The sequence below is a fragment of the Amblyomma maculatum genome, unplaced genomic scaffold (assembly GCF_055883805.1).
Source record: "Amblyomma maculatum isolate TAMU_Amacu unplaced genomic scaffold, ASM5588380v1 scaffold_19, whole genome shotgun sequence".
NCBI lineage: Eukaryota > Metazoa > Arthropoda > Arachnida > Ixodida > Ixodidae > Amblyomma > Amblyomma maculatum.
In genome coordinates this window covers 9,943,457-10,184,229 of record NW_028146744.1, presented here as the reverse complement: position 1 = coordinate 10,184,229, position 240,773 = coordinate 9,943,457, and the positions used below count along the sequence as shown (strand labels likewise).

General features: G+C 47.3%; 2 protein-coding genes, 3 long non-coding RNA genes and 1 pseudogene across 8 annotated transcripts; 3 read left to right on the top strand and 3 right to left on the bottom strand.

The window, feature by feature from the left end:
• Nucleotides 1-13,513: 13,513 nt before the first annotated feature.
• Nucleotides 13,514-16,800, bottom strand: LOC146171667 (uncharacterized). Its single transcript, XR_014702799.1, has 2 exons — nt 16,448-16,800; nt 13,514-16,352 (listed from the first exon to the last, which is right to left on the bottom strand). It is a non-coding gene; the product is annotated as an uncharacterized LOC146171667 (long non-coding RNA).
• Nucleotides 16,801-21,768: 4,968 nt separating this feature from the next.
• Nucleotides 21,769-54,032, top strand: LOC146171666 (uncharacterized). Its single transcript, XR_014702801.1, has 4 exons — nt 21,769-23,211; nt 24,698-24,815; nt 49,292-49,414; nt 53,909-54,032. It is a non-coding gene; the product is annotated as an uncharacterized LOC146171666 (long non-coding RNA).
• A 3,626-nt stretch (nt 54,033-57,658) lies between these two features.
• LOC146171664 (uncharacterized) lies at nt 57,659-76,218 on the bottom strand (annotated as a pseudogene).
• LOC146171665 (uncharacterized) lies at nt 66,103-68,037 on the top strand. Its single transcript, XR_014702828.1, has 3 exons — nt 66,103-66,776; nt 66,864-67,003; nt 67,831-68,037. It is a non-coding gene; the product is annotated as an uncharacterized LOC146171665 (long non-coding RNA).
• Nucleotides 76,219-83,215: 6,997 nt separating the features above from the next.
• Nucleotides 83,216-230,861, bottom strand: LOC146171662 (E3 ubiquitin-protein ligase RNF14-like). 4 transcript variants are annotated; one of them, XM_084586387.1, is made up of 10 exons: nt 230,541-230,861; nt 230,304-230,464; nt 229,059-229,241; nt 215,773-215,900; nt 204,815-204,983; nt 199,850-199,957; nt 161,419-161,645; nt 153,466-153,694; nt 124,616-124,788; nt 83,216-83,478 (listed from the first exon to the last, which is right to left on the bottom strand). In XM_084586387.1, the coding sequence occupies exons 2-10, from the start codon at nt 230,317-230,319 to the stop codon at nt 83,272-83,274; spliced, it is 1,440 nt and encodes a 479-aa protein (XP_084442513.1). In that variant the 5' UTR covers nt 230,320-230,464; nt 230,541-230,861; the 3' UTR covers nt 83,216-83,271. The 4 variants fall into 4 exon arrangements, with proteins under 4 accessions (XP_084442513.1, XP_084442512.1, XP_084442515.1 ...); XM_084586388.1 differs by lacking the exon at nt 230,541-230,861 and adding an exon at nt 86,047-86,143 and having other exon boundaries at nt 83,371-83,478; nt 230,304-230,532; XM_084586386.1 differs by lacking the exon at nt 230,541-230,861 and having other exon boundaries at nt 230,304-230,532.
• Nucleotides 177,154-179,329, top strand: LOC146171663 (uncharacterized). The gene has a single exon (XM_084586447.1). The coding sequence runs from the start codon at nt 177,227-177,229 to the stop codon at nt 179,327-179,329; it is 2,103 nt and encodes a 700-aa protein (XP_084442573.1). The 5' UTR covers nt 177,154-177,226.
• Nucleotides 230,862-240,773: the final 9,912 nt, after the last annotated feature.

Sequence of the window (240,773 nt, the reverse complement as noted above, 5' to 3'; positions counted from 1 at the left end):
TAACACATTTGAAATGTAGACTTAAAAAAATGGGAGGGAATGAAAACTTGGTTTGTGCGGAGCTTCTGACCAACAACAGAAATTGTAATTTTTGAAATCATTCGGCCGCTCATGGGCGTAAATGAGGCGATGCAGACGGCAGTTGGCCTAGTACGCTGTGAAATGAGCGCAAAAACGTTTAGTAGTACTTAAACAAAGAACAGTAGCACATTGATGAACCACATGTGGTAATTGTGCAGGTGGGAGCTAAATAAAAACTGCAGACATCTCCAAGCTACTTCTGCCAAGCTTCACGATAGGTGCCTTGTAAAGGGAAGATGTCATGTTCTTTGTGCTAATAATAGTATAAGTAAAGGATGGGGTGTAATTCTCAGACTTAAGGGGAAGTCTTGCTCTCAACAAAGGCAGCAGCGTCCCCCTCTCTCGCCTGACACGTCTTCCAAAGAGGCTGGAATTCATATTTACTATATTTAAGGAATTGTAGGGACGTTTTCAATGGCAGAAAGATACGATGCCAGGCATCTACTGCGGCAGCCAGCCGGCAGGAAAGAGAGACTAGGCTTTACAATAAATACTCCCGTGCTTGTCAAGAATGCAACTATAAAGACAAACAATTACGCGTCAGTAAAGCTATTTTTGACGGCAGTTGCCGCAATTTTGCCGCATGCGTGTTTACGTATGCAACCATGTACTGCGTGTCGAATGGACGCAGCTGTGAGTTTCCAGTCGTGTCGCTCCTCTTATTCCTTAGCACCTCCAGCACCCCCATCCTTCACGTTTCTCTTGAGGCTAAATGTAGTCTCATCTTCCCTTTATAGCCCCTCCATGAGCTTAAAGTAGCACCATCTCGCCTCCCCTATGCAACCGCTGCTGTTGCTTTTCGCCTGGGGCTCCCAGTATGCGAGGCGGAGCTACAGGACGCTCTCCAAATTAAGTACCGGCGCTTAGTATTGCCCGAGCTTTACAGCGCGTATGTTTTTTCAAAATGTGCCAAAATAAGAAATGGCTGCCGGACGAAACACTAAGAATGAACGTCGACAAGGTATTACACTTGAACGCTTTCATTTCTAGCATACTAGCAGTATATAGGACACTGTGCTTCGGCACACGTACGCGACGTCGATTTTGTTTCATGCATCTATAACGGGACGTTATAGATGCATGAAACAAAATCGAGGTCGCGTGCATCAGACGCTCATCGGCTGTCGACTAAGATGCTTCCTTCTAACTAGGCCGCGAAGTGGAATCATCTACCAGCACTCTCCACGTAGTTACCTCACTGGTGTAAACACAGCTGGTTATAATGCAGCGGAAGTGCAACCTTGACTCCTCTTGTATTCAGGATCCACGACATTGCATACTGCATGTGAAAACAAATTATGCAATCCTATCGAAAAACAAATGTGAAAAATTATTGATAATTTAATTGATAACTGTGTTATATGTAGGACCTGAACGATATCTGTGCGATACATCAGAAATCAGTGTCTCATGTAGAAAGGTAATCAATTTCTCTTAACATCATGTAAATCGTATGATATCGCCAGTCATAGACAGTCGCGTGTCGCACATCTCATTCAGCTCTCATGCAACTGGCGTTTAATATCAAACAGGCTGTAATACTGATCGTACACGCCCTTCGGGATCATTGAGATGGCGTCTTCTATCTCACTGGCACAGCACACGTGTGGTTCGAAATGCACCAAGCAGATATTCCCTCCTGAGATGTTTGCAAACAAAAACTCCATGACCTGTCCGGAAAACCGGTTGGCCGTCAACTTGCCGCCAAGAGGGACCTTGCCACACGGGCCCAGACATCTATCGAGCCTTATATCACCTATATACAAGACATTCTGGCTCTCTGTCGAAAAGTTGATAAAGACATGACAGAACCTGATAAGGTGGGGCACATCCTCAAAGGCATAGCCGATGATGCCTTCAATCTTCTAATCTGTCGGGACTGTTCTACGGTTGACTCCATTCTGCAAGTTTGTTGACGTTTCGAGCAGGCCAAACAAAGACGCATTGCACATTGCTTCGACCGGCTCCCCAACACCGCCCCTAGCTCCATGTGCAAGGATCTGCCAACCCTAAGGCAGCCTTCCAACACTGAAAACGTGACCCGCATCGTACGTCGCGAACTGGAAGTGCTCGCTCCTGCTGCATCCAACCCGCCCTCCTGCAGACAGCAACCTAGCAACGATATCCGTTATTCAACGGTCATCTGTCAGGAGGTTGCCAACATGGGTGTCCCCTGTAGCCGCACCGTGGAACACCAGAGTTCGAGTCCCGTCCCTCCCATGGTCGTCACCGCTACGCCTCGCAACACCTACACGGCACTCTACAGATACCGCAATCCTGATGAGTGGCGCACCCCTAACGATAGGCCGATCTGTTTCACGTGCTCGCGTATTGGCCACATCTCTCGCCACTGCTGCAGGTCTTCACCACCTCGACGTTTCACTTACGTTTACCGCTACTCAGATTACAGTCACCGCCGTTTCTCGCCTCGTTATGAGCCGCCCAGCACCAATAACACTCCACCTTCTCCTGCATCCAGTCCAGACGATATGAACATGCACATAGCTCGAGAGCGTGATGGACATCTGGATGACCAGGGCTATGCTTTTGGTGCTTGTCTCATCAGCAGCCCAGACAAAGCAGTGCAGTTTTTCCACAGACCAGTTCTCTACTGTACACTTGGGGCACCCATACAGCAGCTCCTTTTCAGTCAAACAAAGATTAAAACTGCTTTCTCAGCTTTTCATAGCCATACTTGCAGTTTAGAACAGAACAACAAATCTATGTAAAGAGCATAATGCTTTGAAAACCCAGTTTCTCATGCAGAGACAAGCAGACAGCTGAGGTTGTTATGCTTACATTTGGACTTGCAAGCAATGAAACAGGAACACCACCAACCTTGCTCGCTGCAAGTAACTGCATCTCAGCACTCTCGGCCTGAGATACATTTAAATCGGTACCAGAGTTTTGCATTTTCCATTCGTTGAGCACGCCTCATTGACTGAACATGGCCAGGTACAGTGAAATCTCGTTACTACAAACACCACATTAACAAAGTTTTCAAATTAATGAATTTTTTAAGAATCCCCGGCAGATTTGCTATGTTTTGAATGTAAAACTATTTCAGAATTACGAATTTCAAAATATGTTTATTTTCTATGTATATTTCAGAATAACGAAAGTATTTTATTTCTTCTTAATTTTGGAACATCAGTATTACGAATTCGGCTGAAATTAACAGCGCCGCAGCTTGCAACTCTTGCGTGAAACGAAACAGAAACCGCTGTTTCTGTGTGTATGGTCCGTGGGCTGTAGCTATCATCATCAGGACATCTAGGACCAGCTTCTAGCGCCACCATGAAGCTATGGTTATGGTGAGGTGGCGCGACCGCGCATTCCGCCGCTTGGAGAAAACGCGCCTTCGGTTCATGCCGCCGCCACTGGTCGCCGCTGTGGCGCTGCTGTCAGCTCTTCGATGCATTCTCTCCGGCGCACGCCGGTTCGTTCGTTCTTGTTTGCCTGTAGATGCTGCTTAAGCTGTGGTGCTATTTTTCAATCGGCTTTGCCCTAGCTCAGGTTATCCTGTTTTGTTTGGTGCCTATGTAGTTTTTCTTCCCGAGGTGCTAGTGGGAGTATGTAGTACATATGTGCATACTTTTCTGTTTCTCTTGCGTTTAGAAACCCCCCGCTAAAAAAAAAAAAAAAATGAAAGAATCGTTGTCAGGCAAAATTACCTTCAATTGCTAAACAAAAAAATTAATGAAAGCATCGTTGTCAGGCAAAAGGCCAGTCAATTGCTAAAAAAAATTAATGAAAGCATCGTTGTCAGGCTAAAGGCCAGTCAAATGCTAAAAAAAAATTAGTGAGAGCATTGTTGTCAGGCAAAAGGCCAGTCAATTGTTAAAAAACATAATGAGAGCATCGTTGTCAGGCAAAAGGACAGTGAATTGCTAAAAAAATAATGAAAACATTGTTGTCAGGCAAAGGGCCAGTCAATTGTTAAAAAAAATTAATGAGAGCATCGTTGTCAGGCAAAAGGCCAGTGAATTGCTAAAAAAAATTAATGAAAGCATTGTTGTCAGGCAAAAGGCCAGTCAATTGTTAAAAAAAATTAATGAAAGCATCGTTGTCAGGCAAAGGCCAGTCAATTGCTAAAACATAATAATGAAAGCACGGTTGTCACGCAAAATGCCAATCAATAACTAAAAAAAATAATGAAGCATTAATGTCAGGCAAAAGGCCAGTCAATTGCTAAAAAAAAAGATTAGTGACAGCATCATCCATGACCAGCTTCTTATATGTGCGAGACCTGAGTGAGGCAAATGAAGTTCTCAAAGACTGTGGCATCGAAAACACATCTGTCATCACTCAGGCCAGTTATTCAAGGCTGATATTTTATATCGCTGGATATGTGGCGAAGAAATGCATCGCTGGCACCAAATGTGAAGACTGATGCAGACAACTCCTCAGTCTCAAGAACGGAACTGAGCGTGTCTTAATTACCAGTTGAAAGTCAGCGCTCGTTGTGTCGTCTTCTAATCTTGTGCTCCCGTCCACGTTCCGCGCTGTTACCTCAAGATGCATAACCAACATATGCCCAAGCTGCTATTCTAGTTAATTACCAGTGCAGTTGACATAGGCGGTCTTATGTTTCCATCAACCAATCTAAACGCCCCTGTGACATCCCATGAAAACACCTTTACTCGCTGTTTTAGTGCGCGTGAAATCCGAAGAGACAGCCTTATTGACTTGGTATCCATTCTCCAAATGACCAAACTGCAGCTGGTTGGTTGTCACAGACATATTAAATTTGTGACAAAGTGATCAAGTTCTATGTTCTTAGCAGACTACACCTGAAGACGCAGAATTCATTTTCAAAAGAAAGGCAAGGGAGAATGAAACTGTTGAAACTGAGGTGGGTTGTTTAATTTGCTATTTGGTTGTGAGCAGTTGTGTCTGGAAATTGTGTTTATTCTACCTGTATTACATGTATATTTGAGGCCATCAACAGCAACCTCAACATTGTGATATTTCACTTTTCTTTCCAGCATTCTTGCCCTTAAGTGCAATAAACAAAACTTTGCTTATCCATGAGAGGTTTTTGTGAATAAAACTGCAATTTGTTCCTTCTGTACTTATAATACCGTTTCACATCGCATGTTGCACGTTCTGGCTATCATCTGGCTAAAAATTGCACTTTCCCACTTTAGACGCACCGGAAATTCGCAGACAACAAAGAATAGAAATTAGCCTGATGCCTGCGTACTATGCGACGTAACCGCACGTTAAATAATCGCTTGTCATCTGCATTCTCTGCAATCTTCGACTGCAACGCCCCTCAGCCCGAGTCGCTTTGGCTTTTTTAAAACTCACGACACCAAACCAAAATATTTAGCTTTATAACTTCGACCACTGTGCCCATCGGGAAATGATGTAATGCATCTTCAGACCAAAACTTCTTCATTTAAGCAGCATTTAGTAGCACGACAAGCAAAACAACCGGCACAGCCGCATCGCCCGCTTTCACGGTGCCAAAGAGCATATTAGCAGTCGACGTCACTCCTGACTTGCCTATTTTGCTTACCTGGTTAAAATATTTCAAGTGGTAACAATAATTTTAACATTTTGTTGGTATGACTGCGCTGCAATCGCACCAAAGTTTACCCCAGCCACGGCCCGTCTTGAGGGGGAGCGCGCGCTCTGCCTCGAGACCGGCCGTGCCCCAGCGCGAGCAGAGCATGCATCGAAGTGTAGTGTTCCTGTATATGCTCCCTACAGGAACACTATACAGGAACACTATCGAAGTGCTGAGAGCAGCGCCACCTACGAGAGGCATGAAATGTAGGAGCGGCGCTCGCGGCCAGCCCGCGTCACCTAACCTTTCTAGCCACCATAGCTATAGTTTATTACGCAGTAGCCAAGGTATATGTACAATGGTAGCGAAGGCTGGGCCCAAAAACGGTCCAGCGCGACAGCAGCACAGCCACTTTGGGGGGGCCAAAACACTTAGATAATGAAATTCAAAAGCACAAATAAAAACGCTATAAAACAACATAAAGGAATACACATTTTAATGCCACGTTTTATAAAATAGGTAAACTATTTTAGCAAAATATTACTCCCCATTTTTAATTTTTTGCAACGTTCTTGTTACGCCCCCTGTTGATGAGTGTGCGGTGCATTTGCAGCTTGACTTTGCAGGCCTTGTTTCGGCACCCAGCCACAGTGGCCGCGGGAGCTCACGAAGCGGTTTCTTATCGCCAGTCTCGAAATGCCCCTTTTGCGAAGTTTTCGTCGTCCTTGCGCGTCGCGTCTCTGTCACCGTTTTGTAAAATTTGCACCCCGCCGCACCGCTGCGGCAGTTTTCTCGGTTTTTGTCGTTTCCTTCGACGTGCGGCCAGTGCGAAGTCTTTTTCCGTCTTTGCACGCTTCGCGCTGTTCTCTTGAAGCGCTTAGCGCTTTATTTCAAGATGAGCTTGCGGCGTGTGAAGAAACGATGCGCCGTGGCACATTGCGACAGCATGGACAGTGGCGTCGGTGTCAAGCTACACCGCTTCCCGCTGGACTTTCACAGGTGAGCTGTTGTCAGTGTCGTCTGCTACAAGGCGTCTGCTCTAGGTATGCTCCGAATGCTTTCGTTGGGCTGTTTCTTCTGTTTCTGTTTGTTTGGGCTTCTGTTTCTGTAACCAGTTCGTGCGCACGTGGCTTCATTTTTTCGGTGATATTTATGTAATACACTACAGGGCACACACTTTAAGTGCTGAGCTGTGCGAAGGAGGCCCCCCAGGCCCACCATTTGTCTGATTTATGGTGAGTTTCATGCAGCCGGCTATCACCAGCGTTAACTTGATACCGGGCTCTCAGGAGCAACCACGCGCATGCCACTGACCGGAAGGCCAATTTAAAACCAATTGTGCTGCCTGACAAGTCTGAGAACAACACTGTATAGTTTTCCAACACCGCGAAGCCAATTTGATCCTCGCAACTGGTAGTATCAAAATTCAGCCACGTGTATATGCGCGGCCTTGAGGGTGCTTTAACTGAATTCACTCAGGAGTTACTGCCTGTCTTCTTATTGCTATCCTGCATATGCATGACCGTTAGGGTAACTTTAAACGCACTTCATTCTCGTCAATCTTAACCATAGAAAAGTATAGCTACCCGCATGCCATGAGGACGAGCGTACGTAACCGCACTCTTAGGCGCTGAGAGCTTGGGGCGAGCATTTACTACCATAGTTCAGATATAATGGAAATATAATGTACTGCAGTTAGCATTGACAGGAATAATGACGCATTGGCGTTTGGAGTATGCAGTATTCCTTACGGCGCAATTGTGAATAACGTGCACGTTGCATCACGTCCAGGTGCCGAGCGTGAGCGTGGGTGCTACCACAACGTCAGCCTGGAGAAGAAGACACCATGGCAGCTGCGAGACTTGCGGGGTTTTTTTTCAAGCACTTCGAACCGTCTGCGTATCTGTCGTCAAAAAAGCTGCGACCCGTGTTGATGCGCCTACTTATGTCATGTCATGTTTGCCTCAATTGAAGCAGCACTGTCTTCTATGCTTTTCAATTTCCTACCTGGCAACGTTCGTGGAACTGCAGGGCTTTTTTCTATCCGCACTGTGACCATTAAGATGAATAGCCAGCTTAAAGAAACTACTGCTTGAGCTGCCTGTGACGTGTATTTTTTGTTGGTGTGCTTTATCACTGTATTTGTTTGGTTGCTGTAATAAAGCATGAATATGAAAACCATACTTGCCGTACACTGTATTGCAAACTGTGCACTTGAGCCTGTGCTTTGTGCATCATACCTTGTACTCAAAAGTAGTAGCACCAGTATTTCCACAAAGGTTTCCCCTACGAATCATGCATGATTGCATTCTTAGCCAGCCAAGATAAGCCAGCGTCTGAAAGTGTTGCTGCCTTTCTATGCTGCCTTCTTTGCCAGTAACTTTCATTGGGTTCCGAATTGCACATTACCAAGGCCATAACTAGCAGGAACTCGAGCACATTTGACTGGAAAAGGTTGGTGCGCACTGAAAGGCAACCTTCATGAGATACCGGCTTGAAAAGGCGGGTTCTTTAAAAAGACCACTTTAAAATTCGCGCTAAAAACATACGTATGCGTGACGTCATTCAACGTCACTCATACGTAGTTGCCCCCCAATATGGCGGTGCCCATGAGCCGCCATTTTTTGGACCAATGGGAGCCTATGGAACCTTCGCTACCATTGTACATATACCTTGCAGTAGCCAGCAGGCCTAGCTGCCTGCGTTTTTTTCTTCCTGTGTTGTGTGCCATACGCGGCTCGGGTCGTTCACGCATGCGGGGCGGTATTTTAGTTGTTGTTTTTTTTGCCGCAGATTATCTTATTGCGAAGTTTGTGCGAGATTGGAGACATTAGCCAGCGAAGTGCCAAGAAGATATGAACGCAGCTGCTTTCACTGCAAGAAATCGACGCAGGGAAAAAGTGATTCGGCCTCTACAGACAGCGAGCATTGCCCCATCGACTGCCGCGATCATTATGAAAGACCGAGACAAGATTTTCAAAGTTCAGGGAGCATTGAAGATGGGGTCATAGAGACCTTTGATGTTTTTTTTTTTTTGTTTTGTTTTGTTTTTTTTTTTTTTGCACATGGACAAAGTCTGTACTTTCATCGCTCGATGCAATCACGCATGAAATGAGTGAGGTGTTCCGGAAAGTGGAAGGTGTATGTGCTGTAGTGGTGTAATGTAGTGCGCAGTCGTGTTTGTTGCACGCAGCAGAAGAAAATAATTGATTTCTTCAAATAAATCAGCTCTGAGTTAGTGCAACATTTTCACTTGAGGTTTTACTTGTCTACACATGTGCCTACTGCCAAGGTATGTCATTTTCATACTTAGGTATGACCACTGGCTTATAATCGCAAATTTTTCATTAAAACGATATTTCAAAATAACGAATAATTTTTTTGCGCTCCTGCGGGATTCATTATATCGGGATTTGACTGAAGCTCCAAAACATCCGTGCACAACAGAGAAACAGACACCTTTGTGCCATTTCTCTGCCAAAAATCCACTGATTTAAGTACTGCCCTCATGCTTAGCGAGATATCTTTCTGCCCAGATGTGTCACTGAAGTGTTTTAAGGTGAAAGCCTTTAACAGCTCAAGAGTGGCATCGGCAGAAGGTGTGCGCCGATGATAAAGTCGGTGATGTGTAAGAGTGAGAAAGCTCCTCCCCTCTTTCCCCTTCGTCTCTTTTCCTCCCTCTATCAGGAGACCAAAGAGAGAGAGTGCCCTTCTCCCTCTATAGACAGAGTCTCTGTCGAGGAATCAGGAGCGTTCAAAGTATCGTAGCAGCGCGACCAAAATGCTTCCGCTTTGCTGCATGTAAGGTGACCTGACCTAAGTGTTCCCCTGAAATTTTTCTATCAAGAACAAGCAATCTCATAAAATGTTTTCTCGTATCTTAGAAACGAGAGTATTAGTGCAGCTGACAATTACCTCACAACCAGCAGCAAAGCAAAGCTCTGCCATGAGCAGTGCAGAAGCGAATGTGGCGGCACTTTATTGAGTGGCAGAGAAGAGCACTGTAATCACAGCACATTCAGATGCACAAAGCAAGCTGTCATGTCGTATTTTTTAAACTTCTCAGGCTTTCATTTTTGTCCGGTAAAAAGTGCTACGCGAAGGCTACCTCGTTAGCATTTCGGTCAGGCCATTCTCGCAATGCTTGAAAACTTCCCCGCTGGCACCTGAGAGTTTAAGCAATATTTAAATGTTAGTTTATGTTGACTACTTTCGAAGTAGGCAGAAAAAAAAAAACAGCACTAGGTGGTATTTTAAATACAGAAATGTTGTGGGGATTCCCAATCCCCTGCCCCCTTTATAACGCAGAGCGTAATTATAACGCGAGTTTATTATAAAAGGGAGGAATTGTCGTGGACGATATTAAAACAATGTGTTTACAAGGTATCGGTATGTATTGAGGAAAATCATAAGTATCCATCTCGCGTTTTCTTCCGTTCGCAACATTTCCTTTCCTTTTCTTTAATAATTTTCGTGGCATAAATTTTATTCATATAGATTATTTGTTTTATATTTTGCACTTTCTGAAAGTACTGCGTGTGTGTTCAGCCTGTATGCAGAAATCGCGCCAATATTTCTCGTAAGATGTTGCCATGAGTGGTGGCCGTCTATTTTGACGGCACTACCACCCATCATTGCGCCCTTGTTAGGCATTTTCGGCGCGTATACGAATGTATTTGTGCACGAACATCTAAACGCGCCGGGATGCATGTCGTTATATATTTTTCCGACTGTGGTCTGGGCAACCAGGACTAAATGGGACCACTTATTGTACGTGGGCATGTATGGGCCACGGATGCAGCTAAAAACCGCGGTCGCATTCTCTTCCACCAAGTTTATAAATTATCTTTCACGCGTACCATGGCGTTTAGACGGAATAGTACATAGCAAGCAGCAGGATGCAAAAGATCGGATAACATGCATGCAAAGAGCAGCGTGCCCAGAACTGGCCGGAATTTCCATTCTCAGCACTTTGGCTCAGTAGCCGAATGCGATAACCCTTGCGCAGCATGGTGTTTTCGCTATTCAAAGGTCGCACGTAACACATTACTGACGGCGATGCATGACGTGCAAACATTGTCAACGTCGCAATGAAGAGAGTAGCCCACTTCGTTGTATCCCAGCGCGTCAGTGTCGCCCTAAACCTATGTTAAAGGCAGAAGAAAGAAGTTGTACTAATCACACTAATGTGGTGTGCTAAAATTATTAGGGTTCAAGAACATTAGCTCTTACTACTTTCTATTTCAAAGGTTGTGGACGTCTGCTATGAAGGACAAAGGCGAAAAGGCAATAAAATATATATTACGTGATCATAATAGGCGCATAGCTACAATGAGCCCACAGCTTAAACCTTGTCTTCCTTATATATGTGCCTTTTTATAGGCCATCGAATTGAGACTACGCCCCGGACCACCATTTAGATAACATTTGGGGGTCATGTCTTTGAGGCAGGATATCCACGTTTGTGTCAAATATTAAAGGCTGTGGCTGAAGGTACGTCGGACGGACCCGATCAATGGTCTTAAAGGTACGTCCGACGGACCCGGTGCGTTTTTCTTTGGGATCCGTCCGACGGATCCGGGAAATATTTTTCAGAGGTACGGCGGACGGACCCGATCGGTAGGGTTCTTCCGACGGACCCAACGCATTTTTCTCCGATATGGGCCTTGGGATCCGTCGGGAAAGCCGGACTCAGATGTGGTTGTAGCAACAACATGGTAGCCATATGTAGCCAAATCGAAGTTGGTATGAGGTGTACTACGTGCGAGGTGCAAGAAGTATGTACTACATACTGCATGCATGAAATGTGAAATTACAAAGAATAGTACAGTGGCAAGAATAGTGCCTAGAATGGGTGATATACTACGTGATGGCATGATGATAGGTTTACGTGAGTTGGACCGCGGCAGGGTGGCAAGCACGACCAGAGCGCAAGCGCATGTAATCGCGGTGTTGACGGCCAGCCCGCGGCCCGCACGCCCGCTCATTTGGTCCTCGTTATTATGTGGATTAACGTCTACGACGGTCGTTATGTAATTATGTAGTTTTGATTCTTCAAAGTTTCCTCACTTCCATCTGTGATGAGATGCGTCACGTAACGCATCGCTTTCTGCTCGCATTGAGGTTTGGTGCTGCAAGTTCTACGTAGTACAAGCTGCGCTGAAAAAGCTGGGCACCGCCGGCGTGTCTCTAGCCCAAGCATCGCGTCATTCGTGTTTGTTGTACAACTGGAGGTGTGGTTTGTGCTTACCGTGAGATGCTGTGATTACGGATTACGTCCTACTAGAGTGCTGTGTGAGACTACGAAGAGTGCTGTGATGAGTGCGCCGATGTCCGGACGGACATCAGTGTGTCCGTTTATGATCGGCGATGTTGCACGTGCATGTCAGTGTTTAATAGGTGCAGTGGTAATTTATTTACACGCGCTGTGCAACAATCAGACGAAAATAAGTCATCGACAATTTGTTAGCCTGTACTACAGAGCTCAAAACTCGGAAAATGGGAATGCACGATGCAGTTTTCGCATGTTGGAGTGAACCGAAAAATAAGTGCCCAGCCCACACCGCCGGGATGCGTATTACTACAGGTGAAATGGTTCAGGTTTCTGTAAAATAGCTGCCTGGCACAGCACCTTTCTAAATGTTCAGGCTTTGTACTATTGTTGAAGGCCACTTTATCATTAATAAAGGAACGAATATGCTTTATGTGTTAATGACTAATGCTTTTTCAACATATTATGTTTATTTTTTTTTTCGTTTTTCCTTAGTTTCCTTTGTTTTTCATGCTAGACAAACACAAATAGTACACTTTTAAACTTGTCAGTCCAAAGCTGAACATGAATATCTGCCATGCATGTGACAGCTTTAATGCTAGAAAGGTTGACATGTATAGCATGTACGTACACGCTGCGACATCTTAGTGGCACGTTAGGCTACTTGCCCCAAGGTCGTGATGTTTAATACCAGTGATGGCAGTCGCACTTTGGTGCAGGTGAAATGCAAATGCTTCTGTTTTCTGCAAGATGTCAATTCAAAGTACAAAGCCCAGGCAGTCAAATTAGTCTGGAGCTCTCCACTACGGTATTCTTCATAGCTACATATGTCACTTTAGGATGTGAAACCCTACATGCCACAGGTAGGCTGCATTGTTTAGATTTTGTAACCTCTCATCTATGTTTTGCAACATTTGGCTAATTTTAGTTCCCAAACAGTTGCTAAAGATGAAACCGAAGCAGTTCTTGGCATGGTTTGCTGCTTAGATTAATTTGCTAATTGCAGTTCTTTGAAACTTGCATCAATGCTGGACAGTTCAAATAGCAAGCAGTTGAATTACAGAAATGATGTGGATCATGCATTTCAGTTCTGACAAGGGGAAAGTAACGGTCCCCTCCTTGCATGCATAGGTGCCTTTAGACAAATACATACTCGGGTGTGTGATTGTGACGCATATCAAGGGTCAACAGAAGGCCATGTGGAGCCAGTGTGATATTCTTCATGAAGGCTAAAGTAAAATTGTACAACAGCTGCTGTACCATGCAGAAAAAAAATTGATCATTTAGTGTATGATTAACTGACCATGAATAGCATCTTACTCAGAGTATGATGTGATATATATCTGGTTTAGCATCCCAAAATAACTACGGCTATGAGGAACACAATAGTTGAGGGCTCCGGTATAATTTCGACCATCTGGGGTTCTTTTACATGCACTGACACCGCACGGTGCATGACGGCCTATTGTTTCGCCTCTATTAAAATGTCCCTGCTGTGGCTGGAACCAAATCTGCATCTTTGGGTTCAGCAGCCAAGCACTCTAACTACTGAGCTAGCACAACGGGGCCAAGTATCAAAATGCATGCCATTACATTTCTTTCTAGCCTGTGGTTTTCTTCATAGAACTAATGTATACAAGGAAAAGTAAACAGCAAGAAAACACTAGTTTTATTGCACATTATATTCACATTTCAGCAAACATTCTCTAGGAAAAAATTTCTCATAATGTTTTCATGGAAACCATGAACAAAACAAAACAATGCACTTACTCCACTCGAATTATTAATGGGCAAGGTTGCATCTATGCTACTACACTGCACTTATCACAAAACCACAAGCCCCATCTGCTTTGGCCAATCACTTGATGGAACTAACGGAGACAGATGTCGCACACCACAGACTGGTCGTATCGCAACATATCTCTGCATATGTTGCATTTCAATTTCATGCCTTTCCACTTAGTTTCAACTGTTGCCAGCATTACTAGTCACCCATCTTTTCTGAAATTCCTTTTTACGCTGTTGGGATCAGCATCCTTGTTAACGATGGTCTCTGGCATTTTAGATGCTATCATTTTCACATCTTCCTCATCTGGAAGAACGAAGGAAATGACAAGCTTTGAGCAGACAAAAAATTAGGGAGACTCCTAATCTCCACCTGTAAGGGTATGGTGTGCCAGCGTTAATGGTTCTTGTCTGCAGATCCCACTGTGGATTCTCGTTAATTTACATGCCCTTTGCTACAAACATTACTACTAATTCCTTAATTCATGTCTGTTATCTCAGATATACTCATTAGCATACGGTCGTAGGCTGCCCTGTTAGGTGATAGACAACCTGGCATAGACCTCTGTAAGCCTCAACCTTTCTTAATTGGAGCTGAAACGTTGAAGATGAAATATTTCAAATATAACTTTGTAAGCTTGGCTTAACAGCTCCTGCCATGTCGTGTGGCCTCGTGACATTTGGCTCGTGGCACTTTTGGCTTGTGCACAGGGGTCATCTGTTAAACACTGGTTAACATGCATGAAAAATACATTTTCACACAAACTGGTGGCAAATGGTCAAGTGGTGCACTGCAGATTCTGAAATGTATACCTATATTCATGCAAGGATCGCATCATCACATAACATGATCAAGAGTTCTATCAGTACCTGTAGTTACATAGCATTTCAATGCCCATTAAAGGGCCACCTCAGACAATGGTTGTTGTTATCTCAAGACCTGTTCTAACAGCGTGCTGACGCCATTCCACTGAGCGATGGACATGTATATGCATACCCTAGATAGCTCATGATTGTGGATCTCATTTATTTCTATGACTTCCAAGGAGTTCCTGTCGTCAGAAACTTTATGAAATCGGGACAGTAGTCTTGAAGGGTGAAAAGAAATAACCAGGTTACCTTGACGCAATGCTAAATTACAGAGGGTGAATATGCTGCATGAAGATACCAAGAAGCTTGTACAAAGAAAAGTGAGAGTGAAATGGCAGGATTTTTGAAACATTGAAATAAACTACAAACTATACTTGTCAAACCTGTCATTAAGGAATGGAAATCATGCAGTAATCAAAAACACAACATGGAGGACATTTTAGCTCATCTTCACAAAACACATACCCAAGCCTCACACACAGCTTCATACTTATGAAAGAGGACAAACCAATATGCAAGGAGTGTGGAGATGAACTAACAATAAACCATACCTTACACATGCGCCAGAGTCGAGAAAAGAGGAAACATTTTGTACAATTTCCAACAGATCCATTTCCATCCCAGCATGATCCTAGGAGAGACGTGCAAATTTCCTGCATTTTTGGTTTCCTAAAATGTTCCTAAACAAGCTACATCCTAAAGAACATTTTAGTCATTACACACAAAATAAATACATTAAATTTTGTTCTTGGTGCATGGCAGCATTAGTCGCTTAGGCACCATAAAAATCAACACAATGCTGTAGTAAGGTATACCTTGGTTAGCTATGTTATATGAGACAAGCTTTCGGCCTGGTGTGGTCCTTATTCACGTGACAGCGCTGTCATGAGGGTCTATGTCCCAGCGATCGGAAAGTGACCTATTCCAATAATTTTACAAACTGAAGGTGATTGTACAGATTTCTAAAGACTGGAGTGCTCAACTGTTTTATCAACGTCCGCCTGCTTTGACAGCCTGCAGTGAAACTGTTGAAAAGAATACATTTTTGAACATTTAACGCGTTTTTGAAGGCGTTGCTTTCAATTACGGGGCCAACAAAAAGCAGGTGAATGTCAAACGCCGCCTAGATAGGCTTTCTAGCAAGACAGCGGTGTAGCGTGGAAAATCGCTCCGCCGATCCATCGCTGGCGCCGCTGACTTGAAAGGCGAACTGTTCAAACTTGTATAGCTACTGACCACACCTGAAACACTGAATTGCGCATGATCAAGGCAGAATTTCTCTAACACTGAGCACTGGTAGCTATCGATTTCGCGCCCAATATTGTGAAAATCTGTCCTCTCTTCGATCATTGATACGTCCACGGTTGAACATTTATGCGCCTCGGGGTAGGCCAGCCGTGGGAACATGGATGCGTGGTTGTAGCAACGATCGCTTGCATGGCACACTCTGCAAAATTCCAAGAGTCAGCTTCTTCAACGAAATGTGCAGCGCACATTTTCTACCGCGTACCTAAGCCCGGCGATGCATGCATATCGATCCCGATCGTTTGAAAGCTGCGCGGCCGTTCAGTCGGGTCACGCTAACCTCGAGCATGCGGGGGTTTAAACTACATGTACGCAAACTTCAACGACAAGAAAAAGATGCAGCCTAAGCACTTTAGTCTAGTAATCCCCTATATACCAAAGAACATTGCTGTTCACAGGGAATTCGGATCATTCACGCTTCCGGCTTTCCGGTTGTGCACTCTTGCGGTGCGGTGCAGTAGGTCTTCGCCTCGACGAGTCGATGTGCAGGCCTCTAGTAGATTCGGCATGTCTTCTGCCACGGCTCTGAGGTAGAATTTAAACGAAGAATTTAGCTAAAAACGTCCTGTTTCCTCGGTCTGCATGTGAGGAACGAGCACAATGCCATTTCACATACATACTTTGGACTGCCGAATGTTCAGCTGCACGACGAGGTGTGTGTGTGTTGTGCCGGCGCTAGATCTTCAGAGGTCGATGCAGGACCTAAGACAGCGTAAATGCTAGGAATAGCTCGCTCGCATTACGGGCAGATCGGGGTGATAGTTTAGTGCGAAGCGAAAGCTGCTCGGGAATGTGCGTATCTCGATGCCAGCTGGTGGAGCTGGTGCAGTACGTAGCATATCGCCTGCAGCTATGTGCTTGACAGCGATGTTTGCCGTACACAACACTAAGTGAAGACCGTGATCTATGTTAGAACGGATGCACTCTTCGTAGCACCTCATCGAGAGTCGCGGCTAGCTGATATCATAGAGGATGAGATCCATTCACGCGTAGCAAGCGGAATGGGCCGCGTTCGACGTGCATATAGCCATGAGCCTGTATATCGACGTCCGCCGTATCTTTACGAGAATCGAATGGATCCGTCGGACTACGTCGGACGTACCTTTAGACACTTCGTAAAAAAAATGTTACTATGAGCATTCCATGCCGAAGGACGACCGAAGCCGAAGCTGAGTACTTTTCTTTTACCAGTTTTTATATGTAATCGTATAGTGGCGGCAAATTTAGATTATAATTTAGCTTAAGATCAGAGACAGGGAAGTGAAAACATATATGACTTAAATCGCTTAAATAACATAGAACAGCGCTAGGAAAAAGTATTTAGGCCTAGTCCGGAAAAATTTTCTGAGCAAGGCGAATTCTGTCGCAGAGTTGAGGCTATGGGGCGGCCGACCAGGAAAGCAAAGGGTGGGGATCCTGGGGATCTCGTCCAGTGCGGAACGTGTGAGCGCTGGTGCTTCCTGGACGAGACAGGGTTTGAGAGCATGATGGAAGCTGAGGAGGCCAGCTTGAAATGCAAAATATGCACGGCGGTGGAGAAAGTAGAGGGGGAGCTGACCAAGGAGGTAGAACGGATGAGGAAGGAGCTTCAGGAGGAAAGGAAGAGAAGGGCGGAGTTTGAGACAAGAGTCGAGAAGGAGTGGGGCGTCAGGGTGGAGAACCTACAGCGCGAGTTGAGAGAGGTACGCGATAAGGCAAGCAGACTGGAAGATCAGGTGGAAGAGTGGACAAGGAGACAGGCAGAGGGACGGAAGGCACTCCACAAGAATGCAGGCAGTAATGCCAACCTGGACGACGGGGGGGCGGACGCGGCACAGGGGGCGCGCAGGGAGAATGTAGCGATTATGGGGGACACGAGCCCCGATGGTAACCGGAGGGAAGAGGGGACACAGGGGTCGAGACAGCAGGGACTGGATACCACTGACAGGGAAGAGACAGGAGCCGGCAGCAAGAGGGTATGGGTGGTAGGGAGCTCTAATGTCGCGAGAATTAAAAAGGCAGTATTAAAGACAGTGAAGTTTACTGAGAAAGTACAAGTGGAAAGCAGGCCGGGCGAGTGTTTTGGGCAGGTAGTGGAGAGGACAAGGGATATGCTGTGGGAAAATAGAGGAGACAATCTGGTAGTCATCCATGCCGGAGTAAATGACGTGCTGAAGAACAGAGGACAAAACCTAGGCAGGCAGATACGAACAGGGGTGGCGAAGCTACGGGCCGCAGCTGAGAATGTGCACATAGTGCTGTGCACAGTGCCGGCAGTCAAGGGACAGGGCCCGTATGTAGCCCACCAAGTACTGAGGGCTAATGAGATGATCTGGGAAGTAGGGAAGGCCCTCAGGTGCGATGTCATGGATGTGAACAGGGTGATACATGGGGATAGGAACTACCTCCCCTTCACGCCTGATGGCATCCATTACACCGCACCAGCGGGATGGCAACTTGGGCTGCGGATGGGGCGAAGGGCGCTAGCTTTTTTACAGGCGAGCAGATTGCCCCTGCATACCGAGAAGTAGGAGACCAAGATGGAGGGAGGAAGGGCAGGACGAAGGCACGGAGGAGGAAAAAGAAACAACCCGTAAATTTGGCCTTCATTAATATGCAAGGGGGTAGAAGTAGAATTAAATGGGATGAAATTCAGGAGCAGCTGCAAACTGGAAATTTTGTAGTATATGGTGTAGCAGAAACCCACCTTAGAGACAGTGAAGAACCTCCACACATTGAAGGATACTCATGGCTGGGGTGCAATAGAAAAGGGAAGGACCGAAAAGGAGGTGGCCTGGGGGCGCTAATCAAAGGCCAAGATTGGAAAAGGGTAACAGAAAGCTGCAGAGAACATATATGGCTCCAGGGTAGAGTGGGAAACCTAGATACAATACTAGGGTTTGTTTACCTAAAAACAGGAAATGACTCGAATGAGGAAAATTCAGAACATTTCAGATGTTTAGCTAAAGACATAGAGGAATTTGGCCAGAATAAGGAAGTGATAATCTTAGGGGATATGAATGCCCATATGGAATTTTTTGATGGAGCTACCGATACGACAGGCAAAATGTTAGGAAAATTTTGTGAAGCCCAGGATCTCACAATAGTTAATTCAGAAATAAAGTGTGAGGGAAAAATAACATGGGAAAGAAATAACTCTCATTCCACAATCGACTATTGTCTGATGTCCCACAAGCTGTATGACAGGTTAGTAGGTATGGAAATTGATGAAGAAGGGGCGAAGAGCTTAGGAAGCGATCACAAAAGAATTAAACTCCAATTTGGCGGGACAGCGGCCGCAACAAAAATGCAGGTATGTGAAAGCAACCAGAAACTCAATGATATGCAGTTGGAAAAAGGGTCAAAGCGCATTGAAGACATAGTAAACCAACAACCAAATAGAGAATGGACATACGATGACCTAGTAGAAGTATTTAAAAGAGAGCTAAAAAAGGGCAAGATTAGAAGAGGAAAGAGAAAATATAAACCAAAAAGCTGGTGGGATGCTGAAGTTAAAGCAGCCATACCGAGGCGTCAAGAGGCATCCAGAGAGCACAGATTAGCAAAGAAGAGGGAAGCCACACCAAGGGAAGTAGAATCCAAATGGGAGGAGTACCTTGAGAGAAAAAGGGAGGCGTCAACCTTAATCCAAATCAAAATAGGAAAAGCTGGGGTCCAGTGGATGATGGACATAAGTAAAAAAGATAAAAATGCTGCAAAGAGGTTTTGGAACCACATAAGGCTACAAGCAAAAAAGACGGAAGGGGTCCAACACTCACTGACCACAGAGGAAGGAAAAAGAGTGGAGGGAGAGGAAGCACAGGAATATGTTAGGCGCACAATAGAAACAGCCTTTGCCAGTCTGGAAGTGAAAGCCGCAGAAGAAATGGAGAATAATGAGGACCACAGGGACGAGGAGCAAGAATATAAGGAGATGACAGCAAGACAATGGGAAAGAATAGAACGGAAGGTCCCCTTGGGAACAGCGACAGGACCAGATAGCATACCCATGGGATTGATTACCAGATTAGGACAAAAAAGCAAAGTAAAATTGCGACAGTTGATTGAACAAACAATAAAGGGCGGTCAAGTACCAAAAGATTGGAAATTAAGCAGGATGAGACTAATATACAAAGGCAAGGGAAGCAGAGATAACATAAAGTCCTATCGGCCAATCACAGTTACATCAGTTATATACAGGGTAGCAATGCAGTTAGTAAAAGTAATGATGGAGGAATGGGTAGAAGGAGGGAATATCCTCGGAGAACTACAAAATGGTTTCCGCAAGGACAGAAGACTAGAGGATAATTTATTTGTGGTTACCCAGTGTATAGAAACAGCAGCTGCAAGTCAGAGACCATTATGGATAGCGTTTTTAGATATTAAAGGGGCATACGACAGTGTAGATCAGAAAAAACTGTGGGACCAGTTGAAGGAATATGGCCTGAATAAAAACCTGGTTCAGTTCATACAAGAAGTGTATGCAGATAATGAGGCAGTGATAGTATGGGAGACGGAAACAACAAAACCAGCAAAAATAAAAAGGGGGCTTAGGCAAGGGTGCCCACTGTCACCGCTGCTTTTCATGATATACATGAGCCAAATGGAAAGGCGCCTGGAGGAAAGTAATAAGGGATTCGATGCAAGCTATATGCAGGGAGGACAGAAAGTAACACAAGTTCTACCAGGATTGATGTACGCGGATGACATTGTACTGCTGGCAGATAAGAGGGATGGGTTGCAGGAGCTGCTTAAGATCTGTGGAGAAGAGGGCGAAAAGCTGGGACTGCAATTTAGCAGTGAAAAATCAGGAATAATTGTATTTAATGATGAAAGGGGGGACATGCTGGAAATACAAGGCACCAAGGTTGAACATGTGGAGAGCTATAAATACCTGGGCATATGGATCAATGAAGGAAAAAATTACCTAGAAAAGCATGAAGGAATTATGATAGACAAAGGGAAAAGGAGTTCGGATATTATGAAACACAGGGCCCTCTGGAATTATAACAGGTATGAGGTTGTTAGAGGGGTATGGAAGGGTGTTATGGTACCAGGACTCACTTTTGGAAATGCAGTCCTGTGCATGAAATCAGAAGTACAGTCAGGCCTTGAAATCAGACAGAGAAAGGTAGGTAGATTGGCATTGGGAGCACATGGCAACACACCTAATGAAGGAGTCCAGGGAGATATGGGCTGGGCATCATTTGAGGTTAGAGAGGCAATTAGCAAACTAAAATATGATCAGAGACTAACCGAAATGGAGGAATCAAGGTGGGCACGAAAAATGTACAAGCACCTCTTCATGAAAAGCCTGAATACGAAATGGACTAACAGAACCCGAAAGCTCAGATTTAAGTACCTAGAGTTTGGAGATACACCGCAGCAAAACAGCAGCATTGAAAAGCAGGTAAAGGAGGCAGAAAGGAAAATGTGGGAGGAAAGAATGCAAGGAAAATCAGCATTGGGTATGTATAGAACTCGAAAACAGGATATAAAGAAAGAAAGTTTATTCGACAACTCACGAGGGAGTTCATTGCTGTTTGAGGCTAGAACAGGGGCCCTCAGAACAAAAACGTACAGGAAAAAATTTCAGGAAGTAGATATATTATGCGCGGCGTGCGGAACTGAAGAGGAAACAACGGAAGGTGCCAAAAACTTCGTCCTGCCCTTCCCGCGGAAAAAGCGGCAGATCTGGAGAGAGCACTGGGATTTGCTGGGGAAGATGGACGAATGGATGAGGAACACGTTCTGATAACAAAAGAGAGGTTAGAGGATTGGTGGAAAAAGTCAAGAGAATGAAAAGAGGAAAAAAGGGAGGGGGGCAGATACGGGCGAATTAGAAGCTAAAAATGGGGAAGATATAAATATATTTCTTTTAATTTTTTGGCTAGGCGGCGCAAGCTGCCGCCCGATTCAAAGGGCAGAGCCACTATCATCCATCCATCCATCCATCCGAAAATGCGACATGTAACCAACCTTTCTATCTCATTGTGACAAATTTTACTGTGGAAATATGAAGATGTTTATTAGGTTAAATCTAGATGATAACCTAGGATCTCCTACTCACTTGGAGACCTTAAACTTTGTACGCCAGAACGCTATCCGTCATGGCTTCCCGCATTTTGCATGATCAGACAAAGTAAGCGCGCTTGATAGAGCCGGTCTGCCTCAAGGTGCTACGTATATGCGCCGAAAGTTTTTATTACTTTATTATTTTATTAGCCCTTAAAGAGACTCTTATTCGTCGCCTTGCGCCTTCGGAACCGAAGCGTCTTCAACACCTACTGCGGGACGCCGAACTGGGTGACTGCAGGCCTAGCCAGTTGCGCTACATGCAACAACTGGCCGGCAGCACGGCACGCTTCGACAGCCGCCTAGTGCGTGCGCTGTTTCTGCAAAGACTTCCAGTGAAGGCACGGATAGGTCTCCTGGCGTCTGGCGGGACGGACATTACCAAGATGGCTGAACTCGCCGAAAAAATCATTGCCGCCGCCACACAGATATTCGCAGCGGTGCACGTAGATGCACCGCCCGTGCACATAAAATCTCTGCAAGAGATGCGAAATGAGATTTCTCTCCTCGCTGACACCATCGCGTCGCTGCAGCAGAGTTATAACCAACGCGCACGACAGCGTACTGCTCCACAACTACGCACAGTGTGCTGGTACCAGCGCAAGTTTGGAATTGCTGCACGGCACTGTGTGCACCCATGCGAAAGGTCTGGAAACTCACCGGGCCTGCAGTGAATGCGACCAGTGTCCGCGCCTCACCGTACAGTCGCCCCTCGTTTTTCTTCTTGACCGATCGTGAGAAAGGCACCCGTTTCCTGGTGGACACAGGTGCAGAAATCGGTGTAGTGCCGGCGTCGTCACCTGATCGTAAACGATCCGCGGCATTACCGCTGCAAACTGTGAACAACACGACGATGCCGACGTACGGCCGATGCTCTCTTAGTCGACCTGGCACTTAAGAGGACATTTCGATGGATTTTCCTCGCGGCCGATGTAGAATTTCCCATCTTGAGAGCGGGCGCTTTGCGTAACTTTGGACTTCTTGTCGACGTCCGCAACCTGCGTTTACAGGATCCCCTATCACAAGCACAAGTACGCGGGAAGCCATACAAGCATCCGCCACCAGTCCCATGCTCGTGGCACCGCCAGGCGCACCCCGATTCGCCAGCATACTCAGCAATTTTCCCGAGCTCCCGCGGCCACCACAGGCAAGCCCGGCCAGCAAACGCAATGTATGCTACCACATCGTAACCACAGGCTCACCTGTTTACGCACGGCAACGACGCCTGTCTTCATAAAAGCTGCAAGCAGCACGACAGAAGTTTGACCACATGCTCGAGCTCGGCATAATCCACCCATCCGCCAGCCCTTGCGCGTCACCACTGCACATGGTACCTATGTTTACACCAGGAGACTGGTGACCTTGCGGGGATTATCAAGCCCTCAGTCGAACAGCAGTGCCCGACCGCTATCCGATACCTCACATTCATGATATCATAGCGAGCTACGTCATAGGTCACTTTATCATGACCCGGAGACATCCGTCTGTTTATTTCCGCGATAGCTGCGGATAGCTCTTCAAATGTCAAGGGTAGGTCCATCGCTGCCACTGCTACCTGGGGGATGCCTGACATACCATCTGTGGAGCGTGCGGAAGGCCCTGACCCCACGGAAAGCAGTCTGCAGTAATCTTCTGAGACTTCTTTAATGGATTTTCGTTCATGCAGAGATATCGCTGTGAAAGCGTGAAGCTGTCGGAGGGGCGTGCGCATGCCGCAAACTATTTGCCAAATTGTGCCAACTGATTGGCGCACATCCAGCGTAGAACAAAAGTCACGCCATCTTTGCCGACTAAGCTTATCCAGGTAGCATCGAATGTGACTTTGTGCGCGTTGGCGGGCATGGAGGTCTTCAATGTTTGTCGTGCTCAATGCTTTCTTTTTAGCTCGCCTGCGAATAGCGCACAGCCTATGAAATGTCGCATCATTTGAGGGTAAGCTATCGCTTGTAGGTGTGATCCGCGTGCTTTCTCTCAGGCAATAAGCCATTGTCGATATTAGTTCCTTATTTCGGGTTGCAGCATAACTCCTCTGCTTGCTGCGTCTTTGTATACATCCCAGTCTGTAGATTTTATAAGAAATTTCTTTGGCGCCATTTGCACACTAACGGCTTATAATAGGGTTGGTTAATGGTCACTTCCACGTGTTTCCAGATCGGTGCGCCAGCTAAAATTGTGGCCAGCTGAACTTGTCACAAAATGTCACGTCAATGCTGCTGACAGTCGTCAGTACACGGATATAGGTTATGCTGCCGTCAATTTGGCGGTTCACTTGAATGTCTAGCAAGAAGTTCTGCAAGCTTGGCACCTTGGGCACATGTGTGTGATCTTCCCAAATGTCAGTGCGAGCGTTGAAGTCCCGGCAAATAACATGTGAAGTGGGCGTTCTCACTATCAAATTTTGAAGCCTCGAAGCATCGAATAGACTGCCTGGCTCAAGATATACTCCAATAAGAATGACCTTATTTCTCCCGGTTACTGTCTTGGTGCACACATATCAGTTGTCATTGTGAAGCGGAACTTCAACCAATGAGGCCGGGATATCCTTGCGAAAGCCTATCAGCAATCTGGTCGTTGTGAATGATGAAAATAGTATCCGTGTAGCCTGAAAGTTTCCTCCACGCGCTATTCAGAGATGACTGTGAAAGGGAAGTTGTACGCTCGCACAAGCTGCCGAAAATCGGAGAGTTTCGAGCGTAAACCACGAGCGTTCCACTGGAAAATGGTGCATGTGCAAAATATGCTGTCGACGGTCAGCTGTGCTGAAGCTGTTCCTGTCGAAGCCACGATTACAGATGTGTGATATTACTCCCCTGCAGAGCGTAAGAGGCCGACAGCGACGGTTCCATTCCAATGGCTCCGACAGCAACGGGAGACCTCGTGACGAAGGGTCAGCGCGGACAAGTGCCTCGATGGCGGCAAACAGCATCGGAATCAGTAGGCATCTTATTTCTTTTTCAGTGCTTCCGCTTTGCTGTCTTTCGCTGAACTTCTTGTTACAATGCATTGCCTTATGCTGAGAATCAGAGAGGTTGTTTGCCGGGCCTTGGGCGGAGTGCCGCTGCTGCTTTGATGGAGGAGAAAAGCCAACGGGCTTCTCACATTTCTTTTTGGCTGCAGCCTCGTATGTGTCATCACGTGTTTTTCTATCGTGTGGTTTTTCACGTTCTGGTGACTGATTTTGAGGTACAGCTAACGTTTTTGTTAAAACCACGTCAGGTTTAGGTGGTGGATCATGACGCTTGGGCGGTTTCCCTTGTGCGGTTTACTATCATGCCAGTGTAGCAGCTTTCTTTTTAACACACTCTCCGTATGAAGCAGGGTGTGGGCCATCGCAGTCTGCGCATTAGGTTGCGCTCTCGAGGTGCGCTCTTTGTTCGAATGGGGGCCAGCAGACACTTTCCACCAACCGGCATTTCTACCCCGCCGCCTAGCAACCGTGACGAAGCGCCTCCTCCCATGGCAGCGGATTCTACCGCTAGAGAGACCAGCAGCTACCACAGCTTAAAACCCCTCTATCTGGAAAGTAGCGAAACTGCAAGAAGCTTTCCTCCTCAATTCTCCTCTGATTTCACTCTCCCACCGGCGGTAGCGCTGCGCACGGCACGCTGAACCTGCCTGCGCTCGAGGGGCGCCGCGGAAGGGTCAATGGTAGTGAATGGCGGGGGCTTCTTGTGCTGTCTTTTAAAGCGTTCTTTTAACTCTGCTTTGCACAGGTAAATATATAATCGATTTGAAAATGTTATGATTGGTTTTAGCGGCACATATTGCTCGCAACAACAAAGAAGGAAGGAGAAGACACGCTTAAAGCGGCAAGAAATGTTTGCACTCAGCATCGCACTCGGGTACTCTGAAGCATCAAGAACGGAAAATAAACGGAGCAGGCAATTACGGTGTCATCTGTGTTGGGTGACAGATAGATGACCCTGAATGAGGGCCAATGCCCCCTTCAGAAATCTTCTGCATCTTTGCGCGTGAGCGGCAAACCGGCGAATTCTGACATCGATCGCTTCTGGCTAACCTATAAGCAAAAGCGTCGATTGTTGTATGCTTTCATTTTCAAATCGCATCTGTAAGAAAACGATGAAGCATGTTCCTACGGCTGCTAATCAGAGGCAGTGTAGGTGCAAAAAGTGGCTTTTATTTTTTCGCAATATCAGTTGATCAGCAAAGTGACTCAGGCAAAATAGCATCTTATTTAATTGGCACAATACTGGTTTGCTTTAAAGGTCGCAAGATGTGGCGCATACAAAATACACAATTCCAAATACAGAAGATGTTGCGATAAACACTGTTGCACAAGTAGCACCTTTGATTTACTGAAACAGCACTGGTCGCTTTGAAAAGGGTCGTAAGACTGGCGCAGGCACATTAATTCAAAGCACACATTTCCAAAAAATATAAATGCACAGATAAACACTGTTAGACAGTTGGAGGATGCTGAGAACCCTTAACAAAATGAAAAGATATGAAAACGAAGCGCAAGCAGATAATTTTCGTACAAACATTTTTCACACACGCTGCAATCCAATTTTAATTTCGATGATAATATGCTTTAGATATGCACGAGAATATCTTCAAAAGATGCAAGCAGTTACCGGAAATTTTGAACCATTTACAGATTCATTCAGGCGACAGGCAAAATAATAATTGTATACAGATTTTCAAACCACAACTTTCACAAATGTTTCAAATTAATAAAACATGAAATTACAAATGCATACTGTCCCCGAATCTGAGCTGCAGCGACCCGCATGCCTATGCTATTGCTACCGCATTTACTGCTAGTCACAGGAGATATTTTGGAGGCTTCATCTCGGACAAGGATCTGGGTCCGTACTTTCGCGAAAACACTCACAATCTCTTTTACAACATCGTGGCAGGCTGGGAAGCAAGATACCAATAAAATGTTATCTTTTATCCGGGCCTGCAGTTGTGCAGTGCTGATTGAATTTTTGAGGAGAGCTTCTCTGTTACTGCGGAAAAAGTTCTCAGCAATTTTTAAAGTTTCTATGATGGCTGGGATGGGTTCGTCCGTGACATGTGAGACTGAAAAGTTCTTCAACTCAATTAACCTTGCCGGTGCCGTGTTGGTAATCAGCGATGCGCGGCAGTCGTTCTGTTCTACGTTCTGTTTCTGTTCTACTTGAACACTGAAACGCGCAGCAGCACGGCATCGCGCGCACGAAACTTCACGCGCGCAAGTCACAGGAACGGCAGGACGAGGCAGTTTAATGGCGGCCGTGATAAAATAAAAAACAAGCAAAACAAAATTTTGCGTGCGCTGATGACGTATGATGACGTGTTGGCCACGTGAGGGGGCCCGGCAGCCGACAAACCAGAAAAACCGCCCCCACTCTCTCTTTGGAGAGAGGAGCGTAGAGGAGCGAACAGGAAAGTGCCGGGAGAGAGGAACGGCGGCAAAGATCTTACAATTTCGCTGCTTTCCAAGATAGAGGGTCTTTACCACAGCTACCACACGCGCAGTGGAACGCACCAAACCGAATATACCTCAAGGTTTGTGAGCTGTTTCGCTCGTTTACTTTATGCTCAAACTAGGAAGCGGGGGGGGATGTGCTGTGGTGAAACCGAAAAACGTCCCAGCTAGGCCACAGCACTACTAGCGAAAAGTAGCCAACCGTAGCCGGCCGAAGTCGACCGGCTACCGGAAAAGTGGCCAGCTCATAAAAGAAAATAAATCAGTTGGCACTGAGACTCCAACTATACCGCCTCTTAGCGTTCCACACGCATGCCAACAGAGTAACCCTGTGCTTCGTTCCGTCGTTCCCGTGACCAGAGGCCGAACAGAGCTACGGACTGTCAACCACTCTGAAGAGCCAGCTATGTTGCCTCAGGGCCTAAAACTCGCCCGTTTCGAGGAAGGCACATGACAATATAAACGCTTCGCGGACTATTTTTGAGATGGACGAGATGCTGTGTTGTCTAACATTTAACGGTAGTTTACACAGATGGACATCAAGAAGTCCTTGAAATGCAAGAACAAAGAGCCTATTATACATAATTCTGTCGATAGATCTAGCAAGGAAACTTGTCAAGGCTATTGGTCTATAGCTGTTTGGGTTGGTTGGAGACCTTACAGTTTTGATAAATGGTACGGCAACAGTTTTTTTTCAGAGGCCGCAGGCTTTTTCCTAATTACTATACGTTGCTCAAAATTTTAAAATGCCTATATAAATGGTTCTATTATATGAGCCAGCCTTTTATAATGTGTAATATCTGGGCCAGCTCCTGTGTTTGGCAGCTTACAGTAATTACGGCATTTCTTGTAATGCATTTAGATTATTAAACAGTTCACTGCCTGCCGCGTATAAGAAGTCATTGCTTTTCATTGGGCTTTTATATTTTAAAAACGATTCCGTGTAGTGTATCGAACTGGATACCGTGGAGAAGTGTCCACCCAAAAAGTATATCCGCTTGCTCCTCTACACTCGTTCGCATCCTTCGAGGTGTGTAGACAGAGTGAAGAGAGCTCCCAAATTTTATTATGAAGACAGCCATGCTGGGCATTCACCCACGGGATACAACATTCTCTTCAGTAAGAGTGTTGGAAAAAATCGCGCCTAAGTGGGCTCTGAAGAAGAGAGTATTGTTGTAAACACATGAACACAAAATGAGGCCAGCGGGAAACCCCAACCTATATTGTTTTTTATATGGCCCCATCTCATCATTCATAGATTTCAGCAAGTCACTGACAATTATTCCTCTTCCTTTCCTCCAGTTTTCAGAAATGCTCGTTGAAGCAGTCACTCGTACGAAGAATTGTACCCATTATTCAATCTAGCACCTCTCCGCATCAACTCCACGGTTAAAAAAACTGCTCGAAACTACGAGTATGTTTAGGTATGGCCCCGCCGCCTAAGATTGGTATTCAGAACGCCTACGAAACTAAAAAAGACAAATGCAACATGTATGTCACATACGCCAATCATGTTCTGAATACCAATGTCGCATCATACCATCTCCATGCTCGCAATGGTTGAACGGCTCTTATGGGCAAGGCGTGAAGACTGCTGAAATGTGCTAGTTCATAATGAGCATGGTAAAAAAAAAATATGTCGAATCAATCCAAGAATTAACTTTATATTTCCCTGTCAGACCAGCGATTGGAATGGTAATGTGATGTACCACGACAAGGAAACAAAATGCAACCTATGCACACATCTGCAAGCTAGTTGGACTGTTTAGAGGTTTCAGTAGTTGCAGTCTGAGCATAATTTCATACACAAGTAACAATTTGTTGAACACAACTTAGGCATTTCATTGTAGCTCTTTCTTTTGCGGGAGTTCAATTATTAGAGTATCACGCATTGTGATGCTGCGAAATGTGTTTGTTTACCTTTTTCATTCGGTGAAAGGTGTTTATTGCAACTAGACAGCTACAAAATGGTGAACAACGCAAATTTAGTGGCATGCGAGTTGTTTTGGTGTTATACTGGGGGCGGGCTTGTCCAGCGCACTCAAAAAGGAGACTTCCACTCTGTCCCTTCTAGAGGAAGATACTAGGCGCCGGAAAAAGGGTCTGCTTATGAGCATGCATACTGCTCACAATGTTCCTAGCTGGGCATATGCTAAACTAACTGTCACTAGACCCGGAAAATGACCTTAAAAGAGAAAATAGGCACATTCTCCTACAAAAGGACTGCAGTATACGGTAAATTACAAGGCAGAAGTGTAAAACAAGCCATCATTGGATGTCAAGATCATCATGCGGAACTGGTGGAAGAATGGGCGTTCTGAGATGACCCCTTCTCAACATAGTCTGCGAGCAGGGAATGATGTACGACACATCATCTAATAAATGCATCAGCTCTGACACGCAGTCATGACGCCACTATAGCTGACCGGAGTAGACATTGTTACAGCGAAGCTCATCAACTTGAACCTCTAAAATTAAAATTTCTGAGCTCGAACATTGCTTCTTCGCACAGCTAAGCTCCTTAGAGGTTTATACTTAAAGTCAATTCTGACCAGTGTCGGGTTTTCAATAAATAATTCGAAGCACAGGCTGCTGCACTTGGATGACCTGGCGCCCGACACATGGCCTGAAAAACGATACTGCACAGGGTGACATGGTGACAGGGCGGCTGCGTCGGCTCCAGAATGGTGGTAAAAGATAAAATCAGGTAAAATCACGGAGAATGGGTAAAGCGTGCAGATTGGTAGTATCACCTCATTACACTGTATTTCAAAGAAAGGAACCCCTATAGCAGTTCTGTCGAAGTTGGATAGGACAATATTTCGTCACTGCAAGCCAACCTGAAAAGAAGCGAAATCGCGGAAAACACTTGCGAAACGAAAGCGCGCATGTACAGAGAACCAGAAATGTTAGGCACACCATGCATTGCCTGTACAAGCCTCCTTTCAAAACCCACGTGGCAGTTGCAGGTACAAATAAACTGGGATTCCACGGAAGTGTAAACTCAAAACCCATTATACGTTTCGAACACAATTTTTTTATAATGGGGGGACCTGCGTATAAAACACAGTGGAGCCTTCGTGCTGCTTTTAAATGCAGTAAACTCGTCAGTTCGGCCTTCAAGAGACCACAAAAAAGTTCGAATTTACTGAAAACTTGAATGGGCCTCAAAAAACTGCGGCAAACCGTTTCCATGACGGTGATTTTAGCTCATTAACTGTAGTTGTCTAAACTTGATGTAAAGCCCAAGTGAACGATGTTTTTCTCAGTTATGTCAAGAGCTTCGTTTTTCTCACTCTGTCGGGAAGGCCCTCTGTACAAAAGAGAAGGTGCCTCCTCACAAAACGGCAGAATGGCGTCTTAAGAATGCTTCACTGCACAGTTCGGCGGTAAAGCAATGCAGTGAATCGTCCAGTGCATTGAAATTGGAGTGATTTTGAAAATTTTGTTTGTATTCGGAAAGCCTGAGTAGCACCAAGATAACGATAACTTCATTGCATTCCGTCCCACTGGCCTGAAGGGCTACAGGTGATTTTACTTGTACGAAAAGATTTTAAATAAAATACGGTGGGTCGTCTTCTGGCTATAAAAGCTGCGAAGCCTGCTCCCCTGCTAATATTTATTGAAGATAAAAGAATTAGCAAAATAGCTAGTGTTCGCAGTCTTGCCACAGTTCAGGCAAATTAGAAGGCTTACCTGGTGGAAATTTCCGGAACCGTCCATTACTGTGTACGTCGCTTTAGAACGGCAAACAACTCTCAGAAACTAGACGCAGGAAACTGTGCTGCTAGAAGACATTAAAGGTTGACCGTTGAGGAAGAGTCGGAAATCAATGATTCTTTCGACTGAAACGCAGAACGACTATTATGCCTGAGAGATTATCTATTCTCCTGTTAAAAAGGAGTCTTGCCATCTAGGCCTGCTTGCAAGGTTGGCAAGTGTGCTGTTTTTCCAGAAACCCAAATGCAGACATGACATATAGTGGGTGGTGGAAACCGGAAGGGAGTGTGGGGCAAATCCTCCATCACGTAGTTAAAAAAATACAACTTAGCACGCTGCTCTGCGACACTCCCTGCATGCGACTACGTTCCGTGCCATTGCCTTCACTCGTCTTCGTGAATATGTTGCGGCCATATAAAGAATTGAAAATCCAACGTAGCGACCTTCTACTACCACCGAGATCTAGTAAAGTTGAGAGCTCTTGAATGTGGCTTTTTTATTTTGCTAATTTGCCATAAGGCATACTAATAGAAAGTTGTGTAAATCGTTTTCTGCCAGAAACTGGAGAAGGCGTTCGCTTTTAGTGTTGTCGGTTAGCCACTTTGTGAAATCCTCCTCTCTTGGCGCCGACACTCCTTGATTCCTGGGGAGTCCATGTCCTTGACACCCTCGTCCACAGCAGGTGGCGAGCGTCCTCCTCTGCAGCCGGTGTAGAACATTTCGGGCAGGTAGTCGGTGTCTTCATAATAGTGATGCAGAACTATCGATAGTACTGTCGATACTATCGATAGTTGAGTCACTATCGAACTGTCGATGGTAAAAAAAACTATCGATAGCGCTATCGACAGTCCGTCGATAGTTTAATTCGATAGCGCTATCGATAGTACTATTGGTGGTAATTTTTGTAGTGCTATCGGTAGAATAAAATCAGCCTTGCGAACTCATTGCAGCGAATCTAGGTTCCCTGAGTGCACGGTATGATGGTGGAGGTAAATATGCAGGAAATGCAGGAAAGCACCAGCAACCCTTTAAAATTCTGGAGGTCTTGGAAATGCTCCATAACGCCGCTCTCTGAAGTGGCTAGGAAGTGCTTGTGCGTTCCGGCAACGTCGGTACCGGCAGAACGCGTATTCTCAGCGGCTGGACAGATAATTTTAGAAAGGAGGAGCAGAATGCTTGGGTGACAAGCGACAACTGTTGAAATGTTCATTTATAGCGGAGAGGAAGCCGTATCAAGTGTGCGGAATTGCGCTGTTTCAAATTTATGTTTGGATTTAGTGATTTAAGAATAAAAAACAGGAAGCACTAAATTTGTTGGTTGGATTTAACAGGTTACTTTTGAGTATGAATTTATTGATGGACATAATACGGCACTTTCATTCCGGAATTAAGTTATTGCATTCGCTTAAACTGGACCATAAATTATACGAAATGAGTACTGCTGATAGTAGGTTATAGCAAATGTTTGGCCATATCGCTGGCCAAAAACTGCATAATTATTGACAGCACTATCGATAGTTTATCGATAGTAGTACTATCGATAGCTTTTTTACACTATCGATAGTTTCAAAAAACTACCGATACTATCGATAGTCAATTTACCCATAGTTCTGCATCACTACTTCATAGTCCTATCGGCATGTGACCGACGGGGTAAGGGCTGCTACAGCTCTTATCCTTCTAAGGGATACCTCCTCCAGTCTAGTTAAGTTATGACGGCGGGGGCAAGTGCACGGCGGGAAGAGGGTACGTGTACGTTTCCGCAGAGAGGATGCTAGGATGGGGACGACGAAGCGGTCATCAAAAGGTAGCCTGGTGGGGGTACGTTAGTGTTTGGAATTTGGTGTGTGAGGTCAAAAACTTATCTCCTGAGCGGTCTGCGCTTTATCGTGTATCCAGTGTATCAGGAAGCGTATCTTTGTTTCGTTATTAAGTGCATGGACCTCGTCGGTTGCACGTAGTGTCTTTTTCACTATTTTCAGTTGTTTTATGGTGGCTAAGCAATCTGTATAGAGATGGGGTTCTGCTCATGCATCGCGGATTCCATATTGTTTCATCACAAGCGGTTTCAGATGTTCAGTCTCGTATTCATTCTGTACGTTTAGCTCTTCGTAAGTCGGGCTAGTAGCTGCTGTTCTGTCGTCATTTTCTATAATTTACACGTATGTATATGCAATACAGGTCCTTGGGAGTACATCAAGCAGAGGGCGACACACCGGCTATTATCTGTGTTTGCCTCTTCACCTTATTTATCAAGAATCCCATGGTTATAACATATTTCGTTTGATATTTCTTACTGCTTCTCGCTTTTCAGAGTTCTGTCAGTGGGTTTAGCTACGTATATTCCTGAAAAATAGGGATAACATGTGAAGTCCAAACATACTGTGATGGTAATGTTGACTTTGCTAGGCTCATGCTCTAAGATGTTACTGGGTTCATAATTGAGTCCACAGTGCACCTAACCTACACCGACGAAATGCAGTTATGATCTCAGAATACTTCTGTTTTATCACTCCACCACTGAAGCACGGCGTCAGTTATCTTCATCACACTGCACAAGCAGCTCGTTAGGCTCCCTGGGCGAAAGAAGTCAAGAAGCAAAGCGGGTTTACAGGGCTTTAAAACAGGAAAGACGGGCAATCTTCCATCACACGAGAATGAGCTTATTAACACAGACATTACATATCACCAAAAGTACTTCTCTGACCATGGGTCCATTTTCAAAGCATTCCATTAGCCATGACATCAGCCCCACCTACTGTCTTGACGGCATGATGCTAGAATACATTTAAGTTCAATAATTGTGAGACCATAATCCAAATAGGCATGTTGCGCATTGAAGCATGCTCTAAGGTTTCGCTGTGCAAATGTAGGCGATTTTAAATACTTTGCACTCAAGAGAAATGGTAACACGAGAAATAAGTTGACAAAACTGATCAGTCAAGACTGTATACAGTTTTCCGTGCAATAAAAAAACCCTGAAAGGGTTATTCTGAGTAACGGGCCAGCTTACAAAGTGAAGCCACTCGCGCTGGAAAAGCAGAACAACGTTGAAATAAGGCAGTTGAGGGCTCTGAAACATTAACTTGAACTTGGCTGTTAGGACGCTCCGGAATAGGCCTCTTGAACACAGAAGCGGGAGGCACCGCTGAAGAATGCGATTTGACCGCCTGAATTTTCTTGAGCAGACTTCAGCTTGGACGCCTAAGACGCACATTAGAAGCTTGGGGTTTGTCCTGCTGCACTGGATTCACTGTTTCCAGATCAGAAGGAGGGGTGTTTTTTAGGTGACCTGCCATGAAGTATTTCGTCACGCCAAAGGTTTGAAGCAGGTATGTTTTCGAGGCCACCCGAGAAAGACCCGGCATATTTGCAACCCCAGTTCGCACACTTAGCTTGGAAGAGCGATTTGCACTGAGTGTGCTCATTGCTCTTCGAACACACTTTGCCTCGGCGCGATGTGCGGCAGCTCTTTGCCATGTGGCCGAATCACTAACAGTTGTTGCGTCGGAATGTTGGTCTAAGGTAATATTGTACCATATCTAGTGAAGCCTAATTACACCCTCTCTGGCAATGAGCGGTGTTCCTTGAATGTGAGAGTAACTGAAAAAAGTGGAAGGGATTCCCCCCTCCATCCTATTGGCCTCGAGATCGAGCAGAGTCACCACCTAGCGGCATAGCGGCGAAACTTACCCAGTGTGGATGAGTGTTCGCGTCGCGTGCAGCCCGCAGCGATTTACGTGCGCGCGTGCGGTGTGTACAACAGTCCTTTGTTTGTTTCGCGGTTCCTGTACGCTTTTGCTACCTATCTGTCTCTTGCAAAATAAATATGAACAGTCTATTACCCCACGCTCCATTAAAAAAAAATACTTTTCCATATCGAGTATGTCACGCTGGAAAGGACGTCCGTCATCAGTCGCGGTCTTCGGCGCTTGAGATTCTTTGACAAGCGGTTTCTGAAATGAAATGCTGCTGCCGTTAGGCGCCGTGTCAAAACAAAAATTGCTGCTGTCAATGCAGCTTAATGCAAACGCTCAAAAATCGTATAATCCCGTTTCTGTTTGAAATACCGCAACTACTGAAACATGCGACCGCAGACTGCTGCATAACAAAATCCAGTTTGAACAAGCCACATTGTGCCTTCTGTATCCACGATAGAGTTGTCTGGGTACTTTTTTTTTTGCTGTTAAACCTTCGCAGTGTCTCAGTGGTAGGACGCTGGACTGCGGATAGGGGTTCGATCCCAACCGTTCGATGCGAACGGGGGGTTCGATCCTAGCCGTTTCGAAAGGCGCTCCTCGGCTGTGGAATTTGACTGCACGTTAAACAATCCCACGTGGTCAACGACACCAAGGCCCACTGCTACATCATCCATCATATAGCCGATGTCGCATGGCACGTTAAACCCATATACAGTGTTCTGCAACTTTATCGTAACCGTCTTTGAAAATTTTCCCACCGGTTGAGGCGGAAAAAGTTTCCAAGATGGTACCGATAAAGTTGCAGAACACTGTATGCCTTTCATTTCTTCTATTTTTTTCTGTTGAAGGATTCTGCACATACGTAACAGTGCTAATGAGAAAATTTCGCTTTAGAGAAATGCTCGAACGTTTCAGAAACAGATCTTCACAGCACCTGCTGCACTAAATATTACATAATATGCATAGATCAATGTACACTGGTAGCCCATTAGAATCATTTGAACCTGTTTTAGTGTATGCTGTCTTTCGAGCGAACTGGTTGCTTCTGACAAGGGGACTAAAATAGCATCATACGAGCTTAATCATCGGTGTCTACGTCGGGAATAAATACATTTATTTATTATTTACGACGTTTGAGAAACAGTCACATGAAAAGATGAACTCCATTTCTTTCAAGATAGTTTTATATCACGCGCCTGTTTTGGAAGTGAGCGACAGAACCGCCCCAACTCACCGTTTAACAATAATTACAATGATAAAAAAATGTTCAGCCTTCAAAATTCCTTGCCAGAACATGAGCGCGACCAAGCGCAGTTTTCACGATGTCTTTGCAGCGCTAATTCGTAGCTTGCACTTTAACGTTACTGAAAATTAATGGCTGATAGTTCAAAATTTTGTCAAGTGTGTAAATGTTCTGTAACATGTTGAAATTCATTGTCATTGAAAAAAATACTTACACTACTAATTTACCATTTCTGAACATCACACACATCAGAAATTCCTTACACTTCTCTCGATTTCAGGAAATCATTTAGAGTCCTTTTACAGTGCAACACCGGATTATCTGCTGCAAGAAACATCCGCCTTGTGAGCTCGGCAAACTCAATCCACTCACTGCTCTACACGTGAGCAGTCACCTTTCCTGTGCGGCGAGGTTTCCCGTACAGTGTCGGCGTAATCTTATTTTTGGGGAATATTTGTGCCTGGCTGCCTCCGCCAGAGTTGATGTCCCCTCAGTCTACGGTAACCCACCGGGAAGTACACTGTCAGTGTTACATTTAACCTGCTTAATCCTCGAGTGAAGTACGATATAATGAACCAGGCTGCCTCAATTCATTCTAAAATACTGCGTCAGAGTACGAACCTCCGTGGACTTGACACTAAATTTGCCTGTCTCACTCGTATAAGACACGCGCACGCTGTTGAAAAGGCGATAAGATATGTCATGTTGAGGCCTATGTATCAGGCCTGTGAGCGCCGTATAACACAAAAAGCATGCAAAGCGATGCCAGTAAATCTGAAAGACGGGTGGTTGCCTGCCTTGTTTTCCTAAAATCCGCGCATCTTTTTTTTTTCTTTAGCTGCATTGGCGAAATCCACGGATTTTTTCTGCAATATTGGGACACTCTAAACAGTAAATCGCTAATGTATTGCATAAGGAACGTTTTCCTGGCCAACAAACCCGCCGTAAACTCGCAAGAAGACATACGCCGCGTACGCTTCTGCGAGCGCCGCCGGCTGCCGATCCCCGCTATCGGAGCGATGATGGCGTCACGTCTAGATCAACTCCGTGGCGAATTAAAGGCGGTACACGATCTGTCGGCGTACCGTGCTAACTCCGGCATCCCTTAGAAATTCTACAAGTTGCTCATCACTGTACTGAGGAGGGACGTGGAAGATTTTACGCACATTTCTTTTGTAGAGCTCATGATTTGAAGGTATGCTACTTAATTCAGCTGCTTCAGATAGCAATAACCGACGCTTAGCTGTTGCTGGAGTAAAACCACTTACAGAAACTGCCGTCCATATTTACCCTAGATGACGTAACTTTCTCTTTTTCAGCAGAAACAATCACTGACAAAACTGTTTCGGTTCACTCGCCAAAGGTTTCGGCCTTCGTGAGACGAACAGAACACTGCATGAATTCCTTCCGAGCGCTCTTATGCGAGACAATCATAAACGGGGATTCCTCACACTATATCGTTCGGTTCCCTCTGCACATCCAACAAGGTGCTTTCACTATAACTTTTTGTTCTCTACTTGCTTTTCACTTCTGCTAGAGGATGCTCTGTTAGAACTCCCGCTCCACCAATCACCTGCAATGGTGTCTTGAAGATGTTCACCACATGACGGCCAGCCAGCTGTTGACTGCACCCAGGATTGGCGTTCATTATGGCCAGCAATGCTCAGAAGCATGACGCTGGGCAAAGGAGGTTCTGGGGGTGGTCGCCAACCACTGTTGTGGTTGCGGTTTTGCGAAATCAAGAAGAGCGCTCCCCATACCTTGCCCTCGCCGCACCGGAATCTGGCGCAGCACTTGTTGGTCACATGAGGTCCAGTGGCCCTTAACGCTCTCCCTCTAGCTGTGACACCTCGAGCCGCACTGGGGTCGAGCCACACCATTCCATACCAGCTCCAATCTGTCGTGCTCGACCAGCTTCTGTTCTGCGAGTGCATTGACAAGAGAGACACAGTGAGCAGGATGGTTATTCGGCCAGACCCTCTTCAACCACATTATCAACCCAATCATGCCTGAGAACGTGTAGAAATCTCTAGCAGCCACTTGACCAAATCCAGCATTTGGAACTCTTCAGTACCCACGTCCCTTTCAGCACATTTCTAAGAACGTTTTGGTCATTTATTTGTAGCACCTTATTCTATAACCTGCTGGTCATAATTTATTCCCATCAGCGTGTACTGTGCTGAAAAATGAGGCGTATGGAGGGTTTTTAAAATTGGCGCATTGAAGTCCTCTGGTTGCCATTATCACAAGCACAACACACGAAAGGCGGAAATAATGGCACAACTTCTCATAACGAAACTCCCACCTGCGTAATTGCACATGTACTACAGTGCTAAACACAAAGAGCACATGAACTCGTCATCCGTAGTGTGCATACATAGGTTGCAGTGCTGCTAATGCAATTGAGGTTTGCATTACATACCTCGCGCGCACAACACATCATGGCAACAAAGCGGCATAGTGCAAAAATCTACAAAAGCTATTAGAATAAACTCACAGAAAAATCACCTGTGTCACCTGTGCTGCCATTACTCGAGTGGAAAATTTAGAAGCTGTAAGATGGTAACAGCTAAAGCACTACCTACCCTTTACCTTCCCTTGTGCTCAATGCTCAAATTAAGGTACCTACACGGTTTTTATTTAGTGCACAGCACTCGAAAAGCCGTAAAAGCAGTGCGCCCAAAAAATCGTCTTTCGCCGCCATGTAACACTCAGCTCTCGAATTCTCAGCGAGTGTTTTGACGATAATGTGGAGAAAATTTTCACATTGAAAATCAATATAATGTCGTGAGTTAATTTGCTGAACTCTCCATGCTATTACTATTACTATTTTTGCTGCTTGCGAGATATCTTCAAGGTGCATAGTCCAAGCGAATAGGTGCACCAGCCAAGTGCTACTTTACTGTATGTACCTGCTTTCAAAGCCTCCATAAACTGATAAGGGAGAAAAATATAGCAAGAGGGAAATTACGAAGCGCAGGACACTTAATCAACGAGGTGTGCTTGTCTATACTGGACTTGTGAAAGGCTACCTCTTGGCAGCGGCAAAAAAGTCTAGAAGCTCTGGCAGCATTACACTCAGTTTATGGAGGTGAGTACGAAACCTTAAGAGAAATGGTACCATCTACCTGAGAAAAACCGAAACGAGCAAGCGACACAATATTGGCGGATTGTGGTCACGGGATTGCCTGCTGCAGAGCATGAGCGGATTTCTCGGTTTGGCGATCCTTTTCATTTAAGGTTTGGGACAGAAGGAATAGCATGCAAGTGGTCCATGGGCCGTTCTATGTTACCCATGTTTCCACGAGACGTTGCAGGTACTTATGCGCCGTAAACTCAATAGAGAAGTCCCGGCGGTGTGAAGAAAATAACGACGATGCCGTACGTTGAAGGCGTGGACATGCACTGGGCAAGATCATCTTTTCGTTATGAAATGTCAAGCTTCTTCAACTATTCCTTAATCATTGAACTCTGCTCGCTTGTTTTCTCGCATCGAGGTCTATATCGCTGAGGTTAAGGTTCCTTTTCAGCATCCTCATTGACCCGACGATGTCATATCATTGTCACGTACTCAACGACAAGTACACCTTGGCGAAAATTTCTAATTGATGTGCTTAAGGATGTCCAGACATCGTGCTGTTGAGCCAAAGGATGAAGGCTCGATCGCAGCCGCAATGGCCGTTTTTCTGGTAGAAGGGAAAAACTTAAACGCCTGTGTTTTGAGATTTTGCTGGTGTGTGGTTAAGATCTGCGGGCGCTCAAATTATTGCGTAGCCGTCCACTACTACGCGCTTCCTAGCCTTGGTGTACCTTGGAATAAAAAAAAATGTCCTGATAATTTCAATAATGCATCGGAAAACAGATGTTCGATAGTGACGGCTCAACCATAACTGCCGATGTTACACTGGGGGTGAACGCCATCGTTTGGAATATTCTGCTTCGAAGATTCGATCTTTGCCAAATACGCGAAAACCGAGCGGCCGACTACGAGTGGTAATTGACTGATTTACGTGGATTACTGCGTGCCCTCTTACTGACACTGGGCCAACCTGAACGTCCACTGCGGGTCAGTTACCCTTCGACGCTTCGCAAACTGGAAAAATACTTAAGACTTGCATGAAATCAAACTACACGTAACAACAAGAAATGGGCAAATAAAGCAGAGCGTTAAACTCAAGACTGATTCCGCTTGAGAAATTATAAGCTGACTCACGCAGTGCGCCATAACTGATAAGGCTTCAGTGGTCCTTGGCAAATTACTAGGTAACCAAATAGCTCACTTGCGAACCTAGCTTTTTGCAATCTAACCTATGAGTTTCAGTCGTTACCTCCCGAAGAAAACTCAAGAGCTTCAATCGGATTCCAGCTGGCCTCGTACCATGATTCAAGCACGAAAACCTACCGGCTGCCCTTAGATGTCTTTACGTGCCTGCTAATGTGTATAATTAAGCTTTTTCGTTTTGCTTTTGATGCTAATCCGAGTTTTCTGGCCGAGTTAGGGCAGAGCTAGCTCAGTTAACGCTCGGTTTTATCACAGGTACATGGTGTTCGCGTGGTTTAGCATTTGATTTGGGATCCTACACGTCGAGATCTTTTCCACATTGTATTGCTATACAATATATCGTACAATACATAAAGCTGTAGCATTAGGGTAATCAGAATTAAGAAATTAACGGTTATTAATCAAGACCTGCAATGAGTGTAGTGCTGTTACACTCGCTATAATATATCTAACGATATATGACCTGATATATGATGTGAACTCAATTTTAATCACATTTAACTAATTAACAATTCTAAATTAAGATCTGCCATTAGTGTAGGGCATGTAGGCAGTCTCCTAGCATAAGCTAGCCAACAATATCTGACGATGCTGTAGCGTGATTGTCCCTTCAGTTATAATTTCATAATATTAATGGTCAGAGTAATCATTTAAAATAGAATTATAACGACATAGCACAAAGCGTAACTTATTCCATGTAACTAATGAACGACACTTGAGGCTCACAATTAGCAAAATACAGTTATTTTCGGCAGAAACTGAACAGCTACTGCGGGCACATATGTACACGAATTCTGTGCACACATTTCATGCATGTCACACATGAGCCCGACTAAAGCTGCAAATTACCGAAGATGGCACTCTGACATTGTTTTCCTGGATGCCGTTAGCTCTTCTGTGTACACCACGGTAAAGAGCAATATTGCGAGCAAAAGGCGATATAAAGTGCCAACTGCGCGTCGCTAATCCCTTACTGCCATATACTGTGGTGTCCAGAAGCTCCCAACATTGCGAAAAGGCGTCCGGGGAACTGCAAGGGGGTGCCCGATTTTGCATATTGCCACGAACTATTCTAACCTTTATTTGTTCGACAGCCGCCGGCATGCGGCTTTACCACTGTGATTCAAGCGCGCAGATCGATTCTTGTATTCTTTGTTTGTCCATGCTCACTGCTGCGAGATGCGGCTTTATTTCCTTTTTCGCAGAAGATGCTTTCAGATGTATCTGGAAAGTTTACAGCCACGCGCATGTGTTTATACAATGTTCCAGTCACCTTGAGCTATGTTATCTCGATCTTTCTACGCCGCCTTTAAATCTAGAGCTGACGCGCGAAACGGGTATTCTTTGTTCGATGACCGCCAAGCGCGATCGTTGCTATCGCTGCCTCCGCCGAATCGCTTAGTTCTTTGCGGATGCAAGTCAGCCCAATTAAGACCTCATTGACCTTGTCACCACCACGTGACATATCTGATGGAGGTGCTCGGTATCCGGCCTATCCTTTCAAGTGAATGCCTCAGCTTTGTTCCTGTCGCCCTGGGGGACCAGTCTGCAGGTCAGACACAGCCGCCGAATTCAAGGGCTCCATCCCGAATGCGGTCTGCGGCCGAACCACTTCGACTCCGCAAGAAGGCCGCAACATTGACAATGGCCGAGTCTACAGCACCTGTTGTCTTCGTGCTTCCCCGGGATCCCCCCTTTTCCAAGGACTGCCTACTGAAGATGCGGAAGACTGGATGGACATTTTTGACCTCGTGGCAACATTCAATGGCTGTAACGACGCTTCGAAACTTGTGCAAGTGTTGTTTGCTTTTCAAGGACCTGCCCGAAACTGGTTAGAAAATAATGAGATTGCTTTGAAGGACTCGGGGACACCCAAAGCGGAGTTTTTGATGACCTTCGCTAGTTCCATCAAAAAAGAAAGAACCCAGGCCCTCCTCCAATTAAGAAATCAGCCCCAAATGAGACTGTCCTCTTTTACGTCTAGGATATGAAGCGCCTCTTCCGCCGCGCTAACCCAAACATGACAGAGCAGGAGAAAGTGAAACTGTTAATGAGAGTTGTGAAGGAATCGCTTTTTGCAGGCCTTGCTTCTGATAACAGTGGCCGAATTCGAAAACGAAGCGTCGTCCATCGAGAGGACTATTGAGGCCCGCATGCACCAATACAGTCGACAACTTGAGACGGTCTATGGAAGCCCCTACGACAGATCATCTACAAGTGCAGTCAGCCTGCGAGACCTTACCTGCGAGATCGTTCGGGAAGAGCTGCGCCGGCTGCTTCCGTCATTCCAACAATCTCAAGTAGCGACACTTGCCGACGTCATTCGTTTAGAAGTGCAGCAGGCGCTTTGGAATCCTACCTTGACGGATACAATGCAGCAACCTGAAGCAATGAACTACGCCGCTGCCGTACATCGTCCTGCATCCAGACGCGACCCACCAAACCCCATCGACACGAATAAATTGCACCTGAATGCCGGCACTTTGCTCTCGCCTTCCAAACCTATGAACGACCTTCAAGCCCCAGGAAGTGCCTGGAGGACTGCGAGCAACCGCCCGCTATGCTTCCACTGCGGTAAGGCCGGCCACATCCTACGCCACTGCCCATACAGACGCATCAGCCTGCGCGGCTTCGCCATCGACGCCCCATTGCTCCGCCCTGGTGAACGACCACATGAAATTGACGACTACCTGCGCAGGGAAGAGTATGCGCGTCGTCAAGCCGCCCATTCCGCTCTGCTTCATCGTACCACTCACGATTTTCACCGTCGTGCCGCGGTTACGTCCATGGAAGGTCTCCTAGCCCCCGTAGGGGAAAAAGGCAGCAAAAAGGGCAAAGATTGCTTTTCTAGACGACTTAGAAGACATCAGGGATGTCTTCGCCCTCCCCGAACAACCCGAAGATGATGCATCTAGCCATGGCTACCAGCCCACGTTTGACATCAACCCAGCACTACCGCTCAGCAGAAACGACCAGATGCGCGGTCTTCTTCGGAGCTACAGTGAGTGCTTCTCAAGTGCGACAAACCCCCCTTGCCAAGCATCGTATTATAGTGGACGGTCACACCCGACCTCTGCGCCAAATCCCTACCACGTATCTACGCGAATACGCCAAACCATTCGCAAGCAAGTTGAGGACATGATTCGTGATGACATCATTCAGCCATCAAAGAGCCCCTGGGTGCACACCAGTTGTGTTGGTGAAGAAGGCGGGAACCGTCGTTTAATTATGCATCTATTATGCCGAATAAACGGGGGTAACAATGGATGTGTACCCTCTTCTGCGCATCGACGGCACATTGAGGTACTTGCAATGAGGTACTTCTCATCAATGGACTTAAAGAGAGGCTACCGGCAAATCGAGGTCGATGAAAGAGATAGCGAAAAGACCGAGTTCATCACAGCAGATGGCCTCTTCGAGTTCAAGGTAATGCCATTCGGCCTCTGCTCCGCACCCGCGACATTCCGGCGAATAATGAATACCGTAATGGCTCGCTTGAAGTGGCATATATTTGTCAGGTGTACTTAGGTGATGTCGTTTTCCCTGCGACCTTTGAAGACCACCTGCGGAGGCTTCGCATAGTGCTCGACGCAATAAAGTCTTTGGGGCTAATGCTCAAGGCAAAAAAGTGCCACTTCGCTTATGAGGAGCTGTTATTCTTGGGCCAGATTGCAAGCAAGGACGGTGTTCGTCCAGACTCAAACAAAACAGCAGCGATCGCGCCATGTCACAGCCCGGGGACAAGAAAGCTGTACGCCGATTCCTCGGGCTATGCGCGTATTACCGACGATCCGTCAAGAACTCTTCACACCTCGCCGAACCTTTGACGCTGCTTACAAAGGCAGACGTGCCATTTGAGTGGAAAGCATCGCAAGCAGAAGCCTTCGAGGAACTCAAGCGCCGCTTACAGTCCCCCACTTTCCTCGGATCATTTTGATGAATGCGCTGAGGCTGAAATTCATACTGACGCAAGCAGCGTGGAAATAGGCGCTTCCTCGTCCAGAGGAATGCCGGAGTAGAAAAAATTATCGCTTACGCTAGGATGTCCCACTCAAAAGCCGAAGCCAATTATTCGAAGACCGAGAAGGAATGCCTCGCGATCGCCTGAGCGACGTCGAAGTTCCGTCCGTACCTATACGGTCGACCATTCAAGGTAGTAAACGATCATCATGCGCTCTGCTGGCTTGCCAGTTTGAAAGAGCCCTTCGGCCACCTTGGGCGATGAAGCTTACGCCTACAAGAATTCGACATCACGATGGTGTACACGTCTGGTCGCAAGCATTCTGACGCAGACTGCTGGTCACGGGCCCCTGCTGACGAGCCTTCAAAGGAAGACGACAACGACACCTTTTTGGGACCTGTAAGCACCATCAGTTTTGCAGAGCAGCAGCGCTCGGATCCTTTGTTGAGAGACCTGGTGGATAATCTAGAATACCTCTGCTCCTACGCAATTCAGGCATCAGCTGTCGTCCTTCGCATTGCACAACGGTGTCCATGTGAGGAATTTTGTACCCAACAGGCACATACCTCCTTGTCGTGCCTAAAGGACTCCAAAACGAAATACTGTAGGCTTTTCACAGTGAGCCGACAGAAGGACATCTCGAGATGGCACGCAGGTTGCATCGAGTGCATGAGAAATATTACTGCCGAGGTTGCCTGCAGACGTTGCGCATTACGTTAAGACGTGCCGCGAGTGTCAGAGACGTAAGATACCTCCGATCAGACCAGCTGGGCTACTAAACCCAATACTACCCTCGATCAAACCATTTCAGCAAATTGGAATGGATCTTCACGGTACCTTCCTGACTTCATCAACAGGCAACAAGTGGGTCATCGTGGCCACCGATTATCTTGCCCGCTGCGCCGAAGCAAAAGCACTGCCGAATGGTTCCGCAGAAGTCGCCACGTTTTTTGTCGAGCGCATTCTCCTGCGACACGGCGCCCCCGAAGTGTTTATCACGGACAGGGGAACAGCATTTACGGCACAGCCCGCTCAAGCAATCTTGAAGTACCGTCAGACAACCCATCGTAGGGCGACCGCCTACCCTCCGCAGACGAGCGAGCTCCCGGAACGGCTGAATCAAACCATCGCAGACATGCTCGCCATGTACATTGACGCCGAACACAAGCTCGGAAGCCATCCTGCCGTACGTAATCTTCGCGTGTAACGCGGCCATCCAAGAGGCGAGAGTAACCCCGTTAAAGCTTCCTTATGGCAGGGAGCTCACAACGCTCGATACGATGCTGCTGCACGTTACAGAAGACAACCTCGACGTCGCCGCCTACCGGAAGCGTGCAGAGAACTCGCGACGACTGTTATGGCTGCGTATTAAAGGCCAACAACGCACCGACACCCGACAATACAACTTGCGACGACGCGACGTAGAGTACAAGCTGGGAGACCAAGTCTGGGTATGGACTCGCAATCGCCGTCGCGGACTAAGTGAAAAGTTAATGTGTCAATACTTCGGGCTATACAAAGCCCTTCGCCGCGTCGGAAATCCCGACGGTACGACAACCTCCTTACGGCGATGCATGCGCCCAGAAGTCGTACATGTACGTCTCAAGCCTTATTACGCATGGTAAAGAATCGGTGACGATTTAAACATGCTAATATTTAAGTTTACCTTTCACTGTTTATTCTTCAGAACATTGAGGCGATGTTTTTTAAGGGGGAGTAATACCACTAACTATTCTAATCTTTATTTGTTCGACAGCCGCCGGCATGCGGCCTTATCACTGATTCTAGCGCGCAGATCGATTCTTGTATTCTTTGTTTGCTCATGCTCACTGTCCCGCGACGCGACTTTACTTCCTTTTTCGCAGATGATTTCAGATATATCTGGAAAGATTACAGCCACGTGCATGTGTTTATACAAGGCTCCAGGGTATGCTAGTCACTGTTAGCTTTTTTTATCTCGATTTTTCTACGCCTCCTTTAAATCTAGGGATGACGCGCGAAACGGGCATCCTTTGTTCGACGACCGCCAAGCCCGATTGATCCTGTCGCTGCCACCACCGAATCACTTTAGTTCCTTTGCGGGCGCAAGTCAGCCCAATAAATAGTTTATTCCACAGCACTTCTAGACTCATTTGTGTCATCGACCTTGCCACCACAGTATAATAGGGTGGGGGCTAAAGACCCACTGAGCACAGAATATCTTGTAGCCGTCTTGATATGTCTATCGAGGTCACAGATATCTTGAGCTACCAAAGACATCTACAAGATGTTACTTAATGCTAGTCTAGAAGACATCTGCAAGATGTCTGAAGCTGTCTTTTGGAGGATTTTTATTTCTTCAGCTACAGTTAAAAGCCGGCTTACGCAAGATGTTTTTAGAGTTCTGTTTCAGAAGTTTACCATACTTCCTCACAAGATGTTTCAGGGTCACATATGCATCTGTGGTGCCATATGTCCACAATTTAACTGGACGGCACTGTTCTGCATGCTATAAGTATAAATTGTTCAAAGTTTGTTCTAGCAATTTTTCAGCTTGCAAAACGCTGTATCCAGAGTATTGCGCTTTTCAATTAAGCATGCAATCTGTGCTGTTTCCAGCATGCAAGACCGATATGGCACCAAGCAATGCTGTTTAGGCGATGGATATCTGTGCAGAATGCCGCTGACACCTTCTTTTCTGCATCGGTATATTTGTGCAGCCCATAGCCACACCAGAGTTCGACATCGCTGGGCGCAGTCCACTCGCTCGGAAGACTCCAAACTTCGAATGTTCACAACGGCAAAGTAATCTAGTGATGTATCCGCGTGGGATAAAAGCCAGTAGTTCGCACAGAAGAACGATGCTGCGCCGATGCTAATAGGGAACAATGGACGTTCCGCCATTCCCAAACTTCGCGCGCCGTGGCCTTTTCGCACCCCTCCTCATTACAGCGAAATAGAAAGTAGTGCGCCAAAAAAATTACGCAAGACGTAAGCTCTATTTACAGTTTTCAAACTTTTATTAATTATACCTCAGATCTAATTGTTTTTAAAGTTATTGTATCAATGCGTTGCGAGTCGTTGCCGACGCCGTCGGCCATTTCGGCGTGTCTCGTGTCTGCACGTTGGGACGTTGGTTTGTGACTGTGTTGAAAATGTATCCCGCACAACAGCTGCTACTTCTGGCAGCAAGGCAAACTTCACTGGGTGAGTAAGAAATTGGTTATTCTAAATGAGTCACTTAATGGAGCAGCAAAATTATTGAGATTTTTTTTTCAGACAAAAAAGCTGCAATGACCGCTGTTTGCTTCCGCGGGCGCAGGCTGTATGGGTGAGCAAGATAGCGCGCGCGGACTATTTAGTAACTACTAAAGGCGGTGTTTTATGGCGCATCTATAGTTTTGTACATGGAGGAAGGTTTTGCGCTTATAATTCGACTTGCCGCGTTTCGTGAACTGCCATTGGGCGACGGAACCTCGTGATGTAATTCTTCAAAATGAGCTTGGCAATCCGCCGTCTTTCGTTGAGTGCCGCTGGTTCTAACACTTTCCCAGGAAACACAACTGGGCACGAAAGTCTGCATGTTTAATGTGGCCTTCACTTTGCAGCAAGTGCAGAAAATACGCACTGTCGATAGAGTGGAAGCCGTGCATTGTTTATGGCAGCCTGCAGAGCGCTATGCGCTAAGTTATACCACAGTTGAGGAAAAAAACGATCTCAATAAGCCGCTTAAAGGCGAGGGTAAGGTGCATTCTGGAGTGACTCTCCCAGCTGCTAGCAAAATACTCTCGGCCTGTTCACAGGCAAAAGTTGAAACACATGGTGAGTCAGGAACGACATATAAACATTTTGCAGGGATTTAATTTCAATAGTTCATAAAATGTTTACAGTCATGCGTTACATTGCCACAACAATACCTAGTCTGTAGATACGCAGTGATTAAGTGATTTGACAATTTCATATAATCAGAAAGCGCAATTTAGTTTTTAGTCCCTGAACTGCATACTGTGAGATATTGTACTATGTGATGTGCTGGTGCTCTATTTGCCTTGGTCCTCAGTTTTTTTATTGACGGAAATGTTAAGAAATTAAGCTTCAGTTGAATAGGTACAGAAGGAGTTCGGAAGCAAAGCTTTCAGGGGGACCTCCTACAACAAAAAGTGTAGTATAAATACACAAAAATATATCAGTTTCATTCGCTTTCTTGCTTCAGGGCCAACAGACTCTTCCTGTCCAGAACTGGGATAAGAAAAGAGTGTACTGAATATTAACTCAGTTTTAAGGCATACAGAATGTAGCCGTGTTACAGTCTGTATTCAGTGTATGCCTTCCGGCTGTCCTCAACAACAAAGGTGCGACTCCACACAAACCTTTTGATAGCATATGGACTTCTCCCAAAGTGAAGGTGTTTGGCAGCAAAAGTGAAATGCCTTCATTTAACTTAATGCTCCTTTTTCACATTGTATAGTTGTGTTTATGTCGGGTGCTCTTGTTCTTTTTCGTGTGTCTGTGCGAGTTTTCATGTAAACGAAACACTTACCCAACAGCTGAAGTAGTGAGCTATGCATTCCTGTTTTTTTTTGCTCTCTGGGTAAATGCTCAATGTTAAAAATACTCGCTTTCATTTGTTCTCGGAAAAGCTGGTGATGTATACATACATAGATACATACATTGATACATACATAGAGACTTGATACATAAATTTTTTTCATATCTACATATGTCGAATGAAACCATTGGCAGAAATATCCATAATAGAGGCGACTCCCAATAAAAAAGAAAAGATTGTAAAATAAAAAAAAATGGAGGTTCTCTTCAGGTGTGTCGGTGAAGACAAGGAAATGTTTTAGCCTTCGAGGTCAACAAGAAGTTCTTAATAAACATATATTATACTCAGCACTATTTTGTGCTGCTAATGAATGTCTTCGTTAAACATATTTCTATTGTGTACTCAGTGCTCTCAACCTTATGCGACGTATTTCGAGGTTAAATTCTTATCCCAAAGCGGAATCTGTGCCCCTGTTTTGTAGTCAGTAGTTTGCTTTAATAAAATTCACAAGACATCAGTAAGGCATTTGAACACCTTGCAGGTTGCCACCACTTCCAAGGCTGCCAGCACCTATCCTTTTCCTCTATGTGCTGCGAACACAACTGAGTGATGAGGGTCACGTGGCTGACATTAGGCAGTCGTGGGCTACTGACTGAATACACAGGTATGGTTTGACTTTGCTAAAAATATGGCGTGACTGTGCCAAAAACATGGTTTGACTGTGCCAAAAAACTTACGGAGTTACCAGCAATGGGACTTTTTCCTTCTGTTTGGGAGCTCATATATCTAAATCGTGCTTTTGATTTTAATCCTGGCATGTGTGACATGCAAAGCTTTCAACACCAATAGAACTTAGTTTTGCCGACATCATAAAAGGGTGGTTGGTGTTTGCCTTGTGACCAAGACCAAAACCACACCTAAAGGCGCGGCGCTGCTACCAAGAACAGTGCCACAATAGCAAGCAGCTGGGATCAAGGCACCTTCTGTGCTCTCTTACAGCACAAGATTACAGCCGTGTAATTTCTCAAACGTAGGCCTCCAACCATTGACAGAGAGGAGCCTCCCAATCAAGTGAGCCACGAAAGAATTCCCCTTTTCATGGTAGTAGGTGATAAAAAGAGGCAATGCAGGTGGTGTTCAGTCCCGACAAAGAAAAAGCTGCCCAGCCTAGGGACCTATGGGCAAGGGCTGGAGCGGGACCAGTGTTGAGAATGACCTGATTAGCAGAAAATCCTCCTTTGAAGAATATTTGCCACTTCATTCTTAATTTGTAACGGACTGCAGTGGATGTGATAGAACCGTAGCCCTGGCAGTTCTTTTTCTCTCTCTGCCCTCTAGGGGATCTACAGAATACCAGATGCACAACCCTTGCCAGCTCCCTCTTTTTACAATGCTTTGATGCTAGAAATTATGGAAGTGGTATTCAGCCCTTGTTTGGTTTTTTTTAATGCCTTCTATCCACGAATAATAACAGCCTATTTAGTGTAACACAGTCGCACACAAGACAGAAGACACCACCAGCACTTATTACAACTTTCCAGTTGTGATGTATGGATGCGAGAGTTGGACTGTGAAGAAGGCTGGCCGCCGAAGAATTGATGCGTTTAAATTGTGGTGCTAGCGGAGGCTCTTGAGAGTTCCTTGGACTGCCAGAAGATCAAATCAGTCGATATTGTCGACCATAAACCCTGACTGCTCATTGGAGGGTCAAATTCTAAAGTTAAAGCTCAGCTACTTTGGTCATCTGATGAAAAGAGAGGAGTCACTGGAGAAAGATTTGATGTTGGGAAAGGTTGAGGGTCACCGGAGAAGGGGTAGGCAGCGAACGCGATGGTTAGATGGCATTCTCGAGGTGCTGCAGATGAAGTTATGTGAGGTTAGGAAGATGGTGAGAGACCGGAAAGCATGGCGTGATATGGTCCATAGGGTCACGAAGAGTCGGACACGACTGGGAAATCGACCGAAACGGCCCTGCTGCATATTAAAGATAAAATCATCCGTAACATCGAAGCCAAGTTATTTACAGTTGGAATCTACCTAGACTTTCGTAAGGCTTTTGATTCTATACAACACCATAAGCTTGAGGCATATGGTTTTAGAGGCACAGAAAAAAGTCTTATACGGAGTTATTTACACTCAAGGTCTCAGTTTATTTCCATACATGGCATTACGTCAGGAAAAGAAAACATTAAATACGGCGTTCCTCAGGGCTCTATACTCGGCCCGTTGTTATTCATACTGTATATAAATGATATCATTAACATTTCAACTGCGGGTGAGGTGTTGCTGTATGCTGACGACACAAGTGTCTTTTTTTCTGGGCGGAGCCTTGAGGAACTTGAGACCACTTCGAACGCATGGCTGAATGACCTTGGTTTATGGGTACATACTAACAAGCTTCAAATAAATACTAGCAAAACAAAATATATGATATTTTCTGCAAAAAACAAGCCCATTCTCAACAATGTGACCCTGTACTATAATGATGCTTTGCTTGAGCGTGCAGATTGTCATACATTCTTAGGTGTTACTTTTCAGTCAAACCTAACATGGTCCCACCATGTGGGAAATGTAAGAATGAAAGTAGCGAGATGTATTGGATTGTTAAGCCGCCTTCGAAATCTTATCCCTGTCAGGCTTAAAAAGCAGCTCTATTTCTCACTAATACACTCTCTTTAGTTACTGTTGTTTAGTATGGGGTGCCGGAATTAAGACTGATAATGACAGACTATTTGCACTGCAGCGGAGGGCTATTAGAGCATTATATAAGGAAAGTTTAGACATCGTAACGATCATGGCAACACATAATATCCTACCTTTCCACGATATATACAAGCAGAAATTATCTGTGTACGTATTTTCTGAAGTGTCGAGCAATTATAATAGATTTTCTAGTCATTATCTAAATAGGGATACTGGTTACAATCTGCGGAGGACTTTCATTGTTGTAGATAAACCTCGGACTAATTATGCTAAACAGACAATTGACCATCAAATCATGAAACTATGTAATAATTACCCAGACATGCTTGATATTGCAAGAACAAGTAGAAGTCTGCCAACTTTCAAATGGAGAATAAAACCTCTTTTCACTTCAATAGAAAACCAAATACATGACTAAAGTAGATGTGAAATCGCAATGTATTGTGCTATTCCTTTACATTGTTTCAGAGTTTCATACCTGTTGTTGCATTTCCTTATGTTTTGTTATTGGCACGTGTCTGAATGCGTATTTTGTACTGCGGTGATAGTTTTTAACTCAGTGTTTTTGTTTCATGTGTAGTTATATACGGTGAAGATTGTATGTATTTTCATGAGCATTGCCTGTACTTTGTACCCGCTGCTGTTGCACCCAGTGGGGCCAGGACCTCGTCAAAAGACTAATCACCTCCTTTTGTCCTGCCCCACGGGCAGTACCATGTATTGCCCACACAATCACTGAATAAATAAAATAAATAAATAAATAAGGAAAAAGAGAACAAGTGTCGCTTCCACTAGAAATTACAACATTGGTGGAACTCTCAATGCCTGGTGCACTTTCCATTCGGTACGCAATTTAACACTAGTAAGGATTTGTCTTCTTTCGTAAAATGACCTAGGCACTCAGAAAGAGCACTATCTCACCTAAAGGTACCAAAGCAGCTTGGAAGGTGTCGAAAGTCTCTTGTGACACTTCCAGCACCAAGCGATCTGCATCATAAAGAAACACACACCAGGGAAACTGACAGAACAGGCATCACTTGAACTACAAACTACTAAATACTTGTGTTAAGAATACCTTCTGCCTTTATCTATTGGAATACTAACAAACATTTGCTTCAACATATGAAAACTGCAGTTAGGTCTTTGGGAAGCGATAAAACCTGCACATGACCTAGGTGATAAGAGAGAACACTATCTCATTTGAAGTTGTTGAAGCAACAACATGGCAGGTGCATTTTCTTTTAGCAAGTGAGTCACTGAATAGTGTGCGTGATAAAAAAGCATATATCAAAAAAAAAGAAAAAAGTGTTGCATGAATAAGGAAAAGATATGTTAGTGGTGCTGAGGACGTGTATAATGCATTTAATATTTAGTGGCATGCAATTTAAAAATAACAAACCCCCTTCTTCTATACCTTGGAGTGCATCGAAAGCTTAAAGAAATGATAACTCCTGCACATGGCCTCTCAGATACTGATTAAGAACACTAACTCACCTGAAGGTGCCAAAGAATCCTGGGGCATGGCAAGTGCATCCTCTTGCGGTACTTGAAACATTGAGGAAACTGTATAATAAAGAAGCATTCATCAGGAAAACAGAGAGAATTGTTGTCTGAGTAGCAAAGCTATTTTAGTGATACTGAGACATGTAATGCATTTACAATTTAATAAGCAATATAACACTTGCAAACATTTGTTTGCACATATGGTGACTAGACTGCAGATTTTGGAAAGTTAACAAAGCGGCACATGACCTATGAGATGTTGATTAAAGCATAATCTAGCCTGAGGATGCTGAAACAGCCTGGCAGGTACCAAGGGACTCCTCTTGCAGCACTTCTAGTGCAGTGCAGTCTGCACGATAAAGAATCATACATAAGAAAAACAAGAACAAGTGTCGCTTCCACTAGAAATCATAACAGTGGTCGAACTCTCAATGCCTGGTGCACTTTCCATTTCGTACACAATTTAACACTAGTAAGGATTTGTCTGCTTTCACATGGAATGAAGTGCAGACTTGGGAAAATGATCTAGGCAGTCAGAAGGAGCACTATCTCACTTAAAGGTATCAAAGCAGCTTGGAAGGAGTCAGAGGTCTCTTGCGACACTTACAGCACCGAGCAATCTGCACGATAAAAAAGCACATATCCAGAGAACAGAGAAAACAAATGTTGCTTGAACCGGGAACATATAGATCACTGGTAGTGAGAATTCCTGGTTTCATTCTGGTCTGACCTGATCTTGTTGAGGTGACATCATGAGGTGCTCCGCCAGGAATCACTTGGAAAGGTGAATCTAGAGGCAAATTAACTGCAAGTTATTGGTCAATATCCACTCAAGGTATGGCAGCCCCACTTTTAACATTAGCATTAGCACAATCGGCTGTGACTTACAAGAAAATATGCTTGGAACAGCATCTGGTTTCAACCGTTTTTTTCCATTTACTTTTTCTTGTAGGAACTGATCTGGTGTGAAGTGATCCTGCATGCAAATGAACAGTGGACAAGTGAAGGACACACCACATAGGGGAAAATTGCAAATGGTGATAATGAGTACTATTATTATATAACTCTAAATAAACCAATGATATATAAGAACACTTGAAAGGCACTGCAACCGTTCACCAACTCCATCACTTTTGGTGTACGCAATGTATACAACAAAGTAGTATGCTAAATGGACCTCAGTTTTCCCTTCTCAAGTTTTATGTGGCTCCCTGTAAGCTACCCTGCTAAAGGACCAAGACTTCCAAGGAAGCCATGCTATACAGTTGTGATAATGCATGCTAACATGCACCCTCCATGATTATTATTTCCATGGAACTACACTGTCTCGAGTTTCCCACACGTGTATTCTACCAGAAACCACGTGGTGCGCAGCAAAAAAAAAAAGCGACAATTGTCTACACTGTCGCTCGTAGCGTATTTGCTCTCCGTGCGGCGCGATATTACTAAGCGTACATGACCACTTTTCTTATCACGTACCCAAACAGTATCTAGGCCGTCGCAGTAGTTTGCGGTCCAAGGATAATATGCTTTATTAGTTCCTATCGGCTCGCCGCCTATATAATTTGCTTTAGAGGCCACACCGATGCAGGGCGTCGAGCGTGCACCATTACTCCTCCTATAAACAGCGCATATAATATACAGCCTAAGCAATTGAACGACACCGACAGTTCCATCTGTCGATTACCACATATCAACAGTACTTCCAAAAGTTGAAAAAAAGGATAAGCTTACCCCACATATCAGTTCAGTTCAGTTCAGTTCAGTTCAGTTCAGTTTATTACCTTAAAAGTCCCCCGTGGGGCATTACATAAGGGTGGGTTCTTATACAAACAGTAAGTATAATGGTAAGTAATTATTGACAAAAATGGTCAGATACAATTTGCAGAAACGAAGATAGGCAAGTAGTAGCAGCGATTTCGTGGGGAAGGCCGTTCCAGTCTGTGGTGGTTCGGAAGAAGAATGAAGGAGTGAAGGTGGTGGTTCAGGCGCACGGGTGCGCAACTTGAAGCGGATGGCTGGTTCGAAAAGATATGCGTCTGCTGCTGTGATGTAGGGTGCTTGATTAAGGGATGAAAAAAAGAACTTATGATACAGTGAAAGGCTAGAAATGCGACACCGACATAAAAGTGTTGATAAACCGGACTCTGCTTTCAGAGATGAAACGCTGATGTTGTACGAGTATGACGCATGAATAAATCTTACAGGCGATTTGAACTGATTCTAACGAGTTGGCAAGATATGCTTGATGCGAATTCCAGATGGGTGATGCGTATTTGAGTTTCGGCCTAACAAGTGATTTATATGCTAGTAGCTTTACATGTGCCAGGGAATTCCGCAGATTCCGTTTTTGAAAACCTAAGGTTTTGTTAGCTGAGGAAGTAATGTTAGGGACATGTGTGCTCCAAGACACATCGTGAGATAGGGTTACACCTAAGTATTTGTAAGACTGCACCAGTTCTAGGCGTGTGTTAACAATTGTGTAAGGGAAGAAAAAAGGACTTCAACGGCGGGAGAAGTACATGCACTTACATTTTTTTTTGACGTTTAAGGTCATTAGGGAATTGTTGCCATTCTGAAATGCTATTAAAATCGTTTTGGAGAGCAGATTGGTCAGATGGGTTATTAATAGTGCGGTAAATGACGCAGTCGTCTGCAAACATGTGTATATTAGAAGAGACACACTGAGGTAAGTCATTAATGTATATTAAAAACAACAGGGGTCCAAGGACAGTTCATAGGGGCACGTCGGACGTCGCTGGGAGGGGGCTAGATAAATTATTGCTGACCAAAACCATTTGCGTGCGATTAGACAAGAATTCTTTTATCCATGTAAGAACGTTAGGGTCTAGGTTCAGCAGTTGAAGTTTTAGTAGCAAGCGCTGGTGAGATACTTTATCAAATACTTTTGCAAACTCCAGATAGATTGCGACAGTTTGCACATTTATATCCATGTTAGTACGCAAGTCATGAACAAAGAGAGCTAACTGGGCTCCACAGGAAAAACTTTTGCGGAAACCACGCTGTGAGGGGTGAAAAAAGTCGTTATAGTCTAAGAAGAAAATAATTTGGGAGTAAATGACATGTTCAATTATTTTGCATGGGACGCTTGTTAATGAGATAGGTCGATAATTTAATGAAGAGTTTCTGTTACCTGATTTGTAGACTGGAACGACCTTTCCCCCCTTCCAATCATCCGGTATGGTTCCTGAAGAAAGTTACTGTGAGAACAGCACTGACAAGTATGAAATAACCGTGTGCCTTAAATTTCTTAGAATTTTAGTTAATACTATCGATGCCAAATGATAAGGATAGCTTAGACTTCTGGATTATGGACGAAATTCCGTCTTCATAAAATGTAATGCTTGACATGGTGCCTTCCACATTGACAAAAGGAAGAGAAAAGGGCGTTTCTATTTCTTTCGTGAAGACTGAAATAAATGCTGAGTTAAAGGCGTCAGCGCATTCAGCATTGGTAATAACTTCATGTGAGTCATTGATGAGGGTAGTAGCGAATGTTGGGTGAGGGTTAATTACTTGCCAAAACTGTTTTGGATTAGTACGCAACAAATTTGGTTGTGTAGTAGCATAAAATGAATGCTGTGCGCGTCGTGGATCGCAGTCGAATATTCGTCTTCAGCTTCATAGTAATTTTGCCATTGAAGTGCATTGCCGTTATATTTAGCCGCCCAATATAGACGTTTTTTTTTTAATTTTCTAGTTGTTTTAAGGATTTAGTAAACTATGGTTTTTGGTTACTGACACGGATGTTTACAGTTGGTATACGTTTATTAGCCGAATCAGTTAACTTATTCTTAAACATCGCCTAGTTATCCTGTATCAATTGATCGTGATGTGCAGATTCGAACGTGGGAAAAGGTAGTAAGTCCTTGATTTATTGCGTCATAATTACCTTTTTCGTAAAGTGTTATAGTTTTCTTTCGGGGCCTGTTTTGTGTTACATAAAATGAGAAGGTGGCATGAATGACATTATAGTCACTAATTCCTCGACGATATGTAATGGATGAGAGAGTATCGGGGTTATTAGTCAGAATAAGATCCAGAATGTTTTCTGATTCTGGCGTAACGCATTTTGGCTTTGAAACTAATTATGTGAAACCAAAGTTCAAACAGATATCAATGAAGTTCCTTTTCTCTACTGGACCGATTATTGAAGAAGACGGAAGGTTACACCAGTCTATGTTTGGGAAGTTAAAATCCCCGAAAAGAAGAATGGAGGCATTTGGGTAGCTTGCTGTGAGTTGGATAAGTTGTTATTGAGCTCATTACAAAATTCAGGAGTGGAATGGGGAGGCCTGTAACAGACTCCGAGTAGCACTGTTATTGGTGATGTGCAACATAGTAATCAGATTATTTCGAGCTTAGATTTTACATTTACAACGGAACATAAAATTTGCTGATGAACTGCAATGAGAACACCACTGCCCCTTGATCCTTCGCGGTCAGTTCGATAAACTTTGAAGTCGGGCAAGTCCGCCAAAACTTCGGTATCAGTGACGTCATTGTGTAGCCAGGTTTCTGTTAGAATGAGTAAGTTGCTGCCTGTTGATGACATGATATTAGACACGAGCTCTCGCTTTGGAGGATAACTGCTTATGTTAGTGAAGATAGCGGAAAACGAAAGGTCATTTCTGGAAGTGGGTCTTGGATTATTCTTTCTTGTTAAGGGACGAGATGATTGCTACTCTATTTCTGTGACACGGTCAGATGTATCATCGAAAATGTAACGTTCAGGGCCAATGCACAAAGTCTTGTAGCGGAGAGAATAAGCTAATGATTTGGATTTAGCAAATGACAGATGTTTTCTTGCTTTCTGAACTGGGCGAGTGAAGTCTTCGCCGATACTATAGTTTGTTCCTTTGAGCATTCGGCCTTTTGATAGAAGAGCGTCCTTCATTTTCCATTGTGTGAATTTTACTATTATGGGCGATTGCGACCCTCTGAGTGTTTCCCTAAACAATGTGCGCGTTATATATCTCTGGGGTTAATATCAGTTTGTAGGTTATCAAGACAAACCTGGATAACTAGTTCCTCAGACTGAGTATAGGTCTCATTAGTAGTGGTGTCAGGGATTCCATAGAAGATAAGATTATTACGGTGCGACCGGTTTTCAGCATTATCAATACGAGCCTCTAACTCCGAAACACGGCGAGCTGTTTCAGTTGAAGTCATTTGTAGGTTTTCTATGTCTTGGCGCAGGAACATGAGTGAAACTGAAATTGAAAAAAAATTTATTTCCAGTAATATAAAGGAAATGGGCCTTGGGCGAAAAGCTACGATAGCTTGAGAGATGCCCGAGGCCCAGTAATGGCAAAGCAACAAGACGTGTTACATTAAGGCGAAGATATACATATATAACATGAAAATTATGAAGCACAGAAAGAGCTCATATATACAAATGAAACAGCAAGTTAAAAACCAGCACAGTAAATTAACGGCCCACAATAATGTAACAGTATGCACAAAACATGGCAAAACGTAATGAAAATGAAGTGACTATTCTTACAATAATGTTTAAGGCAAGGAACGGAAAGTACAGAGAGACAGTGCAGAATTGATAAAATAAAGCTTAAAGTCCTTAATTGAGGCGGTAAAGATGTTTGGGTTGTGTATGTTATAATGATTTAATATGCATGGTAAAGTAAAACGAAGGCTCTGGTTACCGTATAACATCCTTGTTTGAGGAACGTCCATAATTTGTTTACTTCTGGCGTGAAAGGGTTTTTCGTAAGGCTTAAGTCCAGATATATTCTTCAAGAAGTCAGTTAAGCATTGAAGTGACAATTTAAGGCTGTGAAGTAGATGATACTCAAACATGGTATGCACACGATGAATCCTATATTGCGGAATAATGTTTCTGTGTGGGCAGTGTAGCATGCACCAGCAATCAGTCTAATTGCCTTCTTTTGGAGACCAAGTATGATGTTAAGATTTGTTTTGGATGTTGTACCCCAAACGAGGTGACAGTAGTTTATGTGTGATTGAATTATAGCATGACAAATGCTTTGGGGAAAATTCATTACGCAGTCTCGAGAGGAAACCAACAGATCTAGTAAGCTTGCTTTCAATATACATTAAATGGTCAGACCACCTCATGCAAGAGTCGAATATAATACCGAGCGATTTGAACTTGTCTACAATTTCAATAATATTATTTTCTAGATGCAGAGTATTGTTTACTGTAATATCCAGGCTAAGGAGACAAAAAAAGACTGCTTTGGTCTTGGTAGAGTTAACTATCAAACCATTAGCTGTGGACCATTTGTGGAGAGCACAAAGAACCAGATTTGTACTATCTGCACTGCTCGCGTCGTCATTGCTGCAGCCTTGTACATCATCGAATTCGTCGTTCTCCCCACATGTTCTCATGACGTCATTCTTGGTTGGGATTTCCTGTCCCAGCATCATGCTGTCATTGACTGCGCCAGTCCTCAAGTAGAGCTCATTGAATCGAGTGATGCACCGTCTGATGCCCTGCTCCACGAGCCGCGTCCTCGTTTTGCGGCCAAACTCCTCGTAGCTCATGACACAACCATCCCACCTGTTAGCGCTGTTCTGGTTCCCCTCACTGCCTCTTTTACCACAGCCGCGACAGTCCTCTTTGTGCCCTCTAACACTGTCTGCCGCTGCCGCCACTTACCGCTGCCGTTTGCCGTCCTTGACACGAACAACGGCGCTAGCACACTTCTGGTAGCCAATCCTCTTGCGTCTCCCGCTATGTTGATCGAAGGGCAGTGCCTTGGCCGCATCGAGCCCGTGAACCTTCTGTTCGCCTTTGATGATGAGTCATTCCCTGTTTGCCAAGTTGACGCCTTGACCCCAACTCGTGTGGCTTCCGATCCGCTACAGCGGGACCTTTTTGACCATTCTGTGGACAGCGCTCTGGAGCCGCGCCACCGTGAGCAACTTCTTGACCTTCTACACCAATTCCGCGCCTCCTTCGACATCCCGCAATCTTCCTTGGTCCGCACGACGACCGTTTCCCACCTCATCGACACTGGCGCTCATCCACCTCTTCATCAGCGGCCATATTGTGTGTCCCCGACTGAGCGCCGTGTTATTGCCCAACAAGTCGATGACATGCTGCAACGCGGAGTAATTAGAGAATCCTGTAGCCCATGGTCTTCTCCTGTGGTCCTAGTTAAAAAGGATGGCTCCATACGATTTTGTGTTGATTATCGCCACCTCAACAAAATTACTCGTCGTGATGTGTACCCCCTCCCACGAATCGACGATGCCCTAGACTGCTTGCAAGGCGCAGAATTCTTTTCCTCACTCGATTTACACTCCGGGTATTGGCAGGTGCCCATGGCAGAGGCGGATCGTGCTAAGACCGCCTTTATTACTCCAGACGGACTATACGAATTTAATGTTATGCCATTCGGACTCTGTAACGCCCCAGCCACATTTGAAAGAATGATGGACACTGTACTGCGCGGCCTGAAATGGAACATCTGTTTATGCTACCTCGATGATATTGTCGTCTTTTTAACCGACTTCTCGACCCACCTAACTCGGCTTCGTCAGGTCTTCACCTGCCTAACCCGCGCCGGTCTTCAACTGAACCTAAAAAGTGCCGCTTCGGTGCCCGTCAGCTCACAATACTTGGACATGTTGTGTGCAAAGATGGAGTTCTGCCTGATCCTGAGAAGCTGCGCGCCGTCGCTGACTTTCCGAAACAGACCACTTTGAAACAACTGCGAAGTTTCGTGGGCTTCTGCTCGTACTTTCGTAGTTTTGTTCGGAATTTCGCAATCATCATAGCCCCCCTTACACAGCTCTTGAAAGGCACCCCTAACCTCTCCTCTTGGTCGCCAGCCTGCGATGATGCATTCGCGACACTGTGCAATGTTCTGACGTTCCCGCCAATTCTTCGCCATTACGACCCTACTGCACCTACAGAACTTCACACCGATGCCAGTGGTGTCGGCCTCGGCGTCGTCCTCACCCAGCACAAGCCTGGTTTCTCCGAATACGTTGTCGCCTAAGCAAGCCGTGCTCTTACCAAAGCTGAGTCCAACTACTACGTTACCGAAAAGGAGTGCTTAGCAATTGTGTGGGCTGTAACGAAGTTCCGCCCTTACTTATACGGCCACTCCTTCGAGGTAGTTACAGATCATCACGCTCTCTGCTGGCTCACGTCTCTCAAGGATCCGTCTGGCCGTCTCGGGCGCTGGGCTCCCTGGCTTCAGGAATACGACATCCGTGTAGTGTACCGCTCTGGCCGCAAGCACTCTGGCGCCGACGCTCTTTCTCAGTCACCGGTGCGCTCGCCTAACTCATCGTCCCCTCCTCAAGCATCCTTGTCAGCACTCACCATTGAGGATATGCCTTTCGAGCAACGACAAGATCCTTGGGTTTCTAACCTGCTAGATGTCCTTGGCACTACTTCCGTGGCTACGCATCCTCGGGCACTCCGCCGACAGGCCTCCCGTTTCACCATTCGAGACGGCCTTCTCTACCGAAGGAGCTACACCTCAGATGGCAGAACATGGCTTCTTGTCATTCCGCGCCACCTCCGCTCCGAGGTTTGTGCCCACCATCACAGTGACCCGCAAAGCGCTCATGCCGGCGTCCTGAAAACCTATGATCGAATTCGTCAGAGGTACTACTGGCGAGGAATGTACAATTTCGTACGGCGGTACATTCGCTCTTGTACCGCCTGTCAACAATGCAAGATTTCTCGCCACCCCGCTGGCCCTCTCCAGCCTTTACCGTGTCCAGCTCGCCCTTTTGATCGCGTGGGAATCGACCTTTATGGTCCGCTACCACGCAGTGCCGCTGGTAATCGATGGGTCATCGTCGCCGTCGATCACCTGACCCATTACGCCGAGACTGCTGCACTTCCCGTGGCGAGAGCTCGAGAGGTCGCCCATTTTCTTCTGCACCCCTTCATTCTTCAACACGGCGCCCCTCGCGAGCTACTGAGTGATAGAGGTAGTGTCTTTCTTTCCGAAGTAGTCCAAGAGCTTCTGTTGTCTTGCAAATCGATACATCGGGCTACAACTGCGTACCACCCGCAAACAAACGGCCTCACGGAGCGCTTCAACCGTACACTTGGGGACATGCTCACAATGTATGTTACATCTGAATCTGGAAGCTCCAACTGGGACCAGGTACTGCCATTCATAACGTTCGCGTACAACACTGCCACCCAAGCAACAACTGGTTTTTCGCCCTTCTTTCTCTTATACGGCCGTGAACCACCTTGTACTCTGGACACAATTTTGCCATACCATCCAGATGCCTCTGAGTACAGTGCTTTGTCAGATATTGTACAGAAAGCCGAGGAATGCCGTCAGCTAGCTCGCACGTTTACCTCCCACACTCAAGGCTATCGCAAAGATTAGCATGATAGCGATACTCCTGCTCCCACGTTCCTGGCCGACAGCTTCGTTTGGCTATGCATTCCTGCACCAACAAACTAGAAACCAAATACCACAGACCTTATCGCGTCTTGGAACGCACATCCCCTGTGAACTACGTCATTGAGCCAGTCACCCCTTCTTCCGACTGCCGCCGTCGCGGCCGCGAGGTTGTCCACGTTAGCTGCCACAAGCCATATTACAACCCTCTGGTCGTCTCTTCTCCCTTAGTCGCCACGATGGCGACTTCTTCACGTGGGGGAAATGTAAAGAAGACAAAGAACAGAAAATGCTGCGGCATCGCCATCACCATCGCTTGTCTCCGGCGCCCATCTCTCGTGCTGAAGCTGTGCCCTGCGGCTGGCAATTCGACCCTGCTGTGCCCGAATTACTGGCAGCGCTAGACGTTCAAACCATCTATTAAATCCACATTTCATATTGATTAGTTCATCGGCAGAAGATCCCCTAAGAAAAAAACTAGTGTCGTCAGCGTACTGAAGGGGGGACACCCCTCTTAAAACTTTTTTCCTTATTTATGAGTGGATCTGACTGAAACTTGCACCATTAATGTACTTTTGCATGCTGATTTCAAATATCTGATTAGTTTTCTTGTAGATGAAATAGCTTTCAAAATAATCCCTAATTCATGTTCTTCGTTTGGAGGTGAGTTAATTACTAAACACTTTATGGCATGAGGAGAATAGCCCTGCCAGAGTGATCTAGAAGGATCATAGAGTGCCGCTAGTCATGAATTAACGTGGTAGAAGAATTTGAACCAAAGTTACAATAAGTCAAACTTTTATAAATAAAAGCCCAGGTTGGCACCTAAGATTGATAATTAATTCGGTAAATGTTGCCGCATAATAACTGTACATATTTTTGTCCTACGGCACTGTCGAAGGTTTTCTCTTTCTAACAAGACAAGAATGAGAGCTGTAGCACAAATAGACTAATCTCTCCTCCAAAATTGCAGTTTTGAGAAAACGAGGAAAAACACTTCACAGCATGTAGGTGTAAATTATGTCAATGATTGATATGTCAACAAGATCAGAAACAGGTGGAAAGTGATCTGAAGCGAAAATTAATGGCCTATGCCAATTTGAGCCAAAGTTACGCAATAGGAAACGCTTGAAAGGAAAATTCCATTTGGGTACCGAAGACAACATAACCTTCTCAGCAAATTTTCTTTTGTCGTCACTGCATTTACCTTGGTTTCATGAGACTCGCAGGATTCCCTTTCTAGAAAAAAAAATTTTAAAGCAATAGCAAGAACAGGACCAGAGATATTGATCTTTAAAAAATGCAACACTACCGAAATTGGGGGATTGTCGGAAGCACTCAAGCCTCACGGCATTTAATCAGGAAGGGCAACCCCAAAGACCTCATGCTATTAAAACGCACCAGGAGCATAGTCGGGGTGCATGCTGTCACGGTGTTTTCTTTTTTCTGTTTTAGCAACACCAAGCGAAGCTGCCCGCTTCTTTGCAGAACGTACGCTACGGTGCAAGTCCTTTTCTTCAGCTCTCCTGGACCCAGTTGCTGTCACATTTGTACTGCATTCTTGCAGAATTGCTGCTGCTGTATGCTTGCAGCCGGCATTGAAGCGCAGCACAGCTTCTGCTGTGGCTGCTTCCACAGCAAACAGTGATGAGTGCCGCTCTTTGTGGATCAAGGTCCAGATGACCGAGTGGAAGCTTTCGTTCGAGTTCTGGGTCTTCCCCCGAATGCACCTCTGCAGCAGGCTCTTCTCTGATAAACGACTATAAACAGGCAAAAGAGCATCAGCCACATCTCTTGGCAGACTGTAATTGTGCTTTGGTGCAGGCTCCTCTTTTGCCTTTGCAGCGTTGTGGCGGCACCATGACTTCTCACCGGTAGGACACAAACTGTGTTTGGGGCAGTCATCAGTAGATGTGATGTGGTAATATGTCGCCATCACAGCTCGCTGCATGGCATCCACATCACCTACATTTGATCGAAGCGCTCGGCCATAATATATTGCCAGCTTGTCAACTAGATCAGCTGTCAGCCTTCCTCTGCCACCAAGACTTTGCTTCCCTGCACCCTTGTGTCTCTGCAAGAGGTTGCGCAAAGCTGCTCCCATACGCTTGTGCACGTGATTTATGCAGTCCTCTTTGACTATTTCAATGTAGCCATAGATTGCAGCATCTTTAAGAGCACTGAACGTGCGACTGTCCCCATCGCATAGCATGGTTGTGTAGCGCATGTTGTGGCGCTGCAGAGATCTTTCAAACAGAATTTTGCCAGCCTCTACTTCCATTTGACCAGCCTTGGAGTTGGTGTTTTTTTGGCACTGGTGGCGTTATTTCCAAAGTTCGTAGCCGTCAGTGTTTGGCTTGGGACCAATTTCGCAGCCCAGACAAAAGTTTGACAACACCACATAATCAAGCACGTAACCAGTGAAGAGTTCCACCACGGCACCGACGCCTATATGTGATGAGTGTCCGCGCGTCATCCATGTGCCGTCGTAGCACACGGCAATGTTCCCCCTATGCCCAAAACACAAGTCATCGTAGACCTTCGCCACTGCCTGCGCGGCTTGTGCCATAGCGGTCGTGGCGGCTCGGGTAGCAGCGGGTTGCAGTGTGTTCTTCAGATGCCGTTGAAACGTCTTGTTGTGCATCCCGCGCCGCGACAACCCCATCGCCGAAAAGATATCGTTCATTGCTGTCTGGCCGTTACCGGTCGACAGCATTGCTCGACTAGCCAGAATATTCAGCTCAAAAGGATTGCACCTTTTCTCGCCGTCAACCCTCCGCGAGTTCCACTCGGCCGCAATCTCACCGCAGTTGTCGCACAGCACGATCAGTTTTACGGCGAGGCCATAGCTCCGGTCGCTGGTAATTAAACGCACGCATCCACGACACGTTTTGCACCGCACGGCATCCAGAAGGATATTCACAATGCTGAGGTCAATTACCGCATAGGAGGCTGTTCCGTCCGCATCTGACTCTGCGGACGCACCACTTGCATCGGCGAACAGCGCGGTCTTTCGTGCCGTCGCCGGCGTCGATACCAGTCTATCAAGCGTAGCCTGCTCACGGGCACTCACTTGAGTTATGTCACTGTTAGTGACAGGCGCGGTATCAATACGTACACGACTGCAGTCGGCACGAAGAACGGCGCCGTTGTCCAGCGGAATCGGAGAAGCGTCGCCGCCCGCAACGTGATCGTCACACAATCCCGCAGCACTGGCACTTGCTTCTTGCACAGTATGCAACGAAGTCGCATTCTTAACGCGTTTCTTTGGTTGCTTTCGCCCGAACTTGTGCAAAGAGCGGTACTTCTTCGCGCCTGGCATGACTCTCGCGTTGCACTAGCGTGGTCGGCAGAAAGACAAAATGGCGTCACTGGGAGTCCGCATTTCAGGGCTAGCTTGCCGGAACCAACCAAACGACGCCATTTTGATCACTTGCCTTAACCGGCCAATAGTAGCGCGCGCTGCATGCTATCTTTTTGTTTGTTTTTTATGGGGAAGGCGGAGCGTACAGGGTTGCTTTCCGAAAGAAAAAATAAGCCGAAAGCGCGCGCTTTCGAACGAGACCAAAATCGCCGCGGTGGAGCGCGTAGTTCTCATGCGCCGGGCGATCGAAATTGGGTGTCGTTTGTCCAAGGTCAATGTACAACTGGTCGCGCAACTTGGAAGAAAACGCGTGCAACTGCCTACTGCCAGCGGCATCAACTCGATGATGAGGGCTCCTGCGAACTGTGAGGCAAATTACTAGCGCACAGAAAATAAGATCTGGGGGGGAATTCTGTAACGCTCTCAATACAAAACCAGTCTCAAACCGCTCAACTTGCCCTGCTCCTATTGGTCGGCGGCCATATTGAAATTTTGCGTCATCACTGATCTCACCGAAGACTGCGCTTACGTCATCAACAAGACTAAAGTGGTGACGTTGCCCATGAGCTGAATATTGACTGAAATTGTGAGCGAAACGAGGTAACCCCAAAACCAGTCAACTGAGTAGAGCGAAAATGGCGGCTGTGTTCCTTGCGTTGCTATAGCGTTGCGCTGGCTGTGTGACAGTTGTGTCGGTGCGATCCACGGCGTAGAAGGGAGGACGAAGACGCGTTTGACGTACCGGTCTAGTTGTTCCGACTGTGTTCAACTCGGAAACCAGCAGAAAGTGGAGTGACTGTGCGGCGATTGCCGACGAACATCGATGAACGGGGGCTCACGGACGAGTGCGCAGCCACTGCGGCTGCATGCGCACCGCGTTTTTTTGCTATCGGGGGCTACCAGCTTGCGTCGGGAACGTAACATCGTTTGCATCGCATAGCCATCGATCAGCAGGTGCGTGCGCTGATAGCGGAAGCCATCGGGCGGAACGCTGATTGTCGTCAAGGTGCCGCGGTGCGATATGGAAAGAAGTCGCTAGGCAAGGGGTTTACGTTGTGAACATCACAGTAGTGAGTAAATGTTGGTTTTGACTGTGTGTGTTTGGCTACGACTTCGAAACGTCATTGTAAACTTGTATTGTGCCTATTTTATTACAGATCTGCGACGCGAACATACGCACTTTTGACCCTCGTTGCCCCCGGGGACCAAGGACTCCAAACAACGCTTTCGTCTAGCGGTACTCCTGCACGCCGAAAGGTAAACGAAGGCCTGCTAAACGCCTGCGACTTTTTCTTGGGTAAGCTGTAAAAAAACCCGCGTCGGTTATCGAACGATATTGATTATATGCATTAATATGTGCAATCGACCACTGGCTGTAAGTTGGCTTCTCTGCAAGTCTTGTTTTCTAACCAAAAGGACTCGTTCCCCCTCGCAATGTTAAAAAACGAACAGAGGAAAGATCTCTTTTCTTTCCAGCTGTTGTCTTCGAGATTACCCAGCGACACCTGACGAAAGTTCAATACCTGTATATACCTCAAAATACAGAACGAAGGGACTAGGGATTGTAGTGCCTTGCCCCCATTCGTTACGCTCCCTCCCTACGACACGTTCGCTACTCGAAAGTGTGAGTACGCTGCAAAAAGCGCCAGCTTCTTTTCGTTTCAGCAAGAACTAGAAGACTGTTGTGTGACAACGAGACCCTTTGGTTGGATTACGAGCCTTACAGAGAAGCTAACTTGTATTTCGGCGAGTGATCGATTGTCTGAATTCGCTGAAGCTGCATGCATAAGACGGACTATAGTTATGCATATGAATGCTTGTTAATGTACACATTCAGTGTTATGGCACCAGGAACCAAATATTCAATGTTTGAAATCTCTTTACTGCCTAAGAAACCGTAGCGCTTGTGTTGTGCAGGTAATCTTAACACATTTTTGTTTATATCACTGTGAAGCTACAAGGCTATCCTTACAATGATGCTTGCTTGGACAGCCCTGTGACACGTTGCCAACATTCCTGTGAATGTTTATCACCTCACTGCGGGCTAGTTGGTATGGATCTTTGATTGTATACTAGAACATGCGAAAAGCGGACTTAAGTGGATGTCATTGTTTGGTTATGCAGGAGACTGTGACTACCCACTGGAGTCATGGCTGCTTACACCAATGCCAAGTCATCCCAGACCCAACTTGCTGTCCCTTCTCTGCTATCACCTTGCAGCCTGGCACAGTTGGCTGTGGTCACTAGCTGTGTGGTAAACATGCTTAAACCGAAAAGCGTAGCGTTACAGCAAGGTAATAAATATCCATGACGCTTATTGGAATCAGAAAATGGCACCAAAGATTTTTTACTGCCACATATACTCAGTAGAAGCACTTATTTCTTGGCCGCTGTATTTCACTCGAGTGTTTTTATTGAGAAAGAGACATCATACATACCAGCACACTTACCTTGATGTACAATGACCATACAACATTGACATGTATATTGCAGAATAATTATCGGGCTCAAAGAAGCCGCTCCCTTTCAACATATTGAAGCTACCTATATAAATAGGTACTGTATGCATGGTGCAGTGTGCAAAACGCTTACATATCAGAGGTAAAAATGCCAGCTGGATGGTATACTACCAGAGATCTTGCTCGCAGTGCTAAATGCTGTAACAGCTGTTAGGAGAATGGTGTACAAATACTAGGCTGTAGTGCCCACAATGATTGCTGAATGATTACAAAATTCTAGTGAAAATAAAATAAGCATCACACATACATCGTTAAGGCAATGTGTGAGCAGATGTTATGTACACTAATAAACGTGTAAAACTGCAAGGGGACTGCTGAGCAGCTTTAAGACAGTAGAGGCAGCTAAGACATGAGCGTTCAAAAATATTTTACACCATAAACATGGTAGAACGAGGGAAATAAGATGGCTACTCAATGCAAAACAGCACTAAACAAGGGTTGAGGAGGAACCTTGGTTTGCTAGCCAAAATGCCTCGGCGGCAGCTTTTCGATGGAGGCGAAAAGCAAGACGCCCGTGTGCTGTGCGATGTCAGTGCACGTTAAAGAACCCCAGGTGGTCGAAATTTCCGGAGTCCTCACTACGGCGTCTCTCATAGCCTGAGTTGCTTTGGGACGTTAAACCCCACAAACCAACCAACCAAGCAAACAAAATCGAAATGTGGGCTCGGCTTTCAAACTGAGGCTCCCCTCAACCCGTGTTCAGCGCTCTTTCATACACCATAACCATGTGATAAGCACCTCTTTACTTAATTGTCACCTACTTTTGACCTTGGAATTTATTTTCAAAGTTATTTTCACCAAATAATCAAAAAAAGCATCTTTTGTGCAAACTGGCTTTTCAATTGAAATGGTTTGTACATAATGCACACAACATGGAAAGGTAATAGAATGAGGAATGTGTGTAAAATGAACATCTTTTTGAAACACTGCACAGACTCCATGATGACACTTCAAAACTAGCACACATTCTTCGCCTTCGAGGTAATCTGCACACCTCACTGGTGGGCCCCTTGTTTATAAGGCTAGGGAAATTTAGCAGATTCACCAGCTCGCCTCCGGCATCGCGCACCAAGCTTGCGTGATGTGTTTGCCTTTCCCGTCGAAAGGGGGGGGGGGGGGGGATACCGTTCAACATGAACAGACACTGACAACGTTTCAACAATGTGCCACTAACAAACACAGCCTGCTGCGCGAAATACAACATACTGCACATCCCTGTCCAGACCTGGCTGAACAAGCTCGTCCTCTCCTCGGTCACTATATCAAATTTCTGAATAAAGTATTTTCTTTCTCTGAACACACCATAGGAAGCATTAACATCACAGTTTGTGTACCTTATAGAGACTAAACAATCAACATCAAAGCATCAACGGAATATCGGGAACGGAGCCCGATGTGGCCGAAGTCAACTGGCTGCGAAGCACAGGAGTGACTGTCACCGTGGCTTGCATGAGGAATCCGTGGTGGAGGGTCGTGTGTCGGATCTAGCTGCCACCTGCCTTACTGCAAGTGCAAACGTTCCTCTGTCGGCAAACACAGTAATGTAGCCTTCATGATCTTCTTGTATTTTCTTTTAAACAAACAGAACAGCAGACCACATACCTCCCACTCGTCGCTCTTGACATCGATAGTAAACACTGTTTGACAACGCTGACACTCTTCAGTAAGCTGATGACTTAGTAGATTTTCATGCCCAACGCTTTCACCACGCTGATCACTGCAGGTTCGTAGCCTTCATTGTATTCAATCGGATTTTTCCAGCTGCTCACGACATCCGCACAGGACCTCGATTTCAGGCGACGCACGGAAATTAGCAACTAGCCGAGGAATCAGCTGTTTTCTGGCAAGCCGCCATGTGCACTCTTTGACACCGTCAGCGTGCCCTCGCGGAGACAAAAAGTTACTAAAGAGCAAATTTAATTGCGAAGCATAAAACGTATCTCCTTATGCTTCGTGTTAGTTAGTTGTAAATACAGTTCCTCAGCAGAATAAATATTTATTAATTTTATTTACTGCGTATTAACTGCGCCGTTTCATAAAAACTTAGGAGACGGTCCCTCGTCGGCCTCGGCTAGCGTTGCGACAAATGTGTAGCAGTAGGCACGACCGCGGAACGGAGATCTCAGGGGCGGAGTCATGCTACGAGTCACTGGCAATTGGTCGATTCCGTAATCCGTCACGATCGACGTCTTAAGGTCACGTGAAAGCCGCGTCAATTTGACGTCACGCTCTACAACTTGAGAGCGAAATTGAGAGCGTTATAGAATTCCCCCCCTGCCAGAACTCCAAAGAACTAGAAAGTAAACATAATATTCTCACTCAGGAATGAATGCAGTTTTTGTTTCTTGCGTAAGAAAAAACGTGTCACATTTTTAATAATATTTTAATTTGTTTCTAACGGCCTCTCTCGGCCACTTATGCGCTGCGTAGTTGCCCAAAGCTCAGACATGGCGGCTTTTTTCTTCCGCGGGATTGGTGCGTCATCGGCCCCGGTTCAACGTTCATCGCTGCGCGCTGCGTACAGAGTGGGATATCTGTAACAAACAGTCAGTATTTTATTATGCTGGTTGTGGTAGAGCTTTACAGCAAGGCGAAGACTGTGTGTGCTCGATGAGAAACTGATTGCCGCTGCATGTGCGCATTTCCGGACGATGGGACAATGCTGCGTCACAGCTCGGCGGTTCGGCTCGGCCTCCCAGGCATGTCGCAAAAGTGGTGGCTTAATTGTTTTACGGATACACGTCTGCATGAGCGGCGTATCGCTGCATGTTTTAATTGAACGGTGAAGGTGAGATTTTATTGCCCCCAAGATGCGTGTCGCACTGCTCAAAGCCTTCCGTTCCGCTCCCTTTGCTGCGTGTTTTGCTTACTGCGTCGTATTACCGCACCAACGTTCGCTGAACGTGCTTTAGCTGTTATTACAGTGATGTTCCTATTGTCAATGGGATCTTTCTCATGAACATGTTAAATGCTTAAGTTGTAAATTTGTAACCTCACATTGACTCCTCTCAGTGGCAAATGAAGCGCGAGTAAAATAATGGAATCATGAACAGGGCGAGATTTATTGGAGAAAAGCTATATCGTAGATATTTTGACTTCTCAGCCGCATTAACTTCTAAATACTAGTAATCCCAATTTGAATTGCTTACCTGAGCTCTTACAGGTTGGCGTTCTAGCGCTAGCGTTAGTTATTCCGTTCGTTTGTTTTTGTCGTTCTTTGACACTGATGAGCTCTTACAGGTTGGCGTTCTAGCGCTAGCGTTAGTTATTCCGTTCGTTTGTTTTTGTCGTTCTTTGACACTGATATGTACTTTGTTAGCAAGATTTTTTACCCTTTTATAATCTCACCGCGTCTCGTTAGGAGACCTACGCTGAGGTCATTTTGTTATCACGAGGATTTCATGAAGACCGTGAGGAATGAGCGGTGGTCGCTTTCCTACACTTAAAGATTTCATTGTCGTGAATCGTCCATGTAAGTAATCGTGAATTAATAAAGCCTGGCTTTCTATGCAGCACAGCTTCACTCATTTATGCCCTTAGTGAAATGCCTCAAGCCATGTGATTCTATCCATGTGCTTGCCGAAGCCCCAGAATGCGTTTACATGACGCGCGACGAAAGACTAGGCTAACGACGACGGAGGCAGAACGATGCTATGATAAGGTGGTTAAAGATGCCGTAACATTTCAGTTAACGTAAAACTTGACTGTAGAAATCCATGTCAAGTTGGCTGAACAGTTACGGTGTCCATTTTCTGCCTTATCTGAGCATCGTTCTGCCTCCGTCGTCGTTGGCCTTGTTTTTCGTTTACAAGTAAAAAGACGATCAAATTCCCCGCCAAAATCACGTCCCTGTGACGTCACACGCAACGTCACGTGTTTGTTGTGCCTCACAGTTCGCAGGGGGCGCTGGGAAACTAAAGCCTCGCTCAGAGTCGACACGCAGGCTTCTATGGGAGTTACGCTACCATTTGTTCTTCTACCATGGTTTGTCCACAATTTAAAGGGCAGTGGGTGTGGTACTGCATTTTTTAATCGCTATAACTTCATAAATACGCGGGGTATAAGGATGAAAATTTGCGTGCAGATGCGGAATGGTGCGAGGAATACGAAAATGAAAAAATTGAAAATCCGATTTTCAGGCCGATTTTCGGTGCCAAAGAGCCGTGTCCCCCCTGAATACAACTTGTATGATAGGCTATGCTCGCAAGGTTGTTAGCATAGACATTAATGAAGAACTGGCCAAGAAGGCTACCTTGCAGGACACCATATTCAATGAAAAGAGAGCTAGACGTGTGATTATCGACCGAAACGACTTTTAGCTTTATATTATTTAAAATAATTTCCTTTTGCAAGAGTAAAGCAGATTTCGTGGACTTGCCCTTTCGAAATCCAAAGTGACTGGCATTCATTAAGGCATGTTTAGAAAAGAACCCATCCATTCTCTTGAGCATTACTTTTTTAAGAGCCTTTGAAAAAACAGGAATAGAAATTGGCCTACAGTTTGTCATCTTGTTTATATCGCCTCCTTTGAAAATAACAATTACATTTGCATATTTCATTCGTGCAGGAAATATTCCTGATGTGAGCGACAAGTTAAAGATGTAGCCTAAGCATGGTGCTAAGAGATGCGTAACAAATTTAACTGGTTTAATTTGGAAGCCATCAAAATCAGTGCAACTTGTAGCTTTTAGGTTCATTATAATGCTAAAAACTTCCTCGCTGGTCGTTAAATGAAAAGAAAAAGTCTCTAAACCTGTATTTTGGAGAAACCAAGAGCTTCAACCGCGGAAGCACTCAGTCTAAAGCTTGTGACAAAGTCAATGAATTTTTCTGCCAGCAAAGAGCGGGAATAGGGCAAGCCATCGATCACAAGCTGACCAAAGTGCATATTTTTATTCTTGTTTAGAAACAATTCATTTAAAAGTTTCCAAAATGCTTTTAGACCTTTCCTGCTAGTGAGAATACGCGATTGATAGGCAGAATTAGATCTTTGCAGTTCGTTAGGTAATTCGTTGCGGTATTTTTTGAAAGCTGTAAGGTGATCAGGGTTCTGAGTGGACATAAAGTGTTTGAAGAGCCTAGACTTATGATTCATCATTTTGACGTGTGTTGGAATCACCCAAGGTTTACGGAGTTTCGTGTTTGATTTCTTTGTTTACCAGGGAAAACACTCATTTTAAATGTCTTTTAAAGTACTTAAAAAGAGCTCATAAGACTCATCAACGGAAGAACAGGCAAGAACACAGTTCCAATCTGCAACGCGTACAGACTCGCGAAATCGGGCAAGTGTCACATCAGTTACACATTGATAAGCAAAACTATTTGGTTGTGCGTAACTTGGTGAGCAGCCATGTGGCACGGATACGAAAATGGCACAGTGGTCACTAAGTTCACAAGCAATAGTACCAGCAGAAATGACGGGGGAGACAATGTCTAGTATAAAAAGGTCAATTGCACTGATTGACGTGGTTATCCTTGTGGGTGTAGTGATAAGATTTGTAAAACCATTGGAAGCAATTGTGTGATTCAAATGGCGATTTATACTAGAAGGTGCAAGTGTATTAATGTTGAGGTCACCACCAATAATACTAGAGTATTGGACTTCAGGGGCAAAATCAAGAAATTTGTCGAGATGTGTTAAGAACTTATCTGGGTCACCTGACGGCAGCCTGTAAACGACAGAAACCATTTTGTTCGCAGTCTTCAGCGCGAGCATTTCACAGTCAGGGGTCATTAAAGAGAACTCAGGCAATACTTTGCTATGAAAGCCACTGTTCTTTAGGTAAATGGCAACACCCCCTCCACGAGAAGGGCGATTCAGAAAAAAAGGATCATAGCCGGGCAGTTTCACCAAAGTCAGCATTGCATACGGCCCATGTTTCAGTTAGCAGAATTGCATCAAAATTGTGCTGCAGCGTGTCAACAAAATAAGAGAAGTCATCAAACTTGTTACGCAGAGACCGGACATTAATATGTAAGGCAGAGAAATTATTTAGGTCGAGGCAACCGTTTACTTTATGGGGAAGTAGTAATTCGTGATACTCCATTTTTAGTTTTCATTTTACGGCGAGTTATTGGGCTTGCAGAGCAAGGTCACTCTCTGATCGAATGGCAAAGGCAGAGTCCCCTTCCTTCCTTCTAACCAATATTTTGCCATTGACATGCCAAGCAAATTTGAAGCCGAATTGTTTCGCCTGCTCTTTCACGATTCCAAGAAGGTCTCGCGAATACTTGGTCATGTTCTTTTTGACAAAGACAGAGCTGTCTACATCATGGAAGGCGCTCCTTTTGGCGAACCATTTGTCCCTCAGCTCCTGACGAGAAAATCGGACAAGAATGATGGGAGTTCTGTCCTTTTTTGCGGGCAGTCTATGCATGGTCATGGCATCCTGTTGCAGTAGTGGTTCAAGAGAAACCTCGGCACCCACGTAATTAATCTTAGTCAGTAGGTCTTCCTGTTCACTCTGAATAACATCATGAAATTCTAGGTTTAAACGCTGACTACGCCATTCCAGGTCATTGACACTAGACTTGATCTTGGTCAAATCAGACCCAGCAGAGTTGCTTTACAGCACCGTAACTCGAACTTTGAGCTCTTTTGTTTCCTTCTCTTGGGCACCGAGTCATCCTTTGAACTTGTCGAACTCATCTGAAAGCAAGCCAATTGCCTTTTCGATTCCGTCCACTTTTTCAGGGAGGCAAAGGAGAGAGCTAAGCTTTCTGTTTATGTCTAGCAGAATTGCAGGGATATTAACTTCTGCCTGGTCGGCTTTCCCTGTGATAGCGCCATTACTTGTATTCGATCTGCAAGACCCACACTTCCATGTTTGTCTAAATGATTCTCACTTACTCTTGAGGGTTTCATCAGTCATACCCGAGCAAGCGCCCGAGTGTAAAGAAAAGTTGTACGCGCAGCATGTCAGTTGTGAGTGCTCTTCAGACAGCACTCCTCTACATGCGCAGCAACGAGACATGTGAAAACTAGACCGATAAATGCAGAAATGCATCAACAAGAATTTTTTTTTTTGGCAGCAGCGGCAGGTTTAGACTGAAGGTATAAGAAAAGTGACCAACCTGGAAAATCACAGGAGAGCGTTAGGCGAGGCGCGTCACACGAGCTGCCAAATGCGAGCGAAAAACGCCCACAGTAGACGAAGCCAATAAGGCACAGATGTGTCGCCGCTGTCGCCCAGGAATGCCACGAATGGTAAAGAAGCTTCTTGTTGCGTGAAGAAAGGCGCCAACTTCAAAACGGCAGTACCGAAGTAGCAGCCTCCAGGACAGCGCACGTTCAAGGGGCACACAGATGCAGAGGCCAGGAAAATGGCAGCAACACGGACTTGGAAATCAGGAGAGCGTTAGGCGAGGCGTGTCACACGAGCTGCTGCTGCTGCCAAATGATTGCCAAATGAGCTGTCAAGTGCTTGATAATAAGCTTCTAAGTAGATTATGCGCTTGTTAAGGTCGTTTATTGTTTTATCTGTTGTTGACAGCTGTGTTTTGAGGTTAATTATCTCTTCTATAAGTTGTGTTTGCCCTGAGGTTAGTTTCTGCAATTCGGTTAGGACAATGTCTAAGTTTGCGAGGCCAGGATTTATTTCTACATCACCGGATAGGGTTAGTATCAGGCGGACGACATGAACACATTCACAAGCAATAGAGACGCAACAGTGTGGGCTTGGAAACTGTACCAAGAAATAATTGCTTGATTTTTTAGCATAGAGTGCATATGTTTGACTGATCTGCATGGCGAAGGCAAAGCGGTTAGCAAACTCCGCCGTGGCACAGTCACCGAGCCCACAAAGCTGCGTCGACAATGGCTCCTCTTTTATAGATGATGGGATAGCTGCTCTTGATGGCGATGCGTCTTTCCAGGGTGGCTCGAGAACAGGCAGCTCACATTGCAGTGATAAGATTGACAGAAATGGCGATACTGTGATGTTATATATGGGCCCAGGTCCGTTCAGGAGCTCTGGGCAGGTAGCAGAGCAGGTTCACAGACACACGGACGCTTTTCTTTTCTTGACCAATTAACGTAACTGGCACAGACATGCATACAGCCTAGCTTATCCCAATAGGATATGTCCCAACACAAAACCGTCCTACTTCTGGTTTGGGACTTCCAGTCACCCGAGGACTCGGTAGCGCGGCAGGCCACGCTCCGGCGTCTGTATCCGGCGTCTGCTTCACAGTCCGGGGTACTGCGGTGTACCGCGGGGTACCGCGTCACGCCCGGGTACTGCAAAGTGCGGCACCAGTGCGGCAGCACAAGTGCGGCGGCCAGGCACGCTGGAGCGGTTGAGCTGTCTCCGCAAGCTGTTCGCCGGATGGCGAAGCGCTGGGCAGTACCAGACCTCGGACCAGGTGCCCGACAGGTGCTGGCGAGCCGGCCTTGAACGCCAGGCCCAGGACGATGAACTCCGCCGCCAGCGACGCCCAGGAGCGTCCGACCCGTTCGCTTGCCGGAACAAACTCACGCGCACTGGCACGCCCCGCACGCGGCCACACTTCACTTCCTTTCGAGCCACCCGCACACTCGCCACAATCACCATCATCATAACCTCCCCCCGTTTCAAGACAGTTTCTTGCAACTGTTCTGGCGCCGGGGAGGGGGAAAACGTGGCGGGGAGAGAACAAACTACGACAATAATAAACCCAAATCAGAAGCACACAAAACTTCACAATGCAACACACGAGTTCGTTTTTTAAAATTTTTGTTCGGACACCAGAAACACACTCCCACACCTTTCACACGCTGCTCATGTAACATAGACACAGGACTTAAACACTAACACAAGAAATACAAGGCTGCAGAATGCAGGCTCAAGTTCACACACGGCTTACGTAGTCAGCGCCCACATTGTCAGTTTCCTTGACGTACTCTTTCGCACTTCATATGGAAGCAAGTTCCCATAGTTTGCGACACCTAAGCATCAATGGTAGTCCTTGCGTGGCACAAACTTAATAGCGGGATACAGTCACTGTAGTCACATTTCTTGCGACAGATGGGATGTGTGTTTGACATGTTTCCTTCTACAGCGGCGACAGCCACGGTGGGGAACTGGTACGCAGTTTCTCATATTTTTTCAGCATGTTGATGTGGAATTGTTCCTTTGCACCTCCCAAGTCAGTGAGGTAGTTAACCTCGTTTCTCACGCCCACAACTTCAAATGGACCTCGCCATTACATGAATAGTTTGTTTGAATAGGCCAGCAGGAAGATGAGCACTTTCTCTCCAGGCTGTAGCTTCCCCGGCCGACTCTTGCGGTCGTAGTATGTCTTGTTTTGTGCGAGCCCTTTCTAGGTGGTGGTGGTGTTTTGATGCCAAAAGGCATATATCGAAAGTGGTACAGTCCAGAAATACTGGAAAAATCCGTTTTTTTTTTTTTCTGCTTCCAGCAACCATAGTGACCTTCCAATGACGTACCCTTCGTAAAATTGAACTTGGAGAAAACGTTTTCTGTCCTGCAAGGACGAAGACGGCATCAATGCGCGGAATGAACCCACAGTCAGACTTCAGGACGTTATTGAACTCCCGGAAGTTACTGTACAATCGTATGCGTTGTCTGACATCTTAACAATCACAATTGGCGCATGGTAGAGAGATTTCGACTTCTCGATAATTCTAAGACGCAACATCCTCCGTTATTTCACAAGCTGCTTTTTTCTGGCAGTGAGTACGATGCCACTGTTTTATGGCATGTGGCTTCATTTCCGTCCTTGGCTTAAACCGAATGTGCTTGCGGAAATGAGCTTTGCACGTCGAGGTTCTTCGCGCACTTCTGCACTTTCTCGCACAGCTTGCTTCTCGTAGGGGGTGTTCTTTCCGGCCACCAACATTCTTCTTGAGATGAACCATCACTGATTTTACGGCTTTGGGAACATGGAAGATCTGCGGCCAGTCTTTCGCCTCCGCCTGTTCTCCAGATAGTCTAGAAACATCAGAATATGTACTTTTCTTGGTATGCCTCGGTCGCCCACCTTTCCGGCGGCGATCCTCACCAGGCGTGTGAGTCGCTGCAGCTGTATCTAAAGTAAGATAGCCATCTCGACGTTCCGGAGAATTTCCAGTGCTGCTCAACAGTCCATTTGCGAGCTTTTCACGCTCAACATTTCGTAGCAGCCTTATATAACCTAGGCCAGCCACAGTCTTGACTCTTAAACTCTCGTTATGCATTTTCTCATCTTCACGCATGCTCACATTTCTGCTCACAACGACTTTATTCTCAACCTTCTCATGGATGCATAGTCCTTCCCTGTGATCCTTTATCAAGGTGCTTACGTTTTCAGTATTACTGTGACAGTCAGTAAGGCACCTTTCCATGCAGACATATGTCCTTATGGAGCTCTTAACCTCGTTAAGAACAGAGGTGAACATATTAGGACGGTGTCCAACTGTATCTATGTCAAAACAGAGCACATGTAGCGCTGAAGGCTTCGTAAGGTCTTTCACAGCTTTGTACTCATGCTCTAGATGTGATCTTACACTACTAGCAGGTGCTGCGGCCTGTAATGCCCCATGTGCTTCATTAAACAGTAGGGTCACTTTGTCAGGGCTGCTCTGATCCAACCCAGTAGCTCTATCTATGTAACGTCCAACACCATGAAACGAGGCGTTTTTCTCCTCCGCTGTCACGCGTTTTCGAAGCTCTAATAGTGTTTTTTCGGTCGCCTTCAACCACTGTTCTCTTTCACGGAGTTCTGTAACCTCATGCAAATGCTTGGGTTCGGCATTAGGCGTAAGCCGCCCATCCATTCGCGTTTCTGCCCAGTCCGCTTCTAATTCCTCTTTGTCAATGCTAAGCTGTTCTTCGTACCAGCCGAGGAATTCTTTAAGCGTCATACCTAGCTGCTCGCTCATCAGCACCAACGCCTCGAGCTCCATCTTTGCTCAAACGTCGCGATGCGTGTGAACCCGTCCTCGACTCTCTGCCCTCTCTCTGAATGATTAGTTCCTTGAATCTACTAATTTCTAGGATCCTGGCAGGCTCGCCAAATTGTGATGTTATATATGGGCCCAGGTCCGTTCAGGAGCTCTGGGCAGGTAGCAGAGCAGGTTCACAGACACACGGACGCTTTTCTTTTCTTGACCAATTAACGTAACTGGCACAGACATGCATACAGCCTAGCTTATCCCAATAGGATATGTCCCAACACAAAACCGTCCTACTTCTGGTTTGGGACTTCCAGTCGCCCGAGGACTCGGTAGCGCGGCAGGCCACGCTCCGGCATCTGTATCCGGCGTCTGCTTCACAGTCCGGGGTACTGCGGTGTACCGCGGGGTACCGCGTCACGCCCGGGTACTGCAAAGTGCGGCACCAGTGCGGCAGCACAAGTGCGGCGGCCAGGCACGCTGGAGCGGTTGAGCTGTCTCCGCAAGCTGTTCGCCGGATGGCGAAGCGCTGGGCAGTACCAGACCTCGGACCAGGTGCCCGACAGGTGCTGGCGAGCCGGCCTTGAACGCCAGGCCCAGGAAGATGAACTCCGCCGCCAGCGACGCCCAGGAGCGTCCGACCCGTTCGCTTGCCGGAACAAACTCACGCGCACTGGCACGCCCCGCACGCGGCCACACTTCACTTCCTTTCGAGCCACCCGCACACTCGCCACAATCACCATCATCACAGATACGATGAATCCGGGAACAAGGTGGCGTATGGCCGCCCCATCTTCGTAGCCTGGGGACGCCAGTCCTGACGAGGCACCCGGAGACACACAAGCCAGGGAGGGAATCAGCAGGCTGCTCATTAGACAGACGACCATCTGCATTGCAAAGGGAAAGCGGTTAGCAAACTGCGCCGTGGCACAGTCACCGAGCCACAAAGCTGCATCGACAATGGCTCTTCTTTTATAGATGATGGGATAGCTGCTCTTGATGGCGATGCGTCTTTCCAGGGTGGCTCGAGAACAGGCAGCTCACGTTGCAGCGATCGGATTGACGGAAATGGTGAAACGATGAATCCGGGAACAAAGTGGCGTATGGCCGCCCCATCTTCGTAGCCTGGGGACGCCAGTCCTGACGAGGCACCCGAAGACATACAAGCCAGGGAGGGAATCAGCAGGCTGCTCATTAGACAGACGACCATCTGCATTGCAAAGGGAAAGCGGTTAGCAAACTGCGCCGTGGCACAGTCACCGAGCCACAAAGCTGCGTCGACAATGGCTCTTCTTTTATAGATGACGGGATAGCTGCTCTTGATGGCGATGCGTCTTCCCAGGGTGGCTCGAGAACAGGCAGCTCACGTTGCAGCGATAGGATTGACGGAAATGGTGAAACGATGAATCCGGGAACAAGGTGGCGTATGGCCGTCCCATCTTCGTAGCCTGGGGACGCCAGTCCTGACGGGGCACCCGAAGACACACAAGACAGGGAGGGAATCAGCAGGCTGCTCATTAGACAGACGACCATCTGCATTGCAAAGGGAAAGCGGTTAGCAAACTGCGCCGTGGCACAGTCACTGAGCCGCAAAGCTGCATCGACAATGGCTTTTCTTTTATAGATGATGGGATAGCTGCTCTTGATGGCGATGCGTCTTTCCAGGGTGGCTCGAGAACAGGCAGCTCACGTTGCAGTGATAAGATTGACAGAAATGGCGATACGATGAATCCGGGAACAAGGTGGCGTATGGCCGCCCCATCTTCGTAGCCTGGGGACGCCAGTCCTGACGAGGCACCCGAAGACACACAAGCCAGGGAGGGAATCAGCAGGCTGCTCATTAGACAGACGACCATCTGCATTGCAAAGGGAAAGCGGTTAGCAAACTGCGCCGTGGCACAGTCACCGAGCCACAAAGCTGCATCGACAATGGCTCTTCTTTTATAGATGATGGGATAGCTGCTCTTGATGGCGATGCGTCTTTCCAGGGTTGGGTCGAGAATAGGTAGCTCATGTTCCAGCGATAGGATTGATGGAAATGGTGAAACGATGAATCCGGGTGGTGTATGGCCGCCCCATCTTCGTAGCCTGGGGACGCCAGTCCTGACGAGGCACCCGAAGACACACAAGCCAGGGAGGGAATCAGCAGGCTGCTCATTAGACGACCATCTGCATTGCAAAGGGAAAGCGGTTAGCAAACTGCGCCGTGGCAGTCACCGAACCCACCTTGATCCTCTTGACATAGGATTGTTGCGGCGCATGCATAACAGCCACTGCAGTCACAGGCAGATAACCGTTCTTCCATACGGTATAGAATAAAATGGCTTTCCACTTTTAGAGTGATTACTGCAGTTTAGAGCTGAACAACCAGTCACGCTGAAAAGACACTGACTGCAACGAAACTAATACGCACGTGAGCAGTAGCGAACGTAAAGAGCGGTTGGATAGTGGATACGCTTCGAACTTGGCCGGCTGTCAATCCAGTTCGCTGCAGCGCTACCCTACTGCAGCGGCGGCGGAGGAAATTACAAAAAGTGATCCTTGGTTCAACTTCTCTACACTGCGTGGTTGCTGGATACCACATGATGGCGTCCTACCAATGAAGGCGCAAGCAGCATTTTGAAATCAGACGTACAACTCTGTTACCTTTGGTAGCATATACAGTAACTCTAGCTCGTAGTCCCTGACCCCCTGCGTGCCACCGTTCTTCAGCAGCTTTACGACGAGCCCACTGCGGGTCAACTTAGATATCTCGTACGTACGACAGCGTCTACCGGCGCTTCTTTTGGCCAGGCCTCTACCGCTCTGTTCGTCGTTACGTGGCTTCTTGTGACAGGTGTCAGCGACGAAAGAAGCCCTCTGTTGTGCCTGCTGGATCCCTACAGCCGATCGACATCCCAATAGACCCATTTTCCCGAGTTGGTCTTTTCCTCTCTCTGCTTTGGGGAATAAATGGATTGCGGTGGCTACGGACTATACTATGCCCTATGCTGTTACACGAGCGATACCCGCCAGCTGTGCAACCGACGCGACAGTGTTTCTCCTCCACGACGTTATCCTGCTCCATGACAGCTGCTCACTGACCGTGGTCGCTGCTTTTTTGCTCGAGTAGGTGAAGAAATTTTCAAATACTGCTTCATTAAGCACTATCTCACCACCGCTTACCATCCACAAATGAACGGCCTCACTGAACGCCTCAATCGCACTCACGAACATGCTGTCAATGTATGTATTGGCTGATCACCGTGACTGAGATATTACCTTACCGTTTGCAACCTTTGCGTATAATTCATCCAGTCACGATACGGTGGGCTACTCTCCCTTCTATCTTCTGTTTGTCCATGACCCTTCTCTTCCATTTGACAGCGTACTGCCTCTCACCGCTAATGCAAGTTCCTTTGTTCGTGATGCCATATCCCGAGCTGACGCCACAAATGTTATTGCTCGCTGCCGACTGGCTTCCTCCCAAAACTCTCAAAAATGCCGCCATGATTCTCGTCATCGGGATGTCCACTACTCTTCGGACTCGCATGTCTTGCTCTGGACTCCCGGTCCTAGAACTGGGCTCTGTGAGAAGCTCTCACCGTGTTACATAGGCCCCTACAGTGTTTTACCGCCTGTCACTTCTGTGACATACGAGGTCACCCCTGTGCACCCACACAGACAGTTCGATATGCCCCATACAGATATTGTTCATGTCGCGTGCACGAAGCCGTACCACTCGAGCTGTAGTTCCTCGACGTAGTATGCACCGGGACTGTGCTTTCCATGCCGGGGTAATGTTATGTATATGCCACTGAAGAGGAGACGGACTACAGAGTGATAGACGACGAAGCTGAAGAAACGGTTGGTGCTTGCCTGAACACCTACGTCTCTCATCACCTGTTGTGGTTTCCCCCTGTTGTGGTACTAGCCTTCTGCCACGTATCAATATCTAAAAAGCCTATTTTTAAATAAGAAAAATTCAACCCTCTCTTCTGTCTCGTAAGAGTGAGAAGGGGGACTGCCCTTCTCCACTTGCAAACCGTGACAGGAGTGCTGTGGTCAACGAGCGCACAAAGCAGAGAAATGAGCCAAACCAATGAAACAAGCAACATTCATTTATTTGACACTCCAGAAAAAAAAAATGTTTATTGCTGCAAAAGCAGAAGTGTTGTGAAGGCACTGCCACACTCAAAGAAACTCTCCAAACTCATAGTCTTCCTCAACTACAGGCTCAGGCTCCACTGCCCCTTCAAAAAGCTTGTTATAGCACTTCGAACTGGCATTGCTGAAGTGGTCATACGGGTTCCCAGTGGACGAGTCGATGGCGACCATACAGATCCAACAGAAGTGTTTGCCACACCGCCGACACGTCATCTTGTTACAGCCATCCAGCTTCTGCACAGGTGGAGTTGAGATGGAGTTAAGAATGGCAACAGCGGCCAGCAGCATGTAGCAGTACTGCTTACTGACAAATACCTCTTTCTCGGGGAGTACAGTCATATTTGGGCCATGCTTGCTTGTTTGTTTCTATTTAACCATTTTCTGCATGTCTGTCAGTGACAGTTTTCAACATGGTAAAAGCTTTTAGCTAGACAGTTGCCTCATCAAGACATCAATGGCACGTTACGCCCAACGGATTATTTCTTGTAGTATTTTTGCCTAGAGATAAGTAGAACCAGCTCCTCCCCATGTAAGTTGAGTGACCTGCAAGTGGAGCAAGTCAACCCTTCATGAAGTCTACTTGTGATATCCACTGTTCAAACTCGGACACAGTGGATGAAGTGTAACATTGTAAGGGAATTAAGCATCCTTAAGAAACACAGAATTCAGCGAATACCAGAAATTAATATCTTCAATGAGAAAGCCCTGGCTTTCATTTTGGGCAATATTATACACGCTTTTTTTATTCAATTGTCCCTGTGAGCGAGCACGTGGCAGAGACTACAGAAGAACAGCGGTTGCAAGTGAACAGTGCCATGCAATACTGTGTGCCTCGCTACGCATGAATAACGGGGATCGGTACTGTTAGCAGTTGTACACAAAGGCAGAATGTAGCAGTCCTGAGGCATTCAAAGCATGCTGCGTCAGTGCGCTACTTAGGAATCATCTCCAGCGTTGGCTGTGATGAACGCATCAGGATGGTGAGACATGCATCAAGTCTGACATAAGTGGCTACAGAAATTGCTATTTGTTTCATCAGATCCCATGTACATTACAATGTACTATTACTGCAACATTTTAAGAAGAAAAAACGTGCCATACTTTTGTGGCTTAAGTGCCACAAGAAGTGCCAGTCATGCTTGCACACAATGTCATTTTGAAAAACTATTCAGCGGCAGTGGCACTCTGAGCAGCCCCCAAGTTGGCTGCTTTCTCTGAATCAGCTTCCTGAAGCTTGCAGCAACCAAAAACTCAATATCTCATGTTTCACCCCGAGGTTATTGCAATTTCTGCTGAAATATGCATTCTCTCATGCATGTTTATTTAACAAATGCCTGTCATGCAGTGTCTTGCAGCCTTCAGAAGGCACAGAGGTCCACTGCAAGAAAATGCTTACAACGTCACAGGGGAAACCTGTTGGACCTGTTGCAGGAATACATTTTGTACATGTTAACGAAAGCTCCCATGAGACATCAGAAATAGACATCAGTTTGCATTTTTAATGAAACTTTCACCTAGGTATATGTATGCAGAGTGTTTCAGTGAAGGCGAACCAGAATACTGAAACAGGATTGCTGGTAGGTCAAGTCAAGGTGGCTTCTGCAGTGCTCTAGTAGCAGTATTGACAGACATCAGAAAACAGGAGAGTTGTGCTGACTAGTAAGCCAGTTATAATACTTTTAATTTAATTTTTTTCTAACTCTAGCCAATTAGTTGCCAAGTTGCAATGAAAAATTGCTAGCCAGCTCAGCAATGCAGCTATCCTGGGTGCCGTGGTGGCAAACGTTTTTTTGCTGCCGTGCACCTTTTTCAAAAAGCAAGTCATTGGCAGGCCACAAAGCGATGTCAATCACTACATATCACTACATCTGTAAAGTTTCTTTTTACTGTGAGGCTGGAGCAGTGTGCACTAGGTCCAGTGGCAGTTGTTTTACACAGTGACATGCAGTGATTGATACCCCTTTGCAGAGCTCTGTTCAAAAAGCACACACGGCAGATGAAATTCATTGAGCTACAGTGCAGGGAAAGTTGCATTTCGCAATTTTAAAAACTGCTTTGGCTATTACTAATGTCTGCCTACAAATGGGGTTATGTTCACTCACATGAGTAATAGCTAAGTAAACTATTCACATTTATTTGTCCACCTTAATAGTTAGCACGGGTCACCTACTTTCCTTTGTATGACACTACTAATTTTGTAATGCCAATGAAACCATCTCAGTATCTCAAAAAGAGTAAAATTTTGGTTAACCTTCATTGAGACAACCAGTGTACACTTTATTTTAACCACTAATACTTTAAAAAAGGTGTTTTTGAAATGTGAAGATGACGTCTGTGGCACAATAGTACTAGTGTTGGCAAACATCAGAAAATGGGAATAGTGCTACAAACCTGGTAAACTAATTTGACAAATACCTGTTTGCCTATTACAGTTTGGCATCTAGTTGCAATCGGGTATTTGTAGGCAGCCATTAGTATTAGTTTAAAAGGGTGAATTACTAAATCAGTTAGTTGATTTGTTTACTGGCAAGAGGAGCCAGTGCAAAACAAGACGCTGGACTAGGTGCAGGCACGTGTATGCATATTCGGCACAATTATGGTTGCTTGAGTTCATGCTCATCCACATAGGAAACATTTTATTGTGCTAGCAAACATGCAAGAGTTTGTGACAAAGCCATGTAGATTACAAAGTTAGGAATACCCATATCAGTTTTTATTATTTTGAAACCACCATTATCTTCGGCACTTGGAGTGAGCAAATTTTCACTGTCGCATGCCAAGACGCACATTCGAAAAGCCCACCTTGTAAGCACCATTCACAAAGCCGTCAATCAGTGATGCTAGTGTGACATGGTCTTTTTTGTCCCACATGGGCTGGAGCCACAAGCAGTGGCAAGGACTGCACAACAGGAAAGGAAGAGAGGTGATGCACCACTTTGCACCATTGATTGATAGCACTAAGGTCAGCAGTGCAGGTTTTTTGGAACAAATTGTTTGCCCTAAGTAAGGAAAAATCTGTTCAGCTACAGCGCCGAAGGTGATCACAGTTTCAAAGTTCTAAAAACTGATGCTATCACTAATGGCTGTTAACAAATCACTAATAACAACTAGATACTTAACTGATACTTACTGATCAGAAATTATTTACCCACCTTACTAGTTAACATTATTGCTGTTTCCTACTAGCATATTTAGTAAATTGGGGCCGGGCTTCATTGAAACACTTGCTGTAGTATATACATAAACATACACAAACGCATATGGGTGCATTCAGACAAAGACAGCAAGCAGAGTCCCTTGACCATTTTTCATTTCCAATGATAATTATGGGCAAATTTGTTCACACATATGTGTGAACCTTAGTTCTCCAAGATTCACTGTACTTTTCCCTGAAAACTATGGGACATCACAAGAGGTGGAAAACACCATTGACATTACATAAAGGTGCAAGTCAGTGTGGATGCCCTGCAGCATACACACTAATATTTTGCTGCACATCAGTGTTTAAAGGGACACTGCAGCACTTTTTGCAGAAATCGAGATTTTAATGGCTTATTACAGTTTCTCACGCAGCGAACTCGACTATCTAATTAAATTTAGGAAGAAACAAGTGCCCATTGTCTTTTTTTTTAAAGTTAAAATATGCGACCGGCAGTGCCGGCACCTCGAGACACGCCGCGGACAGCGCCGCCACCTGCGATTGGTCCAGCTGTTGCAATGTCGTCGTGAGGACCCGAGACGCTGCCGATGTGCATCCTGCACTGCGTGGCATGCAGATTGCAGCTGCCATAGCTCTTTGCGACGTTATAAAAGCTGTTGTGGCAAGCTAAAGTGACTATCTGGGTCTTGTATGTATACACACCAGATACGGCCGCAAACGACGCAGCATCGACGAAGCGAAGGCCAGCCATTAGCGTCTACTGGCATCGAAATGTGGCTCTGGCATGTAGAACGGCATTTTGCAAAGCTGCATATGTTTTTATTAGCCGAAATTAGATGCATGTGTGGGAGCGTTTCAACGGCGAAGCGCTTCTAACATTACCTTTCCGACTCTGAGGCGGATTCAGGCGTCCCAAACGCTCTACCTAGTAGAGAAGTGATGAAACCCATTGGGTGTTTGCTTGTTGCCTGGCTAGCTGAGTGCGAACCAAGTACTCGGTGTATTCTTGATTGCGGTGTAGAGTGTTTTTGATTCTCTCGAGACATGGTGAGACTGACGATTCGGAACTGCATGTTCCAGCCACATATTTTGAGCATCGCATCGCTTCCCGAAATGTTTACATACAAATAAGATTCAGTTACCAGCAAAATAGTGTCGTCGCTGCTGCGCTTGCCGGTATTGAAGCTTGGTCACACTTTTTTCCTTGAAGGTTTGTGCTACAGCTCCGTGTTCAGCGAAAATTACGCCCAAGGTAGCAGAGCACCACCGAAGAGCCGGCGCTAGTAAATTTGCCAGCGAAGCCAAACTCGACATGTTAAAATGATTCCAGAGCACAAAATAGTGCGCGTAGGCATCCAGAACATTAGGTGCAAGTCGTGAGAGCAGGCAGCAAGCTCTAATGGTCAAGAATAATTGCAAATGTTAGAACGGCAGCAATGGCCTGTATGCTTCGAAACATTAAGTCTCCTTATAAATGCGATTATGACATAACAGGCAAAATTGTTTAAGAGCATTCTCATCTTCGGAGTGGCCGAGTGGTTAGCGTAGAGAGCTACGGAGTAAGAGGTACAGAGTTCGAAGCGCGCTAGTGCTGCAGTTTATTTTACCGCTAGTTTTTTTTAAGCTTTTTTTAATGTAGTTGAACTGCTTCATTACTTTGCAGCTTTTACTTTTTATCTGAGGCATTTTTTTTCTCCGGGCGACCAGTGCCACCAGTGTGGCGCGTGCCAGTATGCCGCGCCCCAGTACGCACAGTCTCCAGCGTCATACAGGGCCCATAATCAGGTATGGCACTGGGGCGCTGGGATCCAGCGAAACTGGTTTTCGCAATAGGGATGTGGCAGTGGAATATGCTATTTTAGCTTTCATATGTGCGTTAATCCACAGCAGTATATTCGCAATATTGCTTTGTATGGTTATGCTCGAGTAGTAACTATATACTGGAAGCTTGACGCAACAGATAGTAGAGGCTCGCAGCCGTTGGTGGAAACCCTCTTCTGAAAGGAAACTGCCCAAATTCGCTCGTGGTCAATAAAAAAAAAAAAATTTGGGTTCATGCCCGCTGCTTGTCTGCGATATTTTCGCATAGGACATTATATTCTTTCACAATAAGTGTTTATATATTACTAAAAAATAGCTCTGCCAGGTGCATTGCAGCTGCTCTCAGAATACTGAATTCAGCAATTATTGCAGTTTCCATTGCCCAGTAATATGGTCGGCGTAAACTTGTCGCTTTTCACAGAAGCGACCCACTGCGCTCGGAGCTTTTTGTCTAGCAAGAACTTGTGGAAACTGACATCGTCGCAGCCGAAGGTGCTCTTACACCAGAAGGCACAGCAGTACCGCATGTTGGGATGGGTGTTAAACTCAAGCAACACGTTGAACTTCTGCAACCTCGAAACACGAGCAACAACACAGGCTAAAAATGCACTCGGGCTGCTGGGAGCGCCTGGCCAATCCTCACGGTGACGTCACGCACGCCGGCGCGGGTGAAGTTTCTCTCTTCACTCTCCTGTCTTGCGCTGTCGTGGGCCGCAGGAAGTTTGAACGATGCGCTTTCAATCGGCGATTGCTCTGGTGTTTGCGCAATAATCGTAAAAAACTTCCCAGACCTGACCAACCATGAGTCAACTTCAGTAAAGTGAAAGGTGAGCAAGTTTGAAAACCACTGCAGCTTCCTTTTAATCATTAAATCTAGGCAACATTTAACTTTCAGAAACACTACAAAACACTCTTCTTGCTGCTAAACTTTGTGGAGGAAAAAGCTGCTAACTTTCTCAATATTCTCAATTTTTCTCAATACTCTTTATTTCAGAAAAAGTGGGTAGTTCTAAGCCAGCAATTCTTTGCAGCACTTCAAAGCCAGCAGAAAATTAAAAACTTTGCAAATGGACATCTTCGAACTGAATATAAGACCCATCATGTTAATTGTTAATAAAATTTCCCTGACAATTCTCAGTACTTAACAAGGGAGTGACTTCCCTCTTCTACACTTGCCATCCTAGGAATCCAGTCTGTCACCCTTAAGGACCGTTGGTTATCTTGTTCTATGGCCACTACCCGTCCTAAGTATGCATCTTCCCTAGCCACTTCCAGTGCCTCACTACCTGTTGCAAACTGCTATTCCCTTTTGAGGCTGTTAAACATTACGTTAGCCTTCTGCATATTAATTTTCAGGCCTAAGAGTGTAATTGCTCCTTTTTGTCCTGCAATCCATTCAACATGCTCGTTGCACCTACACTTTTTCGTTCCATAGCTTCCTGCATGGTCCTCAGTTTAGTAAAACACTTTTCTTAGCCTCCACATTTCTGCACCATAGGTGAGTACCAGTAAAATACAGCTGTTATATACCTTCTTGAGGGGCATGGCAAGCTGCCATTCATGAGCTGATAGTAAACACCAAATGTGCTCCAACCCAATCTGACTGTTTTATTATTTCCACTACAACATTTGCATCTATGGCCACTACCTGTCCTGAGTATACATCTTCCCTAGCCACTTCCAGTGCCTCACTACCTGTTGCAAACTGGTGTTCCCTTTTGAGGCTGTTAAACATTACGTTAGCCTTTTGCATATTAATTTTCAGGCCTACCATTTTGCTTTGCTTGGCTGCATCATTAATCACCCTGCAATTTATCATTTGAGCCAGCAGAGGGGGATGAACAATGACCTTTTTGCAGCACGTAGCTTCTGGAGCAAAGCTTGCGATTTTATCCCAAAAAAAGTGTAGCAACGAAACAGATGTTGAGCTTCTAAGAGTAAGAGTTGCACAGATTTAATAGGCAAATACTAGAGGTGTGGGAATTTTGAAATTTTCTAATATGAATTGAATAAAAATACTAGAAAAAAAAGGACTTTGAATATCGAAAACTTGCAAGTGAAAAAAAAAAGGAAAAATTAAAAATAGCAAACACTGTTCATCTCGTTTATTTAAAAATTCACATAATGTTTGAAAATAAAATTGAACTATAATTGCACAGAAGCATAACCCTGCTATTCCGAAGTTTTTTTTCTATGGGATGAATCTGTATAAAACTGAATGAAACTTTCATACTGCTGAATACAGTAAACTCGCATTACTTCAGCATTCAAGAGACCAGAAAAACAAAGTCCGAATGAACCGAAAGTTTGAATTATCGAATGCGCCTAAAGCAATTGCCAAAACCCATTTGACATAGATGAAACCTAAGTGAGAGCAATGTTTTTTTCCATCTTTGTTAAGGGCTTTGTTTTGCGCACACTGTCGGCAAGACCTTCTCTAAAGGGAAGGTCCCCCTCCACAAAACAGCCCTGTTGCTTTGTGAGGATGCTTCACTGCATGGTCACGTGGTCAAGCACTACGGTGAAGCCTGCAGTGAGGTGAAACCAAAGAGTTTATAAAAGAATAGTTTTCTACAACCTCCTTGGGCAAAACTGAGATGAATTCGATGATTATCGATGTATTTAAATATTTCGAATATTTGAAAATTCCAAACTTTAGTTTTCAAGTACGAATTGAATAGCAAAGATATTCAATTCATGATTGGAATCTTGAATATTTGCATAACCTTAGTAAATATTAATATGTAGCAAAATTTTAGTGTGCATGCACCAGGGCTCCAAACTTGTAGGCTCATGATATGGGGCAGGCACATTTTCCATGGATTTTTCTCAGAGAAAACTGCAACATACTTTGCAAAACTAAGCTCCATTTTTTTGTGCTGAACGCAATCATGGAAACAAAAAAATTATAGTCATGGGGCCTCAAATAATGTCATTATCTTACCAGCTGTTTGAACGATGGTAAACCAGAATTATTAAAAATAGGCTTGAAACTGAGATGAGCACTAGCACTCCCCCCTCCAAAAATTAATTATGCCAACTATACTCCGTTTCATACATCAGGTGCAACACAGCAAAAGCTACACAAGTAGTACACAAGAAAAGAAAAAAAAGGCGTATCACTACACGCTCGTTTTGTGGCCGAGTAGTTTCTGCGGAAATGGGCTCTATTCCGAGTCTACACATTTGCAATAATTTGCCTCGTGTGCCTGGACATCTTCCAGTGCGAATCTTATAGAAAAAAATCTGCCCCGCAGAGGCAGTCGAGGTTGCTGCATTGCTCAGCGGGGAGGGCACAGCTGGCAGGGTTGCAGGAGAGCAAAAACACGAAGCGAAAGAAAACGACAAGAAAAACATACAAATTCACCAAATCCGATCCTTTCTCCCTAAAAACGGCGCTTTTTATGAAGCTGATGGCAAATGTAAGATGTATTAAGCTTGCAGACAAAACAATTATTATTTCCTCTCATCAAAAGAAGGCACTATTTTTCACCGCGGATGCGGGAGCGCAAACAAGAGCTCTAGCTTTGGCAGTGTTGCACTTGATGTATGAAACCGAGTATAGTAAGCTAGTTAACTAATATTGAATACAACTGAAGATTTGCAGCTGGCAATTAGTATTATCCACACTACTTGTTGAAATTGCAAATGTGGGTTTTGTCACCACTTTCATCTAATATATTTTGTCCCTTTTCAAAATGTGCGCACAGCAATGTGGCGTCAATCACTGCATGTCACTCTGGTGTACCAGTCACATACCCTGCCATGTACTGTCCACAGTGCAGTGATTTCTGCTGCTCCCTACTCCAGCTCACATACTGACATGTAGCTCGGTCCACTAATCAAATCAAATTTTATTTTCCGTTGCATAAAGTACAAAGATGGAGCAGCCGCAAAAGCTACTGCTACCAGCAGCTTGACGAGGCGACTGTCCCCCCTCATTACAGCAGCAGAGGCATAATATGGAACAATCCACTATCAAAATAGCAAAAGGACAGTTACAAATGTACTGTAATACGGGACAACATATCCAGTGTCACAAAAAAAGGAAAAATAATAAGGAAAAATCTCACTATCAAAATCAAAATAATGGAGCGTTACAAATATACTGTCATACGAGCCAACGCATATAGTTTCACAAGAAGGGAACATGGGATTGACGGATCAAGAGGAAAATCACGCTGAGTTCACATTTTACAATGTTGGATTATTATACCCCAAGAGCAAATGTTTCAAATATCTTTTAGACATCGTAGTTATGTTGATGGACTGATGAGCATAACTGTTGAGGAGAACTGGCAGAGTAAAGGTTAATGACGGCTGGGCATAGTTGTTTGTATATAGAACACATCTGGGCGACGTGTGTTATATTTCTGAATAGTTGGCTTCAAAATGGCGATGTTGTAAAAAAGGTTATTCTTTTTGACAGCTGTGGTGTATGATACGGTAAGACGGCAGTTATAATATTCACAAACCTTAACTGCAAATCGTTTAAAACCTTCTGTATGGGAATCATACTTTACGTCAGTTATAATTCTGATTACTTTCTGTAGCAAGAATTTGTTTAAGTTTGTTTTGGTTGTAGTTCCCCATACCAAATGGGCATACATCATTTGGGGCAGAATTAGAGAATTATAAAGCAGCAGCTTAATCTTCTGAGGTAACACATGCCTACATTTCTTTATTATACCAATAGCTCTGCAAACTTCCTTGTAGGTGTCATCAACATGTTGATCTCAAGTTAGGTTACTGGAAAAATGAACACCTAGAACCTTCATACTTTCTACAATTCCAATCGGACTGTTACCAAGTGCTATTTTAGGTGTGGAAACACATCTGCTTTTGGGTCGGAATAGGACCGCCTTAGTTTTTTCTGTATTTGCATATAGTGAATTATGCTTCATCCATGCTGCAAACAGCTGTAGTGACTCATTACTGACAGTTGCTATGTTTTGGGTTGTTTTTCCTGTAAACAATAAACATGTATCATCGGCATAACAGATCAAAGAAACCTGTAAGTTTGGAAACAAGCAATGCAAATCATTGACATACAAGCAGAATAAAAGTGGCCCTAGAATACTTCCTTCTGTTTTTATGTCTTTAATGTCTGAAACAAAATTGCCAATTGATACAAACTGCTTACACTGACTTAAGAAAGACGCTAGTAACTGTTGCAAAACACCACGAACACGGTATAACCTTAGCTTAAGAAGGTTTTCATGTCGCAAGGAATAGAAAGCTTTAGAGAGGTCTATGTATATTCCAAGTGGTAAATTATTTTCCAAAAAGCTTTTTAATATTATTTCCTTTTGCTTCAGTAGCGCTGTCTCGGTAAAGCAATACTTGTGAAAACCGTGCTGGAAATCGTGAAGCACTGAATGTTTCGTGAAGTAGCTAGATAATCTTGAGTGTTTAAGCTTTTCCAATGCCTTGGAAAAGATAGGCAAAATCGAGATAGGCCTGTAGTTTTTCATTATGTTTCTATCCCCACCTTTAAAGACCAGAGTCACTTTAGCAGTCTGCATTGACTTAGGAAAAACACTGGTAGACAGGACTAAATTGAAAACATGCGTTAGTGGGGCTTTTATCATTCCAACCACATACTTAAATGGCTTTATTTGTAAATTGTCAGCGTCGCACACATAGCTGTTATTTAAATTCATCATTGTGGAAGCGACTTCGTCTTCATCAGTAGGACACAAAAACATGGTACTTTCGCTTGGTGAAATATCTGGTAGCACAGGATTTGTTTTTTCTAGAGGAGTATTTGAAGTTGAAAACTGGCTTATGAAGAAGTCATTAAAAAGGTTTGCTAGACTAGATTCCGAGACATTTGTACCCTCGTGTGAGATCGCTTCAATTTCATTAGAGCCATGGGTACGACACAACACAGCATCTAATTTCCTCAAGGTTAAATCAGAGCGGTGAGCATCATGTAAAATTAAGAGTAGTAGGCTGATTTAGATTTTCGGATTATACTGACAAGCTTATTTCAGAGATTTAAATTCAATAAGGCTATTTTAATTTTTTGTTTCAAGAAACTGTTCAAAAAGACGATTTTTGCAATCAATCTTTTCTATAATATCCCTTGTTATCGAAGGCTTTCGGATTCGATTTGCCTGCTTGACAGTTTTACGAGGAAAACTCTCAGTACTCTCAGTATGAGCAGTCTTTACTGTGGCCAGAAAGGTTTCGTAGGCCTTCTCAGCATCTGTTTTTGTGTCTAAATATTTCCATGTAATGTTCTGCAAGGATGTTTTAAAGCGCTCTAAATTGTTCTCCAAAATATCTTGAATCCTTCGTTTTTCTTTCTTCTTCTTTGACGGAGTTGTTTTCACAATCATGAAAACAGGCAAGTGATCCCTTATATCAGCAGCTATGGTATCTGCATTTATCAGTGAAGATAAGTGGTTAGTTACAAAGAAATCCAGCAGAGCCGAAGACATACCAGTGACTCTTGTCGCAGTTGTGTAAATAACTTCACTGTCATACATGCCAATGATGCAACTTATTAATGCCTGCCTTGAAGCACATTCAAGCAAATTAAAATTAAAATCACCACCAACGACAGGCTTAAGATTTTTTTCTGATGCAAAACACAAGATTGTTTCTATAAAGGTACAAAATTGGTCAAAACTTCCATTGGTGGTCTATATATACCAACGAACAATTGATCCTTGCAGTAAACCGCTACTGCTTCGTAGTCATTGGTTACAGTGCTGAAGTTCTTTTTAACATAACACTGAAAAGATTTTCTAACGAGTACAGACGCACCACCCCCTCGCTTCCTGTTTAGAGCTACAAAAAAATGGGAGTAGCCTTGTGGTGTATACATTTTTGAACCATCATTGTACCAGGTTTCAGTCAATATGATAACTGAAAAAGTAAAACTGAGGGTGTCAAAAAATATTTCTAAACCTTCAGTTTTGTTTTTTGCTGAGCGACAGTTAAGATTCAGGAAAGGAAAGGTGCTGTGTATATTTTCTATTTCTCTGAAAAAAAAAGCGAGGGTACAACAACCATGTTGAATTAAATTGCATAATCTAGCCTACACCTCGAGTTCCTGAAGAGTCATTTCTGACCTGTGGGTGATTCCTCTGCCCGAGGGACGCGCACGATAAATACACAGCGGGCCGTGTAACAAACATCTTTAATCTCACAGGAGGTCGTCCAAGGCAGTGCAGGGTCGTCGTCCAGGGGGCTGCAACCTGCGGGTCGTCTTCCGTGGAGAAGCGCCAGGAGCGAAGCAGGAACGAAGAGCAGGAGCGAAGAGAGCGAGACGACGGCGCGTGGCTTCCTTTATAGCCCCCTCGCGCGGGACCGGTTATCCCAAACGAGCGGGGAGAGGGAAACAGGCACCGTGCAGGGAGCATTGGAATAGTGGCGCGGCCTTCGAATGCGCGGCGCGCCATGGGCCTTACGGATATGTGGCGCAGGGCCCCACATCTTCCCCCCCCCCCCCCCTCAGCGTCCGACCCGGGCTATGCTAACAGCCGGGCCATGTCCATGTCCGAGCCCGGGTCGGCGTAAAATAGGGAGGCTTGTCGCCTGTCTCTGGCGGGATGCCCTCTCAGCTGGTCCGTGTGACGGGAGAAGCAGCAGGCATGGCGGGACTGTTCCGGCTGGTCCCTCTCTGGCAGCGGCCACATCCTTGGGTCACAGCGCAGCTGGGCTCAGCCACGGATATGCCTGGCAGCGGCCCTGAGCTGCTGCTCTACATCGCTGACCCCTTTCCACGTGGCGCCGTGCTGGATGCACTGGGACCCCTTTGCAGCAGGCGTTTCCGCCCCGGGCACACCTGGCTTCCTGAGGCCCGTACTCCAGGCCTGGGCAGCGGGCTCCAATCCAGACTCGTTGAAGACGGCCAGCTTGGCCGCGCTGGTCACAATGATGGGCCACAAACCACGACAAACTAGGGGGGTACCCCCTGTTTAAGTGGCCCCTCCTTGAACCATGCGCTGGGTGCGGTTTCCCGCCCCAGCGACGGTGGTTCATCTCGCTGAGGCAAAATCTTATCAGAATGCATTCTGAAAGAAGCAAAGACGTTAGACAAAGTAGTGCACTACCTTGGCCTTAGGTTATAGCGTCGGTTGCCAACAGGTGGGGGAGATCGCTGCATCTCTTTTAGCTTCCCCCGCTTCGCAGTTATCGTCCTTGCGAAGGTGGTAAGCTTTCAGGTCTGCGACGTGCATCGGACCAGCGGTTTCAGCGCTCGCCAACAACCGCAGCTGGTAGGTGAGTGGCGTAGTCCGTGCCGCAACTTCGAACGGTCCAACCCATTTGTGCGCTAGCGACGCGGCGAAGCCACGCGCTGCGTTACTAAGCGGGTGCGTTCTTTTCAGTACCAAGTCGGCCGTGTTGAAAACGACGTGACGACGGCCTTTGTTGTACTGATCCGCTTGCTCCATGCGCGCGACATCGAGGTTTTCACGAGCCGCGCGCTGCGCTGCCTCAAGGCGCTCGCGGAGCTTTGCCGCGTACTGCGTAAGCGGAGGGGGCGTGGGCCCCGCAGCGTCAAGTAGGGCGTTCTCTAGCGGAAAAGCGATCTCTTTCCCAAAATTCAAGTAAGCAGGTGTCATACCCGCCGACCTGTTCATGGTTGTTCTAGTGGCGAACGCCAGTTCGGACAGCCGTGCGTCCCAATCTCTGTGCTGCTCGGTCGTCGCAACCAGCATACTCTTAACATTCCGATTCACTCTCTAGGTTATGTTGCTCTGAGCGTGGTAGGGACTCGTTTTCCTGTGGCGGATTTGAAGCGCCCGATAGGAATCAACAGACTTTGCTTGTGAAATACGAAGCATTGTCTGTAATCAGGTCGGAAGGGAAACCGAAACGAGTGAATGTCTCCAACAGTTTTTCCCAAATCCGTTCTGACACAAGCTTCCTAAGGGGGAAAACCTCAACCCATTTGGAATAGTGGTCAGTTATTACCAGGATATATTGGTGTCCGCGCGCGGAGCAAGGGAGGGGTCCCATGATATCGCACGCGACCATTTGCCACGGATAGTTGCTAACTACCGGCTTCATCATGCCAGTGGGTTTCCCCGCCCGAGGCTTGGCTACCTGGCAAACAGGACATGTACGGGCGTAACCCAGCACATCCTTTCTCATACCTGGCCAGATCGCGACACGGCATAACTTGTCATAAGTCTTACTGCCGCTGCCATGGCCTGCCAGCGCTGAGTCATGGAAGTACTGGAGGAATCGTTTCCGCAACTTCCTCGGTGTTGTAGCCGCGGCGAGCGAAGCAGAGGCAGAGCGACTAAGCAACATGTTTATTCGGCATGCTGGGCCGTACAGATTCAGAGACCCGCACGAGCGATCTGCGCGCTGACTTCTTAACAAGTCCCACGCTCCCCCTCTCGGCGTTGCCATTCACACACGTCACAGCATCACGTGACACTACATACCAATCGCGCACAATGCAATCACGATACTTCATTCCCTTTCCCCCTAACTGTTTTACACCAGCTCTATGGGGTATAACGATCAGGAGGCTTCCGAGAACGAGCACTGCGCCGAAGAGGTGGCGTGTCCGGAGGTGGCGCATGCTCCCGGAGCGGTGGTGCAGGCAGCGTGGACCTTGCAGGCGAACTGGCGTTCTGTCCCCGCAACGTAGATGCTTGGGCCGGCTGTGGTGCTGAGGAATCCTGTCGCTCAGACGTATCTAAGGAAGGGGTCTTAGTAGACGACACTTCCGGTACAGAATCAGGCATTGAACTAGGCACAGAAGGATACACAGTTGGCCCGGATTCAACACTTTGAAACGAACACGGACGTAGGTTGTCAGCATGCACAAACCTCTGTTCCTGCCCTATTCTAACATTGTAGGTGGATGCACTGCACCGCTGTTCTATAACGCCTCGCAACCACTTCGATTCCCCAGGACGTAGTCCTTGGACGAGCACATGGTCGCCTTCCTCAAATGATCTCCACGACCGCCCTCTCTCGTTAGCCTTCTCTTTCGTCTGGTAGAACCTGTCGTCCATACGTTTTTCCAAGTTCGGTTGGAGAAAGGTCAGGCGTGTGCGCGGCTTTCATGACAGAAACAATTCCCCGTGGTTGCAGTTGGTGTGTTTCGGTACGTGAACAGAAATTGGTCAACCCGATGTTGCAAGGTTTTCTTGATCCCTGTTCTTCTCTCGTCGAGAACCTGTCGCAAAAGGTCCCACTTAATGGTCTGTACATACCGCTCTGCGCTTCCATTTGATGCGGGGTGGTATGGTGGCGTCCTGGTATGCCGCACCCCATTCCTGCGGAGAAAGTCTGCGAAATTCCTGGCACAGAACTGTGGACCATTGTCCGTAACTACTTCTTCTGGCAGGCCGTAGGACGCAAAGACACTCCGCAGCTTTTCAATGGTCTTCTCGGTAGAGGTGGATGGCATGACGAACACTTCTGTCCACTTGGAATGCACATCCACTAGGACTAGGAGCCACTGGTTATCGGTAAAAGCAAAGTCCAGATGGATTCTTTGCCATCTGCGAGTTGGCCAACCCCAAGTTATCAGTGGAATACGTGGCGGAGCATTTTGTGTTAACTGACACGTGTCACAGCTTTTCACACTCTGCTCAATGTCCTCCGTGAGCTGAGGCCACCACACAAAGCTACGGGCGAGCATTTTAATGCGCGTCATCCCGGGGTGTCCTTCGTGCAAAAGATGCAACACCTGTTTGCGCAACCCACGAGGTATAATCACTCGATTTCCCCATGTAACACACTGCTGATCTACAGATAGCTCATGTCGACGAATTAAATAAGGCATTAACTCATCATCTTTAACATGCGGCGGCCAACCACTCATAGTATAACACAGCACTTTCGACAATACTCTGTCAGTTCGAGTGCACTTCTGAATTTCAACAGCAGACAATGGCACTTCATCAACAACTGAAAAGAAATGTGCATAATCCGAGACATCACTGCGATTTGCAAGTGGTAACCTTGAAAAACCGTCAGCATTTCCAACCTCTCGACCTTTGCGGTAAACCCAACGATAATCGTACGCTGCAAGCAGTAAAGCCCAGCGCTGCATGCGGGCTGCTGTCATCACTGGTACGGGCTTACCATGAGCGAGCAAGCCTACCAATGGCTGATGGTCGGAGTAAATCTCAAAGCGATGCCCAAACAGATATTTGTGGAACTTTTTCAGCCCAAAAACAACAGCCAAGGCTTCTTTTTCGATGTGAGCATACCCCTGCTCTGCTTTACTTAACGTTCTGGAAGCATAGGCAATTGGCCTTTCGTCGCTTCCAATCTTATGAAAAAGAATGGCTCCTACGCCGTAAGCCGAAGCGTCGCACACTAGTCCTATCGGCTTTTTCTGGTCGTAGTATGTCAGCACATTGCTTTGTGTCAACCAGCTCTTACTTTCTTGAAACGCTTGCTCAGCTTCCTGTGACCACTGAAATCCCTTTTCTTTTTTTAGAGCATTATACAGAGGCTTAAGCTTAGCTGACATGTTCGGTACAAATTTCCCGTAGAAGTTAATCAAGCCCAGGTAAGCTCGCAACTGTGCCGCATCTTTTGGACTTGGTGCCTCTTTTATCGCTTCCACCTTTTCATCTGATGGCCGAACGCCCTTGTCGTCCAGAATGTGGCCTAGGTAAGAGACAGATGTCTGAAAGAATTTACACTTTTCTTTTTGCAATCGCATGCCTCTTTCTAGAAAACGTGCCAACACCCTTTCCACTCGATGAAAACATTCGTCAAATGTTGAACCTGCGATAAGCACATCATCCAAGTAGCAGCTTACCCGCTCAAGCCCTTTTAACACATCATCCATGACAGACTGGAAAATAGCAGGTGCACTTGTGATGCCATAGGGCAAGCGCGTGTACTTGAAAAGCCCCAGGTGTGTATTGACAACCACCATTGATTGTGCCTCCGGATGTAGTTCCAGCTGTTGGTACGCTGTCGACAAATCAAGCACTGTGAAATACTTGCATCCTGACAACTTTGCAGACAAATCTTCCATCACGGGAAGTGGATAATGGTCAGTTCGCAGGCACGGATTCAATGTAACCTTGAAGTCCCCACACACTCTGACTTTGTTGTTCGCCTTAGGCACAACAACTAGGGGCGTCGCCCAGTCGCTTTTCTGTACAGGGACTAACACTCCCCTGTTCACAAAAGACTGCAATTCAAGTGACACGGTTTCCCTCAAAGAAAATGGCACCTGTCGCGCTTTGCAAAATACGGGGTTGCTCCCCTCCTTCAAAACCAGCCTGACTGGACTACCTTTGATCAGCCCCAGAGTGGGCTCGAACACCTTTGCGTACTTCTCAAGTAGCGCCGCAACTTTGTCTAAACACACGCCATGCACACTTGACCAGTCTAGCTTAAGAGCCTCCAGCCAGTCACGCCCTAACAACGCAATGTCGCTATTGTTGTCGGTTTTAACGACAATGAGCGGAAGTTGCTTGCACTGACCATTATGGTCGACTGGAACCGTCAACTTCCCTGTGACTGTTAGCGGCGACCCACCGTATGTCCTCAGCTTTATGTGGCAAGGCTCTTTAGGTAGACTGGGCCACAATTTCCTGTATAGCGTTTCTGGCACAATGGAAACAGACGCACCCGTGTCTATTTGCATGTTAACATCCTTCTTGGCTACCTTGAGACAGATTTCATAATGCCCTGGGCGTTCTGCACAAGAATAGACATTGTACAACAACACTTGGTCACAATCCGCGTCCTCCACAGCTACCGAATTAGCCGCGTCTCTAGACTTGAACTTGCACATTTTCGCCAAGTGTCCGTAACGCTTGCATGCACGACAACGATACTTGCGAAATTTGCAGTTCGATGCTTCGTGCGCTGAGCCACACCGAAAACAGACCGGCGATTCAGACACTCGGTCCCTTGCTAGTCCTGCACCGGTTGAACGCTGCTGCTGGCGTTTCCCACCGCCTGGCTTATGACGTACGGCGTCGACTACCTTGCGTCCCGGTCGGTTGAAATTCCCGACTTTCCTTCCGCGCTAGCTCGATGCTTTTCGCAACGTCGCAGGCGTCCGAAAACGTCAACTTGCTTCTCTTCAGCAACTCTGCTTGCGTTGCGCTGTCGCAGAGGCCCACTACAAAGCGGTCTCAAAGAGCCTCATCGAGGAATTCCCCGAATTCGCATGAAGCTGCCAAACGCCTCAACTCCACTGCATATGCTGCTATGGACTCTCCCTGATGCTGGTACCGCCGATTAAACTTGAATCGTTCTGCGATGACCATGGGCTTTGGGGTGAAATGACTTCCCAGCACTTCTACGAGTTCCGCATAAGTCTTGTCCTCTGGCGTTTTAGGCTCTAGCAAAGTCTTCAGCGTCTTGTAAGCCCTCTTGCCTATTGCCGTAATAAACATCGAGACCTTGAGGTCGTCGCTCACCTGGGAGGCCTTCAGGAAGTGCTCGAACCTTTCCACGTAGGACCCAAAATCCTCGTCTCCGTCCTCACCGAACTGGTCGAAACTTCTAAGCATTGGCATCCCTGTGCCTCGCCCAAACGCTCTCCACGAACGCCGGTGCTTCCACGCACGCCGCGATGAGTTTCACGCAGTACAGCAGGATCACGAACGCCGCGATGCGTTTTACATAGTCCAGCGGGATCACGAACGCCGCGATGCGTTTTACGTAGTCCAGCGGGATCCCATCCTCGTCGCCAATTATGTTGTAGCCGCAACGAGCGAAGCAGAGGCAGAGCGACTAAGCAACATGTTTATTCGGCATGCTGGGTCGTACAGATTCAGAGATCCGCACGAGCGATCTGCGCGCTGACTTCTTAAGTCCCACGCTCCCCCTCTCGGCGTTGCCATTCACACACGTCACAGCATCACGTGACACTACATACCAATCGCGCACAATGCAATCACATGATACTTCACTCGGGACCACGAATCGGAAGGGGGATGCAATCGCCTCTTCCTCGTCTAGTTGGGGGTGTAGCGGAGCAGTAAGCTATCATCGCCCAGCAGATACGCGTCGTACTTGCCCTCAGCGTTTCCGGTGCAAGCTGCACTTCTCGCAAGCTCTGTCAGCACCCGCTGGCATAAACCATCTGCTTTCTGGGCCTCAATTAGCTCTTCCCTACTGATCGCTACTCCCCATGACAGACTTCTCTCTGCCTCGCTTCTTGGCAGGCGAGTAGTCGCTGCCACCAGCTGCTGCGCCTTCTCTCTCTCGCAGCACCGCGCGGCAACTCTGTCCGCCTCCTTTCTCTTTTTAACTACGCAGGGCGCGACACTCGCGTCCGCCCTCTCCTCCTCTCCACTAGCGGCGACGCCGCTTTCAGCAATGCTGGTCTGCGCCTCTTCTGCGCCTCTGCCAGCCTTCAACGGTGCGCGCGATAAAGCATCGGCCACCTTATTCATGCTGCCCCGGTGGTACTCAATGGCGTACGCGTAACGTTGCAACGTCAGCGCCCATCTCGCAAGTCTGCCTGCGGGGTTTTTCAGCCTCTTAGCCACGAAGTGCCTGGTGATCTGTCTGCACGGTGAAAACCGCTCCGTCTAGGCACATGTCGAACTTTGACAATGCGAACATTATCGCCAGGCATTCCTTTTCGGTCACGGAGTAATTCCGCTCCGCCGATGTGAGCGTGCAGCTAGCGAACGCGACAGGGCGCAGCTTGCCCTCGTGTTCCTGCAACAAAACAGCTCCTACACCGGCATCACTAGCATCTGTCTGCAAGACAAACTGCTTGTTCAGGTCGGGGAGGCGCAAACTAGCGGTATTCGCTATCGCGCGAGCCAAAGCAACAAAAGCGTCGTTCTGTTCCTTGCCCCAGACCCACTTCGAGCCTTTCCGCAACAGCTGGTTCAACGGCTTAGCGAGCTCTGAACAACTAGGGATGAATTGTCTGTAGAAGGCAACCATTCCCAAAAACCTCTGCAAGCTTTTCACGTCCGTCGGGCAGGGGTAGTTCAGAACTGCCTGCAGTTCGTCATCGTTCGGTCTCAAAGTGTCATCATCAACCACAAATCCCAAGAGGTTCACTCTCTTTGATGCCAACTGCACTTTCTTTGGGTTGATCGTTATACCCGCACGTCTCATTCTTTCAAGAACGGAATTCAGGTGAATGAGATGCTCTTCGAACGACTGTGAGAATATCACGACGTCGTCGAGGTACGCCATCGCGTAGTTGAACCTTGCATCGCCCAGCACGATGTCCATCAATCGCATGAATGTGCTCGGTGCATTAGACAAACCAAAGGGAGTCTAGTAAATTCGAAGAGCCCGCGGTGACAGGTGAATGCAGTTTTCTGAATGTCACCTTCCGCCACCTCAATCTGCAGGTACCCTCTGCTTGCATCCAGGACTGTGAAGAACCTTGCGTTCCCTAACGCGTACATCACAGCCTGGATCGACTGGAAAGGATACGCAACCGTAGGCGTCAGTGAGTTGAGCTTTCGATAATCAACACACAGCCTGACCGAACCATCTTTCTTTGGCGCTAGAACCACTGGGGACGCCCAAGGACTTTCTGAGGGTCTCACCGCGCCGGTATCAATCATCTCGTCAAGGGCGCTGTCGAGAAGCTGTCTCTTATGCGCACTTAACGGCAGCGGGTTACACCTGAAAGGGCGCGTATCACCCGTTTCGATCTCATGCTGAAGCAATTCGGTTCTGCCTGGTTTCTCTGTGAAGCAATCCGAAAACGGGAGTAAAGTTTCCACGAGCCTTCGGCGCTGACTACCGGTTCCTGAGAAGGACGCGATAATTGCTTCTAATGGGCTACCATTCAGTGTCGCGGGGGAGCCGTCTGCCACACAAGAGTGGACGCTCGCCCGCTGCGCGACAATTTCCTGTTTGGGTGCGCTAACAAAGGGAATGAGGGGGGTGAAGGGGCTGTAGCGATAGCTGTTCTCCCCCATGTCAAGCACAATGCTTTCGCTCGAAAGAAAATCTCTTCCCAGAATAATTGGTATGGCTAAGCCGCGCAGATAGACGAAGCGATGTCTCCGCTTCCTGCCGTCAAAACGCAGTACCAGACGTACCGCTCCCTCCGCTTTTGCCATCCCTGCTGCTAAGCTCAAAGGGGTTTCGGCTGGCCTGACACGGATGTTACATCTACGGCAGGCCTCGAACACATCATCACCGATCAGTGACAGAGTTGAGCCCGTGTCAACGAGTGCCGAGTAGCTTTCACCAGCTAACCGCACTAGCATAAAAGGGCTCGAGCGCGAGAACATTCCTTGCACTCTACAGGCGAGGGGGACAAAAACTCTGCGCCCCCAGGGCGGTCGCTCGGTGACGCGGCGTGGGAGTACATTTCCCATTTTCCGCCGTGGCTACCACGAAATTCTCCCGCCGACGGCGACGGGCTGGTGTTACCAATTATGGCCGCCGGCGGTCCGCGTTTCCCTGCATACGCCTTGCTTGACACTCTCGTGCCACATGGTTTGGCTGGTTGCAATTCCAGCAAAGCCGATCGTTCACCTGCCGCACAGACGGGGGATGCCGTGTTCCACGAAGTGGTTGGGGACGTCTTTCCCCTCTCTCCGCGCCTGTGCGGACGTCGCTGGCGAGCCCAGCTCGACGCCACTGCTCGAACGCGTATGGGTCAAGAGCGCGAGGAATCGCGGAGCCTTCCGCTGGCCTTTCCTGCCCTACCGTCATTACGTCTGCGCCTCTGGCGCGCGGCGCGGAGTCTTGGCCTCCGGCCAAGGCGCATCGCGGCTCTAGCGATTTGGCTGGCCTGGGGTGTGGCTGGTAGCACAATTCAGCGAGTAAATCCGCCTGTACTACCTTTGCTTCCTGTGCTAGGGCCTCGAGGTTTGCAAAACCACGTCCCCGCAAATATGGCTTGAAGCGCGGATGACATTGCCTCATCACGCGCGCAACCTGTTCAAGGTCGGTTGCCGTGGGATCTGCCCTCTTGTAAAGCTCCTGCATTGCGCGTACATACTCGAGGAGGCTCTCCTCTGGGTGCTGTGTGCGCAACGCTAGCTCCTCAAGCATCCGGCGTTCGTAATCGGGCGGCAAGAACTCGGCGCGGAAGCAATCTGTGAAGTGTGCCATCGACTGGAAGGCCGGCTGGCAGCGTCTCCATGGCGCCGCGCTCTCAACAAGTGCCACGGGGATTACCTGCGCTAGCACCACGTCGTCTGGGGAACCCACTGCCATCTGATAATCTTTGAGTTCTTGCAAGAACTCGTGGACTGACTTCACGTCCGTGTAGCCGGAAAAGGAGGGAACCTCTACATTTATCCGCGGACGCGAGACTGTCGCCGCAGCTGCGGCTTGGTTGACGCTAGCCACTGAACCGAGCTGACGGGTGAACACAGACAATATTTCGTTCATCTGCCTCATCAGGGCGGCCGCATCGGTAACCTGCGCAGACTCTACCGCGTCCCTTACCTCACTTCCGGACGCACTGGCGTACGAAGCGGCGGCCCTATCTGGCACGTCGTTTCTCGGAGGCATTGCACTCAACAACTAAGCCCGGCCGGGAGCCGCAGAACAACTGCACGCGCACGACTACCACGTAGCCCGCATTACGAGGCTAGTCCCAAAGGCTAATCGCGGCGACAACCCTTCATAAAACTAACATATGCAAAAAAAAACAACCACAAATTGCCCGACACTAAAAGACACATACATAACCCAGAACAAAATTAAAACACTGTACAAACACTACTATACTGCACTCCGCGTCATCTGTACACACGATAGCCCTAAACTCAAAATGGCGTCGCGCCTATCATACAAAGGAATGGCCCGTTGTGTTGCCGTGCGCTGCCACGTCTGCAGAGAAATCGTCCACATGGGTGCTAATTCAGCCCCAGTTGGGTGCCAGTTGTGGGTGATTCCTCTGCCCGAGGGATGCGCACAACAAATACACAGCGGGCCGTGTAACAAACATATTTAATCTCACAGGGGGTCGTCCAAGGCAGTGCGGGGTCGTCGTCCGGGGGGCTTTAGCCTGCAGGTCGTCTTCCGTGGAGAAGCGCCAGGAGCGAAGCAGGAACGAAGAGCAAGAGCGAAGAGAGCGAGACGGCGGCGCGTGGCTTACTTTATAGCCCCCTCGCGCGGGACCGGTTATCCCCGAACGAGCAGGGAGAGGGAAACAGGCACTGCGCAGGGAGCATTGGGATAGTGGCACGGCCTTCGAATGCGCGGCGCGCCACGGGCATTACGGATATGCGGCGCAGGGCCCTACAGACCTTACCACGATCGCTGCATCCCCAACGTCTTTCCTCAAGAGAACTTTGCTATTTACATGCCACGCGAAGTGAAACCCGTTTATTATGGCCCAATCTTTGGCATTCCGCAGTAGCTCTCGGTTGTGTTTTCTCAGTGGCAGCGGTGGCATAGCGGTAAAACATCCGCCTCGCATGCAAGAGGACCGGAGTTCAAATCCCAGTGCCGCGCAATTCTCCACCGGAATAAAAAAATGTGTCGATGGAGTTGCATAAACAGGTTTGGGGTGCGACCTGATGCCGGTGAACAACTCCGGCAACGCACTCCCTCACCAGAACAGGAGTTGGTCACCCTGGTGCAGTAATTGGCCGCAACCTCCTATGATAAGCTCCATAAAACCCCGGCCCTCAGTTACCAGCGGCTGCGGAACAACTGACCACGGCGGCAGTCAGACCTGTGACGCAGCAGGGGGTGCTAAGAATTCCTGGCTCCACTGGACAGGCCGCCATTGGAAACTGACCCTGGCAATGTTTAATATAAGAACCCCAGTTTAGCAGTGCTGTTAGAGGAACTTGTGGGGCTCTGCAGCCCCTTTAGGTGTTTTAAACCACATGCGCGTCTTTCTATTTGTATTGTGTTTGCATGGGCAGCGCGAGTGCGCATGAGCAGGTAGATAATCTTGGGGGGCGTGATGTTAGCGGCGACAGACGAGGGTAGATAAGCGCGTTGGAAGCGAGGCGCGGGGCTTTTTTGCCCCGGCGGAGAGGCCGGCGCGGGGCAACCGGCGAGCGTCATGGGCCAGCAGGGTGTGCACGGACGACTGAAAGAAGATCGCCGACACGAAGATGGAAGCAGTGCCTGCAGGAACAGCCTAGGCGTATTCCTGTAAGTTGCTGTCCCGCGAGGAGCAATCTTTCTTGTGTCGCCGTTACCACTTTGGCCCCATTGCTCGTTTTATTTGCTCTGCAGTGTGTTTTGTTTCGCCGCGGTAAGGCCCTGACATTCTTCCCGCTTTCCGTTGGTGTTCTATTGTCGCGCGCATGAACATTCTGTTCTCAGCACAGTAGCGCCTTATGTTTCTTTGATTTGCGTTTTTTGTTTATCCGGAATAAACCGGTGTTTTTAAGGGACTGGATTTGTCACTTGTCGGGCGAGACCATGGCTCGCGGATTCGTTTTTTGAAGGAGAGGCTTTCATCTGGTGCCCAACGTGAATTTTGCTCGAGCTTTGGTTTGTCCCGCGAGTGTCGCGACTTTAGTGAGAACATTCCATGTTTTCATGCGTAGCTATGGCGGATAATCTCAACTTACCTGGCGCGAGCGCCCAGTTGAAACCTGAATTTCCACCTCCCACCCATGTGGGTTCTATGCATGAGCAATTAGGAGACCAGAAAAGTGAACCATCGGATTTTCAAAGCGGAATTATTGGCCTACTGTCCCAGCTACTTGCGTCAAAGGCACAATTTAGAGAAGTGATGGGAAGCGAGCCAGTTTCGTTAACGCCCACTCCCTTGTATCGCGATAACCATCTGCTGCTAAATTTGCCCGTGCCGAGGTTTGAAGGATACGCTAAAAGAAATCTGCGATTTTCTTCATGAACTCGATGACTATCAGATGGCAATGGCAATTTCGGACAGTGCTCTGGTCCCACGTGTGATTCCTGTAGCTTTAGTAAGTTCCGCAGCGACCTGGAGGCATTTACAGCGGCCACTGACAACAAAACAGGACTTTGTACAGCGTTTTCCGCAAGAGTTTTTGCTGCCTGACTACGTCATCCGCATCAAGGATGAGCTTTGTGCCAGGACGCAAGGCGAACACAAGGGTTTGCTCAAGTTTTTGCGCAGTTTTCAAGAGTTGCACGAGCGGGCAGATCCTGGAGCTCTGGAACCAGAGAAGGTGGCTCATGCCATACATTGGTGCCATCCGAGGTACCAGCCATACCTCCGGCGCCGCCAGTTCATGGACTTCGATGACATGGCCAGGGAGGCCTCCCGCATCGAGGAATCTTTTCTGGCGGAGCTCAACTACAAGCCACCTCCCCCAGCGGAGACCTGCCTCGAGCCGTCCTGTGCATGGCTCGGATCATTGGCAGCCCACAGCGGGATGACCCCCAGCTGCTGTATGGGGGCAGGCGACTTCCACGAGGTCGCAATCCCTGGTGTGCCTCCTGCGGTGACTGACCGACTGCAGGGGGTGGCAGGCCTGGCTGGGCCTCCTCCGGTGACTGGCCGACTGCAGGGGGTGGCAGGCCAGACTGGGCCTCCTCTGCTGACTGACCGCCTGCAGGGGGTGGCAGGCCGGACCGGGCCTCCTCCGCTGACTGGCCGACTGCAGGGGGTGGTAGGCCGGACCGGGCCTCCTCCGCTGACTGGCCGATGCAGGGGGTGGCAGGCTGGACCGGGCCTCCTTCGCTGACTGGCCGACTGCAGGGGGTGGCAGGCCAGACCAGGCCTCCTCTGGTGACTGGCCATGCGCAAGGGACGGCAGGCCGGACCGGGCCTCCTCCGGTGACTGGCCGAGCGCAAGGGGTGGCAGGCCGGACCGGGCCTCCTCCGGTGAGTGGCTGAGCGCAAGGGGTGGCATGCCGGACCGGGCCTCCACCGGTGAGTGGCCAAGTGCATGGGGTGGCAGGCCGGACCAGGCCTCCTCCGGTGAGTGGCCGAGCGCAAGGGGTGGCAGGCTGGACCGGGCCTCCTCCAGTGAGTGGCTGAGCGCAAGGGGTGGCAGGCCGGACCGGGCCTTTTCCGGTGAGTGGCCGAGCGCAAGGGGTGGCAGGCCGGACCGGGCCTCCTCCGGTGAGCGGCCGAGCGCAAGGGGTGGCAGGCCGGACCGGGCCTCCTCCGGTGACTGGCCGAGTGCAAGGGGTGGCAGGCCGGACCGGGCCTCCTCCGGTGACTGGCCAAGTGCAAGGGGTGGCAGGCCGGACCGGGCCTCCTCTGGTGACTGGCCGAGTGCAAGGGGTGGCAGGCCTGAACAGGCCTCCTCCAGTGACTGGCCGAGTGCAAGGGGTGGCAGGCCTGAACGGGCCTCCTCCGCTGACTGGCCGACTGCCGGGTGTGGCAGGCCTGAACGGGCCTCTTCCGGCTGCTGCCTGCTACAATGCCGGCGAAGGAGCGTGGCCAGCACAGAGCCTGGTATTTTGGTAATCTCATCACCCACGCCCAGGGTATGGGGCTGCTGCAGACGTCAGCCTAAGCCTCTCCTCTGACCCAGACAGCCCTGGCACCAGAGGTAATTGGCGGCCCCTTGGTGCGTGAATCACGGCCCCAGGACATCAAGGACCAAGCGGTAAGCGATTTGCCATCCACTTTTTGAATCCAGGATGCCCGCCCTGATAATGCACCGTTGGTGGCTGTCAAAATAGCGGGGATGGAAGTGCCCGCTCTACTGGACACAGGTTCCACTGTTTCTGTTTTTGGCGATGAGGTCAAGCGAGCATGCGATGCAAGACATTTGCAGTTACGAGACGTGACCACAAAGCTTCGGATGGCATCGCCATAGATAGCCTCGGCAACTTCTGCGGCACGTCTGACAGTTGCCCTGAATGGTCGCAAAATAAGGCAGCGCCTTCTGCATCTTCGCGGACTCTCTTGTCCGGTAATTTTGGGCCGTAACTTCATCTCGAAGGCAGGAATCATTGTCAACCTACATTCAGGCAGCTACCGGTACAGCAATACTGCAGAACCACTCAAGTTCATTACAAGCATAACAGAACGTCACACAAATCTTCTGGTCGCAGACCCCCCCTCAGCTGGAGTGGCAGAAAGTGGTGTTCTCACTGTCCTGCAGTCTTTCACAGGGTCACAAACGGAAAGATCCAGAATCCAGGTGACACTCGACCCCTTCGCTACCATGTTCACGGAGGCTCCTGGAAAAGCTAACGTGCTGACGCACAGGATTGACACCGGCAGCTCCCGCTCGATCTGGTTCAACCCCAGGCCGTTGAGCGTACACAAGCGAGGACTCCTGGATGCCGCTCTTGATGAAATGGTGGCTACCGGTGCAGTAAGACCCTCAAAGAGCCCTTGGACTTTTCATGTTGTTCTTGCGCCTAAGAAAGACGGGACAGCAAGCTTATGTGTTGACTATCGGCGGCTGAACGCGGTAACAGTCAGAGATTCATACCCTTTTCAGTCAGTTGACTCTGTTATGTATACGCTTGGATCAGCAAAATTCTTCACTACTCTGGACTGTAGCAGGGGTTTTCTGCAGATACCAATTGACCAGAGTGACATCGAAAAAACTGCATTCACTTGCCATCGGGGATAATTCGAGTTTGTTCGACTGCCTTTCTGCTTATGCAATTCGCCTGCTACCTTTATATAGTGCTAGGAGACGCGAAATTCAACTATGCAATGGCATACATGGATGATGTCGTGGTGTTTTCAGAAAGCCTAGATGAACATCTGATCCATTTAACCACTGTTTTGCAACGGATGCAGGCCGCAGGCATCACCATTAACCCCCGCAAAGTGCAGTTGGTTTCACGCAGAATCAACCTGCTTGGTTTCATTGTTGAACAGGGCACAGTCCGGCCTGACGAGAAACTGCAGGCCATATTGCAGCTGTCATCACCAACAAACGTCAAGAGCCTGCAGCGATTCTTGGGCATGGTCAGTTTCTACCGCCACTTTATTCCAAACTGTGCGGACCTGGCAAGACCCCTTCATCAGCTTGTCCGGAAAGGCGCCCGTTGGTCCTGGACAGACACGGAGCAGGAATCGTTTCGGTAGCTGTCAACAGCTATCGCCGATACTGCTCGTCTGCGGCTCCCGGACCTAAACCAGCCCTTTACAGTGCAGACTGATGCGAGTGAGTATGGAATAGGTGCTGTTTTGCTTCAGGATCATGAAGGGAAGCTTTGCCCCTTGGCATTTGCAAGTCGCACTCTCTCATCGCCGGAACGAAGCTACACGGTAACAAAGAAAGAGTGCTTGGCAATTGTATTTGCGCTAAAAAAGTTTGACATGTATTTGGATGGGGCTGAGTTTACAATTCAGACCGATCATCAGGCACTGTCTTGGTTGTCAAAGCTGCAAAACCCAGCCGACCGTCTAGCCCGCTGGGCGCTCGCTCTTCAGAAATATAATTACAGGGTGGAGTACAAGAAAGGCATCTTCAACAAGGCAGCCGACGCCCTGTCCCGAGCTCCGTTACCTGCAAATGGCGAGCAAGCACCGCAAGTCCTGGTGATCACAGAAGCCGCTGATGCCTGCGGAACGCTGGTTTCCCGTCAACAGCTGCTCCAAGCTCAGCTAAGCGATCCTCAGTGCATCCAAATACGAAAGGGCCTGGACAGCGCCAACCCTGCAGGAAGCACAGCTCCTACCGGCAGCTATGACTGCTACCTGGAAGCAGAGGATGGACTTCTCCTGAGATATATACCCGCTGCCGACACAGATGGTGATGAGTCCCCATTTCGTGTTGTCGTACCAAAGAGCCTGCGCAAGCTCTTTTTAGAGTATTTTCACGACACACGCCTTGCAGGCCACAGCGATGGCAAGAAAACATATGAAAAGTTGGGTCGCATCGTGACTTGGCCCCGCATGAGAAAGGACGTCGTGGCATACGTCCGTACGTGTCTTACATGCCAGACAGCAAAGGCAAGGGGAGGTAAACCACCGGGCTTCTTGCAACCTGTGGAGAGCCGTTACCCGTGGGAAATTTTTGCCTGCGACGTAATGCGCCCTTATCCTAGATCTGTGAAAGGAAATCACTACTTGCTAGTGGTCACTGATCATTTTTCTAAGTGGGTTGAATTATACTCGCTGCGTAAACGGGACTCAAAGGTAGTCTGGAATAAACTCCTAGATGCATTCACTCGGTTCGGCTTCCCGGCGCAGCTAATCACTGATAATGCGACGTATTTTACGGGCAGGATATTTACTGACACCTGCAAAGCTCTTGGCGTGCAGCACAAAAAGACTACGCCCTACCATCCTCAGGCCAACATCACAGAGCGGGTCAACAGAAACCTGAAAAACATGCTTGTGGCTTTCACGGAACGTCACAAAGACTGGGATTTGCAAGTGCAGAAGATGGCTTTTGCCACAAGAACCACAGTAAACCGGTCGACTGGTTTTACGCCGGCAGCTATTCTTGGCCGTGAGCTTCGATTTCCCATTGAACATGCCCTTACCCATGACTGATTTACAGGCTCCCAGTTATTCCAGGTTCACCCAGGATCTCCAGTTGTCTCGCTGGAACTCTAAAGGAGGCCAGGGAGAACTTGGACCACGCCTGCCTGGAGCACTGCGGCCAGTACAACAAGGGCAGGCGTCCTTTGCAGTTCGATGCTGGGGATAAAGTACTCCGCCACTCGCACCCGCTAAGTGGTGCCACAAAAGGATTTGCTGCCTCTCTCGCTCCTCGGTGGACTGGTCCTTTTGTAGTAATAAAGCGTCATTCGAGGCTCGCTTACATGCTTCGTCATGTGCAGGGTGGCCGGGAGACCGGACCAGTCAACGTCGCCGATCTAAGAAAGTACTACGAGCGGCCAGAAAGTATGTAACAGCACTCGGGTCTACCAGATGTGAACGACCTGGACCATCATCTGATGAATGCCACCAATCCAGCGGATTCCTTCAAGCGGGCAGCTCATCAGAACCAGCATTGTTTTTGTACTCCTCCCAGTGCCCTTCTTTGTTTCGTTCTTTGACATCTCGGGAGGTGCCCGTCTTGAAAGGGGGGGAAGTGTGGGGCTCAGCAGCCCCTTTAGGTGTTTTAAACCGCGCGCGCGTCTTTCTATTTGTATTGTGCGTGCACAGGCAGCGCGAGTGCGCATGAGCAAGCAGATAATCTTGGGGGGTGTGATGTTAGCGGCAACAGACGGGGGTAGATAAGCGCGTCGGAAGTGAGGTGCGGGGCTTTTTTGTCTCAGCGGAGAGACCGGCGCGGGGCAGCCGGCGAGTGTCATGGGCCAGCAGGGTGTGCACGGACGACTGAAAGAAGATCGCCGACACGAAGATGGAAGCAGTGCCTGCAGGAACCGCCTGGGCGTATTCCTGTGAGTTGCTGTCCCGCGAGGAGCAATCTTTCTTGTGTCGCCGTTAGCGCTTTGGCCCCATTGCTCATTTTACTCGCTCCGCAGTGTGTTTTGTTTCGCCGCAGTAAGGCCCTGACATTCTTCCCGCTTTCCGTTGGTGTTCTATTGTCGCACGCATGAACAGCCTGTTCGCAGAGCAGTAGTGCCTTATATTTCCTTGTTTTGCTTTTTTTGTTTACCCAGAATAAACCGGTGTTTTTAAGAGACTGGGTTTGTCACTCGTCGGGCGAGACCATGGCTCGCAGACCCGTTTTTTGAAGGCGAGGCCTTCAAACTAGAGGGTATGAAATGGGATGTCATAGGGCTTAGTGAGGTTAGGAGGCCGAATGAGGCATATACTGTGCTGAAGGATGGGCATGTACTGTGTTATCGAGGTTTACCAGAGAGGCGACAACTAAGAGTAGGTTTCCTTGTCAATAAGTATATAGCAGGTAATAAAGATGAATTCTATAGTATTAATGAGAGGGTGGCAGGCATCGCAATTAGGCTTAATGAGCGGTATAAACTGAAGGTTGTACAGGCCTATGCGCCTACATGTAGTTATGATGACCGGGCAGTTGAAAGGTTCTACGTAGATGTAGAATCGGGAATGCGAAAAGTAAAGACTCAGTATACTGTACTAATGGGCGACTTCAATGCCAAGGCAGGGAAAAAGCAGGCAGGAGACCAGGCAGTAGGTGACCATGGCATTGGCTCTAGGAAAAGCAGGGGAGAGTTACTAGTTGAGTTTGCAGAGCGTAATAATTTAAGAACCATGAATACCTTCTTCAACAAACGGAAGAACCGGAAATGGACATAGAAAAGTCCTAACGGGAGATTAAAAATGAAACTGACTTCATACTGTGTTCAACCCCTGCCATTATGCAAGATGTAGAGGTAATCGGGAATGTGCGATGCAATGACCACAGGATGGTGAGGTCCCGAATTAGCCTAAATCTGAAGAAGGAACGCAACAGATTAGTAAGAAAGAAACCCATCAACGAATTAGTGGTGAGGGGGAGGGCAGAAGAGTTCAGGATCTCGTTACAGAATAGATATTCAGCTCTAACCGAGGATGGCGACATTACCCTAGAAGCAATGAACAATAATTTCAGAGATGATATTAATGAGTGCGCTGAAGAAGTAGGCGGTAAGATAGTTAGAGAGGATACCGGTAAGCTGTCTAAGGAGACGAAAGATTTGATTAAGAAACGCCAGTGTATGAAAGCTTCCAATCCAACAGACCAGATAGAATTGGCCGAGATATCAAAGCTAATCAATAAGCGCAAGATGGCCGATATAAGGAAGTATAACCTGGAGAAAATTGAGCATGCTGTAAAGAACAGGGGAAGCCTTAAAGCAGTACAGAAGAAATTGGGCATAGGCAAAAACCAGATGTATGCGCTAAGGGACAGGGCGGGCAACGTCATCACGTATACGGACAAGATAGTCAAAGTAGCCGAGGAGTTCTATACAGATCTCTACAGTAGCCAAAGCAGTCAGGACCGTAATGAGATAGGCGGTAGGGAAGAACAGTCACACGTTCCACCAGTGACGAAGGATGAAGTCAAGAAAGTATTAGAAACTATGAAAAGGGGGAAAGCAGCTGGAGAGGATCAGACAACTATAGATTTGTTGAAGGACGGGGGGGATATAGTGCTAGAAAAACTGGCCACCCTGTATACACAGTGCCTGGCTTCATCGACGGTACCGGAACCATGGAAGAATGCAAATATTATTCTCATTCATAACAAAGGGGATGCTAAGGACCTTAAAAATTACTAACGAATCAGCTTGCTGTCTGTTTCGTATAAGGTATTTACTAAGGTAATTGCTAATAGAACAGGAAAACCTTAGACTGCAATCAAGCAAAGGATCAAGCAGGTTTTCGTAAACGGTACTCTACTATCGATCATATCCATACCATCAACCAGGTGATAGAAAAATGCTCGGAATATAACCAGCCCTTATACATAGCATTCATTGATTACGAAAAAGCATTTGACTCAGTAGAAACCTCGGCGGTGATGCAGGCATTGCGAAATCAGGGGGTAGACGAGCCGTACGTGAAAGTGCTGGAAGATATATATAGTGGCTGCACAGCAACCATAGTTCTGCATAAAGAAAGTAACAAAATTCCCATAAAGAAAGGTGTTAGGCAATGAGACACGACCTCCCCAGTACTATTCACAGCTTGCTTAGAGGAAGTACAGTGAAACCTCGTTATACCGAACAGTAAAAAAATCGGAATATAGTTCGTTCTATCCATAATTCGTAATATAATATTTCGTAGAAAATACATGCAAGAGCAGCAAAATTCAATCAGAGAAGACACAGCAACTCGGAGGGTGCTTACTTGGGTCATGTACATTTATTTAGGCACAAAGAACTGCATTATCGCGGCCTGCTTTTTTGAGTTGATTGCGTTCCGTATCACGCCCTGTTCCACAGTTTGCAAGCATTCAACAAGGGCAAACCCACTGCCCTAAATAGCACTGCAGTAGCGGCGCAGTAAATCCAATGCAGCGAGCGCTTCTTGTGAACTCGAAATGTTCTCATCGTCTGCAGGGTCAGCCTGAGCTTCGTCGGGATACTCGGAGACTTCCGCAGCTATTTCGACGTCCATGAGTACAGCCGTGGTCGGTGCAATGTCATCGCCACCTACAAAGTCTTCTACAGTCATTGTTGCGGGCATGTCACCAACATGATGGGAAAAATCGTTCCAGGCCTCATCGAGCTCGCGGAGCTCTGCTTCTGCTTCGTTGGCATCAACATCGTCACTTGCTGCACGGGCCTCTGCTTGAACAAAACCAGCGTGCCGAAAGCAGCTGGCAATCGTTTCGCCTTTCACATTGTCCCATGCCGCTTTAAGCATCTGGATTGCTCCCAGCAAGTCAATCTTCAAGTCCTGCTTCATACGAAGCTTACGAGAACAGTGTCGATCAGTCTTTTCTTGTAAATTGCCTTGAAGGCCCTGATGATGCCCTGATCTAAAGGCTGCAGCTTGGCTGTAGTGTTAGGCGGAAGAAAGCGAACTTCAATGTTATTGAGTGCGACATCTGTGTTGTGTGCGGTACAGTTATCAACGAGGACGCACACTTTGCGACCCTCGCACACAAGCTCGCAGTCCCAAGCATGCAGCCACTTCGCGAAAAGTTCACGCGTCATCCAACATTTCTTGTTGGAAGCATACTCTACGGGGAGTATGCGGCCCCCTTTCATGCATCTCGGGGTTTTAAATCTCCCGATGACGAAGGGTCGCAGCTTCACAGTGCCGTCCATGTTGGCGGCAAGCAAAACAGTGGTCCGGGCCTTTCCTTGCTTCCCGCCATAGCACGGCTCTCCATGCGCGTCAAGGGTATGTCTGGGTAGCATCTGCCAAAATAGGCCCGTTTCGTCCGCATTGAAGATGTCCTTGGGCTGATATTTTGCAAGGATTTGCGGCCACTCCTCTTCCAACCACGTTTTGATGGTCTTGCAGTTGACCGTCTCACTTTCGCCAGAGATCGGTTTGCCTACGATGTCGTAGCATGCCTTGAACCTTTGCAGCCATCCGGAACTGGCGACAAAGTTTTCGGCATCGAGGATACAGGCAAAGTCTTTCGCTTTTTGTTGAAGCATCGGTCCCGACACCGGTATGTTTAGAGCTCTGACGTCCAAAAACCATTTGTAGAGCGCCTTCTACACGTCGCCGAACGCAGGGGGCCGAAGACGCTGTGCACTTGTCCGTGTGGTCTCTTGTGCCTGCACCTTGATGACTGCTTTGCTCTTGAGAATGGTACTCAAAGTGCTCCTTGGGATGCCAAATAAGCCCGCAAGAATGCACTTCTTTTTGCCGTTCTCCATACGCAGAATTATCTCGAGCTTGGTCTTTAACGTCAGTGCTGCTCGTTTTTTGATGTTCACAGCCATCACAGCACTACGCACACCCATGCACCACACTCGACACAACCACCGACGCAACCTCCACAGAACGCTACCACGCTACGACCTATGACGGCCACGCCGCTGCTAACACTAAAACGCAAAAGACTCAAAAGGGCAAAAGCAACAACATTCGATCGTGCCACTGCCACCGCTGCTGAAGCGGCACTGTCAGCGATTGTGAGATGCGAACAATTTTTTTGGCTGTCTACTCTCAATGCCGACGGGGCGCGTGTGGTGCGGTCAGCGCCTGAAACGTAGTCCGGAACGTTTGCTGCGCCGCATGACACACCTGTAGCGCAATGAAGCCTACCTCCTGCTAATAAAGTGAGGTAGTGCTCGGCGTTCGAAGTTCGTTTTATCCGTTTTATACCAAACCGCGTTCGCTATAGGAAGTTAAAAATACATGTGTTTGACAAAAATACTTCGGACGAGTTCGATATATTCAATAATTCGTTTTATGCGTGTTCGTTATATCGAGGTTTGACTGTATTCAGAGACTTGGAATGGGAGCAGTTAGGGATAAGGGTAGATGGAGAATACCTCAGTGAACTACGATTTGCTGATGACATTGCCTTGCTAAGTAACTCGGGGGATGAACTGCAAATAATGATTGATTACCTAGAGAGGAAAAGTAGAAAGGTAGGCTTAAAAATCAATATGCAGAAGACAAGGTAATGTTCAACAGCCTCTGGAAGGAACAGCAGTTTACGTTAGGTAGCGAAGCACTGGAAGTAGTAGGCGAATATGTCTACTTAGGACAGGTAGTAACCGCAGATCCGGACCATGAAAAGGAAATAACAAGAATAATAAGATTGGGATGGAGCATATTTGGCAAGCACTCGCAGATTATGACTAGCAGCTTACCGATATTGCTCAAGAGGAAAGTATACAACAGTTGCATCTTACCTGTATTCACCTATGGGGCTGAAACGTGGAGGCTAACCAAGAGGATTCTACTTAAGTTGAGGACAACGCAGAGGGTTATGGAACGAAAAATGGAAGGGGTAACATTAAGAGATAGAAAACGTGCAGAGTTGGTCAGAGAAGTAAGTCACTGACTTTCTAGTGGAAATCAAGAAGAAGAAATGGGCATGAGCAGGACATGTAGTGCGAAGAAAGGATAACTGATAGTCGCTTAGGGTAACAAACTGGATTCCAAGGGAAGGAAAGCGTAGCAGGGGGCGGCAGAAAGTTAGGTAGGCGGATGAGGTTAAGAAGTTCGCAGGGGTCAAGTGGATGCAGTTAGTACAGAACCGGGTTAATTGGAGGAATATGGGAGAGGCCCTCGCCCTGCAGTGGGTATAGTCAGGCTGATGATGAGGATGCGTTTTGTCAAATTTTCCATGACAAATGCATCCTTTTTCTCTTCTGCCAGTTTTTTTCGTTTCTCAAGCCATAGATCCCTTTGCATCTGTCGGAAAAACCTCACAATTATTCCAAGAATTTTTCTCTCTTTTAGCAGGTAGACGGTGGATGGCAGTGACATCACCAGGCTGCAATGAAGACAACTCAAGTACAGGTGCAAGGTCGTTAACTTTTCGGAGCAGATCTTCACCTGGTGTTACAAGAGCATGGAATTTTAGATTAACACGCCTACTGCACCACTCTAGATCATTTACATCTTCCAGGAGCTGTTTCTGGGTTTTCAAGACGCACCCGTTATCAACATTATCAAGTCTTTTTTTAAGTTAATGTATTTCCCTGTCCTGTTGATCCAGACGAGCGATGATGTCATCGAACTTTTGCGACATGTGTTCCACAGATGTTTCTGTATCTTTCAATGGCACAAGTTCTAGTTTTTCATTTATCAGAGAAAGCTGGAGTGCTACATTGCCTGGTGAAAAGTTTTGCTTCGGTTTTTCAGCCGCTGTTGCTGACCGCTGTTTTTTCCCGGCATGATGCGCACTTCCAAGTTTTGCGAGGACTCTGTTTTAGATCGTAGCGCTCCGTCAGTTACGTCGCAATACGTTTCAGAATGAAAGACACTAGCACATGCGCTACACACAACAGACGAGTCATCTAAAACACAGGTTTCAAGGCATGCAGGCCAAACAAGGTCCGGCATTATCACAGTAGGCAAAAATAAGAGCAAAACTCCAAATGCAATTTGGCGGCAGCAGCAGCGGAAGGTAAAAGTTCTACACGCAGTATTAACAGTGCATTACAACTAACCTACGTAAAATAGCAATACTTTTCAACGGACGCCCCAGTAGCCGACGCTGCTGCCAATGAAGGGAGGGTTGCTCTTTGCCAGGACTTATGTAGGGCAGGCTGGCCGTCAGGTGTCGCTGCCGTGGTTCCGTGCGGCACGATGCGGTGAATGTCTTTGCTGATATGCGGTTTGTCTGTCAGCAGATAGCAGCGGGGTCCTGCGTAAAACAGCAATACTTTTCAGCGGACGTCCCAGTAGCTGCCGCTGCTGCCAATGAAGGGAGGGTTGCTCTTTGCCAGGGCTTATGTAGGGCAGGCTGGCCGTCAGGTGTCGCAGCCGTGGTTCCGTGCGGCACGAAGCGGTGAATGTCTTTGCTGATATGCGGTTTGCCTGTCAGTAGATACCAGCGGGGCTCTGCGTAAAACAGCAATACTTTTCAGCGGGTGTCCCAGTAGCCGCCGCTGCTGCCAATAACAAGAGCTTTTCAAAAAGGGCGTGTGACAGCGAAACGTTGCACCAAGGCACCCAGGGTAAATGCTTTTTTGAAAGTCTTAATATTGCTATGGCTCTTACATATGAACCCCTACCCTACTCTGTCCTTCACTGTCTGTTTCTGCCACAGCACCTCAATGGATACGGCCACTGGAGCAAATCTTTTCCTTTAATTTTAATTGCTTTCTTCAATACACTACTTCATCGTCATCTTGCATACGGCCGGCTACAAATATTTCATTCCAACCTGGTGCCTAACTGCTATAGGAAGAAAGTTAACTATTAGAATTATGGTAACCACATGGCTAGTTAGCTAAGTCATCTGTTCTCTGATGGCTGCGAATATGCGTAGTGCCGCAGAAGCTAGTTTTATATCTCGAAAAAGCCTATTTTTGAAAATTTTCTTTCACTTTGCTAACACACTCGGTATAGACTGTTTTACCAAGAGCAAGCAAGAGAGGTGGAAAATACTCTCTAACCGGATTCATTGCGCCGGCCCATTGTTGCCAGTACCAAGTGGACTGTGCATTCGCTCTCTTCATCCATAGCAGAGCAGCCTTGTACCTCGGTATATTGTTCTTATTAGCGCCCCTTTTAGTGGTAATGTTATCGGGACAGCAATGAGTGATCGTGGACTGCACAAACAATCAAAGAAATTGCGCCTATGAACGTTTTGTATAAGCCAGACAGGCTTAGTACCAACGATGGACTGACAAATATGATGTCCATGTTACTTCCTCCGACGTATAAACACGCACGCCGGGCAGGCTGTGCCTCCCGCAAGCCCTCCGCAACGATAAGGTGGATCTCTCCGTCAACGCCAGAAGAGCGTGCTAAAATCTGTTTTTCACTTAAACAATAAGCCGACAGCAAGAAAAAAAAAATCCTTGCGGATCTCTGACCCATACCGTGCTATTGATAATTGCAATACAAACACGTTTCACAACACAGCCAGCTGCCGCTAATGCGGCGCGCGGCTCATCGTCTGCACGCTGGCTCCGCTGCTAAGGCACCACCGAAATTTACATCTTTCTTTTACTGATAAAATGGGATCGGCAGCAAGCCAGTTCCACGAGAGACCATTTACTACAGCACTGAGCAAATTACAAAGCGCCGCCGGATATGTCTTCGATGCGAAACAATTTAGGCCTAGTGATGCAGCTGAGAGTGCACGTTTTTAGATGTTTTGCTCAACAATGTCATGCAAACGATGCTGCTATGATGGGACAGGGATACGATGTTGCTGCACTGTGGACGTACATCAAGGCTGCATAAAAACGTCGACGGATGGTACTTTAGACACTACTTCTTTTATGTGCTGTTCCTGAACTGTAGTTTATCTTGAAAGCATAAATTTTAAAGAAGGACAGCTCAATCGCATGCTTTTTGCACTCGGTTGCTGGCACACCACATACACGCATGCATTCGCCAAGCTGGGTATGCGATAGCAGCGGTTAGCGGCGTAACCACGATGAACGCAGCCCGTGCCTTTAATGCGAAATGAAAGCAGTGCAGCATCGAATATAATATGCACTGTCGAGAAGAAATACACATGAAATGGGTCGCACTTCACGTTAAATCGATGCGGCGATGACTGGAAAGCACATTTTGTGGTATATCTGTATTCCACGTTTGGTAGCTGTACGTACGGTTCATTCGCTGTGTGTTTGTGTGTACAGTTACCCTTGCAATCATAAAATAAAATTGAAAATACATGTATTATGAAAGATACAACAGATACATCCTCACAGTTAACTCTGACGAGTTCGGACTGCAGAAGCGGAGTGCAGTCTTTCGCAGACACCCCAGCCGCTAGTGCTGTTTCCAACAGCTGCTGGCAGCCAAACGGATGGTACACGGTTTGCTGGTGCGCTCAAACAAAACACAAAATAGCACCAAAGTGTCGGATAGCTTCCATGAACACCGCAAAACAGCACTTTTACACAGCCGCATTGCAGCATCAACACGTACAGCACAGCCCAAGATGGCGTCAAGAGCCGGAGCGGACTTCCCCAGTTTGGCTCATACGAGGCACCACCATCAAACTAAAATGGCTGCGCCTAGGCATCGAAACTAAAATCGTCTATACACTATTCCTTCTCTAATGGTTCAGCTCCAAGCATGGTACAGTCGAACCCGGATATATCGAACTCGCAGGGGATCGTGAAATAGTTCGATATACAGAAATCGGCTTGTGACGGCACTTACGATGCGAAAAAACGATACCATATTTGCCGTGTAATCAACCCACTCCCATAATGAACCCACCCTCCACTTTTGCACCCAAGAATTTGAAGAAAAAAAAAACGTGAAGGCCAGCTCACTCACATGGAAATGATTGAGCGATCTCAGCGACGAGCGGTAGCGACAGAGTGAAAAATTTTCAACTTGTTGGAACTGCAGCCCTCTCGCCGCTCGAGCCACCGCAGCAGCTCAAAACAAGGTTTCTGTGTCGCCGCGGCAGAAATCGCGAGCATTTTCGCTTGCACGTCGATGGCGCATGCCACTCCGTTTCGGTCGTCTCATCCACAGCTCATTTTTTGGCAGCATGCCAAGATGCTGCGATAACGTCATGGTGTGTTTATCTTTTGACAGCTCCTGCGGTGGTGGGGAGCGAACTTGGCAGAGTGCCCGTGAAGGCTTGATTGCACAAGCCTGGTTCGATTTATCACGCCGCGCTTAGGGCGGGCGTAGTCCACTGTTACAAAATCATTGGAAAGGGTGATAGCTGCAAATGCTGTTTGAAGCAAAAAATGCTAAAGGCCAATGTCATGATTGCAATAAACGACTCCCGCAAAAAAAAAGGAAAAAAAAAACATGCCACTTAACGTCCGCAGCCGCCATATCTTATGCTACGCCGCGCGTACAGCACAATGATAAGAATAACAGACTTTCGCAAAAAAATTAAAAATCTGCTGCTTCTTAACGTCCGCAGGCGCCATAGTCACGTCAGCCGCCGCGTGCAGAGGGTTCGCAGCACACGCTGGAGAAAGCGTCCGACGTTCTGTCTGAAAACGGGCTGAGCTGGCTTGGCGCATGCGTAGCGCGTGCTACTGCAAACGAAGGCCGGGAGAGAGGAGGGAGAGAGATAGCTCGGCAAAAGAATGGGCACACGCTTGCACTTTGCTCTATCGCGTTTTTCCCATCTCGTTCCCACCGGTACTCTCTGGTTCATACACGCACATGGCTTGCAAACGTCACATGCTGGCGCACAGGAAACGATAACTGCAGATGCGCGCGTCTTTGGGGAACGGGCACGGCGCTGCCCTAGACCAGCCGTCACCAACTGTTCCCTCTCATTCCTTCTGCGCATATGTGGCTTGAAAACGTCATGCAGCAAACGGCCAAGGGTGATGCGAACGTCTTTGAGGAAGGCACACTTTCCAGTGCGTGGTGTGGAGTTCGATATATTGAACAACCGGTGAAATTGAGTTCGATATATGACGCGGCTTTCCTATACTTTTACATGGGATTTTCAAAGGGATATTCTGTGAGTTCGATATACCCAAAATTCGATATACTGTATACAGGCGTGTAATGGCCGCACTTTTTTTTTCCGAGATTGGGGTGAAAATCAGGGGGTGCGGCGATTACATGAGAAAAAAGACAGCAAAAAAAATCATTTGTGGTGGTACCTGCCTTTATTATTGTCAAAAAACTCCTCGTCCTCCTCCGCTAAACTCGTCGGGATTTCAGGCTCGTTGCTGGCTTTAAACACGGTAGCCGCAATCCCCTTGCTGCATGCAATGTCTAGTGCTTTCATGCGCAACATCTCAGTCAAAACAGCAAAGCCGTTGCGCCGCGTCTCCGTCATGTACTCGAGAAGTGAGTCTTCAACTTCCGGAAACATGCTCTGCTTCCCTCGGAAAGCGCGCCTCTGTACATTTGTTTTCCTGAGGGCATCTTCTTGGGAGCACCATCGCCGTACACATTTTTCGTCAACGCCGAACTTTTGTCCAGCCGCTCTTTTTCCTTCTTTCGCGTAGTGAATCACTTTCAGCTTAAAGTGAGCGGTATAACTAACATATTTTCCCATCGAGGAAAAAGAAAATCTTTAGCTCACGAGCGCAGAACAAATCAGGGCAGTAATGCGTTCCGACTGCGAGATCGCACGTGATATGCTTTGGGCGATCGAGGAAATGGCTGTAAAACAGAGGAGCGAACAGACTTGGATTGGATTAGATTTGCTGGCCTCACCCTTTGTAACGGGCGGGCATCGCTGCGGCTAGGAGCGCCCCCTTTGTAATGGAGGTGGTGTCTGCAGCCCCCATGCTTGACTTTTTTTTTCCTCAAATATTTTGTTCTTAATTCTTATTGGCAATTCTACTTCTAACCTTACGCTTCATTTTGGCTTTCACTTTATTTTTGGGCCCCACCTGGCGGCAGTAACCACAAAACGTTCCGTATTTCTTGCACCGCAGAGTAGACGGCACTGCCCAACTTCCTGAAACTCATGGTGGGGCTTTTACTCGGGAAATTTTTTAAAAGCTTTTTTTCCCAATTTTCTTTCTAAAGTTCGGGGTGCGGCCATTACATGCGTGCGGCCATTATACGCATGTATACGGTATATCCGGGTTCGACTGTATATGCTCCTCCATGGATGCCCGTCCCTGGGGTACATCAGTTGCCGTCTGCGACAGTGTCAGCATCACAGGGCAGCTCACCTCAATCACAAGATGACAGTGTGGGCACTTGCGACTGTTTTCCTCTATCCAGTCCAGGGTAAGCATCTCGTTTACGATGCGCTGCAGTGTGTGCTTCCCATAATGCTTTTCCATCACCTGCTTGTCAGCAGGACCTGCCGCCATGTACTTGTCTCGGATCGCCCGCTCTCCGCCTGCATCCAGTATGTACATGTCACAGCAACATTTTGCACCATGTTCCGAACAGCAGCCACATGTAGGCTCAGTGAGCTACAGCACATCTGCCACACAGGCCTACTTTCTTTTACTCTTGTATTTTGTAGCACCAGCCCTCCAAACACCGCCTGCACTAAATAGCATGTTGCACCTAATCATGATGATTCGAGCAGTGTGACAGAATGGCATTTTGAAAAGCAAGAGCCTCTGCGTTTTGTTCATAAGCAATCATCATCATCATCAGCCTGATTACACCCACTGCAGGGCGAAGGCCTCTCCCATATTTCTCCACTTAACCCGGTTCTGTGCTAGCTGCATCCACTTGACCCCTGCGAACTTCTTAATCTCATCCGCCCACCTAACTTTCTGCTGCCCCCTGCTACGCTTTCCTTCCCTTGGAATCCAGTTTGTTACCCTCAGCAACATCGGTTATCCTCTCTTCGCACTACATGTCCTGCCCATGTCCATTTCCACTAGAATGTCGGTAACTTCAGTTATTTCTCTGACCCACTCTGCCCGCTTTCTACCTCTTAATGTTACCCCTACCATTCTTCGTTCCATAGCCCTCTGGGTGGTCCTCAACTTAAGTAGAACTCTCTTGGTTAGCCTCCACGTTTCAGCCCCATAGCTGAGTACAGGCAAGATGCAACTGTTGTATACTTTCCTCTTGAGCGCTACCGGTAAGCTGCTAGTCATAATCTGCGAGTGCTTGCCAAATGCGCTCCATCCCAATCTTATCCTTCTTGTTATTTCCTTTTCATGGTCCGGATCTGCGGTTACTACCTGTCCTAAGTAGACATATTCGCCTACTACTTCCAGTTTTTCGCTACCTAATGTAAACTGCTGTTCCTTCCCGAGGCTGTTGAACATTATCTTAGTCTTCTGCATATTGATTTTCAAGCCTACCTTTCTACTTATTGTGTCTAGCTCATCAATCATTATTTGCAGGTTATCCCCCGAGTTGCTTAGCAAGGCAATGTCATCAGCAAATCGCAGATTACTGAGGTATTCTCCATCTACCCTTATCCCTAACTGCTCCCATTCCAAGTCTCTGAATACTTCCTCTAAACAAGCTGTGAATAGTACAGGGGAGATTGTGTCTCCTTGCCTAACACCTTTCTTTATGGGAATTTTGTTACTTTCTTTATGCAGAACTATGGTTGCTGTGCAGCCACTATATATATCTTCCAGCACTTTCACGTACGGCTCGTCTACCCCCTGATTTCGCAATGCCTGCATCACCGCCGAGGTTTCAACTGAGTCAAATGCTTTTTCGTAATCAATGAATGCTATGTATAAGGGCTGGTTATATTCCGAGCATTTTTCTATCACCTGATTGATGGTATGGATATGATCGATAGTAGAGCACCGTTTCCGAAACCCTGCTTGATCCTTTGCTTGATTGCATTCTAAGGTTGTCCTGATTCTATTAGCGATTACCTTAGTAAATACCTTATACGTAACAGACAGTAAGCTGATTGGTCTGTAATTTTTAAGGCCCTTAGAGTCCCCTTTCTTGTGAATGAGGATAATGTTTGCATTCTTCCATGGTTCCGGTACCGTCGATGACACCAGGCACTGCGTATACACGGTGGTCAGTTTTTCTAGCACGATATCCCCCCGTCCTTCAGCAAATCTGTAGTTATCTGATCCTCTCCAGCTGATTTCCCCCTTTTCATAGTTTCTAGTGCTTTCTTGACCTCGTCCTTCGTCACTGGTGGAACGTCTGACTGTTCTTCCCTACCGCCTATCTCATTACGGTCCTGACTGCTTTGGCTACTGTAGAGATCTGTATAGAACTCCTCGGCTACTTTGACTATCTTGTCCATATTAGTGATGAAGTTGCCCGCCTTGTCCCTTATCGCATACATCTGGTTTTTGCCTATGCCCAATTTCTTCTTTACCGCTTTAAGGCTTCCCCCGTTCTTTACAGCATGCTCAATTTTCTCCATGTTATACTTCCTTATATCGGCCACCTTGCGCTTATTGATTAGCTTTGATATCTCGGCCAATTCGATCTGGTCTGTTCGATTGGAAGCTTTCATACTCTGGCGTTTCTTAATCAAATCTTTCGTCTCCTTAGACAGCTTACCGGTATCCTCTCTAACTATCCTACCACCTACTTCTACCGCGCACTCAGTAATGATATCTTTGAAATTATTGTTCCTTGCTTCTAGGGTAATGTCGCCATCCTCAGTTAGAGCTGAATACCTATTCTGTAGCGAGATCCTGAACTCTTCTGCCCTCCCCCTCACCGCTAATTCGTTGAAGGGTTTCTTTCTTACTAATCTGTTGCGTTCCTTCTTCAGATCTAGGCTAATTCGGGACCTCGCCATCCTGTGGTCACTGCATCGCACTTTCCCGATTACCTCTACATCCTGCACAATGGCAGGGGTTGAACACATTATGAAGTCGATTTCATTTTTAGTCTCTCCGTTAGGACTTTTCCATGTCCATTTTCGGTTCTTCCGTTTGCTGAAGAAGGTATTCATGATTCGTAAGTTATTGCGCTCTGCCAACTCAACTAGTAACTCCCCCCTGCTATTCCTAGAACCAATACCATAGTCACCTACTGCCTTGTCTCCTGCCTGTTTTTTCCCTGCCTTGGCTTTGAAGTCGCCCATTAGTACAGTATACTGCGTCCTTACTTTTCGCATTGCCGATTCTACATCTTCATAGAAGCTTTCAACTGCATGGTCATCATAACTACATGTAGGTGCATAGGCCTGTACAACCTTCAGTTTATACCGCTTATTAGGCCTAATTACGATGCCTGCAACCCTCTCATTAATACTATAGAATTCATCTATATTACCCGCTATATACTTATTGACAAGGAAACCTACTCCTAGTTGTCGCCTCTCTGGTAAACCTCGATAACACAGTACATGCCCATCCTTCAGTACAGTATATGCCTCATTCGGCCTCCTAACCTCACTAAGCCCTATGACATCCCATTTCATGCCCTCTAGTTCCTCTAACAGCACTGCTAAACTAGCTTCACTAGCTAGGGTTCTAGCATTAAACGTTGCCAGGGTCAGTTTCCAATGGCGGCCTGTCCAGCGGAGCCAGGCTTTCTTAGCAACCCCTGCTGCGTCACAGGTCTGACCGCCGCCGTGGTCAGTTGTTCCGCAGCCGCTGGTGACTGAGGGCCGGGGTTTTATGGAGCTTATCATAGGAGGTTGTGGCCAATTACTGCACCAGGGTGGCCAACTCCTGTTCTGGTGAGGGAGTGCGTTGCCGGAGGTGTTCACCGGCATCAGATCGCACCCCGAACCTGTGTATGCAATTCCATCGACACGCGGATTTTTTTTTTTTTCATCCGGTGGAGAATTGCGCGGCACCGGGATTTGAGCCCCGGTCCTCTTGCATGCGAGGCGGATGTTCTACCGCTACGCCACCATTCCCACTTCCCCGTTCACCGTTCCCGTTTTCATAAGCAAGTGTGTACACAAATGGAGTGGCTTGCTATGCAATAAATAAAGCAACATTTTCCTATAGCTGTGTGGCTGCAGAAGCGTATCCTACTCGCCTAACAGAGATACCGCAATCTAGTTTCACTTTGTTTGCTCTGCATTGCATGGTCTGGTGGATTTACTGCAGCGAGAAGAAATGATATTCTAAAGCACCGATATGCATTGCAGATGCCAGTTTTTTCATCTGCCTTTTCAGACATGCCAACAGATTTGTACAATGAGTCAATGACTCCTGTGAGATAGTAACTCACTTTGCATTCTATCCCCAGACTAGAGTAGAGGACCACTATGCACGCCTTTATATAACACTTAATTTAATTTGAAACAGAGAAAAAATTCTCCTTCACAAAAGGGAATTTCTGTTAAATGTGGGTGTACCAAAGCTGACAAATACAGGCTTTCATGTCAAGACTCGAAAATACAAAGCAGAAACAAAACCAAAATAAAAAACAGATGAAGATGAGAAGAAATGGACATGGGCAGGACATGTAGTGCGAAGAGAGGATAACCGATGGTCGCTGAGGGTAACAATCTGGATTCCAAGGGAAGGAAAGCGTAGCAGGGGGCGGCAGAAAGTTAGGTGGGCAGATAAGATTAAGAAGTTCGCAGGGGTCAAGTGGATGCAGCTAGCACAGAACCGGGTTAAGTGGAGAAATATGGGAGAGGCATTCGCCCTGCAGTGGGCATAATCGGGCTGATGATGATGATGATGAAGATGAGAGCACCAGCAAACATTCCCACTAAGCCCTCACTATGTGAAGTCCTAGAACCAGAAAAACGACTGCATTGAGAGCATGACTAAAAACTGTGGCAAAAGTCCACCATGCATCGCACAATGTCCCCCAAGGGATGGGGGGTTGGAAGTTGGAAGCAGGTAGCCATCTCTTTCGATGTGTACACCTTTTCTTTCAATGGTCAGCCACCCTTGCCCTAGGAAGCAATCTCTTGCCTTTGCCTTCCGTCACCAAAATTCTCTGCTGCACCCCCTACTGCTGGAGTCATGTGAGCAACAAAACAAAGGCATCGGATGCTTACTTCTCATCCTCCTGTGTTGCTCTACTTTTCAATTACCTGTCGTATTGCCACTTAGTCTGCTGCTACAAAACGATACATGCAGAGACTGCCATGCAGAGATCGAGTTACTTGCGGGGTTGGGGGAAAGGGGCAAGCAAGTAAGTCTACATAAAAGAACATCTCTTAGATCTCTTTGTTAATTGAATTGGGACTGCCCCTGCTGCTGCATTCAATCACTCATTGCAATCACAGGTGTTCTTCTCATGGAAGTCTCTGCTTTATGGTCATAAAATCCCCAAATGCTATGGCCGAATTTCAAGTAATGTGGCTGGAGCTAATAGGTGGTCAGTGATTTCATTATATCAAGGTCAACCACCACAATGTCTCTATTGCATCGAGTCGGCAACAGGCTTTGTAATGGGGATGGTGTTGGACAGCTCAAAAACTTCGTAATGTCGAGAAATTTGCTACCTAAAGGTTTAATAAATTCCGGTTTATGCTATTGCTTTTTCCTATTTTCCTGAGGGTATGCACTGTTCTGGATGTGTCACACAGAATGCATAAACTATTCAGCTACGGGCATGTAATGATGCTAGCAGTGTAGTAATCTATCTCTGTACCATTAAGTATATTACAAGGCTGAACTGACATTTCAGTAACTGGAACACCCCAGCAGTTTGATCAATAAAACACGCCAGGTGATTGGAAGCATGCAGTGCTTCTTCGAATGATGTACAAGAAAGATAAATGCGCGACAAAAGACACAAGCCTTACCACGATGCTTATGCTGCTCATGGCATAAGCACAGTTGCTATCTCACATTGCATCCCATACACTATGTCTCGCTAGTTGGTGACACAGTGCAATACAGCAGTGCTGCAGCAAATAATGATGTGTTCCTTACTGTGCAGCCATGATATGCTTGAGGAAACAAATAATCTGCATTTTCATCATTATTTGACATAGGGTGGTAGATAAGTGAACATTTCAGCAGAAATCTGTCTGTTTGGGAGGAAAACTTGAGAGAAATGACTGAAATACTCTGAGCAGTATTTCATGAGAAGAACAAAGGGAGAGCAAACCTTTTATGTGAAACATTTAGAATCCTGACACAACCCCCCCATTCCTCCATCAGTTTCAACTTATCACAAGTCTGCATTTCATCAGTGCATGACCTTTGCGTCATCACAAAGTTGGCCCTCCGCCATCCTGATACGACCTACTGTTTGCTCCCCAACTCACGAGACTCACCCACCGACGACGCTTCGACAAGAGTGGCAGTGAAGAATAAAAAACCATGTCTCTTGCTCTCACTCAGTCCAGTCTGAAGAAGCTGCCAAGTCAGCACCAAAATGCTGGTTCCTTCCACAAAAGTTTGGTCAGAGTTTTGCAGTCTTCTCTCTAGACATACAGAGCAGCTATACTCCTTGCGCAACAAGCGAGCGTGTAGAAGCAGCTGTGGCGGCCATCGTGGCTGCAATACATCTGGTCAAGTAGGCAGCTAGCATCAGACGGCATGGCTAGTATACCGGCTATATGCCCCAGTCTTCTGTTCGTGCCCCAGCTACATGTGCAATGGGATTACTATTGCTGATGACAATGTGTGCAAGACCTCGGCAAAGAACTACTCTCACCCATTTTCAATGACTTGGTTGTTGCTTAGTGCCAGGCCTTGTGGTCCTTATTCTCATGCTTGCCTTTCTTTATGAACCTTCAACAGTCATGACTGACTGAAAAAATGCTCCCCAGCAGTGAGAAAAAGTCCACAGGAATTGTTTATTGCGTACTGAGCTGAAAATTCACAGGAATGTCCGATTTCTGTACTGACAACTCGATAGCATTAGATGCCGCTGTTGCCTACGTGTGTATGTACAGAACCAGACATCTCTTTAGGTCCCCCATGAAGGTGCCTGGAGTTGGCATCATGGATACAATCAACAATTGTCATTTGTGGTCTGGGGGCACCGTCCCTCCAGCCAATAAGGGCATTTTATAACCAGTGTTCCATGTCAGGAGGTTTTTTTTTTTTTTTTTTTTTTTTTTTTCGAAATGAGCCAAACCCATTAAAATGCACACTGCAAAATATGCAAAAGATTGATATCAGCAAGGGCGATAGAGATATTCAACCTATTTTATATATATATACTTCATACCCAGCCCTGCAATTTAATGAAATGTTCTGCAATTTTTTAGACACCATCAGCAATTAAATTTTGAATTTGACTCTTTCATGTGAGAAACAAAATTTCATCCCATTTTGCTCACACAAATTTATTCCTAGTCCTGTTTCTAAACTCTTTATAAAAATGGCTAAAAAATATCATACTGTGAATAGACCGGATATGCAATTAGAAAAACATTTTGTACGGAATCAGGACTGCTGCACTTTCCCACAAATAAGTAAAGGCAAACAGCAGAAGCACTAAAGTAATAGTAATCATTTCTGCAAACTAGTTAGAATCTATGCAATTAAAAAAAAGATTTTGCTTCATTTCAACATTCTATATTCAAGAGCACTCACAAAATGGTAGACGCGCACAATGCACCAAACAAAGCAACGGCTAGTACTGTTGTTTCTGGCCTGCCTCAGCGGTTTTGTTCTTATTTGAGGAAGCCCTACATGGCAACTTGCTACATTAAACGTTTAAACATTGTCTGGGGCACATGAGGTGGTAACGGCGTGAGGCGGCAACATGGCACATGGTAAACTGAGGGCTGCCAAAGCACTGCTGCTTGTCACATCACTCAGGCTCTGGATTTGTAGAAACTTTTGCCCGTTACCCAGAAACAGCTTATGAGGCAGCTGATTGCAAAAGGCTTTGGGGGTACCTAACTTCTGTTCTCGGTATTTTGTGAGAGAAGTTTGTCTTCCTGCTGTGGTTTCAGTGAAAAACCTGCAGACACTCGCTTTGTCTGAGCTGTGAGTATAGAGATATTTCAGTGAAAGCTTAGAAGGAATTCACAAGGAACGCCATTGCGACTAGATATTGTTAAATATCATTAGGGGCATGCAAATATTGACATTTTCAAATACAAATCGAATATGAAAAAAAAAATACGCCCTCTCATATAAATATCTTATCAGACAGCAGACATTGTCAGTTTTGTTTATTTCAGACTTCACATGGTATTGTAAATGAAATAAGTAGAATTGCACAGAAGTGTACACCCAACTGAAAAATTCAGTATAAATTTTATAAAAGATCTTGTTACCTGTTTTGTTCAGGATGGACTTGGACGAAACTAAGTTGAGTTGTTATATTGCTGATGAATACAGTAATCTCAATAATTTGGCCTCCAAAGAACCAGAAACAAGTCCAAATTACCGAATAGGGCTGCAAAAACTGCCAAAAACTGCTTCCATCAATAATTTTACATAATCAACACCTGCGTTGTGCACGTCTGCATCCGAGATAAAAAAAAAAAGAAAAGAAAAAAGATGTTCTTCCACAGTTTCGTCAAGTGCTTCACTTTGCAGACACTGCTGGAATAGGCCTTCTCAAAAGCAAATGTTCCTCAACATAAAGGGCCCATTGCATTTTGAGGATGCTTCACTGCGCAGTCAAATCAAGCACTGGGCGAAGCACCCAGTGCGATGAAACTGCAGTGAATTCGAAAATCTTCGATGCGCTCGGCAATTACCAAATATATAAAAAATTTCAAATATCAATTTCTTAACACGAATCGAATAATGCACATATTTGATTTGTATTTGAAATTTTGAATATTTGCATACACCTAATTACTATCGAAAAGAGGAGGAGCCTAAGTCACCTCTTGAAAGTCTACACCACAGTGTAGTTCGGCACCACTGCAAGTGCTGTGCCCTTTAGAAATGCGATGCAGTACCAGAGGAATTTTTATGAGTGCTTTCATCGTACTTCTTGCCAATTAGTCCTGAAATTGAGGCACTAGTATAATCATGTTCCCTGATGGTGCGAGGTGATGGAATGACGAGGAGCGCTAACAGAGCAGCACTGAAAACATGCTTCTCTGGTCGCAGAGTCCCGTCACTCAGAGCACCAGCGGCAATGGCGATATCATAGCATGACGCATCATCGAGGGACATCGCTTCATGTAGTTACCACTTCATTGCTTGATCCACAGCAGAGCTAATACAGTAGAACCCTTTTGTGCTAAGTCACTGGGACTGGCAAAAATCTTTACTATATCAGTCGTTGGTGATGACATGATCCTGTCGATGCTGTCTGGTAATGAACCTTTTTCCAGTAGTGAACCTCTCTTGCGGCCACCAGGCAAAGTACAATTGACGAGACGGGTTACCTAAGATTTCTGCAGAAATTCGTTCCTAGTAGTGGGGTGGGCTTATTTTTCCAAGCAGTAGTTGAGTGCAGGACTGGTCTCGTCTAGCCTATGCAGAGACGTGCGAGTCATCTGTGAACACACATTGACACTACCCCATCCGCACCCCTTGTAAACAGGAAGCTGGCGAACCTGCCGCGTCTTCTCTGCTGAGGCGAGCTGGGAAAGGCAGGGACAATACAATGCATTCATTCCAATTGCCTAGAAGATGCTAACACTGCACGCAATTATTGTGTAGCAGTTCGTCGCATAGATGAAGTGAGGGACATCATTTATGGGAAAAGCATATGCAATGAAATCCTCCCCCCATTTTTGCGTGGCGTGGCATCCCAGCGAAAATGGCGGCCGAGGGGGCTTTGCTTATGCGCAGTAGTGCTATTTCGTAACGCTTCATTAATGCCTACTTACACACCTTGTTGCTTTATGAAAACAACACTCTAAAATAGCTTTCATCTCTTTCTTATAATTGCTTTGTGCAATTTCCTTTTCAGTTATGTGATTTTTGTTTATATTGTTTCGAGGAAGATCCACAAACGATAGTGGTCTGCACAACTAGTGTTGATGGCTGCTCAGATCTGTCCACCCTCAGCGTCTTCTTTAGGCAGTTTTGTCTCACTTCATCGTCCCCTGCAGCATGAACAGCGAATACCACCAAGTAACCTATCCCCCTCGGGAAGAACACAGTTCCGGCGCATTCTATGTTAGTGAAATAGAACGTGAATTATAGGGCTTGAAACGGACACATACTCAATTTCGGAGAGTAGTGCTGTGGACGAGGACTACAGGTGCAGAGGTTCAGCTTCGTATGTAACGCCACGGGGCGCAAAACACGATAAGGGCCTGTGTAATGGGGCAAAAGTTTTTCGCACAATCCCACTCGATGGCACGGGAACCACAGCAAGACGAGAAATCCAGGAGTGTAGTGAGTGCCACGGCGGCGACTGTTGTACCAGCATTTTTGGGTCTTGGGATGCAAAGAGCCTGGCACGAGCAATCGGCAGGCATCATGAGCACGGGCAACGGCATCGCTGGTGTAAGTACTGATGGCGTCAGCCACGGGTAGTGAGGTGTCAAAGGGCAGTAACGGGTGTTTGCCAAATAATAAGTAAAATGGAGAGTATTCAGTGATAGAATAAACAGATGAGTTGTAGGCAAACGTTACAAAGGGTAGATGAACGTCCCGATCCTAGTGGTCATCAGACATACATGGACAGCATGTCTGTGAATGTTCGGTTTATACATTCCAAGAGGCCATCGGTCTGGGGGCGATAGGGAGTGGTGAATTTGTGGCGGATACAGCACAGAGAATTTCGTCAACAACTCTTGAGAGGAAGCAGCGACTGCAGTCAGCAGTTCACAAGGGGCTGGCGCCATGATGAAGAATCACGTTTTCTAGAAGGAAGTCAGTGACATCTTTGGCGCAGCCGGTCAGGATGGCATGGGTAATAGTGTACCACGTAGCGCAATCAGTGACGACGGCAATCCATTTGTTTCCCGAGGCGGAAACTGGAAAGGGCCCAAGAAGGTCAACACCAACACAGGAAAACAGGTCAGTCGGTATGGGGATTGGTTGCAAGTGACCTGAAGGCAAAACGGTGGGTTTCTTGCGATGCTGACACAGTGCACAAGCTCTAACGTAGTGCTGGATGGAGTGGTAGAGCCACAGCCAGTAGAAACGTCGGCACAGGCTGTCGTCGTATGTGTGGGAGACACCCAGGTGTCCAGTCGTGGGAGCATCATTAAACTATTCAAGGATGGTGAAGTGCATATGTTCAGGAACGACGAACAAAAGGTCAGCACCATCTGATCGCATATTACGTTGGTATGGAGCGTTCCCGTGGAGTACAAATAAGGCGAGGGATGAATCAGGGCACTCGGAGTTAGGTGAATAGATGAGATGGCGTGTACCAACGGCTGCGGCAGTGACGAAAGATGTGGCCAACATGTGAACAAGTAAAGCAGATGAGGGATCGTCAGGGGTACACCACTCATTAGGACTGCGGTACCGATATCGGGGCGAGAAACTGGTGTTGGAGGAGGCAGCAGCAATCACTCGAGGGGCAGGTCTGGAATCCATGGTGTCTGCATTCACCAGAAGGTATGCCCATATTCGCAATCTCCTGGTGAACAACAGTCTGAATGAGTGATATGTAGCCAGGGTATAGTCCAGCGTATGCGATAGGGAGACTGCGGGAGTCATTGCCTAAAGTTCTTGGTGAATGACGTGTAATACCACTGTAATACCACTGTTATCTTAATTCTGGGCTAAGATCTTTCAGAAATCTTTAGCAGTCAATAAAAAAGTAGTGCTGGTGAAGGAAAAAATGAAAAACTCTCAAATCAGTCCGGCCTTTGAGGTTGGAGCTGAGAAAAAAGGCTCTCTCTCCTGGAACTGGCTCATTTTAATCCATGCATCAGCAGGACTGGGCTCATTCTTGTTCCGACACATAATATTACGTAGGATCTCTTGGCTTTTTTGGATGCATTTCATTCTCGAAGCTTTTGCAAAAGCGAGATCTAAGGACGATCTTTCACTTGACTTCTTTTTCAGTTTTGGTTGCTGGATTTGACTAATTTCAAAACAAAACCCTTTCATTCTTTTTTTTTTTTTTTCATTATGAGCCTTCTAATGCAATCACATTAAAACCACCACCAAAACTCTAGCACAGGAAATGAATTTGCTAGAACACATTGCAGTCCCAAAACCTGGACAGGTGCAACATAGTGACATATAAGACATAAAATGGCTTACAGCAGACAATCCCAGGCAGCCTCAAAGTGTGAAGCCTGGAAAAGACCAGAAATTTTTATCCGGTGCTGTAAAGTTCCCTAATATTATACTACACTTCCTTTGTCATTCAATTTTCCCATGTCCACCATTCTTAGTGTGGGCATGCTTTTCATCTGTAATTATGCCATACCAGTGCAAAATATTTTGAGGAGCCAAGTGCAAACACTCGAGTGAAAGACTTGTAGTATGTTGTTTAGCTTTATGCCCTACTCCTTGCCCATTTTGTTTGGAACACTTGCTGTTCTGATAAGACATTTTTAAACCTCAAAACTGTCATCACAGTTCCTCCTTAATTGTGAACTCCACAACCACTCGGGTCAACAGAAAAACTGCTTTGCAAAAAGAAAAGCTTAGTGAGTACCATCATCATCAACCTCACCATATTCACTGCAAGGCAAAGGCATTTCCCATATCCCTGCAATTCACCCAGTTATCCCCTTTGTTTCGAATCCCACTTTATCACTCTTAGAGACCACTGGTTATCCTCTGTTTGCATTACATGACCTGCAAATGCCTATTTCTTAATTCTTGATTTCAACCTGGATGTCAATCCACTCTTTTCTCTCCTGTCTCCTTATGTTACACCTGTAATTTTTTTTCCTGCAGCTTTTTGTGCTTTCCTCAACTTCACTCTTTCCCTACCGCACTCACTGAGCATCGTTAGCCCGCTCACGATGACTTCGCGCGCCGATTTTGAACCTTTCCGCGTCGCTCAGGGACAGGCTATAATATCTAGTGTGTAGTCGAATAACTGAAGTCTCGATTTTGATGCTGTTTACATTTTTCTCATGAAGCGGCTATTTTTGAGCGCGCACTGAACCTGCGGCAGCGTCTCAGTCGCATACGAGAATGGCGGCATCTGCGTCGACGACGCGCGCTTCCAAACGTCGCAAATCTGACAACTACGCACTATCTACGATGGATTTTATCGATGACCCAAGCAAATGCGACTCTGAAGATGCTGCCAATTATCGTCAGAATTCAGTTCCAACCCGGCTAACGACGGAAACCAGCCCGGAACACCGGCGGTTGCACTCCAGCAGGCTAACGATGACTTCACGAGCAAATTTTGAACCTTTCCGCATTGCTCACGGACACGCTATGCCATCTAGCGTGTAGTGGGATACCTGAAGCTTAATTTTATTGCTGTTTACATTTTTTCCCGCAAGGTGGCTACTTTTGAACGCGCTCCGAGCACGCGGAAGCGTCGGAGTCGCATGCGAGAATGGCGGCATCCACATCGACGATGCGCGCTTCGAAACGTTGCAAATCGCATGATTCCGCACTGTGTGCGACCGATTTTACCGATGACCCAAGCAGCAGTGACTCTGAAGATGCTGCCTTATCATCAGAATTCAGGTACAACCCCGATGACGATGAAAACCAGCCCGGAACATCGGTGGCCACACTTTGTTGGCCTGTTTTGCATGCGTCTGGGACTGCTCTTAATGTTTTTGTTTGTGTTGTTGGTGTCATTTATCTCATTCCCAGGGTGTCAACATCATTTGGGCACCATATCTTGCCTCCCGCAAAACAAGGAGTGGCGTTCTGCCCAAGAAGAGAACTGGGCATCCATTTCGGCATGGCACTCTGCAGCGGCCCTCGTTGATAGCTCATTATGCATCAAGAACACTATTCAATACTGCACTGGAGGGAGTAGTCAATATAATGCTCAGTATTTTGTATATCTCGGAAATGTTTTTTAATTTTTTTTGTTTCATTTACAAGTGCATTTCGTCAAGCTTTGTTCAGTTTTTTTCTTCAATCTGGCACGAAATTTTAGACATAACAGTTTTTAGAGAAACAAACATCTACTGAAACCTGCAGAAAACAGCCATTTTGCCCACGGTAGGGAGAGTTAAACACTTCCCTCCTTGTTAGTCTCAACCTTCCTGCCTCGTAAGCAAGTACCGATTAGATACAACTGCTATACACATATTCTGTTCTTCCAGAGAAACCTGGCACAGTGCGCGAGCAGCGGCGAGCGATCATGTGGGACAGTACAGACGAAAGAGGTGAAAGTTCACGCACTGCACTCGCACAAATCCCCTGGCACAAAAGCGGCCACTCTGGTCGCTGATTGCAAGGAAGAGGACCGGCGGGCACAGGGCTTCACGCGCAAGACGTCGAGGACCTCTTCAGAGCGTCGACTCCGATCGGCGACGGTGTGTTAGAGAACAATTAGCGATAGTTTCCTGGAGACATTTGTTGTAGCGCTCTCTAAGGGCCAATGTAGTGATGAAGGAACTTCTTACGCTGGCCAGGAGTGTGCAGTGGTGTCCACAGTAGAACTTTATCACTGGGGTAAAATGAGGGAGTTCGGTGAAATTGGTCATACTGGGTTTCGCATTCTTGTTGGGCAACTTCAGTTATGAAACGGGCAAGTTGGCAACAGTGGGCCATAAGAGTAGAAAACTGTTTGCCCAGAGATGCGATGGAGAGGTGGGAGCAGAGAACAAAGTATCGAATACCATGGATGGTTGACTGCCATACACTACAAAGAAAAGGCTATAACCGCTAGTGCGCTGAACGACAGAACTGTAGGCATAGGTGACGAAAGGTGAAACATCCCAGTGCCGGTGTTCAGGAGTGATATACATGGATATTATGTCGGACAATGTGCGGTGAAAACGCTCAATGAGTCCATTGGTCTGAGGGTGGTAGCTAGAGGACTTTTATGGACGGTGTTGACAGCGCTCAGTGCTTCCTCAAGGACTTGAGAAAGAAATAGCTTTCCACGGTCACTAATAAAAATACGGGGAGCTCCATGGAGCAAGACTATGGCAAGCAGGAAAAAATCGACGACTTTAGAGGTGGCACAGAGGGACAGTTTCAGCGTACTGTGTCAGATGGTCGATGGTGGTGACAACCCGATTGCCGTCTGACGTGGAAGGAAGAGGGCCAAACAAGTCAACGACGACCATGTCAAACGGAACAGATGGGCAAGGTAGAGGTTGAAAGCAGGCAAGCAGGAAGAGATGTTGAACGTTTGCAATGCTGGCAAGACTGACAGGATGAAATGTATTTGGCGACACTGACACAAAGTCCAGGCCAGAAGTAGTAGCTCTTGATATGGTTGTAAGTTTTGTGGTGGCCTAAATGACAAGCAGTGGTGTCATAGTGGTGAGCCCCTGAAATTTTAAGATGAAGGGAGCGAGGTATAACAGGTACCAGCGTTGATCCGTAGGGTGATAAACGTCACGGTAGAGAGTTTCATGTTGAAATCGAAACTGACGAAGGCGACGGCGCAAGCGACTGCTTGATAGCCCTGATGCACCATGGAGATGAGCGATGACTGTGCGGCAGTAGGCGTCATCCAACTGCGGGGATGGGAAATCAGCATTGATCTCGAGTGGAGCCACACCGATGGGTGCAACATTCAGATGGCCAGCAAAAGGCTGACTTGCAGGGCAGAAGGGAGAGGAGGCCGTAGGTGAAGTCGTGGGAGCAGGAAGCAATGGGCAGCGAGATAGGTCGTCAGCGTCCAGGTGTTTTCGGCCAGATTTATAGGTGATGGTGAAGGTGCACTCTGGAAGACACAGCTCCCAGCGGTCGAGACTACATGATAAGTTCTTCATTTATGAAAGCTGCCACAACAACAGAGCGCGTGATGATTTACAATGGTGAAGTGCTGGCCATACAAATAAGGTCAAACTTTTTTAATCGACAAAACAATGGCGAGGCAGTCTTGCTCCGTAATAGTGTAGTCACGCTCAGCTGCAGTAAGCATATGATGCGTATGCGATGACTTGTTCTTCGGATATGGCATTACATTGCAAGAGAACCGCGCTGATGCCGTGGCCACTGGTGTCAGTGTGAACTATGGTGGGCACGTCCCCGTCAAAATGGTGAAGCAGAGAAGTGGAAGTGAGTGCCTGCTTGAGAGTTTGGAAGGCCTCTTCACGTCCAATGGACCAGGCGTAAAGCGCTTAGGAAACCAAGAATTTGTGTAACGGGGCCGCAATAAGGCAATGTTCCGAACAAAACTGCGAAGTAGGACGCCAAGCCAAGGAAGCTGCGAAATCTTTCTGATGGGGCCCAGGAAGATTAATGACAGCTGCAATTTTGCCGGGATCAGGCTGGAATCCTGCCTTACAGATGACATGACTGAGTGATTTAATGGGCTTACTATAAGCAATGTGGCATTTCTTAGTACAGAGTTGAAGCCTCACCTGCGCAAGAAACGTGAGGACTTTGGTGAGATGCTGTAAGTGCTGGGTAAAGTTCGACGAGAAGGTGATGATGTCGTCAAGATAAGGCAGGCGTGTTTTCCATTTCATTCCACGAAGCACGGTGTCAATCATGCACTTGCACGGCACATTGCACAGTTGGAAAGGCATCACGTTAAACTCGTAGAGACCGCCGAGGGTAGAAAAGGCAGTCTTGTCCTTGTCTGCATCGTGCATGGGAATTTGCCAGTATCCCAAGCGAAGGGAAGGTCGAGACTGAAGAAATACTTAGTGCCTCGGGGACAGTCTAATGCATTGTCAATGCGAGGCAAAGGGTAAACATCCTTGCAGGTGATCTTGTTACTGGCCCGGTAATCCACGCAAAAACAGACTGAGCCATCTTTTTTTACGAACAAGAGCCACAGGGGAGGACCAAGAGCTCGTTGATGGCCGGATGACATTTCAAGCAAGCATGTCGGCAACTTACTCGTCAACGACTTTGCGTTCTGATTCTGAAATGTGATACGGCCTTCATCGAACAATAGCAGAGCTGTCCGCCTCTGTGCAATGAGAGTTGAGAGGTCTTCCCTAAGGCTGAGGTGTACACATCAAAAGATTCCCGGTGCCACAAGAAGTCGTCTAGCAGAGCTGTTGACCACTCGTATTCAGAAATGTGGCGCAACAAACACAAACAGTTGGTAGTGTGCACGTGTGTTGTGTATCTTCTCTTGTGTTTGTTGCACCACATTTCTGAATACGATGCAGCACCAACTAGCCCCTCAAGCTGTTATTCTGTTGACCGCTCATATGTGAGGTCAGGGCTGATCTTGGCTGCGAGTGCAGAGGAGGGTCAGAATGGGTGGCTTGGCAGCAGGTGGTGGTGTAAAGGAGTGTTAATGGGGACAGGATCGGCATAATAAATAAAGCCGACAGTGGTGCCTTTGGGCAGTAAGAATAGCTGGTCAGCTGTGTTCAGGGTTGCAACCATCACGCAACCACGGATGGAGCAGGTGAGGCACGAGGCAAGAGCTAGGCCATCGGCGGTCCAACGTGGAGCAGGCATAACTAAGGCTTCGCCGTCGAGAGCACAGTCCAATGCCACAGTGATCAGCTGCTCACATCCAGGGGACAGAATGAAATCAACTGCTGCTAACACACATAGTGGTCAACAGTCAGACTTGGTTAATGTATCGGGGTCCACAAGATGGATGAGGCACTCGCAGCAAAGGGATGAGGGCGGACGCAGACGACAAGAAACCCCATCCCAAGATCGGAAGATGAACGCACGTGGTGAGCACAATAAATTTGACATGATGCTACTGGTTATCGATGAGGACACGTGTTGTGTATTGGCCGGTGGGTTTAAAAACAGAGCGCTCCACGAAGTGGCAGACCGATGTACGGAGTAATAATTTTGAACAGGCGAGAACAGAGTGTGAAATGTATGACAGAATAAATGCCACCCGTGTCGGTGAGGGCCTCAATACACAGTCCTTTGATAATTAGTGTCAGCATATTCAACAGTTGCCTGGGAGGAATTTCAGAGTTCCTACTCGAAGCAGCTTTTCCTCCTAACTCTCGTTACTTTTCCGCTCTAGGTGTGAAGGATTGTGAGCCAGGACAAAGTGGTGATGTGTGGCGAAAAAGCGATAGGGATCAGTGTGGAGAAAAACACGAGGGCCGGGAAACATTGGGGGAACCTGAAGGAGAGAGAACCAAAGGAACTCTGCGTAGGGCACAGTAGAATCATCAATCTAGCGCACGCGGGCACGTTTTAAGGAGGCATAACCCTGTTTCTCATCTTGCTGGCAGCGGCGACGAACACAGGAAATGTGGCCACGTATCCCACAATAGTAGCACATAGGGTGGGAGGTACACCAGGCTGGTACTGACGGGGCACTGGAGGATATGGTGCCATGGCAGCGACGTGACCACACACGGGTGCTGGACAAGTCAGAGACAGGAAGGGTAGGCGTGAAGCTACTCGGCATAGGTTGGCGACCGAGAGGCAATGGGAGGCATAGCAGGTGCCACAGCGCAATTGAAAGTGGCCAGTTCATCTTTTATGATGATACGCAAGTCCGCGGTAGCTGTTGGGGAGTTGGAGATCCAGGGGCTGGGGTGGCCGTAGAGCTCTTCTCATATCATGGTATGTATGAGGGCGCCGGCACCATTAGGGTCTTGCATGAGGCGGTGCAACTGAAGCTCGTCCAGACGTTGACAGAGACAGAAAATGGATCCTGTGCCAGTAAGGCATAGTAAGCAACAGTGCTGATGTCCTAAGTATGTGGCGAACATGACTAGAGAGAGAGAGAAACAAGTTTTATTGCCAAAAGAGTGTGATCATTAAGGCATGTCGGCCTGGCGTGGCCCCCAGGTCGGGGCGACGCTCTGGGCCCACGAGACAAGCGCCAGCTGCGTCTTCTTGCCTGAGCAGCTAAGAAGTTGGTTCCAGCTATCCTAGGAAGGGGGCTGGCACCCCCAGACCCAGGCACAGCAGCATTGACATGGTGGCAAAAGGCCAGAACGTCCTCAATGTACGATGACTCACCTGGCTGCTGGAGACAAGCGGCAAGTTTTGTTGTGGAAGCAACACTACGCTAGGTCTGAGCAATTTTGCAAGCCCCGGAGAGCTCCAACTGCACATGTGCGAGGAGGGAGTGACGTCACATGGCGCACATCTGGAGAGCAGCGCGGAGCTGCCCCCGACTCCTCTGCTGCGCAGGTGAATCCGAGGTGCTGTCGCCGCTGCGCCAGCTGTGCATTTGAGGGTTTAAACGCTACTGAACCAAATGTGGAGCGAAAGGTTTGGCTGCAGGTGACCGAGCATTGCATCGAACTCAACCAGCATTCCATTGAACGCATCAAAGTTCACCGGTGTTCTATGCAGATTACCCGGGCTCGAACCCAACCGCCGGCAACTGCGTTTCGATGGAGGCAAAACGGAGAGGCGTCTGTGTACTGTGCGATGTCTGAGCACGTTAAAGATCCCCAGGTGGTCGAAATTACTTTGTAGCCCTCCACTATAGAAGGATGGCTAGAAGGAGAGGTGTGATGAACACGCTGCGGTTTCCATAGAGGAGGGTGGCCCTCCGAGCATGACAGCTGCTGGTGCCAAGCGGAGTGCTGCAGTCTGGGGCCCCATCATAGCATATTGAAGGAAAATTGAACGTGTCCAAGGAATGCCACGCAACAGGAGCGGTGGTGTACCATCCAAACACACTTGCCGGAGAAAGTGTGACAGATACTGCGCCTTTCTTTTCCTGTAAACCGATAATTATATGCAACACTGCAACGGACGCCGATAAGAGGCAAACAATGGGAGCCACCGCAGACTCCTCCTTAACGTGGGTGACTCAGAAGTGTCCCCATTGCGATTGCCGCACCGCACATGCCAGTGACGTCATTGCTCTTCCGATACACTGGAGCGAACGTATATATGTGGCATCACGCCTGTGCCAGAGCAGTCAGCCATGGAGAAGTTGAGCCGATCAGAGACTGAGTGCCTTAGGCAAGCAAATCGTCGTAATTCGTTCGATCCAGAAGTCGCAGCTTGGCAATGGGCATAGATGCAGGAAGCTAGAAAAAAGAAAAGGCGAGTGTGCAGTGGAGGCACTGGAATGCGAAGAGTGCTTCTGCAATTCTACTCGGGATGGCCATTGGTCAAACCACAGCCATTTTTTTTCTTGGTCAGTTTTAAGTGACCAGCATGAGTGCCGAAAATCTCCTTGAGCTGATCCATGAATTTCGGCCAGTCATCGATGTCGTCCTCATGATTAAACTACCAGGTTTTCGCAACGTTAGCCAAGTAAGAGACAACGTTCAGGAGTTTGTGAGGGTTATGCCAGTGGTTAAACACTGACCCTGTTGTAGCTGTCGAGCCAGTCAACGACATCTTCACTGCGAAGGCTGGCAACGATCTAGGGATCGCATTGGCTGCTGGTGATGGTCCAAGCAGGGGGAGCCACAGCAGCAGCTGGAGACGCCGGCCGTGGGTGACGAGCACCGTTGCCCTCATCCATAGCGGAGGGCTGTTGACGCAAGTGAAAGCCAGAGGATGGTAGGTGGGTTTCATGCAAGAGGTGCGGGATACAAATTGCACCTCCGCCATTTGTAAGACACCACTTCAATGAACGTCTGTTCTTCCTGGACAACCTGGCACAAATTGTGAGATGCTCTGAGCAGTGGCGAACAATGATGGTGATGAAAGATGACTATGGGTCTATACAGATGAAAGAGGAGAAAGTTCGCACACTGTGCTCACAATATATACTCTCGAGGAATACTGGTATGCTGCCTCCAGACCTACACCTGCCAAATGCACTCCACCCTACATTTACTCTTTAAGTTGTCTCACTCTTGCAGCCTGAATCTGTGGTCACTGCCTGTCCTGATTACATGTGTTCCCTCATCACTTCCAGCGATTTGTTAGCTATTGTAAACTGTTGTTCTCTTCTCCTGCATATTCATTTTCAGACCCATCATTATGCTTTGCTTACACTGATGCACTGCCTGAGGTCCTACCTTATGGGGATTTTATTGCTGCCTTTTGGAGGACTATGGCACACCCATCCTCCAACTGTCGAAGACTCACTTCGCTAAGGTCGAACGCCTCCATCGCGCAACACTACGCACTATTACCTGTCTACCCAAGCACACTCCTATAGCCAAACTTGAGCGTTTGGCCGCTCTTCCACCGCTCGCTACCATCATTTCCGAGTCACAGACGCGTCATCGAATACGTCTAGAGAACACTGTCCAAGGGCGTCGCCTGCTGGCCTGGGATGAACAGCGTAACGACAAAACACCAGCCCTATACACATCTCTTCCCCCTCGGGAGATTCCAGTGGTCACATGCCTGCATCGCTGATCTATAAACTGCGATTTTGCCATTCCCCGGAAGTTCCTCGCTGCCCATCACCAAAAGAGCAAATCCCTGATACGACTGACATTTACACCGACGCTTCGATTACGAGCGAATTTGCATCTATGGCCTGGGTATGCGATGACAACCCTTCCCCTTCAAGTGCTTATGCCTGCCACCTACTTTAAGGTACCTCTCTTCATGCTGAACTCCTCGCGATTTGGGGAGCCTTGTCAAGAGTGCCTGGAACTGGTTCAACTGTATTCTGATTCCTATGAAGCTTATAAGGAAATCGCTACTCCGGGTTTGCAAGATGCAACTGCTACAGCCATACAACGCCTCCTTAAACGTCACCAACTCGTGACCAGAACTGTCATTATTCAATGGACCCCAGGTCACTCGGACGAATCAGGGGGCGATGCGACGGCACACACCACGGCTGCCTTGGCAGGTGGGATGTCCACATTTACTTCCCCCCACCCTCCTTGCTCCATCCTTACTCGACTTTGGGCGGGCAACACACCCCTTCTCTTGCCCTTATGCACTATACACAGACCAGTCTTCGTAGCCTCAGTCAGCATCGAATGCAGGTGGCCACACCAGACCCACCTTTTATGTGAAAAACTCACCTCACCCGAAGTGAAGAAGTCTTTTTGAATAAGCTCATAGCTCATGCGGCTTACACACCATGTATTATAGCCCGTTGGCATCAGTATACAGAGGAAATGATTATGTGTCCCCACTGTACGACTAACGTGCGGCGGCATATCATCTACTGTGGGATTGCCCTGCTTTTTCTACTGGACGCTCCGTGATAAAACCCCACCACCTGAACTACCATTCCCTTCTAGAAACAGATGCTAACACACAGATGATATTTGCCCAGTATGGCTCCTCTAGTGGCCTGGTCAGAGCAATATGATTTGAGTGACGACCTGTGCAAACAATGACGATTCTGTCTACTCCCCTTTACCCTCATCCATATTCAATAAAGGACATTCAATCAATCAATGCTTGCTGTGAAGCCATTATAAAAATATTCTTGCAATTTCACATGTGGCTCATCTGCACCCAGATTTCGCAATGCCCGCATGGCTGCTGAGGTTTCGACAGAGTCAAAAGCTTCCTCGTAACCAATGCAGGCGACATTGATACTACAGTAAACCCTCGTTAACACGAACTCGCATATCTCAAAAAATTGGTTTGGTCGAAATTTTTCCACGCCGCGCCTTCACCTCCCATAGGTGCTATGTATAAACTCCTGTTTATCTCGAAGCATTTTTCGGGCATAATGCGGATATCTCAAAATTTTTACCGGAAGGACCGAAGGTAAAGGTCATTATCGAAATATGATACGGGCTGCGAGCGAGCGCTTTGTTCCTATACTAAGTGCTGAACGCAGTCACGTTCGAAGAGCGAATACAAAATTCCCGCGGATGCAGCCGCGCCTTGGGAGCAGTCACGTGAGCGCCGCTCGAGCGCGGGGGCTGATGGGTCTTATCGGGCAGTCGGTGCGGTCAGTTGTCCTTCGCGCATGCATTACTGGTTAGTGATTGTGTGGCTTCGTCGCGCTATGTGCACGAAGCGTTGACTGATTTTTGTTGTGTATGTGGTGTCCGCAACAGACGATGATGTCCCGTCCTAAGGAGTGCAAATCTCTGACGGAGAGAACAGTCGCCTTAATCAAGGAAGTAGACAAAGGAGGAAAGCCAAAAACAAGCATCGCCAAAGAATTTGACATCCCACTGTCGATGCTCTCGACAGTATTAAAGAACAGGCAGAAGGTATTGGACGACTTTGAGCAAACCTTCTCAAGCAAGCGGAAGTGGATTCGGGCCTCAAAATTCCCGGAGGTAGATGCAGCACTGGTGCTGTGGCTCTAGAATGTCAGGGCAGCCAACATTCCCATGACCACCTAAATAATGATGAAAAAGGCCGACGCTCTGGCATTGCAGATGGGTCGCATGGACTTCAATTGCAGCAATGGCTGGTTTGAACGGTTTAAGAGAAACAACGTTGCCTCGAAGACAGTCCACGGCAAGAGCGGCACCGTTGATGAAGGGGCTGCTGACAACTGGCGGAACTACCGCCTCGCTGAGCTAAAAAGGCTTACGTGGACAAGAATATCTTCAAACTCGATGAAGCAGCACTCTTTTATAAGATGCTGCTTAGCCGCATATACACGCTGAAGGGAGAAGCATGCACAGGTGCTAAGCAGCGCAAAGACAGGGTAACAATACTTTTCAGAGCCAACTCCATCGGCGATGAAAAGCTGCCACTGCTTATTATCGGCAAGTCGCAAAATTCACGGTGCTTCCGAAATGCACGGCTCCCAGGAAACGTGACCTACCGTGCCAATAAAACGGCCTGGATGACTGCGGCACTCTTTGAACAGTATGTACGTGCTCTTGATCGCAAAATGGCGAAGGACGGTAGGAAAGTGTTGTTCGTGGTGGACAACTGCTCCGGCCACAGAAAAATCGACAACTTGGAGGCAGTTATGCTGGAGTTCCTGCCTGCGAATATGACGACCGTGCTCCAGCCAATGGACCAAGGAGTCATTGAGGTTGCTCAGAAATTTTATAGAAAGAGCCTCCTGCACTGAATTTTGTGTTCTCATGACAGCGGTAAGAAGTACGAAATAGATTTACTGGGTGCAGTCCACCTGATCGCTGAAGCCTGGCGAAAAATCCGGCCACTGACGATTGCGAATTGCTTCGCGCTCATGGGCTTTTCACACAGCGAGAGATCGCTCGATCCCTCCATGCTCGGACCAGACACTGATGAGTTCAGTGAGTGTGACTGAAGACCGAAGGCGACCGAAGACAAGTTGGAACGGGGTCAGTCGCGTCGTCTCTTGAATGGCGGTATTGTACGCGAAAGTTATATAGGACAAAATCGCATCCCAGGTGCGATGTTCTGCGTCCACATACATAGAAATCATGCCGGTGAGGGTGCGATTGAGGTGCTCCACCAACCCGTTGGTCTGAGGGTGATACGCCGTTGCACGTCGATGGCTAGTGTGAGTCAGAGTCATGACCAACCGGATTAGGCGAGCCGTAAAAGCTGTTCCGTGGTCAGTGATTACCACGGCGGGAGCGCCATGACGTAGGACAATGTTATGAACGAAAAAGTGAGCAACTTCGGCTGCAGTACCTTCAACAAGGGACGCGGTCTCTGCGTACCGTGTTAGGTAGCCTGTCGTGACTACTACCCAACGGTTGCCAGACGAGGATTTCGGAAAAGGACCGAGAAGATCCATGCCCACTTGATGGAAAGGGGTCTTCGGCGGAGCAATAGGCTGAAGAAATCCAGCGGGTTTCAATGGTGGAGACTTCCGACGTTGGCAGTAACGACATGAGCGTACATAGGCCCGCACCGATGGGAGTAACCTGGGCCAATAATACTTTTGACGAATTCGTGCAAGTGTACGGCTCACCCCCAGGTGGCCGGCGGTGGGTTCATCAAGACAGGCACTCAATATATCTCGGCGCAACTCGGAGGGCACAACAAGGAGAAACCTCTCTTCACTGTTAGCAAAATTTCGCTTGTAGAGCACGTTACCACGCAGAGTGAACGTTTGAAGCCCACGATAAAAAACACGGAAAATACGGGCGTGACGCCCTGCAGATAGTCGACGTGTGACGCTGACTCTGGGTCCATTCTCTGCAGCTGCGCCATTTGAGTTGTACTAATAGCCCCCAGAAAGGGAAAATTATCGGCCATTTCTTCTGGACATATGGCGATGGGCGAGCGCGACAGATAGTCAGCATCCTGATGCTTCCGTCCTAATTTGTATACGACTGTTACGTCATACTCTTGTAATCTAAGGCTGCATCTAGCCAATCGTCCTGAGGGGTCTCAGAGGCTCGCGAGCCAGCATAATGAATGGTGGTCGCTTACAACGCAGAAAGGTCGGCCGTAGAGGTATGGTCGGAACTTGGTGAGGGCCCATATTACCGCCAGACATTCTTTCTCAGTTGTTGAATAGTTGGTTTCGGAGCGGGTAAGTGTCCGGCTCGCGTAAGCGATGACCCGTTTTGCACCGTCTTGCCACTGAATTAGTACTGCACCAACCCCAACGTTGCTGGCATCAGTGTGGACGTCAGTTGAGGCGTATTCATCAAAATGGCCTAGCATCGGAGGATTCTGTAGGCGGCTGCGAAGCTCAAGGAAAGCGGCCTCTTGTTCACTTCCCCACAGGAACGGCGTGTCATCTCGAGTCAGTGTGGTTAACGGTTCTGCGATGTGCGAAAAGTCTCGTACAAAGCGTCTGTAATAGGAGCACAAACCTAAGAACCGTCGAACAGCTTTCTGGTCAGTAGGGTGCGGAAAACCAGAAACGACAGCTGCCTTTTCAGGGTCCGGGCGAACACCTTTTGCGCTGACCACGTGACCAAGGAAGCGAAGTTCCTCAAAGCCGAAGTGACATTTCTCCAGTTTGATTGTCAGGTTGGTGTCTCGGAGAGCTTTTAACACAAGGCATAACCTTTCTAGGTGTTGGTCGAAGGTGGTCGAAAATATGACGACATCGTCCAGGTAAACCAAACAAGACTGCCACTTCAAACCGGACAGAATGGTATCCATCATGGCATCCATCAAACCGGACAGAATGGTATCCAACGTGGCCAGTGCTGAACATAAGCCGAACGGTAGCACCCTAAACTCATACAAGCCATCGGGTGTCACGAAAGCCGTCCTCTCCCGGTCTCTCTCATCCACTTCCATTTGCCAGTACCCACTTTTTAGGTCTAGCGACGAGAAGTATCGGGCATCTTGCAGTCGATCGAGTGCGTCGTCTATGCGAGGAAGTGGGTAAACGTCCTTTTTAGTGACGAGATTAAGTTTTCTGTAATCGACACAGAACCGCAGGGTGTTGTCCTTCTTTCTGACGAGAACAACTGGCGAAGCCCACGGGCTTGTAGACGGCTGAATGACATCGTCGGGAAGCATTTCGGTGACCTATCTCTCAATCGCTGCTCGTTTCGTTGGAGAAACGCGGTATGGGAGTTGGCATACGGGGCGCGTGGTCTCGTCTGTTATTATACGGTGCTTGGCGACCGGAGTTCGGCCCACTTTGAAAGACGTTGCGAAGAAGTCTGCAAAATCTGCCAAGACAGCCGAAAGCAGATCTTTCTGAGCCGGCGATAACTCGGTGTTTATTTCGATAGGTGGCAGAACGTGACGAGGTCCAGTGTCGTCTTGAAGGGCTTCTTCCACGGTGCACAAATGTGGACACTCCGCGACTTCTTGGAGGAAGGAGATCACCGTGCCCTTGATGAGGTGCTGAAATTCATTCGAAAAGTTGGTGAGCAGAACGGTAGTGCAGCCATCCCGAAGGTGGATGAGGCCTCGGGTAACAATGAGACCCCTCTCAAGCAGCAGCGGGATATGACCCTCCGCCATGCCCTCAAAGTCATGAAATAGGTCATTCTGCACGCGCATTACGACACTGCACCGTGGTGGCACTGTGACATCATCCTCCACAATACGCAGAGCATGGCTACAGAAAGTCGAGCCCCAGAATCAAATCTCTCGAACATTCGCGCAAGACAACGAATTCCCCGACGTCGACGAAACCGCGGATGCCAATTCGGGCTGTGCACCTTCTGGCCGGGCTAATGAAGTGACCTCCAGCCGTGCGAATGCTAGGGCCCAACCATGGCGTCACAACTTTGCTCAATTCCTGGGCGAGGGCGTGGCTCATCACTGAATAGTCTGCACCGGTGTCAAGTAAAGCGATCGTGTCAGTCCCGTCAAGTGTCAAGCACAAATCAGAAGTAGCGCGTCGGACGCTGTCGCTACCCTGAAAAATCAGCATATCGGTGTATCGGCGGCGGAAGATCTTCAATTTTTCCGACAGCAGCGGCCCTGCCTCCGGAGACCGCTGGAATTGGTTTTCCCGGTGTGGACTGGGAGAACGCCGCTCAGTATTGCTGGGGTCTCTGCGAAGGCTTGGGGAACGGTACCGCAGCGGAGATGACGATCCTGAGTCATAGCGACTGTATCTCCCAGGCCTCTGACTGGCCGACAGATGAGTTTCAATTTCGAGTGGCCGTTCGCCGTTCCGTGGACAGGGCGCATCGGGTCCGAAGCCGCGAAGTCCCACTCGGCGATACGGGCATGCACGGTAAAGGTGACTGGCCTCCCCGCAGTGGTAGCAGATTGGCCTGCGGTCCCGCATACGCCACACGTCCAACTTGCGAGGGCGTGGAACAGGCACCACAGCTTGAGCCGATGCGTCATACGGACTGATGTAGCTAACCACCGGTGTTGGGTCAATAGGACCACAAGCAGCTGCTTGACGTGCAACGAACGCGTACGTTCATTTGTCGTCGACCCGTGGAGGCATGGTAACGACGGGATCGTAGGCAGCTGCCTGACGAACAACGGATGTGTGCGGGGGCATTTCATCGACGCGCTGCAGTACGTTGGTGACCGGGAATTCATGAGCAGCCTGGCGTACTTCATCTTTCACGACTTCGGTCAGTGATGTCACTGGCACACTCTGAGGCAGGCGGAAACTTTGGAGTTCCTCTCGAACAACTGACCGAATGAGGTCATGTAAGGCGTCCGCACCGCCTCCATGGCACGACGAAAAAACATCTGGGGCCAGGCTGCTGACATCTCAGTTGTACTGCCGGGCCCGTTGTTGCGTCGTTTCCATAATCGTTGCCTCCGCGAGGAATTCAGCAACGGTACGCGGTGGACTGCGAACAAGGCCCGCAAACAGCTTCTGCTTAACTCCACGCATGAGGTGGCGAAGCTTCTTCTCCTCTTTCATATTGGGGTCTGCGTGCTGGAAAAGACAGGTCATGTCTACACAGTACATGCGCACACTTTCATTTGGCCGCTGGTTTCTGAACTGAAGTGCAGCTTCAGCTTTCTCGCGGCGGTCGGCGTTAGGGAAGGTGGTCAGAAGTTCATGGCAAAATGCTTGCAAGGTGGAAAGGGTGCCCTCGTGGTTTTCGAACCACGTACGCGCAGACTCTTCTAGGGCGAAGTAAACATTATTGAGCTTTCGCTCGTCACTCCAGCCGTTGTACCGAGCCACTCGCTCGAAGGTCGCCAGACAGTCCTCAGAGTCTTCGAAGACGTCGCCATGAAAAGATGGTGGTGTTAGCGGCGGGTGGCAAAGGATCGGAGCTGAGAGCCTGGGATCAGTGGCCATGTCGAGGTGGCTCGAGAGTTGCGGCTGCGTGATCGTTGTAGGGGTGGAAAGGGGCCCAACCTCAGGCGACTGTCTTGGAGGCGGTGACTGAGTTGCTGGTGGACCGGAGCCAGATCCGTCATGAAGCATGTAAACGTGGGAAAGCGCACCCAGCGCCTCCACCAGACTAACAGTATTGCGCCAAACGTCCAGGCAACGCCCTGAGCCTAGAAGACTGCCGAAGTCCGAGAGCGGTTCGAGCAGCGGTCTAAGTGCGGTTCCAGGCAATCAACATCGTCGTCTACGCCAACCAGCAACCACTTCATCATCTACGTCAACTAGCCACTGATTGTCATCGCTTCGTTGTCGACTATAATTTGTATCAATATAGAAAAGCTCCCTTTCTGCAGTAGAGTGTCGACGAGCGTGACGGGCCGAGGGCCACCAAAGAATTTCCGCTCATCGCTGTCGTGCCCAGGTTCTGGGCATGGTTCTCTGTTTTTTAGAAAATAGCTACTCAATTTCTGTTATTGTTTTTTTTTTCAAGCGAAGTTTGAGCAAGTTTGAGTCCAGTTTGAGCGAAGAACGACAGGCGTTGGCGGCGGCATCGCGCGACTGATCGCCAGGGACTGTCGCCAGAAATTTTCTGTATTTTTCTTAACTCGACACTCCGCTTATCTCGAAATTTTTCGCAGATTTTACAACTTCGTGCTAACACGGGTTTACTGTAACTGCACCCAATGATAACCAAACAGGTACATTTATCTGAGCTTCCCTGCTGCAGTGAAAATGAAATTGCCCAATGAGAAACCACTAAGTGCACCGGTTCCAAAGAGTGCAACTGTCGAAATCCATGAGAAGCCCTCACCTGGATTTTGCTTGCATGGCTCAACTCCATGGTACGCCTTCCGACAAAGCACGCAGAAAGAAAAATGACAGCTGCTGCAAGTAGCCGTTGGTGCATCCGGGTCCATCACAACCGCTCGCTGGCAGGGCAGCCTGGGGCAAAACGTCATGTCGTCCTGAGCGTCCACGCAGGCATTGAACAGTCTCTCCTCGTATCGTGCGCCCAGTTCTTCACCAACAAGTGCAGTCACCTGCACAGTGGTAGGCAATTGGCACAGCACATTGTTTTTTTGCACAAGTCCCCAGGCCTGAAAGCAAAAGCAGCCAAGAGAAAGGTGTTTCAGCATTCATATACAAGCATCCTATAGCAACATCTGGCAGTGCATTCCATTGACTAACAGTTCTGGGAAAGAAATCTTTCAAAGGTTTCATTTGGTTTTGGCTGTGGACGTTAAGAAGCGGCCGATTTGTTTTTCTCTTTTTTTTGCAAAAGTCGTCCATCCTTGTCGTCGTTCTGAACGTGCAGCGTAGCGTAAGCTATGAACTGATTGCATCTATGGACGTTAAAAAGCTGCAGATTTGTTTCTTCTTTTTTGCAAAAGTTGTTCATCCTTGTCGTCGTGCTGAACGTGCAGCATAGCGTAAGCTCTGGCAGCAGCGGAAGTTAAGAAGCGGGAGATTTTTTGTTTTTGTGAGAGTCGTCCATCCTTGTTGTGATGAACGTGCCATGTAGCGCAAGCTATGGTAGATACAGATGTTAACAAGCGGCAAATTTGTTTTTCTCTTTTTTTGCAAGAGTCGTCCATCCTTGTCGTCATGCTGAACGTGTGGCGTAGCGTAAGCTATGGCAGCTGCGGATGATAAGAAGCGAGAGATTTTTTTTTTTTTGAGACAGTCGTCCATCCTTGCATCTGTGATGGTTTGGTTTGGTTTGAGGGGTTTAACGTCCCAAAGCAACTTGGGCTATGAGCAACGCTGTAGTGGACTATGAAATTTTGACCACCTGGGGTACTTTAAGGTGCATTGACACGGCGAAAAGCTTTTCGCCTCCATCGAAAAACTGCCACCGAGGCCAGGATTTGAACCCACCTTCTTGGGAACAGTAGTCGAGCGCCACAACTACTGCTCCATCCCGGCGGGTTGCATCTATGAATCAACGAAAGCACGCGGTCAGCTGCGATCATGACATCGGATTTTAGCACTGTTCGCTTCGAATGGCATTTAAAGCTATCACACTTTCCAATGATTTTGTGGCAGTGGAGCCCACCGCTCCAAGTGCAGCGTGATAAATCGAATCAGGCTTGTGCAATCAAGCCATCACGGGCACTCTGCCAAGTTCACTCCCTGCCGCCGCGAGAGCTAACATAAAAAGTATAGTCAAAAGATAAACAGGCTGTAACTGTATCGCTTTGCAACTTTGCGTGCTAACAATAAATGAGCTGTAGATGCGACGGGCGAAACGGAGGGACGTGGCCCCGACTAACACTTTTTTTTTTTTTTCAAATTCGCGGCGACAAAAGTGGAGGGTGGGTTTATTATGTGAGTGGGTTGATTACAAAATAAGCCCGGTATCATTTTTCACAATCGTAAATGGCGTCTCAAGCCGATTTTTGTATATCGAACTATCGATATATCAAACTAGTCAAACCTCAATATAACAAACACGCATATAATGAATTATTGAATATATCGAATTCTTCGGAAATATTTTTGTCAAACATGTATTTTTAACTTCCCATACCGAACGCGGTTCGGCATAAAACAGATATTATGAACTTCGCGACGCCAAGCCCTACCTCACTTTAAAAGCAGGAGGCAGGCTTCGTTGCACTACACTTGTGTTGTGCGGCGCAGCAAACGTTCAGGACTACCTCGCAGGCGCTGACAGCGTCACAGTTGCCACGACGCCATTGGGAGTTGACAGCCAAAGAAATCAATGGCCTCAGAGATCAGCCCCCATGCCTGTTTGTGCACGTGGAGGTGATCTCGGAGGCCCCAAGAAATCGTTCCCATCTCACAATCTCTGACAGTGCCGCTTCAGCAGCGGCGCGATCGAATGTTGCTTTTGCCGTTTTTGTTTGCGAGTCTTTCGCGTTTTTTGGTTTTAGTGTTAGCAGCGGCATCGCGACGTGGCCAGCATGGCCATCGTAGCGTTCGGCGGAGGCTGTGTCGGTTGTCGTGTCGTGTGTGGTGCGCGGGTTTGCGTAGTGCTGTGATGGCGGTGAAAGTGAAAAAAAGAGCAGCAATGATGTTAAATACCAAGCTCAAGATAAAATCAGGGCCTTCAAGGCAGTTTACAAGGGGAGACTGGGGGGGGGGGAAGGGGGGCAGTTTACAAGGGTTTCAGACGAGCTGCGCTCGTCCTTGCCAAGCAGTCCCCAAACCGTTTTGGACGACTATAGCTCGTCCTCGCTGAATAGGTTCTTCCCTTTAGCGTTTCGGACGAGCAGTGCTCGTTTGTGGCTTAGATGGCATTTTGTTCAACAGATGGCAGCACTGACCTGATAATTTGGTTTTTTTCTACCACATAAACGTCTTTTTCGTATGGCAACATGGGTTTTAAAAATGGCATCCGGCGGAGGCGACGCGTGCATTGCTGGCCCGTCTTCTCGGAAGCGACACTTTTCTTCGTCGTCATCTCCAAACGATGGTGATTAAGACACTGAAGTGTACACTGTATCAGGGAGCGAGGACGACAGTGATGAATTTGTGCTGAGCAGTTCTTCCGTAATGTGAGAAATAATAAAGTTCAATATGCTAATTTGACTTTGTGTTTGCTTGAAAAATTTTTTAAAGATCGAATGCATGCTTTTTATTGCAATAATAACTGAAATCAGGAATAAAAAAAGTAAGCAGTTTTGTTAAAAAATTCGTTGATATAATAAAACGGTGAAGGGGTCAACACTCTTCTCGTGAAGCTTCTTATGAATCAGGACTTGAAGATCGACTTGCTGGGAGCATTAAAGCGGCATGGGACAGCGTGAAAGGCGAAACGATTCATTACTAATATAAACAGCACGAACACGAAGACAAAGGACAAGATAAAAGAAAGCCACAGTACAAGAGCCGACTCACAACTATGCCTAAGCCCTTTACTCCAAGGCCCAGAAAAAACAAATATGAAGAAAATGAAACAATCACGTGAAACAACCCCTGGGTTCACCTGCTGCACAAAAAGTCACTTAAAAAAGACACCTCTTTGCTTGAAAGAGCAAGAGAAGTCTTGCTGACAAACTTATTGTCCGTTGAAATAAAATATGATTCCACTATCTCTCTCGTCATCTTCTCTTTGTGGCGATACAAAATCCTAACCTTGTCAAACTTAGGAGTGCACTTCTTTTTCATTATTTCACATGAATGGCAATGTGATACCAGAAACGTTTTGTCCTTTCCACTTTCCAAGTTGTTCCGGTGTTCCTGTAGTCTCTTATTAATACATTTTCCTGTTTGTCCTATATAACTGGAAGAATGGGATGATCAACACATGCCTATTAAATGCGTTGAAGAAATCTTGTTACCACGGCATCGGCAAGAGTTTTGAAAGACAAGTGACAAGAATTGCAAAGGCCGGTTATCGGGAGTCGGTTATTATTGAGGCCAGTTGCCGGGTACTGAAGAGCCTTAAAAGAACGCACAGACTGAAATCCCTGCCCAGCATGGGTGAGAGGAAGAGGAAGGTTGCAGTGGTACAGTATGTGCACAGAATTTCACATGGCCTCAAAAATGTAGGGACGTCGCATTGACCGCCCCACTCAAGATGAAGAGGATCTGCCCGGCTATTCAAAGGGAAAGAGAAGCGAAGAAGCAAGAATGTGGGGTGAAACATAGAAACCCATATGTTGGATACAAGACAGGTGTTGTGTACAGGCTTTTGCTCTCTTGTGGAGCCTGTTATATAGGACAAACAGGACGATGTATTAAAAAGAGACTACAGGAGCACCGGAACAACTTGGAAAGTGGAAAGGACAAAACATTTCTGGTATCACATTGCCATTCATGTGAAATAATGAAGGAGAAGAAGAAGTGCACTCCTAAGTTTGACAAAGTTAGGATTTTGTATCGCCACAAAGAGAAGATGACGAGAAAAAAGCAAGACTTCTCTTGCTCTTTCAAGCAAAGAGGTGTCTTTTTTAAGTGACTTTTTGTGCAGCAGGTGAACCTAGGGGTTGTTTCACGTGATTGTTTCGTTTTCTTCATGTTTGTTTTTTCTGGGCCTTGGAGTAAAGGGCTTAGGCATAGTTGTGAGTCAGCGCTTGTACTGTGGCTTTTTTTTATCTTGTCCTTTGTCTTCGTGTTCGCGCTGTTTATATCAGTAATGAATAAGTACCAACTCGCCCAACAAAGTATCTTGGTAAGCGAAACGATTGCCAACTGCTTTCGGCACGCAGGTTTTGTTCCAGCAGAGGCCCGTGCATCAAGTGATGATGGGGACGATCCCGATGAAGCAGAAGCAGAGCTCCGCAGGCTCGAACGATTTTTCGTGTTTTGTTGGTGACATGCCCACAACAATGACTGTAGAGGACTTTGTAGGCAGCGACCACGGCTGTACTGACGGACGGCAAAATTGCTGTGGAAGTTTCTGAACATCCCGCAGACGATGCTCAGGCTGACCCTGCAGACGATGAGAACATTCAGACTTCACAAGAAGCGCTTGCTGCATTGGATTTATTGCACCGCCACTACAGTGCTATTGAGAGCAGTGGGTTTGCCCTCGTTGAGCGTTTGCAAACTGTGGAACAGGGCGTGATACGGAATGCGATCAACACAAAAAAGCAGGCCGCGATAATGCAGATCTTTGCACGTAAATAAGTGGACGTGACCTAAGTAGGCACCCTACGAGTTACAGTGCCTTCTCAGATTGAATTTTGCTGCTCTTGCATGTATTTTCTACGAAATTTTATATTACGAATTATGGATAGAGTGAACTATTTTCTGATTTTTTAACTATTCGTTATAACGAGGTTTCACTGTATTTTGCGATCCCCTTCGAGTTTGATATAATCGGGTTCGACTATATATATTATAATAAAATATAGCTAGCGATGAATATAATGTAGACTGATTATCTGGAAGTACTCCAGTTATCTGCAGACAGACTAGTTTCTTCAAGTTTCATTGACAAGATTGGGAACAAAAATCAAAAACAAGTAAGACTCAATGACGTTACCGCTGAAATGCCTAACGGCATGAACCAACCCAGAATTATACAGTATTTGCATGAATTAAAGTGACAAAGTGACAGATTACACTTGGGTTCTTGTTTCCCTGACATGATTTCGATACAGTTGTGATGTTTCCCTCGAGAGGCTTGCAAATAATGCTACATGAGAGGAAAAATTAATTTCCTGGGCATCGCTACTTCGATCCTTGTTCATTTGCAAATTCAGATAATCTGAATTTGCAGAGTTGTCCCAGTCGACGCCCATGTGAGTATATGGTGCAGGATGCTCATTAATTTGTTTATGGGCTGTCCCTGGTCCGGTTAATTTGGACGGGTGGTTGCATCACCATATGACCCACGCAACCAGCGATAGCCGAAATAAAACTCTCCAAACCTGAAGCAAACAGAACAGCTGTGCGTGACTAATGAGAGTTCTCTCTTTCCGAAGTATAGCTCAGTTGCATCATTTAGGCTTCGCCTTCCATAACCTCACGCCATTCCGCAGCTGTGATTGAGCGCACTTCTAGCCGCACAGTTTGGGATGGCACTTGGCACATCACTATGCATTTATTTTGGAATGGCATCATGCTGTTCTAACATCTGTGCATATATCCCACACGTGCATCTGCACGCACTTTCCGATATGCTGAAACTGTGTGCTGGGCACACGCAGATTCAATGCACTGCGGGCTTCACTGCGATGATTTCCCGCATGACTGTGCAGCGAAGCATCCCCAAAACGCGACAGCTGTTCTGTGCGAGATGCACACTGCCTCACGTTGCCAAAAAGATGGAGACCTTTACAATTTCAAGCACTTTTTCTTCAACGTTCCCAACAGTGTGCCATGATTGAAGAATTTTCATTGAAAGCAGCTGACTAAAGAAAAAAAAACAGTCATTTTCACTTGGGTTTCACCTCGAATGCACACAGCCATCATCATTAGGATAAGATTTACAGTGATGCAAATGATTTTCAGCTCTCTTTTCAAGCTCATTCAATAAAATTTTTCCTGGTCCCTTAAAGGCTGTACTGATGAGATCAGGCACTGTGTCTTGCACCCACAACAGCACACTTTGATGGCAATTTTCTGCGTATGCCCACTAGTGACGAGGCAGGCACAACTAAAGGGCTGGACCACACCAGGGCCTGCTTATGAATCGCTATTACTGCTGTATTCGAAAGCTTCCCTGGTGTTCTTTCCTGCATCAACCAGGTCCGCTATAATTGCATGAGTAGGGATATGCAGCAGAGAACTTGCGTGCGGTGAAGTGCTGCCAACGAAACGCTACCCTAGGCCTCACAGGCATAGAATGAGGGAAGTATGTACGCATGGGCACTGCCTGATGTCACTTAGAAGACATGGCTGGACCCTGCTAAGCAGCCTTTTATGTACTACATTGCCTTCCTGGAAATACAGTTATGTTATGCACATAGCGCAAGAACCTTGCAGAACCCTTCATCTTGCTCACAGTGACCCAAGGAGCTCACAAACACTGCATGTTTCCTCACTTACCCTTCAATGTATGTATCGAGAAGATGTTAATGGTTCTCTCTTGTGTCTGCTGCATATGTGGCTCAAGCATGTTTCCTTGCCCTTTCTCTTTTGAACCACACATAAAAATTAATTATTTCTCCATTGTTGCCACTAGTTCTATGCACAGGCCTCTGTCATCAGCCGGACTATGTCAACTGTCTCCCACATCAGTGACCGACAACAGCAAAATTGGCCACACAAAAGAAAACTTACTGGGCGTTTACGAACCCCGCTATAGTAAACTCAGATATAATAAAAACTCTGATATAGTAAAGTGAAACTGAAGTCCCAGATCATCTTCCATAGACAACTTTATAGCAAAAAACATTTTTGGTAAACATTGGTTAAAGTGTGCCTAGCTAGAATCGTGAGGCAAAGATTTTTTTTGTATTTAAAAACAGAAATAACACAGTGTTTTTTTAGGTGGCTTTACCACCAGACTTAGCAGCACTCAGAAGAAGCCTACTTTACGGAAGCCACGAAGCCGCGAAGTTTGGTTTGGTTTGGTTTGTGGGGTTTAACGTCCCAAAGAGACTCAGGCTATGGAGATGCCGTAGTAGAGGACACCGGAAATTTTGACCACCTGGGGTTCTTTAATGTGCACTGACATTGCACAGCACATGGGCGGCCGCCAAGGCTGGGATTCGATCTCGCATCCTTGGGCACAGTAGTGGAGCACGCAGTGCGTAAGAAAAAAAAAAGCTGTCTACAAACATAGAAAGGAGACGGTGTGGTCCGTAGTAAAGTGCAGCAAAGAATAAGGAAGGGGAAGAAGCGGGCAAACATTCACAGCAATGTGCAGCACGAAGTAGTGGAGGCAAGAAGTAGAGGTGCGGCGTGTGTGGTCTTGCAGCACTTGATTTCCAAACACATTTATCATTTATTGCCTTTTAAAACACAGAAACAGCAAAAAGTGACACAGTGTTCATGCAAAGCTTTGCTTTTCACATGAAATGTATTCGTAGCCATGCTGTCCTCATGATTAAGAGGTACTTCCACAAGGCATAAAGAAATTTTTGTGGCTGAAAAAAATTGCACAAGAGATGATAACAGAAAGGTGAAAGGTATTTCAGAGCGTTTTTTTTTTTTTTCATTAAGCAACAATACGTGTTCAGTAAGTGCCCATTTAGCTACCAGACAGCATTTTAGGACCACGTCATCACCAACAACTGATATAGTAAGGACCCTGATATAGTAGTAAAGATTTTTGCTGGTCCCAGTGACTTTACTATAAAGGGTTCTACTGTATGAGGAGCTGTTTCAAAGAACCACTGCATACCTGTGTTGGCACGAACTCATTCCTGCAGTCCGGCTGTGGGCAGCGCAGCTGGGTAGCACTGCCACTCTCAATCTGGGTGCGCACGAACTGTTGCAGGCACTCGCGACAGAATGGGTGGTCGCATCCCACTACCAGCTCAAACTCAGTGCCCAGCTTGCACGTCAGGCACACCTGGCATGTCAGCCACTGCCGACTGAACACTCGCCGCTTCTCCTCAACATTGAACTCTGAAACAGGCAGGCATTGCAAAAGGTCAGCTGGCTTTGCACAATAGGCCACCTTCTTCCATTTTCCCTGCCTTAACTAGGGAGGCCTAATTCAGGTGCACATGTGCTCAGCATGTACAGAACTCCACCTGGACCAGCAGTCACTGCCTGGCACTTTCATGCAAAGCCAGACTGGCAGCTCCTTTCACTGCCATTCCTTATCCTTAACCCCATTCAAAATCCCAGGACCTCCGGCAGCTAGCTTCCCAAGGCCACACACTACCCCTGCCATCAGCTGTCAGCTTATGCTACCACCGATTAATCAACCTCAGCTCTTCTACCACTTACAAGAACAATCTGCACAGCTCCAAACTGTGCCTTAATAAAATGATAGCTATCCGAAATTGGCATGACTGGGAAGCTCTGGGTTTGGCATGTATTATGAGCTGAAACTGCACCCAGTGGATCTCTCTACCCGGAGTGCTTGCCACAAATTATCTACACTCCTTTCTCAACTCTTTTTCATTCCAGAGGTGCAAAGGAGAGAAGAGGAGAGGGGGGGGGGGGGGCTCCTTCATAATTTGCAAAAATACTCTGCACTACATCCTCCTTAATTGGCAACTACGGTGGACGAAAGAGAGGTTCCCCAACGGCACGACCGCGCTGCAGCTGGAGAACGGCCACTTAGTGTGACCGGAAGAGTGGGCAGCCGCTAGGGGCAGTACATGTTCTGGGGGCCATCCTTTCCGCCGATTCTGGTGGAGTGCCTATAGGGACCGGGCACCCGTTGTATGGTGCCACCGTCGCCTCGGCGGAGTGCCGAAGCAGCGGAGTGCCAAAGCAGCGGAGTGCCGAGGCAGCTGAGTGGCGCAGTCGTTTCCGTTCTGTGAGGCGTTTTTGAGCATGTCCCTACCCGTCGTTTTGCAGTGTGGCTTTGAGCTGCTTTGAGTAATCACAAAGAGTATTTTTCGACCGGGAAATCTTGAAAAAGGAAAGGGCCGTCCTCGGCAGGGCGTACGTTTTTTTGCTTTTTTTTTGAAACCGTCCGGCACATGGTATTTCTGTTATATAATCCAAAATGCCGCATGCGTGATTTCACCATGCGCTAGGAACTTCTTCGTTAGGCACTTGTAAAGACAACTTCGAAGACGGGAATTGCGCCTGCACTGCGCGTTCATCTTAAATTAGGTCTAGTTGAAGCCCATCAGAAGATCAAATACTGCCGAGCCGTGGTGCCATAGTAGTGGTAGTTGTAAAGATCAGCGTTCATGTAAAATGAAAAAGATGCTGCACCTGTCTTTTTTGGTAATAGCTGAGCTCAAACGATTCAGAGTAGAATAATAGCAAATGACATCCCAGTTTCAACCTTGCAACGAGAGCTGGAAAAGGAGTTAAATAAACAAGCAAGGCAAAAGTAGGATCCTATTTATGGTTGGAAAAGCAAACACACATATACTTCCAGGACTTCCTGCACAATTACGCTACAATAACTCACTGAACCCGGCCTTGGGACTATCAAACTTAATCATAATATAAGCTAAATGAGTAATACCACATCATCATCATTTTTACATATACGACAATGCTCTTGTTGAACACGTCTGAGCTGCTACATATAATTGACTTAAAAAATACAATATAAATACTTTTCTCTCGACATGCTGCGGAAGTTGTGAAAAGAAAAAAATTAAATTTCCCGCTATCAGCAGCCCTATTTTTTCGGATGCCTGCTTTGATAGAGAGATCTTGGTAGTATTTAGTTTTTGCTTATTTAGGCGTTCTCTCAGCGCAGGAAGTTCATTGCGATTGACCGCAGCTGCCTTGAACATTTGAAGGCATACAATCGAAAAAAAAATGCACACACAGTGTGATGTGTTGTAAGATATGCCACCTACAACTAAGAGAGCGTTCTATTGTTAAATGAATCCCTCTGATGGCTCGTTCGCTAAAGTGTTCTACTTTCTCAGCGTATCACGAACTTGCGGAGCCGATACCTGACCTCAATACCTGACAAGTGTGAGGGGACACGACCATGTAGGTAGTTTTCTATTTGCACATAAAGGCATCCGGATAACTGAAAGCCAGTCCTTTTACAACTTTGTCACTGCAGCTTGCCGGACTGCCGCTAAATATGTTTACATTGGCCATAGAAGCCATTTCTGAGAGAGGTAAAACGGTCTTGTCGTACTACGCCACAATCAGGAAATCTCACATTGACTAAAACGCCAATGAGAAACACATGTATTCAGGCGGGACAGGTAATGGGCGCTGCTGAGAAAATACGTAAACCCGTATCAGGTGCAACGTGAATGCGAAAAACAACAAAATGTTAGCTACACGGCCTTCGAAATTAAAAACAAAATTCTACGTTTATGCTCGTTTCCACAAATTAAATTGTATTTTTTTCTTGTTCGACTTTTATATGAAGCCGATAGCAGATTTTGTGATCATGCGGTATTGATTGAGCTGTAAAATGAGGGATTTTATTAGGCGAAATGGACATACCACAAATAAGTGTTAACAAATTCTAAGAGTATCAACGCAGAGCTCTCAGCCCATTTTCATCGGTTGACAAACGAAGAGAGGAAAAAGGACAAGGTCATGGTAATAGGAATTGTTCATGTCTCCTATCTGCTCTTTCTGTTAAGAGAAAAAAGTAAATGATCTATGACTATGTCAGCGAAAATCGCTGCACAAACATTGTCTCTGCCCATCACTGAAGATTGTAACGCAGCCCGAACGCTGATGGTGGAGCTGCCTTTTCTTTTTCCGTACTGGGGTTTTCTTGTACACAGGCGGGGAAATGCTGGCGTTGTAACTTACGCTGTTGGGTTCCTTCGATTTCCAATTGTCAATAAAGTGACTACAGATGAAGGAGTGCGGCTTCGACTCCAAGACTTTCGTGCCGTCACTCCTGGGGAACAGAAGGCACAAATCATCCGGTAGCAACCGGAATATTAAAAATTCGGCACTTTCCATGACCACACAGTAACCAAATATGTTGATTCGTGCCTCTGCCTTTCAAAGAGCCATACTTAGGTCACCCGCCACTCATGCTTGTGTGGAAACCCGTAGAAATGAGACGAGTTTGCGTAGCTGCCAGTGCAGCCAACAACGCACCACGTTTCGCCAGCCTTGTTTGGCCAGAATTCGTTTCACTGGACATATTCACACAACTAGCCCAATTTTCTGCTCTCTTGAGGATACCTATATTCACGCACAACATCATCTGAACCTTAGGATTTCCAATTTCCACACAAACCAATGACAAACAGCACACTCCAATGCGCTGGCAATGCACTGGGGCCGGTGAATTCCAGCGACTGAGCGATGCGCCGAGAGGCGGTGCCACCCATTCAGCTGTCTGGTCCCTATGGAGCAGCGAAACATGCGCCGATTATTTTACACTTCAATCAGCATTAAAGGACCATAACCTCGAAGCATTCCTGTTTTCGTTATTTGCACTTCAATTTCTGAGCAGGCAGAAGCTTTACTACCGCTTACTGATAAAATAACTCAATTTTCGAGGAAGGTGAGAGAGCAGACGACACCTTGCACTTGCCGCCTTGGAGCGTGCTTTGAACGCGCTTCTAACGGACTGTTGCTTCGTGTGGCCAAACAAGAGCAACATCATGTCATCATGCTGCCGATAGTAATGCCTCACGGGTGATGGGCAGCTCAGCTTACATGCGTACAACAATTTGCGAGACATCTTGCGCAGTATCTTAGATTGCAACTGCAGAGACACACGTGATCTGGCCCAATATCTACCTTTCGTGCATTTCGCTACCGGAAACTGCTGTTGTACACCTCAAGCGAGAAGGTCAGCTGTTCGAATTTTAAAATGCTGGAGAGGCTAGAAGCAGCTTCCCGAATATATGCTGTAGGATAGGATAGGAAATACGTTATTTCTCTAGGAAGGTCTTGTGCTAGTAGCAGAAGAGGTCCATCTTCTGTCTTTTCACAGGGTCGGTGCCCCTATTCCAGGGCTCCGCTGAGCTTCGCTGCTCGCTGGGAGTGCTGGATCAGACCTAGCTGGCAAACCAGACCGCCGCTGGAGAACCGGCTCTCCCACTGTTCTGCACTTGGGTCTTTACGAAAGCTATCGATATTTCTACATTGCCACATGATGTGGTATAACGAAGGTTTGCTACCACACCATAGGCTGGTGTCCCGATATTGCGACGGGTAAATCTTGCTTAGGATATGCAGGTTAGGGAATGTTCCTGTCTGCAGTCTTCACCAGTACACTGCCTCTTGTTGTTTTAGATCCCGATGAGGCGGCGGATAGTGGATCCGTACCCTCTTATAGTAGTTCAGAATGTCTGAGTACGTAGGGCCGACTCGCTCGAGTAGATCGTCCGATTGGGAGGAAGCTCGTCTCGTGTACCCTTGAGCTACCTCATCGGCGCGTTCGTTCCCCGCTATCTTAGTGTATCCTGGCACCCAGTAGATGTTGTGTGTGACTTTTGATGGGGTCGCGCTCTGGAGGAGCCTGAGCGCGGCGTGACCTATGCGGCCGTTCATGTAGCTACGACGCACGCTTCTCTCGAATCTGTAAGAATGGTAAGGGACGTGTTGCTTTGATATCCGGCTACCACCGCTAGAGCAACGGCCAGCTCCTCCCCTTCGGTTACCGTGCAATCCCTGACTAAGGCGCTAGCTAATTCCTTTAGGTTGGAATCAATAGCTACCGCCACTGCGCTGTTACGTGAGCTTCCTGTATAGGGAGCCGCGTCAGTGTATACCGTTGTGGATTTTGTAGCTAGATTTTGTTGTACATACTTCGCCCGGGCTGCCCTACGGGCCACATGCAAGTTGGCGTCCATGTTCCGGGGAAGGGAGCTAACCTTTAGCATCTGGCGAATTGTGTCCGGCATGCTCGCAGTATGATTCTCGATTTCCGCAATTCCACCTATCCCCAGTCGCCTAAGAAGCGAGCGCCCCGTAGGAGTCTGCTGGAGCCTGGCTATCTGTTTGACCAGTTGGGCTTCTTTGATCTCTTTGAAGGTGCTGTGAATGCCAAGAGCTAGTAATTTTGCGTTGGAGGTGTTCATTGGAAGGTGCAGCGCTGTCTTGTAAACTTTGCGGATGATAATATCTGCACTTTCCACTTCTCCTTTGTTGAGGTTGAAATGTAGCCCACGCGACTGAGTACCAGGCTCTGAACCAGGCGCAGGGTATTTCCCTCTCGCATACCGCTCAGCTTCTGCGACACGCGCGTGATCATCCTGGCGACCTGAGTGGTCGATTGCTTGAGAAGGCTGAGCATATGGCCGCATCGCTGATTGCTCTGGAGCCACATTCCTAAGACTCGTATCTTGTCTCGTTCGGGAAGTAGCTGTCCTTCGAGGGAGACATTGAGGGTCCCTTCTTTGTGTTTCCCTTTGTGAACTCGCAGGAGTTCAGATTTTTCTGTGGAGCAGGCGAGACCTCGTGCACGGACATATTCTTCCACGCAGGTAGCTGCTGCTTGCAATCGTTCTTCTTTCTGGCCGAGCGACCCGTAGATAACCCAGACCGTGAAGTCGTGAGCGTACATGGCGTGATGTATGCCTTCGATCTTCTTGAGTTGTCTAGCGAGTCCGATCATAGCCATGTTGAAAAGTAGTGGTGAGATGACAGACCCTTGAGATGTGCCTTTGTTGGAGGTCGAGAATTTATCGCTGCGAAGGTCTCCGAGCCCAACCGTTCACATAGCTGTGAATCTTCCTGCCACAGTGGAGGTTGTCGAGTCCTTCCATTACAGCCGCGTGGCTAACGTTGTCGAAGGCCCCTTTAATATCGAGGACCATGACTGCATTCTCGCCTATGCTCGGGACATTGGTGAGGACTTCCTCTTTGAGTTGTATGAGGACGTCCTGGGTGGAGAGAGGTGAGTTCGGAAGCCGAACGTGCTGTGGGGGTACAGGTCTTCGTCCTCCATGTAATTTTAGAGCCTCCGAGTAACGACATGCTCGTAGAGCTTGCCTAGGCTATAGTGCTCTAGAATATTGGGCAGTGTGACGACCGGCGCCGGAGAGCGGGCCGCTTTTGCGATGACAAGAACCGATTCCCGCGAGAGGGCGCGACGTGCAACAGGGGTGCCACGTTCGCCGCTCGGCGCGTAGCGGCCGCGGGATAGCGGGGGTACAGAGGAGGGTTGCGGTTCTCTTTGGAGCGATTTTCAGACGCTACGCAATTAGTGTGATAAATAATAAAGAGGCTACTTATTCCAGGTGCTTAAACTGATCCCTGCCATTCTTTTACGTCTATCGGGAGACATCGTGACATCGTGCACGCTTGGGTAGTCCTTCGGAGCAGCGCGCGATGTTTGAATCGCTATCTGAAACTCAACATTTTTTCCTGCAGACAGTTACATATCGTCCAGATGAGCAATTTGTACTTAATGTTTGCAATGAAGCGTGGTGTTTTGCATTCGTTCTTCCCGTAAGGGAATAAAGGCTGCTGTCCAGGAGTGGTATTAACACGCGGAGAAAAACAGTGTACATGCGAATCAAAGCTTGTGCTTCGTAAGGCCTCTTTAGGAACACCTATTTTTTACAAACCTTATTTACGAACACCTGCTTACATTTTGCAGCTTGCGCTTATTAATACATAACGTTTATCTTAAATCGCCAGTAATAATATATCTCTTTAAAAGGTGCTATTTATGTGCCCTAATCACCGCTTATAGAAATTACAAATACAGAGTGCGAGCAAAACACATTTATTCACTACCGTACTAATTTAAAGTACTGTGGTATTTACCGGCAAAAAAAAAAAAAATAAACAAGGTATACGCGACTCAAGCATTTATTTTTTGTTCGTGATTAACAATTACTTATATCGCGGACATTTGTTTGCGTGCCACTAACCAAAGGGTGAACCAGCTGCTTAGATGAAAAAAAAAAGTCAAGTACAGCTAGGGCATTACTTCAACTAAAATATGAAAAATTAACCCGTCACATACGTAATACGCTCATAGTGGGCACTTGAGTGCGGACGCTTTACTGGCATCAAATGGTACAGAGCAAACAAACAAAAATAAAAGCACTGATAATTGCGCGTCGCATTGGCAGGTATGATGCAGTTCTTGGCGCGCACCGAGAGAAAGCGGAAAAATGCGAAAAAGATGACGAGCACCTAATGGGTACCTAATATGAGTAATCGACTGGATATACTTGCAACTACTGCTTACCAGACTATATATAATCGGGCTACTTGCCGCGGATGCTCTTTGCAGTACTAACCAGACTATAATTGTTAACAAGGTTGATATTACACGTGAAATAGTTCCAAGGGAATTTAATTATTTCCCCTTTGGGAACTCTTGTCGTGATTCGCTTACTTCGGAAAGAGCGAAGCCGCAAAAACACATTAAATTTCATGGCTTCAAGTGGGAGCATTTCTGGAGGTCCAAGTAGGTAAACGTTTTGAACCTTCACATTTTACGGGAAGTTTGCAAAATCTGAAGTGCAAAGCAGTCGAAAAGGACCGCGCATCCGAGCCAAATGTTTGAGTAAATTGCGACCTAGTTTCGAACCCATGGCGCTATTTTTGTTCGTGGTGAGAAACCGTGCCAGCCTCACAACCTCTCTTTTGCAGAAGGATGATCTAGCGAAAGCGAATTAAGCGTACCCTATAGCCTCTGCGTCCTCTATTTTCCGTCGTTATTTCTTTTTCAAAGCTATTCAATTTTTTTTTTATGTACATAAAACAGGACTAGAGCGATCTTCTGGAGGCAATGACTTGCATATTACCGGTGGCTTGCGCACCCTAGAATGGAAACATTTTCTGGAACAATTAGGTCATTGTTTAAACTATAACGCATTGAGATTAAATATTTTAAGTATAGCGCACATCTCTGGATATTTATAAAGCTACCCGTTACAACAATGTTTCAGCTTATGGAGAGAAAAGAAAATGGTGTGTTCTTAGATTAGTGTACAGTTTCACGAATTGTTGTCTCTTAAATTTCGACGCTTATATCTTTATACGCGTTCGATTGCAGCCTGTTTGTGCACTGCTTTCCTCTTCCCGGGCCTTCATTTGGTTCTTATGCTCGGTTGTTTCCTCTTTTTTTTTTATTGTTTTTAATATCTCCATTTTTCTTCGTCTTTAGCTGCCTGCTTTCTTCGTCGTGCGTTTGCCGTGCCGCACGAATATTCTGAACCTTTATTCACATTCGCGGTCGCTCTTTTCACGGCGCTGCATGCCTTCTACCAACCCCTTTCTCCCTCCCTGGTAGGCGACACGTTCCTTTTTATTTTCCTGTGAAACCTTTACCTCCCACTTCTTCCACCTTTCCTGACCCGCTGTGTTCCGTTATTCAGTAGCCAGTTGGCGTGGTGTCGTTGGTTTTTCATGTCCTTACTTTACTGTATCTCTACCTCCATGCGGGGTAGTCCACATTTAATTCATATCCAACTGATTGCCGAATTCTCTAGTGGCTTCAGTGACGTGCTGTAGTCGGCATAGTTGGCATGAAAAACAACGGAATATACCATTTTGGACTGTTTTGATAATGGGGTTACTGTGACCAGTTTTAGACAGCGCTCAAACGCACATGTTGTATGCTTCACTTCTTCATACATCCTGCCTCCACACTGCCCTCTTTTCAAAACGACTACATTTCTGGACGTGAATTAGGTGCTTTAGGAATGCTAAAGCAAGTTGTACGGCGAGTGAAGCGTGCTGTGCGAGTCGTACGCCGGCCCTCTCCAAGCTTTTTTTCTTCGGAGCCAACTCCTGTCATGTTACTTCCTCGAGGTGTTGCCGACGGCCAAAATGGAAAATAAATTCGGTGATTGCTAACAGTACTGAGCACCGGTAACCAGCATAACACCACCGTAACCACCGTAACAGGTAACCACCGGTAACAGCTCGAGACGACGCACAAGCAAACAAGAACATACAGTCCGTGCGGTATCCGCCCCGCCGCACAGCGCGCATACGCGGGGGGCCGGACGGCTGACACACCAGTTGCTGGTGGCGCCCTCTGCGCTGTGGCGCCTCCGTCATCGCAAAAGCGGCCCCTCGCTCCCATGCATTTCGCGGCGCGGTCGACACACTGCCCGATCTTCTAGAGCACTATACCTAGGCAGAAGGTGAGTGAGATAGGTCGGAGGTTTTCGATCTGGAGTTTCTTACCCAGTTTTGGGATCATTACAACCTCTGCATGCTTCCACTCTTCAGGAACCGTTCCTGCGGCCCAGTGCCCGTTGAGGAAGGTGGTCAATTGGTCGACTGCCTCGTCGCTGAGGTTGTGTATGAGTGCATTCTGGATCTTGTCTGCACCCGCCGCAGTGTTGTGCGTGCATACCTTTATGGCAGTGAACACTTCCTCCCTGGTGATCGGCCTGTCCAGGTGGGTGTTCGGTCTCCCCAGGTATGGTTTTGCGTATGCTGCAGGCAAGGTCGTGCTGTAGCATTTCTCTTTTACATTATCTAGCAGTTCCTCCTCCGTACCCTCAAAGGTGTGGATGAGTCTGCGGATAGCTTTCCCACTTTCGGCCCTGGTTTGGATAGGGTCGAGGAGGGTCTTGAGTATAGGCCACATTTTGGCCGTGCTGAGGGTGCCGTCCAGCGAGCTACTGAACTGTTGCCAGCTCTGCCTGGCCAGTTGGGCTGCGTACTCCTCCGCTATCTTGGTGACTTCTGCAATCTTCAGCTTGAGTTCCCTGTTAAAGCGCTGCTTCTTCCAGCGCTTGGTGAGCCCTCGGCATGCCTCCCATAGCCTGAGGAGCCGAGGGTCCACCTCTGGTGTTTGCTCGGTGCGATCCACTTCCAGAGTGTACTGCTTCTGGATGTCTGAGTTGTTGACACCAATCATCTATGGAAGTAATCCCCCCTTCCAGGTCCGTGCATGCCTTGCGGAAGGCCAGCCAGTTGGTGATCTTGGCCGTGCCGAGCTTGCGCTTGATGTTGGTGGCTGTTATCGTGATCTTCAAGATATAATGGTCACTGCCTAGATTCTCCAGCAGATTCTCCCACATTGCGTGTTTCACCCCCCTGGCAAAAGTTAAGTCTGGACACGTATCCTGGCAGACAGAATTACCAAGGCGCTTGGGTTGAGTTCCGTCTGTTAATAGGGTACATTGGATCGCTTCCGCCGCATCCTGGACCTCTATACCTTTCTGATTATTTGTGGAGTATCCCCATTGCTGTCCGCGAGCATTAAGTCACCTACAATGAGCAGTGTGTTGCTTTTAGCAAGTTTGCTGGCCCCTAGAAAGAGGTTATGAAAATTCGCGTCCCGCTGGCGAGGAGGGCTATAGAGGTTTACGAGAAAGACTTTTCCTTATGCTTCTTTTTGGGAATAATTTCCGTCACTAAGTGCTCAATTTTTGTGTTCGGAATTGGGTCATGGGCTATGGTTACCAACTTTTTGCTCACCAGGGTTGCCGTGCGTCCAGTATCGTAGCACGTATATCCCTTGAGTGTCGGTGTCGTGTTAGTTCCCTGTAAAGCCAATATATCGGGTGTGGAGTCTTGCGTGTGTAGAAATTGCATTACGAGTCCCTGTTATTGGCGGTACCCCCTGCAGTTCCAATGCCAGATTTCTAGTGGTGTTTGTTTAGCCATGGCTTTGGGCATTGTTCGGATTGGAGCCTTCAGTGCCGAAACGGCGCTCTTGTATGAGCCTGTCCCGGGCCTCGTTTGTTATTCGTCGCATATTTTGGCTTTTGACGTGGTCCTGCCAAGCAACTTTTTGCTCTATTAAGGGGGGAGGCTACCCTTGAACACCAACTTTTTTATTTCTTGAGGTATTTGAATGAAATTTTCAGGGTATGCTCATAGTACACACATTTGAAGAACTACGAAGTTTCATGGAGCTGGGCTCATCGGTTCTCAAGTTAGAGGAGTATATCAAGATAGTTTACATGGGTCCCTAGGGGCGGGCCTGGAGAAGTTGCAAAATGTGCTAGCAGTGTAAAATTTGTTATGGTCATTCCTGGATAGTTTCCCTATGGCAAGACAATTCTCTTTACCCAAATTTCCTCTCTGAAAAATTTTAGTACAGCCCCAAATTTAGTGTTCAAATTTACACCTGACTTAATATTTTAATTGACTGCCCCTAATTACACATGAAATATTTAGAAAAAAACGAATTGTCTTGCCCTCAGAATTTTACTTAGGTATATAACAAAAAAAACTTCATGAAAATCCAATAAGCGGTTCTTGAGCTATGACTTTCCCTAGCAGCCACACCATGCAAAAAATTGATTCTGAGAAAACGGCTCTCAAAGGTTGAGAGAACAATAACTTTTTGTTTCTCAAGTTATCATGATGAAATTTTCAAGACAGGCTCATGACATTAACAAATAAAAAACCACCAAGTTTCATAGAATTGTGCATGCTAGTTCTCAAGTTACAGAAGCATATCAAACTGGTTCGAATAGGTCCTTTATATCAAGCCTGGAGAAATTGTGAAAGGCACTGGCATTGTGCAATTTGTCATGCTGATTCCTAGATAGGTTCCTCAGGGCAAGACAAAGCCCTTTTTCTAAATTTTCTTGCTGAAAAATAGCATAGAATTGAATGTTTTGTTATCAATTAGACCTATGTTGATTAACCAAATTAATTATGACAAATTCCAGACATAATATTTTGAATACATGGGCTTGCCTTGCCCTCAAAAATTTATTCAGGTACAGTCGAGCCCACTTATAACGGCCCTACTTAAGACGAACACTCGCAATTATCACGAACAAGTCCGGTGCGACCGTCAAAATATACATTAGGGCTATGGCGCTCCGTCGATCTCTGCTACAGCGAACATCTGTGCGACTAGCCGATCAGCTACAGCGAACGCCTTGGTGCCGCGGGCCACTTTCCACATGCTCAGATCCGTCGATCCTGTGCTCTGCAAGCCGCAACAATCGGCATTCCCGATTTGCCTGCGGCATTTCGCCCTAGCATGATGGGCGGCGCAGACGCAGCAAGCGGTTTCCCGCGGCATCTCGCAGCAAACCGCGGCATCTCGCCAGAGTAACGAGGAGCGGCCTAAACTTGACAAGCGACTTCCCGGGTTATCTTCCGTGGCATAAGCGCCGAAACGAAAAAAAAAAAAAAGCTAGCCAAGTCTGCACTGAATGCATGTCGCACCTCGAGGCATCGTGAGCGACCACGCAACGTTTAACACATTGCACGAAACCGTTCAGAGGGCACGACGAGAGATCGTAAATCCGGCGATCGCAAAAATGGCGAGAATTCCTTCAGCGGCTCTGAGAGCGGACGGACGTGACTTTCGCTCGTTCCGAGCTCCGTTACGCGATCTCTGGACCGCGCCGCCCCCAAAATCGGGCCTCCCGGGACGCCGTGCGCCTGCGAGGCGAGCCCCGCGTTCCCGGCCGTTTCTCCGTCCCGTGATCTTCGTCGCCCGAGTTCGCCTCGGGTTCCAGACGCTGCCAGCTCTTTTTCTACACCAGCATCCACATTCCGCAGCGTAATGACGGATGCTGCAGTCGCCGCTACTGCCATCTTCCACGCCACCTCCTGCCCATTGCTCTGGCACTACCGATATTGATGTCGGCTCGGATGAAGCTGCATTTGCAGACAACTGCGATCCCAATACAGAAGAAGGGTGGATAACACCCAGCAAGACCAAGAAAGAACGCCTAGCGCCGCGCCCCAGGCACGAACTACATACCATCGTAGTGCGCGTCTCCCACACCCTGCGATTTGAAGCCGTCAAACCGTATGCCATCTTATCCGCCTTCATCTCTGAGGCAGCGCTTCCACCCCACATTCGCCAAGAAGTGGCCATCCAGACTCGGCCGCAGCAAAGAGTCATCATCCTGAAAACTGCTTATGAAGTGGCCGCGAAGCGCCTCGCCCAAGTGGAAGAAATACACATGAACAACCATATCCATCAAGTCACGCCGTACCTCACCGCACCGCTCAACTCGTGCAAGGGTGTTATCCACGGAGTGGATGCGGGCCTTTCTACCACTGAATTAATGAATTGCCTGGACAGCTATCAAGCCACCATCATCACAGCGAGAATGATGGGTGAGACCGAATCAGTTCTCATAACATTCGAAGGCACCACTGTACCCCATACAGTGCTTTTCCGGCGAGCATCGTACAGGTGCCGCCCTTATCATCCAAAAGCCCTGAAATGTGAAAGATGCAGGACCTACGGACATCGTGCCATGAATTGCCCCCAAGTGCCGACTTTCTGGAGATGTCCTACGTGTGCTACTCCTTTGTATCAAGATCAGACAAAACATGAATGCATTCCCTGGTGTTATCACTGCGGTGGTGAGCATCCCTCCTTCGATCCTACATGCTCAGTGCAACAACAAAAGGACAAAGCCAGTATCAAGGCAGCCTACGACCAGCGAGTACACCTCCGCAAAAACCTTCAAAAAGCCATTACACGGACGTCATCACCCACCAAGCGCGACAGTCGCAGTCAACAAAAAGAGCCGCTGCGAAAAGCGCCAACAACCAAGACAAATGCGAACCAGCAGACACCGCACTATCAGCGACTTGACACATCATGCCACACAGTTCAGCACCAAGCACCTGCGCCCGTGCAAACATCAACGCTACCACAAACATCGGTATGGGGACGTGTGTCTCCACCTCCTGCAACGCCTATTGAACCGTCACAGCAGTGCACCCAACAACGACCGATTCTCCAGCCGGCCATTCTACAGCCTCCAGTCGGAAGAGTTCCGAAGCCCACTTCTGATACCAAGGCTTCCAACGCTGACCCCACCGAGGACGCACGATTGCCGTCCACTTCACTGCCCGCAAACCCGCCTGGACTTTCTCCGCCAACGAATCTGCCAGGTACTCCTCACCCCTATCCAGTACCCCTTACTCATTCCTCTCCCATAGCCCAAGCTCCCTTTAACCATCCGCACATTAACCAACAACTCACATTGCTGAAAGAAAGATTAGCTCCGTGTGAACAACATATAGCTGAACTCACCAAACGCATGACAAACTTGGAGAAAATGGTATCCAACATTCTAAATATGGTTAATCCCCTTGTCTGCCGCATAGAAGAGCTCACCAAAGTTGTAGTTTCGTTAGAAAAGACTTTTTCAGCTCTCTCAGCATCACAAACACCTATGGAAGCAACATTTCAATCTCTCAAAAGACCTCGATCGCCTGAGCCCGCACAGCCGGGCATTCCTCCTTCACAGCCGCCCCCTCCACTCTCCCCTTCAACCGGATCCTCCTCGTATATTTCATAATGGATGTTAAATCGGCATTCAGCGTCATCCATTGGAATTGTAGGAGCTTGAAATCCAACCGCACACCCCTTCATCAGTGGATTCTCATCCTCCCGTTCCTTCCTCAGGTTATCTTACTTCAAGAAACTCGACATGCGATGAATATTCCTCAGTATCGCGCCCTTCATGCTCAACCAAACGAGGCCCCACTTGTGTCCACATTCATTCGACGGGATCTCCAGTATGAACCTCTAGAACCTCCCGCAGCTCTTGCAAATCACCTGACTGCATTCGCTTTCTACCCCTCCCCAAAACGTAAACCTTTTTGTTTTCTAAATTTTTACAATCCTCCTAAAGAACACAAACTCTTCAAGACCCTTTTCAGTTTCACTGCAGAGCTCGCCAATAAGTATGAGGTCCTTTTGGGCGGCGATTTCAATGCCCCCACGTCAGCTGGGGATATCGGAGCACCCTACGCCCAGGCAGGCTTCTGCATTCGTATATCAAGCAGCAGCATTTCACTATAATTAATAATCCTGATACCCCACCAGGGAAGGTGTAGGTCGTCAGCTATCTACCTCACCTGACCTCACACTCTTTCTCGGATCTGCATATGTATCCTGGACTCACATTCAAGAACAACTTTTTAGCGATCACTACATTATCATTATTTCATTAGACATGTGCTCTCGGAAACGTTAAATTCAAGTCAAGCACACCAATTGGGATGCGTTCCGCAAACTTCTTGTGAATTCAAATAGCTCCACTGAATTGTATGATGAGTGGGTTCAATCTGTAAAGCGGGCGCAGGCACAAGCAACTAAAGAGGAGGTCACCACGGCCCCTGCCCAGCATCCAGACCCGCATCTGATCCGCCTGTGGAAGCGCCGAAAACGGATCCTGAGGCGGATCAGGGAGCAGCCCCAAAATTACCAGTTTAGGGAGCGAATAGAATCTTTGGATCTTCAAGTCCGTCAGCACTGTGCTTCCATTGAGAACTCGAACTGGACAAAAATATGTGATCAGATTGACGGTAGCTTGCATCAAAAATCTGCATGGCACCTAATTCGTGCTTTACTTGGTCCGCAACCGCCCCCCGTGCCAACTCTAGATAAGCACCTAACCATACATGGCCCAGCACAGCTTACTAAAACACCGCAGGATCTTTATATACCCCCACCACTGCTATGCTCGTACCCCTCGTACTCAGGGCCAGATAACCCAGACCTCGACGAGGAATTCACGCTGGCAGATCTGGACTGGGCTCTCGCGAGAAACTCCAAAACATCTTCCCCGGGAGATGATGAAATCACTTACACATTACTCCGGAACCTTCCTGAGCACGACAAGGAGCAACTACTTTCCTTCATCAATACACATTGGTCAGAGGGAACTTTCCCCCAGGAATGGCGTTCCTCTACGATTGTCATGATCCCAAAATCTGGCAAGCCGCCGGCACTGCAAAACCTCCATCCCATTTCGCTTACTTCTTGTGTGGGCAAGACGATGAAACGGATGGTGTTGGACCGATTTCAACGTCATGTGGAAACCACATCGTTTCTCCCACATAACCAGATTGGCTTCCGCCCCCACGTGTCTACTCAAGATCTTTTTTTGCTTCTCCAGCATACCTTCCTCTCACCGCCCTCCTCCCAAGTCCATGCCCTAGTCACAGTAGACGTGCGAGAAGCATTCGATAATATCTCCCATGATCATATACTTCGCTGTGTTCAAGAAACTGAGTGTGGGTCCACTCTCTACTCATACATACGCAACTTCCTCAAAGATCGCACTGCATGTTTCCGCATAGCAGGTGAGAATTCCCTTCCCTTTGCTCTCACCCGTGGCACCCCTCAAGGCGCTGTTCTTTCCCCCACCCTCTTTAATCTTGGTATGGCCCCACTTTCACGCCAACTTCAAAAAATTCCAAACTTGTCTCACATATTTTATGCTGACGACCTCACGCTGTGGTGCACACAAGGCTCCCCAGGGGAGGTCGAGGCAACACTTCAACAAGGCCTCGATATTATATCCCAGTTTCTGACTTCTGCTGGGCTCCAGCCAGCACCAGAAAAGTCCGAGCTCCTCCTCTTATCGCGTACCCGCTATCAGAGATCCGTCAATCACATATCTCTTCATTTAGCCAACCATCCTATCCCACAGGTTTCTTCATGCAGAATTCTAGGCATTAATATTCATGAAAGGTCCAATCAATTAAGTGTCAATTCAGCGATTAGCACGTGCCGCTCCGTTACTCACCTGGTCAGGCGTGTTGTTAAACGCCAAGCAGGATTGCAAGAAAAACAAGCCAGTCAGTTAGTACACGCACTAGCACTAAGCAAAATTTTATACGCTCTGCCTTATTTTGAACTCACACAACAGCAAACTATAAAAGCTTCATCAGCGCTCAACAGCCTATATAAAGCATCCCTTAACCTCCCTGTACACACTTCAAACAAGAGGCTCTACGACACAGGCCTTTTTCTTCCCCTCCCCACATTACTCGTTCTCCACAGAGACAGGCAGCTGGCTCGACTGTCTGGCACTTTGCAGGGTCGCTGGCTCCTAGAGAAAGCAAATCTGTCTCCTATCAACCTGCCTATCGAAGAATCATCTGCACCCCTTCCCTCCAACATGCGCTTCGCCCCTCTACCCCGTCATATGGCCCCTTGTGTGAATAATGGTCGCAGGGAAGCTCAGGCAGCTTACCACAGTCCTCCCTTATCAACACAGACAGTAGCATATACAGACGCCACCATATTGGACACAGGTTCTGCGGCATATGTAATCTTCACCCCTTTGAAGGCGGACCCTTCCCTTCATACATGCGGCCCATACAGCAATCCTCCCCCCATCGCTACTCTAGAGATTGTACCTATCATTCATGCCATCATGTCCTTCTCTGAACTTCCTCGCACTTCTTCGTACACCATTTACACTGACTCAATGGCGGCTATTCGGTTGCTGCAGCGTCGGCTAATTCCTTCGGACCTAGAAACAGCATTACACCACGCCTTAAGTTCGTTGGCTCCATCGTCAGTCACGATATGGTGGGTCCCTGGCCATGCAGGGATCACAGGAAATGAGCTGGCTCATCAGCTAGCCCGCGATATTCACATCCGGGCGCCTGTGATCCCTTGGTCAAGCCCTCCGATGTGGGACGATGCGTTGGCCTATAAACTCACAATTAAGGAACACTACCGCCAACTAAAAACGTCATTTAGGCACGTACCCCGCCCCCATCGGCATCTCAACGTTGCTCAAGCACATATACTTCGTAGGATTCAAACGAACACTCTTATTACACCTTCCCGACAATTCCATTTCCGTCTTCGTTCAGACCCTTCCTGTTCCAACTGTCCTGCGCTGTATGCCAATCTAGAACACTGCCTCTACTCCTGTCCAGCCGCCCAGTCCAGTAACTACATCCCCTTCCCTTCACCTCCCTCCTGGAGTGCCTGGCTGTCATCGACACAGATGGAAGACCAGCTTGCCTTGGTAAACCAGGCGAAGGATATGTTGAGTGCTTAATTTGCGCTCTTAAATAAAGTGTTTTTCCCTCTCTCTTTCAAAAATGGCGAAAGGCGAACAGAACGTACGAAGTACAAAGACAGCCAACAACGACAGCAAGCAAAGAGCGGTAGCAGACGACGCGGGGAGGCGGAGACCAACGGGTCAGCGGCCGCAGCAGCCAATAGTAGTCGCCCGATCCCCCGCGTTCTCGCGTAGCGCGCGCTTTGCCCAATCGCAGCCTTGAATTCGAGCGCGGGAAACTTGAAAGCCACCACGAGGCTCTCAATCGGTAGCAAGCCACGCTTCGACCGCGCCGCCATTGCCGCCGCCGAGGGTGGCAGAAGAAAGCGCAAGAATTCACAAACAAAACAAGACCAAGATGGCGGCGCTCAGTTCGGCGGGAGAGGAATGGCGCGCGCGCGAAGTTTGGGAATTTTCGGCGCTTGCTCGCTGCTGCCGCTGCTTGTTAAATAATTAATTTCGAGTATTTCTACGGCAAGTTGGGCATTGATAATTACAGAAATGGTAGTTTATAAGACATACTACCGGAATATATAATCTTCCAAAAATCGACTGTTTCGCGATTTTTCGGTTTTCAAAGGTCGCATCCCCCCTTAACGTGACTTTCTGTTCTAATTGGTTGGTTTTGACATGCATGGCATCTAATCTTGCATGAGTTTGGCGAAACTGTTCATTGATGCGAACCGTGAAATCCTCCACATGCTGCATGAAAGCTCCTAATTCCTCGGGGCTCATGTCTAAGGGGGACGGGGGTCGTTGCACTTCGACCGGAGGGATCGGGGGCCATGGTACCTGCCCTGTTCTCTGAGCCTGCATCTCTTTAATGAGGTCATCGACTTTTTTACGGAGATATGCATTCTCTTCTCTTAGAGCTTTAATCTCTTCAGAGTTACGCGTAATATTCTTTTGATCCGAGTGCGTAAACAGTGAGTTTGGAAGGCTCGCTCCCCAGCTCACCTTAACGCCGCCCTTCTTCTGCTGTTGCTTCTGCGACTGCTGCTGTTGCTGCTTCAGCTTGGCCGTTGACCGGTTTAGCGGCGGGAAAGAGTCATCCCTGGATCGGCTCTGGCTGCGATCTTGCACTATGCTACGACCTTGGCTCGAGGAGCAGCCCCGCTCAGAGCTCAGCCACCTGGTTCGGTGCTCTTGACTCAGGTTCCGGTTCCGCTGCTGCTGCTGCAATTGTTGCAATTGCTGCTGAGGCTCCCGCTGCAGCTGCTGCAGTTGTTGCTGATGCTGCTGCCGCTGCCAGTGTTGTTGCCTGGACTGCCGGATGCCGGTCGTGCTGCCCCGGAGCTCGTCAGTAGCCTTGAGGCGTTGACGGCACTCTCTGGTGATGTGGTCACCTTGGCACACCATGCATTTGGCCTTGCACTGGTGCCCTTCTGGCGAGTCGTGTGTGCCGCACATCCTGCAGAGCTTGGTGTTCGGCATTGGACAGACGTCCGAACGGTGGCCTTGCTTTCCGCATCTACGAGCAGACCTGCCTCATAGGACGATATGGGTAGGTCTTGAATTCTCCAGAACGGTAAATGACCCACTGCGGGATATACGGGCCGTCGAACGTGATGAGCGCCGTTTCCGACCTGCCCAGCTTTCTCGCTTCGCGGATCTCCACTCCTTGGGATCGAAGCCGCAGCCTCGATTTCAGTAGGGCCAATAATTGACTCGGCATAATGCCGTGGATGACGGCACGCTTGAGGTTGTCCGGTAGGGCTGGATAGGTACTGGTTTCATAGGTTTGGTCATTGATAGTGAGCTTTTTGATCTTCCTGAGCACGTCGGCGATGTCCAGGTCAGGCGTGCTTGCAATCATGATGTTCGACCCGGGCCGGAGTCTCATGATGAAGTCTTGATCCTTGATGTTTCCTCCGCTGACCGCGACGAGGGCTTGCGTTGCCTGGTCGACGCGGATTTTGCTGATTTTTAGACCTCCCTTGGGGCAGTAGATGATCTTGATATCATCCTTCGGTAGCGGCGGCGAACGTGGCCTTATCTGCCGCTGCGCTCCCGCCAGATGTTTTGATGTAGAGTGCGTCGCACCATTTGCGTGCACCACTGCTCTGCCAGCTGCGGCTTTCGGCGCTATCTTGTTTTTTTTGTTTCTTTCCGGGGCTCGCCTGGCTTCAAAATGACGTCACTCTGCTGCACAGTGAGCTTCGAGCCCTTTTTTTTGGGTGCTGTTTGGAAGAAACAAGTGTCCAACGCCCCGCATTTTCGTCTTGCAGTGGGTCGATATTGGCCTCGCAGTCCCGCTGCGGTGGTGAGGTCTCCATGGCTTCGTTCACTGCCTCCCCGAGTCCGGGGCTCACATTGGCTGGTGGCGTGGCAGGAAATTCATTCGTTTCTTGAATATTCGCCAGACCTTGGGCCGATGTCCGATTAGGTCCACTCCTGGGTCTAACCGATCCTTCGGAGTCCGAAGGCATCGGCGGACAGTCGCCTAAGTCCTCTTTCTGGTTGGTATTTATGTCTTCAGCGTCGGTGAAGAACCCTCCGTCAGGGATCAAGAAATCATCGACGCCTGAAACCTCCTCGATTTGATGTTGTTCTCCGCCCGTGTAGTTTTATTTCCAGGTGTTCTGCATAATTGTCCGACGGCCTTCTGCTGGCAACGATGGGCGATGTCTGACTACGGCCACCTTCCGCCTCGTCTCTACCGCCACGACCGTGAGTGGATGGGACCTTATTCATCTGCGTGGACTGCCCTTCCTCGTCAGTGGCTTCCGATAGCTGCTTGTGAAGAAGCATGACATGACGCCGGACGCGAAAGCGTGGCTGGCGCCAACCTCCGCGCTCCCCTTCATCTCACTCTTGGTCATCGTGGATATGACTAAGCGGCGTAAGGCTCATAACCCAGAGCTAGGGTTAGCTCCGCGATGTCCGCTTGGCAGTTCACAATCCACGGGCGGCCAAAGAAGGCACTCACGGACAACAGACTTGCCTCCACAGATCCTGCTCAGGGAGATCTTGCAAAATGCACTAACATATGGGGAATGGGGCAGTTGTATCTGGCCAGAACGTTATCGAAATTGGAGCCGAAGCGAAGCGCTTCCGCTCACATTGGCTTCGTCATCTTCCATTTTTTCTGTAAACTTAATGCTTACCTCACCATTGACGAATCGTGTTTTATTCACATGCGCTGGGCATAAAATAAATATGACCCTAAATTACTACATAGCTGTGTGCTTGCGACAGTTCAGCAGAAAGAGGGTAAAAAAAAAAAAAGTCACGCAATTTGAGAAAGCCTGCGTGAGCCACTATACGCTACTGTGGTAGCTAAATAAAACAGCTGTTACAAACAGCTAGTTAAATTTCGTTACAAGAGACACTCGGTTATAAGAGACACTTGAAAATGGTTTGGTTGGTTTTTCTATGTCTGCCATGTTAACAACATTGCATACAAAAGACATGATTACAAGAGACACTCGGTTACTAAGGACAACTTTTTCAGGTCCCTGGAATAAATTCTTACCTATTTAGAAGAGACACAACCTAGGTGTGCTCATACAATGCAGCTGAAGCGCACCAACTCATAAATGATGCACTTCGGATTCCCTTAGCTAAATTCTGTTCTATATCAGCATCCTTTTTGTTGTATATGTCAGGAACTGAGAATGAGTGCTTCCCCATTACTGGAAGTCAAAACGACCCTGTTGTTTCAACCACTGGCATCGCATTACTGTCACCTTCAAAGCAAATCAAAATGCATGAATGACATCCAACATATTTAACTCCTCTTTGTTAAAATTTGATCACAAGATGAAAGCTCAGAATCCCGATGCCTTGCTCTTTGTGGACAATGCTTCTTGCAGCACCAAAGTTCTCGCGCTGAAAGCCGCCGAAGTTACAGTAAAAGCTCGTTAATTCAAACTCGAAGGGGCCGAGAAAATTGTTCGAATTAAGCGGAGTTCGAATTAACAGTCGGGCACTGGAATGAGCGCCATCGTGGCCCACCGTGCTGGCCGAGCCCACACGTTGACTCATTTCCATGAGTAAAGAGGGCTAGGCGCTACTGCACGTTTACGGAGGGCGATTCCGATAATTTTTGCAATCAAGCCGCAACGGCGAATGAACGGGACTAATCGGTCAGTCATGCGCCGCAAACAAGAACCGGAATGCATTCGTGTGAGTAGCGAGCTTCAAAACATGTTTATTTACACGGAAAAATAATCGGTAATGTGCGTTTGCTTGCGTTTCTTGTGCCGCGACTCCACAAGCATCGACTGCAGCTTGCCCAAGAGTTCCAGCGCAGGATCTGAATTCTCATCGGCGAAGTATCGTGAAGCGAGATCGAGCGCCGACGCTACTTCACATGCACTAGGGGGTGGCACCGTATCGTCGCCTTCGTCGGACTCTTCATCACTTTCAGCCGTGTTCGCCACCCGTGAGCCCTGTGGAGTACATCCAGCCGCGATTATATCCTCATCACTCAAGGGCCCAGACGTCTCCACACCATTGTCAACGTCAACGTAAGCTTCAAAGGCGACACCCTCCGACAAAGCCGCGTAGCCACGGTCGAGCACGACGGAGTCATCCTCAGACGAAGCCTCCACTACCTCCGCGCTGCATGCTTCTGGGGCGTCACCGAAGCCACACTTGCGGAAACAATTTTTGATAGTTTCCGGCTTGACGGTATTCCACGATGATGCCAGCATGTGGACAGCTCCAAGCAAATCGATGTCGTACGACTTGCCACTGTCCAAACAAAGACGAAGTCTCTCTAGGAGGTGGCGCCTGTAAAGCGTTTTTAAGTTCTGAATAACTCCAAGATCCATAAGCTGGAGCACAGAAGTCGCGTTTTTAGGCAAAAATGCCAAGCGGATTGCTATCAGTCCACACACGTCACAATGAGCTGTACAGTTGTCCACGAACATGAGAACAGTCCTGTTCTGTGCAGCGAATTTCCTGTCTAGCTTGCACAGCCAGTCGGTGAAAATTTCCCGTGTCATCCACCACTTTTTGTTTGCAGCGTAATCAACAGGAAGCGTCTTGATGCCTTTAAAACAGAGATGCCCACAGTCGTAAAGGAGGCGGGGTCGGAGTATTGTGGCGACGGGATCTCCAATGGAAACGCGTAGAAGGATGCAGGGAACACTTGTGGGTGGATGGTAAAGTGATGGGGCATCCCACTGTAGTGTGCGTGCTCTACTTGTCTCCGCAACATCTAGGAGAGAATTTACAGTTGATGGACTGTGTGCGCCGGGATGTGCATCGCCTAGCCGCCAGCAGGCAAGTAATCCTCGGCGGCTTCAATGGCCACCTTAGCGAGCTGGACGGCCGCACAGACGCTAATGGGCAACTTCTCCTGCAGCTGGCTGAGGAGTTCGACCTGACGGTCGCCAACCTTGAGCCACGATGTGAGGGGCAGGCAACATGGTGCGCGCGTGGTAGTTCAACAACTATTGACTACGCGTTGGTTTCGTCCAGCCTTATGCTTGCACTGCGGAAGATAGCAGTCGACGAGGGGGGTCTTTTCAGCCTCGGAAGCGACCACAACCGGTTACGACTAGTTTTTGGCAGCTACCGCAAGAAAGATGGAACCAGCTTGCGTACCCCCCATCGGGCTGGCGCGTACCTTCCATGCCAGGCAACTGAGCGAGTGGTCGACGAGTTCGAGGCGTCTCCGGGGAGAATGGAGGCGCGAACCTACGACCAGTACATGTCTGCGCTACATGCAACAATTCTGGACCACATGGTTCGTGAAAGCTCACGTCCTCGTAGGAGGAGGAATCCGTGGTGGGACCGAGAGGTGGAAGTGGCATGGCGGGAGCGGCGTGCGGCAAATTGCAACCACCGGATGACCATTAAGGAAGGTGTTCCGGATGTGATAGCGGCCGCTTGGGCAGAATACTTGCACCTAAAACACAAGGTGCAAACACTGGTGCAGGCGAAACTCACGGAGCACAACCTTCGGCTCATGAGGTCCCTGCGCGAGGAGGGCAAGACGGCAGCGCAGAAATTTTAGGGCTATGTGCGTTCAATGGACCGGCGGGATCCCCCGCTGCCCCCAATCATCGATGCGACGACAGGGCAGCCAGCTGAAAATCAGCAAGAGTACCTGACGGCATACTATGCCACCTTGTATGGACAGACGGTGGCATGTGAGGAGCCCGAAGAGGAGACCGTAACCTCACCGATAGATGAGGGGACTCCGGAAGAGATGGAGCCGTGGTGGGAGATCTCCAGCAAGACCATGGAACGCGCCCTCACTCGCATAAGTGCTCGTACAGCCCCGGGACCTGATGAGGTGCCGGCTTGTTTGGTGAAGAGCCTCGGCCCGGAGTCAAGAGAACAGCTCGCTGGCCTCTTGACAGCTGTTATGAAGGGAGCACCAATCCCGGATGAATCGCGGTGGGGGCGAGTCGTTCTCATTCCAAAGAATAGAGAAGTGACAGGAAACCTGCCGGACTTCCGCCCGATTACAGTCACCAGTGTCGTGTACCGACTCTTTGCCAGGGTTCTAAAGGAGTGGCTCAGTGGCTGAGTGGAGGCTCGCGATGTGCTCACCGAGCTGCAGAATGGCTTCCGGCCAGGCCTCCGGTTAGATGACAACTTATTTGTAATCACGCAGTGCGCAGGCACCGTGCGGAAGGAGGGGCGCTCGTTGTTGTGCTGCTTCATGGACGTCAAGAAAGCGTATGACAATGTGCCCCATGAGGCCTTGTTTGCGTGCCTGCTATCGCACGGTCTCCCAAGGACACTCGTGTTGACCATCCGGTGCCTCTACAGGCTGAACTACACCACTGTGTGCTTTGGTGATGTGCATTCAGAGCGCATAGTGGTGACGAAAGGCCTTCGGCAGGGCTGCCCACTGTCGCCGCTCTTGTACCTGGTGTATGTGTCAAGCGTGGAGCGGGCCCTGATTGCATCAAGCCTGAGATTTCGCCTGCGGCTCAGCACAAGCGGAGTTGACGAGGGCTGCCGACTGCCAGGACTTGCTTTTGCCGACGACCTGGTCGTGATGGCAGAATCGGCGAGGGACCTTCAGCGGCTCGTCGATATCTGCCACGCTGAAATCTCCGTGCTGGGGCTGCGGTTCAGCACTAAGAAAACGACGGTTGTCCGGCTGGCTGGTGAGCGCGCGGGCGAGGACGAGATCACGCTGGGCGGGCACCATCTGACCACCTGCACAGCGTATAAATACCTCGGAATACACCTCTCCGATGGGGCGGATATGTACTCTGTGCACGAAGCGGCGCTACGCCAGAGTGCTCTCCGGGCTCAGTGCATCCTCCGCCGCTGGTGCCTGTGGGGCTGCAGCCGTTATTTGATGGTGCGCGACCTTTGGAAGTCGGTGCACGTGCCGGCACTGTCGTTCGCCAACTCTGTGGTTTGCCTGTCGGCTGTTACGTGCGGATGGCTTGAGAGACGACAACATGAGGTTGGGCGCATTGCCCTTGGCTGCCATGGCCAGGTTGCCATTGAGGCCATCCAGGGCGACGTAGGCTGGTCCACCTTCGAGGCATGGGAGGCGGCCAGCAAGTTGGCCTTTCGCGGCCGACTGCTCTTCCTGCCACGGGAGCGTTGGGCGAGGCGCGTGTTCGAGTATTTGGCTGCCACTTGTATCCGGACGGACTGGGCCAGGCGAGTATATCAACCTGAGAAGAAGTTTGGCTTTTTCACCCACCTTATGGCGGCTGACTCTCCATCCAAATGGGCTGCTGAAGTGCGGCTGCGAGTCGGGGAGGCTGAGGGTGTCAGGTGGACCAGGGATATGGAAGCCAAGTCCACGTTGGCGCTGTACCGGGAGCACAAGCAGAGCATCGGCCCGGTGCAGTTCTACGACAACAGCATAGGCAGCGGCCTCCTTTTTGAGGCACGGGCTGGTGCCTTGCGGACTTCGCTCTACCGGCGCCGTTTCGATCCTGCTGTGTCGTGTACTCTATGCAGGGTGTGCGGCACTGAGGCGAATCGGTGGAGCATTTAGCCTTGCGCTGCCCTCATCTCTCCATGCCGGCCATAGAGGGCACCACACTCCCACAGGCGCTCGGTTTCCCCTCAACCCCACGCGCAACAGTGGACGGCGCCGCCGGAGACAGTGCGGCCGCTGACAAAGCATTGATTAAAGCAACTGCGGCAACGATGAGAAGGCTCGCCGAATGGTGGAGTGCAGTTCGCCAACTGTGATGAAGTTTGGGCCGGGTGTGGGGGTGTAAGTGTGTGGTGAGGGTAGGCGCGGTTGCGGGGTGTGTCCAGGTGAAGTGCTGCGTGTGACCTTCTTAGTTGTCTCTTTAGACAATTGTGTGTGTGTGTGTTTTTTTATTAGCTGGGACACCAATCTGGTGTCCACCCGTTACAAAGGGACTAGCTAACACTATCATCAACAGCGAGGCTTCTCTTTCTTGCCGATCACCAGCAAGCGGCACCGTTCCGTACCCGTCACATTTGCACACATCATGACGGTGATTCTTCCTTTGCTTCTCTTTCCGCCAGCACAAGTGTCGCCTTTGTAAGTGACGGTCTTGTTGGAGAGCAATATGAAATACAGCGCCGTCTCGTCAGCATTGAATACATCGCTGAGCGCATAATCAGCAGTTCCTTCAGTTCACTGGAGACCCACTGTTCACACGTTTCCTTGTCGACTTCAGCTGACTCCCCACAAACGTTTCTAAATGTCAGCCCGTGACGCGCCTTGAAATGCGACAGCCAGCCTTCCGACGCGGCGAACTCGCAGATGCCCATTTGGCTGGCAAAGACTGCAGCCTTCGCAGCAATTATGGGCCCACTTAACGGAATGTTCCGGCTGCGAACTTCTTTTATCCATGCCATTACGGCACTCTCCACTTCGGGATGGGCCGACGTCCGTAGCCTTTTGCGAGAGGGCTCCATAACGTCTTTACGAAAGGCAGCACTGATCGATTCCTTGTTCCTGAGATACGTTGACAGCATGCTCTTCTTGATGTACTTTTTGGCTATATCCGTCTTGGATAGGACATCACGTTCCACCTCACTCAAAATCTCCATTTTCGTCTAGAGGTCCTTTGCCGTGTATTTACCGCGGTTTGCCATGGCTGTCACAATCGATGAGTCGTCGCTGGCAAAGCGGTGAGGCAACGAAAGCGGTAAAACTTGGACCACCGCGGCACGAACAAATGCAAGACACCGACAACTGCGTTGTGCACACAACGTGACCGCAGGACAAAAAGAAAACAGGCTTGTCAAAAGTGCACCCAGCAACCGCGGTGCAGCCAAAACCTGCAACGGCTTGCGCCGGACCGTTGGAGTGATGGAGCCTGGCGGCATCCGGCAGCGAAAACCTGCTACGGCATGCACCGGAATGCTCGCTGTGACTGTCGAGTGCGCACCTCGTCTCGCGCGCGCGGGCAGATTTGAAAGATTTTGTTTTTTGAGTCTTTAGTAATCTTTCTGTGCATTGTACACGGTATGGGCCGACTTCTGTCTGCGAGGAGCTGTGTGAGCTACGGGCTCCTAGTTCGAATTAACCGTTGTGGATACTAGCATGTTCGAATTGTAGGGCATTTTCTCCTATTGAAATACATAGGGCCATGCCAGGACCCGAGTGTCAGTTCGAATTAACCGTAAGTTCAAATTAACCGAGTTCGAATTAATGAGGTTTTACTTATAGGCCCCATCTGGAACGCGCACGCGCGTTCTACTGCAGGCCCCGAATAAACATTTTACCAATCCAATCCAAATTCCCTCCAAACTCCACACCCTACTTTCAACCAATAGACAAAAGCATTATGCACTCTGTCAAGTTGCTGTACAAAACAAGGTTGGTAGAACGTCTGTTGCTCGACGGGCAGCAAGACTGTGCAATAGCAATTGATGCGAAGTTTGTTGTTCAGGTGATTTCAGGTGTCTGGAGTGGCCTGAGAAGTGAAGCTATGAAAAAATGTTTCATACAAGCAGGCTTTAAATGTGATGACATGATGTAAGAGGGCCTATAAATGGATGCTATGGAAAGCTTTCTTGCAGATGAAGCTTGGGCGAGCATCCAAGAGACTGCTGAGGTACCAGAATCTATTGAGGAATTCGTATCTGCAGATGCAGATCTTGTGTGCTTCCCAAGAGCTTACAGACTGTGCAATTATCGCGCAATTAAATGGCACATGTGCCATAGAGGATGACTACGAGGTCATTTCAGAGGAAAAGTGTCAACATCTGAGGGTGACGAGCATGTAAGAGTGCTTCAAAGGTGTTAGAGCAACAGGAAGGCTTGCAAAGTGAAGTGCTTTACTACCAGAATTTGGGAAGGAACACACTCTGCACTCGCGAAAATATGCACTAGTATGAATTACTTCTTTAAGCTTTCCTGGACAATTCCCTGTTAATGCGTGTGAATGCATTTATATGCTATGTGCAATAAACTGATCAACACAGTGCTTTTAACATTTTTGGTTACAAGAGACATCCTTTTCGGGACCCTTGAGTGTCTCTTGTAAGGAGGTTTTACTGTAGCTGGCTATCGAACGATCGAATGACGGCATATGTACTACGGTTGCTGCGAGGCTTCATGTGTCCAGCGGTGCTCGGTAACGCAAAGCCAAACAGCTATGGAGTAACTTTGACCAGACGGAGTATGCTCACCAATATTTGATAGGGCCCAAGCTGGTCACCGTGTGTACGTGGGTCTGCCAATCGAGAATGACACCGGTGCTGGTTGTGGTTCTTCGTTTTGATGCTAGTTTTTATGCACTATAAGTTTTGTTTAAGCATTCAGTGGAATGGTGCCGGATGCTTAAACAATATCAGCTACTTGCTTACATGCATCACCCGTACGTCTTTTCTTCTAAATAAAAAAAAATTAAAAAGGACTACGGACTAGAAAACTTTCCCTAGTTACGCATTCAATATACAAGTCAAACAATTGACTGTAGCATCCTTACTTGAAATTGTGCCATGATGTTTAACTATGTGATAAGAAAAAAGACAAGCCAACATATGGTGTGCTTATGGGCTCTGCTGTTCGAATACCTTGTCTGGGGGAGGCAGCAGAAGAGCACGAGAGCCATCCTTATTATAACTGACGTGGTTACCGTGTTATTCGCATAGCGTACTTTGCTATTCGAATTTCTTCTCATCGTGCTTCTAACCTTGTTGTAGAACCGCTATGAGACGAAACTCAGATAGCGAAGCTCTTAGGCACTCCACGGAAGCACGTAGGCACTCCATTCGTATTCTATCCCGATAGCGTCGGATAACTTGCGCATGTTGGTAGCTGTGGAGGCTAATCTAGTCCTCTTGCACTCCTTTGAATGCCTTTTACATGGCGCTCACTCTAGTACTTTAAACAAACATTGCATTACCCAACTATTGTGTAAACCTCAAAGTTGTATATCTGTTAAGAAATCATTCATGCGGCACTGAGTCAAATTATAATCCAGAAAATGGGCAGAAATATAAAAGTACATACCTCCTACAGAAAAAAATATATATTTCAAGCAGGCAAACATCCCTATGTATCAAAATAAGCACCCGTCCCAGGCGCGTGCATAGAAACTCAAGCGAAACGAGCGACGAGACAGGCCCCCAGTACCGATGCTGCCCCTGGCCGCCGCTTCATGCGTAAAAGTCCCACTAAGCGGCCGCTTCTCGCGGTGCTGTCAGAGCACCTTTCTTCCACCGTGTTGGCAACCATGGTGCTGCAGTGTAAAATGACCGTTAATAATGGCTCAGCCAACGACCAAATCCTGCCTTTCTCGAGTGACTCACACCAGGGAAGATCAAGCACCAGGCAGGCGATTCAAACCCAGTACCTCCCTCACACCTGAAGCAGATGCTTTTCTGCCAAGACACAGTTACAAACAACAGTTGCCAAGGGAGGCTTTACAGCACAAAATGGATTCTGAGGCTAAAAGGATGGTGTTGACGAGTACGGCATAACAATCTCAATGACTTGGTGAAAGTGGCACCTTTTCTAAACATTTTACCCCTGTGAAAGCCAAGCAGTTAGCTGCTGAGAGATACTTGGGCCTAATGAAAAAAGAACTGATGCCCAAGCCCAATATTCACTGCATCCTGGATACAGTGAAACTTCGTTAATATGTACCCGCTTACCAAGTAGTTGCGGTTAAAACGCAGTTGTGAAGATTCTCCGGCTGAGCCGCTATTGAAACCCATGTTGACTGCTTAAGGCGTAGTGGCTCGTGAAGTGCCGACCTGTTACAGTTGAATCCCGCCACAACGAATACCGCCACAACGAAATTTCCGCGACAACGAATAATTTTTTATTCCCCGCGAGTATCCTATAAGAATTAATGGCCTAAATTTCTCTGCACAACGAACCATTTTTGCAGAGCGTTTCCGCTTCAACGAAATTTTCGCGTTCAAAATCGAAACCGAAACTAGTTTTATTGGCGAGAAGTCCAAGTCAAATCCAAAGCCACATTAAGCATGAAATCACGTGATTGCAGTTCCGCCATTTTGGCTTTGTGTCGTGGTCGCGTTGTTCACTCGCTGCCTTTCTCTTCGACAACGACGAGTTTTCATCCGCAGGACACGATGGCAACGCAAGTGAAAAAACGCAAAACTTTTTCCCTTGAGCAAAAAGCTCAAATAATCGCCCAAGCAGAAAGCGGAAGGAAGAAAGCGGCAATTGCTGAAGACTTCGGAATTCCTGCAAGTTCGCTGTCAACGATTCTAGGCAATAAGGACAGCGTGAGAATGGCACTTGCTTCAGGCACATCCTCGAAGCACAAAAAGGTGACGCGGCCCCTCCATGAAGAGTTGGACAAAGCAGTGCATGCGTGGTTTGTGGAAGCACGAGCCAGCAACATCCCCCTGTCCGGAAGCATCGTCCAGCAGAAAGCCTTGAACTATGCATGCCTACTTGGCATTGATAATTTTAAAGCCAGCATTGGCTGGCTAAACCGTTTCAAGGCCCGCCATAACATCGTTGGAAAAGTGTTGTGCGGCGAGTCAATGTCAGCAGACGTGGACGGAGCAGCTGCTTGGAAGGCGAGTAACATGGCCGGAATTTTAAGCAACTTCGCGCCTGCAGACATTTACAACGCCGACGAGACCGGGCTATTCTACGAGATGTTGCCGGCTAGGACGCTCGACTTCAAGGAGCAGCGCTGTCACGGCGGCAAACACAGCAAAAAACGCATCACAGTGCTGCTTTGCACAAACATGGATGGCTCGGACAAGCGTCCGCCGTTAGTCATAGGCAAAAGTGCCAAGCCGCGCTGTTTTAAGGGAACTCGTAGCCTACCTGTGCAGTACAAGGCGAACAACAAGTCATGGATGACCCGCACTATTTTCACCGAGTGGATGATGGCATTCGACCGCGACATGAAGCGGCAGGGCCGTAAAGTTTGCTTGCTTTTGGACAATTGTTCAGCGCATCACTCTGACGAAGTCAAGCTCACTAACACGGAGCTGAGGTTTTTCCCTCCCAATTGCACGTCTGTCTTACAGCCTCTCGATCAGGGCGTGATTCTTAGCCTGAAGCGCGCTTACCGCGGGAGGTTCAGCGGCTGCTTTTTAACACTGAAACGGGCCGAGACACGAAGGTGGACTTGTACGTGGCACTGCAGATTATGTCTGCTGCCTGGAGCACACTGGGGCGCTCAGTAATTGTGAACTGTTTCAAGCACGCCGGATTTGCCGAAGGTCGACCCGTACACTCTGCTGGCCTAACACCAGGCGTTACAGACGACGACGAAGAGGCGTCACCGGCTCCGGGGATCGCGGCCGCCTGGAAAACGCTGGGAGAAATAGGAACCGTGCCGCCTAATCTCGAGCTCGACGAATACATCGGCGCTGACGCTTGTGTTGTTGTTCACGAAGATGAGAGTGATGAGCAGATCATAAAAGCTGCCCGGAATGATAAGGACTCTTCCGATGAAGAAGACGACGACGTACAGGAAGCGCCGGCTGCGGCAACCGCCGTACAGGTGATGGACGCTTTTGATGTCATCAGGAATTTCGTTGCTGTCCGAGACGACGATGTTGCAATGGGTTTGCTGACCGAGTGCGAAAATCGCGTGACGGCGTTGCTCGCCGTGAAGCGTAAGCAAACCAAGCTTACAGATTTTTGGCATTAAACGCCTTTGCTGCTGCTTGGGCAATTCTTTCTGCGTTTCACGTCAAATTTTTGCGATAACGAAGTTCCGCGAGAACGAATTTTTTTTCGTGCACCGTGAATTTTGTTATAGCGGGATTCAATACGCACGTTTCGTTGCAGTTCGGCTGACGCCATACTGCGACACAAAACGTTTTCACCTTTCCAAAAAGCGTTATGAATGTGCGGACTGCCAGTGATATAACTATACTGTACTAGAAAGTATTCTAGAGAAAGTAAGCGGTTATTTTGACCATGTTCCAATGAACACTGTTCGCACCGGTGATGTCCATGTCAATAGGCAGCCCGGGAATCATCAGCCACATCGATATTGTTGGCAGCCCTATCGCAGTAACCATCACAGCCACCCCAACCCGCACACGTGACTTCGCGCTACACGTGCAGTTGCGACGTAGCCTATCTTTCTTTGCTTTGTGGATGTGATGCGCAACAGGCAATTGAATTGTGTGTACAGTAGACTCCCGTTAAGACGAACTCGCTTAAGATGAACCCTCAGTTAAGATGAACAGTGGAGGTCGTTTGTTTAGTTCCCCATAGAGTCAATGCAAAAAAATCCGCTTAAGATGAACACTTTGCAATCGCTAATCGGTTAAGATGAATTTTCACGGCTGGCCGCACCCCACCCGCGCAGCTTACTCGACCGCCTGAGCAGCGCTTCAGCGGAAAGAAAAAAAAAAAATCTTTTCAGTGCCACGACCATCCGTGCCGCCAACACATGCAGACCCAAGCATGTCGGCGTCAGAAATGCGATTCTACGAAGGTGGAAGAGTGCCACTGCTCGTCCTCTCCCAACGTTCCCCCGCTCACTCCTTTTGTCCCCGCAGTAGGAGTAGGTTCGCGTTTCGCGTCGCGCCGGCTGTCTTGGTACGACCTCGGGCAAGGACGAAACAGAGCGCAGAGAGGAAGAGAGAGAGAGAAAAAAAAAAGAGCATGCATGGCCCGGCCAGCAAAACTAGGGAAACACTGAAAAAAAAAAACGGTGAGAAGAAAAAGCAGCCAATGACGTTTCCCAATGGTGATCACATGATAGTGTCGTCATGCCAGTGCTACCGAGCTCCGCGCCGCCTACTACGCAGTGCACAGATCCATTGTTCGTGGCGGGTGTGCGCGTCGTGTCCCGCAATTTTCTACCAGGCTGTACGCTGTCACCTCGTGGTGTGCGCTGTTTGTTTTCGTGCGCACCTTGTTCGCTGTGTTGCTACTATGGCTAGTCGGCCAACAACTCGAAAAAAGCCGCTTGAGCTTCGTGAGAAGGCCGAAGTTTTGACCGAAGTCCGCGCCGGCCGGCTTTCAAAGACTGAAATAGCGCGCAAGTTCGGCATCGCGAAAAGTACCGTGAGCGGTATCATGTAGGACGAAGTGCGGATTACCAGTGCTTTGGAAGATGGTGAGTTTGCGCCGAAGCGGAAGAGGATGCGCACAGCTATGCACAAAGACCTTGAAAACGTTCTGCTTGCCTGGGTGAAGAGAGCACGCAGTGCAAATTTGCCAGTGAATGGAGTGCTACTGAAAGCTAAGGCGGAAGAAATTGCCCTGCAACTGAATGTCGAGTTTGCGTGCAGCGATGGGTGGTTCGACCGTTTTCGGAAAAGGCATGGACTGGCCTTTCGTTGTGTTGTCGGCAAGGCCGCTGCAGTGGATGAAGCGGTCTGCAGCGATTGGAGGTAGAACAAGATGAATGAACTCATGGACGAATATGACCCTTAAGACATATACAATGTGGACGAAACTGCGCTTTTCTACCATTTACTCCCAAATAAAACGCTCGCATTTGCTGGTGATGACTGCGTGGCAGGCAAACGGAGCAAGGTTCGAGTAACGGTCCTCGTAGGCGCAAATATGACTGGGACTGACAAACTAAAGTTGCTGGTGATTGGCAAATATAAAGCACCACGCTGCTTTAAAAACATAAAAACGCTGATGGTCACGTACATGGCTAATTCAAAAGCGTGGATGACGCAGGCACTTTTCGAGCAGTGGCTTCAAGAGATGGATCGCCACTTCCAGAGACAGAAGAGAAATGTTCTCATTGTTGTTGACAACTGTCCCGGACACGGCAACGTCGCCGGACTTCATGCCATCCGACTGGAGTTTCTACCAGCGAATACAACGGCGAAGCTGCAGCCTATGGACCAGGGAGTAATAAGTAGCTTGAAGAGGCACTATCGTCGCTCTCTGCTGCAAAGGATGCTGATTTGCATAGAGAGCAGTAAGGAGTACACAGTTAACCTGTTAAGCGCTGTCCACTTACTGACGAGCGCCTGGGAGCAGGTTACTCAAGCCACTATTGCCAACGCCTTCCGCCATGCAGGATTTGTAGCGCTTAGTGACTGCTCAGTGCAGAATGACTGCGATACTACGAATGAGGACCACACTGCGAACTTGGAGGATAGAAGCATTGTTTCTGCGCTGAGCAGTAAGGGTGTGTTCATTGACATCAGTGCGTATGTCAGCATTGACGAAAGTGTGGAAACGTGTAGGGCTGACACACTGGACGCTCTGATTGAAGAAGTGCTTGACCTACCATCGGAAACTGCTGCTGAAGATGACAGCTTGAATGTTATGCCTGAATCTGCACTAATTACCTGTGATGCAGCTGATGCCTGCCTAGACACTTTAGTGCAGTTTTTTGAACAGTGTGAAGGCACTGAAGGGTATCTTCAAAAGTTAAGCGAGATGTCTGCTTTTGTAGCAGGCCGCCGATTTTCCCGACAGACACAAAAAAAAATAACAGACTGGGTAACAGTCAACAATGCCTGATGCCTTACTACTGCAAAGTGTAGTAGACAATCATTAGTCCAATAAATGCTTGTATTGCAGTTTATTTTCCTGAAAGGCCATTTTATTCATTTGTTCTCATATACGAGGTATTTGGACATACTCTGCATGCTCAAACATCATTTTTGGAAGCACTCCTGATTAGACGAACTTCTGATAAGACGAGCAATTTTCATGGTCCCTTGGAGTTCGTCTTAAAGGGAGTCTACTGTATTGAGCTGTGGCGTTTTGTGAAGCGGTTGTTGCGCGAGTGTGTGTGTGAACAGCGAAATTGTTGACGCTGTTGCACCTCCCCAAAGCGATGACGATATCGAGAAAGAGGACCGCGGCGATGACATGGAAAGAGCCACTTCAGGCCCTACTGTGACGGAAGCCACTCAGGCATTAACTGTTACGAGAGCATTCACTGTTATGGACAAGCTTGCTAGCGGTCTCGCTGATTTTGAGACGGCTGTTGTTGCCGCGTGACTGCCACGGCGGCAACTGAAAACAACAGACTTCTGGTTGACAGGACGGGAATAAAACCCACGTACGTTCATTCACGGGAAATTTACAGTGCCTGGTTTTTTTCTGAACTTTTGGAGGATAAGTAATGGCAAATGTGTTGTAATCGGTTAAGGTATACTGCCGGATAGTACATACTTTTGCCGCGTCCCTGCCAACTACATATTAATGGGGTTTTACTGTATACGCCCGGTCACTGTAGCTGCAGTCTAGCAAATGCACTCACTGGTGATAAGACTTGCTGCCGAAACTCTCGAAATATGCCTGCAATACTGCCCAAGTTATCTGTATCTGCAGTGCACTACAGGAGCCCTTTCACACTGCTTACAAGAACATTACACAGTGGTGAGCCACAAGGTGAGATATCAGTTTACGTGGTTTCTCTGCTCAAGTTGCAGTGGCCATGATGAGCAGCCACATCCCAAGAGGGGGAGTGCAGTGGTATTACCACAATGTGATTCACTGAGCCCAGGTTGTAGCAGTCAACCACTTCATGCATCAGCATACACGGCCCCCTACATGCACGCATACAGTCCGAGGTATGCATGGCAAATGCCACACTTGATCATGTGGTCATCACTAGAGCATATACCTCCTGAAATATGCATACACACGATTAATTTTCATAGCGTCCATTCAATGATCCCATGCTTTCTTGCAAACCTCATCACACGTTAGACAAATATGCCTACTTCAGAGTCCGAAGAACACTAATCTTGTACGCATTGGCCAAAGGTTGCCAGGCTCTGTGGTTTGCTGCTCCTTTGCATAGCGAAGCGCTCATGGCTTCCATGACAAACAAAACATCTGAACAAACAGCGCAAAGGACAGAGCAAAACAGGTTACAAAAAATAGGACAGAGGCGCAAAGAACCGAGCAAAGGATTGGTAAGAAAGAACAGCAAGAACGGTTTAATGACAAGGCGGCTTAACAAAAAGGGTTTGTAAAAGCTCGCAATAACAAAAAGGTAACGTGCGGCCTAGTGCACATGAAGGAACTGGGGATGAAGTTGGTTGGTTTGGTTGGTTTGTGGGGTTTAACGTCCCAAAGCGACTCAGGCTATGAGAGACGCCGTAGTGGAGGACTCCGGTAATTTCGACCACCTGGGGTTCTTTAACGTGCACTGACATCGCACAGCACACGGGCGCCTTGCTTTTTGCCTCCATCGAAAAGCTGCCGCCGAGGCCGGGATTCGATCCTGCGTCCTTGGGAACAGTAGTCGAGCGCCGTAACCACTGCGCCACCCCGGCGGGGTTGGGGATGAAGTGTGATGTTTTTTGGAAGCATGCAGGGTAAGGGATGGTGTGCTGACAAAGGCAAAATCACACGCAAAATATGGAAAGCTTTCATCATTCACATGAAAGGTCAATGCTATGCCAGCACACCATCCCTCAATACTCTGCTCCCAACGGAAATCACACTTCTTCACCATTCCACTGACATGCGCTAAGCCGTACATTACTTTATTGTTATCACCTTTTACAAACCCTGTTTGTTGAAAAGTCTTGTTATTGAACCATTTTTGCAGTTTTTTTTACCACACACCTCCCTCCTCTCACCTCCCCCCCTCCCCCCTCATTGTTAGAAGCCAAGCAGAGCATGTGCCATCCCTCTTGATTTCATTAATGAGTGTACTAGTTACAAGTGTTTTTTCTTTTGTGTTCTCACGCCTTCAATCCTATACATTTCCAATTGAAATAAATACGTTAGTTGAGAGCGCGTGTCCTGTTGTCATTCTCATTCTGTCCTTATTACCGCTTCTTAAGATGACTCCACACCAACTAGCCCAACTGTCTACTCGTCAGAAGGCTTTACGAATGCCCCCGACTGAATGCTGTTGAGTTGGGTGTCCCATATTCGCAGTTTTTTTTTTCCCCAACACTCACGCAAGGAAGCCATATCTGTCATCTAAACACAATGTGCTGCAGAGACCACAAGGTGTGTAACAGCAACATCAGCAATGAGTGACAAAAATTTGCTAATGCCAAAGAAGCATGTAAAAAATCAGGTGTCATGGCTCAAGGACAATGAGTAGACTAAATCTGAAAAAATATTGAATGTTTCCTTGCAGTATGAAATTTCCGCTGTACCCTGAAAAAGATTCGATGCCTCACTAGCTGATGTTTTTTTTTTTCCATAAAGAATTACATTTTGAAATCTTGGTAGTTATGTAGCTCTACACTCTATGCTATATTTGCCCGAAACATGTTGTTCACTGTTGAGTCGCTTCAGCACAATTTTTCTCGAAATGTTTTTTCAGCCTAAGGGCTAGCGTGTAACAGTTACTAGCTTGGAATAACTAATACCAAAAAAGTGGTCCTGGAAGCAGTGATTTCATGCTAGTCCGACTATGCAGGCCATCGTTCTACTGAATACTGGCAATGCTACCCAATGCAGGGCACCACTTCTATATGGTAGCCTTCTTCTTCCATGAGTTGTTCATTTCAGTTGGTTTGGCATGGTCAAAGCATACAGTACAGTTGGAAAAGGCACAGTTAGGAAGGATGCAATCATCCACTACACACCACATAATGGGCAATAACCAGAAAGAAGAACCAGCTGATCGGACACACAAAAGAATGAGGTGCTGCAACTGTGTGACACACTAATACAGACTGAACTATCAGAAGGAACAAGCTAAGCCTTTCAAAGCATTTTTTCTGATTCCATAGTGTGCTTACAATGTGCCCATGAGAATATATGAAACATTTTTCAAAGTGTGGATGTAGCAGGTATTTGAGAACAGTACAGTATCCCGTACATCATGGTTGCAAATCTATCAGAGTTGTCGGCGGACAAGCCTGGTTAGCAACCTTGATCATAGCATAGCCACACCATCTTTCACGTGTGCCACCATTTCAAATTCCCAGATGCTCAAAGGGAGTTTTTAAAGGCCAAGAGGCACATTTCCTGACCTGCCCAGCGCGTAGTTAAAAAGGAACATCCTGAAATGTGTTGACTGCTGTGCTCACCTTTATAACACTAAGTGCAAAAGTAATAAGTTGCACAAGTAGTACTGGTCATGAAGAATATTTCTGTAAGCTCGCATTATGAGACCAGCCCTGGCGTTTTGGTAAACATCTGGGCTTGTATAACATGGTGCTCAACTAGCAGTGGGCTTTGAGAGTGGATGCTTCAGGAGGATGAGAAGTCTGTCGGGTCAAAGAAAGAAGAAAACTTGCCTGTGAGGAGTGGGCCGAGGCATTGGGGATCCAAAATTTCCTTGAAGCACCGCATGTCAAAGGAGTGATCGTCCCACATTGTGTGCCAACGCTTCCACCTTACGGTACCTGAAATAACAGAGTGCACTCAGTGGGCTGTGATGACGTACAATGTATTAACACAGAGGGGAAAAGCGGTGGTTAGACAGCACAAGTGGCCAAAGGAGAGGATGCGTGCCATGCTTGCTGCCACCGTTGCCCAGCAAGGTGTTTGGGACAGTACAGCCAAAGGAGACGGAGACAATGGCAGTTGAGAGAGAGGGCTGTCAACTGTGAAGACAGAGGATGTATGGTCATGAAGAAAGCATAAACATAAGAAGCAGGAAGCCGTGTCAAAATGAAGCAGACCTCCAAAATACCGGCATCCCGAAGCCCCATCCATGCATGGTCCAGAACTTTCCACCACTCAGAACCTATGGAAATGATCTGCATTTATTGCAGGCGAAGAGGCCAAAATGAATGTTAGAAATGCAAGCAAAGTTCAGGTTAAAGTTTGCACTCTAAAGGTGTTCGCATATTTCAGCCATCAATACAAACAACATGCAGCCTGCCTTGGGTGCACACCAAGCCAAACCTGCGCACACAGGCACACAATTTTTTTTCCCTGCCTAAACCCTCTCATAGTTGACAGTAGGCAGGCACAAATGCATTGAGCCAGGAGCAAAAAGCACCAGCCATCTGGCACAGTATGCGGTGTTCACTGTCTCAAGCTGTACACACATTACAAAGGACAATGCATATACAGCAAAAGCTCATTAATTTGAACCTTGATAATCTGAATTTTCAGATAATTCAAACTACGCTACTGAATCCAGCCAAGGTCTATGGAGGCATACAAAAGGGCATTGAACGCGAGTCGGTTCCGCAGCGGATCATTCGAACTACACGCCGCCACATCTGGGTGGCCTGTTGCCCAGTACAATAAACACCTCCAAGATAGACATAGTTAGAGGCTGCGCATGTCCAAGGAGACAGAAGATGAAACTAGGTAAAACCATGGATGTGTGAATAAAGGCTAAATGGCGCTATGACCCGCGCGGCGGCGGCCCGCGCGGCGGCGGCTGCCTGCTCTTCTCTTCCACGCAACCTCTGAAGCTTGCAACTAAATACTCGTCAATTTGACCACCGTTAATTTGGAAATACAAATACGTATTTCTGTCGGCATGGTCCCAGCCAAGGCCCATGCAAGGCTATGACGTCGGACGACCGCTATGGGTTTCCAAATTAAAAACCAAGTCATTAGGCAGGTAAAACTTTTTTTTTTATTACGACAATCCATTCTTCCACTCATCACTCATCAATGAAAGCACGCGGTCAGTCACGATCATGACGCCAGCTTTTAGCATCGCTTCCTTCCACCCCAAACGCAACAAGATAAAGTGAAAATATGTCCCCGCTCTCTTCCGCTAGAGCTAAAGTGAAAATGTAAACACACCGTGATGTTATTGCTGCGCAGCATCTTGGCGCACTGCCAAGAAATGCACAGTGGGATGTGACGGTGACTGCACAAAACGGAGGAACGCGCTAATGAACGCTTTATTATTTTGTTTTCAAATTCTCAGTGGCAAAATGGGGGTGGGTTCATTATACGAGGGGGACGTTACATAAGTAAATACGGTAAATTTACCACAATGGAACTGGTTGTCAGTTTCTTTGAGGCCTTTCGATAATTTGAACATCGGATAATTAGAACTTTTTTGCCGGTCCCGTGAAGTTCGAATTAACAAGCTTTAAATATGTATAGTGAAAGGTTATTTATTTGAGCAAATGTGGCTCCTCATATCTTGCTGACACCACACGGGTGTTTGTGCATTTTGTTTCCACAAAAGTGAACAAGTGCTATAATAGAAGGGGGGGGGGGGGGGGGTCATTAGTATTTACAATATTGGTAATGCTCTTAGCCAATGTTTCTATGCACGTTTTCCCCGAGTGGTCATTGGGTGCCGCCATTTGTGCTCACTAGATTGCATCTTGCGCATAAAACCTGGTTTCGCCGCCGCTTCCACCGTGCTAGTGACAAGTGCAAAATGCAGTCCAGTAAGCACTATGACGGTGCCCAGTGACCACTCATTGAAAAGGTGTATATCATCTGCACCCTCTCCCACTTTTGTCCTTGAGAATTCAGTCTTTTGTTAATATTTTCATAGTGGGTCCCTCAGCTTCGCCATGACACTCAGCAGCGCTGACCTTTACAGCTTGCCAAGATGCTGCACGGCGATAACATGCCCGTGCGTTTATTTTTTGATGAGATCATCTGTGGCTGACACTTTTGGCAAAGTTGGCAGAGCACTAGGTTTTAGATGTTTTTTGTGGCTTTGCAGCGGCTGAGGGGCGAAGCGGGGAAACTGCCACTCGTTTCAAGGAGTTTCAGAAAAGCTTGCTTCTGGAAATTGAGAAATAAAAGTCCAGCACGAAATGGCAGGTTATTCAAACTGCGGTAATAGAAGTGTGTTTTCCTCGCTACCTTTTGGGGCCTGTTTTAGATAATAAAATTTTCAGACAAAACAGTTATTGCCATGAGAATCATATCAGCAAGATTCCACTGTATATTAGATAAGTGGATCAACCTATATTGTGTGTATGTGTCGCATATGTCCAAATGAACTCTCCTGCTGTATGCGGTGAAACCAGTCACATGCCCTTACAATATTAGGCACCATTCAAAATACTGGCTCTATAACGGCCGCTGGGAATTCAGCCATGGTGTGAGCGCACATCGCATTTGTTGAAGCCATTGTAATGTTTGTCGGTACCATTAATGCATTTGTTGATGCTGTCATCATGTTTATTGGTATCTTTGTAGCATTCATCAATGCCACAGCAGGTTGCACCGCTCTCCTTGGATAATACCTATGGCAAGTGGCACAAAGGAAGCAATTTCTTTTGAGTGCCCAGAATGCATGAGCCTCCATTAAACATCCTACAGTACAACTCGTGCTAGTCACCATGTCCAAGGGACATCAGGCTGATCAGTCCGAAATGGTAGCTGAATGCTGATTCATGGCGCGAAAAAAGGACACAGTCTGAAAGGCTGGTTCGTGGAGTTTAACGTCCCACAGCAACTCTGGCTATGAGAGACGCCATTCTCTGAAAGGGTCAGAATATTCTAACAGTCAAAACTGGCTGTCAATTTTAGAAACTATTTGCCTACTGAATGACCACTGGTGCTCAAACCTCCATGTGCTCCCTCCTTGACGGCTGCCATGTTTTGCGTATGACGACGCAGGCAACAGAAATCTCTCTTGCAGGCCAATTAAGTTGAAGAATTAATTTCTATTTTTCCTTGAAATACTACTTGATAGCCTCCTTCAGCTGGTTATTGTCTGAAAGTTAAAGCTTTTCTATCAGTAGCCAGTTCACTTAGATTGCTTCATTAGTTTGCAGCATTGAGGCAGTTACTTCCCCCAAAGGGCAGAAATATCTATCATTTGCAATGGCGTCATGCAGCAACTACTAGACTCCCTCTTCGTGCCATTGCAGTGTGGGGCCTAGGACAGAGCCTCGGACCTGTCACATGGGCAGTTTCACTACACCAAACTCGATGCGGATCGACCAGTGTCACATGGTGGACTGAACAGGCGTTAAGTGTTTACTCCAAGGTTTGCAAATGACTACTGATGGCTATTGAGAGTAGCCTTGGAGTCACTATACATTTAACAATGAAGGCACGAAATGCAAATAAATAAAAATCTCTGATTTAATTACAAAATTTTAGACCCCACAGACCAGTTCTAATTATAATTGTCAAAATAATCGCTCTGCAGAATGTGCAGTAGTCAGATGTAAAAAACTTGCACTCTTTTCCAGTGCTGTGCCACAGCGTTTTGCGCAATGTTGGTTTTAAGTGCACTTTGCGACCACCCAGACCAAGTGCTACAGCAGCTATGAACATGGCAAAAATGACCACCAAGTTGTGGCAGCCTCAGTGATGCAAACTGAATGCTCCTGAAATGTCTGAAAACTGCGCATGGCTTCCTCATTCCACAGTTATGGGTTATGTCAAGCTGCATTTGAATACCCTTTTCTGGACAAACTCTCAAATACAAATCAATCTTGATTCACCTTGTTTTCGAATGCTTCACTTGGCATTTTTGCTGTTACCCAACATCTGTCAAATGACCCGCTCACTGCTCAATATCACTGAAATTCACCCAGATTTCAATTACCATTGAATTGACGAGCACTGAGATAACATAGCTTAGGTTCATGAACAGAGGGTGAGTCAACAAAACCCATTTATTCAGATAGATGACACTATATAATCAAAGCAGCCACTATGACCCACTACGTCCAATCCAAAGTACACATACCGTAACAATCAACTTACCCAAAACCAAAATGTAATTTATAGCAGTTATTTTTTTTAAAGTACAGGACAAGTAAAATGTAGCAGTGTTCATTGGTATTGCTCACCAATTCTCTCACTTTTCATGAAAGAAGAAATTACACCAAGTTGACATAGGTTGTGCAATCCCTAGTGGATATCAAGTCATTCGTATAAAATAAACTTCAGATTACGCAACTCATGACAGAGAACAGGAAAGCAAACACAGAAGAAATGCTGACTGTAACATTGCTTTTTACAGGAAAGGCAGAATTTATCAAAGACACAAACCCCCTATGCAAGGCAACCAGCAAACAAGGTTGTCTCCACCAAATAACAAAATTCCCCTGAACGCATCGAATTTGTTTTGTTGATGCAAGTACCTCCACATGTCAGATGCCTATGCCAGCTGTGCTCTGTAATCACTACATAACCCCTGTGTAATCACTCCACCGAATGTTCTGTAATGGAGCAGTCTATCATTGTCTTCACTGGGTCTGTGCTGTGTCAGTCATGAATATTGGCCCTCTCTGACTGCAAACAGAGCACGATATCACCTAATGCTGGAGTCACCCAACAATAGCAAAGCAATTCACACTCACTGGATTGCCAACGCGTCAGTTCTCGGCAGAGCGGGCCCAGGCTATGCATGGACTTTAGTTCCAGAATGCATGCTGCATCGGAATCCAGGAGCGTGATCCAGTGGTACAGGATCACAGTGCTTCGAAACGACATCCAGCTCCGGTCCAGTGCGTTGCACAGCACTCCCAGCTTTTGAGAGACAAGCACCAGATATTACACATCATCCTTGCTACAAGTAAGGACAATAAGTCAAATTATTCTCTCAATCAACATAGTTGCCATGGTGATGTTAGAGCTGACACTCTAATCTCGGTAGATTGTGACACTGAGAAACAAAGGGCATGAAAAACACCACAAAATTTAAAATCGAGAGTTTACACCTGGCTCCCATTTGCTTACACGAGAAAGGCGCTGCTAGCAAGGGTGTGAATATGATGACTCGACTAACCCTGTCATTTGGCGCATAGCAAAACAGCCAAAAGCCACTCAGGCTGGCTGCTCCTTCAGCATTTCTTTCAGTAAATCCCATTGTAAGATTCCTAGCACTTTCTCACATCACGAACACTTAAGTGCTGCCCTTTAATCGCCAATCACACAACACATTGCAAATCGCAAGGCCTGCACATAACTGATGGGATGATCGTGTTATCACCATGCATGCATTTCACGAGCTTCCAATGTTTGCTTTTAGATGATAAACATTTTTTGGAACCCTGTGACATCATCAGATCTACTATACAACTTCAAAAGCACATGAACACTTCTGCTTTGTTTCCTGCCTAAAATCAGGCCTTAAAACAGTATGGTACACAGTCAAACAAGTAAAATGGGTGGCCATTTAGTTCACTCGACAACATTTTTCTCAAGATGGCAGCACTGACATGAAAGAGGATTGTGACAATTATTCTTGCATTACATATACCACACAGCATCAAACAACCATCCCCCCTTAAAACAGGGGTTGGTCTGCAAGCAGAGAAGTAAAGAAATACTACACGGTTAGCCTCCAAACCAAATTCCAGAAATTGTGCATCAGCTTCAGCCAGGCATGTTGGGCACTATCGAATCGTGGCAAATAAGATGCCTTCTCAAGTTGTTTCAGGGGTAAAGCAAGACCAATTTTGAGCTGTCTTCTGCATTTAGTACTCGACTCAGCATGAAAGAGGTAGGTCAGAAAACAGTGGCTCATTTCTTGCCTTCCATTATGTAAATAACAGCACTTTTCATTCTTAGAGCCTCATGATTACCTATCCTGGCATCTGGTACTGTGAGCAATTGATGTAATCAAGACACAGTCTCAAGGTCCTCAAACATTTGGGGCCCCCTCAGTATCAAACATCAGATTTGACCTATGCTTTAGTGAGTTTTTCTGTACAAAGTCATTTAAAATGCACGTTTCTGAATTGGGCTCACCTAGTCAACAATAAACCTGACAGTGGTGTGTATCTTGTTATGAAAAAGTAACCACAGTATGGCAACTGGAGTAACAGGCTTTTCATTGGTCCAGAAGCATATATTTCTACAGGCATTCCTTCAGGGTGCCACTAAAGAAGTGACTTAGACGCCCTTTAAGGTCCTTTAAATGCGTGTGTTCCTTGGCTCGTCACTTGGATCTGCTTCACTCGTTTGCCCGGAAGTGCATGCGTGACCAGCATGAACGCGAAACGTACACCCCTGCCACTCATTCCAAACACTTTTTTTTTCTGCAGTGCTGCATTACGATTGTGCATTGCAGTGTAAATTATATGCTTTGTACAAACAATTGTGAATGGCCAAGGATTGTCTAATGGCAACCAAAAAAGACAAAAGGTAATATGACCGCTTCTATAGTGCAAGTTAACACATCACTTCATACTCAATGCGGTGTGTTGGAAATATCAATTCTTGCAATTGTTATGACTGTTGTTGCATTTTCAAATAGTTTTGCAGTGAACTATGCCAGCAACACAGAGCATCATCACTGTTTTGAGCTGTCGCGTGCATGTATCTTCCCCAGTAGCCGAAAAAGCGAACCAAGATTGCTTTTTTCGCTCACATGTAACTCAGTCTTAACAGTAAACATATTGATGATAATAACCTAACCATCTTAATTTTAAAGTTTGTTAAGCACTTGCACAGAACAGCTGGGTGTATCATAGAAAACCAGTGGTGCATATTTTTCAGAATGTTGTGAGACAACTCGGAATATTCTAAATACTGTAATGACCATAATGATGGGTATGGTGTGGTACTTGGCAAAAGTTGAAGATTTGTCCTGCACCTGCAACGAATGGCTGAATCTGCCACAGAGAATGGGGAGAGAATGATGATAATAAACAGCACAAAAAAAGAAGCCTCCCGAGAGATGATTGTACCAAATATCACTGTGCAATCCTAAGCAATGTGAAAAAATTGCATTCATAAACTACTTCCTATTGAAAACATGTGTTTGTTAAGGATGGAAGAACAGCCTCTTTCATCTCTTTCTTCCACACCATTACTGTCGCCAATGCCAGAAGCAGGCATACGACACGCTTCTCCATGGCAATATGTCTGGCACCGATATTGGGCGACCTCTGCGTCATTATAAACTGCTGCAATTGTGTCTTAAAAAAAGCAGCCTCGGAATTTTTAGGTCTCAAATTAACAAACGGTTACACACATGCACATTATAGTCACTGCAAGGCAAGACTCTGCATGTGACATGCGTACAATACTCTTATCTCTGCACCAGCACCCTCTCACTGTTAAACCCTAAGAACTTAATTGCGCTCATGCAAGGCGTCTTCTCTGCAGCTTTGTGGGATGCAGTTTCTTGCGTAGAAGCATAACACCGAGCGTCTTAGCTCACTGAAACCAATTGAATATTTTTTTTATTTCCCAGGTTGATGACCTAGCAGAGACTAATCAGCTGTATTTCAAGTAAATGCCTTGAAGGACAAAGCATCAAACACAAAATGTAGACCATCTCAAAAAACAGCTCCATGCAACACAAATGATATCGTCATCAGCCAGACACCGCCCCTAGCAGGGAAAAGTCCTCTCCCATATTCCTCTTACTCAGTCCTGTGCCAGCTGTATCCGTTTGATCCCCGCAATCTACCTAATCTCATCCGCTCGCCTAACTTTCTTCCGTATACTTGTTTTCCCTTGGAATTCAATTAGCTACCTTTAGAGACTACCGGTTACCTTGCCTTCACATTGCATATCCTGTCCACGCTCATTTCTTATTGATTTTTTATTAGAATGCCAGTAGCTAGCATTTGTTCTCAGACTCTCTCTGCACACTTCCTATCTCTCACTGTTACACCGGCCATTTTCATTCCATAGCTCTGTGCATTGTCTTCAGTTTAAGTAGACCCATCATTAGGCCACAGCATTTTTTGTTCAATAGGTGAGTAATGGCAAGATACAGCTTTTACATCCTTCCCTCATGAGGGATACCATCAAGATCTACGAGTAATAATAATTGACACAGTATCTGTCCCACTTGTTTCTGTGGACACCTGAACCGTGCTATAGAGGAAGGGAAGAAGTTGGGAGTGAAAGTGGAAAGAGAGAAAGAAAGAAGAACCACACTGGAGGCTATGGAGTAATTTCGACCACCTGGGTATCTCTAACTTGCGCCGACATCGCACAGCACATAGACGCCTCTTCATTTCGCCTCCATTGAAACGCAGAGGCATCCGTGTACTGTGCAATTTCAGCGCACATTAATGATCCCCGGGTGGTCGCTAAATGCGCTTCATATCCGAACCTGATTTTCTAGTTATTTCCCTTTCGTGGTTCGGATCTGCTCCTACTACCTGTCCTAAGTAGATGCATTCACACACCACTTACACCTGCCTATTGCAAACTGATGTTCCTGGCTCTTGGCTAAAATTCCCCATTTTAATTTTCGGGCCTACCATTCTGCTTTGCCTGTCTGTGTCATCAATTCTTTGTAATTTGTCCAATAAGTTACTTAGCACAGCAATGTCATCAGCAAATCGCAGGTTACCGATGTATTCTCTATCAAATGTTTACTCAACATTTGTGTGCATGTAGAAACTTCTGTCCTGTAAAAGAACAAATTTTATCTGTCTTTGACCTGTGCTTGAGTGTCGACCGCTGCTTGCCTCAGGGTGGCTTGACCTCGTCAGGCAGTTTTTTTGCCTGCCTTTAGTCACGTCCCCCTAAGACAATAGTTGTGTATTATTGTCTTGAATAAATAAATACAAAAAAAAAACCTGCATCCCCAACTGTTCCAAATCTAGGTCTCTGAATACTTCCTCCAAGCAAGTGGCAAATAGTACTCGAGAGGCTGTGCCTCCTGGCCTAATACCGTTCCTTATGGAGATTTTATAACTTTATGTTTGACTGTGGTTGTATCGCTCATCTACATCCCAATTTTGCAGTGCTTGTTAAGTTTAAACTAAGACAAATGCTTTTGCATATTCTAGGAACGCTACGTATATTTCAAGCATTTTTCTATCACCGGATTCATGGTGTGAATATGATCCATTGTAGATTAGCTTTTAAAAAACCTGCTTGATATTTTCTGACTGAAGCCTAAGGTTGCCCTAATTCCATTACTCAGTGCCTCAGTAAGTACCTTGTATGTAATAGATAGCCGGCTGGTCGGTCAAATTTTTCATGTCCTTTGCGAAGATAATGTTGGCTTTTCCATAATTCCATTACACTCAAGGCCATGATGCTTTGCATATGCATATATGGAGCTTTATTTATAGAACTTAAAAAAAAAGTTATCACATGAACAGCTACTGACTCGCATCTCTTGCCCAGTGGGCACACAAAGCCATTTAGGAATGGCACCCCAGAAAAAAACCAGGTAATTCTGTTCTCTCAAACACGTCTCTGGACACCAAAGTGACACCTTTGTCAGGTTAATGTGAGCAAGGTCGTCTTTTAAACCGGTAAAAATGAACTCAAGTAAACAATATTTTCAAGGTAGTCTACAACTTCTGCAATGACACTCCATTCCTGAATGCGATAAGTATGAAGCTAGCTAATACCATACTGGCAGACGTATAAAGCCCTGTAATATAAAGATTGCCAAGTGGAATGGGATCAAACGATAAGGGCGTCAGCTAATCGAGAACCCTCCTGGGTTACACATGGCATCCAAGCCACATAAGGCTACTGACCAGGCAAGGATAAATCAATTAGTTCTTAGATATACAATGACTGCACTATTGATTTTTCCCTGATCGCAAAAAAAAAAAGACATTTGTTTATGATTTCCTTGGTTTCCTTCTACTTAACTTTTCTAATATGTTAGTCTAATGAGCCCCTCATTTTCCCACTCTTGTCTACCCAACAGACCTATGTTAATTAGGCATACAAGCATCCAAACTTGGATCTATGACAGGAGGTTATTGAAATACTGGGTGTTTTAGTGAATTCTTTAAAGAATGCCTAAAAAATACAGCTTCTGAAATAAAAAAAAAAGAATAGTTGCAAGAACAAATATTCAGCTGCAGCAGGTGGAATTTACTGTAAAAATTCCAATAATAGGCAAATAAAACTCTCTCATTAACTTCTTAGTGCACATTGTTTCCAAACTCTGTAGCACAACGAAAGGACGAGGACACAAGAAAAAGAACATCATGAGTGCTCGTGGTGCTCCTTTCTGTTCTTGTGTCATCTTCTATTGCGCTACAGTGTTTGGAAACTATCAACCAAGCCCGAAAAGCCACCATAGTTCACACAGTTGGGTCGGAACATCTATGATGAGATCAAAGCATCAGGCAATACAACGCCATGCATGAGCATCGGCAGGGCCGACGCCCATGATGCCATGTAGGCTTCTGACACAAAGAACAACTAACTTTGCAAAGGCCTGCAATGCAAAGCAATTCAGCACTTAATTTTACGCAGAACCTATAGCTAGCTTATGATAACGCTTGTGTGCGGTGATAACATGTGGATTTTAGAGAGGATTGTCACAAAATTTGTGAACATCACTGTTTTGTAGTGTGCTGCGTGCGTGTGTTGTAAACAGTGACATGGACACAATGCTATTGCGGAGGCCCGCCCAATGTGCCAAGTGCTTAGTGACCCAACACATCTGCAGGTGGGCCTCAAGCAAACTACTGTATTGGGCGCAAGGACATACCGTGGCGCCACCTCTCGGAAGCGCCCGCATGACGAAGTAAGGGGGATAACGCAGGTTGAACTGCTGCTGTAAGATGCTTTCCTAGGCAGTTCAGTTGCGCGTTAGCATTAGGTTCATTTATTTACTTAATATACACTTCGGTCTGGGCCTGTATAAGCTTATTTTGAGGTATGAGATCCATTCATTTGGCAGAAAAGCACTTCATCGAATTAGTTATCGAGCTACCACACAACCAGTCAGATGTAAGCAGTCAGAGCACAGGTCATCATCATCATCAGCCTGACTATACCCACTGCAGGGCGAAGGCCTCTCGCATATTTCTCCAATTAACCTGGTTCTGTGCAAGCTGTATCTACTTGACCCCTGCGAACTTCTTAGCCTCGTCCACCCACTTAACTTTCTACCGCCCCCGCTACGCTTTCCTTCCCTCGGAATCCAGTTTGTTACCCTAAGCAACAATCGGTTATCCTCTCTTCACACTACATGTCCTGCCCATGCCCATTTCTTCTTTTTGATTTCCACAAGAATGTCAGTAACTTGAGTTATTCCTCTGACCCACTCTGCATGCTTCCTATCTCTTAATGTTACCCCTACCATTTTTCATTCCATAGCTCTCTGCGTTGTTCTCAACTTAAGAGGAACCCTCTTGGTTAGCCTCCACGTTTCAGCCCCATAGGTGAGTGCAGGTAAGATGCAGCAGTTGTATACTTTCCTCTTGAGCGATAGCAGTAAGCTGCTAGTCATAATCTGCGAGTGCTTGCCAAATGAGCTCCATCCCAATCTTATTCTTCTTGTTATTTCCTTTTCATGGTCCGGATTTGCGGTTACTACCTGTCCTAAGTAGACATATTCGCCTACTACTTCCAGTGCTTCGCTACCTAATGTAAACTGCTGTTCCTTCCCAAGGCTGTTGAACATTACCTTAGTCTTCTGCATATTGATTTTCAAGCCTACCTTTCTACTTTTCCTGTCTAGGTCATCAATCATTATTTGCAGTTCATCCCCCGAGTTGCTTAGCAAGGCAATGTCATCACCAAATCACAGATTACTGAGGTATTCTCCATCTACCCTTATCCCTAACTGCTCCCATTCCAAGTCTCTGAATACTTCCTCTAAGCAAGCTGTGAATAGTACTGGGGAGATCGTGTCTCCTTGCCTAAGACCTTTCTTTATGGGAATTTTATTACTTTCTTTATGCAGAACTATGGTTGCTGTGCAGCCACTATATATATTTTCCAGAACTTTCACATATGACTCGTCTACCCCCTGATTTCACAATGCCTACATCACCGCCGAGGTTTCTACTGAGTCAAATACTTTTTCGTAATCAATGAATGTTAAGTATAAGGGCTAGTTATAATCCGAGCATTGTTCTGCACAGGCAATGGGATGCAAGAGCAGAGGACTTTCAGGAGCCTGACAGACGCTGAGCGCCTTCGCATAGCGCCGGTGGAAGCGGCACTTTTCCTCTGCTTCCTTGAATGTAGTAGAACAAACAAGTTTGACTGTGGAGATGACAGGGATTAAGTTATATCAAGTGTGAAGATGTGCATTCCACGCAGCGAATTCTTGCACACTGACTACCGCCATTGGCACTCTAGGTTAGAGCGGATATTTGTTTTCCCCGCGCACAGCAGTTTTTTTCTTCTACGCATATCTCGATCAGCACATCACAACACGCACGCAATGCTCTCGTTTATTCACGGACTCTGTCATTTGAAATTACTACAGTACTGGAGATGCTGCCTAAGACAATTCACCAGAATCTTTTGGTTCACTTCAGTTAAACTTCCATGTCTCAACGCGTTCATTTAGAACAATTTGAGATCTTTTGGCCTTGGCATGATCCTTCCTTTCTTTGGGAGGGTACTGCTCCCTAAAGAAGCCAGCATTTTTCCATCCTTCCAGCAATAGTATCGTTAGCTTCACAATTGTGATAAGCGCAACTTAAAATGCGCGCGCCGTTTCTTCTGCCTCTCACCGAACTCTTAGCGCCAACTCTATGGACGAAATCTCGCTCGCTGAATTGTCTGCTGCGCACATAATGAAAATGATCACTCAATGATTTGCCCATTCGAATTTGGATTAAGGAAGGTTCTGTGAGCTTATGTTTGGGGTAGCAATGAGAGCTTGCGCCCTCGCTTACGTCTGGGTAGAGAGCAGTAACGAACCGTAGGAACAGCACCAACCTTAGTCTTGATGCAAGATCAAAAAGTGCAAGGCTGGCACTCTATATGAACCTAAACTACAGAAATAAATGCGACTATAGCTTTTAAAATGCACAAATTGAATCGAACGTCTGCTTAAGCAGCAGTAATAGGAGCCGCGTGATCCCACTTGCTCCCCTAGGTCAACGCTAGCATAGTTCGCTCCAGTGGTGACACTCACACCCGATATTGTGCCGTAATCTATGTATTTCTTTTTACTCATACCTATCCTGTCCTTTCTCCCTATCGCTCACCTCTTTGATTTCCTCTATCCCTTTCTCGCTATCTATTTACTTCCGCCGCCCTAGTTCAGGTGCTTCCTGCTTCAGATATCAGATAGCAGATACTGGGGCTGGGAAACATCTTTCCTTCCTTTTGTATATATAATAAAATAACCACTACTACTAATACTACTACATACTGTGAAGCAAAAAAAACCATGAAAAAATAAAACAAAACATTATGGTCATACCATCCAGTGGACGGGTGCATACGCACACAGAAGCAGTACATGTCACTGCAGGAAAGAACGTACGAGAAAATACGAACAGGACGCAACATAAACAAAACATGAGCAAGATAACGAGCAAAAACAAAAGAAAATGCATGTCAAGGTTTCTTAAGGAGTAAGACTGCGCAAATCTTTTGTACGGTGATTTCAGGAAGATAGCACTTCGCAGCAAACGACACCAGCCAGCGCACGTGCTAGTAAAGCAAACAAGTTTGTGCACACAGAATGTGTTAGCACACTTCACGCTATGCGCACAATTTGCACATGTAGACCGGAAGTAGCTGTGGGCCCACTTTGTGCCCATAGCATAGCCCCTTAGTTTTAGTCAGTTAGCTGTAAATTTAGAAGAGCTTTTACAGTAAATAGTTTGGTCTGGTTTATGAGATATAACGTCCCAAAGCTACTCAGGCTATGAGAGACGCCATAGTCGAGGGCTCCGGAAATTTCGACCACATGGGGTTCTTTAACGCGCATTAACATCTCAAAGCACAGGGCGTCTTGCTTTTCACCTCCATTGAAAAGCGGCCACCATGTCCGGGATTCAATCTCGCGTCCTTAGCCATATAGTCAATCCCCACTGCACCACTGCGGCGAGGCCAGTCCAACCATCAAGGCTTGAAAGCTTCATCCTGAACACATTTTTCTATTTACATTGACTCCTTATTTTTCAGATTTTTCGGAAGTGTTCACTGAAACACCAAACATATAAATATACACACACATATATATATATATATATATATATATATATATATATATATATATATATATATATATATTTATATATATATATATATATATATATATTTCTATTTTATAGTGGCTTTGCTGCACGCAGGCTTAATTGGTATATTTGCTTAGGATTACCAGAGCGGTAACATAAAGAACAACATGGAGAAACTTGGAAAGCTGAATCCACAAGTGTCACCGGGTGTACAAATATTTCAAGCATGATATGCTTTTTAGCATCTGAGTAAGGCTAGCAGACACTATTACAAAAGAATGAAGTTAGGCAAAATAAGTACGGGTGTGCGCATATTTAAACTTTTCAAATAGCAATCCAACTTGATAAAAAAATGCCTTCGAATATCCAAGAGAGTATCGACTATGTGAACAGTAAAAAAATACGAATTAACAATTGCAAACATTTTTCGTACTACGTATTCCAGAATTCAGGTGGCTTTTGAAAATAAAATTTAACTAGAGCTGTACAGAAGTGCACTCGCTGCTGATAGGCCCAGTATAAAATTTATAGAGGATTCCGTAGACTGATTTTTTCTACACAAAAGACCAGTATGAAACCAGTTGGAGCTGTCATGCTGCTGCTGAATGCAGTAAAATCTCATTAATTCAACCTTCAAGGGACCAGGAAAGATGTCTGAATTAATCAAAAGCTCGAATTATCGAATGGGCTGGAACAAACTGCTCAAAACCGTTTTCATCACGGTAATTTTATCTGATGAACACCTGCACGAACCAAAACCGATGTGCGAATGACATTTTTTCCCTCTTTGGAAAGTGCAAATACAAATTGACTACCAAAAATGTTTGATACGTATTCAAGGTTTCATATGTTCGCACACCCCTACACTGATCATGTTATAAAAGGTAATGGAACCCAACAGACTGAAAACAAAAGCCAACAATTTTTAAGCAACAGTACAACTATCCAAAAAAAAAAAAAAGAAAAAAGTACTCGAGGGCAATTCTCTTAGGCAATGGTGCCATACTGCCAGACAGCTGTGGGCACATGATATGGTGCGAGGCTTGCCTGGTGACCTTGGCAGCTAGCACCATGATGGCTTCTTGTGATTGGACGTGTGAAGCAAATCTGTTATAGCGAAGACATTTTTTTTATAGTTTGAACACTGAAAGTCAGCAGGTATGTTATATGCTTTAAATAATGATTATAACATGCCTTAAGAGTAAACTAGTAATGTTCAGCAGAGTACGACACGAATTCTTCCAAACCACAGCCTTCCAGAAAAGGGAGCTTTAACACCAAATCCACCTCATCAGTCACTGCTAAAGCAAACATCAAAGCCACCAATTCAATAGGAGTGATTGGTGCTGACAGAATGCATAGTGCTCTGCTACAGCTTGACGCTTACCAGCTGCTTGAAACCGAATACACATGCATCATGTATGAGCATCAAAAGTCACCTCTCTTGTAGTGAGCCATGGGCAGCTGAGGCAGACCTTGGGTGCACTTTCGGATGGGTAATTGACCGGCAGTTCGAAGTCCACCCGAATTGGAGGCAGGTGCTCCAGTTTGGCCTCCTCCATTTCCCCTGGAGAAAAAACAGTATCCTTGTCCAATGTATACCTCCTCCATTTCCCCTGGAGAAAAAACAGCATCCTTGTCCAATGTATACAACCGTTCAGTTAATCGTTATTTTCATCATATACAGACTCCCAGACATAAAACTCGGGGAGCCAGCGACAAGTGGCAGCAATAGCAAAATTTCACACAAGCATCTGCTAGTCCCTTATCGCATGTTTACCAAAATATGAGGTAAAGAAAAAGTAACAATCTGTCCTTTTCATCATCATCATCATGACTATACCCACTGCAAGGTGAAGGCCTCTCCCATATTTCTCCAATCAACCCACTTCTGTGCTAGCTGCATCCACTTGACCCCTGCAAGATTCTTAACCTCAGCCGGCCCCCTAACTTTCTGCCGCCCCCTGCTACACTTTCCTTCCCTTGGAATCCAGTTTGTAACCCTAAGCGACCATCGGTTATCCTTTCTATGCACTACATGTCCTGCCCATGCCCATTTCTTCTTGATTTCCACTAGAATGTCAGTAACTTGAGTTATTTCTCTGACCCACTCTGCACGCTTCTTATCTAATAATATTACACCTACTATTTTTCGTTCCATAGCTCTCTGCATTGTCCTCAACTTAAGCAGAACCCTGTTGCTTAGCCTCCATGTTTCAGCCAAACAGGTGAGTACAGGTAAGATGAAACTGTTGTATACATTCCTCTTGAGCGATACCGGTAAGCTGCTAATCATCTGCGAGTGCTTGCCAAATGCGCTCCATCCCAATCTTTTTCTTATTTCCTTTTCATGGTCCAGATCTGCGGTTACTACCTGTCCTTAGTAGATATATTCGCCTACTACTTCCAGTGCTTCGCTACCTAACATAAACTGCTGTTCCTTCCCGAGGCTGTTGAACATTACCTTAGTCTTCTGAATATTGATTTTCAATCCTACCTTTCAACTTTTCCTGTCTAGGTCACCAATCAGTTTTTGCAGTTCATCTACTGAGTTGCTTAGCAAGGCAATGTCATCAGCAAATCGCAGATTACTAAGGTATTCTTCACTTACCCTTATCCCTACCTGCTCCCATTCCAAGTCTGAATACTTCCTCGAAGCAAGCTGTGAATAGTACTGGGGAGATCGTGTCTCCTTGCCTAACACCTTTCTTTATGGGAATTTTGTTACTTTATTTATACAGAACTATGGTTGCTGTGCAGCCACTATATATATCTTCCAGTACTTTCACGTACGGCTCATCTACCCCCTGATTTCGCAATGCCTGCATCACCGCTGAGGTTTCTACTGAGTCAAATGCTTTTTCGTAATCAATGAATGCTATGTATAAGGTCTGGTTATATTCCGAGCATTTTTCTATCACCTGGTTGATGGTATGGATATAATCGATAGTAGAGTACCATTTCCGAAAATCTGCTTGATCCTTTGCTTGATTGCAGTCTAAAGTTGTCCTGATTCTATTAGCGATCACCTTAGTAAATACCTTATACGTAACAGACAGTAAGCTGATTGGTCAGTAATTTTTAAGGTCCTTAGTGTCCCCTTGCTTATGAATGAGGATAATGTTTGCATTCTTCCATGGTTCCGGTACCGTCGATGACACCACGCATTGCATATACAGGGTGGCCAGTTTTTCTAGCACGATATCCTCTCCGTCCTTCATCAAATCTGTAGTTATCTAATCCTCTCCAGCTGACTTCCCCTTTTTCATAGTTTTTAATGCTTTCTTGACCTCGTCCTTCGTCACTGGTGGAACATCACGGTTTTTCCCTACCATCAATCTCATTACGGCCCTGACTACTTTGGCTACTGTAGAGATCTGTATAGAACTCCTCCGCTACTTTGACTATCTTGTCCATATTCGTGATGACGTTGCCCACCTTGTCCTTTACCGTATACATCCAGTTTTCGCCTATGCCCAATTTCTTCTTTACCGCTGTAAGGCTTCCCCCGTTCTTTACAGCCTGCTCGATTTTCTCCATGTTATATTTCCTTATATCGGCCACCTTGCGCTTATTGATTAGCTTTGGTATCTCAGCCAATTCTATCTGATCTGTTTGATTGGAAACTTTCATACTCTGGCGTTTCTTAATCAAATCTTTCGTCTCCTTGAACAGCTTACCGGTATCCTCTCTAACTATCCTACCACCTACTTCTACAGCGCACTCAGTAATGATATCTCTGAAATTATTGTTCATTGCTTCTAAGGTAATGTCGCCATCCTCGGTTAGAGCTGAATATCTATTCTGTAGCGAGATCATCTAAACTCTTCTGCCCTCCCTCTCACCGCTAATTCGTTGATGGATTTTTTTCTTACTAATCTGTTGAGTTTCTTCTTCAGATTTAGGCTAATTCGGAACCTCACCATCCTGTGGTCACTGCATCGCACTTTCTCGACTACCTCTACATCTTGCATAATGGCGGTGGTTGAACACAGTATGAAGTCAATTTCATTTTTAATCTCCCCGTTGGGATTTTCCCATGTCCATTTCCGGTTCTTATTGCGCTCTGCAAACTCAACTAGTAACTCCCCCCTGCTATTCCTAGAACCAATGCCACAGTCACCTACTGCCTGATCTCTTGCCTGCTTTTTCCCTACCTTGGCATTGAAGTCGCCCATTAGTACAGTATACTGCGTTTTTACTTTTAGCATTGCCGATGATACATCTTCGTAGAAGCTTTCAGCTGCCTGATCATAACTACATGTAGGTGCGTAGGCCTGTACAACCTTCAGTTTATACCGATTATTAAGCCTAATTACGATGCCTGCCACCCTCTCACTAACACTATAGAATTCATCTATATTACCCGATATATACTTATTGACAAGGAAACCTACTCCTCGTTCTCGCCTCTCCGGTAAACCTCGATAACACAGTACATGCCCATCCTTCAGTACAGTATATGCCTCATTTGGCCTCCTAACCTCACTAAGCCCTATGACATCCCATTTCATACCCTCTAGTTCCTCTAACAGCACTGCTAAACTAGCTTAACTAGCTAGGGTTCTAGCGTTAAACGTTGGCAGGGTCAGTTGCCAATGGCGGCCTGTCCAGCGGAGCCAGAATTTCTTAGCACCCCCTGCTGAGTCACAGGTCTGACCGCCGCCATGGTCAGTTGTTCCGCAGCTGCTGGTGACTGAGGGCCGGTGTTTTATGGAACTGATCATGAGAGGTTGCGACCAATCCAACTCCTATTCTGGTAAGGGAGTGTGTTGCTGGAAGTGTTCACCGGCATCAGGCCGCACCCCAAACCTGTTTATGCAATTCCATCGACACGCATATTTTTTTTTTTTTATCCGGTGGAGAATCGCGCGGCACCGGGATTTGAGCCCCAGTCCTCTTGCATGCGAGGCGGATGTTCTATCGCTACGCCACCGCTGCACCTACAGCAAAATGCATGACTGAAAACATGCCTCTTACAAATATATACACAAGCTAACACTACAAGATAAAATAGATACACAGGTCCCTTGACAAATGCTGAGGGCAAAAGTTCGGTCTGCCTTGAATCCGGCTATGAGGGATAAAGAAAGTGCTATTGGGGTGAGACTAGGAAGAACAAGTACAGTCGTCAGCACGTGTGCTCGAATGGGCTGCTTTCTGCTTCATGCATGATGCTTCGCCTGGTTTGAGATAGCATGCACTGATTACACTACCTTTATTGTCATGCTGGTTCGCATCTGTGACCAGTGTTGAAGGTGCTGGAAATTGCGAAAACAAAGATGTCTCGACCAAAGAAAAGACCAGGCACATAGACATACTCGCGATGCGCAAATACATTGCTGCTCATATGAGATACTCAGCAATGCATTTATATTATAGTTTCGAAAATTCCTTTCCAGCACGGAAAATTATTTAATCTTAGGTTTATTTTCGTGGCCTTTACCGGATATCATTGGCATATAGCAGCTGTGAAACGGCATGGTGACAGTGTAATCAGTGTGGCTAAGTTAAAGGCTATCTCAGGTGTTATCAGTAGGCGTTGCGCTCGCAGCCTAATAGCAGCCCGCTCAACATTTCTAGACAGACGACTGTACAAGTGGCACTGTGCTTGTGCTCGTGTTCGATGGCATGGGCCATGTCGAACTGTTATCTTCATTAGCACAATGCAAGTGGTGAACAAGACAGTACTCGTAACTATAAAGTGAACTTGCTAAATAAATAGCTCTGCTGAGGAATACAAATACAGTACATTGTTTATGCAATGAATGGCTTTTTTTTCTAGATGCACAAGTCTTATTTTTAGCAGTCCCCCCCACTATAGTGTGCAGTAGTAAAAGCATCAGCAAAATAAGGCATGATAAACTTGCAACCTAATAGGGATAGGAGAGATGTGCCAGGTCCAAAACAGTATGCCTGATGCAGAATACAATTTTTTGGTTACCTGCTCAACATGACTATCCCTTGTCATATGACTACAGTTTATGCTCTTGCACACTGCTTCTTTGATGAGGTCTTAACTTTAATTTGTGACAAAGGGACACACAAGTTTATTTTTATGCACTAATAAATTTTTTCAGTATCTTTATCACACATTTTTTTTTACATATTTTTAGACTGCTTGCTTAGGACCATTTCAGCAGGGTGAACTTATTAGCTACAATATTTTTATAACAGACTCTTTTTGCAATAGCAAAGGGGTCCATAGACCTGTCCTTCCAAAAACAATACTGGCCCCGCCAGGTTGGTGCAGTGGCAAGACGCCAGAGTACTGTGCCGGAGTACCCAGGTTCAAACCCTACCTCGGCGGCTGAGTTTCGATGGAGGCGAAACGAAGAAGCGTCCATGTACTGTGCGATGTCAGCGCACATTAAAGGTCCCCAGGTGGTCGAAATTACTCTGTAGCCCTCCACTACGGCTCCTCTTTCTCTCTATCCACTTTCACTCCCACCTTCCTCCCTTCCCTTACGGCGAGGTTCAGGTGTCCACAGAGACAAGTGTGACAGATACTGTGCGTTTCCATTTCTGTGAACCAATTAATAATAATATGACAAGACATTGTGCTTGGCAAAGAAGCCATTCAGTTGGATGAGTGTAATTGGGTAATGCTAAGTTGTATGTCATGAAATATGCTGATGGTTGCTAATGCTTTGAGGCAAAAAAAACAAAAGCTGAAAGATATGCTGGAACAGCCAGACATACAGAAGAGCCTTGTTGATATGTTCCCAGTTCATACGACTTCTCCTTTCCTGTGCTCAAAATCCCGGACAATAAAATTCTGACATAGACTAAACTACTTTTTTTCTCCCAAGTAATATGATCCTGGAAAATGCAATTTCCCATTATTACATATGAAATTTCGATAAATAGTAGTCTTATATTATGTTTGACGATAACTGATGTGCACTAACTAACATACAAGGGGCCAAACTTGGGGGTGAGCGACATGAAAAAATTGGCTGTAGGTTCCTAGTGTGAAGCAATAACTCTGGCTGAGGCACGCAGTGCGCCTCTATTTGCCGTGAGATCCACCTAGAAGTGGCACCACCGTCGCTCAGATAGTGGGGATCAGCAGCCTGCAGCGCTGGCAGAAACGCATGCATTGTATGTCTGCTTTCGAGTTTACAGCAGGTTTGTTGGCCAGGAAAGCGTGTCTTATGCAATGCGTTAGCGATTTACTGTTCAGAGTGTTTCAATATTGCAGAAAACAGAAAAAAATCCGTGGATTTCACCAAGCAGCAAAAAAAAAAAGATGCGCAGATTTTAAAAACACAAGGCACGCAATTACCACCTGTCTTTCAGATTTAGTGGCATCGCTTTGCACGCTTTTAGCGTCATACGGCACTGAAAGGCGCTCGCGAGTGAGACAGGCAAATGTGGTGCCAAGCCCACGGAGATCAAGGTTCATGCTTTGATCTGCAGTACTTTAGATTAAATTGTTGCAGCCTGGTTCATTATATCGTACTTGACTCGAGGATTAAGCAGGTGAAATGTAGCACTGACAGCGTACTGCCTGGCGGGTTGCCATAGACTGAGTGGACACCACTCTGGCTAGACAACCAGGCACTATTGTATTCCCCAAAAATGAAATTATGCCGACACTGTACAGGAAACCTCGCCGCACAGGAAAGCTGACTGCTCACGTGTAGAGCGGTGAGTGGATTGAGTTTGCTGAGCTCGCAAGGCGGATGCTTCTTGCTTGCAGATAATCTGGTGTTGCACTGTGAAATGACTAAATGATTTCCTGAAACCGAGGGAAGTATAAGAAATTTCTAATATATGTGATGTTTATAAATAGTAAATTAGTAGTGTAATTATCCTTTTTTCAATGACAATGAATTCCACCATGTGACAGAACTTTTTACACACTTGAAAAAATTTAGGACAATCAGCAATTAATTTTCAGTAACGTTTAGGTGCAAGCTACGAATCAGTAGCTGTGAACACAGCGTAAAAATTGTGCTCAGTTGCTGCCATATTCTGGCAAGAAATTTTGGAGGCTGAAGATTTCTTTGTTATTATTGTTCAGCAGTGACTTGGGGCGGTTCTGTCATTACTTCCAAAACAGATGCTGAATATAAAACTACCCTGAAAGAAATGGAGTTTGAACTAAACTCCGCTGGTTAAGCCCGTATGAAGCTATTTTACTCCCCTTGTCAGAAACTACCAGTTTGCTCGAAAGACAGCACGGTCAAAAAGGGGCTACCAGTGTACATTGATCTATGTGTATTACGTAACACTGTCTAACAGGTGCTGCGAAGATTGGTTTCTCACACATTCGAGCGTATCTCTAAAGCGAAATGTGCTCATTACCACTGTTATGGATTGGCAGAATCCTCCTACAAAAAAAAAATATATATATGGGTTGAACGCACCATGCGACTTCGGCTATATGACGGATGATATAGGGGCGGGCCTCGATGTCGTTGACCACGTGGGATTGTTTAACATGCAGTCAAATTCCACAGCCGAGGAGTGCCTTTCGAAACGGCCAGGATCGAACCCCGGTTCTCAAAATCAGCAGTCGAGCGCCCTACCACTGAGACACCGCCACACAGGTTTAACAGGAAAAAAAAAAAATAAAGTACTCAAACAACTATCGTGGATACCGAAGGCACAGAGTGGCTTGTTCAAAGTGGATTTTGCCATGCAGCAGTCTGCGGTCGCATGTTTCAGCAGTTGCGGTATTCCAAACAGAAACGAAAATATACAATTTTTGAGCATTTCCATTAAGTTGTATTGACGGCGGCAACCTGTTTTGCTTTGACACGGCGCCTAACAACAGCAGCCCTTCGTTTGAGACACCGCTTGTCAAAGAATCTCAAGCATTAAAGCCCGCAACTGATATGTCCTTTTCAGCGTGACATACTCGATATGGACAAGTATTTATATATTTTTTTTAATGGAGCGTGGGGTAATAGCCTCTTCGTACATCTTTTGCAAGAGGCAGATAAGTAAGCAAAAGTGCACAGGAACCTCGAAACAAACAAAAAGCATTCTTGCACATGCTGCACGCGTGCATGTAAATCTCTGCGGGCTGGCACGCGACGTGAAAACGCATCCACACTGGGTAGGGTTCGCCACTATGACGCTAGGTGGAGACTCTGCTTGATCTCTAGGCCAACATATTCTCCAGACTGACGTCAGTGATCATGTGTCTCACCACGCAACTGCTCTTTGTTAAGCTGCTTCCCACATGAGTTGACCTTTGAACCTTGTCCTTTGGTGAGAACATAGATACCCAAAGTGGTTGTGCCTTGAGTTCCAACTTGACCTCGAAGCTGTTTGAAGGTCACGGGAAGCACACAGTGACCTTGGCTTTACCTCGTGTAATGAAGCTATCACTTCAAAATGAGAACAGCGGCACTTACTCACCGCGATTGCTTTCCAGCAGCACCCAGATACAAAGTGGCGAAGCATCGAAGAAGGCCAACGAGCCAATATACGAAGTGCCCGTTCCCAGACAGACGCGACTTCATGAGGAGAAACGTAATGGCTTCTTTGCAGTACCTTAACGGCATTTGAAAACTATACGACTATATCCTTATAATATACAAGCAGGTCGCACCTCAAACACAGCATGAAGGAGAAAAGCAATGGCTTCTCCACAATCCATTGGCGTTAAGAGTGCAAAGAATATATAAAGAAAAAGAAGAACCGACAATCCCGTAGCTCGGCATTTCTTCTCTGCTTTGTGCTCAGCTTTATGGCCCTTTTTCGTTTCTGAAGTCGAGCTACGGGATTGTCGGTTCTTCTTTTTCTTTATATATTCTTTTCATCCTCCCCCCCAAAATGAGTGTAACTCATTTTATGCGCGTTTCCAAAGGATGAAGGAGCGTAATCATCGAGTCAGTCCAATAGAATACATTCATTTGGTGATCAATTGCTCCTTGAAAGTAGGTGGCCATGCGTGATCCAATTACAGCCGCCATCAGCTCCAACCGAGGCAGCGACAAGACCTTCAGAGGCGCCACGCGTGACTTGGCAAGGATGAGGTTGACGCTCACTGTTTCGTTGTCTTCTCCAATGTGGAGGTAGGCACAGCACCCGTAGGCCGTCGGACTTGCGTCGCAAAAAATGTGGAGCTGCCCGGAAACGTGGCTGTTCTGTAGGATGCAACGTGGCAAGGAGAGTTGTCTCAGATTGGCGAGGTCTAAACACCAACTTCTCCAGTCTGCTTCCAAGTCACTTGGTAATTGGTCGTCCCACTCAATACCTCTCTCCCATAGCCTTTGAAAAAGGATTTTTGCTCGCACCACGAACGGTGCGACGAGGCTCAAGGGGTCGAATATTCTTGCCGATGCCTGCAGCACCGCGCTCTTCGACGCAGCTCCGCTAGTTAATGAGCTGATCACACTGGCCAGGGACATTGCCATCTTGCCGTCAGCTGCGTTCCATTTCATTCCCAGGATCTTCTGTTCACCGTTCGAAGGTGTAGTTTCGTCATCCCCAAACGCCGCGCGGACTGCATCGGAATTCGAGGACCATTTGCCGGCGTCGCTCATTATGTCGATGGCTTCAGTGGCCATTCTCAACGCCTCGTTTACTGTAGCTGCTCCCGTCACCAGATCGTCCACGTAAAGGGAGCCCTTCATGAGGCTCGCAGTTTTGGAAACTTCATTTGTCGTGCATTCCAGGTGGTGGAGGAGGGTAGCGTTCAGCAAATACAGGCTGGCTGTAGTACCGAACGGTACCCGAGTCATTCTCCATTCTTCGATATCCGGCAATGCTGACGGGTCAAGCGGCGGGCTACTGCAGTATCTGTATAGCGTCTTCATAGCAGGCCTCAGTCGCTTGTAACCCTTTAACTGCCGACACGGCAGGCCCAGTGAGAAGGCTCTTTAAGTAATGAAATTTCTCCGCTTTGGACAGGGCCTGATTATCATGCACCGCTTCGCGGAAACATTCTTAAAACGACTGCCAGTTGGCAAGCTCACCATTGAAAGACTGGAGCTGCAGCTTCGGAAGCCTGATTGCAGTGAGTCTGGGCGTCGGCACGGACGTTTGCGTCGATTCGGCGTTCTGTTCAGACGCAGTCTGTTGTGAAGCTGCGATTCGAGCCCTCAGTTGGCCGATGAGGTTTATGGCCCGGTCGTCGTATTCGACGCTTTCTGTAAACTCGGTCTCGAACGCTTCCTCCGGTAGATAGTTCTCCAACTCTGTTTTGCCTGCTTGTGCATAAATAACAGCGGCACTCGGAGTCGGCTGCCTGGCGCGTTTGCCGAAGTTTTCCTTGTAAGACGGCTTTTCAAAAGCGGGAACTTGCCTACATCGCTCTCGACACTCTGTTTTTACCAGCAGAAAATGTAGTACCTCCTCTAGCCTTCTCTCTGATCTGTCTGCTGCCTGCGTCGAGGCGGAGGAGGTACTACATTTTCTGCTGGCAGAAACAGACTCACTGCAATCAGGCTTCCGAAGCTGATTGCAGTGAGTCTGGGCGTCGGCACGGACGTTTGCGTCGATTCGGCGTTCTGTTCAGATGCAGTCTGTTGTGAAGCTGCGATTCGAGCCCTCAGTTGGCCGATGAGGTTTATGGCCCGGTCGTCGTATTCGGCGCTTTCTGTATTCTAACGGCGCTGCCGCGAGACATGGTAGTGGAGTCTCACCGCCTGGCAAGCCGAGCAACCAAGACAGATGTATTGTCGCCGCCCGATAGTAGTCCCGCGTCACCAGCGCAGCAGTCCTCCCCCCGCAGACGGGAGAACTCGCTGCAAACCACGATAGCGCCTCCGCAGGAGAATTCCCCACTCGCCCGGCTTCTCGCCGCCAGCCCGCCGCCACGGGACCAACCCGGACAACAGGAGGCGACAAGCTTGCCGTGCACCAAGAGTTCGTCACCCCGTCCAGGCCCCATGGGCTTCTCCCGGCTGTTGGGAGGCCCGAACGATGACGCCCTCTGGAATCGGAGCAAAGGACCCGCTGGGCAAGCTTGTCGCCTCCTGTTGTCCGGGTTCGTCCCTTGGCGGCGGGCTGGCGGCGAGCGGGGAATTCTCCCGCGGAAGCGCTATCGTGGTTTGCGGCGAGTTCTCCCGGCTGGGGGGGGGAGGACTGCTGCGCTGGTGACGCGGGACTACTATCGGGCGGCGACAATACATCTGTCTTGGTCGCTCGGCTTGCCAGGCGGTGAAACTCCACCACCATGTCTCGCGGCAGCGCCGTTAGAATAATGTCGCAAAGCATGGCGCAATAGGAACTTGTTGAGCAATATGACGACGCCATCAAGGCAGGACATGCGGAGCAGGTGACCGAAGAAGTAGTGTCTGGGAAAGTTTATTACATGCCACATCAGCAAGTCGTGCGTAGTGAGGCAACTACAACGAAGCTGCGTGTCGTGTTCGACGCATCATCACACGCTCCGAGGAAACGGTCAAGCGGCAGGCTACTGTACCAGAAGAACGGCAGGGCGTCTCTATCGTCAGGCCGCACGCTTATCTGCAGAAATGCTTTCTCGATGTCTGCTACGAGAGCGACCTTGTGTAGGCGGAACCGCAAGAGAATCTGCACCAAATCACTGAAGAGGTTAGGTCCTTTTTCCAAGTGGTCGTTGAGTGACCGTTTCCTCGGAGCGTGTGATGATGCGTCAAACACGACACGCAGCTTCGTTGTAGTTGCCTCACTATGCACGACTGGCTGATGTGGCATGTAATAAACTTTCCCAGACACTACTTCTTCGGTCACCTGCTCCACATGTCCTGCCTTGATGGCGTCGTCGTATTGCTCAATGAGTTCCTATTGTGCCATGCTTTGCGACATTATTCTAATGGCGCTGCCGCGAGACATGGTGGTGGAGTTTCACCGCCTGGCAAGCCGAGCGACCAAGACAGATGTATTGTCGCCGCCCGATAGTAGTCCCGCGTCACCAGCGCAGCAAAGAGTGAACCATCTAAAAAAAAAAGAACAACCAAGGAAGCGAAACTAGCTCAGCTATGCCTTCAACGAACCAGATTAGTTACTTAATCTCTTCTACACTTAAAACAACGTAAATGCCTAGTGAATTCTGTGTTAAAGAGAGGATCATGCTTAATGTCAAAAAACACGAATTTACACTTGTGAAAATGCCAGTACCATTTAAATGCATCTGTAGCACATCGAGCCATTAAAATTCTCGAAATCAGACAATTCATATCACACCACATCACTTTGTTACCTTAAAGACCCCCCAGTTCGGGGTTATTACATAAGGGGTAGGTAATATGGCAGATGTGCTTTTTTTCTCGCATTTTTTTAATGCATCAACTAGGTAGTATGCATTTCAGGCTTTGTTCAATCAGTGTCACATTTTTATGTCTTCACTGCTCAGTGCATGACAAAGGCTTCTTCCATACTTCTGCAACAATTCTGTGCCAGCTACAACTCTATGCTATTCAATTTCTCTATGTTGTCAGCTCTGTCCTTATTGATCAGAAATGCCATACCTATTTCTTGTTTGTACACTAAATAATGATAACATAGTATGTGCCTTCCATTTAATGACACTAGTTCGTCAAAAAGCACCTCACACAGTAAGGTTCTAGCAGTAAATGTAGCCAGAATCAGTCTCCAATAGCCAGAAATTCTTAGACCTCACTGCTGCATCACAGGTCTGATCACCACTATGGTCATTTGCTCCACAGCTGCTTAGAACACCCCATAGCTCTCACAAGCTGTCTGCACCCCTGTAAAAAGTAAAAGCAATCTGTGCCAGTCAGGATGGTGTCCACCACATGACTCAAGTGCTGCCGTCACTGACACGAGTGCGGGCGCTCGTCGTGCATTTTCCTCATTGACCCAGACCACCTTTACCACCCACAGTGGTGCAAATGGAGTATAGGAGATGGTGGCCAATGACTGGTTGGCCAAACCCTGCTGTGGTGATGAAGTGTGTTGTAGGTTTCAGTCACCAAGATCTGGCTGCACCCCAGGACTGGGTATACAAATCTATCAGCGAGCAAATTTTTTTTGCACAGTAGAGAATTGCACGGCACCACAATTCACCCAAGCAGATACGTATCACTGCATTCTAATTTTTCAGTTCATCACAAATAAGGCATTATGCTGCAGGTGTTCAACTGTGGTAACACCTTTCAAAAGTATGCTCTAGTCAGAGCACAGCCAATTTCTGCACATGTCAAGAAACAGGTTACTGACAAGAACCATGCGCCATACCAGACCACCAACACAACACAATGAATATTGTATGCCTAATTAACTGATCCACCAGCTGCATCACAATGCGCACTTCAAGTATCATGATAAGTCCCTGCTAGCTTCATATGGCTTTCATTTGTTTTTCTTCTATACATGAGGGCGATGCATGCCAAATGGTCACAGAACAAAAACACTATGTAAAATAGAGGGACTAAAAGTCTTGCAATCCAAATCTGCTGCAAAATATAACTTATGAACCTAATTAATATAAACTAACCTAATTGCTGTGCTATATATCTACTCTTAACTTAGTGAGAAAAAAGAACCTGGCCCTGAAATCAGCCTGTGTCGTCAAGAAATGACAAAAGAAAAAAAGGTCGATAGACATCAGAAAAACAAAGCAAAGCTCACTCGTGAAGTCTGTAATGAATGCAAACAGTTTTTACAACATTTAGGCACTACTAGAGTACAGATTCTCAAGTGCTTGCACTTTGTCACACACATTTTGGCTAGAAAAAGTTAAATATTAGCAAGGAAATTCAGTTTTTCTCCGAAAGCTGCCACTATCTTCAACGAGCCCTCAGTATTGCATACCCACCTGGGGCATCTACTCGTGGCAAGAGCATGCTGAACGGCTTGGGTAGCTCAACTGAAATGAAGAAGTGGCCTTGGGGGCAGCAGCCCGGCGTTCTGTCAACTACGAAGACAGAATCATCGTAGATGCTTTGCAGAGCCAGGATCTCGTTCTCTTGGGCCTCTTTGTCCCCCATGGTATCAAGCTCTGCATGAGACAAATTACACATCACAGAAGAAAAGCCCATCAACCTAATCCTGAATTATTTGGTTATCACTCTGTTGCCAGTAATTGTAAACGATTCAAGCCGTAAAATAGGCCGTAGTGGAGGGCTCTGGAAATTTAGACCACCCGGCGTTCATTAGGCGGTATTCATGAGGGGGACGCCGGCGAGGATAAATATGGAAAGTAGGTGCACGATATATGTCACCGGCCGGAAAAACTCGCCCTTGCTCCCGAATTCACACCTCACACATTCACACTGGCGACTGAGAGTCGCCGAGAGCGATGCCGCTATTTCCAGTCGCACTCAGGCAGGAACTGTACAGGGAAAACAAAGCACACAAAATAAATAAATTTGTCCGAAAGAGAAGGGTCGCGCAAAAGAAAGGTCGAATACACAAGACCGCGGTAAGGTAGATATTTGCTGCTGCGCCTTTTTTTTTTTTTTCCCTTAGGCACGATCGGGTACTCGAGGAGCATTCGTGCCGGCCGGCCGAGATGCCCCATGTCCGGAGAAGGCGGCCGGCAGAGCGAAACCGAGAGCTAGCGAAGTAGTCTCCCTAACTAATATTACATCGCACCGCATCATCGCGCCGGGGCTGACGTAGCAGAGTTGAAATCTCGGTCACCTGGTACACGTTCTTGAAAAATAAACCTGTCAAAAGACGACGAACAGCGAATGGACGATCCGCACGCAACGACTCTGTGCGTCTTTTGACTGAATGAACGATCGTTGCTCAACTCCGGCCACTCTCGTACACATGGCGTGGACTTGTACACACTACAACAGACAACTCAAACACCCCAGAGATGTGTACTTCCGAGCCAACAGACCGAAGCCGGCTTATCCAGCGCGCGGTGGAGGCCGCGACATCCCAAAGGATCCCCGCCGACCTCCTCTAAGCCAGCGCAACCAGTCCTTTGACTGGTCACCTGTTTTTGGGCGTAATAAAAGAGTTCACCACCACCACCAAGCGGGTATAGCGCCTGGGCTTGTTAAACATATGAGAGAACACGTACCAAATTCACCACAAGGCAAACGAATACCTGATAAGATGGACATCGTCCACGGGATATCCCTTGAAAAGGTCGACAGCGGCGAAAAAAAGTCCAAGTTCAGGTACGGTGGTGGTTCGTTGCCACGTAACGATGCGAATGCTACTGAGCAAGCATGTAGCTCTGACCGAGTTCTCTTAAACAATGCAGTTCTGAAACACGAAGTGACGTGTCCCCATCAAACATGAACGTTACAGCCATAGAGCTAATACACAGACTGTGCATTACCTCAATGGTTACAGCTTGCTTACGTCATTGGTCACAGTTGCTGATAAACCACTGAGAATTCGCCACGATGATTTCGAATAAAAAGCGCGCACGAGCTCGAAAACAGTGCCAACGGCGCATTGCGGTGATTGGCTGGGCCGGTTTAGGTCCGTTCGTTCCATCTGCACCTCCAGAACCGGTTCACGAGGTGCAGCATACTAGTGAAGTAATGCCGAAAGTTGGGCGAGTTGGTTAACATTCATGATGGAAAATAGCGCGAAAGTACACGAAGGACGGAAGGAAGTAAGACACGCGCTTGTCCGTGTCTTACTTCGCGCTACTTTCCATCATGCAGCATACTAGCATTCTTTTCACGGGTGCAGCCTAACCACTATAGCCAAACGCCACCTGCGCTCTATAGGTTTCTTCGATTTGGCTGCACCAGCTGCACTAGATCAAGTAGTGCAGCACCGCCGTCTTCGTTTTGCTAGTGCCGCGCGCCATCTGCACTTCTCTCCTCGTTTTGTCAAGGTGCAGGTATGGTGGCTAGAAGGCCACCATAGTGCAGTGCTAGTTCTGCACGAGTTCTCGCTTACTCTGCACTCGCTCCAGAAGAGGTGCAGAAAAAAGGGCAGCATGGCGCACGCTCCGCTTGGCCAAGAGCAGACGACGCGCATAGCTTTTGTAAAGTCCGTCTCCTTCAGAACCCGGACGGTTCGCTGCTAACGGATCCGCAAATGGTTGCGTATACAAGGTAGTTGGGCTGCATGCTGGTGATTGGCATTTTGTTGATGGAGGAGCGGTAGTTGTGGCCACATATGTAGTGGTACATGGCCGCGATACGGCACCTTCGCGCACGTTGTCCTATGTAGTATTTTTTTTTTTAATCGCGTTGTGACCTCGGAAGACGGGTGGATGCGAACAGAAATCAGTTGCGATCGATCGAGTTTCTGTCGTGCCAAGTGTGTGTGCCACAAGACAGCTTGCGCAGCGACTATGCGACATCAAACTTGTCGCCCACGGAGCAAATAGAATGTCTGCGCAATGAGGTACAAACATACGTGCGTCAGCTAAGTGCTTTTGGACAGAAGGTCGTGGAAACCAATCAAGCGTCTTGTTAGGCAGTCCTAATTATTTAAACTAGTACTCGTGGCAACTGCTTACAACGTTAATTCTGTCGTACCCGGGCGCATGAATGGCACCTTCGCAGACCGTCCGATATAACGATCGTGCGCAGTCGCACGTATTTGGTCAATTGGTGTCACTGTTAGTCGTCGTCACTTTCCGATCGAGCGCTGTAGGCCTACGGCAGCTGGCTTCGAAACTGGACGTGATCATGTTACAGCACGCGATGCATGATGCACGCACGCGTCTGCTAGGTTGCAGAGTCCTACACTTGCGTACTCGTTTTGGCAGCTGCCGCCGCACGCCAGTGTCGGAACTGGCACTGCACGCTCACGTGACCACCTGGCACCGCTGCAGCACTTTCCAGAACTAGTGCAGCCAGTGCAAGCCAAATCGAAGAGACCTATAGCTCTTTTCTAAAAGTGCAGCAAAGGTGCAGCGCTGGTTCAGGAATGCTGAAAAAGTTCCACGGGTGCCAGTGAGGTGCAGTTCCAGTTATTTGGTTCAAGAGCAGCGCGTCAGCAGCGCCACACATTTTTTAAAGCTCTTATTATTATGTACAAGTGCATGCTAAAGAACAACCTTTTTTATGCAATGACGTCATGTACGTCATGTACGTCAGCATGTGGCGTCATCATGCGGGAGCGGAGGGGAAACACATTGGACGGCAGTCTAGCAGACGACACGAAAGCACACCTTGTGAAATGGCCAGGCCAACGCAGGTAGAAAGCAAAGCTCCCGCCTTTTTTTTTTGCCTTCGGGGCGGAAAGTAGTGACAGTGATTGCAGTATCATGTTCACGCAGTATGGGGGAATGTTTCAGCGTTTTCACAATCCCCTCTTAACGCATGCGTATACTGTCTTCGAAGACGTTTTCAAGAGCGTGTAGCGCGGGTTGTGTTCGACATGACAGAATGAGTCGCTCTCAGCGTGCAGATTCACGACAAATTTATTGTAAAAAAACTGAAAAGAGAACGTGAAGGCAGAGAGAGAGAGAGAGGGATTTCAAAGGGCAAAGCCGCCAAGGGTTTGTTGATGCTGCAGAGCTAGGCGGAATCGTCTCCTGTGACTTATGAACGGCGCATATATGCGCGGGGCGTCTTGAGTTACCGAGCACAATGCGGTTACCGCGGCGCCGGCATTGTGCAATGGGTGTCGCTTCCTCCTCGCGTAATACACAAGCGTGCAGCTATAGGTTTTCATCTAGGCAGCTTGGCAGAGGAGGCACTTATCAATACCTCCTGAACAGGGCATTGTCCCGGCCGGAATGCACAACAGAAGCCTGCAGGAAACGCATGACGCTTTTCTGGCAATGGATGATTCAGCGCTGTAACTGGTTTTTGCTGGCCCTCAGAACGGATGTGGTCGCAGTGGTGAAAAGGTTCTCGATGCACAGAGAATGGTCATTCTGTTGTGAAAGCATCTGCAACTCTTCTGCCTCCGCAGCGATTTCTGCGGAATCAACGACCTGGTGACACATACGCATCTCCTACTCATATCGGATGCGCATTTCGGTCAGGAATCAACGCTGTTCTGCGTCCAGAGCGCTCTACTCCGCAAATGAACGAGCATGAATCCTCCAGGAGATTTATTGTACCGGGCGGTTTCCTTGCCGTTGCAGACGGTTGGACGAAGACGACGGCTTTCAAGCTCCCTAACGGAGTGCAGCGTGATTGCGTACAGCGAAGGAACAAAATCCGAATGCTTTGGTGAGAACGAAGGCGAGCTTGTATTAGGTAAAAAAAAGAAACACTACGTCGTGCAATTGAGTGTCAGTTATTTGTGCGTCATAAGCTCCGAGCGGCCAAAACACAGATACGACAGGTATGTATGCATCTAAAGGAAATATGCCTGATAAAAAGTACCTACTGGAGTTTGCACCCAGCCTGTAACGCACCAGTGATAGCTGCAATGAGGATTTGTTCGGTGCGTGTTTGCTTTATGTGCGACGGGGCCCGATTTATTTTGTCGTTTGTTTTCTTTAGGAGCGAAAGGGCCACATAGCGCAGATATCACAGGCAGCTGTGTGCGCTAGACCGTAATATTTAGCATGTTTTATCGTGGCTGCAGCCTGACTAACAAGAAAAAAATATACGGCATTTGTTGTGATGCACAGCTAGCCGTTCGCGAGCCTCATGACCAGCTCACCACTCGGCTCACGAAAGGCGGTGCATCACACAAAACGCCGTATATTTTTTTCTTGCTAGTAAGGGGGCAGTCGAGATAAAACACGCTAAATATTTCGGTCTGGCGCACATAGCCACCTTGCGCTACCCGACCCCTTCGCACATAAAGAGAACAAACGACAAAATACATCGCGATCAGGCCCCGTCGTCAACCCAACACGCACCGAACAAATCCTCATTGCGGCTATCACTAGTGCGTTACAGGCTTGGTGCAAACTCTGGTAGGTACTTTTCATCATGTACATTTCCTTTATATGCATACATACCTGTAACGAATTGTTTTTCGCACAGTCGAGAGTACGCAGTCGGTTGCTGAAGTCCCCATTCACATCTTGAAGCTTGGTAGCCCTAATTCAAGCTTCACGTCGTTGTTGGTCGCGGCTCGTCGTAGGAAACCTGAAAAACCGTGTCTTAATTGCATCCCAGCACGCCTAGAGAGCGGCAGATGTGGTTGACATCGCTTTGCCAAGCCTGCGACGGTCACCGTGCCGCCAACCCCGTGCACTGGCGGCGACGCGAAATACCGGCGACGCCGTCCAATGTGTTTCCATCCGTCGCCGCTGGGACTTCGCGCATGCGCATAAAACTGGCGCTAAAGGCGGATAGCCACTGCCTTTGCTCGCTTGTTCCTGTTGGCCGTAAGCTGTAATTGTTCTCGCGGTGCGGCTATTGTCGTGCCTCGCGAGATCATGAACGCGACAACATCGTCGAAGTCATGTTTATGACATTTCTGGAGTCATCCGACAGTGAAGACGAGGAACCCGACGCCGTGCTTTCCTTCGTGGCAACAGAGTTATTACATATCGTGGTTCAGACCGAGACCGATCGACTGGTTCTGACAGACAGCAACCGAGTTCCGGCCGTACAAGCGAAGCGCTGATGCTAGATATTTCAGCTTTGAACTCGGGAAGATATTCATGGTTGTCACAAGAGACCTTAGAGGAACTCGCCATTTCCACGGAAAATGACGCCGGATTGACGACGGGAAACAATTTCCCTGTATAGTAGACTAGAGTTATTGTATATGCTGCATATACAGTACCATATATAGCATATATAGAGTATACAGTAACATATAGACTAACACCGTGTTTAGAAACAAAGGGGGCGCTCGAGGCGTCGCAGCCGACTGTGGGTGAAAAATAGGGTTAGCGCCCATTGAATACATGGAATCGAAATATTCCAAAGCAGTTCTCTCATTTCACGGGGCACCTGTAATGCCGTTATTCGGTACAAAGCAACTATGAATATCCTAGAACAGATCGTCAAAATATAAAATCTCATTACCGAGGCGAAGTATTGTTAAAATACTGCGAAACATGTTGAGGTGCGAGTTGGGAGGGCGACCTGTAGAAATACATGTAAACACAACTTACCGGAACATTTTTCTCATTTCGCAGAGCATCAGAATTGGTGGCCGGTCGTTAAACGTTGACCAGCGCTTTGAAAAAGTGTGTGATAAATTATGGTGCGTCATTACGGAGGTAGTCTATTTTTAAAACTCCCCGAATAACCGGTGTTATGAATCCAGACACTGCCAAAAGGCAAGCTGGGTGTAGCGAATCGCGCAGTTTTGCTTGATATGCCACATAGGGTGTTGAATATTCCGGGTGCCGCCTCCGCTACTGTAGCGTTCACGGCACGACATTTGGGCCATCCCACTTACAACGGGGCCATCCCACTTACAACATCCATTCTTCACCGCGGGGTACAGCTGTGTGCGCGTGTGTTGTGTTGTAGTCGGTGGGTGGCGCGAGAGAGAGACGCTCGTGCGCGTGTTCCCTTCAGAGAGACTCTCAGCGTTTACGGAGCACTGCGGTGCGGTAGTTCATGGAGACGCCCTCCGAACAGTGTCCGTAGTGAGTGCAGTTTGGATAATTAAAATTCATGTTGTTGTTGTTTCAAAAGTTCTCCCCAACGTATTTGAATATCGAACATATTTCTTGGTGCCGAAACCCGGGATATTCGCGAAAAACAACGGCAACTTGAAATCAGCGTTCCAACTGCAACGGACGACAGCGATGGAGCGTCTCCAAACGAAGAGAGAAGTTACGCTAGCCGAACTGAACCGACTCAACGAGGAGCTTGAGCGACTAACGACGGCGGATGACTTCGGCCCCCAGCAACGAGACCTCCTCGCGGAAATATCAGATGAGTTGGACATTGTTTCGAGAGATTTGAAACAGTTAGATGCCCTGATTGAGCCGCATGTGCGTGACGAAGGCCTCGCGGAAGAATATAAAGGCGTTCGTCAGTGCCAAGCTCTGATGACACGAATGCGGACAAAGCTTCGGCGTTGCAGTGAAACGAATTCTAACGGTGCAACAAGCACACTGAATGCAGAAGAAACCGCGTCCAGATTACCTGCTGCCCGTTCAGGACAACTGAGGTTGCCTAAGCTGGAGCTTCAGAAATTCAGCGGCAGCAAGCTTGACTGGCAACCGTTCTGGCAACAATTCCGGCAAGCAGTCCACGAGAATAACGGCTTGACCAGCATAGAAAAGTTCTTGTACCTGCGGACAGCGTTGACAGGAAAGGCGGCGGCCGCTTTGACCGGCGTTCAAGCGACGGAGATGAACTATGACTACGCTGTAAAGACACTCCAAGAGCGTTTCGGGCGTCAGGACGTGCTCGTGCAAGAACACCTTACTCAGCTGTTAAACCTTCCCCAGGTTAGAGCTCTCAGTGACGTGAACGCGCTGCGACGCCTCCACGATCATGTTCAGCGAAACATCGCAGGACTTGAAACTTTAGGTGTCAAATCGGACAGCTATGGTGCGATGCTGTGCGCGGCTTTGTTTCGGGTATTGCCGGCCGAATGGGCTGTTGAGTACCATAAGGCCCATAGTGCAGACAAGGACGTGCTCGACAGTTCGAGTCTCCAAGCCATTCTGCAATCAGTTCGCCTGGAAGTGGAGAGCAGGGAAAAGGCGCACGGAGAAAGCACGAACGCTCCTCAGCAAACGCGACCTGAACGCGCCAGTGAACGGCGTCCCAACAGCGTCTACGGCAAAGGCTCAGCGGCCAGCCTCCAGGTGGGTGCCAAATTGAGCAAGGAAAGATGCCCTTTCTGCGCTTCAGAGAGGCATGAGGTTGCAGATTGCAATGCTCCGATATCAATTGATGAGAAGAAAAGAAAACTGCGAAAGGAAGGGAGGTGTTACCGATGCGCGAAAAAGGGGCACATGACGAAAGGATGTAAGAATTGGACACTACGTTGCGCGAAGTGTGGCCGACGACACATCACCTCGCTTTGTGATCCACCGGAACCGAACGCCGAGGGCGAGACCGCTACTGGGTTGCACTCAACAACGTCTCTTAGCAACAGCAATAAAAACGCCGTGCTGCTGCAGACTGCGCAGGTGTGGGTCGACGGACCGAAAAGAAAACGCCTCGCTCGCTGTCTGTTTGACGGAGGCAGTCAACGATCGTTTATAACAGAGAAGCTCTCGCGAATACTGGATCTTGAGGTGATCGGTGAAGAGGAAGTTACCATTTACCCTTTCGGCGGCTCGACCAACATTATAAGGAAAAAACGACGCCGAGTGAAGCTCCGGCTACGAAGCCAGTACGACCACAAGGAGCACAGCGTCGAAGCCCTCGAAATTGAAGAAATCTGCTCCGACCAACTGCTGCTTCCAGAAAACGCCCTTGAGATGAGTCAGGTGGCTGATTTGAAATTAGCGAATGTCACCATCTCACCAACTCGCCTCTTCACACAAGGCATCGAAGTTCTAATAGGCTCTGATTATTATTGGACTTTTGTGCACGCAAAAGTAAAGAAAGTGCAAGGGCCCTTGGTCGCGCTTAAGACTGACTTCGGCTGGACTTTGCAAGGACCGATACCACTGTCTGCTTCAGGTGTGTCGTGTTCCACCATTGCCGTTCTGCGTACCAGCGTCTGTGACATGGACGCCAACCTGTCAGACGAACTTCGACCGTTCTGGGAGCTGGAGAGCCTCGGTATCTCCTCAAGCAGCTGCCTACTTGGAAACGAGGAGCAGCAGGTGAGAGAAGACTTCACTCGTTCTCCGACTTTGACCGATGGGCGATACGAGGCGAGCCTCCCGTGGAAGGCACTTGACCAAGGGCTAGCAAGCAACGAAGTTATAGCAAGAGAACACCTGGCCAGGTCGATGCGGCGTCTGAGACCCAACAAGAGCAGGCTAATGGTCTATGATGCAGCCATACGTGACTACCTAGATAAAGGGTTTGCTGAAAAGGTTCCAGCCGACGAAATCGACAGCACCTTGTCTCGAGTGTATTATATGCCTCATCGGGCTGTTTTCCGTTCAGAGAGCTCTACCACCAAAGTTCGCATAGTGTTCGATGCATCTTCGAAAGCACACGGCTACTTGTCACTTAACGATGGCTTCAGCAACGGCCCGAACCTAAATCCCGACCTGCTGCGGCTTATTCTGAATTTTAGATGCCACAAAATTGCATTGACCGCCGACATTGAGAAGGGCTTTCTTCGGATTGGCGTCAAAAGAGAGGGCAGCGACGCACTGCGATTACTCTGTGATTCATATGCGTCATGTGAGGGCTCATCAAAGGGTGATACAAAGGTCTGGCGCATGACAAGAGTGCCTTTTGGCGCCACAAGTAGTCCCTTTATGTTGGCTGACACCATACGACATCATCTGGCTAAAGTCTCTGAGGACCTCTCTCACTCCGCACATATCTTAGGCAGCTGCCTGTACGTCGACGATTTGATAACCGGAGTCAGCTGCACGGAAGAGGAGAAGAAATTTAATGAGGAGGCACAGCAAATACTGAGCTCAGCAGGAATGAAACTGCGAAAGTGCATTTCCAACAATGAACTCCTACGACAGTTCGATGCTGACGGCGTTGGAAATGCCTACGCTGACACTGCGACGATGACTTCAGCCATGGCAAGAGTGATGGGGCTCGAGTGGGACAGAGGAAACGACGAGCTGAAGTATTCCCTGAAAATGGCGCTGCAGCTTCTTAACAGGAACACTAAACGCTTCATGCCTCAGGCCTCAGCGATAATCTTCGATCCCCTCGGTCTTCTGAGCCCAGTACCAATCGCAGCACAAGCACCTCTTCCGGTGATAAAATTTAAGCGCTTCAGCAATCTGAATCGCCTACAGCGAGTCACAGCTTGGATGCGACGCTTTGTTCACAACTGTGATCGAAAAAAGGATCGACTTGAGGGCCTGCTCTGCGCATTCGAAATCATCCAACAAGCGCAGAAATGGTCGCATCACGGAGGCGTTTACTGGGCGAGATGGAAGAACGCGATCCTGTATGATTGGTTTACCAGGTTGTACTTTTGTACCCGTTGGAAGAGAGAAATTAATGAGCTAGCGCTCATTCGGCGGGGAGGATGTTGAATATTCCGGGTGCCGCCTCCGCTACTGTAGCGTTCACGGCACGACATTTGGGCCATCCCACTTACAACGGGGCCATCCCACTTACAACATCCATTCTTCACCGCGGGGTACAGCTGTGTGCGCGTGTGTTGTGTTGTAGTCGGTGGGTGGCGCGAGAGAGAGACGCTCGTGCGCGTGTTCCCTTCAGAGAGACTCTCAGCGTTTACGGAGCACTGCGGTGCGGTAGTTCATGGAGACGCCCTCCGAACAGTGTCCATAGTGAGTGCAGTTTGGATAATTAAAATTCATGTTGTTGTTGTTTCAAAAGTTCTCCCCAACGTCACGGAATAACGAACATAGGGTAAATAAGCTTGATGATACTGTCGCTCCAGTGATACGTCCTAGACAGAATTGCATTTAAAAAGCAGTTGTCAAACGCCATACGACAATATGAACCGAACGAGATTCGCGCATTGCAGCAGACGACAGCGTAGCTGGCGATAGTCCCCGCGGGACCGCGGCAGCCTCCAGCTCCGGAGCGTCTGCTAGCAACAGCGGGTGGTGCATGGTCATCTGCAACTGTGCGCGGTCAGTTTATTATTATTATTATTTGAAACTTTATTGCCGCCGATACAGGAGGATCCCCTATTCCCCCGCCCCCCCCCCCCCCCCCAGGTACGCAGACCCGAATAGGGGGCTGGGACTCCGCGACTAGAAGCGCGCAAGGATACATTGATTCTTCGCGCCCTCAGCCGCCAGGCGGACGACTTGTTTTTGGGTCTCAAGGGTTTCGCTTTGGAGAAGGGATTCCCAAGCTTCCATGTCATGAATGTTGGCCACTGCCCCAGGCGAAAAGGGGCATTGCCAGATTATGTGATTTAGTGTACCTCTCTGTCCGCAGTGTTTACAGTTTTCATGTTGTCTGTCATCTACTTTTAAATGAGCCCCGCCGGGGTGGTGCAGTGGTAAGACGCCCGACCACTGTGCCGGAGTTCCCGGGATCGAATCCCGGCCTCGGCGGCTGCGTTTCGATGGAGGCGAAACGAAGTGGCGTCCGTGTGCTGTGCGATGTCAGCGCACGTTAAAGATCCCCAGGTGGTCGAAATTACTCTGTAGCCCTCCACTACGGCCCCCCTTCTCTCTATCTACTTTCACTCCCACCTTCATCCCTTCCCTTACGGCGCGGTTCAGGTGTCCACAGAGCAAGTGTGACAGATACTGCGCCTTTCCCTTCCTATGAACCAACCAACCAACTACTTTTAAATGGTGCAACCATACCGAGTTGAGGTAATTTCCGGCAAAGTCTGCGAAGACTTTTGGCCTCTTCGTTGTTTAGCTCTTTATGTGGAGTGGAGAATGTTTTTCTGTTTAGTTTGTAGTATTCACAGATCTCGTGGTAGGTGTTTAACCTCTCCTCGGGTTCTGGGTTGTCGACCTGCTCGATGTTCGTCCGGTGGTAGATATCTCGGGCGAGCGCGTGAGCGGCTTCGTTTCCAGACACCGATTCGTGGCCTGGGGTCCATTTCATTGTGATCCTCCGTGACATCTCCCTGGATTCGAGAATTTTCTTAGCCGCGGATGACACTCTTCCTTTTGTCAAGTTCC

Excerpts from the sequence above, each read along its gene's own strand:
- LOC146171663 (XM_084586447.1), top strand. The coding sequence starts at position 177,227 with ATGATCCCAAAATCTGGCAAGCCGCCGGCACTGCAAAACCTCCATCCC.
- LOC146171662 (XM_084586387.1), bottom strand. Across the intron at positions 204,984-215,772 it reads CATGGCTCACTACAAGAGAG|CTGGGAGTGCTGTGCAACGC; the intron begins GTGACTTTTGAT and ends GTCTCTCAAAAG. Across the intron at positions 83,479-124,615 it reads ACTGTCATCTTGTGATTGAG|AAGCTGGATGGCTGTAACAA; the intron begins GTGAGCTGCCCT and ends CCACCTGTGCAG.